Consider the following 288,358-nt stretch of genomic DNA (forward strand, 5'->3'; position numbering starts at 1 on the left):
TTGGCAGATGAAATCAAACCTAAGGGCAAATGATGAAATCAAACCCAAGGGCAAATCCAGTCACGTTTCACAGTCCCACATCCTTCATGTGCAGATCGTTAAAGCACTCTGGATTAAACCTGTGTAGGGGACAGCCCTAAAAGCTGGGATAGCCCAGCTTCTAGCTGTCCTGCCAGTCAAAGGCTACACCTTTTTTTTTTAGGACAGCAGAAACTAACTTTAATGCAAATGGTCAGTTCAGAAACTTCCACTAGTATCAGTGGAAGCATTTTTGTTCTCCATCTGCTCAAGGGGCCTAAGAGATGCTGCTGAGGGACTTATCCCATAAGGACTGCCCCTGGCTCATAAATAGCATTCTTTTAAAACATTTCAATGTCAAAACTGAAAACAAAGGGAAGAGTTGTCATGGAACTGGAATTACAATACTCAGCGAAGTGCAAAACAGTAAGCCCTCTCTTCCTCTCATAGTCCAAAAACAAACCCAAAGTCCACCGACACTCAAAACTCAACCTTGTGTGACACTTTTTCATCGTCCTTTTAGTACACTCGCATGCCGGTTCTTCACGCAGACTCCTCATATACAAATGTCAATTCACTTGTATATGTTCTTTGTCAGTTTACTTGTTTGTTATTGTTGTTCAGATGATTGCATTTCCACTTGGTTCTTAGTGTAATTCAATAGGGAAGACGAAGGAACTCCTCTGCTCAAGCTTGTATTTCAGCAGCATGCTCAGTAGTTTTTGTGTTTGTGCAGACAGGTGTTTTTGGTATGTCAAAGTGCTTATACCACTCCTGATCCCCTGCATCTTGGAGTGATCCCGATTCTCTATTTAAAACAAAAACATCCATGAGAACTACTGATGCATAAAATTAACCCCCCAGTAGGAACAGAACAAGACATACTCATGTTAGAGGTAAGTCACTATCTTCTATTTTAACATCAGCTGAATAAAATAAACATGTACATAAAAGGGCAGCAGCATTCCCGTTTCTTCCATTTAGTTTTCATAAACATAAACAGAGCAATGTTAACTTGTAAATTATTCTGCTTCCTCCAGTTATATGTTAAAGGTTTCAACAGGTCCCAATATATATTCATCTTGCTTAAGTTCTTTAAATGAAACAGCTTCATCTCAAAGGTATTGGTTCTATTAATCTATCAGGGGGAGAACCATATGTCCTTCTGACTTAGTAGCACTAGTAAATAGGACAGATGTACAGAGAGACGAGATTAGAGGCTATATGGTCACAGCAGTCTCCCAAACAAAGCAATTTGCATGTCTTTACACAAACAAGCTTCGTTGAATTTTGAAGTTGGACAGAGCTGAAGTGATAATTTGGGCCCAAATGAATGCTAGTACAGCCCGTTGTTTGGGGATCTTCACTGGTTTTGTTTGTCTTGAATAAAAGTGAGAGAAAATTACAAAAATGCTTAATTATTTTCAAAGCAAGCTATCAGCAAGTATTTGTGACAGGTAATCAATTTTTTTCATCTTTTTATAGAGTGCAGGAGAGCAATCTGGTCAAGGAAAGGGCATGTTAGCATTGTTACAACTAAAATACTATTGCCTAGATGTACTAAAGAGGGCTTTTTGGACATAGAATATAGAAAAAAAAATAGGGCAGTTTACTTAAGCTGAGACTCGTTATTCTAAGTTTTTCAGTGTTGTTTGCATCCTTTATGCCATGAAAATCAAGTCTGTTTTGGTCAAACATTCAAGGTCTGAAATTCTGCTTAATAGTATGCTCAAAAGTAAATACCATAATGTTTGTACATACCTTGCAACAGAGATAGACCCCTATCGCTGCCAGTCCTATCACCACCAGTACTATCACCACCAGTACAACTCTTGTCACAGTTATCCAAGAGGTATCTGAATGTTCTATGGAAATACAAATTCCAAACTGTTAGACAGGAACTCAAAAACTTATTGAATAATAGTGAATATTAATCTGAGATATTTTATATTCAATTATTCATTGTTATTCATTGCTATTTGATACTTACATCAAAATTATGATTTTTCTCTTACTTATAATCTCATAGCTATGATGAAGGGAGAACATTTCCATTTATTGTTAATGGTACTGATACAATGGTCAAGTTACATGACCCATCCTATAAGTGAAGATTTCAAAAGGATACTTTAATGAATTAAGGGTGAATGGGTAAAAGCCAATTGCTTTACTTAACTGTGCTGATAGAAAACTGTTTTCTCATTAAATATGATTTGAGAACTTCTTATACAAGTCCTGTTGATAATCAACTAAGTTCTCAGGTGGGTAAATGCTGCTTCCAGGTACAGTGCTTAATGCCATTAACCGTATTCCCGATTTGCAGAAGTGGGTGGTACCAACAGATTCCACAGGGCATAAAAGCCCATCTAGCTGAGGTTGGCTCTGGTTCTAGGCAGCATTGTTTCAGCTCCTTTCATCAATATGAGAACACTCACATTTGAAGGACTCATTTGTTCATCTACAGTTCTTCTATTTCAGGTTTCCTTTCCACTGCCGCATCTTGTTCAAAAAAGTTTTTTTGGAAAATTCTACACTCCGCCATAAACTTAGGTTTACGGGATAAGGACGAACATGCTGGAATTTGAGCTTCAAGGAGGTATGTTTGTCTGACTCAACAGTTTTCTTTACACTAACTCCCCTCCTTCATATATATACCATGTGTATAGTCGCTGCCATTTAGAACACCCTATAGTTTCAGACAGAAACCAAGCTGTGGTGGGGAAGGAAGGGAAGACAAATATCCAGGTGTTATAACTTACTCTAGTCCCATTTTTGCTATGTTGCCTCTGTGTTTCACATTCTGCAGACTGTCCCAAGCTTTCTTCTTTTTTAAAACAATAATAGAGGTGCCGTATATTAGTTCTCTGTCTTTTAGTTGATTGCATTTAATGGATGCCTACTTGCTACTGCTTGAATGTGGTTTTGTTTTTTTCCATTCCCTTTGAACGGAGACTTCAAGAGGCACCACCCCAAACAGCACGCTATTTTTGAAAAACTCTGTAATTTGTTTACACTATGTTTTTAAAAAGCTGGAGTCAATTTTTTTTTAACCTCAAGTAAGAGTTTTCAATAGATAGAGAAGTTAATCCTAAGTCTGCTTGAAACCAGAGATAATGAAATAACTGTAACTAAGACTTCACAGCTGGATGTTTACTACAGTTCGTAAAAAGGAAGGCATACATACAAACATACATATTTCCAAGTGTAAAAAAGGCCTGCTGTGTAGAATTAAAGCTTTGAAAATAACAACTACATGCTTTTCTCAACAAGGTTTCTTCTGCAGAATAAAAATTGTACCACTTCTATGGGCATGCCTTCATCTCCCTCCCACCTTTAAAGAGAGTATTTGCTACCAACACAGCATTTAGGATATGAGTCCATAAGTTTCTTTGTGCTCTCAGCTGCACAGCCCTCTGTGCTTTGAAGAAAGAAAGAAGTCTTTAAATACATATGTCTTAATGTTTTTCAGTATTTCACAGATTTCTGGTCGACTCTGGCCCTGTACTCCCCTCATTTGTCCCCACCCTCTGATAGGGAAGGAGCAGCAACTTACCAACTTCCAAAGTTCTCACAGTGAGTTTTGTGTAGTGAGGTGTTGACATGTTACAGAGATATTCTCCACTGTCACTTGTGGTAAGATCACTCAAGAGCAGTGAACAGTCACTTTGGTTAATCCGGACTCGAGGCTGGTAAGAGTGAGAGGTACCATTGAAGGCAGCCAGGACCGAGGTCACTGAATTTCTGTTTAGTATCCAGACAACACTGATGCCCTCTCTGTGTAAAGTGTCACTGCTGAATTCACAAGGAATGGCAATGCTACTTCCTTCTGCTTTTGCCAGTTGGTCTGAAACAGACAATTACAAAACACTATAATTGGTTTAGAAAGTATTATCAAGGATGGTTAGTTTTTTCACCAATTAGTACAACACAAACATTTCAAATTATACTCCATTGTTTTGATATCCTTTTCAAACATCACAGTATTCTTCTAGAAGAATTTAAAGATTTTTAAATACAAACTGATCATATATACATTTAAAAAAAAATCTAATTAGTAACAACATATAATTGTTAAACTTGAATTTATTTTCATTTTGCTATTTCTCACCTAATCTGGGGGACTATGAGGGACTGACTAACAGAACTGATTTGACCTAGTGATGGGCAGGTAAGTGGAACTAACAGTTAATGATCCAATAAAATACTAGTATGGGACAAATTAACATCATAGCACGACTATTTAACTGCAGAGATCTGCTACAAGCAAGGGAAAAAACAGGAGGCTATGGTGGCTGGCAGTCTGCTGGAAGGGAAGTATAATACATTATTTTGACATAGTATAACCACACTTGGTTTCTGTGCATGGATCCAAATAAGCAGAGGTGTGGTGCTGAAAACCATTAGGAAAAATGAAACAGTACCCAGAGCTGCTATTATATAAGGAACGGGAAAGCAATATATTCTCAAAAATGTTTCAGCGAGACAGCAGACAGATGCAGGGGAATTTAAACAACGCTGTAATGAAATGTACCTTTTCCACTTGTGACTTGGAAAGGCAGATTAACAAAACAGACATTTCTGGTGCACTTGTTACCTGCTCTGATACCGTAGTTGAAACCTTCCAGAGTCAGAAGGTACGTAAATTAAAAACACCACCCTTGTTCTGAAGCATATGCAGTGGGTTAGGAGCTGAGTGTGTACTGGGTACACTTCAGGAAGAAATCTGAGCAATGGAGGCAGCCGTGCATATCCAATAAGGGAACTGCTCTTGCATTCCTCTTGATCCAATTAAAAATACTTCCTAAGATACGTGAGGGAATGAAAAGTACCAGTATCTGAATTTCCAGAGAATGCTTGGGATTGCTTGAGACAAAATGGAGACTGTAATTTTCGTATCTCGGTTTTCCATTAAATAACAAGATCAGCTGCAGTTTGCCCAAACATAAGCAGTGCTGCTGTTCTTCACTCCCATGCACCCCACATGCTGCACCTGGGTACTTAAGACTGCACTTCAAGAGAAGTAAGAAGAAAGGATTGAATGGTACTGAACACTCTGGCACAAGGTGGAGAATAGACAAAAAAACATACACATCAAGAACAAAAAACATCACTACCTCATATAACGCTTTCCACACATTTTGTCTGAGTTCATTATGTTTTTGACAGTGTGAAGTTTGATCATTATGCGTCCCTTGAAATGTGAAACTGATACAGAAAAAACATTGAGAGTAAAGCAAACTTACAGAAATGTGAGCTACCCCCTCCTTTCCCTACTTCTTGGACTTGTGCTGGCTTGTAATTGTAACTGAGGAGTTTCTAAGAGGATGATGATGCAACCTCTTGCATTATGCCATACCCATGCTGCCCCACTGCAGTGTAGTGGATTTAACTGGGCTCAGAACCCAGCCATCACACTCCATAATGTTGCAGGAAGAGGCCTCCCTTTATTCCTACCTTTCATCCTCCATTCAGCAGTCCACCTCCCTTGAGGGAGATGAATATGACAGGAGTAAGGATCAGATGTGGTTATAATGCTCTGGTGACTTCGAAGAGAATAGAGAATGCCATCCCTGGTTTCCTCACGACGTGTTTCTTGGATGGGTTTATTGCCTATTACCCAAGTTATATTTGGTTCTGGATACGTAAGAAAGGCAGAGCATGTCAGCATCCTTTCTGTGTCGTTCTTGTGGTACTCCAGTGCATAATAAGAGGCAACTAGATTAAAACAAACAAAAACACACAGCAGTCCTATTATTTTCAAATCCTTTCCAAGCTGAAGTGATTGGTCTTTTGAAATGACACTGGGGAGAATAAGCACAACAGAAAACAAAATTTAATGTGGTTTCAGGAGAAAGAATGGCATTACTTATTGTTAATGCTGTGGTCTATACTGTTCTAAAAAGCCGTATGATGTTTTATGACTTAGGTACACCAACTGCCCTTTGGAAGTCACTGTGCAGTAGGTTATCAGAAGCAATGCTGCACTGTGATTTTTTAACTTGTTACATTTCTCCAGAGACAAAGAGAACACCAACAGGCCCAGGAGGTGCTCTGTTCCACTGGAGGATTTCAATACCATGTAAGAAATCATGTCAGACAATCTGTGGGTGTTATCCGGTTTCTACTAGCATCATCCAAGCACTTCTGTTATCTTACTGACCTTGCACATGCAGCTCAACTTCCACTTCTGTTTTAGTTTGTCGTGTTCCCACATAGCAGAGGTAAAGGCCTTTGTCAGTCAAGGTCAGGTTACTAAGTTTCAAAGAGGCATTTCCATGAGGAATATGCTCATTAAAAACCTGAGTTCTGTTTCTGTAATTCAGGTGTTGGCTTTCCAGATGATCCCTCCTGTAGTAGTAGCTATGTACATCATTTTCTTCTTTCTTCCAGTAAATTACTTCATCATCACCAGGTGGAAAAGGACAAGGAAGGATGACATCCTTTGCAAACAGCCCTGTTACTGTTTCCTTTTCTGTAGAAACGTGTAAGTACAAATGAGTGGATTACATTAAATCTAGCTTATAAGCATTTTTCTGCCCCTCCTTATCCCTGACCCAAAAAATTCTTTGGCTCCAACAGGTAGAACACTCCCACCATGTGTTTCAATAACACAGACTCAAATATTTTCTGTAGCACAGATCTCTGGGACAGCAAGGGTGGCAGCTGCACTTTTCTCCGTTAAGTTTGATCAGTATTATAATGCAGAGCTCTGAGCTTTGAACTCAGGTTAAGTGGGCAACCTGACTAACCATCTGTATATTTACATCAGCATGCATCTGCCTTAGCCACCTGAGTTTCCTGTGCTTTTCCAAAAGCACCACCTCTGATACCAAATCCGGGTGAGAGTCCCCAGCCTCAAGCTGCAGCTTGTCCTCACTCATATGTTCATAGAGCTGGCTGGCAATGATCTGGGTGATCAGTGACCCTTACGCAGTGCCAAGCAGTTGTACAGACAAAAGTACGCAATCGTGCAACTGACAGGAAGGACAGAACTTCTCAAAATGGCTTCACCACCGCCGAGTTGATCCTTAACCATTAATAAATAATGTCAGAATTAATTCCCCCATCAAAAAAAAAAAAGAGTTGTCATCTTTATTATTTTTTCATAAACAAAATAATTAAAACCTACCCCAAGTTGTAGCACATATGGAAAGCAAACAGAGAAGAGATGGTATCTTCTGTCGCTTCATGTCTTCGTTGGTTTATTAATCTCAAACTGACAACGAAAAAGGAGGGGAGACAGCATTTTTAAATGCAGCTAAAAGATTTGCCCCTCACTTTGGGGTCCATGGCTCAGTCACCAAACCACGTCTTGGATGCTACCACATGTCAAGAGGATGCTACCTCTTGCCCTATCCCATAGCCATCCTGCCCCGCTGCAGGTGTAGTGGATTTAATTGGGCTCAGAACCCAGCTGTAGCACCCCCACAATGATGCAGGAAGAGGCCAAGCTGTTGTACGGACAAAAGTACACAACTGTGTGACTGAGAGGAAGGACAGAACTTCTCAAAATGGCTTCACCACCACTGATGGCATCCGAGAATGTTGTCCCAGCCCCAGCGCAAGTCAATAATACACAAAGAATATCCACTTGCTATTGATGTTCAATTTCAGAAGTTTAAATGAATATTTTTCACAACCGATTGTATTCACTTGGTGATGCTGCATGGACATTCTTGGTCAAGGTCACACAACCTTGTTGGGCTGGTGGCAAGTGCCTGGCTGTAGCTGTTTGCCGCTGCCTTCTTGGAAAGCTTGATGCCCTCTCCAGCGCAGGGAGATCTGGCAACCCTGGCAGAGCAATCTGCGTGACTTTCCCTCAGCTATCTCAGCACAAACCCAGCCAATGTACTTCAAGCCACTTTCAGTGCTAACAACTACTGACCACTGAGTGGTATCACAATGTACTCCACCAGCCAAGCTGTGTGGCAGAAACATGGGCAGCTGAAGTCCAGGTGCTTAACACACTCAATGGCTATGGACATTTCTGACACAATCTTTGTCTTCTTCTGCTTCAGGAGTGTTTTACCCCAAACCGATTCTTAACTGTTAATAAATAATGTCGGAATTAATTCCCCCGTAAAAAAAAAAAAAAAAAAGAGTTGTCATCTTCATGATTTTTCATAAGCAAGAGAACTAAACCCTACTCCAAATTATAGCACATATGGAAAGTAAACAGAGGAGAAGAGATGGTGTCTTATGTCCCTTCATGTCTTTGTTGATTTATTAATTTCAAACTGACAGCGTAAAAGGAGGGGAGATGACCTTTTTAAATGCAGGTAAAAGATTTGCCTTAACTGTGTTGTTATCTTTGTACAGTTTATCAGGGCCTGTATCACGCTTTTAGTTCGCAATAAGTTGGGACCAAATTTTTGGCCCTTACTATACATTTTATCATGGTTGGGGGCCGCTCATTACAATGTAATTCACCTTCTTATTTTTTCGTGTGTTAACCCTCAGTGTTATTACAAGGCTAGGAAAAAATAATCTTCAAAATGCATTAATAGGACACTGAGGGAAAATGGTCAAGTGCCTTTTCCAAAAGGATGTAAAATGTCCCTTGTCAAGCCAGATTTTTTCATTTCCTAAAACAGAGTCCTTGTTACTGCAACAAAGTTTTCTTATTAATGCAACATTTGTCTTTTTGAATTTACAAATGCTGCAGGCATAAAGAGTCTTTACTTGATCAAAAGTGCATTGGCTGAACTTGGAAAAATGTGTCTAGAGTCTAGAAAGTGTAGGGTAGGAACACAGAGGAGGCTCTCCCATCAGCTTTGCTAATTTGCCAGTTAAATGGCAATGAACTGAAGAAGCTCATATACAGAGCAGCACAAGAATAATCATACTGTAACTGACAGACCACGTCCTTGCTCCATCCACATGAACTACTTCAAAATACAGGACAACATGGTGATCATGACTCATATAGTTGGAAAAGAATCTAAAAGTCTTCCTCTATTCCTTCTCTCCTGAGAGGAGAGCTATGGGTACCATTCCTAACTTAGACGGGACACAGCCTGAGCTGGGTTTGGTAATTGGTTTATATGCTCCTACATCAGTACTTTTTCTGCAGAAGCATGCAGAGTGTTGGCTCTGGACAGCCTGCTTTTTGGCAGCAGCTCTGGGGTCTTACAGGAGAGAAGAATACATACGGTGATGGTTAGTCTCTGCAGAGTACTGAAGAAATACGTTTTGCTTATTGTTACGAATCTAAATGGCACAATCAAGAAATTACGTGCAAAGTGTTTGCTTTGAAAGATCAGTATGGAGTAATTTATACAGACAACGCGAAAGTAGAAACAAGATCATTGCAGTAACGTGAGTTACTCCTAGCCCCATTTTCAGGGGATGTATTTCCTACAGAAACGATAATTTCCGATAATAACATGATATTAACAGCAGGATAATTACAGCGCGTTTCAAGAATGCATGCATTTAGGAGAACTAGACATACCTGGGCACGTCACGTTTTACCAGCGAGCAAGCAAACAACCTCGTGTGTGTGTGTGTGTGTGTGTGTGTGTGTGTGTCTGTGTGTGTGTCTGTGTGTGTGTCTGTATTCTTACCTCTTTTTTTCCACGAGACATTTCTCGCCGCGCACAGAAAATTGAATTAGTTAGGTAATTTAAATGTTCGCGCTTTCCTCCATGATTGGCTGCCGGTACCGGCTCTCGTCCAATGGGCGGCTCTAGCTGCTCCTGGCACCATCTTCTTCTGCCCGCCCCGGATGGTGGACGCGGTTGCCATGGTTACGGGCGGCGGCGGCGGCGGGGGGGGGCTCCGAAATGGCGGCGGAGCGGGAGCGGGAGGAGGAGGTGGCGGAGCGCGGCCCGGGCGCGGCCTACCAGGCCTTCGTGCTGATGGAGGAGCTGCGGGACAAGCTGAAGCTGCTGGGCTGCGAGGAGGAGGAGGCGCTGCGGCGGCACAACATGCGCCCGCTCTCCAGGTCGCGGCCCGGCCCGGCCCGGCGGCGTTGGGGCGGGCGGCGAGGAGCTGGGCCTGAGGTGGCAGCGTCTTTCTGTAGGCAGCGGTGGGGTACGGGGAGAAGCGTAGTCCCACGAATGCCCATGTTGAAGGAGAGGCCAGAGGATGAGCTCGGTAGTTTCAAGCTGCTTTTAGCCAGCTGTCTGACCACCTGTGTACGTGGAGCAAGGAAAACAGACCTTTTATGGGCTAAATGCTTATCAGGGCTCATTATTAGGTATGCCAGTAGACCACGTTTTTCCATTCAGTTTGATCCAAAACAGATCCAGTTAGTGTACCTCGCTCCCCGAAGTGACCCAAAAGACAGTGGGTGAGGGTGTGTGGAAGAATCGCTTCAGAAGAATGCTCCTGATCCGAGCTGTACACCAGCCTCTTGCCCAGCCACTAGCTGAGGAAGGTAGATAGGGGAAGAGATTTGGGGAGTTAGGAAGCCAGAGGAACTGGATGTATTCCCAGTGCCAGGAAGAGACGTTAAGGAAGGCCCAGGCGGCGGGGTTATTCTGGTACAGCGTTGCAGATGAGGACACAACTCAGCAGGACATCAAGCAATGGTGCTCCAGTAAAGTTGCTTTCCCATCCTCACAGAAGTGCCATTCAAGTTTTCATGTGGTCAGTTGGTGGAAAACAAAACAAAACAAAACTCTTTTTAATGAGGCATATTCATGTCTCAGGTATGGTCACTTTTCTTTAAGTATAGGTCTAGACTCCATTTAACGGACAGAAAGAAGTATGCGCTTTTAAATCATTTTTCAGTGTGGTCTAAAGTAGATAAAAAATTAGACAAATTCACCCTGGCTTCCCTTGTCATTGGCACAGGTCTAAAACTTGAGTAATAGATCATTTAAATTTAATTGTTGAAGTGTGCTGTTTTGCTGACATGTGCCCTTCTGCTGATACGTTCAGGGGTTGTTTTTGAAATTCATATTTTGTCTTTCACTCTAAATCACTTGCCTTGTGAGAAATGCCTGAGACTGAACAAACTTTATCTTATTCACAGCCTACAAGTTATTGGCAATGTCAGATCTTTGACTTTAGATTCTTTTGAGCTTTTCAGTAATTTATATTATGTAAATCACATTTAAATGGATATGTTTATTGACTCTTAATTGTCAGTGTTATTATATTATATTATGGGGCAGTGGGATGGATTCTGCTTCCCTAAAATTCCATGGGAACAGAATTGAGCTCAACATAATTTTGGACTGTTCAGGTAAATCAGAGAAGTAGCTTGGCTTTATGTGGAAATGCTCGTTTGCTGGCGTCTAACTGAAGCTGCATAAGCATCCTAGCAGGGGAGAGGAGTACCCAGGTTTAGTTTGGTTCCCTAGAAGTCTAATATTGGTTAAGACTTGCTCGAAGTGGGAAACAGATAAGCTGCGTGTGGAAGATGTAGTCTACTGCAGTTATATGTGAAACTAGAGATCCTGAATGTAGTTCAAATCGTTCACTCTCTGAGGATGTCAGTTAAAGAACCTGTTTTCCTAGCCTGTGCTGACCTAGAATGCTATAGTTGCTGCAGGAGTTTGCAGTATATTTATTTACTGTTTTCCTCCCTTTTAAACAGGCACTACTTTGCACTGCCCACTAATCCTGGTGAGCAGTTCTTTATGTTTTGCACACTTGCCGCTTGGCTGATCACTAAAGCAGGACATCCCTTCGAGCAGCCACAAGAATACGATGACCCCAACGCAGTAATATCAAACATACTCTCAGAGCTACGTTCGTTTGTAAGTGTTGAACAAGCTGTTTTTCTAAGTGCATTTCAAGCATAGGCATCACTTTCAGAAATATCAGTAATAACACATTTCCTCTCCTGTCTGATTATGTTCCCAAGGACTGGACAGATTTTCCCTTTCTGCGTGTTTGTTCAATATTAATTAGAAGCTTACACTGTCTGTATATGCTTGCTAATACTTTGGCACTATGAGAAGTGGCCTTACATTATTATATATGTTGTTCTAATTAGTTTTGTTCTGCAATCTGTGCAGGGGATTAAGTCAGGATTATTTCTTGTTAAGCCTCATATGCTGCTTGTTTATAGTAGTATAATTTACAAAGATTTTATCTTGAAAATTTACACAGTGCTTATGATCCTGCTGCTGCCTAAGTCAAAGGTATAATTCATGCTAAAGGAAATGGTTTAAATTGCACTCATGTTTATGTTTTTTTTTTTGGTTGGAAAGTGAATGATCTCACGGAAGATTCTACTGTGGTGCAGCTGTGAATGATGTTAAAAACACCATTCTCTTAAGGAGTTAAACAGCAGTAAATAATAATAAAGTATTTTTAAATAATTCTGGAGTAAACAAGGCAGAGTTGAAAAGCCATTGGTTAAGTCTCGGTACCTGAGTTCCTCCGTACCTGTTGTTACCTTGCCAGGGTGTCACTTTTGTGCTTGATTGTCTAACTCCCATGCAGCTTCTGACTCTTCTGCTCAATTGAGGATCTTCTTACCAGGTGCTTTAAGACTTCTGCACTGCATCTGTCCCTTGAATTGTTCTGTTTTCCCTTCTGTTGCCTGACTGGGGCTCCATGGGGAAAGGATATGAATTAACGTTGGTAAAATTCTGATCACAATGGACACTTGGTTTTAGTGTAAAAATCTAGTAACCTCTGTGGGAGGAAACTCTGCCGGTTTGGTAGCCATTAGTAAATGTCATGTTTCTTTGTTTTAGGGAAGGCCTGTGGATTTTCCTCCCTCAAAATTAAAAGCAGGTTATGGAGAGCAAGTATGTTATGTTCTTGATTGTTTAGCTGACGAAGCCTTGAAATACAGTGGCTTTAGCTGGAAAAGGTACAGTAATTTTAAGAATCCTCCCTTATGCATTATTTTTCAGGGAACAAATGTAAATAGTTGTAAAGGGTGGCACAGAAAATGGAATATTGACCAGAAATCTTCTACTTGATATTTTATGAGACGCAGAATTCAGAAGTTGGACAAAGTAGTTCCTAATGCAGTTTCATACAATTTAGTCTCTTACCAGCAAGGGTGAGTTTGGGCCAATAGTAGACTTAGCTAATTAATAAAGATTTGACTAATTTCCTCTTTTTTGTCTCTGTCCTGTATGTAATGGCTTGTTAATCTGACAGCTGGGTTGAATACTATCCATCTGTTTAGGTCCTATCAATCAATAGATAGATTATTGATCTCTTCAGCTGGAGGTACACACAGAATGCAATCAGTTTACAAAATAGACTACAGTAATTTTGAGTAGTTAATCCAAAGGAAATCTTCAGAGAATTTAAATGACAAATCATTTCAAGTGTATGAAAACTTGTTTAAAAATGCTCTTGATTTCATCCCCTCTCTCTGGTGGGTTTTGAAATGGTATAGCAAAGTAATTTCTACCTCCAAAAACTTTACTGTTATTTAGTACACAAGTTCCACTTTAAGCCAGAATTGAGTTTGTGGGGACTTGCACTAGAATTTTAAGGAGTTAGACCAAAGGAGGAAATGAATGACAGCTTAATCCCCCAGATGTCTTGGCATTGTGAATATACTGTACTGCTTGGCATAACAACTAACCCTCGCTGTTAAGACAGCCCAAGGTAAATTACTTTTAAGGGCGAGCATTAATTTCATTTGTTTATATGTGTGAGACAATCGCTGTCTAGTCATATTCCACATAATCCTTACTTCTCATGAAATTTTTTGTTTGCTTGGGAGCAATTTACAGAAGTATTTCCAATTTATTGTGTTTAAAAGGTCATCTCTTCTTTGAACTTATTTCAGACCAGTATATCCAACAGAAGAGCTAGAAGAAGAAGAAATAACAGAAGATGATGCAGAATTAACGCTTAATAAACTGGAAGAGGATGTCGTGGTAGGTTTACCTGTCTGGTTTTCGTTATATAAGCATTGGCCAACCACGAGGAAATCTTTACTTGCTGTTCATTTTGTTTGGCCTTAAGAAGTCTTTTCTACATCACCTTTCTTTCCTGTGTCTTCTTTCCTTCGTCTTCTGTTCTGCATCATCACCTTCTCTGTAGGGTTGTTTCTTTTCAGGTAAGGTGGTTTACTCTTCAGGACAGAGCATTTGTTATTGTGTACGTTGAAATCATTATAAATTGAAGTTGAATCTAACAATCCATTGAATTACATAGATTGAGAATTGTTTGGTTTCTACTGAAACAAGCTGCTGCTGATGTTAAATGAAACTTGAATCAATCCATATCTACAGAATTGGCTAATATTTGGTTTAAATTTGCCCAGTACTTAATAAAGTGCTCACTATTGTTACTCAGATTTCAGTGCAAATGGGAAACAGTATCTTTGCACTTAGTTAATCTTAAGATTTGGGAACAAGGTAGATGGAAGAGAACTTCTGGAAACTGAGTATTTGTTTAAAAACAGTGTTGAAGACGCAGATAAAGGTTGCAGAATTGTTTCTGAAAAGAAAGGTCATGGCATCGCTATATATTCCATATATGAAATATTAATATCCCCTCATCACTTTTGACAGCAGAATAAGCCTCTGTACCTTTTTTCAGCAAGATGGCTATGCTTGAGAATCAACGTTTTTATTTATTCCTGCTTTTTAACTATAATAATTGCAGCTATGTCATCACGTTTATGAAACAATCCACAAAATAAGCCTGTAAATTCAAATATGTTTCTTGTGCTTACTGCTGGATGGATGTTGAACAGAAGTTGTTTCCTGTTGATAGACTTTCTCAGAGGATTATTCTTGTGAGAGCTGGAGCCTCACTGTCTGTAAACTGGTATAATGTGATCACAAGATTTCATCGTTTTCACAGGCCTCTGTCAGTCTTCTCAAAGTGAGTCTTTTTACTGCTGACTTAAGACTTTTCAGGAGAGGGAAGTTATATAAAGATGCTCAAAGTGAAAATTACAAAAAAGGAGTTCATTTCACATCTGATTTCTCCAATATCTGATGTTTCTGTACAAAGTTAATTTAGATCAGAACCAAAATATTGAAAGCTGTGATCCCAGAAATGCTCACTTGCTTGGTTAGTGAGTTACCTGCAGGGAAGACAATTTTATGGAGTTATAAGGTCCAGAAATACTGGATAAAAATGCCACAGCTGTCCCATTTTTGTTTCCACATTTTTTAAGTGCTTGGGAAAAACTAAAGGTCATTAAAGTTAGTGTCAGTAATGTTACCATATGGCTCTGACTGCAGTCCCAGTTTATATACCGCAATAGACCACAAGATTGTAACGGTTGAAGAGTTTGCTTTTCTTCTCTTCTTACAGTTTTCTTAAGTACTATGCTATTTTTATCATTTTTATTAGTTGACAAAAATTCCATCCTTCTTGAATTTCATACAATATGCAAGTATTAGGGTGTGGGTATCGCTGTCTGGTTGCATTTTTGTCAGCTTTGGAGCCGACCAAAAAAAATTCTTGAATAATTCTAAGAACAATCAGAGACATTATATGTTGCATATTTGACAAGCCTCAGAAATGTCAGCTGGTGGCTAAGAGCTTTCAGTATGAAAACAGTCAGCTGCCTACTCGTTCCTGTGTCTTGTTAAGGTCTAAGCTGTTTATATGGGGAAGTGGGGAGGAAACAGTTAACCAAAGCACAGCTTAAACCCTTCAAAGAACCTCTGGATTTACTTGCAGGTAGTATTCTAGTCCATAATTTTGACATATAACATGGTCTATTAGCCCTTCATCATTTTTGTTTTAGTGAAACCACTGAGCTAGTTTTATACCAAGCAAGTAGCTCCTTTTTGGAGCCCCTCATGGTTCTACAGGGATTAGTTATATAAAGATGTAAACATTTTCCCAGTCCATTTTTGCTGCCGATATGTTGATATGTCCTGGTTGCATTACTTGTATCCAAAATTTAATTTAGCAGCATTTCCAGTAGTTAAATGCTAATGATGAGTTTGCTTGGTTGTTCTTCTGGATTAGATTCTCCTGAATAAAATTGGTAAGGCTGACAGAGGCAAGCCTAGTTCTGAAAATCTTGGGGAATTAGATAAAGAAGTAGTAGCTAGCCCAAGGCAATCTTTACAATTTAGTTCCTCAGTTCTGATGATTAGTGGTTTTTTATTGTTGTTGTTTTGGTAGTGTTGTAATACATTATTCTAAACATTGCACAGATGCATATTGTTCATTTAGCAAATGATACTCCTAATCTAGTCACCATTAATTCTTTGCAAGTGTTCAGGGGGCTAGGGGCCAAATGTGCCAAAATAAACTAATATAGGGGAAGTGGTCACTGGTAGACAAAGACTATATAAGGTACAGGAATAAGCTCCCAGGTTTTCACTATTTGAGTCATGAAAGGTTCTACACTAAGACCAGTGTTATTGCAGTGCTCAAGATTTGTCTAGAAGGAAGTTGAATGATTACATATAACTTTGGTGGAAAAGACAACAGCAGACTGAGAAGAACTGTAGGAGGATGAACTGTACGAGGGTGAAATGCATGGATGATAAAATGGCAGGTGAAGTTCAGTATATATGAGTGGAGGATAACAAACAGGAAAAACATCCTTGTGCAATGATGGGCTTTAAGCTGATTATTGTCACTGATGAATGCAATTTGAGCCTTTAATACTTAATTCTCTAAAACTATCAGCTCAGTGTGTGGTGTAATGTGCAATGAAACAAATTGATTGTCTCAGTATGAAATGCAGTATTCTGCATACTTAAAATATGGCTTCATTATGCAACTAATCTGTACTAAAGGTCTAGTTCTGCTTTGTTTTTTTGGGGGGGAGGGGGTTGGTTTATTTTTTTACTGCAAAATTTTATACAGAGTGTAATAGTTTTAAGGTGACTGTAAGTTCTTGATAATGGCCCGCTTCTTGTAACAGAGCTGTGCGTTTTTTTGGCTAGTTGGTTTATTTTTTAAATACTGTAGCACCTCCAGAGAAATGTGGGATAGCTTTTGTCTTCTAGCTTGTTGTGTACTTGTAAGATTTTAAGTAAATGCAAACTCTGTTATCAAAAACTTTCCATGTCTTGTTTTGTTCAGAAATTTTGAATTTAGTACTCCTTGGCCTGTGCTCCTGCGAAAAAAAGTTTTGAAGAAAGATTGTACACTATTTACTGATGTCTCTTTGCAACTTCTCTTAAGGAAGAAGAGTCAGACAATGAAGAAAATTTCATTGATCTGAATGTTCTGAAGGCACAAACATACAGATCAGTAAGTTGTTACTTGTCACTCCTCTTTTGGGACATTTGCACAGCTTTAGCAGCAACTTATGTATTTTTGGACTTCAACCAAAATACCTAGTCCAAACTTGAAAAAACATTCCAACTGAAATAAATTGTCTTATTTTAAAAGAAAACTGCATCCAATTTCTAAACAGTTATCACTACAAGGTTGATAGAAACATTTGCAAGATTTTTTTCAGAGACTTTTAAAAAGGATGGCATTAGTTTTTAAAATATATTGTAGTTATTTTTCTCCTTTTTTCTAGAATTCATTATAATGTTTATTCTTTTGAATTCTAAAAATGATGAGAGTGTATATTTATTTTAATTCCTAATATTTAAGAATTCAAAGAAGGGCATTAAAAATTCAATTGTATCTTTAGTTCTAGTGGATATGTGTGTTTTTCTGTAACTGTAAGCCATAGTAACATGATTTCTTAACAGTTGGCACTGTGTATAAGGATTATGTTTTGTATATAAACTTTGTGATTTTTATGCAGGACATTAATGACTCTACAAAACAAGAAGAAATCTTACAGTCCACGACAGATGCAGCAGAATGGAATCTGGAAGTGGAACGTGTACTTCCACAGCTGAAAGTTACGGTCAGGACTGACAATAAGGTATGTGAGAGGGGAGTTTTGTGTGTACACATGGGGATTAAAGTGTGCTTTGAATCAGCAGTATTGTTGACTTACCATTTATGTTGTGTTTTTTTTTTTCTTCTGTTGTCATGCCAAGAATTGGGAGTAATGGACTCTCCAATGTTATTTCTGTATATTTATTTAGTGGAAACTTCTGAAATGGTTAAATACTTCTGAAAAATTATACCTTCAGTCTAGCAGCTCTTAAAACATCTCCCTGGAAGACAGCTGAGAAGCTTCTTATTTTACAACTGTTCAATTTTTCAACCACTTAAAAAATTGATTTCATGGAATTCCTCTTGCTGAACTTTAAATTATGATCAAGTAGGTCTGTACCTCTGATCGAGAGCTTTCCTTATGTTTAACAAAACAAATTGAGTACTTTTTCAGTTGATTTTACTTACCTATCCAGATAGCTACCTCGAGATGAAATTCATCATTTCTTCTCTCTATGGAGAAAAATGTATATTTCTCTCCATAATCTATTCCAAGGAGTCTAGGATGAGCATCTCAGAAGCAGACATCTGTCTTTGGCACATCAACATCCAAGCCTCGGACTTATTCCTGGCATTGCCTCAAATATTCTTTCTAAGAGCTCATATAGCATGCATAGATCAGTGCGGTATTGAAATTGCTCATTTGTAGTGGCCCAACTAGTTGGATTGTTGGGAGCAGTCTGCGGTGATTCAGAATTCAATGAAGGATAACTGTCTTGCCAAAAATAGAGTAAGCTCTCAACGCTCTGTTAAATTGCCTTACTGTGTTATGCTACCCTGCATTCTTCAATTAGAAGAATTTCCTGGTTTGAGCCACCTTCCCCTAGTCCTTGGCAAGCCCATCTGTTACAGAGAGCAACGCTCTTGAGTCTCACAGTAAGAAATTAAGGCTTAATAAAGTTATACATTAAAAAGTAAAACCATTTACTTAGGGAAAAAAAAAAAGCCATTTACATAGGAAAAGAGGTTTGCTAGCTTCCAGTTTAACGTGCTATTCCTTGGCTTTAAGGAATACACCAAAATGAGTATGAAAACAGGATTTATCTTTTTCTAACTTCTGTACTTTCATGCTTTCAGAAATACAAGAAGTATCTGGCCTTTTTTTCATTCTGTAAGAAAAGCATCATGTTATGTTTTGTAAGCTGTGCATATATCCATAGTACCAGGAGAGGTTAATGGTTTAACTGGACAGCAACAGAAACTACAACTTAATTTTGAAGTACTTGTCAGGTGTGGAAGGTAGGGAGTTGTATATTTGTTGTTGTTTTTATTTTAATACTGCAAAGTTTGGCAAATAGCTAACAGTTGTCACCAGAGCAGAAAAAAAATCTTGAGTCTGCTGCAAACTTAAACATCAACACCCAGTGTAAGCACATTTTCTCTAGTAACCTTTGTTTTGTTCCTGAAGAGAATAGTGGGCAGCAACACAACTGTAGCCAGCAAGTGAACCTCATGGGCTGAGCAGCTGTTGCAGATGCTCAGCTGTGCTCATCCGAGATGGTGAGACAGAAGCGCCAGTCCTGTGGTCATTACGTGCAAGGGGAACAGCCCCATTTCAAGTCGGCAGAACTGCCTGTGATTGAAGGATGGCACATGTTTAAGTGTGCAGCTGTTTTAATCCATGATTTCTTTTGTTCCTGTTATGAGACATAAGTGGTCACACCCTCCAGGAGCTCCAGGCCTGGGAATTCCTCTTGCTCATGTCCTGCAGCCCAGCCCCGTGTGCCTGGGGGACCTTGGCATTCCCATCCAGACTGGCTGCTGCTGTTTTCCTGCTTGCAGGTTCAGCCAGCAGTGAAGTTAAGCACACACACACACACAGAAGATGTTGACGTGGCCACCTACACACTACCATAAAGAAGGCACTATCTTTAGCAGCACCTCTAGGACTCCCATAAAACATTAAGTATAGGCAGCCAAGCCCACTTCCTTTTCTTCAGCTAATAAAGGTTGAAGTTTACTAGCGGAAGTACACACCCCCTGCTCTCTGGACATCCATGAATCCCTCACCTATCAGCACGGTCCTTCTCACTAATACCCTTGCCTGGATCCTGGGCCACCTTGTCTGTTTCACTGCCCTTCTCCTTGCTCACTAGTGCCTCCTGATGCTTGCTGGCCAACAGCCCCAGTGGCTGAGACCCTCACCTGCTCCAGTTGCTGGCACCAAGACCCAACTTGCGCCAGCTGCAGGCCCAGGGGACACCTACAGCCCTGGCCTGACTCCAGTTGCTGGCCCTCTAGGTACTCCTGCTGGTCACCCCAGTAACTGGCAGCCTGAACACAGGCCACAGGGCCCAGACAGATGTTCCCCCGAGAGCTGTGGCACCCCAGCTCCTGGCACTGAGAGTCCCACTCACACCAGTTGCCAGCACCAGGGGCCCATGGGGTGCCCACGCCCCCCCAGTCTGACTCCAGTTGCTGTCATTGTATCCACACTCACTAGCAGCTGGCACTTAGTCCTTGCAGCCCTCAAACCCACGTGGAACAGAGAGTGACTTTACACAGAAAGGCCATGAAAAAAGAGTTTAATAAGAATGTAGGACTTGCTGCAGTGATCGAGCACAGGGCTCAGTCAGACAAGTGTACTGACAGGCAGTGGTTTACACATGGCCAGCATCTCTGTCTCTTCTCTGCTGCGTTCCTCCTCAATCCCCTTCCCCTACAAACTGCATTCACCAGTTTGCATAGTTGCACTGACCCTTGCCCCTAATACCCAGGATCCCTAGGTTTGCATTCTTTTCAGTTACAAAGTGCAGTTGTGCCTTCTTTGAAGTGATGCCTGCAGTTTCTTGGTAGCTCATTGGTTACGGTGACAGATGAGGTCTGTTTCTTGTCAGTCTCCCTTACTGTTTCTCTGAAAGGTCTGTGTCTCTGTATGCTTTTTATTCCCTCCCCTTTTTCCTTATCATCCCCTTTTGACAAGGTCTTTGATTGGATGATCTTACTGAAATCAGCATTCTCACATTCCTTATGCCCTTACCTATTAGTGTAACTGGCAAGATGTGTGTTTCTTGTTATTGTCTCTGTTATTGTTTGTCAGTCAGGCTTGTGTCTCTTTGGTTTGCTTCCCATTTTTCCTTATCATCCTATTTGACAAGGTCCTTCATCAGGTAATCTTACTGAAGCGGTCATTTTTTTGCATACCCTTAACAGTACCTACTTTCCAAGAAAGTCTCCTTGGGTTTGATTTCAAGTGATAAAGATTTGTTAACATAATTTGTTAACATCAGTTTTCTTAACACCTAGACCAGTACAGTGCCAAAAAGCTTTAAAAGCTTGAAAATCTTTTTTTTTTTTTTTTAAACCGACTTCGGAAATACAATACCGCAGTAGCAATAATTCAGCAGTGCTACTACTCTGCTTTATTTTCAATCCATAGTCTGCAGCTGTGCTCTGGGTCTGGGAGGCATAAAAATTCTGCATTGATAAGCATAGATGTGTGATAAATGGTGGGGAATGGAATTGATTTCTAAGTAAAAGATTCCCATCTGTCAAGTTAACATAGCACCGTCTCTCATTCTCCGTACCTAAGTCCATGTACATTTCCTTTGAGCTACCAGCTGTAAATAATTTTCCCCATTCCAATTTTGTCCCACTATCAAAACCAAGTTCAGGTATTTCTGCCTCCTTCATTTCTTTCTGTTCTTATGAAAGCGGTAAGGGTTAAGTAGGAGTAGAAGATAGTCTGGAACTGGTAATTGTTGGACATTTGAAGCATTCATGTTCTCTAAGCTGAGCTAGTACATCTGTAATCAATATTTTCAACACTTGTGCCCATAGTGGTTTCTAGGAGAAACAGCTCACTGAAGATCAAACAGACTCTAAAAATATAGCTGCTGTGGTATCGTTGAGGGTGTCAGTATTTATGGATCTGAGTGTCATGTTGGGATATTTAGGAGATTGATACGTTGCATCACATTAAGCTAATGCATCTGGATATGAATGTGGCAGTGGTAGAAGGATACACGGTTGTAGTATATGTGAGAACTCACCCTTCCTTGCATACCAGCATTTGTTCAGTAAGCAGAAGTACGTAAAAGCTGTATTTATCTATGGTTTACTTTATGGCATCTTTTTTTTAGGATTGGAGGATCCATGTAGATCAAATGCATCAGCATAAGGATGGAATTGAATCTTCTTTGAAAGAAACTAGGGTATGTCTTTTATATGCAGAACATTTCACCAATCTGTCTGCGCTGCTGTTTTCTTTATCATTTTATATACATGTTTTTTATTTCTTCATTTTAATTGCGATAAAGTTGTGAAACAGAAAAGGGAAACGTGAGAATGGTGATTAGAAATAGAGGCACGGGAAAAAGATCTTGTGGGAAATAGATTTGTATATATAAGGATTAACAGGGATATGAGATTTCATTAATGTATGCATTAGCATAAGTATGTCCTCAGTACAGAGGGAAGAATGGAATAATACCATCTGAAAATAACAGCTAATGAAAAACAAAACACTTTTAAATACTGTTGCTAGAGTAACTTACCAACATTGATATTTGTAATTAATGTAGGAAAAGATTAAAGGAAGCAGTAAAGCTTGAAATATGTGTTGTAGAGCTGGGGAAAAAAAATAAAAAGAAAAACACATTAGGAATATTTCTTCATTGGCCAGACACAGTATTTCTGTACTATTTTTATCTCTCACTCATAGACTTCCATATCCTTTCTTAATTACAGCACCGTTTTAATACTTCTTGGGTATTTTCTGTATACCGTCAACCCACAGAATATGATTTTCTAGGGCTACCTGGACAAACTCCATAATGAAATCAGCAGAACGTTGGAAAAGATCAATAGCAGGGAAAAGTACATCAACAATCAGTTGGAGCATTTGGTCCAAGAATACCGTTCAGCGCAAGCCTTGCTGAGTGAGGTAACGCACTGATCTATTGTTGTTGCCTTCTCTAGTATTAACTTGCTATTAAGTGAGGGAGAAGGCAAAGAATTGGAGGAGTTATCTGTGAATTCTGCTTTTGGATATAAAGCACGGGAGATGCTGATTGGCTCTCAAATTATATATTTTTTTAAACTAAATTAGCAATTTTTATTCAAGTATTCTGCAAGGGAAAGTAAATGTTTTCTTGCCTGAACATTATGTAAATTTGTTGCCAATTTTGAGCAGCTAGTAAATTGCTAGTTCTGCTTTCCCTGTGAAGTTCAGACATCTGTGATGAGTGGAAAAACTGCAGTTTCGGTCCAGCATTCATCTCTTACATTGATTACTCATGCTAACTTACATAAAGCACTCTGATTACTTGTTTACTTCATTTAGTTCTTATGCCAATAGTTCTACTGTTCTTGAAGATATTTGATTCTTTGGTTAGGAAGCCTGTGTAAGCTGCCATTTGGCTAGCCCTCCTGTTTGTGGTTACAACATTAAAATAAGACTAACAAGATATGACCTCTGTGCTTTCTGTTTATCTCATTGTTGAACTTTAAGAAACTTCAAGACTCATTTATTGCTAAGAAATAACTGTTCTGGATTTCAGGACTCAGTTTGGCCTGCGTTCTGGCAAATTTCCTTTGTTTGTTTCCTCATGTAAATGATCAGAAAACCTACTTCTTACTGTGTGTATCATGGCTGTTACTTAAAACATGAAAAGCAGCTTTGTATTTTTGAATGTTGGTCATTACATAGGCTGATGTTTCAAACCTTTCCTTGCATGCATAGTGCTGTAAACGTCATTGGAACTCTGTGGGATAAGATCAGGAATTGGGACACACACAAGCAAGTTTTGACACTCTCTCTATAAAGTTCAGATTTTTTTTTTAACGATTCTGTTGTTTAGGTTTGAAAAACCCAGTTTATTTATTGGAAGCTAAAGTATCTAGAATGCATGTGTTTCTTCAGCTTTGTCATCGCAGCAAAAAACATGTTTCTTTCCAGGCTAGAGAGAAGTACCAGGAGGGAAGTGGAGGAGTAACTGAAAGGAGTAGAGTACTTTCTGAGGTAAAACATATCTTCACATTGTTTCTTTTGCTTGTTTTAAAAAATATTCAGAGAGTTGGCGTTCAGTGTTTGCAGCTTTATGAAGTGAGTTCTTTCTGATACGTTCTTGTGTTAATCTGTTTTTAGTGAAAGCAGTCTAGCTCAGTCACTCAATTTTAAACGATTGCTGCCATTGATTTTTAACTTGTGAATTTGGGCAAACTGTTCTGAGCTTTCTTTATTTTGCCAGATAGTAAAAGAGAGGAAATATTGTGTATTTTATAACCTGTCTCCTCGAAATAGTGAGGATTAATCAAGTCATGTCCATAAAGTCTTTGGAAGAAGGAAAATTTAACTCTAATTTTTAGTAAAAATAGACAAAAGCAATTTGAAATTTTCATCTAGCAAGCATCTAAATGCAATATTTGACTAAAAAGTAGCTTTTCAATACCAATCAAATTATATTAATACCTGAAACTGTATTTTCTCTTTTTCTTTTAATCAGTAGTCTTACAAATTTAAAGAAAAAGTCCCCAGACTCCTAATTGCCTCAACACATTGAGTGTTTCGTAGTTTCCATTTAGATTTACTGTCTGACTTCAAAATATTTCCACTCTGTCCAATTTAGATTTTTAAACGATTCTATTGTTTGAAAATAACTAAAGTGTCTGTAATAGTCACACAAAGTAGATCACATCATAGGAATATGATGGAAATTGTAAAATAGAGTTGAGATTTTTTTAAGTAACCACAGCATTTAACGAGGGTTTTCTAACAAAAAATCCTTAGTGCACAGCATCTGCAGAATTAGAACTTTTTTCTATTTGATTCTCAAGGAAGTTGACTTCAGATTTGTAATGATTTTGTGCTTTGAAAAATATTAGCTGATTATTAAAGAAAAGTATGCTATTGGTAGCCTTTAAACTATGTAGATGCAGTGATGTATATCTGAGCTAAGCTAGACACATTAGATAGCACAACTGATCTGCTTTCAATCATGCAACCAAATCTCATCCCACTTGGCAATACCAGTACCATTGGAGCTATGCAATGAAATTGCAGCAATGTTTCTTTTTCTGAATGTAAAGGCTTACTGCAACATTAACGAAAGGCTGTTTTTATATTAAAGGCAAAAATAGTAGGTTGTTACCTAGACTCTACTTCTGAATCATGTAGTTGCTTTTTTTTTTTTGTCATCTACAAAGGCAAACTGGTTGACAGTCTGTGCTGAAATGTAATTTTATTCCTCATACATGGATTTTACCTACCTATTGCCAGTGCCAGCAGGTTTGATTGCTGCACCATCTTTTGCTGCAGAGATGTTTCTCAGATTTCTGCTGTCACTTGCCAAGTCCTGCCACTTTTAGAAGAGCATTTCTTGTGGTCATTTGGTGAATCATGCTCTGTGGGGATAACAGTTCTTATTGTCCGTCCATCATGCTGCGACACTTCTCAATAACACCATGTTATTGAGAGCTTGGTCAACCTGTTGCTTTCTGCCATAATATTTACAACTTTTTTTTAAAGGCTACTTGAAATTTTAATAATGAAAAAAAAAAGTTCCTCTGTATACAACAATTAAGAGATTAGTTTTGTTTTTTTAACTGACACATTCAGGAGAGAGTTTTTTTTGTTTTCTCTTTTAACTTTTAAATCAATTTGTTTAATTAAGAAAAAATCTCTAATTTAAGATTACAGAAGTATTAGAGAAAGTAAAGCAGGAAACAGAAGAGAAAGGAAGCAGTATGACTGATGGTGGTAAGTATGCTTCCATCTCAAACCATCCACCTATTTTCTCAGTGACAGATACATGGTTGGTCTTCTATTAAAAAAAAAAAAAAAAAACACCACTGTAACCAAAATGACTGACTAGTCTGAAATATTGATATTAAAATTTTGAAAGGTGTTGAAGAAAACCTAGGCATCTAGCCCTCCTTGAAAAGGTTGCGTAAGTCTATAGAAGGTAAAAGCCCTTTTACTCTCAAATCATTACTGGCAGTAGCTGTTGGATTCTCTGGCTCAGGCTGGCTGGAATCAGTGAGAAAGTTCATTTTGGTGCTTTGATGTTTGGATTTTTTTTTAATATTTAAAGCTATGTACCTATATGAATTAGTATGCCTCAATCTGGGAATTTGGTGGTTTGTGATTTTTCCTGATAAATACATTCTGTTGCAAATATATAACAGGTACGAATGCAAAAATAAATTGATGCACACTCTGGTAGTGCTAAATATGCAAGCTGAATCCGTATTTGACTGTAAACCCTACAGCTAATTTACTTAAGTAGATGCAAGTGTTACTGTATAAGGAAATTTTGTGCTCCCTTGCTTCACTAAAAGAGCTACTCAGCTGCCTCTCAACACCTTAACAGCATTATGGCATAGCCAAGGATCAGGATAAATTCCGGAGCCCAGAATTATAAGGAGCTGTAAGATGCAGCAGCAGCACCTATAGGGTGATGTTAGTGGGAAGTGAGGGGTTAGAAGTAATGTATGGGGCACAAAACATTTTAATAGCTTTTCCAAGGTAAAACAACCTCCTACTAAAAGTGTCTTCAGTTCTCTACCAAACCCCAAGTCAGCTGTGGGGATGAGGCTTTCAGCTGAGCAAAACACATCATTGACAAGCCTATCTTAATGTTTATGCACATCTTTTTACAGATCTTAGTTGTCAAGAAGACAGCAAAATCGTTACAGTCATTTCTACCTTTTTTAAGTGTCTTGCATGTTAAAAATGATGTATCAGTACAATCAAGTCTTTAGAGTAGAACACCCTTTTGTTCATTCAACTCTTCAATTTTAAGTAGTGAATTATAGAAAATAATGCTTTTGTGCTAAGTCATCTGACATAAAGTTGCACTATTTATCTTTTCTTGGACAGCTCCTCTAGTGAAGATTAAACAGGCCTTAACAAAACTGAAGCAAGAAACCATTCAGATGGACATTCAAATTGGTGTAATGGAGCACACATTACTCCAGTCAAAGCTGAAAGAGAAATCCAATATGACTAGAGATATGCATGCGACAGTGATTCCAGAACCCACAGTAGGTGCCTATTAAAGTTGTTTGGAGTTCAGTTGGTTTGTCCAAAATACAGTTTTCTGCCATTTACTTTTTGGTGATTTTGGTGGCTTTCCTTTAGTTTGGGGGAAAGAGGGGCATTCTTTTTCTTTTCTCTTTTTTTTTTCTTTTTTTTTTAACAAGCTGTTTGTCACACACTTTTTAAAAGTAACGTTATAAACACTTTGAACTCAACATGGAGTCGTGTTTCGTTTTGTGCTGTAAAGATTTACTGCAGATCCCTTCCAAATACACTAATTAGTTCTTATTAACGCACGTGTCTCTCTGCTTCACTGGAGAATGTTATGTAGTGTGAATATCTATAGAATGTTACTGACAGCCTGTAATCTTGATATTCTGCAGTGCTGAAAGAAAACTGCTTGTAAGGGATTTGAAAAGAATTAAAATGTCTGTTCTTGCCATTTACTTACACTTAGTAGAAAGTATTTAATTGGCACTGGAGTGAAAATTAGTGTGAAGCAGCGTCTCCTGCATCTGACATTCACATGAAGCGTGGATTCTGTTCCCAGCCCTGCACGAGTTTGGTCTGCTCATGGAGTTGCTTTGTTCCTTAGCTCTGTGGTGGGTGGATACGTAGTATTTCATTCAAGAGTTGCTCTGGTGAGATTTCTCTGAAATTCTGAGTATTTGTAATTATTTGCAATTAGAACAAATCAGGATGGTTTCTGCATAGGTGACTAGTTGGATACATGTTCCCAGGTTGTTTTGAGTTGAATGAGCCAACATTCATTTTTACTAGATTCACTGTAAAGATTTGAATTTATTCTGTGACCCTGATGTTAGGATAATGTAAGCGACTTTATGTTCTGTTTCTGTAAATTCACTGATACAGCCGTGATTAACAGAACTGCAAAGCAGGATTTAGTCAATAGTAAAGGTGGGAGGGAGGGCAGCAGCACCAGGCTAACGTTGCAATGATTTTGGCATGCTCCTAGGACAGCCCTACACAACTTTGTGAATGGACAACCACCCTATTCTTAACTTTTTTGGGGGGTGAGGATGGATGGATCCTCTAAGCAGACTGATAAGGATGGTTTTTGTAGACTAAGAAATTGTTGTTGACTTCCTAATTTTCTTTTATATGTCATCGCTGTTTTTCATAGTCACTTCTTCTTTTTACATTTATTAACATTGACTGAAACGCTAGTTTCATTTACAGTATGTAGCAGAACTCCATGGGCATCATTTGGATTGTTTTTTATTACTGTTCTTGTGTCAGAGCATCCAATTTTGATCTCTGTTAAGGAAAAATGTTGCCAAATCTGGTTGCGTAATATGTAATGAGAAGACAAATGTACAAGGAAGGGATTTGAAAGGTACTGGCAACAGTGAGTTTCCTTTGTCTTAGCAAATGTGTAGGTAGGGAGTGATTCTAGAGGTTATAAGTAATGAAGGCATGTGGAGTAGAGAGAGAACCTTATTATAGTACTTGTGCATCCTTCCAATTACCATTGTTCATAAGACAGGGACAAAGTCAGCACAATTCCAATTTTGTTAAATTCCTCTCCTAACTTCTATAGGTAATTCCATTCATTTGACATGCAGTTCTCTCACTTAAAGGAAATTTATCAGGTGAGCTTTACTTTGCAGAAACAGTGGATCTGTATTGTGCCTGAAAGTCAAGACACTTCACTCAGGCAACATCCTAAGCCATTTTCTTAACTTTTTTGTACTTCAGTAGTTCATTTGGCAAAAACAAAAAGCTCTAAAGCCATCAGATTTTAATAAGTAAAAAGTAAATGCCAAATATTATAATTTACCTGTGCAGGCAACTGTTGAAAATCTCTATGAATCACACTGGAAATCGGTTTTCAACTTCTCTTGCTGCCTACCTATATCCTCCCACATTCAGCTTAAATTAGAAAAGTTATTATTCATGTTCCCTTTGTTAGGTGGTGTTGCTACTGAATATTTACTTTAACAGTGTTTTTACTTCAGCTTAAGATAAAGCCATCCCCTTCTGCATCGCCTGCAAAGCATACTGATGTTTTTGGATTGCAAACGTTGTTCTGATTAAATGCTGTTTATGTAAATACTTTTCCCGGAAACTCCTCCTTCATGGTAATACAACAAACAAAATTAATAGAAGAAGCCCTTCCCTTATGTGAATTGAGCCTCTTCCAATATTAGAAGTGAATCTATTGAGGGATGAATCAGACAAGCAGGGCCAGAAAAAACATAATGTGGTAGAAAAATCTCCAGAAGAAAAGCTAGCTTCCTTTATGCCAAAGTAATTCTAAAATAATATGCTAATTGCGTGCAATTAATCTACATTATTTTTCATGGTACTGTCTGAAACTGCATTAATCTAAGCAGGCCACTTCTGTTGTTGTCTCAGGAGTCATAGGAGGCCCTTGATTGTTGTCTGGCAGAGAATGGCATTTGCCCATTTAGAGAGAAAAACCACTTGACCTTGCTTTGAAAGCACTTGACTGATCCAGCAAGTAGCCGCACCACCTTCCTTAAAAGCATGAGAGCTATGGGCTCTATCGTAGGCAGCCTGAAAGGCTGTTCCCAAAAAGCAGCTATGTGTAATCATTCCACTGCTGGATCAATGCAGGAAGCAGAAATCACATTAAAACTGAATCACTTGGATTCACATTATTTCATACGTTGCTCGTATCTAATGCAATGTCAGAACTGGAGACCAACTAAATGAAGGTGTCCTTAAGATAGAAGGATACATGTGAAGCTATAAAAGTGTCCTTCATCTGAAGAATCTGGGGGGCAGAAGCACTACTCGTAAGAGTTAATTCTTACGTAGAGCTCTCTTCTTCCGTGGTCCTTTACTGCCTGCATTCCTCCAAATACACCAGCATGAAAGCACCACGTCACTGTGAGATGTCATCTAGAAGGCAGACAGAAGCTAACTGCAGATCGATCTGTACGTAGTGCAGATGGAGGAGGAATAGGAGCTTCATTTCCTGTATCTGGTCTGAGAAACCAGGTTTTTTATCCTTGCCACTAGAACTGCAGGGGTTCAGTCTTGCATGTGGCCCTAGCAAGAGCTGAGATTTGGCTCTCAGAAACGTGTGGCTGAGGAAGGCTCATCTGGAGCCAGCTCACATGCTCCTGCATGTACTCCCTAAAGCTCCAGAAGGAACATCAGCCATGTTTTGCTTCTTAGGCTTTCTGTGGCTCTGAAATCCCTCTGAACCTCATAGTATGGTTTGGTGTCTTACTCCTCTGCGTGCACCATCTCCTGGGCTCTCTTATCTCTAGGCTAGAATGCAATTTATGCAAGTACCCCTTTAGGAACTGGGATTAGTGCTTGTGGCCATATTAAAGGTGCTGTTTGCAGGCTGTTAGGGATGTTTGAAAGTAATGTCATATGTATTAAAGTAGGAAGGTCATGCGTTTCATATTCCAATCCCCTTATCTTCCAATGTCAGCGAACAGCATGATGTGTTGAATAATATGTGCTGTGCTGGTAAAGAATGCAAAGTAAGGGCTGGATTTTTACCTCTTAATCTGATTCTCACATAGAGAATGAAGCTTCCGTGGCGTTAATGACTTAATATTGATGTTGCAAGAGTGTAATAGAGGCTCTTCAACTACATGCTAAACATTCAGTAGTTCAGTAATGACACAATTAGTCACTTGAACTTGCATCAGTGAGTGCTGTGCAGGAAGGTGAATCAGAAGTTCACATGAATTTGAGAAACCACTGCCTGGTACAAACAACACCCAGATCTGGTATCTCCGAAGACTTCCCCTCTTTTCCTGTATGAAGTAGACGAACTTCAGGGAAAATTCTTTCTTGAAAATGAATGTCCACCTACTATTAAACATTAACACTTTTGTTTTGGCGTGTAGGTCTGCTGTATTCTATGACATATGGAAAAAAAAGCACGAAGCATATTACTAATTGTGAGTTACAGTAAGAGCAAATAAGTGATCTCTGCGTGACCTATAAAGAGGACTAGGCAAAATCGAGAGCCTGTATGCGAACATTTCCAGTTTCAGAGCTCTTTGAATTTTGCATCCAAATCTTGCAGCCTGGGCTTCTCTCCAGACTTGACAAATGTTAATTAAAAAGAAGAAATTAGCGTGATGCTGTTTCTTTTCATGCTGGCTCTCATCCCACTCCCTGAATGTCAGTGCTGCAGTGTGCCTCCACAGTGCAGCTGCACGTGCATGCGCACATGCGGTGCACGTTCTCCTGCCTGTCATTTTGGGAAAGTAGCAGTAGATTTTGGCAGCATAAAAACATGACTGTGAATACCCCATCCCTGTTCCTGCAGCATCACTGCTTTCCACTTAAACGTTGATGTATTTAGGTCTTTTCAGGCGGATGGATGCTTTCTGAGAATGGCTTGAAATAAAACAATATAAAAAAGCCTGCCCTATGACATCAGTGCCTGTGAACTTAAGTAAACAGAGGATACCAGTGCCAGCTTTTCTAGGTGAATACCACTCATAGGTGGGGAATTTCCACAGCAGGCTTTGAGGTTGCACAAGATATTTTCGAGTGCTACTTCCTCCTTTCAGCAAACACCATTACCATGGTTATTTTCTAGATACGGGCCGATATTTAACTCAAGAGCTTGGTGTTGCTGGAAATGTCTGACTTTTGGATGCTTAGTAACAGCCCTGCCCCTCTGGAAACAATTGTTCCCAGGCAAGGCTGACAGGAGCAGGGTTTGATAGCTTTTCATTGAGAGCAAATAACAGTGTGAGTAATGCAAATCTTTCACTTAGAAAACTGGCTACAGTTTTGCTCTGTTCTTTTTCATTCCTGGTCTTAAGTAGTTAAGAGTGGTTGTACTTCAGTACTCCATCCCGGAAGCAGCTGAGACATACTAGTCACTGGTGTCTTAGCTGCCTGTTGTAAAAATTGTCAAAGGTGAATGTTTTGAGGTCAAAAGTACAGAATAATTATTTTTAGCAGTATTTCTCTTATGACTCAGTAATTGTGGTTGCTCATTCAAAATATTTTCTTGCTTCTGTAGCTTTCAAAAGATGATAATACTTCAAACAATATCTTAGCATTACTCAGCAGTAACGCGAAGAATTAAGTTGCAGATTGTAGGCATCCCCTGCATCAAAAATTTCTTATTCTTGCTTTAGCTGTTGGCCTGAAGTTTCTCACTCTATCATGGGAAGGGCGGGTCTGTTTTTTTGAGAGTTTTCTCTATCCTTCTGTCAGCATTGCTGGCCCTTGAGCATTTTATCTCCTTTTAAAAAAATCCATTTGGGCAAGATAACAAGCCGTTAGTCAGAAAGGACAGGACGATTGTGGAATTTTGCAGGAAACTAGTGCCAAAGAATGGTTGAGAAGGTTCCAAGAGGTTTTACAGCATCTGTTGGTCATTATTTCCTTTGTGATAGGAAGTGCACAAGTTCTCAGCATGATGGCAAGAGGGATTTCTGCCGAGTCTGACAAATGCTATCAGACAATGGTAAAAACAATGAAAACTCTGTGGTTTTAAGAGTGTCACTTACTAATTTTGCATTAGTTTGTGTAGCAGCCGTTTCATTTCAGCTTTCTGTAGAATGCCCTTATTATGTGCTCTAGTAAAACATATTTAGGGTTTTTCATCATCTTCAGCTGTTTAATATTGGCAATAAAGAATAAAACCTATTGTTCTGAGAACACTGCGTGGCAGAAAGGTGTAGTAGGTTTGGAGAGTTTTATTGCAAGAAGTACTTCGGTACCGTGACATTTCTGTTTTAATAAGAATGTACTTAACACTACGTGTGAGTTTGTGAGAACTTGATTGAAGACAGGATTGCAAGTAACTGTGTTAGAACAGATAGACAATTGAATATACAATTGTAGGTATACAATTAGATTTTCTCTGGTTGTGTGTAGGATTGACGTGCAGGTAACAAATTTAAACTAGTAGAATGAAAAAAACTTCACTTGAAAAGCTCTTCTGTATTACCTTAGCTTAAGTATAAAAGATATGCCTCCTCTTAGCCACATTCCCTTTATTGCTTCTACTTAGTCCTTGGCCTCTTACCTCTCTTAGGTGCACTGCTTTTTCTTCTAATGATCATGATTCCTTTCGAGCACCTAACGATGAAAATTCTGTATTTTGTAGCTAGAATGTCTCCTGCAGTCCTTTAGTGACTGCTCATATAGGCAAGGGCCAAAAACACAACAGAGGTAAAACAAATTCTCATTAACCTCAAACAGCATAAAAGAGCAAGGCAGGACCAGATTCTGTCCTGTGCCCATCAACAAAGGATTGTGTACTTCCATCACACTTTTCTAGTTTCACTGAAAATGTATGCTTTTAGTGTTTGTTCTACATTTAAAAGTTGTGCTGACATAGCAGTGTTACAGAGAGGAGTGGGTTTGAACGCTGTTTTTGCACAGTTGTGCTTGCAAGTCTTTCCTGAGAACTGCTTCCAGTTTAACTCTCAAATTCTTCTGCGATGTTGGCAGTTTGTCTCAAATTCTGACAGCCACAGCTTACACAGTTGCAAAGGAAAGTTTGACAGCATGACCTGAATGTAACTGCAGTTAATCTGTCTGAGCTTCTGCTAACCTGGGTGGAAAGTACCTGGTGCATCTCTGTAAGTGTCACATGCAAGTGGCCACTGCTGGGAGGGGAGGCCTGCTGGCATCATTTCCTGTGGGTGACACGAGGAGATGAGAAGCAGGAAGCTGGACCCACCTATCCCGCCGTATACCTTAGCTTCTCTACAGAGCATGAAGAAAACCCTACTGCTCTCACAGACTGTAGGACAAACCCGGTGTGATACTACAGCTACAGACAGCAGGGAGGTGAACACCATGGTGCTTGGCACCATTCTGCTGAAAGCAGCTCATCAGAATTCAGTGTCTCGTTGACCATTGTAACAAGGGGAAAGGAGGAAGTGGTGCTAAAGCCAGGCAGTAGCTTCTGTGCCCAGAATGAATCAAACAAAATGATGAAAATGAAAACCACACAAGCTGCTTACAAATTCAAGGCATCTGGTAGGCTTCATCTCTTGAATTGTTCCTGGGGGCAGGCTACCCAATCTGAGTAAGGATTACTTTTCCTATGTCACTATTTTTCTTTTTAACATCTTTACTGTGTCTCTTTTAATAATCTTTATACCCGAAGCCCTCAGAACTCTGGATGGACCTACTTATTTCTTTCTCTGCAGGCGACATTGCTGTGTTGCCACTTTCAAAACCCCTCGTGTTTGAACCACCTGTTTCTGTGGAGAAACTTCATTCTTACCTGCATCATGAAGAGCTGTAATGATTCACAGAGCTTCAAAGCAGGTTAACTTGACCTTTATAAGCATGAGGTTTGGCTAGGAGGAGGGAACATTCTGTTTGTGAAAAAACAATGTGTTGTCCCAGCGTGCAAGAATAAGAGAAATGGGAGAAGATAAGGCCGTATTACGAAGCCTTTAGAACAATGTAGTATTTCCCTTAAACCCTAGACCTTTATCCTATGGCCTTGCAGTAGTGGAGTCTCTCTGAACATCCAATTTTGCCATTCCTGATTTTGTCAGAGTGACCCCAACCTAGAGCTTCAAGACCGCAGCAATGAAGAGGACCCACAGCATACAGAATAGCATACTTGCTCTGCACCAGCAGAATAGGTCTGCATCTGAAAAGAAGTGTGGCATTTGTGTTTTAGTTCCTTGAAATTCAAAATGTTAGTGTGTAAGAGTGTGGGGACCTTCTGACAAGCAGAAGATGGAACTTTGCTATGACAGCAAAAATGCAACAATCGTAAAGGTGTATCAAGTAATTTTACAACACTCCATTTCATATCTCATCCCAGAGAATGATGATACTTCCTTTTCACTGTCGTTAAGTGTGCTAGCTCCAAAAGTGTCCTTTCTTGTACTTCTGTGATTGAGTATGCTTTACTCCATGCAATAGTTGTTTACAACACACCAGTCTTCTACTGGTTGCAAACACATTTATTCCAGACAATGGTGCCAGTGCTTATCAGTTCGTATTGGCCATTGGAAAACAAAAGGCAGACAAGAAGGCTTCTGTTTTCAGTGGCTGGTCAGGATAGTACTGGAAGTCACTTCTTGGTGCTTTTCACCCTGTGCTAGAGGACAGCTGCCAGCGCTCAGGGTCCTCTTTCATTCAGCACTGCCTTCCTGGAAGTGGCGTCCTGGTAGGGTCCAGTTGGGGCTAATTCTGGCACTGACCTCCCTTCCTTTCACAAACTGTGCAGTGATGATGTTCCAGGGAGCTTTTCACAGTGAGTCATTAGAGCCCTACAAATCCAGTTAAAACAGACAAACTTGTCAAAATGAGTCATATCTTTCAAGTGGTGATTGCTATTTTGAGTGACGAGCTTACATTACGCTTACCAGGACACTCAGGAACCCGTGGTGTGTAAACTTCCCCACTGATCTCCATTCCCACCGCGCGACCAGGCAGGGCAGCTGTATTACTCGTGTCACTGAATGGGTGCGGCACCTTCCTCTTCCCCAGATGGTGTTTCTGGGCGTACACAGCACCAGGTTGGGAGGAAGTGGCTTTGGGTGTCTGTGAAACGTTGCCTCAGGCAAAGGATGTCATTGCTCTCCTTGGCCAGCCCTTCGAAGCAGCCTGGACATCCAGTGCCTCTGCCTCGGAAGGAGCTGGAAATGGGACAGGGAAAGCAAAGGCACCTGAAACTGTGCCAAGTGTGTGCAGGGAAGAAAGGCAGGGTTAAGGACGTGCTGGTCGTAGTCACTCCCATGGAGGATGGGCTTGGAGGACAGGAGGTGGTCAGGAGGAACAATTGGACTCGCACACAGGGAGAAAGCAATCTCAGAAAAGAAACGAGAAAGCTGCAGCATGGGAGAAGTCGGCAGTAGCTGGATGAGGCTGCTTTTGTGATTCAAAGGGGCAAAAAGGAGCTGGAATTGTGGAGGAGGAAGTCAGCAGGGAAGCAAAAGCACTGGAGCAAGTATATTTGCCATGAGAGTAAAGAGCAAGAAGGAAGCACGGTTTGTAAGAAAAAGGAATTGTGTGCTTAAAGGAAGGGATGGGGAGAACAGATTGCAGTGAAATTACAGTTTGTTACAGTGTTAACATAAGTTAGCTAAAGTTGTACGTTCCCCCCAGCATTCGTGTGTGCTCCTGTCACCACACACCCACCCCAAACACTGCTCAGTTTACTACAGCTACTTTCAGTGCCCCAAGGCCAGAAGAAGGACATCAAAGGAAATGATAAGAGAAAAAGCTGGAGGACAAGAAACAGATACACTAGTAAAGGAAATTATGAACGGAAGAGGAGGGTGGAGGAGGAAGGCAAAGTCTGGTGAGCCGAATATGCTGGAATAATGCTGTTTTTCTAATAGACCTCATTTGAGAGGAGCTCTTTCAGGTTGTGGTCTCTGAATGGCTGGAGCTGTTCCAGTTGTGTTGCAGGGAGATATTACAGTATCTGCTGCAGCCACAAAGAAACAGTTAAGAGCAGTGTAAACTGTTGCAAGAGTACAAGCAAGAGTTTGCTTGTGACAGTTACAAACAGGTAAAATTGTCCTTGTTTGGCTACTGATTGAGGGGAAAGGGAAAAAAATCATACTGTAACCCTTTTCAGGGCACTATTTTTCTCTGTTGTCTTGTGGGTTTTTTTTGTTTGTTTGTTTGTTTTTCTCTCGTCGTTGGACATTAACTGCATTGATCTGCAGTTACTCAATAGATAAAGAGGAGTTCATTTTTCAGTGCTGTATGTTCAGCATTTTTTCAGGAAATAGTGAAATTAAAAAAAGCTGTGTTATAGGTTTCGCAGTTCACTGATGATAACTCTAGTGGAATTTCTGTTGGATACTTCAATTTTTTCAGTCTGCAAGTTCATATTTGGTGTCAAAGGGAAAAACTCACAATTACCTCTTCAGGTATGCCAGGTTTAAAGGCAGTTATATTTAAATCAAATTTAGCTGGAGAATCCTCCACCTGCTCCTTGAGGAGAGGCATAACCTGTGTTTAAAGTTGCTGCACAAAATTCGGGAAGTAACTTTGTCCTCGTTTCCGTACTGTCCCTCCTCCAAACTGAAGCCCTGTAATGAGGAGCTGGTTGGAAATACTCCCGTGGAACCGAGAGCAATTTGAACAACACCCACGTGCTGTGACTGAAATGCTTCTTTTGAAGCTATCAATCGTAGACCTTGAGCTGGGTTTCAGCTGGAGCCCTGCCTGCCTCCCTGGCACCGTGCCCCAGAACCACAGACCAACCATACGCCTGCATGCCTTGGGCCTGGGCCAGGCTGCCCAGACTGCCTCTGGCTCCACGGCTCTGAGGCGGACCCACCAAGCTGGGGGTGGCAGCGTCTCATCGTCAGCTGCCAGCACTGACTCTGCCTGCGGTCCTGGGAGTTCAGCTTTGCTGCTGGCTGAAGCTGCTGGAACTGGAAGCTGTGGATAGATTGGGTTGCCAGGTTTGTTTCCTCAGCGGCACCTTTCTGCCGCTGCCTCCACGCACAGCTGGGGATGTGCAGTTTGCAGGGCAGGCTGAAAAGTAACCCTGTTGGACCCCCTCTGCCCTGCCCCCAAATGCACAAGCATGTAGTTGGCTCAGCAGTTCCCTTCAAAGAAAGAGAAAGCAAAAGGTAGGATGTTTTGGCTGGCAGACCACAGTTAGACCTGCTTCAGCTCGTGGTCCAGCTGCAGGCTGCATGGCCAGCCTGTGGCTGTCCATTAGTTTAGTGGCTCCTACCAATAATAAAGAGTTTCACCAAGCAGGCAGGTCCACAGCACATAGTATCTATACTAAAAACAAAATATGCTGCTATTTATTTCAGTACTTGGTGCTTCTTGCATTTGCATTTGCTTTTGAGAAGCCCTGTCAGAGAAACAATTAAATGAATTTAAATAAATCTCACAAAAGCTTTTAATTTCAATGAGGGATAGATTCCCCCTGCTCCCATGCATGAACCCTTCATGGCTAAATGAAATATTGGACAAGAGAATAGCAGAATGCCAGCCCTCTTTATTTTGTGATATTGTAATAATAATGATCTCATCTGATATTATTACCCTGTTTTATACTCATTTTGGCCTTTTCCCTTTTTCCACAGAACATCTCCTTTGTAGAACATCTCCTTTGTCATTCATTGATTTTATTCGTGTAATAGCATTACCCTGAAACACAGGCTAGACTGAGGCTGATGCACATAACCACCCAAGAAGACAGAGCAATCACACTCACCCACGGTGCTGTTCAGTGTAATATCTGTCGTGTTCACCGAAAGCTGCACCTCCTCTCTCTCTCTGTTGTGGGCTCTAAAATAAGCAGAAACCATGAGCTCGGGGAGTCTGAGCTAAACGGGGCAGGAGGCAGAGGAAGTGAGAAACTGAGAACTACCACACATGTTTACCTTCTTCCCTGCCATCCATATCTGAGCAGGCACTAGGACACCAGGCTAAATCGCTCTTAGAATAGACCCAGTACAGCTGGTTTCATGCAGCACCTGAGTCTGGCTCTGGGAAGTGGTGAGAATTAAAACCTGAATCTCACGTAATTTTCGTCATCAACCGAAGCCTTGACAAAAACCAGACCGTCACTAATCATATTGAGCATTCACTGGGGAAACGTTCCTCAACCGGTTCCATTTCCCTCTTCAAGCAACTTTGCTCGTGGTACATAACGCTGTATAGAAATAGCATACATGACATTATACGCACATAAAAATTGCTCTAAAAATGAAGCACTTGCTAATCTTGTGTGGACATTGTGCTAAAAGTGGTATATCCATCAAAAGGAAACCAAAATCCATTTCATGCAAGCTCATCAAGAAAACATACACAATATGCAACCATTTCACAGCTGCCAAAAGAGATCAGTCTAATTTCTTTTTTTAGCTTGAAGGGGAAATCTAACCAGGCAAAGCTGGTGAGAGCCAAGAAGGCTATTAAAAAAAAAAAAAAAAGAAAAAGAAAAAAAAAGGTAGAAACAATTCAGAATTTCATCCAAAGGCAGAAGAGTTTGTCAGAGCAGTGCATGCACTGGGCTAAACAAAATAGTGTGGTTGCATGTGAGGCATGTCAACTATGGGTTTGTTGGAGTGTTATTTGTAACCCTGGGAATTAGAGCTATAGAAATCATTTCAAGCACTTCTGTTTCTGGTATTCCTCTGTCCTTTTCTATCTTTCCCCCAGCTCTGTCCCTTTCTCAGCCCTCCCCCACACAACAACTGCCTGCCAGCTGGCGATACTTTCCTTTGTCTCTCTGCAGAGACCATTAGATCCAAGCACGTCTTGATGAATTTGAGGATATCATCTGCTTGTGCGTACTGAGTAATCAACAACTTCCACAGGACAACAGCTCTCACTTAGCTTCCATTCTCTTAAGGATATCTCAGAAATGGCATGAGTTGTTTAAATGTTTTAAATTGGCACTGAGCGAAGCCCTCCTGCCCTTCTCCCCACCGGTCTCCATGAGAAGCCCCTTCAGCCATAAGAGAGGCCAGATAGTGAAACCATTTGGAAAAAAAATGGATTTGGATGGTGGGCAGGGTGGCTGGGTGACTCTGACCGAGTCACCAGTTCTCCCTCGGCAGCAGGGTCACAAAGCAGAGTGGGCCAGGCGCAGGCTCCTTGAGGGGCGCCACGTCAGCTGTCAGACAAAAGATGTGACTCAGATGCAGCTAGGATTCGGCATTTTTCCTCTCCAGGAGAGTGCAGTTAATGGCTCTCTTCAGGAAGAAGTGACTCCATCTGGCTTTGGCTCCCAGTGCACGCCGCCCCAGCAGACGCTGTGGAGATGTGCTTACATTCTCATGTTGTCCGCTGTGCAGTCACTTGAGGCCCGCAAGGCATCCAGCCACTCAACCTCTCAAGACCCCCGTCACTGCCTCTGGAGAGAGTGAAGTGTCCCTAGCTAGGTATTCCTCAGATAAGAGGAGTGGTGTTATTAGAATTACTACAGTGCCGTTCTGCTGCCGGTGGATTCCTTGTGCTCGGTTACCTACCGCAAATTTAATCTGTGAGCATAACAGGCTTCTCGCCGTGTTTTCACAGCCCGGCTCTTCAAAGTAAAGCCCTTTGTTCCCAGCTAGGAGGATAAATGGGTTTTAGCTTCATTTTCTCAGAGGGAAGCTTATGTGATTGTGCTGTCTGTCATCTGTCTACGCCGATAAGTTTTTAACTGCCACAGCCAATTATAATTATTTCCAAAGAAAAACATCTCCAGAGGCAGACATCTCCATGATAATTATATTTCTATGGGTTTTGTGAAAGAAGGCAGCAGACTGGGTTGGGGATGGGGAGGAGGAGGGAGAGGACAGAGCACAAGACCACAGTGTCCTGCAAAGGGAATCTGGGAGATCTCAGCTGTCCCCTCAGCCTGGAGAGCCTGCGGGCACTGCAGTGCTGGGCGACACAAGCGTCCCTCTGAACGTCCCACAGAGGAGCAGGCAGCGGCACTATTTGTGCCCTCGAGTTGTACTTGCAGGTGGCAGAACTTGTATGGCAGATGGGGTGGGCTGGCCACTGCCCCCCGGGGGGGACTGGTGTGCTCGGTATGGGTGGAATATGCTCTGTGCTGCAACTAGCTGAACATGCTTAGCGATGGCATTGCTAATAAAATGTGGTGGGCAACACGTGTTCTGTGCTCAGAGACCTGCTCATGACAGCTGCTAAGGCCAGGTTTGAATATTTAGGTGATGGAGCCGTGGTATTTAAAGATCCTCAGAGCCTAATCCTCTCTGAAATCAGAAGGGACTACGACTTACACTGCATCAGAAGTTAGGTCTTTAAACACCTTTAAAGCTGTCAGCCTTCCTTCTCTAATACCTTAGAACAACTGACCCTCTCTCTGAGCAAATCCTGACTGAAATGAAAGGTTTCTGGAACTGCCTTTGAGGACAGAGTAGAAAATTACAGTTTTGGCACAACGTAACCATTCCCTGGAATCCAACACGTTGTTTCGCCGTTACATAATTTTCCTGGATGTGTCACAACGCCTAGGGTGGAAGACCGTGTTCACCACCGAGATACCATAACATATAATTTCTATCAGCTCGCTCATAATCTGACCCACATCTCCGGGAGCCTTGTTTCAGCAGAGGGCAGCTGCAGATAGCACCGCAGACAGTTGCTCTGTTGTCATCAGTCTGCCACAGGTGAAGCCGCTGCTCTGCAAAGGGAACCGCACGCGCCTTGGGCACGCAGTAAGAAGTATGGGTAAAAGCCAGGGAAGAGGGGTGTGAAAGAAGCACCGTTTCCCTAAAATTGTTTTGAAATGGATGAAAAATGACTGCATATCAAACAACTGTGAAAGGTTTGTGCTTATTCACAGCATTCCTTTATTTTTGACTAGGTGTGCAGCAACTGTTCCTGAAAGTTAATTCAGGCTTTGGTCTCTTGTAATGCTTAGAAGCCCATTAATATTTATAAACGTTGCTCTAATTCCTTTTTTGCCCTCTTGCCCAGGCAGGATCTCATAAGAAAATTTTGCTGCTTTTTTTTTGCTTTTTTTTTTTTGTCGACAAACTATGATAAGTTCAGGGCTAAGCTTGTTCTAAAAATGTCATGTTCTGTAGAGCTGTGATGTATAGCCTTTGGTAGCCTGCCTCTGCCCCCAAGATGGTTCTGAGTTAGATCTTAGGCCTGGAGGAAATGATACGGAGCCTATTCTCAGCCCTGCCACTGGCTGATTATGCGACTTTAGTCAGTTCATTTAACCTCAGCATGCTTTGGTTTCCAGATCAAAAAAAAAAAGGGGGTAACATCCTCCTTTGTGACTGCTTTGCGGTGCTGGGAGAACAAAGTATTACCTATAGTGTTACTATAGTGCTGTGATTTCCAGATGCAGATGGTTTCTGTGAGCATTGTGACACAGGGCAGCACGTATGTCGAGCGAGCCCATGAACACAGAGGTCAGGCCACTGCTGAGGGAGACAGCTCTCACAGCCAGTTTGACAAATCTATCCACAGATACTCTTTGCCTTAGGCACACAGGCTTTTATGTCACTCTTCAGAATTTCCCTGCCAGCTAGGCCCGTCGCTGCCTCCTGTGCTCTGGTTTGTGTGTGTGCTGCATGCCTGTAGCAGCTTCACTTGCTGCACACAGATAACAGATGATCAATGGCACTCCGAAGAGCTGTAAACCAGTATAAAATGGCAGATCGGTGCCTAGTAATGGCACTGAAATAGCTGCCTAATTTAAAGAGAAAAACTGTGCCTCGCAAGTCGTAAATGAGGGACTCATGCACAGTTTTGAAAATGCATGAACCATTGCTGTAGGAGCACTTGGGCCCACTCTGCAAGTCAGATGTGGGGCTGGCTTTTCATAGCTTTCGAGATGTTCCTGTGGCAAGCTGTTAGAGTGTGCGGGGTTTGCTTTGCACACCTAGCTTGGAAAGGAGAGCAGAACTGCCTAACATTTCTCTCAGTGGGAATCCAGAGCCTCCGAACCGCCTCATGCTGCCTAATCCAGTTTCGTGAAATTCACATCACAGGGAGGCATCACTGACCTTTCTCAGCAGCAGCAGGCAGAGCACAGCTCCCTCCAGAAAACCAGGGAAACTGCATGCACAGAGAGTTATTTTGGGGGGATTTGTGAAACCCTGCTCAGGAGTACAGGAGGCAGCACCTGCCTCAAAGCAGCACCCTCTCGCGCAAGACTCCTGGCTGCATGAGCTTTCCAGTGAGCGCTGTTCAGCTCGGAGGCGAGCGTGGGTGCCTTACGCGCTACCTTAGCAACAGAGGCGTGCTGCAGCTGTGGCCTCCTGCTCTCCGCAGCAGGAGCAGAGCCTCCCCACAGCTTTCTGACAGGCGACATGCTGTGTGGCTCACCACAGAGCCCTCGCTGGCCCCAGCACCTGCCCGCGGCCCGCAGCATGCTGGCACTTGGTCCGGGCACAGATGCAGGAGCTCTAACAGCCGTGCCTGGCTCCCACTCGAGCCAGCTTCTTCTGGCTCCAGAGAACATCACCCGAGTCCCTCCGGCAGGAGCAGGATCAGCTGCTTCTCGCCATCCTGCAGTCTGATGGCTCCGGGGGCTCTGGGCTTTTTACTCAAGCCGAGTGCCGGAGGCTGTCTGAGCGCTTCATGGGATCTGGGGAGAAAACACACAGCGGGCAGGGCACGGGTCATCACTTCACGGGGATGGGGGGACACGTCGAGGATCAGCAAGGGGAAGGGGGCATCTTCTCTCAGCAGGGGCAAGGAGGAACCTCCCAGCTCAGCGCTGCTGTTGGGGATAAGGAGACGTTGTAAGGGCGCGTGAGGCGTTAACGGACCGCCCGCTCCTCAGAGGATTTCGCTTCTGCCCTGGCTCCCACCGCCCCAGCCCCTGCTGTGCTGTGGGACTGACACCATACAGCGGTGTACGCGTGTACATCTGTGCGTGTGGAGCCGCCCCCCCGCTTCGTGCACTGCACGGGGGGCTGGCAGAGGAGCCCCGGCCGCTGAGGGAGAGCAGCGCGGGGGCGGCCGCCCGCACCCCCGCCCACGGGGCTCTGCCTGTCACCACAGGGGGGCGGGGAACCGGCCGTTGGCGACCGTTAGGGGCGCGCGGCGGCGGTGCAACGCCCGCCCCCGCGCTCCGGAGGCCAATCAGCGGCGGCGGAGGCTGCCCCCGCCGCGCGGCTCGGCCCCGCCCCCCCCCGGGCGGCTGCGGCGGCCAGCGGCGGAGGAAGGCGCAGCCCCGCTCGGCTCCGCTCCGCTCCGCTCCCCGCCGCCATGAGCCTGCCGGCCGCCTGCCCGCCGCTCCTCCTCCTGCTGCTGCTGCTGCTCGGCGCCCTGCGCCACGGTGAGTCCCGAGGGGCTGGGGAAGCGCCGCAGGTTTGAGTTGTGCGCCTGTGAGAGCCCTGCGGGGCTCCCGTGCTCTGGGGTGAGGGTGCTGCCGGGGCTGGGCGGGGGCGGGCAAATAAACTGAAAATAAACCTTCCCCCTGCCGCAGAGTGCCCTCCTGCGGGGCGCCTGGTCAATGAGTGAATTATACGCCTCGGTGTTCGAAAATAAAACAGCCCCGCTTCACAGGAGGAGGCTACTGAAACTCGGTCCAAGGCCGCTGCTCCCGCACGCCAGGGCTGTCCCGGTGACGCAGCTCTCCTCTCGGCTTGCTTTCCCTTCCCCGTCCTGCCTTAATCGCCAGAGCCGTGCCCCGCTGCCGGCCCGCTGCAGGCGCGGCTGCCAGCAGTTGCTCGGAAGTCCCCGGGGCTGCCCGGCGGCTGTGGCGTGGGCTCGGCACGCAGCGCCGGCCTTTGCTCGCCTGCCGGCTGTATCTCACACAAATAAGTCCCCGCTGAGGCTGTGGGGAGCCACCGCTGCTAGGATTGCTGGCCAGCGTTTTGTACAAACGATGAAAAACAGAGGAAATAAAAGCCTTCTTGTACTTTGCAGTCGAGCTAGTTGAATTGACTTCTTTCTTCCGGTTCTGGGTGTTATTTTAGTACCGATGTTACTGAGCGTCGGTGTGCTCAGGAACTGGAGAATGGGTTTTTGTTTCGGATAAAATCTTTATGTCTTCCTTAAGCAATGGTCAGTAGTACACTGTAGGAACGGTGCTGCGGTGTTGGAAAAGAGCTTAAAAGCAGCAGCAGTAACATAACATACGATGATTTTTCGTTACTCGCATTGAACACCATCCATGCGTTAAGCACCGTGCTTTACAGTACAGGAAGTGAGTTCACTGTTACAAATTCTCCGTTTTCAATCCCATTGTTTTACATATTCAAACGCTTTGTAGAAAAGATTGTTTGAATATGTTGATTTTGTGTGCACTTCCTTCACTGGGGAGGAAGACGAAAATGAAAGTGTTCTAAATCTACAGGCATTTGGCTCCACCTTCAGAGATGAGAAGGAATAAGTAATAAGCTTGTTTTTTATTTTATTTATTTATTTATTTATTTTACTAAGTTGCTCTGCCTCTGTTCTCTCAGTAGAGGTAGAAATTTTTCCCTCTGACCTTAACGAGCTGTGATGGATGCTGGTGTGGAGCTGGTGGCACTGTGCTTCTACTCCTAGACAACTGGGTGATCTGCAGGAAAAACTTGATCAGTGGCACTGCTTCTGGTCAATGTTATGCACGTGCTTTGCAGAAGCCAAGCCTTAAGGCAGTTTTTCTGTGTGTGGCCTGTCAGGGGAAGTGTCCAAATGGCAACCCAAAGCCTTATTACTATTTTTTTTTATTTATGACTGTTTGTGGTATGTGTTATGTTACATGCATGTGGGAGTGGCTAAGCCTGATTACTAGGGCTATGATGGAATTACAATAAGGACGTTTTTCTTCTTTTGCTCCTCCCTTGGGAGCAGGATGCTTTCTTATGATTTTGAGGGAGAGTTTTTGTTTTCTTAAGTTGTGTGTTATAATTATTTTTTTCTTCTGTTTTTTTTTTTTTTTTTTTTTTTTTTGTATTAAGAAATAATTCTGAATTTATCAATTTTAATTTTTTTCTTTCTAGGTTCTGCCCAGCTGGTGTTTAGTCCAGTAGATTTTGTTGAAAGAGATGCCTGTAATACTACTGTCGTTTTACCTTGCCACGTGGTTAATCTAAAGGAGCACAATGACAGTAACATGTTTGTTGCATGGAAAAAACAAGGAAGAGTACTTTTTTCTTTTGATGGAGCACAACAGCGTATTTACAGGCATGAGACGGTTCCATCAGCTAACTTGCTGTCTCAGCAGGATTTATCTAAGGGCACTGCCTCTCTAAAACTCAAAAGTTCGGAAGCAGAAGATGGAAATTACAGCTGTGAAGTAACAGAATTAAACAGAGAAGGAGAAACAAAAGTTGATCTTAGAACCGTCACAGGTGAGTTGTCTGCTTGTCTTAGAACCTGTTGGGAGAGGGAAGCGAGATCTTACAGGAAAGAATAAAATGATGAATATGACAGTATTGCTACAGGAAATGTAACGTGCCAAGCATCGTGTAGCATCCAGGCCTTCTAACTTGAATGTTGCTCTGTGTTACTTTGTGTTGAAGGGCGTGTTTTTGTGGGAAGGATCTGAACACATTTTTTTATTCTGTACCAATTGCTGAAGGGGCTTTGTCTGATAAGATAAAGTCTGTTTTTTCTTACATCTTTTAGGTTATGTAGTTGGTGTTATTTTCAGCACCTTTATGTTATTGTGTTACATACTGATGCATATTCTTAATATGTTTGTACTACTGAGACATATATAGGCATCACAGGGCAGCAGAGATGTTTTGTTTGACAAATTGTGTCTTCCAATCTTTAGCTGCACTGAAAAAATTACAGATGGAACTAATAGAAATGTTGTATAAGAGCTCTAAAACTTGATCTAAAATGCTGTTTTTCTGTGAGGTTAAGAATGCTACTACTAGGTGATAACTTCTTCCGGTTGTGCAGCATTAAATGGCATCTTTGGACAGACGATGTTAGACTGAAGTAATGGGGACTAAGTGATGAATTTCATGTCTAGCAAAACATTTTACCTTATCTTGTCAGACACAGCTCACGTGCTGTAGTGCCTTAGCTGTTGAATAATGGTATGTGCTATGCATGGGCAGTCTGCCTAGTGTGCTGCAGAAGCTGCAGTTTCACTGAATGTGTATGTATTTGTTGTTTTTCTGTTTGGCACAGGAAACTTGATTCTTGCTTCTGGAAGGTTTCTCAGAGCTGAACACGTTGCATATACATTGCGCGTGGAGTCTCACGGGTCTGCTGGAGAATTGTCCTAAGACATATTTTGCTATCGGTTTTTGCATTTGTCATTAAGCTGTTTCTGGATACCAAGCAGATGTTACTTTGTGTCCTGATGCAAACATCTTGGTAATTCGCAGTCTAATTATAGAGTTAATTGTATCCACTGCAAAACAAATGCACTCCTGAAATAGGCTGAGAGAGGGGGGGTATAGCCACTGAAAGAGTGAGGATGCTACAAAATCATTCAGTTCTTAAAACACTGCAAAAACAGAGGATGAAGAATAGGCAACTTTTTTTTTTTTTTTTTCATTCTCTGTTATTGCCTTCCCCTCACTTAGCCTTTTTGGGCTGCTTTTGTTATTCAGTGTTGAGCAGTAGAAGAGAAAGTAAAGCTTTAGGACCTGAGAACACCAAGTCCCATTTGTACATAAGCTGGGCCAGCATTAAGGTTTATTGAAGACTGGGTCTTCTGTTTAGAAGACTTTAAAAACGAAGGTTCTTGTGCTTTTAGGAAAGGTCAGTAATCTTGTATTAAAACACTGCCTGTGATGCAACTTTATTTGTTTATTTTTATTTTCTTTTTGCCTTTTTTAATCATTTCTATTTGCTTAGAACTCTGAAAGAGTTGTAAAGACCTACAAAGCAGGAAACTAATGTAAATTTTCTAATTCTGTTTTCTAGTTGTCAATTGTGGTGAGGAAAAAGCTCCAACACCAGACAATAAAAGTGGTTGGTAAAGAAATTGCTGTTACAAGCTTGCTCTTCCGTTTCAGAGCATATGCTGAAAAATGCAAAATCTAGTCTTGTGCTTGAGGTTTTATCTGAAGGTAAAACAGTTGCTTGCTCTCGTTTTAAGAGCTTTGGCTTAATCCTCTGGTGTTTGTTCTTCAACATTTTAGATACTCTTGAGAAGGAAGTGTAGCAAAGGAGTTTTGAAAAAGGTTGTTTGATAACGGAAATCTTGTTGAAGTCTTCACTCTCCTTTCTGAGTGGTGAACTTATGCTGCCACTCCTAGTATGTTGCAATTGTTTCTAGTGGCTGTATTATAAAAGCCAAATGTTCTCCATTTTCCCTTGGCCAATGCATGCTTTCTCTTTAGAAAGCAGGTAGTATAGTGAAGAAGATTTTCATGCCTGTGCTCTTGTCTTTGGCCACACCTTTTCCCGGTATCTTCACAGGCAAGCAACCATAACAGTGTGTTTTTTTTTGATGTGTAGATTTTATTTTTTCCCCTATGTAAAGTATCTGGAAGTGTCTGTTATTAATTTGGAGCTGGCTTCCCTATATTTGCTTTCAAACTGATGTTTCTAGCCAGGAGTTTACTTTATTTCTATGAAGCACTGCATTAAGGGAAATGTATTAGCAAGAAAATGTGTTCAGCTACTTCTTGTACTTGTGCATACCAACAATATTGCAAGCCTCTCCACGCACAAAGTGCTTTTAGACTCTGAGACTCAACCATAGTTGCTTGCTGAAATCCTAGCAGATGCGAAGCTTTGTGGCTGCTTTTTTGTGTGCAGAATATGTGGTAATACCACCTGGAAGTGCTGTGGAGAAAGTTATGCTACTTGTCAGTCTCTGTTTGCAGCTGCTTTCGAGTCATTGCTAATTTCTTTACATCAAGCACTGGCACTGGGATTTGCCTGCAGGAGCTGGTTTATCCAAAGAGTGGCAACTGTGCACTGTGAGAAGAGCTGAAAGCAAGGATTTGATGTGGAGAAGTGTTTTCTTACCATAAAATAATGCTTTTCTTCCTCTTAGGTATTCGTTTCGCTTTAAAAACATGAATCTTCATTGACAGTCTTTAATAATAGAACAATTGAGCCAAAACAATCAACTACAGTGGAAGTCTTTAATTTCCACTTTTCTTAAACGTGCTCTCTGTGGAATTCACGAATTTCAGACTGTCCTCAAGGTATTACTTGGCACTGGAAATTGTGAGGCATTGCTACTTAATTCCATGTTTCTGGAGCCACAGGTAGAGTTTTGAAATATGGCAAGTGCAAGGAGTATGCATCTAAATGAAGATCAGAAATTTATTTGGAAGCAAGTATAACGAAAGAAAATGTGACTGTGGATTCCGCTGTGTGAGCCTAAATGATGTTATGAGCAGACATGCTAGAAACAACTCCATTTTCCAGTTCAGTGGAGAGGTTTTCAGAATTGTACATTGGAAGGTGGCTTGTATGATCTTACAGCACAAGTGACTGAACAGCCTAAGGCATCCAAACTGCAAGGGAAAAAAGATAAATGGATGATGGTGGGAAGACAAAGGAAAACGTGTGATTTCTAAAATTAACAAAGTGGTGCTTCTGTCAAACTTGGGCTAGATCCTCAATTTCTTATCATGTATCTGTATTTCTTTGGGAATTAAAGCGGTTGGGAATAGAGTAGGACAGCTGGGGAAGCATCAGATCTTGCCTTACTTTCTTGATTAGCCTAAATTCACCATTTTTCTGATCTAATGTGCTGTTTGGAATTCCACAACTTGTGCTGCTAGACAGCAGCATAAACACAACATCTGCTGTACTGGAGATCAAGACCTGCGGTTTGAAAATGTTACAGTAAGTAGAAATACCTGAAAAAAAAACAGGTTGTCACACAAGATTGGAGTGAAAATTACATAGGTAGAAGTCATGGCTTTCCTAGAATTCAGATGTATAACAGGCTAGCTATTAAATGCTAAATGACCAATCTAGGGGATAGCCTAAAAGGAGCAATAAATGCCAGTAATCTCACGTTTTTCTTCCTATGATTTTTCTTTGTTTATTCTGTAGGGCGACAGTTTGACTTTGTGGAAAGTGTTGTCGTCTCAGTGTTGCTGTTCTTAATTGTTGTTTTTTATTGGGCTCAGTTAGGTGTTATTGGTAAGTATTGACTCTAATTCTTTGCAACTATTGACTTGTGCTAAAATTGCTTATGTAAAAGTATCTGTGCAGGATGAAAGGCAGTATTTATGTATGAAAGGATGTGTGGTAGAACTGATTCAGATAACATACAGCAGGGCAGCATGTCTGCTTTATCTAGCAACTTAGCATTTGGGTTTCTCTAGAACTCTGTCCTGATCATCCACGATGTATTATTTATGTTCATTTCTGGGATTGCTTTTGAAATGAACTAACACCATTAGAGATTTAACTTGGTTGCAGTTCTCAGAAAAGTTCCTAAGCTCTCTTACTTGCAGGCATTGTCAGTAAAAGCACACCAAGTTAAACTTTTGCCCTGCGTAATTTTCAATTTTGCTTTTCAGCGGGTCTTATGTTCTTTCAAGGGCATGTAACGCACATTTTTGGCATTGAGCACAAGACCTGATCAGTAAGATCTGTGTTTTGGGGCTTCAGCATGCCACTTGTTGGCAAAACATGTAATGTGGATAGAGGCACTTCGTTGTGGGGTTCTAGCCCTAAGCACTGGGATCTGGGCCAGTCTGCTCTACTTTGCGTGGAGGCCAGGGGTTGCTTTCTGAGGTTAACATACTTAGCTGTAAGATCACAGAAGGTATGATGTGTTGCCTAAAAGGCCTGTGTTCAGAGCTAGTCTGCTGTATGGTAATGGTTCTGCTCCCAGTTTTGTTGCAAATGATGAGCTTTTTTGCATGTGTGGAAGTTTTGCAGGGTATAATTGATAACGTCTACTATCCTTGATTAAAATCAAGAAGCGTTTGTTCACTGTTGGTTCACCATGGCATTAGTGGGTGATGAAAAGTAAAACGTTTTTCATTTTGGCCACAAAATCAACATTAGAGAAAGATCATGCTATCTTTTTCATGTAAAATTCTACATTAGTTTCTTGAGTCTGGCTGAATTGTAATTCAACACTGGCATCAATGATTTTGTTAAATGTTTTCAGAGACAATACATTCACCAGTGTCAGACATCCTCTTCAGGCATTCTTCATACAGTGGTGTCCAACATGTATCCAGCATAGAGAGTGCTTTGTGTCCTAGTCTTTCCGATAGTTCTATGTGGTGCAATTTGTTATATCAATCTTTGAGATTTTTCAGCATTTTTTAATTTTTGGACTTTGATATAAATTCTGCTTAGAGTCAAGTCCATAAAAAATGGAAGGAAATCACACTCAGGGTGATTTATAGTAATCACATATGTATTCAGTTATCTATGGTTATAACTTGCTTTCTTAACCTTTTTATGAATCAGGAAAGGCTCACGTGTGGTCAGAGGTTGAAAACTAATACATATATTGTTTTATGGTTTTATTTCCATAGTGTTAGATTCCTGATTTTTTCATTATTATTTGTAGTGGTTGAAGGCTCTCTAATTTGTTCTGAAATGTTCTGGAACTGCCATTGCCTTGCATTTGTACCAGAACTTGCATATTTTTAGTATTTTGATAGCGAAGTAATAATTGCCTTGGGATATCCATGAATACATCCATGGAGAAGCACTATCATTTTACAGAAGTAAGTTGAGCCTACTTGGATTTTATTGCATCTCTGTACATTATTATGAGCTCTATAACTTCTCTGGGGAAAAGTAATCCTGCTACTTCTAAGTCATTGAATGTGGGTGTACTTACTTTTTTGTCCTTTAGTTTACACTATTTTAATAAACCTGTGAATCCAGTGATGATAGGGTATACCTGTAGAGTCATTTGTAACACACATGTATTTTTTAAATGGCTTGATTTTTCTGTGTGACACTTGGGAATATATGGGGGGGTTGGTTGGTTTGGTTTTTCACCAGGATTAACTTTTAGGAATTGAATATAGTGTAGATCTTGTGCTGTTAAGCCACGTGAACGTAATTAAAGGTAGAGTTTTAATTACAAGAGAGAGCATTCTGTAACCTTTCCATAGATAAAATACTACGAAAGATTTAGTCATGTGTGCCCTCTAAAGTATTTATTGTATCCTAGTAACGTTGGGGCATTTTGTGCTAATGCAATGCCTGTAAGCAGGATGTTATTTCTGTACGTGCTCCTTGTTATTCCTTTTGAAGTTATTTACTGTATTTGTTCTCTGCTAGTGATTACCAACTTTGACATATACCAAGGTTGTTGGTATATGGATTTTCAAGCTTGGAGCTAGCATTGCCTTTTTTGTGTCTTCATTTTAGCAGTGCATAAAGCAGAAACAAAACAAACATGGATGTTTATTGTGATGATATATTTGCACTGTTCCATCTTTTACAAGATCCTTCAAGTGCTGCTCGTTTGAAACCCTCCAGTGGAATTAACTGTTGCTGAGACAGCAGCTATTTTAACAGTGCAGTTTTCTGAAAATTAGTCTTGTCTTATGGCATCTAAGCATATGCAGATCATTCCTATCTACTTAACCTCAAAGCATTCCAGTGAGACAGGAGAATCACCCTGTTGTACATCTATGTCCTGGTTTCAGTTAGCACAGAATTAATTTTCTTCCTAGTAGCTGGTGGAATGCTGTGTTTTGGCTTAGAATGAGAAGAGTGCTGATAACACCCCGATGCTTTAATTGTTGCAGAGCAGTGCTTATACTAAGCCAAGGACATCTCAGCCTTTGCTCTGTCCTGCCAACGGGCAGGCTGGGGGGTGCAGTAAGAGCTGGGAGGGGACAGACCCAGGACAGGTGACCCAAACTAGCCAAAGGGGTATTCCATACCATCTGACGTCATGCTAAACAATATATAGGGGTGGCTAGCCGGGGGGAGGGGGCCGGACTGCTCGGGGTTAGGCTGGGCATCGGTCAGCGGGTGGTGAGCAATTGCATTGTGCATCACTTGTTTGTACATACTATTATTACTTTCGTATTATCACCATTGTATCATCATTATTATTATTGTTATTATTATTTTTGTTATTTTTTTTTCCTGTCTTATTAAACTGTCTTTATCTCAACTCACGGGCTTCACTTTCCATTTCTCTCCCCCGTCCCAGAGAGGGAGGGGGGAGGGTGAGCGAACGGCTGCGTGGTGTTTAGCTGCCGGTCGGGTTAAACCACGACAATCTAACAGCGTCATTAGGAAGAGGGTTTTTAAATCCATGTCTGACATTCAAATTAGTAACAAAATTGCTGTGGTATAATTTAAATATCAGTAATGAATCTCCTTGAATTAACCTGTACCATGTCCCCAAGTTATTTTGACAGCATTGAACCTGAATAGTATAGAAGGTGGAATTAAGAGTTTAACTAGAAGACCAATGGCAGGTTTCACTTAAATGAGTAAGCCATATTGACCATATCAAATAATGAAAGCAAATGAACTCTTGGTACTTAGAAACAAACTCCTAAGATTTACAATTTTTTGTTTAGGACAGTAGTCCTAGTTATAGTATCTGTTGATTTTTTTGTGAGAGAATCTGTGTGTCTGATCGGTTTCCTCTCTGTTTCTCTTGGTTTCATTTTTAAGCATTAAAATGTGAAACTGTACATAAGAATAAGACGTACGTTGCTGTAGGATGTGCCATCTTCACAGTGCTTGCTGTTATAGCTGTTGTTCTTTTTGTCCAAGGTAAGTGAAATAAAATTGCCTTCCTAGTTTAAGGGAATGAGAGCACAGGTTAATCTCTTTGATATTGTCATATGAAGTTAGTGCCACCTATTAATTGCCACCTACTAATTTCAAAATGAATAAAACTATAGAGTAAAACAGATGTGGCACTGTGAATGTCACAGAATCACGGAGTGGTTGAGGTTGGAAGGGACCCCTGGAGATCATCTAGTCTGACCCCCTGCTCAAGCAAGGTCACCTATAGCACACTGCAAAGCGTCATGTCAAGGTGGGTTTTGAATTCCTCTGTAGAAGGAGACTCCAAAGCCTCTCTGGTCAACCTGTTCCAGTGCTCTGTCAACCTCACAGTAAAGAAGTTTTTCTTCATATTCAGATGGAACTTCTGCTTGTTCTGTCAGTGGGCACCACTAAAAAGAGTCTGGCCCCATCATCTTGATGCCATCTCTTAGGATATTGATATACCTTGATAAGATCTTATGTTGGTTTTACCCTGCTAGGCAGCTGAACTCTACCACAGCTGCTCTCTCGCTCCCCTTCCTCAAAGGGAAATGGGGAGAAAATATGATGGAAAGGGCTCAAGGATTGAGATAAGGACAGGGAGATGACTCAACAGTTACTGTCATGGGCAAAACAGACTCAGCATAGGGAGATTAATGAAATTTATTACCTATTACTAACAAGCTAAAGCAGGGAGAAACAAAAAATATGTTCCCCCTTCTACCCTCTTATACCTCCTCTCCTTGAGAAACACAGGGGAATGGGGGTATGGCCGATGTGGTCAGTCCCTGTTGTTTTGTCTCTGCTGCTCCTTCACGGTCCCTCCCTGCCCCTGCTCTACATGGGGTCCCTCCCATGTGCTGCTGTCTTTCCCGAACCGAGCCTACGGCGGCTGTCTGCAGGCATCAGCTCTTCAAGCACTGCTCCCACACAGCTCTGTACCACAGGGTTCATCCATTCCCCAGGAGCAAACTGCTCCAGGACGGGTCTCCCACGGGCGGCAGCTCGCCCAAGACCCCTGCTCCTGCGTGGACTCCTCTCCACGGGCTGCAGCTCTGTGCAGCTGGCTCTGATCTGATGTGGAGAAGCTTTTGAATTCTTCTCATAGAGGCCACCTCTGCGGCCCCCCTGCTACCAAAACCTTGCCACGTAAACCCAGTATAGATCCCATCTCAGCCTTCTTTTCTCCAGGCTAAACAGGCCCAGCTCTCTCAGCCATAAGAGAGGTGTTTCAGTGCCCTAGTGATCTTCGTAGCTCTCAGATGGTCATAGAGAGATACAGACTGCTGCCTTGCATGATTGCTAAAGGCTAGGGAAGGAATTCTGGTGCTTAACTTCAGTGGGTTTTGGGGGACCCTGAAAATTTGATTATGCCTATGTTTTACTTTTATTGCTTTGTGCTTTCTTCGAACCAAAGATTTCTGTTTTACTAATTTTCATACAACTGTTTGCAGGTGGCAATATTACTATCAATAAAGTTGGTCTTGGTTTTGTTGTACTGCCTGCTGTGATATTGATGGTGCTTCAATACTATATATTTAAAATCGGTGAGTATTTCTTTATTCACCAGCTCAAGAATATAGTGTTAGAAAAACTTAGGACCTCCTCTCCCATCTCATGTAATCTACATATTATTTTACTTTTTTTTTATATATATAAATACATTTTACAATAGCATGCTGGCTTCCTGACCTTCCTAGTTTCTCAAAGCAAATTAACCTTTGTTTGTCTGAGTTGCTTCAGGGAAGATGTATAAATTGAGAAGAGATTTAGGTTAAGACATCTGAACGATTCCTGCTCTTCCTTCCTTGGCCTTGAGACTGGGATGAATGTCTAACTCTCAGAATGTATGTTTTATTTCTTCTGCTTAAGGTTTATTTATAATTTTTCACTATGCATGCACAAAATAGTTCCATGAGTGACTTTCATAATTTTTATTATGCTGGCTGAGTTTGGAATTTAGGAGAACCTGAACGTTCCTTGTGTGAATGATCTACCTTTCATATCTCTGTAGTTGATACTTTAAAATGACAATTTTCTTTTTTTCTCTTTTCCAGTTCTCGTTGATGTAACACCTAAAGGATATGTTCTGATAGGTCTACAATCTTTTGGTTTTGTAATTGCTCTTGTTGGTTTTGCACTGTGCATCTCAGGTAAGCAATATACCTTCTGTAAAAGTGTCTTCTTACCTTTTAACACAAAGATGCTGTGAAAATAGCTGTACATTAAGTGTTAATGATTAACTCGTGTAAATAGGAGTACTGTGTTAATGCTCTTTTATCTGGCGAAAGAAGAATAGCCCAAAGGCAGTTTAATAAGTATGACTGTATCCATCATGGCTGCATTCTATGAGCTGTTGCTTTAAAAATTAACTTCTAAAATTGTTTTCATTTTTGCCACAGTTGGTTGTACCCTGTAGAGTCACCTCAAACGCTGACCTTTGTTACTGGTATTCTTAGTAAGGCCAAAAGTACATAGAAACAAAATAAATCCCAAATAGAGACGTAATTGTTTTCTAGTATTCAATGAATAAATCAGAAATTCCTTGTTAATCTCTGTCTGTATGAAAACGATAACTGAATTGCTGGGAGTTGGATGTCACTGAAACAGCTTAAGAAGGCATATCTGGAAGTAGTAACAGAGAAAAGGGTGAACTTAGGAGTAGCCATCCTTGGCAGCGTATTTAGTTGTAGCATACATACTGCGGTTCATCTAAGCATTTGGACGTCCAATTTATTGCTTCTTAAAGATATTTTCATTTTATTAATTTATTTGATTTGGGATTTAAGGAAGTGTTTCTCCTTGCAATGGTTTCTGAAGGTTTCTCTGCTTTGAGTGAAATTATGGACCTTTCAGTAGAGCCCTGATTTAAGTATTTGTAAGGGGCACATAAGTGTTGTCAAGTAGTATGTAATAGTGAAATACACAAGATTTCTGGTAAAGTGTTACCTTCTAACATGATCCAAAATGGAGAATGTGTTTATTGTGTTCTCAAATAGAAAATCACCCTCTCTTTTCATTGAGACTTTTTTTTACAGCTCATAGAAGGTAGATGTTAGCTCTATCTCTGGAATTTTAGCTCTGGGACCCTTAAGTGTCAGTAGGTCATCCTAGGGTCAGCTCACAGGGAGCTGCAATGACTTCAAGACCCTGGAAAAATGGGTGGTTTACAAGGATCAGAGAACAAGGGAGTTTCTGGAATGGACTCCAGGTAGCTTTTAATAGCCAATTTCTGCTCTGTAAACTTGAGAGCATTCCTGTTATTTGTAGTGGACTTGAATCAGAGCTATCTTTATGTTCTTCTTCCTTGTAAAGGGGAAAAAATGGAGGGGGGCATGTGTGGAAATGTAGACCCCTTTTTTTTCTACCATGTTCTATTAATAACACTATTGTATTTTGTAATCTGATGCTATTGTTGGAAAAAAAATGGGATCAAAGATAAAAGTTAAATATAAAATGTAAATAATGTCATTAATCACAGTGAATGTCAGTAGAATACTACAGCTGAACTGTTACCAGGATAAATTAATAAATGCCTTAGTATCATTAATGACCATAGACCAATAAAAAGTTGCAAAAGTAGCTTTGGGAGGGGCTCAAAAGAAATTAGTCACTTCTGGTTTTATCAGGCTTACTTATTTTAGTATTTATATCTGAAAAGTTTGTGTTTTTACTTGTGTCATATGATACACTATCTTGTTTCTTAACAGCCTGTCCTTCAGAACTTCTCTCTATTGTAATTGCCGGCTTAGCTGTTATGGCTGTTGAGGATCTGCTTGCTCTGCTTTATATGTATACTAGTTGTAAGTAGCATCTAATATTCTGCATTGATTTTATTTATTTTAGATTTCACAATTACATAGTTAAAAGTAATTACTGAGAAATTGTATATAATGGCATTTGTTTCATAGACTGTGGAGAATCTGTAGTGTAAAAAAAAAAAAAAAAGTTTTAGCTTATAATAAACAGACCTGGGTTTCCCAAGTAAGAGTGTTTCGTCTGTAAGATAAATATTGTTGTTTTAAGATCTGAGTTTACGCAGTTGCCAAGCTGAAGGTTAGGACTAAAAGAGCAAACAGATTTCGAAGACTCTGTGGAGTAAGTTACAGGATGGTGCATACAGTAAATATGCTCAGAATACGAATTCGAAGAAGCAAAATCTGCCTAATGATTTCCATGGGTTAGATGAAGGCTAAAATAAGGGCAATTTGAATGAGGACCTCTTGTTTTAATCAGTCCTGTTTTTTCTTATACTTAATTTTAAAAGCCAGGAGCAAAGGATAGCAATGCTTTGTTTCAGAAACTGGTCTGTTCACCAGATCTCAAAATGACTTGAAGGTGTAAAGTCTGGTCAGGCCCGCTAGGTCGGCAAAAAGCACATCAACGCTGTGGGATGGAATGTGGTACAGACATCTCTAAGCTGCCACACCACGGCGTAACACTATGTGGACTTTATAACTTGTGTGTAAGAGAGCAGGGTAGCTTTATTTGCTTCAAGCTGTGCATGAAGGCTCTTCAAACAGCTTGTTAATTTGGATGTGGAACCATACAATTGAAGATATATTGCTTCCAGACTTGAGCTGACTTGAGTCAGCTCAGTCCATAGTCTGCACTGAACTATGCAGTTTCAGTATGTGCACACCATGTGTGGGGATGGTCAGAAATAATAGACCCCGAGACAGGGAGGAATTCCATTAAAGAAGAAAATAAGGTAGAAGGTCCAGTATCTGAGATTACAGTAAGTCAAAATGTGACAGAGGTGAAGTAAGCCTTTTAACAATAACAACATATTTTTTGTTGATGTCAGGCTACTTATGAAGCTTGTACAAGCACAAAGAATAGTGCGTAATGTAACTTACTAGAGCTGAATGCCTTGAGTGGGATATTTTGGATCACACATTTAGTTCCTAAACAGGAGTGCTTAGAGGCGTTTAGAATTTGGAGATCATGTTAAGTAAGTTTGGATAGAGGAAGCTGCAATTTTGTGTGTTGCTACTGTTTTCCAAGTTTTGTCAGTAGGTGTTTTTATTTGGCTGATCATTTGTTCATTCTTGCTTTTTTTGGTAATTGTTTTTAGGTTCCAGAATGAAAGATCATCAAACTCCAAGGGTAAGCTTAAAATTAATAAATTTGGGGTGACTAGATGGCTCAGGGGATTGTAGTGAGATACTGAGCCTTTCTTCACTAGTTCGAATTCAGACCAGGTTGGTAGCAAGCAAAAGTTATGGCTGTGTAACAGATGTCTAATGTTGAGTGACTTGGTGGTCTTCATTGTCCCTATTGAGTGCGTCTATAGTACTGTAATTGCCACCCTTACCAAGTGTTGTGCTCAAATAGAGCTTTTAAAGGGCTGTCACAAAAAGGTGGTGGATGTGAACGGAAGTTTTGGTGTCTTTAAATGCACTCTTAGCCTTTAATTTTTAAAGACAATTGGTTAATGTTTTTTTCATTAAGGTGAGTGCAGAATACTGTTTTTTTGTTTTGTTTTGTTTTGTTTTGTTTTTTAATATAGGTGGCTTGTAACAAAGACTTAGCATTGGGTTGATTTTTTGTGGCCTTCTGAACCAGAACCCTTTAACGTTTTCTGGAATTCCTAACTATGCAAATTCTGTAGCCTTGACATTTTCCTCTTACCTTCCTGTAATGTCCTTTAATTTGTCGAGACCATCTGAAAGCAGAGTGTCTGTCTCTGAGGCACGCAGAAGAAATGGAAAAGCACTTTATTTCTTTAAGAAGCTTTTTCATGCATTTTTTCTTAGACTTAAGCAGTTCTTTCTGGTGTCCCATGAATGTGATCTGCCTGATTTCTGGAATTTTGCAGAAGCAAGTAAAAAGGCACAAATGTAAAATATCAGTAGAAGTTTGTTGTAGCAGGGGAGCACAGCAAATACAAAGTCATCCCATTTTCATGAATGCCAGTCATCATTTGAGACACATTCCTAGGTCTCCTTTTCAGCCGATAGCCTGAGACCTAGCTGTTGAAAAAGGCCAGTTTCTAACAGAGGGGCAGGAGAGCTTGACAACACATTTTTTTTTCTTGTTTGCTTTTCCTCCGTTCCCATTGTAAGGAATAGTATTTCAGAGGATTGATTCCTTACTTAGGGAGGGAACATAAGTACATGGAGCTTGAAAAAAATAAAGAGAAAAAGGGGCAGTTCACAAAGCTCACTATTAATAATGAGTTGAGAAGTGTTTTACAGATACACGTTGTTCAAAATGCAATCCTGCCTGTATGCTCATGTTTTCTTGTAGAAAGGAAGCAAAAAGGGCAGCAGGAGGTGGTTCTTTTTTATTTTTATTTTTTTCTGTAAATGAGCTTAGATATACAAACCAACATGTTAAGTAACATCCTTTGTGGAACTCCTTTCACTTTATAAGCAATTCTCTTCATGAGGTGGCTTTCACATTGCAACAAAGATTTGACAGATAAAGAAATGGCCGTAAATTATTATGTAGTAGAGAACTTCATGTTACTCTGAATTGGAGACAGAAATAAAATCTAAATAATGGTATAGAATTTAGGTTGTTAGAAAGCTCAGCCACTAAAAACATGTTTCTTGCAGTTAGTGGAGTATCCGAGGGACTTGGATGACAAAACATCTGTGCACATGAATTTACGGAAGTCACAGATAGGCCTTGGTGGAAAATTGAGTGTGTTCATATGTTGCTTGTTTCCATCAAGGGCTGTTCAGCATATATTGCTGTACTTCGAGGCATTAAACAGACGTGAAGTCATTTTGAAAACACAGTTTTATTCTGTGTAAACTTAAGACTAAGGAATACTTCCTGTCGATGGAGGGGCTTCATTTTGACAGTGGGGCATACTTACAAAATGATGCTTGATGCTTTCTTGTGGCTGAGGGGGAAAAGGTGCGTATTTTGAAATCTACCGCTCTTAATCAATTACTAATTTGTGTGTGTTGCTTCTGCTGGCTGTCTACCAGACTAATGTACAGCTGTAGTGTATTTCCTTCTGAGAAGATTACACCTGACTGCGCTTGACTAATTTTTTTTATTTAGTCATGCTGTTTTATTCCTAAGCATTGATCAATTTAGAGAAATTATCCCCCAGGTTCTAGAAGTTAAAAGTAGTATCTGCATACCTTTTGCTGCCACCTAGAGGTATTTCATCTGAGGAAAAAAATTACAGAGGGGAAGAATAGCTTGGAGAGTGCAGTTATTGGTTTTAATTTGGGGGGGGAAGTTCTAGTCATTAATTTTATTAATGCTCAGCTTTCCTGGTTTTTGTAGAATCACTACTTACTGTATATGTCAATTAGAGTAATTTAACTGTGGCGAGCCAGAAGTAAACACGAAGGCATTTTATACATATATATATATTTTTAAATGTTTTGCAGAAAGCTGTAGAAGAACCACTAAATGGTAGGTGATATTCAAGACTTATCTTCTAATTAAGAGATTAATTATGGAAATAATTAAGAAATAATCGTAGCTTTCAGTGCACAGCACTGAGGTGGCAGAGATGTATGTCAATTCATGTGGCTCTATGAGTCTGTAAGAGTTTGATCACACTGAAATGTCTGCAGCTCCAGACCCCCCTGTTCTCAACTACTGTGCGTGCTAGCCAGTGGCATCGTTTGCCTGTTTGGGGACAAATAAAATACCTCAGGATATTATATCCATCATTTTTGCTTTGCTTCCTCTTAAAAGGTGGTGTTGATTCTACTTCATAAGCATTTATTTTAGTGGAAAACTTGTGATTATTAGCAAAATCTATCCCTGTCACTCTATTCTTTTACAATTTCCTTGGGTTGGGAAACTGATAGCATTTATGACTGGGCAAACTTACAGTGAGAAATGGTAACTGAAATACTCTTCTTTCTATTCTGCTCACTGACTGGCATGCTGAGTGAACTTCTAAAGTGATTTTTAGAATTAATTTGAATGTTAATTAAGAAGCATTCCTTATTTGACTTGTTACTAATCCATTTGCTTGGCTTTTAAAGATGCAAAAGGAGTGATGTTAGAATGATGGTGAGTCAAAATACGTCTCCGGCTATTTAATTTAACATTTAATTGGGGATTTTGATGTTTAGAGTTAGCCAGTGTTACTATGATGAAGCCTGGAGGACTGGTTTCAGTGAAGTTGCTGGTTTTAGTCAAATTATATTTTATTGATAAAAAATGATACAGAAAATATTTATTCTACCTAAGAGAAAAAATGTATATTTGTAAACCGTGAAAAGGACAGGTTAATGAGAAACAACTATTAAATTGTATGCTTTTGATCAAATGTGGAAAGTCAAATAGTTTATATGCCTCCTTTGTGCTTATGTAGTATGTAATATGCATGGACTGTTTTGTGGGTGGTAGGTTTTATGGTTTTTTTAGTTAGTTTGTTTGTTTTATTAGCTCTTCATCTTGAATTGATCTCCTATGGAAGTTCACAGGAGGCTGGCTTAAAAGAAGTAGTCTTGCATGTTGTACCTCCCCCCTCCCTTTCCACAGCTTTAGATGTTCTTTAAATTCTCTAGGTTTTGTTAGGTTGGTTATATTTCAGTCATATTTCACTTAATTTATATTTGTGTCAGATAGTAATGGTTTAAAAACAAACATAACTGGAACACATTTTCAGTAAAATTTAAAACCTGCTAAAATAACCTCAACATATTTTGGACAAAACAGAATTCAAAACTCCCAAGATCAAAAGGTGCAGTATGGTTTCTACTCATTGGTTATGCTTGATATTTAATGATCTAATAGGTATCAAAGATAAGTTAGGCCTGGACACAACAACATAAGATTTCTTCCAACTTGAGATGTCCTCAATGCTGGGACTAGTCCTTCTTGATTTTATAACAGCTTGTAAGATTGCAACACAACTCCAAATTGATGGTAAGACATGTAACAAACAGGGCTGTATTAGCTTGGCCCGAAATTCTCAAGCTGGTACCTAAAGTAGTTTCACCTAGTTTGTGAAAATGCTCTCTTCCTGCATCTTGTATCCATCAGAAAAACAAGAAGAGTTTGTCTGGCATTGTTAAACATCAGATTGGTCTTATTTAGGAACTTACATTATAGATTATATGCTTGGGTTTGAAAATGAAAACAGTTGTTTATTCATGCTTTTCTGTGCCTCATTTTCACGGGAGTTGGATAGATAAAGAGCACTTGCTGAAGCTGTTGGAAACTCAGTTTCTTGCTGGAAACTGAGCGAGCTTGTCATGAGGTATCATTAAGCCTTTAACTGAGTACTCCTGCATTGAAATACAACAATTTGCTAGTCAGGATAAAGAGCAGGGCCACGTTAAGCCTTGTAATTTATTTGAAATATAAATATATCGTGTCTAGAAGGCATGAAGTGACAATATGACAGTAAAGGAGGCACTAAATAGAGTCCTACAGTCCTACCTGCAAAAAAAAAAGTATGGATTTTTATAAACAGGCTTCTCTACAAATACCACGTACTGCTAGGTGTTACTTTTGGCTGCTTATGACAAGTATATGATTCATCCAAATATGCCGTAGGATTAGTTTCTAAATCAACAGAAAAATACAAGTATTTTTGCAGTACAGAGGATGACTGTGTTGGTGTCTCCTAAATATGTTGACGAAAATGTGTACCAGTTAGTATAAACTGGAGTAGGCAGGAGGAGTGGAAGGTAGGTCATGCTGCCGAAGTGACAATTACGTGTTCTCCTCAGCAGTGGTTTGATGTCAGGAAGCAGATGTTTGCCAGTCCATTGCATTCTTTTTTCAAACCTTTCAAGAAGTGAGGTGAGGATGGAGTCAATAGAGTTACCATTCACTGCTGAAGACAAAAGTAGAATTTTTCTTGGAAAACCAATCTTTAGTAAGTCAACTGTTTTTTCTTGGGTCTCCTTAAGGCTTACAAAAGCCTGGCTTCACATTTATTGTTGAGGTAGAGCTTCCAAAGACACCAAAATCGGTAACTATCAATTTCATTTTGATTTATTTTTTTTTTTAGGATAGGGTTAGATGCCTGACCACTTTGTCTGCTTTGAAAGGTGGATGGCTCCTAAAAATAACAGGTTTCACAAATCGAAGTCAGGGGCTCTTAACTTGCAAGCTGAAGGCAAGAACCTTTTAAGCTTTACTTGCTTTCTACCTTATCTGTCCCTTGCAAGTTCACTCATACATGCAGGGGTAAGTCAAGCACGCTAGCATACAACACGTCATGTGAAAGTAAACCAGCATTAGGAGTAAATCAGGACAGGTCAGACAGATTCAGTTGGGAGCCACTACAGCTTGTTGCTATGCATAAGCTGGAGCTCCAAGACACAGTGTCCACTTATGTGTTGCAGAGGCTGAGCCAGCAGTTGCCTATTAGTTATCACTCTGAAAACAAGCTTAGTACTCAAATAATGGAAAAGTTTGAAAGAAGAAAAAAGCATTTTTAAGCTGTTACTTAGGTAGGCAGCGCAAAATGTTGCTGTATAAATAATCGTGTTTCTGAATAATCACATATACATATATATCTTTTGTTTCTTTTAATTTCCAGAATTAAAGACAGAGACTGAATCTACTGCAGAGATGAATGATGGGTGAAAAGTACATTGTTTATACGCCGTGGCCTTGAAGATGCACTACTCAAAGAGAAGAAATTCAGGAAACTAGTTGTTTTGCATGTGTGGCAAAAGTGCTTTTGATATAAATGATGTAATTTTATAGTCACAGCAGCTGTAGCGAGGAACATGTGTGTTTGCCCATGTGTGATCTTCATTTCTTTTATTATGGTATATATGGTGTGGTTGAGGGTGAGACTATAAAAAGCACTGTTTGCCCACTAAAGCATCTCCCTGCAGTATACTTAGTGGTATTACTTTTAAAAATTATCACCAGTCACTGCTTTGATAATGGGCCTGCTCAGCCCGAAGATTGCAATACCATTTAGACTATTGTTTTCTTTACTCGTGTGCATGGTCAAGGTATGGTCATAATGTCCGTGATACGAACAGGAAGCAGGGATCATACAAATACTTCATGTCCAACATTCAGGAAAACTTTTATTTAAAAAAAAAAAAGCTTATACATAAAGTTACATAAATATAACCTTTACTCCCAGTTCCCCTGAAGTGATTAACTGAGTTACCCTAATTCCACAGAACGATAATATTCCTATATATGCACAGCAGTCACATGCTGTGGCAACCACTATTTTAGTCCAGTGAAAGCTCTCTGTGCCTCAAAGGTATTCTTTGACAAGATACTGCTCAGCTCTTGGAGCCAAATTCAGCACTGGAATTATGGAACATAGCACCTAGTTGTTTTCATGCTGAAAGTGTTTTTTGTGTTTGTTCATGTTGTGCAGCATGTGGTACTGGAACCAGTATCAGGTTCTCTTAACTGACTGCATTTGTAAAGCTCTGATGCTTCAGAAAAATAGGACTTGTCCTATTAGCATATTGTTAACAGTTTTAAAATCAGTTTTCTTGAATGGAAATTGCAGTTATTTCATTTCTGACCCAAGTGTGTGACGCTGCCATTACATCACAAATGCACAGAACAGAATATATGTAGGAGGAGCTGATGCGAAGTGAGGAGGCTTCATTGCTTTGTATATGGAAGTGGTACAGGTAAAAAAAATAAATAAATAAAAACAACAACAAACATCAATGTACAGTTAATTTGACAGGACTTGCACATTCCATGAGACTTTACAGTGTTTTACAGCTGCATTTGTTCCAATATAGCTGGATTCCTTTGAATTTCATTTACGCTTTGTGGAAATCTTTACACTGGCTCCAATTTGTAATAATCAAATTATAATAAAATCCACTTTTTTTTAAAGATTCTGAGTAATGCTATAAGTCCCAGATTTGGAAGTTATAAACGAGGGTTCATATCTGTGTTGTGGGTGCGTGTTGCAGAGATCCGTATGAGATCCTCCAAGTCTCAGTACGGACACCTAGTATCAAGAATTCAACAAAATAAAGTTGAAGTATCTGATTTTACAATATTCTTTACTGCAAGGGCTGCAGGACTCAGCCACTAGAGCAACCCTTGGTCCAGCCCTTGCTAAAATCAGTGAAATTGGCCACAGCGGAGGGGGTTATTCACGTGATCCAGTGTTTAAGAAGCAAATACAGTCTATATTTACTTATGTAACTTAAAGTTTGTCAGTGGGAGTATTCATGTAAGATTTGAGTTTGCAAATATGAATCTTTTTGATGCAGGCTTTTCCATAATCATGGCAATCCACCTAGAGGTGGGAGACATTTCTCTGTTACCAATTCTGTGTAAGAGTTTACCTGATCAGGTACCACACAGACCTCGTTTGTACGTAGTGATTCCCTGTGGCAAGTGGAAAGTTGAGCAGTTGCAGAAGAAAAAAACAAGCACTGGAATTTTTTTTGAGGTATCCTGCCTTATTAAAACCATAATGTATAATAGCTTTATGTTAACTACTGCAAAGCAGATTGCAGTGGAACCTGTTGTGTGTCTCTGTGGTGATGAGGCCAGCCTGTTACTAGGGCACTGCTGAAAAATGTGGAACTTGGTGACTGTGCAGCCTGCAGAATCAGTCGCTCCAGAAATGGGAGAAACCTAGCGTGCTGTTGCTAAGGGCTCTGCTCCGGGTTTCTTGTAGGTACAAATTTAAACATGAGAGTTTAAAAAGTCATTGATACGCCCAGCCCTTTCCCACCAGTAATTTAAAACCAAAGTTTGTAACTGTTTGATGCCATTCATGTGTGTATGTATGCGTGTATATATATATACATATATATATATATATAAATGCATAGACATTTTAAATATAGTCTTTACTTAAGAAAATGTTTTTATTTATGAAACATGAAAGAATTTTGTAAATACTGTGTTAATGTACTTTAATTAAAGTCATTTTAAGTTGTTTTTGTGAGAGACTTTCTTGTCGTTGTCACAATGAACTTCTGTAACTGCTTCTGAAAATTCAGTCATAGCTTTTCTTCTCCATCCCTTTACACCCTGTCTCCCAGATGACTTTTTGGATATACAGGAATGTTCTCGATGTTATTTAAATTACTGCAGGTGGTTTTGGCTGAGAGATCTTTTGTTTCTCCTTCAAAACCTCATCTGTTTGGGGAAGGAAGTTTGTAGCCTGCCCTCTTGACTTCCATTTGAGCTGACCAACATCAATCATCAGCTGTCAGCAGAATATGGTGCAGGAGCAAATACAGTCTGATGAATTTCAAAAGCTCCCTGTACAACTTAAAGAACACAGCAGAGCTGTGCATGCTTCTAGTCTTCATAACACTGAACTAACTTTTCTGGGATAAAACTTTCTTGTGTTACTACTAAATTAGTGCCCCATAAATCCTACATCTTTTGAAGTTATTTGTGATGCTCTTCTGAGAGGAGCAACAGGAGAAGAGGCTAAGTCCTCTCGAGAAGCATTTACGCTTATGTCCTCTTCAGTGAAGCTCAGCTGATGCGAACAGTTCCAATTATTAGCCATTCTCTGCTTGTTCAAGGTAGATTCAAACCGTGGCTGTTCAAGACCTCTTCTGAAATGTTTTGTGATTCCCTGCCACCCTCACCTTCCTCTCAAAACAAGCCTGGAGCTGTAGTTCTGAGATAGGAGACTTAAAAATTGTAGAACTTTGCTGTATATGGACCTGCTGAGAGTGACCCTGGTCCTAAATCTCAGAAAATCTGCATGCTAGAGCCTGCAGGGAGGGGGGAAGAAAAATACTTGTATGTTTGTCCTTGCAGCAGGGCTATGGTATAATGGGAAAGAGCTGTCATAAAGTATGAGAGAGGTGGAGAACCAAACTATTTCAGTGGACTGATGAATTAGCAAGGAACTTACTAATAATACACAAATGTAAATAATTAGCACAAAGACCAAGATCATCTGTTTTGGGGGAGGAGAACTGCAGCATGGAAACAATTTTTAGTGTCCTTCTGTTCTGCTTGCTTGCTTGTTTTTAAAGGCTGTAGAAAGGAGGATTTTGAAATGATTGGGCTGGAGAGTGGGTGCAACTGAAGAGAGACTTGGTCATGAATACGCATTTGATGAGAGAAGTATTTTAAAGAGCTTAGGAACTGCAGATTTCCTGGCAGAGTGAGCAACTTCTCCAACCCAGCTCTAATAGCAGTGCTTTTGCACCTGTTGGGAACTGCAAGGCTCCATAGTGCTAGCTTCTGTGTCTAACAGCCCGATCAGGTAGATGTATTTAGGAACAACTTGCTGTCATGTGAAGTCGGCACGCTGCCTCAGACACCTCAGTGATATCGCTTGGGCACAGCAACACGCAGAGTAAGGTCTGCAAAGCCTTTGGCTTGAACTAGAAACGTCCTCTTTAAGGAAGTCCCAAAGCTTATCTGGCATTCACGCTTCGTGTGCTTGCAGATAATGCAAGGTTTTGAAACTGGTTGCTCAACTTAGTTAGTAAATGTTTTTTCCTTTAATATTGCACAAAAGGTAGGTGCAGGTTAAACTTGGAGTGACAACCAGAGATGAAAAATGAAGGAGACAATATTTGCCAGAACCTCCATCAGGTTTATGGTAGTTTTATTTGGTCAGAATTTTGAGGTTAAATTGCTATATGGTATGTTAATTTAATTTCCCTTTATTTCTTCCATAAATGCAGCAGGAACTGCTTTCAGAGCCAGAGCATTTGGTTGTATTTTGGGCGTTTTTGTTGTTTTTTATTTTCTTATTTTTTTTTCTGTTTAAGGAAGCCACGCTTTCTAATAAATTAAGCATACATGGTAGGGGAGCGCGCAGAAATTCACTCTGCGATTCCCCAGAATGTTCACCCAAGCATTGTGTTATTAGCAAACAGTGAAGAGTTCAAAGATGACAGTAACAAGAACAAGGATCTGTAAGATCCATCCATTACATTTAATTTTATTTAACCTTGAGTATAACCAGTCAGGATGGTTTCACTTGAAGCAAAAGATGATTTACGTTTCTCTGACAAGTGCTACAGCTTGAGCTCCATGGAAAAGAGAAAGCAATGCAGTAAACATGAAGTGAAAATAAATGTCCTGTAAGGTGTACAGGCCTTTATGGTGGGAACGTATCTAGGAACTGGGTGATGCAGAACTTGATAAAGGAGTGAGAAAGCCAAACAGTGCCAGAATATTGCTATTTATCATAACAATGGTAAGTAATTTGGACTAAAAAAAAAAAAAAAAAAAAAAAAAAAGTTTAAAGGAGAAGGAAGGCAGAAAATCTCTGTAGGCCATGGAGGAATTTGCTATAGTACGCCTGACCTGCCCATTCCTCTGATACTGCCTCAAAGAGATGGGGAAGGGAGCCCCAGCCTGGCTTTGAGGAAGAACATGAGGATGAGCGTGGAGGGATGTGTGGTACAGCCGGTTATTTGGAGCAGGATGGAAGGTGCACACTGTACATGTAGCACCCCACTGCAGTTACAACTGTGTCTAAGTATGCTGGTGTCTTCATTCTACTATAGCCCCATTACATCACCCTTTATGCTGCCTTTTTTTCTGTGTATCAAACAGCAGTTGATGATCGGGAAATTAAAAAAAAATAAATCACCAAGTAATTCTGGACTACGAGGCTGCCGTTGGCATTTGCAATGAGAGTACACTAGAGCATAAACAGCCTTAAATGTCATGCTGAGCATGACACGAAGCTGGTTACAACATCAGTGAGGAAGTACAACTAAAGCAATAGTGCATGTCATGACTGCACCAGTCACAATAAAGGCTACGGGGGAGAAGGTGGTTCCCATCCCCCAGGGCTGGCTAAATTAACAGCAAGTACTTGTGTGACTACTTCATCGGAGATCCTGTGAGCTCCTGACAGGCTCAGCAAGTCAATTAATAGCATGATGCATGCAGGAGCGCCAGGAGGAAAAAGATGCACAAACAAAACAAGCTGCATAAGAAAAAAGCCCCGCACCAAAAGATACAAGACACTACTCTTTAATCTACCAACTTCCTCTTTTATTTGCCAACACACACGCTTACCCACAGTCACTTGAATCAGTGTGTGTGAATGCGGGGGAGGGCTTCTACTGTAGGGTACGTCTTCCCCATGTAGAGCTGGGGGGTTCTGGGGAGGGGGTTCACATGAGCATGGAGCAGCTGCAACTGGTGGTAGCTTACCAAAGCATGGGCCAGGCCTCTCCTCGCCTTCAGTGTGGTTCTGTGCAGCTGTGACAGCTGCAACTGCAGCAGACATGCCTCAGCAGCACAGTCGGACCCTTTGGCAGGTGGGAGAAACCCCCATCTGACTTGATGTTTACCCCGCTTGTTTGCGATCACCTGTTGAGCCCAGGTCGGTTTCAGCCCTCATGGACACTAGGAATGAGACCATTTGCTTTGTTAGAAAGCTCTGAGGTCACATCGTGGTATAAATTCCAGGGAGTGAAACTGCAAGTGAAATGCAGGCCATTGCAAGACTCGTGCTTCACCTGAATTCCCAGAAATGTTGTCTCCATGAAGAAAAGGAGAACGTCCACACTGCAAGATCTGAAGGCTTCGTGTCAGATGTCAGAAGTCTTCACACTGATGTGAAGACTTGGGAATCTTTTGCTGAAGTATTTCCTGATGGCAAGAGGTCTGGTTCCTACATGGAGCTGGTATGCACTGGGCTTTGATGGGAGCTTAGTGATGCACAAAACAAACAGAAAGGATATTTTCTGGATTTTTTAGGTAACTTCACTGGACCAGTCACTCTGTGACCGTTTCATTTTTTAATAAAGCAAATTTATGTGTGTGTAGTTGTAGGCATGGCATTAACTTTCCATTCCTGAACATGGCCATCTCACACACCTGTAAAGGAACCCAGTAAAAGAGTAGCTTTGCCCAAGGAAAGAGGAGTGGACAATCACTTTACTTGGTGATACATACACAGACTTTATTTTAAAAGCTGTACATATGTAATGGGTTGACCTCACTTAGCTGGGCACACAGTGCCCACCACGTCGCTCTCTCACTCCCCCTCCTCAGCAAGACGGTGAGAAAATGTGATGAAACAGCTCGTGGGTTGAGATAACGCCGGGGAGATTGCTCATCAATTACCATAACAGGGAAAACAGACTCAGCTAGGGGAAGATTAATTCAATTTATTGCCAATTAATAACAGAGTAGGATAGTGAGAACTAAAAACAAAGATAAAAACAACTTGCCCCCTTCCCAAGCCCTCACATCCCCCTCACTCTTTCCAGGCTCAACTTTACTCCTGGTCCTTTGACCTCCTCCCCCTGAGCAGCACAGGGCATGGACAATGTGGACAATCCATAAAACTTTATCTCTGGCGCTCCTTCATCCTCATGTTTTCCTGCCATGAAGGAGTGCTTCCTGCAGGGGATGCCGTCCTTCCTGAACTGAGCCTGTGGGCACTGCCCACAGGCAGCAGCTCTTCAAGCACTGCTCCCACACGGCTCCGTCCCACGGGGTCCATCCATCCATCCCCCAGGAGCAAACTGCTCCAGCACGGGTCCCCCACGGGTGGGCGGCAGCTCCCCCCAGACCCCCTGCTCCTGCGGGGGCTCCTCTCCACGGGCTGCAGCTCCGGCCCGGGGCCTGCTCCTGCGGGGGCTCCTCTCCATGGGCTGCAGCGTGGAGATCTGCTCCATGGGGGACCCATGGGCTGCAGGGGGACAGCCTGCTCCACCAGGGGCCTCTCCCTGCACAGGCTGCACGGGAACTGCTGCTGCCTGCCTGCAGCACCTCCTGCCCTCCTGCTGCACTCACCTGGGGGCTGCAGGGCTGGTTCCCTCACACATTCTCACCCCTCTCTCACAGCATTTTTTCCTTTCCTTAACTCTGCTCTCCCAGAGGCCCGCCCAGTGTTGCTCCCTGGCTGGGCTCTGGCCAGCAGCAGGTCCCTTTGGAGCTGGCTGGAGCTGGCTCTGCCCTGACATGGGGCAGCTGCTGGGCTCTGCTCAGAGAAGCCACCTCTGCTGCCCGCCTGGTAACCAAAATCTCACCACATAAATCCAACACCTAGGCACAATCTGTATCTTATTGGAATCTGAACTTTGGTGCTTAAGTTGCCTCAGTGTCAAGTAGCAGATGACATTTGAAAGCTCTGGAGGTTACGTACCTTTCAGTAGCTGGAAGTGAGGAGACATCATCTCTGAGACGACCTATTAACCGGTCAGAGTCCTGAAGGTGTTCTGGTGACTCCAAAGGAAGCAAGAAACCATTTTGCCAGTGAATGACGGTGAGAGCTGGCCGAGTGCTTTCACCACCGTGGCACAAGGTGGGTGGAGCATGGCAGTCAGCAGAGCTTCGCTTCCACCATCACCACTTTCATGGAGATTGCTCAATCCCCTCATTCCCCACACAGCAGTGATCTTAGAGAAGTACAATGGTGGCCTACATAAAGTGGTTTGTCTGTTTGTTTACTACAGCATTAATAGTCCACCTATTTTATGGGCCTATGCTTCCCACAGTCTGATTATGCCCAAGCAACCTTCTTGCATCTGTAGCATATACTCAGGGCACCCAAAATACACAAACAAAAACAGTGGGGGAAAAGGAGATGCTGCCATACCATGCGGACAGTAAGAGACCAGTGCTTGTTCTCGGGTAAACTCAGTCCAGAAACCCAGGCTGACTGAGTGCTTTAAGAGCTGTGCCATGTAAAAGGAACGTGTAAAAATTACTCAAGCTGGTATGGTTTTATTATTTCCTTTGGAAGCTCATGCATAAGGCCACAAGCCTTTGAATGGTGGCTGGCAGATCTGGTTCCTTTTTTAGATTTCATCCCATTATTTTTAACCCCCTCCCAGCACAGCTCCTGCTGGAGCCCTCAGGTCCACGCAGGCTGTTCACGTGGCACAAGCTGCCAGCACAGATCCTCTTCTCATTACTCAGCCAAGCTGACCAGATTCTGTGAAGTATATTCTTCCAAAATACTGATTAAAGCAACTCAGGGCCTTACAACACTGCACAAGTACCAGATTTCATTTGCTTTTGATTTAATAGCATGTCTTTCTCCTTTAGTAACACTTCAGGCAATGCATGAATTAACTGAAGCAGTCTATTAAAAATTGCCTATGCAAACAAAAGTGAAAGATTACTTTCATTTTCATGTAAAGGCAAATAAATCAAAAAACATAAATGCTTTTAGGATTGAGCATGGCAGATGTTTGATGGCTACAGTAAGAAATAGTCAATGTAAGCTTTCAGCCCGGGGACCCATAGTCCTTTCCAGTGCTCTAGGCACAAAACTATTCCCATTTGCAAAACATAGAGGATTCAAAGCGATGGCAAAAGTGAGGCGATGATACATCTTTACTTCTTATTTCCTCTGCAGCCCTTTGCGAGGTTAATGAAGCAGCACCTCCAGGAAGTAAAATTTTAAGGATTTGTTCAACTTTAAAATATTAACCTGTCTGATTTGGGACGTGGGTGTTTTCTGAAGAGTCAATGAGGAGACAGGCAGATATCCGTGCTGTTTATTGTCCCGTCAGATACACCAAGGACGTGCTGACTCCGTGGTTGCATGGAAATTGTGGTTGTGCTCCTTCCAGAGCAGCACTAACAGCCACAGTCTGCAGCCACAGCTACCAGGACTGGGAAAATTGAACGCTGCAAAATCTGCAAAATAAAATAACCTGCACATTTTTTTTTTTTTGGCCTGCTTTTTTATTTTTAATTATTTTTTAATTCCAATCTGAGATGTTTTTGAAAACTCGAGGTTTGTGGTACTGAGGATTACACGTGCTTTGTATTTCCTCTAGCTTACTTCTGTTTCTTCTTTGGAAAACAAATACTGATTTCCAAGACTGAGTGTAGTGCAAGTGTTTAACCTCTTCCTAAGTTGCAGCCATGCTTAGTGTCTAACTATTCCTGATGTCACATGGCCTGTGTGATGCCTGGAGTGATCCGCACTCTCTTTTCACAGAGGACAGTTCTTGCCCTTTCTCCAGATTTCATCAGATGGAGGTGGAGAGGACTTCCTTACTTGTCCCACATTACTCACCTGGCAGGTGAATAGCTGAGGGTCAGCCCCTCACCTGGACGCACTCAATGGCCAAAAAAAAAAAAAAAAAAAGAGAGAGGAAGATAAAAAGCATGCCCATGAGGAAAGATGTTTTAAGATGGAAATGAGTTGCCCTCCAGCAAGTTTGTCTCTGATGTTCATAGCTGAGACTTAAATGAGTATTTTTGCTTAGGACAGGGCCAGGCCAGGTAATCACCACCCTCAGGAGAGCCACCAGCTGAGTGTCCCTAGAGAGGAATGGCCACACTTAACTGAGGCATGAGTCTTTTTGTTGGTGGTGCTTTTCTTAAAGGCTCATCCGTTCTGAAGGGAGCAGGCAAGACCGTTCCCGTGAGGAATTGCACCCAACTATTGCTTTGGTTTGCAGCAGCTCCTTTTTGGGAGCACGCTGTGGGACTTGCAAAAGCAGAATCGAAGCACTGCCGTTCCCTGGCAATACCTCTGAAAACATGTGTATATCCTGCGTCAAAAAGCACACAGCCATCCAACTGCAAGGAGACGTGTGGACAACATTACATTTTAATGACCAGCCCATGTGTTTCTGTTTCTGAGAGCGAGGTCTGTTTTGCCTCCAGATGCTGTTTGTCTTTGAGGATAATTCTCTTCAAACTGGAATTACATCTGCTAAAACAGAGCTAAAAGAGAGCAATTGGGGAAATAAGTCATGATTATTCACAAAGGCCAATTAAATAAAATGTTTTTAGTGGCTTAATTCTCCCCAAGTGCGTGTGGTTCTTGGATCCATGCTTTGTTTTGGTTCATACAGTATCTGCAGCTGCGTGAATCACTTGAACTGAAGCCCTGAGCTTTTGAAATACCAACTTTTCTTTAAGGAAGCAGAAAAATAGAGCAGGAATTTAAATGCAGATGATTTAAATAAGCTGTTAAAAAAACTGCTTAAAAGCCTCATGTATTTTAACCTCTGAACTTGCAATTAAAAGAACTGGCTTTTGGACAGGCAGTTTCACTAAATGCACAGGTCTTTAAAGTGAAACCTTATAACATTGCCAAACGTGCACTTCGAGGCTGGGATGGGAAGGTTAGCGCAAGGAAACTTCTATTTTTCTTGAAGTACCTCTTTTGTTTTTTACACATCAGAAGAATGACATTGAAGCCTTATAGGTGCTGTGCAAGCCCAGATACGCACACACCAGGCAGGAACAAGCAGCCTACAGAGGACTGTGGTGTAGGCAAACCTCAATCTTCATTCCCTGGTGTAGGGATGCTGGTGGCACTTTCTCTGCTGTTGTGGTACTGACAAATTAAAAGTAATTAATATTGTAATATTATTTCCCCTCCTATGCAGCGCTGTAACAAACACACTGAAATAAGCCTTGTTTACTCCCCGGGGAGCCGAGGTGCATGAAATGCAGTGCCATCTGTTTTCATCCCTTAGGAAACGCCACTACTAGGATAAAACAGAAGGAAAAATACACCTTGGGGCCCCTGTTAATGTTGCCTCCTAGCCCTCTCCCCATGCCAAGGTTTTTGTGATGCTCGGAGCAGCAATAAACAGCTTACAGGAGGGGAAGCCACGCTGGGAAGGACAGACGGGATGCTAGCACTGCTGTGGGGCTGCTGTGGCACCACCACCAGCACTGGTGGGACCAGAGGCTGCCTTTCTGCTTTGTTTTCCTTTAAGTGCACGTTGGTGTTGCTGTGGCCCCTACAGCAGCTGTGGTGGCATGGATATAAGGGGCCCAGGACTCGTTCCTGCTTATCCATGTGGTGATCGGCAGGTACCCCAGCGCAAGGATATACAGAGGGGCGTCTGCCACTGTAGCATGGTGTTATTACACACATGTGCATACAGACAGCCATAAATACATACACAGACGTGTGTTACAGCAGATAGGCATGGTGAGCACACTATACAGAGTGAATACAGGCAAGGGCAGCCTTATTTTGTAACCAGCAGTGGTACTTCAGCTTGGAAAATGAACAAAGAGGTAATTAATGAGGCCTTTACTTTTTTTTACTGAATGTTTGCTTTACTCCAATAGTTGGCAGGGTTTATTAATAGGCTTTATTAAAAGCCTGGTCCTTCCATGCCTTCAATTAAAGACTGAGAAGCCCCTTAGGCAGCAAAGGGAAACCTTCAGCAAAAAGTGAGAAAACAAACTGCACACCCCAAGCAGCTATTTCAAGGGCCAAAACCACATTTTCTAAGAGGTGTGAAAGCATGAAGGCTCATCAGGAAGGAGCAGGGTGGCAGGTATGTGTAAGCGTGGACAGAAGAGAGGAGCAAACACAAGCCCTGGCTGGCCAGTAGCCAGAAACAACAAAGGGAAAGAACTTGCAAAGGTAGAAACAGAGAACTGGGGCACTCCAGGCTTGGTATTTGGCCGAGGAAGACTTTCTTCTGCCTGCTGCTCACCCTGCAGCAGCTGTGGTGACAGTGGTTTGCCAAAAGTTGAAGTATATGTAGAATCAAACCTGTACGCTTTGTTTCCCTATTTTTAAACATCGTATTTGTATGACTGGCTAAATTCTTTCAAAATTAAGCTGTTACAGTGTCACAAGCCTGCTGCATTCAAAAATAATTAATTCCCCACAGTGTAATTTCCCCCAGAAAGAAAAAAAATGGTATTGCCAAATAAGTGTCTGAAAGCAAAGTGCCGAAGGTATATTTATGCAAACCCCTGGGCTTTTTTTTTTTTTTTTTTTTTTTCCTGTACTCTGGGAGCTTGTAAATAGTGTAACTCCATCCTGACACACAGCGGGTAACAAATCAGTTCCTGAAGCATCCCCCCATCCACGCACACACACCCCTGCTGAACAGGGGAAGAGCAGTGGGACAGGTAAGCCTTTGTAAAGGAAACCTCGGAGCCCTCTTTTTTCCTCCATTTTTCCTAGACAGGCTCATCACTGCGGTGTGTCATCCTTCTCTAAATGGCAAACCGCGGCTGATTTTCAGCTAGATTGTAGCAGGGGGAGTATTTTATCTGAGTCACCCGAGCCATCTGTTTCAGACAAATATTTTAGTGAATGATTCCTCTTCTTATCGTTAGACAATTTCTTTATGCTAATGTTTAAGGATGAATTATGTGACAAAAAGGAAGGGTGACCCCAGCTCACATACCCTCCTTCCACGAGCATTAACCCCTGTACCTCATCTGCAATATCTTGAGTTCTTCAAAAACTCCAAATATTAATGTGGTCCATGGTCAGCTTTTCAAGCTAGATTAGAAGTACAGTTTAAAGTTCAAAAAGAAACATTTTTGTTTTCCTGAGCAGCCGCAAATATTTTCTCCTCAGTTCCCTGCAGATCATTCTGGATACAAGAAAACCATTTGGGAGTGAGGTTTCCTCAAAGCATTGCCCCCTGCCTGCTCCTTGTGGCACTTAGCCATTGTTCAACCTCCACTGTCACAGCAAGTTCCTCCCTTCCTTTCCAGGGGTGCTTCTGGTGTCTCCCACCTACCCCTGTGCACCTCAGGGTTATGAAATTCAGGCGGCTCCACACTGAGGAGACCATCTTGCTTGCTCATGCCGTGTACACCCTTGCTGGAGGGTTTCCATCCCCAGGGAATGGCCTGTTGGCCCTCACTCATGCCAGTGATGTGGTTTTAATAAAGGGACATTGGAGCCTTTACATTTCCATGTAGAGACAGAGGTTCCTGTGTCTGCAGCCCAGACGTGTGGTAGGAGGCCAACAGGCCGGTTGCTGGCCTTGCTGGGCCAGTTGTACTGGCAGCAGTGTTTCTAGTGCTCCCACAAGGGCCTGACAGTGTTTGAGGCATGCCAGGTTATTATACTCCAGAAGAAAATGAGCATACGTGCACCAGTGTTGCTCCCCACAGCAAACCTACAGTATTAGAGGGGGGTCACCACCACTGTTCATCCCAAATTTGCTAAGTGACTAGAATTAATAGAAAGCTAGAAGTGGGGTTGCATATTTTTAACTGAAACCATGACTGCACTGATTTTAGCCTGGTGAGGGAAATCCCCAGGAGCAAACGCCTGTCCCATTCATTTTGAGGCATTTCCAGCAGCATCAGAGACGATGTTTAGTGCTGCGTCCAGAGTTAGGACCCTGAAATCTTGACCACAGTTTATAAACACCAATGGGTACACTAGGTGAGCTGAAGAGCTAGGCGTCTTTATGCCAGGCTGATGCCTCAAGAACAGGACTTAGCAAAGGCTCCACACAAGCCAAAGTGTCTTTTAGGAGTGCAGCTCCCTCCATAGGTCAGTTGGTAGCTGCATTACCATCAGATGCTGCAGCTAAATTATGCCTTTACCAGCCAAACAAAAATGGCTTTCCATGTTAAGGCAGTGATTCAGGTTATAAATAGTAAAAAGAAAAGGGAAGGATGTCTCAAAATCAGATAGAAAACATTTTGCTGGGCAGAGAGGAGCCATCAAAGTTGAGCATTTTGGGGAACAGGAGTTGACTGCAGAAAAGGAGCCAGGAGCCAAGGACAAATCTCTACAACAAGGTACACCCACAAGCAGGTGTTTCTTGTTTTCATCTCCCTCTCTCTCTCCTTTTCTCTTCCCCTTTCCCTTTCCCCCATGGCATTACAGTGCAAATATTGCCACCTGTGTTGTAGGGGAGGCCAAGCTTGCCCAGCACCTGGGATTTTTTTTTTTGAGCTTTCATCACCATAGGGATTCCTCTCTTTATCTCTTTCTCCCCATCTCCCTCCAAGTTTAACTTTTAAACATCAGGAGGGAGCTGTGGCAGTGGTGTTGGGGCAGCTGCTGACTGCCAGTGTTCACATGTCTGCACATTGCCTGCTTATTTAGGAAAAATACTGAAGTTGAGAGGTATTTTTAAACGTCAGAAGGATAAGCATGCCAAATTGCCATTAAAATCAACAGGAACCAGACATCCAGCCAACTGGGAAAAATAAAAGAAAAGGGGCATTAAATACCTGGCTAAAGCTGTAATAATGACTTGACTGTACTGCAGCCTCCAAATGATGAATCAAGTATACTGTTAAACCTTTCTAGCAACTACAAATGACCGTAAGGGTCAGTGTGTTAGGAATACATCACTTTTTCTTTTTTTCTTCAGCAACATGCAAAACAAAGGAATAATTTTTTAATACATAAATACATATGATGGTTTTGCATTATCCTTTAATAGGCTTGGTTTTAAAGAGTTCTTTGTTGACTATCACACAATTATCCAAATAATCCAAGGATTTAGAAAGATATACATAAACCAAATTCAGGGCCAATTTCTCATGTAGAGACAAAGCTCTACCTGAAACTGGATTTAGGGCAAAGCAGGAAAAGCATCCCTCCCACAAACAAGAACTACATCCCCTCTCAGTGCTTCCTTCCTGCTGTGTGGTAAGAGCTGTTAGAGGTCTAGAAGGTTCACTTGTCTAGAGCCATTCTAGATTCCGGAGCTGTTTCTAGATTTTATTCTAGAATTTCTTCTAGAAGGATTGGATTATATGATGCTTGCAGTTGGTGATGACACGGTTGAGAACCTCTGGATGAGGATTAAGAGAAAAGCAAATAAAGGAGATGTTGTTGTGGGTCTCTTCTATAGACTACCAAGCCAGGATGATCACACGGATGAATTATTCTATAAAGAATTAAGGGATATCTCTAGATCAGCTACTCTTGTCCTAACGGATGACTTCAGCTTCCCATATGTTAACTGAGAATATCATACAGCTGATAAAAACAGGTCCAGAACATTCCTGAGGCACACTGAAGATAAATTCTTGGTACAGATACTACGGGAGACAACTGGGAAAAGTGCCCTCTGAGATTTTTTGTTTGTAAATACACAGAGTGCCATTCTTGATAGTTTAGAGGTTTGTGCAGTCACCAACTGCATGAAGTTTAAAAAGAGCAAGTGCCAGATTCTGCACATGGGACAGGGCAACCCTGGCTATACGTACAGACTGGGGGACGAGAGGCTGGAGAGAAGCCCCACAGAGAGGTTCTGCCTGACAGCAAGTTGATTGAACATGAGCCAGCAGCGTGCCCTGGCAGCCAGGAGGGCCAGCCCTACCCTGGGGTAGGGCTGGCATCAGGCACTGCACTGCCGGTCGAGGGAAGGGACTGTCCCGCTCTGCTCTGCGCTGGCCTGGCCTCACCTCAAGCACTCTGTGTAATTTTGGGAGCCACAATAAAAGAAGGACATAGAACTATGAGGGTGTCCAAAGGAGGGCTACAACGATGGTCAAAGGCCTAGAGGGGAATACGAGGACACACGAGGAGCAGCTGAGGCCCCTTGGTTGGTTCAGCCCCGAGCAGAGCAGGCTGAGGGGAGGCCTCATGGCGGCCTGCAGCTTCCTCACGAGGGGAGGGGAGCGGAGGGGCAGGCGCTGAGCTCTGCTCTCTGGGGACAGCGACAGGACCCGAGGGGATGGCATGGAGCTGGGACAGGGGAGGGTCAGGCTGGGGGTTAGGGAGAGTTTCTGCACCCAGAGGGTGGTCAGGCACTGGGACAGGCTCCCCAGGGCAGTGGTCATGGCATCGAGCCTGAGGGAGTCCAAGAGGGGTTTGGACAGTGCTCTCAGACACACGGGGTGTTTTTTGGGTGGTTTTGTGTGGAGCCAGGAGTTGCACTTGATGATACTTGTGGGTTCCTTCCAAGTTGAGATATTCTATGATTCTTATTAAATGAAATCAAGCTATTATTGCCATTATCAGTGTCTGTTATGAAGACCTAATGGCTAATGAAGCAATGAGCAATGCACCGATGGACAACAACATGTACAGGCAATAGATAAGGGGGCTTGTTGGCACAGGCCTGCATTTCTGTAGTTCTGATTTCACACACAGCCCCTGAAAGTAATGCCATTTTAATGGAATCACTCTGTATTTATGGCAGCTTAAATTCTACCCTCATGCCTTAATTTTAACACTAGTAATTATTAACACCAAGAAGGTGAGCTGTAGGAAGAAATAGGGCTTGCGCCCTGTGAAGGAAAGGCATGTGCTGGACATTTTCTATTCGACCTGCTCTCCTCCCAGGAAGGACACTGAGTACTCCAAGCCCCCATTTGGAGCAGCAGCAGTCCCAATGAAAACCCAGCCTGCCCTGTGCCACAGCACATCCCCATGGGCACATTGCTTGCCAGTGGGATTTTGGGGAGAGGCAGAGGCAGGAAGCCCAGCTGTGACACTCCTGACATGGCCCCATCCATCTCCACCCAGGAGAGGCAACAAACCATTTGGGGGCTCCAGACGATGAGCAGGCGTGGAAAGGACAAAGCTCTAGGACACGCGTCAGAGCTCAAGACATTTATTGAATGCTCATATTTTAAAATGTCTTGACTCTCTTAAAGCCCAGCAAGTGGAAGAGGCTTTCTTTAAAGGCACACAGTAGAAGCAAAACATACGAGCTGGGTCTGAAGTGTGCAGAAAAGTGCTGATGTGCATCTGCGCATTACGTGGCCCTTCATAAAAAGTCCGCACAGCTAAATCTCCCTTCATAACTAAAGACAGCACAAACACAGCACATGTGCAGAGCCCTCCACACCTTCTGCTGCTCCAAGAAAGACTCTCAGGTCTGTGGAAGGGAAGAAAGGGCAAAATATCATACCGAAACTAGCTAGGAGTTTTGCATTTCCTCCTCAAGATCACCCAACCAAAAAGCTTGGAGTTAAAGCTTCAGAATCAAGCAGTAGCTCCTGATCTGGAGGGGATTTGGCAGCAGAGCATCCTCTCTAGGCTAGAGTGGGCAGGGGATCAAGCAAGACCTGGTCTTAGGGTCTTTTAGTTAGAGCTGTAAAAATTGGAAATTTTCCATCCAAAGGGATTGCTGGTACTTAGAGTATTTGCAATTGTTTTTCCCTTCCCTGATTGCATCAGAATAAACAGGAATTTCTGCAAGTTTCATAAGTGTCCCTGATATCCTGTTGGACTGCAAACCCCCTCCTACTGCTGTGGCACATCAAACCACCAGAGTGGGCCAAATTGGAGTGGCTGAAATTCTCATCACCTGCTCTCATCTTGCCTGCTCTCGTGAGAAAAACCTCCACCTGTGGGCAGTTTGAACTGACGTCCCTTGGTGTATTAACATAGGGATTTGGGGATATTTCAGCGATTAAATCACATAGTGTGCCACCAGGAGAAAAGCACGCTCAATATCAAGCGCTTGTAGCAAAGAAAACTCAAAAAAGTTTTAGGAGTGAAACATTTCAGTGCCAAAAATCCCCTTTTATCTAGCTAAAGGGAAGTAAAAGCAGGAGAGGTGGAACACTATGTGGTTAAGGTTTTACATCCTGCTGCCACTTAGGATTCTTCACTGTACCTTGCAGTATCAGGCTTCTAATTAAAAGCACAGGTCCTTTAGACAAGCAATTAAGTGCTAGACCAAGCATGCCCTCAGACCTGTCTAGATGAATAATAGGAAGCTGATGAGCTGCAGTAAGGAGGAGGAGGAGGATTTCTGCTCCAAATGGCAAATGCCTTGCACTGCCTAGCTTTGTTTTTTTATTCTTTTTTAATGTAATTTTAAAATCTGAGGCTATCAAAGCCACTAGGTGAGCACAACCAGAGCTTCCCTTCAGCTCTCAAAATACCAGCAAGCTGATTGCTTTGCCCAGGACAAATCCAACACAACACAGCATCTGCACACCAGGTGTAAATGTGAGCGAGCTCGTCCAAAATTGCTGGTGGTGCTGGGGGAGCTGTCGGCGGCTCCGCTGCAGGGCATGCAGCTCCTTGTAACACCTGCCTGCAGTTACGGGCTTACATCCCAGCAGCATCTGCTTCCACAGCCATCATAGTGGCAGCAAACAAGCTCCTGCTGTCAACACCGATCTTTCGCCAGCAAGGGAATGTGCACCATCAATCATAAATATGTCATAATAAGTGATTTTATAAAGGAAAAAATATATAAAGTAAAGGCATATACATATAACATACACTTCATAACTGAAGCCTTATTCCAGCACTCACTACCTGCTGAATATGGTTACTGCAGGCTGTTGTAGCCCCACTCACAGCTGCACAGCTTCTAGCCTTGTTGCTGCCTACATTACCAGCATTTTTTTTTCCTAGGTGGGATGCACAAGCGTCCAAGACACCTGAGGATGTGGGACCAGTGTTTAGGGGCTTATGTGCCTATGGAGAAGTGTTATTGCTCAGGAATGGAATACAGTTTTTATTCCTGTTTTCCTCACCACAACGTAGCAAGCGCAGCAAGATGAAGCCAGGCACCTTCAGAGTGTGATTCTCTTGTTCATCTTCTCTCTTGGCAGCAAAACAAATTTAATAATTTTCTACATACTGTTGTTAATAGGAATTTATTTATTTTTTATTTTTTTATATATATATATTTTCCCAGCAGGAGGTGAGAAGCTGGTGGAGGACCAGGTTTGTGTAGCTGAACAAGTCACATTGCATTCCCTCTTCTAAACTAGGAAAGTGCAGCTTGAAAATGAGCAGAAAATTATTTTTTTCTGTCTGAGCAGGGCTGCCCAGCAGAGACACAGCAGCATCCACATACAATGCTTTTATTCTCAGCAGAGGGGCTCTTGCCCTCTTGCTCTCTCTTTGGAGGCCCATGGGGCGCACATGGGAGGCTGCTGATGCCAGGCTGGGCCTCAAGAGCACCTCGGGGCACAGGGAACTGGAGCCATGAGCAAACCAATTCAGTGCCACCATTTCAACTTCTGCTTTGTGGCAGAATGGGGAAAAATAAACACTTTTTTTTTTTTTTTTTCAGAGACTGAGTTTTTTTTTTTTTGTTTTTTTTTTTGGCAGCTTAGTCTCCCCAGACTCCAAAGCCATTTGTCTATTATGAGATTTGGTAGGGAGCAGCTCTGCCCTCTGACACCACTTCTTTGAGCAGCCTCAGTCACCACAGCCATGTCCTCGGTCCTGAAAAAGGCCCAGGTATTTCAGGGAATGAAATTCCTGACATGCAGCAGTAATGCCGCAGGTGGCAGCGGGGGAGCGGCGTTGCAGAACCGTGTGCAGGAACCAGGCAGTGCCCAGCCAGGGCTCCCACCCCATCCGGCCCAGCCAGGTCGAGGCCGTGAGGCTGGTGTGTGTGCAGATCTCTGCGCCTTGGGGTCAAATACCCACCACTGCCAGCACGGGGCTTTGAGGAGCCAGCAGCTGCCACCAGCAGCACCAGTATTGCCACCACTGCCCACCCCAAAGGAGTGAAAAGGGCTGCTGCATGAAATTAGGACTCAGGCCTATGTGGTCTCCCCATGCCCTTAGAGATGGTTAGGAAGCAAGGCTAGGGGGCTGCTGGAGGCCACAGCCGTCCCCTCATAGTGCTCCTCCCTTCCTTGTTCAGCAGGAAGTGCCGGGCTCGTGGCCTGTGTCCTTCCTAGGCCCCATCTTGCCCCAAAACTCCTGTCAGCGGGGCGGCAATGGCGGAGAGCTCTGCTCTGCATGGGGCGGCCCCAGCTCCACCTTCGGGCCCTCTGCTGACATTGATTCCCCTCAGGGATAATCAAGAAGCACACCACTTGGCTTCAAAACATACAATATACTTTATTGCCTGCTAGATAATCAAAGTGAGGAGTAAACACCATAGCTGGAAAAAGCAGAAAAGGACCAGGAGGAGGGAAAGAATATCCAGTCACCAAACAAGTTATCAGGCAATAAACCATACACAATATAAATAATCTGTTTCCCAAACAACTAAATCTTTATTTTGCTAATGGCCATTATATGGTTAATTATCAGTAGTAAAATCTCTGGATTTCATTTTCTACACAGCATTAGTAGTAAGAAATATATAAGGGACTCTGCAGAAAGCAATACAAAGGAGTTATATACACAGGCACCTTCTGTGGAGCGAGAACAGAACCTCATCTAGGAAGGAAGGGCTATCTACAAAACAGAAGACCATGGTAATACAATATTAGCTCAGACTTAGTTCAGCTGCAGCCTTTCCATAAGGTAGGCTAGCCAACTTATGTATACATATATATTTTAATATAGATATATATAGAGATTTATTATTTTAAAAATAACGTGAACTACCTGTAGTTCCTAGACTAATTTTTAAAGAGGCAGTGTACCTTTCTGAAGCTTCATTTCAGGAAGTATATTAAAAATGGTATATAAAAGACTAGCAGACCCAAGCTCGCATATCGGCTTCTGGTATCTTCCCTTGAAATTTTCTTCTAATGCTGTAGTTGCCATCCGTACTGACGGCAATGCCTTTAGTCGTCTGGATTGCTATTTATGTTGCTGTAATTGCTACCACTAAGTTTGCTTGATTATAGTGTTAGTAGTCGTCGATTATAAATAGCAATAATGCTGCAACGCGCTGTCAAAGCCGGACTGCATTATGAAGACCTAGTCTGTATGCACATGCAGTTTTGTTGTTTAACCTAAAAGAACATTTTTCATAGAAAGTGCTTCCCCTGCTACCTCCCCCCCCCCCCCATTCCTCAAACTGCACCAAAAGGGCCACATCCATCCATCCATCCACCTGAAGAAGATGCAATGCCTCACCCACACAGACCTCGCAGCACCCGCCCTGTTTTGTTGTAGGACATAACCCTTCCCTCTGCCGCAGCCACTGCTCTGAGGGCTGCTAACAATACGGGGCTCTGAATAATTACAGCCTGCCTTCTCTTTGGGAAGATGCTTTCAGCATGTTTTGGGCCGTGCCTTCGGTTGGGCTGTTGCAGCTCCTGACATTAGTTGGGCAGCAGCACCGTTAGGGCCTGGCAAGGCCAAGGGCACCGCTCGTGCCACCTGGCTCTGCTCACCTTTTGGGTGCTGGGGTCCACACCCAAAGGCAGGGACGTATGCCACTCACTCGACACACTCCTTGCCCTAAGTGATTATACAGGCCTCTCCCCAAATCAGGGGTAGCAGCCAGTTACGCAGTTGCCCTGCCTCACACACCGCTCTGGTGGTGAGGAGCTGGCCTTGCACAAAGGATGTCAATAAAAGTGTGGCAATAGGTAAACTGTCTCTCACAGTAAGCCTGGCATCTGGATAGGGGAGCTTCACCGTGCCTGTTTTTAAAGAAGGATGTCCGGATGGAACAGGACATATTTGTGGTATTACAAAACGAAGGATGGACTGTATTTAAAAACATACCTTTCATTAAAATTAGCATTGTGCCAAGCAGCAATGTCCTTGCTGAACTCAGCATTAGCCTTGGCATCAGCTTACAAAACAGCAGAGCTAGAAAATCCCTGACTGCCATTTCCTCGTGCCTTCAGAAGCAACCTTGTCTGTGGAAGCAGTGGCAGGCATCCTCCCCTGCCCGCCCCAGACCCCATGTACCCACACTGAACACACAGCTAGCTACGTGCCATGAGGAAAGAGGCTCACAATAGAAGTGAGGTGCCAACCTGTAAAATGCATGATTTAAATTCTTCTGCCTATGCAGGCAAAGCCACTGTGAGGGGACCCTGCTGAAAACTCAGTTACCCCAGTTCCTGCATCACCAGAGAGCATTGCTGCTGCTTATTCACAGCTCCGGACCTTCCTCTACGCTTGGCGTAAGGCAGATAGACGTGCCAGCACAAGGGAAGGGAGATGACCTGCATTTGGTACCTCAGAAAGGATCTGTGCCCACAGTGGCTGCAGGACTGGTGCTGGCTGTGGGTGCTGTAACTCCTATTCGGCTCTACGGGACTGATAGGCAGCAGCAGGGAAAATGTGAGATGCACCCCACTGTGCTGGAAAGGGAAAAATAGGCAGATTTTGAGAGAAAAGCTCTTACACTGGATGTAAAATCACCTGAAGCTTCACCTTCACTAGCTGCTGCTGTTTTTTGACCACTGGGGAGACGGGTGTTCCCAAGAGCCATGCCCAAGTTGATCCACAGCAATCTGCAGCCTCGTCTGTCACTTCTGGCTCTGCTGCACCCCGTTTTTGTTTACCCTGATGGGGTTGCAAGGCAGGGTGAGGAAACCAGTGGGAGGATGAGGCATTAGGAGGCTGTTGGGGTGAAACTGGGAGGAAAACACTTTTCCTTCTCCAGGCATCACAAAGGATTGTATTGATGGTGAAAGCCAGACAATGCTGAACAGGGTGCTTAATTTGCAACTAAAACAAAGCTTGACAGACACACACTCTATTTAATAGGTTGTATGCGAAATTGGGAGCCAAAGATTCCCAGCATACCGCCATCCCTGCCGGGGCTGAGGAAATCAGCTAATTCCTTCCACACACCTCGATTCCCCCTTTATAATGCCATTCCTCTGGCTCACAAGGATGTTGAGGAAATCACATTTTATGAAGGGCTCCGGTGCACCCGCTTTCCTTTTACCTGGTAAATTCTGTCCCACTTAACACCCTGATGCTGTCAGCCGCTGTGGAGGGGTGTCTGAGGAAGCACTGCCCTTCCAATGTCAGCCCTCGGCTGCTGGGCAGTCTCACTTATTTCTAAAAGGCTCTTCCTGGAGCTGACCAGCCTTGGGTCCCTCACCCTCCTGTCCTCCTTGCAACACCCATGCCTGTAGTGGGGCCAGATAGCGACTGGAACAAGTGAGCAAGGAGCCCGCTGTTTCTGGGGCCTGTGTCCTGCCCACGGCTTTGCTTAACTTATCCCTTTGAGGCAGCCTCCAGTCCCTGATTTTCTCCCTTCCTCCTCCCTGGATGTCAGTGCTCGGGTCTGTGCTGGGGCTGCACCCGCTGGCACTTCATGCCTCCAGCAGGATCTGCCCCTCGCTGCCGTTTATGGGGGTGGCCGTGCTGAGGACAGCGATGGATGGCACATGGGGCCCTGAAGAGGCTTTGCTGACCCATTTCCCTTAAGCCTACAACTTCTGCTGACAGCGGCGAAAAGCCGGCCCTGTCCCCCCGTGACTCCTCAGCACACCACAGCAACTCCAGCTCAACTCACAGCTCTGACCACCAGGCAAGCGCGTGGCTCTTGTGACCAGGCCGGGCTTGCCCCGTCACCCCCTCAGCATTTCAGCGCCATTTCACCAGCCCTGGCTCTGGGACGGGGGTGAACACGGCTGGCACCACCCCGGGTCCCTGGGCCACAGTGAAAAGCAGCTGTTGTAGAGATCCACAGACACCCCTGTGGTGGATTTTCCACGTGTCCCAGGGAGAGGCCAGGACACCCGGCCAGGGCCTTGCTGGATGTCCCTGCAGTGGCCCATGTCATGCTGCAGCTTTTGGGGCACAGCCAGCAAAGTGCCCATTGCCCAGCCTGGTGGTGGCCAAGAGGACAGCAGGAAGGCACAGGCAGTGTCTCAGCACAACTGGCTGCAAGCACTGCCTCGTGAGATGGATGCTTTCCTCATTTGGGTTCGTAATATGGCTTTAATGATTGAGTCGTAGCGTCTGCAGAAGGGTACAGAGGAAAAAGCTGGCAGGGTTTTTGTTGTTGTTTTTTTACTATCAGACTTCTGTAAAAAAAAAATATTGAAGGCAACTGCTAGATAGAAAACACAGCGCTAGGAAAGAGGTTGCTTTGAACCTCTCTGGTATGGCTATTGACCGTCAACCTGACAAAACATTCAGAGGAAGAGAGTTTTGAAGGCATGGGGGCGTCCCGTGGCTAGAGGTATGGTTGGGCTGGTACTCGGTGAAAAATCTCACCTCAGATTTTACCTAATCAGTATTTTTAAAGTTGTGTTTACAAAACCATCATACTTGTCTAACATCTTTTGAGGATAAGGTCTTTTTTTCCTATATGCTAAAATTGAGTACTTGGACGCTGGGGGAATAAGGAGAGGTTCACCAGGTATGTGGTTAGCACAGCTTACCCCACCCTGGGGCAGAGAAGCGCTCCAGCTGATGCCTCCAAGTCCTCTTAACCCTATGACTCCATGCCATGTAAATACTGCCAAAATCTTATCCTGCTCCAACCTGGGATGTGTTAAACATCTCGCCTGGCTGCTTGGTTTTCTGCCCTGGCTTGCTGTTCATCCAGTAATGCACACAAGTTCTTTGCACGTCTTATTTAAAGTCAGCTTGTCTTCCTCACAAACCATCACAAACCTCTCTTCTTTCATAGGCCCGAAAAACCCCTTGGGGAGCACAGCAAGAAGAGGGCAGAGAAATGACCACTATGCAATTCCAAAAGCTGCCATAAAGAGCTTTCGTTCAACATTTCGTGGTCTTGAAAAATGTTCACCAAACTGCAGGCAAGTTGATAATAAGAAAACCCAACACTGACAAGAATCACTGAATCCTTAAAATAGTTTCAGCTGGTTCTTGCTTGGGAGGGTTTGGCATTCCAAAATTTTAAACATCTGCTAGAAGCAGCCCTAAGAGTTACCTGATCTACAGAAGACAAGACTGATACCAAAAAAAAAGAAGAGGGGAGGGGAGGGGAGGGGAGGGGAGGGGAGGGGAGGGGAGGCGAGGCGAGGCGAGGCGAGGCGAGGCGAGGCGAGGCGAGGCGAGGAGAGTTAAACTAGGACCCTGGGATATTGTAAACAGGCACTCAGAAACATCAAGGTGAGACACCATTAGGAAATATCAGCATTACTGTGAAGACAATTAGTGAAATTTCATTTTACATAATACAGTTCCCCAGAGCTGACCTCACATAGGTGAGTTCCTCTCAGCTGCTGATGGAGAGGAATTAATACAATGACACCAACAGCAATCAACTGCCAAAGAGTGAAAGAAAACGGAGAAACAGCAACAGCAGTGGCACCAGGCTGCTGCTCACCTACAACTGGCCGTGGGAATCCATCTGTTTACCACTTCTGAAGTGAACAGCTATTTTAACAGCTTGCTAACCTGCCTTCACCATAGAAACGCTAGTGGCATACACAGAATCTGATTTATTGAAATGCTGGCCTTTCCTATAGGCTTGTCCGCATGCTAATTTCTTTTTATTATTTTTTTATGTTTTTATTTATAAATTTCACATGGGTGAAAAAAATCATCTAGTGACACATTTAGCTATGAAAGTCTGTGACATCCTTCCTGATCTAACGTTTCTTGGTTAAATCAATGACAGTAACAATAATATGAGAATAAAAATGTCTTGCATCAGCAGTAACTCCACATGCCCAAGGCCTCAAGACCATAACGATACCATCAGTACTTCACGGATGGACCTGGAGTCTTACACCTGCAAGTGTCTGGCACTGCTACAGCCAGTCCGTGCCTGAAGGAGGATCACTTTTGCATTCACTGGCATTTGGTATTCACATTCAGGCTGCTGTTGTTCAGCCGCATCATTTCTATGCTCGCAGCTGCAGTTTAAAACGTTTTCCTCCATAGGCCTTAACCACTCAAAACCACAGAGAATCTGCTCATCTGACACAAGCAAAGCTACAGCTCTTTCACACAAAGTCACCAGGTTAGATTTCACACAGAAGTAGATGAAAGACACAGAAATTAAAAGAAGCATTTTACCACCTGACAATTGCAGAATAAGAGATTTGGTTTGTAAGAAAGGGCTTAGCTGTTACTCAAAATACAATTTTTTGGTGCGACTTTTACTGCAACGGGTGTTGATGGGGTCTGTTCATATTCCTTATCTGGAAGCCCAACCCAATATGTTCAGATGGAGTTTGCCAGTATAACTGCCATGGTGGCCTCAGTCTCCTGACACCTCATTTCCCACCATTTAGACCTTTTACACTTCTTTAAACCTGTGCACAGCAAGCAGGGGGAGAAGACTCCTGGATCCAGAGCTCAGCACTCAGCTGGTGTCCTGTCAAACCAGCGTAAATGAACCCAGCTCCATGGGTGACCAAGGAAGTGGCTTGGGATGCTCTGGCCTCTGGAGTGAGAGCAATGATGCTTTGCTTAAATGTGGTCCTGATCCTGCAGCCTTCCCCATCACACACCTGCTGACCTAGGTGAAATGATACGGGCAAGGTAACTGCACAAGCCAGTGCTGTGTTCATTGGAGCTGACGATGTCTTCAGTAATTATGGAAAAAGAAAATGTAAATATTTGGTAACTTTTCATTTTTTTCCCTCTAAGAAAGAAATTCAACAATGTGGTAAGAGCCTTTTAAGTTAAGGCAAGTTAAGGCTTAGTACAGGTTAACACCAACAGTGTAGGTCTGTCAGGCAGTGCTGACGTTCTGCTTGTTTTTTTTAAAAAAAAGTCAGCACACAATTTCAAAGTACGTTAGTTGCTGTAACGAGCCAGGCTACAAAATAAATCCGGCCAAATCCCCATAAACATTGAAGCTGTTCTCAGTAACAAACTGTTAGGAGAAGGAAATAATTGACCGTATTTCAAACAACTGCTGGGTTCCTGGCACTGGTGCTGCTCTGGCTTTTCTACAGAAAGCCAAGGGGGAAGAAGGGCATGGGGAGCTGAGCTTTGCTGCTTTACCCATGTTGCTGCAGGATCTCACCTCATTTTGCCTCTCTCTTTGCAGAAGCTGCAGCTGATGTTCAGCCATGGCCAGAGAAAATTGTTGTTAAAAATGCTACGAATCAAAGAATGCTCTTTGCAGATTTTTCAGAGCTGTGAAACAGCTCAGGAAGGTCTGAGACAGCTCCCATCCTACCGAAAATAAGTGGGAGGTTTGAAATTCATGTCAATCAAGTTTTAAGCCACACGAGTGAAAAAAAAAAAAAAAAAGAGGGGAAAGGCAAGATGACTGAAAGGGAAGGTGAGAAATTCCTAAAGTGAAGCTTGACATGCCCAACTTCCAGTAAGATAAATAGAACCCCATCTTCTGAGAGATTTTCTGCCATTCTGTATTGGCTTGAGTATTGTTATTCTAACTGCATTTCTGTGGTTTTGTTTTTAAAGTCAAAAATAGTAAAAAAAATTACTGTTCCTGCAAAGCATTTGGAGGTACTTTCTGAATTCTCAGAATTTTTATTTAAGAATATAGTTTTGTCTCATTATTAAAGATGCTTTTAAATCCCTGATGGCCACCCTTAAGTGTCAATTACAGAATTGTTTTGCTGAGGTGGAACTGCACATGCTTATTTTTTGCCTAGTGTTTTTTTAAAACTAGCTGCATATTAACAGAGTCTGTGAATATGCATCTGCTGCTTTTCCATTTACTGTATTATATTATGGTATTTTCATTATTCTTGTACATGAAACATGTACCATGCATACAACACACAGATTTGTTATTTTAAAAATGCATCTGCATATATGCTGCTCGAAAATGCCAAAATAAGGACACAGCCCTACAGATAACCTGGAGGTTTTTGTTCTTCTGGGCACCTGATGACCAAGGTAAGCCATTTTGCCATCAACTAGATTGAGAGATCTATAAAAAATAAATATTCTTTCCGCTCGCTCCTTTATGAATAACCAAGTGCACAGCACACACTGAGCGCGCCGTGCAGCTGTCAGAACTCCTGCCAGTAAACAAGAGGCGTTCCATGCAATTTTTATGGAAGTGCCATAAAAGACTGGATGGATCGCATCATTATGCTTCTAGGGTTGTGTCTGAGCAAAATTCTGCTTTACTTTTATCAGGACTTCTAATGAGCGCCCTGTGTTTCTGCTGCTCACACAGCCTGGACCCAGGAAAGCCGTAGTGCCCTGAGGACAGACCGTCCTCTTCAGGTGTGCTCCTCAGTGCTGAGCAGGACAAGGTCTGTCCAAGTGCTGTGCTCAGGCTTACCAGTGCTGCTGTGATAAAAAACACATTGTGTCCCCTGAAGCAGGTGGTATCTACACTGGACACACCAATGTGGCAGTCTTGGGGTGCTGTGGCACTGCTGGCTGTCACCATCCTGCCTCACATCTACTGTCGGGCTGCTGCATGTGTCACGGTGTGATCCTAGCAGACCACTAGGCTGTGAACCTGTGCTGATACCTGCCAACAGACAGCCTGGCCCAGCGATCTGCAGTCATACTTCTTGTATGCCATACACTGTCTGAGATCATTGCCAGTGTGGATTTCTGCATGAAAATTAAGCATATCTTCCGTTTAAAAGACTTGATTCCAGAGCTGAATTAACCATATCCTAAATATGGCACACTACAGAGAGTTACTAGTAAAGATGCTTTGGAAAAAATAATGTACCAAGATGAAACAGTCGCACACCGAAAGCTTCCACACATTCCTTTCCAGAGTAAAACTATGCCTCATGACAGCCAAGTGCAATATATTTTCTTGAAACACAGCAGGAAGAATATGCTTAAGTACTGATTAAAATAATGGCAAACACTTGGCATTATTATGAAGTGCATACAGAGAAACGCTTGTTATCAACACTTATGCCATGTGCCAAATGCATCTGCCATCTAGAAGCTACCAGGATGCTTTGAAACTGCATCACCTCCCAAGTAGCTCACGCATTCCTTCTGACCAAAAAATCATCACTACAGTCACTGAAGCAAAACATGGCATCCGTTCTAAGCCACGGGCTAGAGTTTCAATTTCTGGCAAATCTCACTCTTGAAAAGTGAACTTCTTGAAGACAGTAACCCATCTGCTGCGATGGTGATTTGCCTGACTCCTTACTTCCTACAGAAAACACTGCTCTCCAAGCCAAAACAGAGGCTCGCTTTGTTGCAGTACCGTGTCAGTCTCCGCAGACAGTTCACATCGCTGCTCTGACTGAGTACGCGTTGCGCCAGTGGCTCTCCAACTACTGCCTGCTGACACCTGGCTGCTCATGAAGGGCTGATGTTTCCATCTGGTTCCCACCTAGATTTGTTTCATTTTGTTTTGACAGAAAAATGTATCTGTCAGAGCAGCTGCAGGCAAGAAGACATCCCAGCTGCCTGCACGAAGCTGTGGTGGCACTGAAACGCTCAGCTGTCCTGAGAGGGCTGCGAGGTTTGTGGGGCTGAGCTGTCGGGGCAGCCTCTCAAGGCAAGAGCCTCCCTCTGCCGGAGCCCTGCTTCAAGACAGACTCTGCAATTCGGAGCCCCTGCAGGGCCTGCCCGAGGGGAAGAAAGGGTGCTGAGAGCGAGCTGGCGAGAGCCTAACCAGGCAGAAGGTTCCTTCAGATGGTATCAGCCTTACCCAGGCTGCTGCAAGCCTGATGACTCAAGGCAGGGTAGGCCCTGAGGCCCTGTAACTCATCCCAAGCTGCCACTGAGGTCAGTAGCTTTGCAAGACTGAAAATTACATTAACTCGAGGCCCTGGATTTAGCATAACGTGCATGGCTCAGAGCTAGCCCTGCAGGCAGACCGGGTGGCATCCAAGAGCAGTATCACTGGGCACCAGAAACTAGTGCCATACACCACTGACAGACTATGAGCATCTGACTTTCAATTTAACTCCCGTGAGATGTTTTCATTAAACCACAGTGATACGACAGCAGTATTTGGGAGGGTCCCATCTGGAACAGAAATACCCTCACAGGAAACTTTCAGAGGTTTCTAACTGAGATACTAGGCCTTGAAACTTCTGGCAACACGCTGCCGAGACCTCCAGCAGCAGTATGGTTTTAAGAATCCACTCAGGAAGACATCAAGGAATCGCTGTTCTTTGTACTTGGAAAGCCTGAGGTGAAAACACCAGTCATAACTCCAGCTGCTGACTAGGTAACTACAGACTAACTGGGTAACTCCTACAGGGCTCGGCAGGAAGGTAACCAAGTCTCAGAATGACCTGACCTGGGCCTGATGGCCTGCCGTGAGCAGGAAGCCTTGGGTGGGCCATACACGCAGTATCTTATATTAAGATAGGCTCCAAATGCTTCCTTTAAATCAGGACATCTCCTGGGAACACGTTTTTTCATATGCCTGGGGGAACTTAGGGTTATCCATGGCTGCACAGGACCTCTGAGGGCAGAGCCACCAAGTGCCTCCATAGCATGGCTGTTGGGACAGCCACGGCCTCAGAAAGCAATGAGAAAACCTGGAAGACATTTTCCTGTAAGCCATGCAGACAGACTGAATTAAAGTACCAGGTGTTTGCATTTAGCAAAACACATTTTTTGCCAATGTAAGTGGTTTGATTTTTGGGGTCTGTTTCAACTAGTTCCTCTTGTTTCACAGGCCAACAAATAGGCTGAATTATTTATTTGTATGGAACAAACTTTTGGTATTGATTTATATAGGCTGGATTTTCAACCAGAGTTTCAGCTGGGGTACAGACAGGTACATCCTGTGCTAATTTACTTCTGCTGAAGATCTAACACACCTTCCCTTGCCAGGCAGTAACTAATGAAGGGCAGCTGAAATCTAGAGCACATTTTAAGTGCAACTGTATTAGAGCTCAGTTTCTTACTGTTTCTGTGCCAAGAACAGTCCACAAAAAGAAGTTCACACTGAATAGATGGTAGGCGTTATATCTTACAGGTTTTATTTTTGAAAACAAAACAAAACATAACTTTGCAGCAGATATAGAAACGTTATCTCGTATTTTGTTACAAAGTGCTAGTGTCCTCCTGAAGAACCGGCAGTTCCACGCGCTATGTAATGGTTATGCTATGCTCAAGTATAATTTGTGCCTCACTTAATATTTTCACACTTAAAAAAAAAAAAAAAAAAAAAAGAGGTCTGCTTCAGAGCAGGATTAGCTGCACGTTAAAAAAATGTGATGAAAAATGGTAATAATCTAACAAATAGAATCTATGGAGAATGTTGTAATGCCTGGCAGAAGCACGCTGCCTTAGGAGGAGGAGGATGTCTTTCTGCCCTGCGCCTCCAAGTGGAAACTGGTCTCACCTGACAGGTAAAAGAGTGCCAGTGCAATGCCTTGCAGCTGCAAGAAGCCACACGAGAGCTGGGTAACAAACCAGATCTGGATGTGCTGGGAGTGAGCTGCATTATGCAGATGCTTTGTTGGAAGAACAAAATGAGAGCAGATTAAAAAAAGGTGGGAGTTTGAATATGGAAAATGACTAACTTTTAAGGTAATTTGGTAATTAAAAAAAAAAAAGTGACTTCAATGTCCCTGACTGGGCATACTATACTGAGAGAGTATCTTCACTTGTGAGATTTCTTGCAGCATCAGAGCTCTTCTCTCCCTTCCCCAGGTATGATCACTGCATGGCTAATGCTGAAGCTCCTCCATTCCTGGTATTTCTCTGCAGACCACTGATGCACACCCAGTAAAGGCAGTGCAAGATTGCATACGTTTCTTCTTCCCTGAGTAAATGGCACACAATTGGCAGGAAAAAAAAAAAAAAAAAGCAAACCGAACAAACCAAAGGGTAAAGGCTTCCCTTCTGCTACTTTTGACTCAGAGACGAGTTCTGCTCCCAGATGAACAACTGGTTTCTACTGGTTTCGTGCAGGCTGTACTTGGGTCTTCTTGTGATCCTTGCAATCAAGCAATCTTCAGGTGTCCAAGGACAGGGAAAGACAAGATCTCCCACAGTCTAATTTTCCAGCCTAAACAAAGAAAGGTAAAACATAGGGGTAGAACAGAGGCCTAGTTAAACAAGTTTCCAAAGCAGTGGGGACCTTTAAGTTTATATACTGATGATGTTTACTACTTATTTCTAAAACAGAAGACATTTCTGAGGAAGTTCTCTTCGTGTCCAAAGACCGAAAATGTAGCAAGGACTTCTTTATGTGAGATGACTTCATTTATACTTGTGTGGGCTATAAATGAGCTTTCCAATTGCGTGAAGAAAAAATCCAGAAACACAAAGTGGAAACCTGGAAAGCTTAGAAGAAAAGGCAAACGCTTTTCCCACAGCCTAACTACACTGAGTCCTGTCTCTCCCTATTCCACAATCTCCAGCTTTATGCCAGTATAAATCCAATGAATTCTGTGGCACTATTTGTCTGTGGATCTTTCCAACAATGTCAAAAGTGCTGAACCAAGCTCAGAATTTAAAACAAATAAAATGGAAGCTCCCATGTTTAAGCAAGAATAAAGGGGCATTAGTCCTTTGTAAAATACACAGCGTTTTTATTGTCATGTAGATTTGAACGGATGATCTGACGGGAAACTACAGCTTACAGTTCTGAGGATTCTCCTCTGGTTTTTGGCATCTTCCATTTCCAGATGGGAAATGAGCTTGTTTCTTTTTAAGTATAAAAAGAAAAAAAACAAAAACAAAAAAAAAAACCAACAAATTCATACTCTAGCTAAAAACAAATTCTGCAAATACTATTAACTCAGCCATATGGTAAAGTAAACAATCACTTGATAGTAAAGCAGGTGAATTATCAAAGAAGCTCTGTTTTAATAGTATTTATTTGCAATCATTAGTTTTAAGTGGGAAACTGTTTACAGGCACACACTAGATAACCAAAATAGAATGAACATAAAGAGATCTATTTGAAGGTCCTTTTCAAATATTTCAAATATTTTATTAAATATTTTATTCAGTTTCATGATCACAGTTTAATGTATTCTAGCATGTTATACACATGACTTAACATGTGCACTTTAAAATATCAAATTAGATAGAGGTTTTGAAGAAAGCATGACATTTTATAAATGTGCTTATTGACTTTTAACTACACACATCTTAGAAGGCAGTAGCTCCGTTATACCACTTATGGAGATGAACTATTATAAGGCATGTTTACACCAAGCTTTGGAAAGAATAAAGCCAAATACTGGGTCAAAATTTAGTGGAATTATGTATGAGAGTAAAAGTTGAAGGATTGGGCCCTAGGAAGAGAGATCAGAGCAAATCAGTTGTGTTAGAGCTGTGAACACAGACTGGTGATGGAAAGCAAGCACTGCTGAGGAAGAAGGTTTTCACAGCGTCTGAACTTTCTTCAGACATTTCTGAAATCACACCTTATGGTGTAATGTGAAAGGAAGAGAATGAAATCTACCAAGAAAGTTCGAAAACTGTTGTCTGAGAAACCTCGTGTTGTTTTATGAACTGAGGTGGGAATGCTTTTATAGAGGTAACGTCTTGCAAGTCCCTGCACACTAATGTGTGTGTGTGTGCACATGCATACACATACACGGAGGACACACATCTCTCTCTCTCTTTTGTCACCTCCAAACCACGGATCAAAGTGTTGCAGTGCATGGGAGAAAATAAAGTTTCAGTTGTACGGGTTAGAAGATCAGATTAGACCACTACATTCAGAAGCCCGGTTAGTTAGCCTGTACATTGTGTCAGCAGATGTATTTTTTCCAGTAGAGTACAGTGTGGGTCTGCTGGCATACCGTAACAGTCAGGACCCAGAAATGACAATATCATTCTTTGGAAGAACTCAACAAGTGTTCCGCTATTGCATGTGCTTTAAAACTCCGTGCCAATGAAGACCCTAGGTCAAAATATCACGCCTCAGCCAGAAACACCACGCAAGCCCAAGCTCAACTCTGAGAGCACAGTGGTCCATAATCGGGGCTCCTGCACTGCCGCAGTGCAAACAACAACGCTACCCCTCAAATAAGGATGGTTTTAAGCGTAAGCTTAGGTGTGTTGCTGAGTGGAGATCTCAAGTCAGCTCTTCCTAGGTGTCTGTCTTAGAAGAATCAGTGGGAGAACATAAAATATACATCCATTTGATAAGCTTCTTCAAAGTTGTCGGTTCAGTAGAAAATACTGAGTATATAAGTGATTATAATAGCAGTTAGGTGAGAGAATAAACGTCACTGCGCCTTTTAATTGGGAAATACAGGGGAGGAGGCAAAAGTCTTTCACAGCCTAAATGCACTCATTCGCGGTTCTCAGTGTCCTGAAAGTGACTCAGCGTTCTGGCAGCCTTGGATGGTAGCTCCACAATATGTACAAGGTAAGGAGAATGCCACAAATAGTACAAAACATGGCAAACAGACCTATGAACTCTACGATCTAGCAAACAAGCACGGCAAACAAACAGCATCTACGGGATGATGTACGGTATACAACACAAAAGTTGCACAGTTATGTTTCCTCGTGGAATTAGGATTGCAAACGTAAACTCCAGAATAATTTTCAAGAGCAGCATGTGGCTTACTGCGTGACCACCGGGAATATCTGAAGTCCACCACCTGACCAGCACTTCATTTCTGCTGTTACAAAACCCCATCCCGCTGAGCCAACTAGTAGGCCCGTGTCCTGCAACCCATATGACTATGGCAGAGGTTAAACAAAAGTGCTCCAGCAACACAGTTTGGCTACCACTGTATGTTCAGCCTTACGTTGTCAGCTCTGTATAGATGTTGCTTTGGGGAAGTAAAGCATACAGTGATATACAAATGGTATCAGTGGCTGAAAAGATTACATGATCAAGCCTGAAAGCAAGTGGAAGTTAGCGAAAGTAGTCTTTTAGGAGAGGTAGCCATATTACACTCAGCATTCAAAAACGGGAGTGCACTCAAAGAAACAGCATACATTATAGGCTCTTGTAGACCCGTGATGTTTCTGTCTTTTCTACTGTTTTTTTTTTTTTTTTTTTTTTTTTTAATGTTGCAGAATGTACACACACGCACGCACACACACCATATATATCTTTTCCTAACTCCCCTTTGTTGCCACAACTTCACCCTACTGAGAACAAAGGCCAGCTTTCCTTTTATCTCCTCCTTGCTGTCCCATGTCTACAACTGTAGCCTTCAGCCTGCTCCAGTATTTGTACAGTAGCTAAAAAGGCAGCAGAAAGTGAAACTGCTTCAATTTAATATCCTGTTCCAAAAGACGGCATCCAAACTGTAAGGCATTCCCTGTTACAACTCCCTCGGGTTTCTACTCGACACAGGCTGCAGAGTGCTCCTCAGCCTGGTGCTACGCAGGTCTCCTTCACCCCAACAGTGAAGACCAGCAGTGCAACCTGCACACCAGTTCACGTGCTTCTACCTGTCCCTTGCTCCTGTGCCCCTTTCCAACAACAACGCTCATCGCTTCGATGTCAAAAGTCATGCACCAATGCTATAAAATAGAAACCCAAACTAACGAGAAATCCTTTGCTCATGACTTTGGGATATTGTATTAGTATAAAAGAGCATTCAGTCATCTTAAATAAATATATTCTATTTCTGAAATCACAGCACATTCAAGGGGTAATTCCTGCCATATGCAGAGCATGAAGTAATCACTATGGATGTTTTTGATTGATTTGGTCTAATATCTGGAAAATAACCTACTGTGGGGATAAGAATCTGCATCTCAAATGTTCTGCAGAACATTTTTCCCATATGTATATACAGTACTAGAACAATTAAGAAGACATTACAGTAAATTTCTCCCAGCTGCTTAGATCTGTAGCTTCGGTTACGACAATATATTCTCTATACCTTGAAACTATATATGAAGTATCAAAGGTCACTAAATAAATAAAAACTAAGGAAAACTGGGACAGTACTGCATTTTACACTTGAGACAAGATTCCCCACTCCCATGGATAAGTGATAGAGGACGACTACGGTAATTGCTTTTCTTTTTTTTTTTTTTTTAAAGAAAGATTTATACACAGGTTCAGATCCAGAAAATAATGTGAAATGCATAAATATTGATAGCTTTAGCTAAGTTAAAACGGGTTCAGTAAAGTATGATACAACATATTCAGAATAAACAAAGCAGAAAAGCATCATATTTTGGTTTGCTTGAGATATACATAAGGTGCAACAATTTCTTCTCTAGAGGCATTTGTGGACAATGTGTTAACGGGTAACAGTGTTTGCTGGTATACTGAAGTACACACAATAGCAATATGATTTTCCAAAATGAAAGCAGCTGAAATTAATAAAAATTAAAACAAAACAAACAAGGAAAAAAACCCAACCCCAATACAGTAAGATATTGGTCTGAAATTTTTGTTGTGCTAACAGACTTTGTTACCTGAAAATACTGATACCCCTTCTAGTAGATTCAGGGAAAATTCTAGCTACTGAAATCAAGACGTCACTCAGAGAACCAACAAAGGCAAATGCCTAGTGAACTATAAAGCTTTGCAGGATTTCTGCTACTCTCAGTGCCTAATCGCTTAAAAATTAAGCATATCTACAAAAAGGTTTATAAGTATCTGAAAACAGTCATATCCAGTAAACTGACCCAACCCTACCCCCTCTCTAAGGGAAAGTCAAGGAAAAGCAGATCAAGTAAGATATTAATTCATATAGAAAAAAGTAATTTTCTGTTTCTTTTAAAAAAGGTACCATTAATATACAGAAATATCTTCAGGAACAATATTGAAATTTAAATTGAGGAAGAATGGGGTGCTTTGACAAAAATATATCTACTCTAAAGGTTTCTAGAGAAATAAGTTAGTACCATTGTCAACGTGAACGGCCTGCACTGTAACATATTTGGATTTCAGCTAATTATAAAGTGGTCCAAAACTCCAACAGCCACCTTGCTGTGACCCAATAGTTTTAAGTCTTAAGTTTTTTCCTGTCTTGTTAAAATAACTTATAAAACTTTAATAAAATCTTATTAAAAATACTGCCATAGGCTGCAATGGCATTTGAGGGGCTCTTAGTCATATGTTCACCTGAATTTTTAAAAAGCCTTTTCACTGACTCATTGGCTCTTAAATTTTGTTGTTCTTTTGCTGTTGTTCCCTTCTTCCAACACATGCATCTTTGATGGTGCTGTTTTAGTGAGACTTTCCAAGCTGTCCGCCCTATGTCAAACCTTTAATCCTTTGTTCCAACTTGTGTGGTATGTTGTGTGTTGTTTCCCAACAATGAACCAAAGACTTTCACTTAACTACAACAATGAAAGGCTAAACCTAGCAAGCATTAATAGAGTTACTGTCCATATGGCTATTACATCAAATTAGTTACAAAATAACCCCAAAACACATTATCAATTCAGTCAAGTATAAATAAGAATGCCTGATAGAATGATGTAAACTCGCATCTTTTAAAGACTTAATTCAAAGAACTTCAAACTCAATCTAATACTATCAAAAATTCAGCCAGTATGACGAAGACTAATAGAAAATTATTGCTGGAGTCCAATTTGGTAAATTGTTGTGCTACAATGCAAAAAGTAGGGAAACATCTTGTGCTATTGAAGAAGTACCCTGTTGAATTTGTAGCTTTAGATTAGTTACTAGTGATCGTTTTGCATCTGTTGGTAGGAATCAATGCTTGGTTATACAATAGTGTAAGTCAAAATAGTGAAGATAACAGGCCAAGTGATACACTCGGCCTGGCTTTTGGGATGTATTTATGAGAGCAAACCACAAAAATTCAACATAAGCAAAGACAGAAACTGGCAGATGGATCTGTTTGGTAGTCTGAATTCCGTCAAACATTATTCTTCAGTTGTAGTTTATCTGCATAACACTTGCCCCTTGACCAACACAAACTGTAATTGGCCCTTTAGAAAAACTCTGAAGCCGACTGAGACTGTGCATAGTAACTACAACAACGCCAGTGTTTGCAAAATGTAAAAGGTACGCGTATCAGTGTACATGTATATTGAAAAGTCATGCTTTTAGGTTCTTCAGAATGGTGAAATAATACTAAGGTCACTTTTGAAAAACATATTTGCAGAACTTTTTGTTTACAGGAAAGTTTCACCAAGTCACTCAGATATCTATGCAAAAATAAAGGAACCCTCCAAGGCATAAAAGACAAGTCAATTATCTGCAGTATTTTTCTTTTCCATACACCACTCCTTTTTCTAATGCACATCATCCTGGTTATTCAAAGCTAAATTAAAAAGAAACAAAACCCAAACATAGCCTGTCAGAATTTTTGCCAGTAAACTCTACCACTCTGGTGGCGAATATAAAAGTGCAGAACATCTGGACCACGTGGCTGCCCAAACACCGCTAACAATGGTACATCTGTCCAGGCTGCCTTGAGTTCTCTGGAACAGGTTTTAAATTCATTCTACAATATAAACGTAGGCATAACCTATTAATATAAACCATCTTAGAACTTAAATCTTCATGTACAAAAATGACTAAGAATATCTAATAATAACTAGTGCAGTGCGTCAGTGTTTTCGTTGTTGTTGTTTTTTTTTTCTTTTTTTTTTTTTTTCATTTTCATTGAACTAGGTATTATATGAAACTAGTTGCCATACTCTCTGGTTGGTAAAAGAGATGCTGTGTGAGCTAACAGTAAAGGCAGCCTTCTTCACATCAACCACCTATTTACTGTTTAAAAGCCTTCAATAGAAAGCAAGCTCTGGGATCATTCCATTTCTCTTCATTAATAGACAAATAATATCACCCTCCTACACACTGGGTTCCGATTTGAGGACCTGGCCCAAGTTGCTAATGTCTGGCTTCCAGTGAATTCTGGGCCACTCAGAGCAATAAGCACTTGCTTGCAGTCTATAGTTTCCATCACATGGACTGACTAGCTTCCCTTGGTAAAGACAAGGCTAGGATATTAGGTAAAGCACAATGTTTTACAATAAAGTGGAGCTTCACTGGTCAGCGCAGGAAATAAGCACTGGAGCCTGAGACATTTCATTTGGCTGTCCATCATGTGGGAGAGGTGTGGCCCTCTGACTTCTGCAAAAGAAGAAAAGAAAAGCCACCCATCATTATTGGGAGCACGGGAGTTGCTTTTAGCAGACTAGAGAGGACAGAAAGCAGCACATGATATGGTTTAACACCCAATATGGTTTATAACACCATAACTCCCTACTGCTACAGGTGTCCACACACTGCTGGATTTGTGCTCTTTGTATAGGTATTCCTGCAACGGTAAGAAAATATCCTGAGGACAACCTGCAATACAATGCAAAGTCAAGCAAAACCAAGTCTTGATGGTATTTGACTACCCGAAACAAAATGCATGGCCGAAGAGTACGTTACGAGCACACAAGTGCTGTTACTCGTTTTCTAAGTGAGTGGCTTCAGCCCTCAGAAGCAGAGAGTGCAGCTCATGTGTAGCAAAAGATGGCAAATGCGGAGAGGCGTGTGTCACGTTAATGAGAGTCAATAGCCAGCTTTCAAGCAATATGGAAACATACCCACCAGCAGAGTTACACGTTGGGATTAGTCCAAGCTGCATGACTTAACACTTCATCAGCCCAGCACATCTCTTTCATTACTAGAGCCGTGTTAATTTACAAATGATCCCCTGGCACAGGATATCATAAAAATAAGCTGCACCAGAATTACGTGCTGGAAATCAGCATCAGTCATTGAAGCAGATGGACTTGGGAGAACTCCTTTGCAGCTTGCTTTTTAAAATGCATACACAAAGCACATCGCAGCCTGTTATCTAATCTCTCAAGTCAGATTCTATTTTCGTTACCTCATGTGTCACTTACAGCAATGTGAATCTGGGGCCTACTTCTTATTTACACGAAGACCACTTTACCTCACTCTGGCAGAGCTAGGACCTCTGCAGACACGTGGGCACCATCGTGCTTTCCACACCAGGGGTGCAGTGCAGTAGCCTTAGCACAAAATGCAGCTCAGGCTCACAAGTGCTTAACCAGGGCACTCTACCCAGAGCTAAACAGAAACATTCATATGAAAACCATGTTGTCACTTCCAGAAAAGCTCTAATTGCACTTAGAAAGGAGTCTGGCTTCCAAGGCCTAAGGCTTTGCAAAATTATTTAATAATTGAATTCAGATGCTGAAAAAACACATCAAGCAAACCTCTAATGCTATTCTTCCCATTCCCAGTTATTTACAAATAAAGAAGTAAGCTGCAAAGATAACAAACAATCAACAGAGTAGAAGTTAGCGAGGCATCCAGCCCATCAGATTTAGGTTTCTATTTCGACTTCAATTTGCCAAGTCTGCCAGAGACGTACAGCTAAACTGCTACTGGGAAAGAGTCCCTGTTTTCATTTCCCTGGTGATTAGAAGCTGGAATTTGCAACAGCTGTTAGACATTTGCAAGTCTGGTGTTTTCAGGCCTCACAGAAGGTGCTGCATTGTGCTAACTGCACGATGGGATGACAAAACATGGGATTAGGTAGGAAGGACCCGAACAGAAAGGTATGCAAAGCATTAGTTCAAGACATTCACTTTAATGGGGAAAAATGGAACACAAAACTTTTTAGAAGAACAAACTAGACAAAAGCCTAACTAAGCAAATCCTGTCACTTTTGTGCAATTCTTGTCAGACCATCACTGGAAATCAACAAAACCACAGTGCTGCAAGGGATAGCAGAACTCACTTCCCCAAGGCTCCCTTTGTGCCTCCTAACCACAGAAGAAGACACGAATGAGTTCATACTTTTGCTGTCTTAAAGCAGAAAGATGTTTTGCAGAACTGGGAGAAACTGAGAGAAAACTTGTGGAGTTCCTTAGGTAGCCAGCCATCTGTCACATGCCATTTGCAGAGGCCGTGATGCTTTCACACCGGCCCAGGGTTTCCTCACTGACTTTGCACTCTAGGAAAGGATGGGGCATCATCTCCAACACACTGGAGCATCGAAGAACAATAGCAGGCAATTAAGAGCTAAGGAGGACTTGCTGTCATTCATCATTCGTTTCCTCCCATCACAGGTCTAGAAGGCCAGATCTGGCCATGCTGATTTGACCCAGCAGGCCTAAGGAACCTGTGCGGATGGCCTAACTCCTACACCAAGAGGACCAGCCCAAAGCAACACGCCGTTCCGTCACCCAGAACTGTTCTGCCCTGAGGACATGCTGCAGCTGCTTTGCCTCCTACACAGCAAAGCAAAAGAGTAAAAATAACGAGTTAGCTTCATTCAGTCATGTTCAGGATAAGATAAGATAAGATACGAACTTCTGCTGAAGTTACATGAAATTCTCTCCACAGTCAGGCCACAGAGACGTACAAATCAGCATGCAACAGCTATTTAAATCCACTGTTATCTGACAAATGGTGTCCAAAAATTAGAAACTCTTCATCATTAGGATCTCAAGGAGCATATTAAATGGTTTATATACAAAACTTGGGAGGCAAGCTTACTGTGGAGGATCATTTTACTGACTATTGAAGTAATTATATTGTCATGTAGGTGAAGAGTTAATACTATGAGGCTAGTGGTAGAAAACAGACATTCAGAGAAAGCACTGGAGGAAAAAACAGACCAAATTAAACACTGCATATTGCTTGCTTTCCAAACACGGTGGCAACAAGTAGAAAAGAAAACCATAAAACCGTACCTGTGTACATTTTCCATTGCTGCTACCTCTGCCAGAGCAGCTAAGCTAAAAAACGCAGACACTGCTGGCATATCTGATGTAATACTATGATTTTCTTCTGTCTCTGCATTTCTGGAGCATTCACTGTTGCAATCTGTTTCTGCACTTGAGGCTTTCTGAAGACTACTTTGTGGCAGATCTTTAGGCTTCTCCTCTGAAACAAAAGAAAGTTAAGCTTGCAAGTCTAGACAGCCCTTAAGTTCACAGCAGCACATCCACGTACTGACCAGTCTGGTGTTAACAGCATCTTTACCTTTAGGGCTTCGATTTTGCTAGTGTAATCCTATTTATGCTGCAACCTCTTCTGACCCAAGCTACCGGCAGAAGCATACTGAGGTTTATGAAGCAGTTTACTGACTTTGGATTCAGCCGAGTTTCATCCTTTAGGTCAGACAAGAGAGCTTGTGTCTCTGTGCGTGTTTAAGATGCAGAAGTCCTACAAGATTATTTTAACTGCTGAGGTCTCCTGCAAGGGCTTTTGCATTGACTGTTATATTATGGAACTTGGTTTTATGTCGTGCAACTAGCTGCAGTATAATTTCTTTGCTGGACTGGAAAGAAACCATGAAACTTAATTCTCTTTGTAATCAGCTCGTGGTTCTGAGAGAACTATCCAGGGAGAGAAGGCAGATGTGGGCAGCCAAATAAAAGAGGCTGGACTTTATGGACACACTAATCTCCCAGTTGATCGATGTCCGCATTTTATTGAATGACCTTTCTGAGCAGGTCTGAGTCTGTGCTGGCTGAACAACACTTCCCTGATAAGTTGGTTGTACTCTCATACCATCTCCAACTACTCAGTTTTAACAAAATTTAAGCTACCATTTCCTTACCCAGTGTCCCTCCTGCTGGTGACACTCGACCATCTGCTGTTCGGACCAGATGAGTGATCTTAGTTTTCCTTGCTTTCCTCTTCTGGCTCCCAACTAAAGGCTCGTGCATCATTGCTGGCTCTGGAGTGTTTAGGGCAGATATAGAAATTTTATTTTTCCAGGCAGGCTCACTGGAATTTTTGTCTTCTAAGAATATGGCTGAAAAAGAACAAAAATGCACGTTTAAATGTAGAATAACTCAACTACTGTCTATGCTCATTTACTGTTTTGCAAGCATCCACATAATGTACTAAGCCTTCCCTTTCATGTACTCTGAGCATAACCCACGGCAAGATATCACCTGGATGCTGCAGGGGGTTGAAGGGGAATAGTAGCAACAGCTCCTAAAGATGTCTGAGGAAGTTCAACTTTCTAACATTGACAAAGGAAACTGTGAGACAGGCAGCAGCATTTCAGTGGGAGCGTGGTATCAGTCAGTGTAAAATGCTCCACAACAGAAGATGCCAACAGGAAGCCAGAGGACACAACGCATTTAAGGAATAGAGAGCCCTCACGTAAGCTTATCTTAGCTCATAGCCAGAATCACAGGCAGAATTCAGAAATTCCTGAATAAGATTCTGTGATTCTGTAACCCTGACTTCTCTCTATAGTCACTACTCTGTGCTGTCTCCCTGAAGCAGAAGGAAATGCTGTCTTTTATAAAACAATAAAGCTTAAACAAAAAAACAAAACTCCAAACAAACAAAAGCCAACAAAGGCAGCAAATACGAAAGCTGAACTAGATCCCATTTGAAGATGAGAATAAAGGAAAGTAAACACAGGATAGAATCCTGTGATGGAAATGCTGCTTGCATAAAGCCAGAGTGTGAAAGGAACACTTTGAATCTTTTTCAACAGTACCGGTGTTGGCACTTCAAAGCAACTTTCCATCCTGAAGTGGAACATAATCACAAGTTTTCACCTGACTAGACACTGATTTTACTCTTATTCATGCAGAAATTGGCCAAGCAGCAATCACTGGCAGTATTTACATTTCTAAAGTCTGAGATCAGACAGATCATACAGGCATCAATTGCTTGCCAGTGGAGGAAGTTCTTCACTCAGAGGGTGGTGAGGCACTGGCACGGGCTGCCCAGAGGAGCTGTAGGTGCCCCATCCCTGGAAATGTTCAAGGCCAGGTTGGACAAAGCTCTGGGCAGCCTGGTCTGGTGGGAGGTATCGCGGCCCATGGTGGGGAGTTGGATATAAGGTCCCTTCCAACCCAAGCTGTTCTATGATCCTGTGATTTCCAGTGATTTAATAAACCATACTGCTGATACCACAGGGTAACACTAGTCCACAAATGCAATGTGGGATAGATTTTCTCTTGTAATAAAAGTATTATGAGGCCTACATCATCTGTGACTACAGAAAGACAGGGTTGGCAACAAAGGGAATACCCAGGCCATTTCTTAGAGGCTTCTCTAACCTGTTTTGAAACGGAGTACTTGTGGTATCTTCACCAAGCCCTCAGGTTGTTTTTTTCCCAGATGCACTGCCTCCTCAACGATTACATAATTTTTCCTAATGCCTGCATCTCATCTCCTCTGCAGCACTTCCAACTCATTATTTTCTTTACTACCCATCGGGTTACATACAGCCTCTCTCTTTTTAAGAGTCCTTTCACCGCTGTTACCGTGTCTGCATTTAGCTTTCTCTTCCCCCACCCTTTCTTTCATTCTTTGTTCCCATTTTCAAGAAGTGCCTAAGACCCATTTGTTCACTTTGTGGGTGGCAGGATAAGCAAAAAACAATGTGCAAAACTCAAGCTGGAGTGCCAGCCACTGCTGTTTCAGAAGGGTTAAGCACTGAACAAGGCCCATCTCCTATATTGAGTATGATCAGACCTAGTGCATGTGTAAAAGCACTTGGGAATGTACCAGAACTTAATTCATGTACGTTCTTAAATCCATCTTCATATCTTCTTGTGGAAAAAATTTGTTGAACGTGTGTGTGATCTTTATTTTGAAAAAAATACAGAGTTTCCATGAGCTTTTCTCAGTGTTTACTCAATTATGCTAAACTTTTGCAGAACACAGCTTTAAATTTTTTTAAAGAGTGAAAGAGCGATCGCAATAAGATCTGCCCCGTAACAGTCCAATTCAGGAGAAGCACCAGTGACTATAAATGTGACTTTCAAGTAATTCAGTGTGGTTAGCAGTGAGATATTCAGATGCGCTTACTGTACTGACTGAGACCAAAATTTTAATTGGAATGTATAATTAAATGGGCAGCTTTCTCTCTAGATTTCTTATTTGGGAATTCATAAGTGTTGATTATGTATTAATGTAATGGCTTGGTTGTAGTCCAACAGTATTTGCTAATTATGATGTGGGGATTTGCTCTAATTAGATACTACTTTGGCAGTGCTGTTTAATTCTAGTTTGACTGAGTTTATAATGGTTTTAATTTTAGGAATGCAAGCCTTTTTTTTTTTTTACATTTAATAAAAATATTAGAGACATGATTTTAAACAATAAGCAACATCTGATAGAAAGAAACCCATGTATGTTTTTAGCTACATGTGTAGCATATTATGAGCTATGTCAGGTCACCAGAAATTAAGTTGATTGGTCAATACAATGGACAGCTATCTTTTAAATTTGTTTTATTTTTCACATTGTAGACATCCAAAAAGGCTCAAGAAATTACTAACATAAAGCCTTGAAAGGCGGAATAAAAGGGACAGTATTTAAAAAATTAAAGACATAAAATGTTTTAAAAGATTGTAAAAGATGAAGGAATACACGACAGCTGGGCATTTCACTAAGAAATAGTAGAAGGTGACTGACAAATTCAAAATGCTGTTAAGTATATTTCCTTTCCATGTTTTCAGGTTTCTCAATCCTTGAAATCAGACATAGGAGAGTCCTCTATGATTATTTCCTCCCCTAACTCCGGAGTAAGCTCTTTATCACTTCATTGTAACACTGCTGCCATACAACTTTGAATAGGAAAGGATTAAGGATGAATAATGAATGAGTGGGGTGGTGTCTGTTTTTTTTTTTTTTTTCTTTCTTTCTTTTTTCTTTCCTGTGTGTAAGCAGGGGGGGTGTTGAAGGGAAGAACTGCTTTCCTCAGGAGAATTTTTCTTCTCTACCCGTCCTGGTGGAAATTGGGATGAGAAATTATTTCATTATATTCTTTGCAGTTTATTATTCAAGCAGAGATAAAACCAAACTCAGAGGAAATCATACAAGACTAAAGGCTTCTCCAACAAGACCCTTTGCATTAAACTCCAGAGATGAAGAGTCCATGCTTCAACAACTGAATAGCCAACCTATTCTTCATTCCTGCTTCCTTTGAGAGAAACAGCACCCCCTTGCTTCCACTGCCAAAGGTACACCCATATGAATGCTTTAAACCAGACCTTTATTTTTCAGTGAAGAAAGGACAGGGCTAAATAAGTTTAATTCCCTCTGTTTTTATTTAATCATATCTTTAATCCATTTAATATCCCTTCTGTTTTCACACTGTGCTACATTCAAGAATGTTGTAGATTTTCAGGAAAACGCTACTTAGAAATTAAATGAGATCCTGCAGATAGTGTTCAGTCTTGCAGAGATTTCTATGGTTACCTTCCCACATGACTTTAGTGTATGCACAACTACAGGGCTGTTTTTTTTTTTTTGTTTTTGTTTTTTTTTTTAGCAAGAAGAGTTGAGCATGATATGAAGAGCTGGACCTTTCAGCATACTTACACCATGGACACAAAAATGATTTGGAAAGAAAAGCATCTAGAGCTCTATGCTAGATGGTTTCCTGAGATAACTAGCTTAAAATTAGCACGGACAGTCTACCCTACTCTGCAGGTTTGCAAAGTACATGCAATCCTCGTATTGCCCCCTCAGCTATGCGTGGTTTCCTCTTGAGTTGTACAGTGCAGTCTGGAAAGCAAGGATTTAGAAAACCTGACTCTGTTCTGACATTGCTCATTTATATCAACTATCAGTATTTCTGTAAAGCTTGCAGCTGGAGATTGGAAGTTTCTTGCTAATCCTGATTTTAATGCTGCAGTATAATAATATGCAATTAATAATAATATGCAATCAAAGCAAAAACAGCTGAAGTAGCATCAAGAACACTGATGAACGTCTTTAACCCATCTCTCTCCTAACAGCATGCTAAACGAGGATGAGTAGGGTAAGACAAGTCCCTTTGGGAAATGCTATAGTGCCAAACCTGTACTCAAATCACAGAGGCAGGTCCACGTTAAAAATGCTGAATTGAAGAGCCCAGTGAATAGCTACTGGTCTCACTCTACACTGAAGAGCTATCAGCTGCCTTTCAGACCGTAAAAATGACGTCGGTTCAAGTCACTCAGCATACCACAGAAGAGGACAAGCTTTTTAGACTGAACATCAGGAAGATACTAGACAAATTTAAACCAATTTCTTCAACAATGCCCAACTGTAACAGGATTTGCAGTTTAACCATGTCTAGTGGAAAACAAATGTTCCTGTGGGTCCAAGCATGCTGGTATGAAGAAAGGAAGGCAGGCTGTAATGGTTTAATCATCTTCATTAAGCTAAAAAGGGGAAGCCTAGCAAGGTAGGGAGCAAAGCTTCAAGTAGCATTTGCTTCACCAGTGCTTAGGAAACAACAGCAAACTGACCTACACCCTGGTGGAAGACGCAGCTCTTCTGACAAAGGGTTGCTGCTGCAATATCACTCATGGGGACTCATGGGGTAGGAAGGCATACCGAACCTTAGCAAGGAGTGGGGCTAACAGGCAGAGACATCCCCTGACAAGGAGCAGGTGTTGTGGCACATCCAGTGATATTTTGTGGGTTACATTTCCTTAAACATCTGCCAGCTCATAATACAGTGATTTGCACTGGTGATGCTGCATACACTGCGGTTACGTGAAGTCCGGATTCACTCAGATACCCGAAGCAGAGAAGCCTGGAGAACATGCCCCAGCCAATTCAAAATGTGCCCTTAGTGCATTTATTGCCTGGAAGACAGAAGCGCTCACTCAAAACACACACACTCTCACAGGTCTGTACACACACACATTTCTCCAGCTGTAAAAGGATGAATCTAGCATGACCCCTGCTGACAGCAACCCTTCCAAGCTTCTTCCCTCCAGCTATCAGAATACCCAAGCCTCTCCTTCCTCCAGCAAAATCAACCCCATAAAAACCCTTACATACACACTCATGACTCACCACAAGTATAAACTAACCACAAAAAAAAAGAGCAGGAATTTTCATTTTAGTATTTGATTCACCAATCCTTGTACATTGTAATTTAAATGAACACGCTGGGATTCCCAGCTTGAGTGCTGCAGAACATGGGCTGGTGGATTCAGAGAGTTTAGGGCCACACTGCACTGCAACTGATGAAACTACAATGTTAGGTGAGGCTGTTTGCCAAATGCCAGGGCCATACCCACACCGCACATGGCTGATAACCACACCACACCGTACACTTCCAGCAGGCAAGACCCCAGATTTTCACTCTGAGAAAACACAGTTCCCCTCCAACGTATACATCCGCTGCCTTTCCTCTGATGATCTCTACGTGGGCTGTGTAAGACTGGTAGGTTCAAGCTTCTCATGCCTTTGTTTCAGTCTTGGGATGAACTCAGCACACTGGCCCTACTCCAGCAAATGCACAGACATCTTTCATTATTTAGTCGCTGTGACACTATTCACATGCTTAACTTCCAAGGACATGCCTCTGTTGTGTTGGAATAAGGCCATGGTATTCAACACTTGTCAGGCTTGAATCTTTGATCATAGTGAATGCTTCACTTTATATCAAAACAGGCTGTTTTTTAATTTTTTTTTTTAATCATTTTGCTTAGCTTCACATTGTATCTACAGATTTTAAAATATAAATATTTTTTACTCAATCTTGTCTTAAATGCCGTTTCTTTTCCTATAGGAGAATTTAAACACTGTTTTTAAATTTTTATTTATTCATTATTTATTCATATTAATTTCTCTCTGTGGTGGATTCAGGCACACAGGATTCTGAATGGCACCCAATAAGAACTATGCTAATGTGTGATGTCTTCTTCACTCTGGTGTGGAAGCACAACAGTTACTTCTCATGAGCAACTCTCGCAACACGTTTGTTTTACAAAACCAACAAAAAGAATATGTAATTTAAAAATATTTGCCTTGTTGAATGCAGCGCAGCTGACAGAGGCTATGAGGAAAAACAGTGCAAGTGTACCATGGAAGATACAAAACACAGCATCAGGAAAGGAGAAGAAATGACGTGGATCAAGCCTCAGAGAAAAGGATTGAGCATAAAGGTAGCTGGGGGAACTGGAGATACAGATTGTCATTTTATTATCTTAAAAAGAGACAGACATGGATGGGATTAAAAGGAAGAAATTCATGGAGCTACCTAAGTAAGAACAACCAGAGAGGCTCTGCTGTATCTCAGGGATGATGTAGGAGAGAACTCCATTGTGGATGCTTTGGATAGCATGGAGAAGATGACTAGGGGGTGGAAAGGAGGAAAAAAAAAAGACCCAGGAAAAAAGGCTAACTTATAATCCTGTACATACTGTACACTTGAAAACAACCCTGGGACTTGTGAGTGTATGGGTATGCAGGACCAGAGTGCTCTAACAAGAGAAAGACGTCAGAGCACTACCGGTAGTGCAGAGGGCGGAGCAGATCTGAGGCAGAACTTAAACAAGAAAATCCTGTAGATGTTATCTTCAATCAGAGGCAAACGGGCAGCTGGTTAAGGTTTCTACAGAGGGAGGGTTGGTTCAAGGATGGCAGGAGTACTCCTGAGAACTGGTGCAGAAACCAGCTCTCATGTTCTGACCAGCTGCAGTCTGCAGAGCTCCAGACAGATGGAAATCAGAGGGAGAGGAGCGAGCAACATAAATATGGCCAAGGGGTAAACAGTCAGTGGAAGATAAAGTTCAGGGCCAACTGCAGAACTGCCCTTGCTTTGTCAGCTCTGCTGCAGAGTCTGGAGCAGAGAAACTGTAATCAAGGGAGATACCAAGGAACAGAGAAACAGCTTTGTACTCGAGTAAGGCAGTATGACCAACTGGAGCCAGGAGCTAATGGAGTCAAAGCAGACAGGGAAATAAAGGACCAAAGCAGTCAAAGGCTAGAGAGTCAGGTAGCCTCTGCCTAGAAGCATCACCCGAGACTGAATTCAGAGAGCAGGCGGACCGAAACCTTAACTAAGTAATGCACCAGTACCTGTGTCCGGAACATTAAGCTTCTCCTTTTTGTGCTTATATTTGCTGACAATTTTGTGGAATAAGTTCTTTTTCTGAGACTGGAATGAACCTACAGACAACATTAATAATACATACTTTTAATCAGCAGTTTTAGAAAGAGCACAACAGTCACAGCATGTACTGTAAACCTCCCCTTCCACTAATGCAGGATGCCATTTCATGGTGAAGCACAAAAACTAACACCCACTGCGCTCTCTGGAGGCTCTCTATCTAAGCAGGCTGTACTCCAACCCACCACCTCTCTATGCAAAAGTGTCCCAGAGCATTTTGCAGAACAGTGACCTTCAGAAAGCTCAGCCATATAATAAAACAAGAGCTTTGTTTGTTTAAAGACACGCGCTCTTTTGGATGTGTAGTGGGATGGCTGCTTTCTTCGCAGCAGCCTGTATAGTGCTGTGTTCGAAACTGGTGACCCAAACAGTGTCGATAACGCACTGGTGATTAGTGGTTGCTGAGCAGTGCTTGCACAGTGCCAAGGCCTTCTGTTCCTCCCTCTGCACCCCAGGGCGAGGAGTGCCCTGCTGGGAGGGCACAAGAGGTGTCGGGGGACAGGGCCACGACAGCTGGCCCCAGCAGGCCGAGGAGATATCTCATACCATATGGTGTCACGCTCAGCAGTAAAACTGGGGATGGGTTTCCAAAGCAGACGCTGCTCAGGGCCTAGCTAGGCATGGGTTTGTTGGTGGTGAGTGAGTAGTTTTGCTCCACTTGTTTCTTGGTTTTTATCCTGTCACTTATTAAACCACTTTTGTCCCAACCTATACACGTCTTTGTCCTCACTTTCACCCTTTCCGGTTCTCTCCCTCATCCCGCTGTCAGGGGAGTGACTGGGTGAGGCCGTACCTACCAGGCATGGTCAACCCCCGCAGGACCAGGAGTTAGGTTTGCCTTTTTGGTGACCAGAAGTAAGTTTATAGTAAGTGCAGAAGTAAAAGCTCCCAGGAGAGTAAGGTGAGGGTGTACCCAGCTGATGGTCCCATTCCTACTTTGACAGTGGAGTCTTTGCTAGTAATAGTCAGAAGGCATTTTACAGGGCAGCAGACAAAGCATGCCACTAGCAGAAGCCATTAGGAAGCCATCCTTTGACTCACTAATGGAGATACAGCAGCAGAGAAATAACAGACGCATTATTTCTACACTGCAAAGCCACTTTTAGGCAGTTACTTTTCAGAAACAAGCTGCACATCAAAATCTTATTTCCGAAGATATAGCAGGTGAGCACTTCTTCAGGCTAGCTCCAAACAGACCTGCCCAAACAGAAAGGAGATGTGCTGCAGATGCCAGGACATCTCACAGCCTCACGAGAGGGCATCCTTCCCAGCTGCACTCTAGCAGGAACTGCACGCCATCCACCACACTGACCTCCTCTGCTCCTCCTTATCCTTACAAGAAGCCAGACACACACTGGCTACTGAGACAACTGTAAACGTGTAGTAATGTGATCTGCAGGTTTTGATCACTACCCAGCGCTATATGTGGGGAATGAAGGAGAAAAACATGTAGTGCAGGCAAGAAGGAGAACAGCATTCATAGAAACTAGCTTCTGTTTGAATAATACACAGAGAACAGTAAAACCTAGACAGGAACAGACAGAGAAATCCTAAGATTTTGTATATTTGGCTTTGTGGTTCACTGATGCCTTTTTTAAAACAAACAAACAAACAACAACAGCAAACTAAAGAAATCAAAATTTGGGAAAAAGTGAATAGTATCACAAAAAATCCAGATGTCAAACAACAAACCAAAGCAAAAACAAAACCAAAAAACAATCCAGGCTAGACACTATCAGCTTGAATTTTAATAGCTTTTTTAATAGAACTTGTAGAGAAAATACTGTAAAGTTCAATAGAATAGGCTGTATTCATTCAAACTAATTCAAGTGTCTTCCTGCAGATTTTAGAGTAGGTTCCTGAGTACCACAGAGTTGGATAAGCAGTATAGTGCCAGTACAAGAAAAATGCAAAGTATGTCACGAAAAAGCTCAAGCAGGTTGAGGGAAAGTGTACCTGGGCTTTCCCGAAGACTAAAGTCAAATGCTTAATTCATATCAGCAGAGACAAATCTTTCCAAAACAGTTCCACCAGACACAGAGGCAGAGATATGCAAGAGAGAATTCAGGACATCATTTCTACTGTTTTCTCTCTCTCTCTTTTTTTTTTTTTTTTTTTCTCCAGCTTAACAAATAAGTGATTTGTAGGTGCTTGGAATAAGCAACATTTTACATGGTATTACAGAAATCTCCACTGCTACAGCTTGGCTTGCACCCTACAAACTGCTTTATTCCACGGACTATCAGTGAGTGCCAGCAATTGAACAGAATAAATGAGATTAAAAACTCCCCAAAAGATGACAGTTGTTGCATGGATAAGGAAAGCTCTGTCTTAAATTTCTCTTTTACCATCAAAGAACACTTCAGATAAGCTTGTATCTGCACCACGTAGCAGATGCTAGATGGTTCATAGCACACGCTACTTGCATGTAAAATTCTGTTCTCAGATGGAAAGACATTGACTGCAGTGGAGTGAAAAGAGAAGCCACCTTTTTATAAGGAAATTTCCAATGCCTGACCCTTTTACCCTTTATTCTTGTGAGACAGTGCTCATGGTTACTTCCTATACCCTTTGGCCATTAATGCAGTGAAAGAGAAAATGAGTTAATAGTTATGTATGTCAATGTGGCATACTTAGACCTGAGAATCTGACTTCTAACTCCATGAAAAACTCACTTTGCACTCCCTGCCTGAACTACTTGGAATCAGCTAGACAATATGGATATGCTCAATGTCCTCTGTAAAAAGACAAATTATGATCACTCTCATATTTACACACACGAGTTATCTAGCAATTACTGAATAGACTATTTGGTTCTTTGGAAATGTCCCCATCCAACCCTTCCCTTAGATTAAGGCATGAACAGATGAACTGCCAAATGTGGGGCCTTTGCAGGGCATATTCAGGTATGAAAAACAGAGCCTTTCTTTTTCTTCCAATAAAAATCAACCAAATTAACAGAGGAGGCAAAATATAGACCAGACCTGAGAGGACATGGGCACACGTACTTAATTCCATCAGGAAAGGCCGAACAACGGGCCATTCCTAAGATCAAATACCCTTTTCCACTCTCCAAGAGCAGGTGTCCCAGGGGCATGGTTCAGGCATAACAGCTCACGCAAGAGCTTACACAACTGCTGGCTGTGCTATACCTGCTTCATGGGGACAGCAGTCAAATTTCAGAGATTTCAAACAAACACCACTTGTCAACATTCAGTCCAGAGAATATCCATGGCAGAAAGACCTAGCCAATCCTGCTGTTAGGCAGTGGATCCTAGGAGTGCCTTCCTATAGAAAGTTGAGAACTGCTTTTATTCCTGTAAGTTTACTTGCTATTGCTATACTGCCACCTTAAGTGTAGAGTAAGTCCTGTTCTGCTGATCTTCCTCGACTGAAAATATTCTATTTTAATATTCCCTCTTCTTTTCCTAGTGCTACAGCGGCTGCCACGTGAGTTAACCACCTGCTAATCCCTGGCTCCAGTGGCTCACTGTACTCCCTGACAGCACCAGGAACTTCCTTCTGGGGATAGCAGCATGGACAGCAGCAGCTGGTTAGGGAAGCAGCAGGCAAGAAAATGAACAGGCCATGCATAACAAACCATAATTGCATTTCCTCCACAGTTCTGGGCATGTGTTCCCCCTACTCCCCCGGAGTCCTTTATGTGCATGGCCAGACCAAACAGGGAACATTTCAGCACTGTCATAAGACAACCAGGATGAACACATGTGCCTCCCAGAAGGCTCTGGCACTGATTTGACATGAGGAAAGAAAGGCCCTACAGAGGAGGTAATGAAGCCCAATTCACTTCTACCACAGGCTCAGCTCATTCCCTCAGCTTGAGACTGGCCTCCTACTAAAATCCTTGCCTTGTCCTGTGAGGCCATCGTGTTGGCAGGACCCCATAAGCTCCACAGCTCCCAGAAGAGCTGGAGTTTGCCAAACTCTCCATTGTTTCTAAGTCTCTCAGGAGGACGGAGCTGTATTTTTAGGTTGTGATCTGTGAAACATTATGACTTGCCATCTCCAGACATCCTAATGCTTAGAACTAAGCCAAAAAACCCAAGCTAAGGCTGAGAGGAATGCCACAAAGGATTATTTTTAAGCTGATGCTTTACTTCTAGTCCTAGAGGTCAAAGAAAAAAAATAATTGCAGACAATCCCTTTCCTGAATAAAAGTACACCATGCAGTCGTCTCCTGGCCTTCCCAAAATGAGAACTTCAGCGAAGTGTTTGGTGTGTAAGTGAGCATTTCTTCACAGCACACCACAGAAATAATGACTGTGCCTGCTGCTCATTTTTGCATATAAGCGAATTAGTGACTCACTGCAGACTGATGACTCGTGTGGTGGGATGTTTTGGCACATATGCCATTGGAAAGAAGAAAAATAAAATCAGTCACAGCTCCAGCAAATGTCGGAGCAGGCCATCTGCACAGACTGAGTGGAGCTGTATTTTTCAGCCATTTTCTTACATTGCTATTGTACGTGCATGCTCCTGGCATGCTTGGGGTGGGATTTGCAGAAGGGTTCTGACTTTTTCAGGTCTACTCCCACTGAAGACAGATCCCTATTAAGTTTAGTGAGAGCAGAATTTGGAAAATCTGGAAAAACTGGAAAAAATTGCCTCTAATTTCAGAAAATTCAAAGTTTCCCTTGCACACGGACTTGAAACAGTTATGTCACAGGGTTCCTCAGGTATTTTTATGTTAAAAGAACTGCCTGAAGTGAGGACTGGGCACGGCAAGCACTGTGGAAGGATTCAGTTGACACTGATTCACTGATTTTCCACTTTGTAATAACAAAATGCCCTGACAACCCTGTCTGTTTGGGTCAGGCAGCAGATCAGGCCCATCATCTTATTTAGCCGCCCCACGTAGCTATAGTTTAATGACATATGACAGAAAATCAATCTGGCATCATTTACTCTGAAGTAAGATAGGGCCTTATCAGGCAGGGTATAACGTGTTTTTGTTTTAAGGCAGAGAGAATTAGTTAGAAAAGAAACAACCCACCCCCAAACAAAACAAAAACCCCAAGCATTTCTCTATTTTAATCACCTAGCATCCTCTGGGGGTTTTAGTGTGCAGTGCTCCAATCTACTTTTCAGCCTTTAGCTGCAATTTAGTAAGCACTGATTTGAAGACTGCAGAAAGTAATTATCAGAGGACTGAAAACGCATGGGAAGTTTATGACTCTGCACATGCTCATCCAGGAAAAGCAGGGCATGATTTTAGAGTGTTTACTAAGCCTACCCCTCATGATCATTACATATTGTTTGGAAACAAGGCACACTAGAGGCCCCAGCCACTAGCAGGCACCGTTCGTAATGGAGGCCTCATCTGCTGACCTTACAAGCCAGAGACAGCTCCAAGAAAGAGCAAAGCAGCCGAGACAGCTCCACACAAGCGGATAACACAGAGCACAGCAGAGCGAGATTAAGGTCTCCTGCATCCCAACAGAGTCACACCCACAGGACTGTACTGCCTCTTCACAGTACGTGCTCATCACGCTGCAAGAAAAAACGCCCCTTTTGCTTCTGCTGAATTCTAACGGTGTAAACTAATAAAAAACCTAGAGCCATTCCAAAGCAGTCCATCATTTTGCATAAAACTGCCCGTTTCCTGTGTTTCATTTTCTGCAACACTTGCAGAAGCCCAGCTTGTAGACCTGTGTTCATAACACCGTTGGAGGTTAGTGTTTTCTCGCTGTCCGTGGACTCAGGATTTGCAGGCAAGCCAACAGCATGACAAGGCTGAACGGCCTGTCAGGACACTACAAATTAATTTGGGGATTCAGCATAATGAGTATTTGGCTCTGCTTGAACAGTTTCCCCTATTCAGCTAGTAAGCTTGGTTGTGTGCAGTTTGGTTCAGGTTGTTTCAAATACACAGCTTGCATCCTAATTTTAAGAATCCTAAAAAAAAATCTGGCAGAAAACAAATTTAAATCAACATACTGCCATGGAATGTTTATATTTTTAGCAATTTTTCTTTTCCAAAAGGAAAAAAAAAAAAAAAAAAGGTATGTTGGAAAGTTTCTCAGTTAGCTCTTGAGAGCTGAGCCTCACTCTCCAGGGAGCTGGAATGACTGACGTGAGCTGCCAGCTCGCCCAGCTCGCTTTTGTGAATTCAACATTCATTGGAATTAGGAACAGATATCACTATCTCAGTCTACATTTAGTTCAGGGCTATGGTTAGATGTTCACTGCAAAAACAGCAGTGTCACCATCAGTTATTCCTGCCTCCAGGGCTGCTTGTTACAACCCCACAGCTCACTTGGCGGAAAAGTTCATGCGACTGTTGGCCATCTGCTTTGGTACAAAGTCAGCTGGCTTGGTTTAAAGAGCCCCATTTGCCAGCTGCAGGCAAACGCTCCATGGCCTTCTCCGCAGGGCTGTGCCAAAACTGCTTATATCAGGCTTGTGACCTGCCTGCAGTTATGTTTCTGACCTTCCCTTGAGACGTGGCCGAAAATATTCCAAACCTTTTTAATAGTGATGGAAGCAGGGAGAAATCCACACAGCTGATATTACAACTTCAATTGCCATGTTGTGCCCAAAAGATGTTGTGTAATAAGCCACTGCATTAATATACTGTTAAAAAAAAGTTCATTCATGCTCATTAAAGAGGTTCTGTACAATATATACCATAAAAATGTAAGAGAAAGAACTCGCTTTCTACCAGCACCATTCTAAATTTGCAGGAGTTTGACTGTTCCATATCTAATTATATAAATACAAAAATCAATACTAAAATTGGCATGTACTAGAAAAGAACAGCTGCTCAATCCTGCATATTCTAATGTAATTATTTGTGAAGCATTCAAAAGGCATAGATCTAATCCAGGGTTGTCTGGCTAAAATACACGTACTAGATTTGAAAATCAGCCAGCTCATGATACTACCACAGTAGCCGAACAGGAAACCAGCTTCACATTGTGAGCTGTGCATAACGAGCATTCTTCTGAGCATCCTTTTGTCTTGTAGAATTATCGGTATGTCATTGCTTCATTTTGTGTTGCCACAGCCTAAAAGCATTTTCTCTAACGTATACTTACTTCTCTACCTCTCCTGTGAAACAGGCTGTCTGTATATAAAACAGTCGAAAGTGTCATGAGTTATTCTCCCTCTATGACCCTCAGCCATAGAGCTGAGCACAGAACTAGTTTTCCTGTCCTCTAACCATTTTTATCACCTCAGAACATTTTCAAGTCTAACTTTCCATTGTAAGTTTGAAATCTTGAAGAAAAATATCCAAAATTCATTCAGACATTTCTGGTATCTTATTAATAAAGCCTAAAATTACATTTAAATGAAAACACCCATAAAACCGTGCTTTGAAAAACCTCAAGGTAACTTTTGACAATTGGCCATTTTTCCCCCCTGCCAGTTTCCCCCTGGGAAAACTTGTCAAATTCACTTACCTCACAAAGGTATTGAAGGTTTGCTTGCTCTGAGGAAATTATTTCACGTACAAGTTCTAAGAAATTCTACTCTACTCAGCATGAAAAGCAGAAGTCAAGAGTATGGCCTGGAAACTAATCCAGGTGAGAACCAACTAGATTCAGTGCTAGAAAAAAGTTTTACTTCACACTTTTCACATGTATAACAGTAAGGTAAGAGAGTGTAAATTCCAGAGCTTGTTTTGGCATTGTTATTGAAGAATGGACTGAACACAGTTACTTACCTTTGTTGGATTTTGGTTGTTCAGATGAGCCACTTCCAACCTTTCTCTTTTTCCTTGGAACAGATGAGCATCTCCTGTCAAAGGTAATAGGACTGTATTGAGGGAGGCTCTTGAATTTCTTTTCAAATTCTTCTTCCAACTTTGCTAAGCTAAAGGGGAAACAAAACCAATCAAATTAAACGTAACTCCATTTCTGGAGAATTGTGTTTTGTGTGCATACACACGCATCTATTCATATAAAGGGAAAGATATGCACACATGCACACTGTAAATGTCAAACTATTATACATAATCTAACTTTGGGAGGAGAATGTACAATCCATTTCCCGAATTTGGAACTCTGGAGAAATTAAGTTTTAATATATGCAAATAATGTAAAAAATTAGCTGCACAGATTCATAAAGCAGATTTGTCTGTTCTATGAGGGGAATGAGAAAAGGCAATAAAACCAGTAAGTAAACAAACCAATACATTAATTTCACATAAAAATCACATTACACCAGAATGGAGGTGATAATTTAAACTACAGCAAAAATGTCAAACTGTCCAACAAAGCTACCTAACAAAAATGGCAAGCCATCCGATCTGCTGTGGAAAGGAAAAAAAAAGTTAAACCTGGTGCTTCATGATGACAATTAATTTGTATTTCTTCTGGGGGATTATACTGCCTTCCTGTTTTGTTTGTTGTGAGATGAAAAACACAACTCATGGCTTCAGGAAACCCAACATTCCTCATAGGTCAGCCCAGCTTGAATGAGTGTACCTACCACTCAAGAAGTCCACAGATGTCGTATGATTCGCAATTGCCAGATGAAAACAAAGCACTTGAGCTGGATGGTATGGCACGGCCTGCCTGGCTGTAATGACTGTGCTATCTTGTGTAAGCATGACTTTTCAGTGAACTTCTGCAACCAGGCAGGATCACAGGAAGCAAGTGCATTTTAATAAAAGGCAATTTGCACTGCTAGGCAGATTATAAATAGAACTGCCCATGAGATGGGAACAATGACATTTGCTACTCATCTCAGATTCTAATTGCTGTGGAAAATGAGAATTGGACAGATGTTGGCATGATTGTTGGAAGGGATGGCCATGAGACACTCTACACTTGGACGTGTCACAAGAAAGATGATTTCCTGGTTTCTTGAAACAGCACTTCAATGCAATTGTGTTCTGAAAGCTTTGGTACACAGGCTGATACCTCATTTTATCTCTGCTCATCTGGAGTGGGGCTGTACACAAGCAAAGCACACCTGGCACGGACCACCAGGGAAAGCAAGGGCAGCTACCAATGGAGAAGGTAAAGGGACACAGAAGTAATAGGAGAAAGGAGCAACTCCAAAAGCAGCGAGGACTCCAGCAGACAGACACCCTAATGCTGAAAAAGGGGATGATGAAGGGAGCAAAAGAGTTCAGAGGAGTGGGTAGAACTAAAACCAGCTCTTCCAAGCAGACAGAAGATCAGGTAGTGCAATGAACATAACAGATACCTTCTCCAGCACTTCAGCTCCACAAATAACTGCTTCTGCTTTACAGAGTTCACTGAACAATATTCATTAATGGCATGGCTGAATCAGGAAGCAACATTCACTAATATGTATATTCCCCATCCAGCCAGACAGCAGTGGTAGAGCAATATTTGTCAAATGAATGAAATATTTACAGAATTTTCCTAGTGACTTTGAATAAATCATATAAAAATACATTTTTTTTTGTCTCAGAGATGCATTTGTTTTTCTTGCCATGAGGTGACCTGACATTTTCAATTTTTTCAATTTACATTTAAAAGATATTTCCAGATAATGTACTTTCTTATATAAAGCACAATAAAAATATAAGAATTGTGCCAGTGGTTTTAATCAACTATTCCTAATGAAAGAACTCTTGAAGATTTTAATTAATATAATATCTTTGCTGTAAAATGAGTTGCAGCTAAATTTCATATAGACCAGATAATAAATGCATGAAAAAGGCCTGCACAAAAGAAACATATTAAAATTTTAACCATGACATGTGGAAAAACTACTCTTTTGTTGTTGTTGTTCATTTTCACCTTAATTCAGATAATTGGAAGTCTTCATAACTTGCAAGTATGAATGGCAAAGCAGATTTAACAGCTATGCCTGCAGTTAAATAAATCTGTTAGTACTCTGACAAAAATTGTTACTCATACTAGAAGAGTAATTCTGTGCAGCCTTGCTAAATGTTAATGCATTTATATTCATTATTCTTCTGATATGTTTAATTCCTTTATTGTATATATGAACAGTTTAAATATCTTGCCTCAACAATAGAAAAATTGAGTATTTATCATAATTATTTGCAAATATAAGGATGGTGTTTACTTTTCCTGTCAGCACTCTCTTCAAATAGGCAAAGGAATCTATTTTTTCTAGTCTCTTTATGACGACTGAACACCTACACAGAACTTTAAATATTGTTTGCAAAGTGTGCTGAAAATATAAAAATATAATTAACCCCCTTCACCGGCTCTTGAGCAGCTAAATATTGTGATTAAAAAAATATATATATTTAAAGAAGTGTGCAAATAATGCCATTCAAATTTATTTACAGTATTGTAAACCAGGAAAGATCTCAGAGGAATTACTTCGGTATATAACCAATGTGAAACTAGAGCCTTACTCTGCCAAACAGGTTTTGCAGTTCACAGGAATTCAATGAATTGTGTTTATGTAGTTTAAAACATCTGAGGCTTGGATGTTGGGGTTTCAGTTCACTAGCTACAACAGGAAGGACTTGCTCTTAAGTTACTAGGCTGACCTAGCTAAAACTTTGAACAGCGTTAAGTAGCAACTTACCCCAAAACAAACTCTTCCTTTGGCTTAGTCTTCTTCAGTTTTTTGTTCCCACTTGTCCCGCTTTGGGAAAAAGCCCAGTTTTCTTCATTCCAGCATCCTTCATGATCTGAGGAGTTGCCTTTTCCTGAGCTTCTTTTTCCTGGGATAAAGGCAGAAAATTGTTCTCATCTTTACAAAAATGTGACAAAATGGGCTCAGAAGGAACTTGCATACCCACTCAGCAATGGAGCTTAAAGATTGTTTTGTAACTGCTTTAAGAAGATCAAACTTTTTTTTTTTTAATGGATAATAATCTTGTTGGCAACTGTTTTTTTCACCTTATACATAGATATGCATATACACTACCTCCAAAGTCAGGTTCTCTTCAGCTGTCAAGCAGGAGAAAGAGATGAGTAGCTTCACAGCAATAAACTTACCTGAATTATAAACACCTTTTTCTTTTCCATTTTGACTAATTACCCATTTAAATCTACTAATTGAAAAAATGTATTTCAATATGTCTCACTGAAAGCTTCCAGAAATTTTAATCTAAAATTTGTCCTACAAGGTAAAGGGTTCTCGCTCACCAATGACAGCAAAACTGATCACAGAATCAGCAAGGTTGGAAGGGCCCTCTGAAGATCATCTAGTCCAACCCCCCTGCCAAGCAATGAACGACCTAAGGAAAAGTGTCAGACATCTGCCTCTTGTAATCATAGTTCTCCATCCTACAAACCCAAAAGCTGTTTACATAGAAAAACTAATTGTTCAGGGTTACATGCAACAAGTCCTGGAAACATCTATTAGCAGGTCAACAATCAACCAACCTAGTCTTCAGTCAAAAAGCTAAATCTCAGGTAATGAAAGACAAAAAGTTAAAAAAAAAAAAAAAAAGTTAAAGTTAAAAAAAAAAAAAAAAAGTTAAAAAGTTAAGAGCTCTTCAGGTAAGTAGGAACGCAGTCTGCAAAACTCAGAGAGCTGCCCTGGACCCTGGAGCCCCTGTCCCCAGTATTCCAGGTGATTTGACAACCCCACCATGCACTGCTTGAACTTGAGCTTAAACATGAACTTCTGCTCTTCCTCCCACTCCAGGCAGCCTTTTGCAGTTCGTGCTGTAAATGGAACAGTCAAAGCCACCCACCTCTGTCCACGTTAGCACGCAGAGACGTGAGCATGCCCTCTGACACCAGAGTTTTATAAAGAGCACCTTTGCAAGATCTCTCTGATTTCCTGGAGCCACAAGTTTCTATCTTTTTAACACAGTCACTGTCCTCAGTTTTGACCTGTTCTGGTAAGCTTTGGGGTACCACCTCCTCTGTGGGGGTCAGTGGTTCCACTTTAATATTATCAGCAGCCTCACAGGGTACTTCCTTGTTGGCTGTAATATTAAGGAAATCAGGAGGCTTTGATTCTTTGGTGGGCTCCGTGGGTTTCTCCTTCGATGTTTTCTTCTCTTTCGATTTCACTTTTTTCTTTGGTGATTTTGTATCCAACATGCTTCCCTTCACATTTGAGGCAGGGCGGGCTTTTTTGCGGGGAGTTTCCGCAAGTCTCTCAGCACCCCAGTCCCCTTTTGCAACGGCTTCAATTGTGTACATGACACTTTCAATGTCCGACTCAGAGGACTGCCTCTTTTTACAAGGCTTCTTGGGGGTGGATTTTTCATTTGTGTGCCGGTCCAACTTATTTTTTTTCTTTTTCTTCTTTATCTTTTCTGGCTTGCTTAGCCCAAAGATGCTCATGTCAATCATCGAAAGCTCTGGAGAAGGGCACATGTGATCCTTTGTGTTATCATTTCTCTCAAAAAGACTGCTCTCCATTACGAGACTAGTAAAATCTCTGCACTGTGCAGTTTCTGATTCCTCAGTTTTTGTCTCATCCCAGTTTTGTATTTTCCCTGTCTCTGATTGTTCTGTTTTTCCTTTACAGGAGTCTTTTATTGTTGTTTTCTCCAGTTCTTCTGCTTCCATTTCATCTGGAACTTCCCTCGCCACATCTTCTGATGCTTCCACTTTTGTTTTCCCAGGTTCTTTCACTTTCACCCCTTCTGAAGCAAGGCACATCTAAAATGAGTTAAAAATAGTCACCATGAAACAAACATCAACCGTTAACATTGCTTATATTAACAGGAAGAGCACTACACATGCAGTCTCTCTGGGATCCTCATTTATGAAAGCAAACTATTTTAAAGAACAGTACTGAAAAAATGCTCAAGTCCTAATGAAACTGATGAAACATAATTATGGCTAAGTGCTAGAATAAGGCTGATGGATTCTACCACTCTGATAGAAAAATACTCCAACTGATCTAATTGGTGTTTCCGTGATCCTTGAAGTGCCTTCAATATATCCGGGAAACCCACTGCTAGTTTTATTTTCATAATACTAACTGCAACGGAAAAACACAGCATCTCTCACTATATTGTACCACAACCTACAGGAAATCTCAAATCCATACTCCCAGTTCCCAAATATCCCCATATACAATTCTTTCCTCTGTTTTCCAAAAGGCCCTGAAGGGGGAGAAAAAAAAAAAGAAGTTGATCAAATCGCAGCGATCAAGATTATTTTTCTTTACTACAATGTGCAAAATGATTTGGGAGGTAGTAAAAAACCTTCCAATTCTTTCTTCTTATGCCAGTCTTATTCTGCAAGGAACTGCAAAGCAGCAGTAGTTGCCATGGTTATCTCCTGGAGATAACATTAATGGAAACCAAAACGCTCATTCTGTCTGAGGAACAGAGAGGTTCAGAAGAAGAGCTACAACAAGGTCCTCAAACTGCCATGCTCCCTTAGCAATGACCTGGAAGATCCACTTGGTTTTGGATCACTTATAAGCCATGCTGCCACTGCTAGAGGTGGTAGTACTTCACAGCAGCAAGCAGTTGCCTTGGGAAGGCATGCTTTCTTCTTCTTGCTCTCCCTCTTAAAACCCTCTAAGCTGAACTCCAAGTGTTATTTTGTTTTTAAAACAACCAGCAACCGAACAGCCACCTGGACTGAAACCAGCTGGAGGAAGCTTGCTTTGAACCAGGCATCAGGAGCTTCCCTACCCTGCAGCTCAGCCCATGGGCCATATGGTCAGGATGGATGTAACTGCAGATCAACTGGGCTCTTTTTAGGTCAATTTTCCACTTCTCAAACTGGCAAGGTATTTTTTCTGGCAAACTAAAAAGATCTCTTACAGAAATGTACGAGTACTAAAGCAAGAACAGAACTCCGGCTTAAGTTTGTGATCTGAAATATGTTTCTGAAACTCCTTCTGCATGGATTGAAGAAGGTCAAGCTAGGCTGATCATTGGAAACACTGGAGCTTTGGCAGCACAGTGGCTGTTAGGAAGGAGTCTAAATTATGCAGGGGGGAATTGCATGACTATGCTGAGGTGGGCTCTGGCACAAAGGTATTTTTTTAGTGTGACTTTTTTAATGCACTGCAACGTAAACACAGCCCATGATTTCCAAAAGCTAAAGATCAATATTAAAAATGCAACTCATTGAACAAGAGTAATTTTTTGTCAATTAGATGCCGCCACCGTCACACCCTGCCCATGTTTTTTTCTCTTTATACCTTTGCTTCTTCTGCAGCAGCCAGTAATACAGAAGGCTGTGGGTGTGGCTACAAAAAAAGGTGTTTTTTTGTTTTGTGAGCCCTAAATAAACTTGCAAATCACAACCTTTAAGATTGGGAAGCTTGAAAAAAGGCTTACAAACAAAATAAATACATTTCCGTAAAAGGCCATCAGCTTCAACTGTTCCCAGAAGGAGTAGCTGCTGAGAGAATCATTGGAACAGAGTTTCTATAGAAGTTATTGACCTGTTTTTTTTTTTCCCCAGTTCAATAAACAGTACGCACAAAAGGAGAAAAAAAGTGGCTAATGCCCTTTAACGGGTATTTGTAATGGTGATGTCATCTGAACAGACTAATCCACCCCTTCATCCCAGCTCCTCCCTGTCCCCATGTACCCCCCTCCCCAACCAAACCAAACCAGTCAAACCCCAGTCCCTAAAAGAATTAATTGAAACAATGCAAATGGAGATTGGATAACCCCTTTGCCACAAGGGCCTGCGTACTTCTCATCAGCCGCAGCATGGATGCTTAGAGGCCTCCATACTGATGGCTAGTCTGGAGAAATCTTAATTTATAGCACCCAAGCCAAGATAATTTATGCTTCTATAAGCAACAGTGTAATTATAACTGTAGCAACGTACTGCCTTCCAGTCTCGGGCTATCAATATCATTAACTTCTCCACCCCACTGCACCTGTGATAATTAGTCACCAGTGTTTTAATACTACCTCTGCCAGCTGAAATAATGCTGATGTTCCACACTGCTTTGTTAAATCGGGACCTGAATGGGATGTACTCGAAGAAATCTGAAGAAAAAACAGGGGAGGAGAATAAAGAAAAACATTATTTTACCAGTACAATTATTTTATGCTTATTACACGACTTTGGAAAGGATTACTTCCTTCCTCTTCCCAAAATTCATTCATAAGATTACATTATCAAAAAGTATAGACCTGTGCATGTTGTTATAAATACAATCCCTGGGGACAGGGACTGGGGCACTGAAGCACCTGCAACACTTTAGTTAGCCTTCCCATCAACCCCACCCAGCTCAGTTTTACTGCTCCCTACCAATACAGGAAAGAAAAAAAATTAAAAATTCTCTCTCTATGTCCCCTGGAAGCTGCAGCGTTTCACAGCTTCTCCCAATCTGACAACTCCAGCCCAAGCCTCTGAAGGCTGCGTACAGCCATGCATTGTGTCAGTGCTGCTAGCTTTCCGAAGCAGAAGCGGCCTCCTTGCCTCCTGGAGGTGACGCACACTCCCTTCGCTGTCATCCCTCTGCACTGAAGGCTGAAGACAAAGCATGTATTCAGGCACTGCGAAGACTCAGCAGAGCTGAGCAGCAGCAGCCTGCCAGGCTTCAGCCCGCAGCACTGCTCCATCCGTTTTTAGAAGCTTAGAGATTCTTTGAATTCTTTAGGAAAGAATTAAACCCACTTCTACACTTTATTTTATCACCATCTGTGAAATACTGTGAAATATCAAAAGGGAAGGAACAGAAAGGGGGGGGATAAAGTTGGTTAATCCACATAACAGAGATGAAGGAGAAGCAGAGCAGTGTGCTGTGCTGAGGCTGACAGTCTCCCACGCTCCGGATCCCTGCCATGCCAGCAGCACAGAGACAGCAGTCCAGCCCCCTCTGGTGTGCAGCATCTGCGGTTTGGAGTTACAGTGGCACGGCACAAATGCCTGCCAAATGAACTTGCAAACCTCAGATGCCCTCGAGGTGATATGAACACATTAGCTTGGGATCATCCAGATCAGATCTGGAGCTGCTGTCTGAAAAGTTAAGCTGAATCTCTCATTTTATTTGTCCAGTTACAGACCAGCATTACAGAGATCTCCAAAACTGAAAAACACAAAACCAAAAATCCACCAACAAAGAACAGTATTAATATACTACAAGAGCCAGAGATAAGGAAGATGTGCTTACCGTGTCTGCCACGCCTGTGTCAGTTTCAATCAGAGCCTTTAACATTCATTATATATATATATATATATATATAATTAGGTTTGTGGGAATCCAGCCAAGCAACTGATTGTGGAAACCTGTCCAACATGGCAGCATCACACTGCCATGTTCAGATTTACTTCTGTGACCAACTGCAGGACAAACTCTGCACTGCTGTGGACAGACAGGTGCCTGGACTTCCCTTGCCCTTGGGGCTTCACAGTCGCATCACAACTTTTAATAGCAACTTCCAAAAGTCAGGCTGGATTCAACAACAGCCTTACTCCAGAACAGCACCACTCAGAGCATGCTGCTGTCCTGTGACAAAGGACACTAGAAAAACTTCTGGTGTCCCTGATTAGTGTTACAAACCTTCCTGATGCTCCAGTGCTGCAGTGGTCATATACCTGTACGGATCTCTAATCACAGGTAGGTGCAATTAGACTTACATTGGCACTGCTGACAATGTAGCACACACCAACAAACTCTAGCACTGCCAGAGACTGCCTCTAGGGTAAGGCAGATTTTCTTCTACTCATGACCTATAAAGTCAGTCTTCCTAGTAGCATTACTGTCCATTGAACAAAGCATGAAACAGTCATCAGTGCAGGCTCAAAGCATGCTGTTTTCTTTTAGCGCTTCCAATAGCTTTTTTTCCCCCGAGATGTATTAGCCACAGCAGCAAGAACGTACAGATGGATGGATGCCACCAGATGGGATCCAAAGAACCATTTTCCTCACTGAAATAGGAAGCGATTTTGAAAAAGCAAGCAAAAAAAAAAAAAAAAAAAAAAAGTAACGAGTAAGGTGGCAGCAACTTCTATTAGCCTGAAAGCAGCAAGTATTTTCAGCTTTCAGTCACCAAGAAGAATAATATTTGCAGGCCAAGCCTCAAAACTTTGGGTGATTTATCCATATCAAAGCGGTGACCTCTACAAGGTTACATTCAAGACTCTCAGGGTATTTCCAGGACTATTGAGAAACCTCAGTACTCTTGATGACTGCTGACAACTGCCAACTTCATAATTCAATAAATTACTTCTAACTTTTCATACGGATTCGTGGATGTTCTCAAAGTCTACTTTTATTACTTTTGGTCCCCAATTCAGCAATGCACTTTCCAGTCCTTATACCAAAGCTTTATTTTTTGAATCCTAGTATTCACTTCTTCATTAGAAAGAATGCCATTGTCTCGTCTTTGCTATTGTTCTGAGCTTTGTTTTTATTACAGTCTTAAGGTTACTATTCCTGTAAGGAAGCACTTTTTCCTGTGGTCTCCAAGAAGCTATACATGTTTAAAAAGTGCATAAAGACCTAGGTCCCCAGGGCCACTGCAACTGCCTAATTCTCTGTCTTACTATTTGATCATTTGCTAGTTTATGTTTCTGGAAATACGAAATTTGATGCTAGAGCAAACCTTGCAAAATTCACACTTTGTTGGAGGAAAAAAAATACACACATCTTCCCATTGTGATGCTAATGGATATAACTTTACCTCCGCCAACTGGAAGAGTGCCGACTTCCCACAGTGCTTTACTGGCTCAGGACTTGACAACTGGGAAGTATTTGATGAAATCTAGGTTTTAAATGAACAGAGGAGAAAATATTTCAGTGTTAACCAGGAACGGCAGACAAGAAAGGAGAAAATAAGTGAAGAAACTGAAGAAAATGAGTTAGTTAAATCAGTCACTTTTATATCTTCCTGGCAGAAGGCCCTACTTCAAATTAACAATCCCATCCAAGAAACACTTAGCAGCCATTTAGAAGTTAGCAGGATATAAACACAGATAATATTCTGATCATGCTGTGCATTTTATGTGATTCCAAGTGAACAAAACACACTTGTTGCTAAAAAAGCATCATCCGTGGTGCTAAAGGTTAAATAAAATTCTCCTGGGAAGCCTGGGCAGTATGCACATTTGGCGAGGTACAGAGGAGGACCATTTGTCCCTACAGGCACTGGGTGCTTGTTTCACTTCCTTTCCTCCATTAGGAGAAAGACAACCTTACATCTGGGCATCAAATTTGGCCTTCTAAATAGATGGTGGTGTGCCAGCACCAGCACTTGATAAATAACTACCACTGCACTTCAGAATTGCTTTTGCAGCCAAACTGTTCTGATCTGCTTCCAAGTGCAGCATTATTAGTTCAACAACACAACAATTTTTCATTATTTCTCATATTTGATTTTGTTTGTCATGGCACTACAAGCATTTGGCCTGGAAGCCTTCAAAAAACTCTAGGATCAGGAACAAGACCACCAGTTTTTTTTTTTTTTTTTTTTTTTTTTTTAACTTTATTATCCAAACAGCATTTTGTCTGTCAAGCAGTTTCATTACATGAAAAACAACTTATGAACACCCACCGTCCATTTTACCACCAGCTATTTAAGATATAGTGAATAATATTTGACTGTGCATTCATGATTTAGTTTTAAACTAAAATAATTCAAAATCCTAGTTTTCCTGTGACACAGTTCAGTGAACCCACTCAGGATCTCAAGACTCAGCTCAGGAGGAAGGGCTCGTGTATGCTGCACTTTGTAGGAAAAGAGCCTTAATTTTATCCTCCTACTGTAATACAGTCGCAGTTCTTAATTTCTTCAGTGCAGGATGAATGGCAGAAAAAGGACAGAAACACCCACACCTTAAAGTATAACCTGAGAACATGTAGACATGCCGTGCCTTCTGAGGCACAATGTGAGAAAAGTCTAAAAGATACAGGCTTGACAATAGCACGGGCACTTTAACAAAATGCAAGTCAGATCCCTTGTAGTACTAATTGGAAGAAAGGGAGGCAACATTTTCAGCAAAAAAAATTCTCTTCGTAGTCAGGAAAACAAACAGTGAGAGACAAAATTAGCACTTGTTCTGGTATATTTGTCTAATTTATATAAGGACTTTACTAGGGAAGACTACAGCTTTACCTAAGGGAAGGCTGGAAGACAAGATGCTGACTAGATCTCACACTCCCAATTTCACGGCATTTTGACCAGAAATTTTGGATCCAAACCTTCTGTTCAGCACAGAAATGCACAGAAAGGGCTGCCCTCAGGTCTGCTGAAAGCGACCGTGTGAGAACGCAGCACGGACAGACCCACCCTCCGGCGTGCATTTTGCTCTAGTGCTGATAACCTGCTGGACCAGCGAGGAGGAGCCGACTTTGCTGCATGCTGGGTATGATTGTATTTTCGTTACATCACCTAGAGAAAAACCTCAGAAGAGGCCCTGTAAGTGAAGAGGGTTAAACTAGCAACGTTACCGCTGTCACTCTCTGGAAGCGTTTCTTTGTTTGTTTAAGGACGAGAGTTTAGCTAAGTAAATCTAAGAGGTCTCCGTGTTCCTTCCCTGCGAAGCAGCCCTCACCATCTGTTCGCGTTTGCCAAACACACAGCCAGTATGGCCAGGAGAGCAAAGGGGCCCATCTGCTCTGCCTCCCTCACATGGCAGGGAGGATGGCAGCCAGCAGCCCATGCGGCCAGGCGGCCCGCAGACCAGCGCCATGCCAGGCGGCACTGCCCTGCATAATGGCCTTCCACAAAGGCACAAGTGAGAGGGGCTCAAGTGGGACCACCGAGCATTTGCTAGATCAGAGCAGAGTGAAGAAGCCAAGAACGTAACTTGGAGACACACCAAAATTAAAAACAAACAAACAAAAACCCAAACAAAACAACAAGCTTATGAGGACACCTCATCATGGTGGAAGGCCAGTGCACTGGCTGCCTGCACGCCCACAGGCCCCAGCACAGTCTCACTCCCAAGCCTCTAATCATCTCTTGTGGCGAGACAACACCGGGCAGGCCTCATTAGCCACATCCTCATCAGCTTTAATTGAAGACTGAGACGCTTGTGCCGGCCAGCCAGGCTGAGGCTCTATAGAAGAAAGAATCCCAGACGGCATGAATGCAACGAACCCGTTCTGAGTGACAGCGGCCTTGTACTGCGGGGTAGAGGTGTCCATTTAAAATGCCATACCTACTCAATGGGATCTCTGTCCTTACAAAGACTCGCTCTCGCTCAGCCTGCCGCAACAGCGGTAAAGAGACAGGAAACATATGAAGAACGCCCAGCCAGAACCAAAAATGAGGTGGGACGGCTGCCAAAAGACTGCAGGCACATCAGACTACAGCACAATTCGCATTTCTTCACAGGTCTGCTTGGCCACTGGCTAAATAACTACTTTTTCTCCCTCTCGTTTTTCTTTTGTAGCTTTGTACACTGGTGACAGAAGCCTACTGCAAATTGCTTACCATAATTTAGCTTCCTAAATGCAGAGATGCATTCATATAGACAGGACCCAGTAAGAAGTGGCGCATTAAGGAATGGGATTTTTGCCAAACTTGACAAAGACACCCTGTGCAAATGAAAGCCCTTATATTTGAAGGAGCACAGGCAGCTTTAATAGCAGGAATAATAATAATAAAAAGCTTAAAGAGGTTCTTTAGCATGCATAGTATTTTCCCCTGGAACAAAGTAAATGAAAATCAGGCTGCAATCTTAAAGCCATTTCTCTATTGCTTTAGATAAAACACAATGTTAGTCACTGCCATTAAGGCTTCATAACAAAAGCATAACACTGGAGAAATAGTCATGGGAAAAAAAAGAAGTTTTTTTTTTTTTTTTTTTTTTTTTTGGTGGGTTCTGTTATTTCCAGACACCGAAAAAAAAAAATCTAAAAAAAACCCCACCCCCTCCAGACTGTAGGCATATTTTAGTATTTTTAAGAGGAAAAAGATTAACCCTGGCATTAACTTTGGCCAGTTTCTAATTAACGTTCTAAGCACCTATTCTTCCTAACATTTGATGATTCATAGATGCACTCCACTTTGACAAGTGAGCTGGCACAGCGTAGCGGTATGAGATGAAATACTGTCACATCCTTAAGACAATTTTCAGGTTTGCTGTTGTTTGTTCATGTACAAGGGGAATTGATTTTAGGTTCTGTAAAATTTTGAAGGTATGTCTGAGTCAAGCTTCAGAGTATGATTTGAAAATGCTGTAATCAAGGTATTTCGTACCCTGTTCAACTCTGTACACAGCGAAAAATGATGTAGAATTAAAATGTAAGATTTTTGAGACTAAATTAGCAGATTCACTAGTGTGAAACTTAGCAAGAAAATTCACAGGAATGTTCCACACTGCAGATCTTTTGCTTTCTTTGAAAGCTTGATTTCATCAAATGGCTTCATCCTGCTAAATTCCACTAATATTCTCAAAAGAACTTTCCAATTTAACCTGTAATTTAAAAAATGATAGCATGTATAAAAATGTTTTAACAATCAGAGACATCAAGTGTACTGTATCTTTTATGGAGGTGTTTCTATTCAGGTATTTTATGGCACCTGAATCAGTAAATTATTATTTATTTTTTCTAATTGGACTCAGGGAACACATCAAAGCACATGCCAGCCAAGCTAAAAATGCACAGTATATAATTAGCTTAACATGTAATAGAAGTAAGCATGTTGTCTGTAGTCAAACCTCCGTAAGCACATGGAATAACCAACAGCATTATCTTTTCATCCCCTTACGTTCCTCCAGCACAGCGCCAGCTCTTTTCACACACACCCTAAATATACCTTCAGCATAAGAAATTCTGCAAGTAGTACCAGACTCCCCCAAATGGGCAAGAAGAGAATAGGTGTCAAAAATCAATTTGTAGAAGCACATTAAACATGTGGAGAAGAAATTCATAAAAACAATCTCTAAGGACTCTGAATTTTCCATACATGAAAGAGAGAGGACAACTTATAGACTTAGATGTCACCACCTAACAGTGCTGTCACATAGCCTTGTAGCTATGGTAAGCTTCCTTTAGCCTGCAAGTTTATTTTTCTAAAGGTTTCCTGCCTCTGGAGCAGCTGTATCTTTTTTACAGCTTTTTTTTCCCCACTATCTTTTGTGTACGCTATGGACATCTCTTCAAATCACTGCTTTTTTCCCCTCAGGATTTTCTTAATGCAATGCTGTCATGAAGATAAACATCTACTGATGGGAGCCTCTTAAGAGAAAGGGTGATTAACCATTCAGTGACAGCCCTTATTGGTTCATTGCTTATTCCCATCCTCCCCCATCATATTTTAGCTATTATACCTCAGCAAACTGAAACAATGCAGACTCCTCCGTTTGTTTTACAGCTCCTGGGACTCCTGGCTGTGATGTGCTTGAAGAGATCTGTCAAGAAAACAATTATGTTTGCATCACTTAACTCTTCAGTTTCAGTATCAAATTTCAACATGTGAAATTTCTGATCCATGATAGTGAAAGACCATTGGTACCAAAGAACATGCCGATGAGTCCCAGCATACCCCTACAAAGAACAGTACCTGCTTTCCCAGGAGACATGGAAATAGCGATCTTGAATAATTTTTCACAATGAAAACCTTCCTAGGATCAACAGAACAGGCTAGAACTTTTTTTGAAGGGTGTTTGTTTGCCCGTTGACATGTCAAAAGAGGGTTAACAACAAAAACTTAACACTAGGTTGTATTTCACTGTTCAGTGAAAAGACCCAGCCACAGCATGGTGGTGCTGATAGAGCACAAATTGCTGCTCAGCATGGAAGATAAGTGTGGGCAGGGACACAACATATGCATGCACTTTTAGAAAAGATACCCGATTGATCCCAGAGACTATGGGAACTTTTTTTTTTTTTTTTTTTTTTTTTAAACTACGTAGCTCATGTCAATTTTTTTTGGTTGCAAATTACACTTTGAATTCATCACAGACCTAGGTACAACTACCATTTATTTTGTCATTGATACACAAACCTGCCACGTACTAATTAGGCACAACCTCACTACAAACCGATTAATATTGTTGAAAAATATGAATAATAAAAATTAATATAAAAATGAATAATGAGCTAATATGCATTTCTAATTATTGATCAATCAGCTACTTCTAAACTACAAGTTTTAGAAGTGCAGACGAGCTCGCTTCCTGGAACCCACTGAAGTTCTTTGGTTGGGAAGAAAAAGCAGAGGTCATGAACCCTTTAAAGAGCATATCTTGCAGCACACAACACAGTTCTTGCTACTACCACATGATTCTGGCTCTTTCCTGCTTGGGCATTGTAAAATGAACTCAATAACTGCACTGATATTTTTCGTACTGGTTAAAAGATGGGTAACAGGGAAATTGAAGGAGCAGACTTATCGAAAGGAACTATACAATGTTTTATGTTGCTCAACTGACAGTTTAAGTACACAAAAGTATCTCAGAAATACTGGAAGATGGATGTTGAATTAGTACCATAATTAACACTGGAATTAACCAATTTTAAGAAGCTTTTAAGTACTGTTTTCATTAACAACAAGCCAGGCATTTCCTAACAAGACAAGCCAGCAGGCTGTTTAGGACACAGGTTATGTATTTCGTTCTGGCCATTACCTTTAATCAGAAATAAAGGATCAGTGCATTAATCATTGTCTAATACATTTTCAAAACCTCAGATCTTAAGTTAGAGCTCAAGGTCTTGTGGGTTAATGTTAAAACAAAATCATGTTTTCTGTATGCCAGGCCTGGTATATATCTACTCCTTAAGCGATGACATTTAGGGAGGAATATGAAGGTGCACACAGCAAGGAGTATTAAGACAGTAAGATTCATGGCTGGTCTGAAACCAGGTAATAAAAGAAGCCCTTGCTCTAATAAACTTTCTTTCCATACACAACTTCTCAAATGCCACCCAGCATCCTGTACAATCAATATTTATACAGCTAAATATTTAAGCCACTTAGATTATTGTAATTTAAGAAGTTGAAAAGGACGTAAACAAGCAAGTGATGCTTACAAAGGGCCAGGACTCTCTGCAACCTCATTTGCATCACGTTATTTTTGTCAACTAAATCCATTAGACCTTGAATTAGAAATTGCCGTATTTAAAAGCAAAAGCCAAAAAAAAAAAAAAAAAAAACAAAAAAACAAACCACAGTTCAGCAGCACTATCTAGCTATTAGTGGAAATATATTAACAAAAATGTTGTACATTGCAAAACCAAAGCATAGTTGCATTGAGCTGTTTTGTGGTTACAGAACAGAAGAAAATCTTGGAAGTTCCAGAACTACAGTTATTTTTGATGGAGTCAGGGCCTAAAGTAGTCAGAATGGCTAAATGACACCCAAATATACCTGTTGAGACTTCAGTCAGTTAGACTCCAGTTAATACCTAAGTGCAGGAATGACACATCCTAAATCACTGCTTAAACCACAACTCTATTATTGCTCTAGGGTTTCAATCATGTTCCTGAACACAATCTCCTGCACTTCAAGCCAGACACATCTACCAGATACATAATCCAGTAACATAAACCTCAAAACAAGGAAGAAATACTGCCATGAATTCCAGTCAGAGGTGTTTAATTTCTCTTTCAGCTAAACACCAGATACCTCTTGAAAAAGAAAACATAAACAAAAACCATTCCCTTCTAAAGAAACTCACCTCTGCAAACTGGAACAATGACGACTTCTGACACGCTTCCGTAGAATTAGTCGCATCAGATTGGCAAGTACTCGAGGAAACCTGAAACAAGGAGCGTGGAGAGTAAGACCTCAAGGGTTTTTCTTTCAGGCTAAGAACAGTAGTAGGCAAAATGAAATATCAGGCAGCTGATATTGCTGTGTTTAAGAACATGCTGTGTTTAAGAGAAAATGGACCATGTAATGTTTCAGATTCCTGGACTGGCTGAATCCTAGTTGAATCAAAATAAAAGGTGAAAACATAGCTTAGCACCCATTTTAATGTATTTCACAATTGCCTAATAAGAAAGAGCATGATAATACCAGGGATTGTTTTTTTTTATTCCAAACTGTAGAAGAGTTGTACGCAACAAATACTACACTGATGATTTTGGGCTGCATACACAGATACCTGGTATTCATGATGCTATCTACTACCTCTTTAATTTACACTTCCATTCTGAAGAAAATTAATTACTTAGAAGCTAAGAAGGAAGTTTTTGAAACCACTAAGGGTTGCCTAGTGACAAAAATAATTGCTAATCACTTCACAGCATGAAAATAAGTAGTTAAGGGTGCCACAAGCCTTAAAGTGCTCAAATAATAAACATAAACATCTGTTTAGGGGTGCTTATGAGAAGCAGTACAATCAAGCATCATAACTTCTGAAATCAAAACACAAAGAAATGACAGCTCAAAAACCAAAACCAACAGCCAGCCTCATCTGATTTCATAAGACCTTACCCATACTGCTCTTATTAGCCAGAAATTTGTTACTCAAGCATCCTTCTGTAAAGGGATTGTACTGAATAGGAAATGACACGTTTGAGTGTAAAATATTTACATGTCTGACTCCTCGGAGCTGAGGCATTATTAATATAAAATACAGTACATAACAGAACTCATAGAAAACAGCAGAAAGGAAGGAGGCCTTGTGGGATTTTCGAAAGGTAGGTAACAAGATGGAGTTTTTTTTCCCCTAATGATTTTCAATTTTTCATGGAATTCCAGGTTATTCGAAATATTTCAATGCAAATGTATTTTTCACCTCATTTCTTATTAGAATGGGTGTATCAATAGCATTTATTTGTGGACGGCCACATGGGATCTGGCTAGCAACTGTGTCTGTTGCCTGCAAGAACCAAGTGCCACAGATTCACCATGCCTGCAGTACATGCAGTTTGTTCTGCAGCTCCTGCTGCTGGCTGCCCCAAGATGCTCGTGCATGGCAAGTACACAAGCACAGGAATCTGCTGCAGAGGTTCTGCCTCTGCAACACAAGAGCTGTTGTGCCCACACTCCCAACTTGGGGGAAATTGACAGTCTCTGGGGTTTCTAATCTCTGCCAAGCTGAACTTGACCAAAGAGATACAGTAATTACTGAAGGGCACAGTTGTACTAACAGTGCCATTGCATGGCTCTCCTTTCCTGCTGTAATACAGAGTACTCAACATTGCATCATTTCTTCTCCTCTCTCCTCCTACTGGCTTATCCTCAGCTGCACTGAAACAATCTTTGTTTCTGATTTACACCCCAGGCAACACTGCTGCGTGCAGGCTCTGGGCAGCCTGGCACCGCGGGCCAGACAACCGCTCATTCTCAGCCAGGAGGAAGCCGTAGGGATGCTGCCTCCGCATCCTCACAGTCCCCTGTGGGTTACTTACCGTGGCCTGCTCTGAAATAAACGAGAGGCACAGGACAGCACCTGGCTCACACGTCCTCCTTCCTCACTGAGTGATCCAAGATTTGCATCTGGTCCTGATATGCAGGGCAGCAGCAAGGGGGGAACTGGCAGAAGAGCCACGTTTTGGACTGTGCTACAAATTCAGGGCTTCCTGGGAAGTTAAGCACAGAGACCGCTAGGTGCTGCTCTAAGGCAAGCAACTGTCCTCACGGCCTTGGGAAGGAGCCTGAACGCAAGGAGCATGCCTCGTGGAGTTTCAGGCTTATTGCAGTTTAATGAGCAGAACAGTGGCAGGATGAGGTTTTGTCTCGTGCAACCAGAGTTACAAGAACAGTCCCGGTAAACATTTTTGTTCAGGTGTTTGACAAAATGTGCTCGTATACACCTCACAGTTCTGCTTAACTGACGGAAGGACACAAGTATCAGGTGAAAAGTCATCGCTTACCCGTACCCTTTACCTACTGTTGCTAAGGTTTTTTACTTTTCTTGCCTGTTTAAGAGCTCAAGGCACTGCTTGGAAATCAATCACACATCAACACCGAATTCTGTTATCAGATGAAAAGCCTTCTGGTGTATCGAAAAAAATGACCAAAATAGGAACATAACCAGCACAGAAAGATGGTGACTAAAGCACTTTGGTAAGCATCACTACGGTGCCCCTTTCCCCTTTTCCTGCTGGTGCATGTTCGCTTTGTTACCTGCTATCTGGAGCGCTGACAACGCTAACTTTAACCACCCGGATTTGAAAAGCCCCTATATATCCATTTAGCACACACTTAGCAGAAAAGCAGTGGGCGTTGAATAAATTTACTTGGGATTAGCAGAGCTGTTACGTAAGGATCCTTTTCCTCATCATTTCTGAGGTTCTGAACAAACCGTGTCAGCGCGCCCCTCCTTTGTATCAACAACTTTTAAGATGCTAATAGTATTTTAAGATGTTTGCTTACAAGGCCACCCAAGTCTGCATAATCGTACATATACAAGCAGTCAAACTAAATGTAGATAGGCAATCCTAACTCTGGCAGTCCCCCAATTTAAGATCCACATATATGCATGTGATTCCTCTATGTACACACACACTTCAGTAACAATGAAGACTACAGGGTATCACTTGGAATCCTTTTAGAATGACATTCCAGCTCCCTCTCTCTTTTTTTTTTTTAAATAGCAGTGTCAGAGTTTTAGATATATGGCATATGATTTATAGCCTCATATCCATATAAAATCATTATCTATGTGTTCCAGAGTTAAGCAACTCCTGAACCTTTTCACAGAGTGAAAGTAGTAGTTTTTAAGTAGTTTTTAGGAACTTTACTGCATTTGGGGCAACACAAGCCTAAGAAATATTTGCTCCATATCCAATCATCACTAGAATACTGAATCAAAAGGAGAATGACTACCTATCTTACCCAACATACAAACCACCTTATGAACAATTTTCAAAACTGGCCCACAAAGTAGGTCACAAATAACAATCAGTCTGACAAAAGACTGGAGGTCCCTGCGCTCCTGGAGATCCTCAGAAACACTCTTATTTACTGCAGCCTTTTGTAAATACAAAATGTTTGATGGCAACTGAACGACAAACTTCTTTTCAGACAAAGACTTAGTCAATAGGAACAGACTGCAATACTTCCATTACCTGTTAGCACTTGCATGGTTTCAGAGCGCATATATAATTACACTGACTGTATGGAAATTATTCTGTATTGACTTTGCTATGAGCGCCAAGGCCGCAGTTGTGTGAGGCGTTACACAAGCATGTAAGTGTATGAATTCCTTGCCCAAAGAGCTTGCAAACTGCCTGTTTGTTAACAGTCAGTGTATGTCAATCCTTCCATTTGCAACAGCATCCTCTCACTGGGCAGACCTGCCTGGTTTGATCACATATTCATCAGTCTGGAGTTAATACAGAACTGGTATCAAACCCAGGCCTGATATCTATGGTCATGGTTGGACTACAAGACTCACATCACCAGGCTCACACTTCAGTTCCACCTTAGGTTACCTAAGATGTATCTTAAATTCCACTTCCCACTTGGCAGATGGTCCTTTTCAGAGCTCTTTTTAAACTGAGGGCTTGTGGTAAGGGAGAGAAGAGAGTTCCTTACCTCTTGTGCAGTCAGGGCATGCTCCCCGGCTAAAAGCAGCATACTTAGGCCTCCCATTTGTGTAGGATCTGTTAAAAGAGTAAAACCAAGTCTTAGGTTTATTCATTTGCTTGTTTAAGGAGCCTGCCATTTGCAGTGTTAAACCCCCAGAAGACTACTTGTCACAGACGCTCTGAGCGAGCGGCCATAAAAGGCAGTTCAAGAGAATCACAAATAACCATTTCTGTACCCTCTGGGAGAGGCTCTCAAAGCTGTTTGAAGGATTTAATTGGATTTGTGTGCTTAACACCTCATTGCGCGGATTTACAATTTTACCGCCAAAGGTTATACGCACTACGGAGCCGGCTACCTTTAAAACAGGCAAGCGTAATGATCTCATACATCTCAGACACAGACACACACAAAGACACACTAATATACTCGGTGGATGCTCCTACCAAGAGAGCAGTTTCCTTCCTTAGCCACTGAAGGAGTGAAGGGATGGAACAAAATGACACGCTCAAGCTCTGCAGGAAAATTCAGCTTTAACAGAGAGCTGCATTTAGTGGTGAAAAGTGCCAGCCTGACAGCACTGAAGCATGAAGTGCTCAATCCTCCACGCCAGAACAGCACAGGCACCAGCCAGCCAAGCTGGTGACTGCCTACTTGTTGCTCCACCGATACGACATCTAATTGAGGAAAGCAAAATGAAGATATGAGTTCTCTTCTTTTGAATATTTGGTTCTGACAGTTTCTAGCCTCCAGGCTCCAAGCACCTCACAAGTTCTGAAAAAAAATGACAGCAAAAAGTAAAAGCTATCAACCCTGTCACTGCATTACTCGCGGAGTGGCTTTGCCACTCAAAACAGTGGCTGCTCTTCATCACCATGAAGACAAGTCGTCTGGTTTGGGGGGAGTGCCTTGGAAGTAACGCAGGATCTCTATTTAGCAAAGAGATACGGAGAGAGAGGAAAACAGTCTGTGGTCCAAATGTCTCGCACAACAGCCACAATATGAGAGAAAGAAAGAAAAAAAAAGCATTATCCTTGCTGTATTCCTGAAAACACCAAGTTATCTCTTGGTAATTAACCTCCCCAGGTCTTACTAAGTGCGTACTCACATCTTCCAATTTCCTTTTGCTAAACTACACAAAAAACGATTTCTCCAACAATAAATTACACGCGCCTGGGACCATTCTCTGGAACGGCGGCTAACTGGCACAATTACCCTCGTCTGTTTGGTTAAATTGCCTCTAACACAATAGCTGCATCCAAAATACCCACTGGGAATTTCTGTGGCCCATTCCAACTCGAGAGCCAAGCCTAGCTGTTTTTTGGAGAGAACCAATGGATGTGTAACCATACCTGTAAACCTCCCAGTGGTTTTGCACTACAGACAATCAAGCTCCAGTTCACAGGAACACTCACTGGGACTGTTTAATTCAATGCTACAGATGCTGCCAAAGCTCCTCCCTTGGACAGCATCTCACACTGACATTCACAGGAAAAAAGTTTGTTAATACTCTTTAAATAGTGGTTGAAAAAAAAAACGATATTCAGATTCCATAGGAAAGCAATGTGAATAAACCCAAGCTCATCCATTATCCCAAGGACAGAAGAGCGGTCACTAGCTTAAGAACACAGCCTAGATAGCACTTGCTTCAAACCCCATGACATTCAACTGAAATTACTTTTTTTCCTTTAATGTAATGAACAGATAGAATTGGTTTCGTTTTGTTTTTAAGCACTTTACTTCAAAATAAAGAAAAAAAAAGGAATAGAAGATATTAAGTTTCTGCAAAGAGACAAGGCGCTATCAGAAGTGTAGAGTCTAGTAACAAGAAGTGGCTGAAGAAACAAAGACAGAAATGGGAAGGGTCAGCAAATGCTTAAGCACAATTCTTAAGTGAATAGACGCTGTCAATATAGCACCTTTTACCATTAATATACTTGATCGAGCAACAGCTCTGTCCCTCAAAGAAGAGGAAATCAGAGCAATTAAAAACTGAAAACTAAACACATCTCGAAAGACACTGACTGAACAGTCAGTAATTTTGAAGAAGAGACTGGAAGAGATCTCCAGGTGCACCACAAACTTACTGAGCTCCGTGTTAAACAGTTAGGGGCTGCCTGGCTGCTTTTTCTTTATTTATTTACATAGGAATACCACCGCAGAACCCAAATCCTCTAAATACTATGAGTTTTCTTTCAGTTTTCAGCCTACATTTACTGAGGGCTAGGTAAAGGTACACTTTTTTTTTTTTCTCTGGTGTCCATATTGTAAAGTTTAAATAATTTTTCTCTAAATTTCCATCTGCTGTATCTACAGGAGTCTCCCTGTGCTTCCTCCACTTGCTCTACTAGCCTAAACAGATCAGGATGTCCCGACATCATCACACGCGTTCATCTCCCATACCAATTGTGATCCCTGTAGCTCTCCTCTCCAGTTACACCAGGCAGAGTTCATCATTCCTGCACATGAATGGTCAGCAGGGTAACCACGTCAGATGAGCTCTCACCTGTACTCTCTTGAACACTGTAAATTCTTCTCTATAGCTCCTGAAAATGCTTTGCCTGACACACTGCAGCACAGCACTTCCTTCTGCCCACATCACGCCGATGGCTCACAGCTCCTCTCTTGAGACTCACTTTCGTTGCCTTAGGTCTTCCTCCTCCTCAGTTTTCACCAACTGGAGAACACCTAGCTTATGGCTCTACACTTCTTCCCTCACTTCTAAATATTTTCTTGGCTGAACAGGTGGTCTCAGTTTTCTGCCCTTCAAATAAACAGCTTATAACAAAATGACAAGAATAGGCTTTTGCTTTACCTTTTTTTTTTTCCTCCTCCAAGTAAGCAAATACTTACACTGTTTATTTAAAAATAAAAATTAAAAGGATGAAAAAAAATGACAGCTCAGTGGAAAGTTAATTCTGTGCTTGAGCAAACTGAATACTTATGCTGCAGCTGTAGCGGAGAACTAGCACTTAAAAATCTTTCCACTAAGGTTTCAAATTACAAAATAAGCTTATATAAGGGAAGACAAAATGTATATACACAAACTGCCGCATGCTTATCGAACCTTCTCAGCGCAATAATGTTTCTCTTATGGCACTAAGAACCTACTGGTATGAAAAAATGAGGATTAAGTGCTATTTTATAGCCCTCTACAGTTAAATCAACAGTAATGAGAAAACAGCACACACATCTCACTCATAGAATGGGAGGGGATTGGTGGCTTTCTCAACAGCTTTCAGCAGTGATTAACCTTGCACCATCTCGCTATTCGGGAACGACATACATGCACGTTGTTAGTACCAGCATGGTTAGAAACTCAGCAGGCCGGCTTGTTCAACATGGCAAGTTTCCCATCTGAGGAAAAGAAGAATGGAGGAAGAAAAAAAGCCAGCAAGCAACAGTTCCAGTAAACTTTCACCTGGGTTCAGGATCACGCTGCTTTCTACAGAACAAATTCTGCATCTCTATCAGGACATTGGCTGTACTAGGGAGTGTCTTCTTCTGACACAGAGCTACAGAAGTATCTGAAACACTGAGCTTTTCCACAGGAAAGCTGTTGCCCACTTGGCTCTGTAGTTGTGACAGTAGATGCTGCAATGAATACGTTCACCTGTGAACAACTGTTGTCTTTGCCTGCCACCCTAGAACAGATCACAAGGGAGGCACAATAAAAACGTGCTCAACTACAGCTTGCAGGCTGGATGAGCAGGGACACCACTACCGATGCCGCAGGTCAGGAGCCCAGTGATGGTGCCACACCTCAGGCTCTTCATACAGCAACAGGTCAACATAAGAAGCTTAAAAGAAGCGGGATGGTTGCTGTTGGAATGCCAAAAATAGGAGAAATGGCCTGGGATGGGGGGGACTTGAAAAGGAAAGGAAGATTTTATGCTTACTATGTAATGTTTTCCAAAATTAAATGTGATATAAAAAAATAAAAATAAATAAAAAATAAATAAAAAATAATAAAAAATAAAAATAAATAATAAAAAATAAAAATAAATCAAAAAGGACTTATAGGACCAACAAGTAAAACAGATTTCCTGGAACAACTGTGGATTGCCATATAATCCTTGTCCTAATAATGATATCTGCCTTGAAGATGCAAGACAGCAGCGTTTCAAAGATAAAGGTGTTTCTACGGTTGTTCACCTGCGTTATAGTTCATCAGCCAGTACACAGCCTGGGTTTTAAAAGAGGTTGTGCTGGGCAGAACAGTGAGGTTTGAATTAAGCTATCACATGAAGCAGAGGGGAGAAGAACTCAACAATATATGAACTGGTCATGAACTGGTATACGACTGACAACATCGTAATCCATTTGGTATGACAAACCTGTTGTGATTTACATGCTGCTAACATCTCTGTCAGGAGCTGCCATTATTTTATGGGTGCTGTTATACTTGTGAAATAGCCAGACTTCACTGGCATGAGGTCTGGAGCAAGACCCCTATGAATTACTATACTCACTGATTCAGTCTGCAGTTAAAAAAAATTAAATCACATTAGCACAAAACAGAGCCTTCTTCAGAAGTGAATGTCTCCACAGGTAAAATGATGGATTAGATTAATTTCTAATCAAGTCCTAAATCTTCTGCTCTGACAGTTGTTGATTAAAGATCTCTCTTATCAGGAGCTCTACAATTGGACAGCCCAGCAGGAGCAGTGGGGGACAGCAGCCAGGCAAGACCAAGACCTACTGCCTGTTCTTCCTGTAAAGTCAATAAGCAGCATAAAGCATAAGCATTACTCCCCTGATAGCCAAATCAGAACGGGATGAAGAGGCTTGTGGGTTTTAGAACTGGTCTCCCACATATCACTATTATGTTGCAGGAAAAAGTATTTTGAATTACATTTCACAGTTCCTTTGTAGCCAGGAGGAATTCCATTACAGGAATTTTCATACCATTATGAAACTGGCAAAAAAGTGCAAAAGCCTGTTTATCCCTTTTATCCTTTTTTTCACTTGTTCCATAAAACTATTTTCCACTCTCTAGATCAAGATGTCTCTAAGCAGAAAAATCCTGTCTGTCACACGATTGTCATAAACTAGGTAGAATGCAACAAAGTTTGAAATACATCAACTTTAATAAAATTAGAAACCTTAAAAAGACAAAAAAAAAAAAAAAACACACCAAAAAAAAGTGTGTGTGTGTGTGTAATTATTTTCCACCTTGACTCTAGATTTTTAAGCTGCCAGTATTTAAGAACATTAATAACTCTTATTTCAAGGTCATGATTGCAACAGTTCTGCTATTAGTGGATATCAGCAAGAGATTATCTGCCTTTCACCAGTTCAGGCTCTCCACCTGCACTGATTAAAGTTTTTTATTATTATTATTTTAAAAGATTATGTACTCCTGCCCCCATGATATGATAGGAAAAGGCAAATTTTAAGTAAAAGTGAATTATACTTTTCTTGCTTTAAATACAAAAAGCCTTAGTTCCACAGGTACATTCATCCACAAGAATTATTAACACCTCCAACTTCAGACACCAATAAATCATGCTGGTAAACACAAAGTTATTAAACACAGTACTAGCCTCCATGAAAGAAAGAAAGAAGGAAAAAACAGACTACCAGCACTATCCTTCTATAACTAGGAAATGAAAATCTCTAGTTCAACAGCAAATAAGCCTGAACTAAAAATAACTCAAATCTAAATGGCCACATCTTAGAAACTACCACATATCTGGACTTGACTCCAACACAGCAAATATGTAGTATAGAAAATGGTACAAAATTGTTACACAGAGGTTTAAAGATAGTCTTAGCAACTTAATTTGAGGACATGAAATGTATTTGCAGGTCTTGCAGCTCCATCTCCATGTCGCATCCTCAAACAAAGCAAGGATGCTATTTTTGAGAAACCTCACAAGACTGAAATCTCACCTGCCATCCCGAAGTTGAGCTGTGGCATTTCTTCACTTTTTGTCACTTTCCTCGGGCTTGGCAAATCTTTTGCAGAGTCTGAAGGGAAGGCCCACAGTTTCTTCCTGTTTGTAACAGTGGAAGTCTGTGTTTTCACAGGTTTGTTTGTTGTGGGGCACCACTTGTACCCTGGGTTTGCCTTCATAAATGCATCCTTGTACTAGAAAAGAAAAGGAAAATTACCAGTTGTAACGTTATACTATCTACAGGGCAACGGGGTGCACTTTTTATAAGAGGATTTAATACAGTAAATAATCCTTAAATGTCTTGATTTTTTTTAACAGTTTAGTCATGTGCTAAGAGTCTGACCACCAACACAATCTAACAAGAAGAAATATTCAGATATTTCAGATATGAGCTGTACTTAAAAAAACAGTTAGGCTTCTCTTTTCTCTCCCGAGGGTTTAATACACATATCAGGCTGAAGTTCTGATCCTGCAACTTGCTCCCCAGTGTTTATATGCTCACCGCTTGGGAAACAGAGAAGACAACCACCTGAACTCTTTCTCAGGTAGTCTTTTAGTTTGGATGAACTGAAAACATTCATTTGGCAATAAATGCAGCATAATGCCCCTTACTTTGCACTTGCTCTGTAACACCTCAAAATTTTAGAATATTTGAGTTATGCTCTTACCCAGACCAGGCACATCCCTCTGAAAATAAACCGCCACCTACTTTTCTCTTTTTCAGCAGCTTCTGATACATCACCCGAGCCTTCCTTCCAACAGCATGCTGCACGGCCGCAATAAAATGAACCGGGACCATTGAAAATTCTCTTTGGCCTTGAGCACGTATCGTCGTTGTTTGCTATATTCTTGGTATGAAGCACCAAAACAATCTAAGCTAGACTACACAGAGGGGGAAAAAGGATCTGCATCCTACACGGTTTGGTTGGAATAAAAGCACTCGGGGCATCTATTCTCAAAACGTGGCGGTGATGGTTTCCAAGCACCTTGCTGCCCGGCAAAAAAAAAATAATAAAAAAAATAATCTTTGACCATTAACAGCAATAAAAAGAATGCATTTCAGTATTTCAAACTTGTTGCTATGCAAGGTAGAGAAGGGACGAATCAGCGGGTCATGCCAAGCATTCCAGCTGCAAATGTTTGTCTTACAACTGATAGGCACTTGGAGCGCCCACTGCTGTGGGAGGCAGGCTGCCAAGTCAGCACCAGAGCTCGCCGCAGGGAGCAGGAGCTCAGCACCTCCTAACTCATTATCAGGTGGGTCTCGCTGGCAGCAAGCGAGGGAGAGAGCTGTTTTGTCCTGAACTACACGGCAGGGCAGCCACAGAGAGTTTCTTCTGCAATCACCTGTGCTCCCAGCTGTCCTTGGTCTCAATTTTGCATGGAAAATCACCTACATGTACGCTTCATGCACATGCATGCCACAGGAACACGCAGAGGGAGGAAAACAAAAAATCCCTTGGGTACCAAATAAAGAGGAGCACTCTGAAAACCCTGTCCTCTTAACAGCGTGAGTGCTGTGCTCTCCCAGACCAAGAAATGGCGTGCCTTGTGGCAGGCTCTTCGTTGCATGCACCTCTCTCTCCTACTTTCACTTCCATCTTAAGCTGTCAGCCGGCACTTTCTTCCCCCAGACCGTAGCAAGGATACACACGATTCACTTTACAAGCAGCACGGCGCCGTGTGAACCTGCCGTGGGAAGTCCTGTATTTATAGAAGTGGCCATAAATAATACAAATCTGCAGGGACTGCTGACCCACATACACCCCGTATTTTCCGGAGAGGGCAAGTGGATTAAATCTGCGAGCGAAGGACTGCGACACCTCTCCTCTCACCCCTTTGCCTTCTCCTCAGTTTGGTTTGGGAGTTCATTTTGCCAGCGAATGCAGACCACAAAAATAGCCTCACAGAGGGAAGGGGAGGGGAGGGGAGGGGATAAGGGAAGAGGCGGAAAGGAAACGCACAAAGCGAGCTTTGCCTTCCATTGTTAAAGCCCCAGCCCACTCATGAATCATGTTTCCAGCCTGCCGAGTTAAAAGCACCGAACCTCCAGTGATGAAGTACGTAAGCCCCTCGTATCGGTGTTGCTGTTCTGAGTAATTGAATTATGCTGCGGATTAATTTGACAATCCAACAGGCTGCCCATCAAACGAGAGCCATAATGCATGCCATTTGCCAGACGAGGCAGCGATAAGCTTTTAATCAGTTTCCAACAAGAGAAATTCAAGTGATGCGGTGTATTAATGGATTTTTTCCTCTGCAGAGCCAAAAAGTTAACATTAACTGTACTCTCCATAGAGGAGGGAGCCAATTCAGGCAGGACAACTCACCGGCTCCTTTCAGAAATTCAACAAGCAAGATAAAATGAAAAAAAAATATGTATATAATAAGTTAAACAATCACCAAGAAGCAGTTTTATAAAACGCATATAGGGGCCTGATCCAAATCTCTGACAGACTTTCAGTATTGATTTTCATGACAATTACACCGAGGCCTAAAACGAAGTGATGGATTCTGCTTTGCAGGTCATGAGAAGATAACTTAAATGAGCTACACGGTAACAAGGAACAGCCACAGGCAATAGAAGAGCTTACTCTTTTCCTCCTTTCGACCAACTATGCAGTAAACCAATTTAACACAGCAGCCTAAGGAAGCCTCTGAAGTCCCTTTAAAAAAAAAAAGTTATATTTTTGTCCTGGAAGGTAAAGGCACCGCCCTCATTCCCACGCAGAGCAGCATGCCAGTGCCTTCAGGACTGCCCTGCGGGGTCATGTCCTGAAATTCCAGGTAGCACAGACAAAGCACAGGCTGTGTGTGTGTGTGTGTGGGGGGGTCAGGCTGATGCATCGTTTCCGCTTTGGGAAAGCCTGGGGAAGGATGCAGTATGCGGTGGGACGGGTGCCGTTTCAGAGCTGAGGTCCGAAAAGGCGCTGTGTTTAGATGCAAGCTCCTTTCATCACCAAGTAAAACGATTTGCCTCCTCCAGCGCCATGGGAACTGGAGCACACCAAGCTGCACAAGAACAGCAATGGTTTCACTGCATATTCTCCATGCCTGCTGAAAGCTTCCAGCCCCCGAGCAGGGCAGAAGCTCTGTGAGAGTTAACAGAGCACAGCCCCCCTGTTAAATGCAGTAGCCAGAAATGATGCAGCTTATTTATGAGCGCTCAGAATTCATTTTCCTCGCCGTGCAGTGAAATGCTAACACACGGCAGGAGCACTTGTGGTTCTACTCGGAGTATTTATCAACTACTGGGCTTATATCCCACATAATAAAACTTTCAAAGTTAAGTTGATCTATGAAGCCTGCAGGATACAAATGGAAAGCCTGCTCCTTAAAGGAAACACCGGCAGAAACCGACACTGAGCTCTGCAGGCACAGCATGAAGTCTCGAGGGCAGGTGCTGCTCCAGGAGACCATTAACCACCAGACTGAAAATAGAAGGAGCGTGGGGCCAGCTCTTCTAAGAAATTAAGGCACCCCGAGGTGCAGACAGGTACATAAAGGGATTTTCCAAAATTGCCTGAATGAAGCATAGATCTCATCATCCTCTCAGCTGGAATCAGGGACAGGTACCTAATCCACTAGGAAGCTTCTCATAATTCCACTTGACAAAGTCCTGGGCTGCCTTGCTCGCTATCTTTAAAAATCCTAGGCCCTACCTACTGCTAGGCACATGTGACAAAATGTACCAACGCCTGCTGAGATGGTATCAGTTGCTGACACCACGCAGGTAAAAAACTGGAAGTTGCTCACTTGATGCCTGATCTGAGTTCACTGGTTTTGTAAACTCTGGCTCCGAGTAGTAAAACCATTCTCAGGACCGTAACCCAACGGAGCTTGTAGCCACTGCAATGGTGGGCCGCTTCTGTCAAGCCCATTTGTATCTCTGGAAGGGCAAGGGAAGCTCGGGGAACACAGGACGTGTTGGGGGGGAGGGAGAGGTGGCGGACATGACACAGGGGTCCTGCGGGAGATGCTGGAGGCTGTGCAACGAAAATTGGCAGTCCAAGGTCACTGAAAAGCTGCTTTAGGTAAGGGGAACTCATCCTCTGCATTTTATACCTCAGTGAACTTTTATATATACTTGCATAAACACACACACAGCCCTATATATATAGGTCCTTAAACAGAAGCGTACCAGCACAATGGTAATGGTATGCTATTGCAAAGGCATTCACCTCCTGGACTTTTAAATTAGCTCTCCTTAGGAAAAAACAAAATATCAACACACAGTTCTAACTAGAGCTGACTTTAGCATCCTTTTGACGGTCTCAACAGTGAACCTAACTGTACAAGCGAGTGCTAAAACAAGGAAGTGCTCCACACGTAGAACAGGCCTGTTTGTGAAGAAGGCCCAAAAACGTTCAGTGGCACATTATAGCTGCTAATTACTGTTGTAACATAAAACAATTTAAAGAATAAAAATTATACATTATCTCTCCGCTACACATTCTTGGAACTTGTGGTAATGATCTAACTACTTAGATTTATTGTTTCTCTTTGACACTGAATATGCAATTTGTTCTTCACGCCAACAGAAACAAATAAATCACCACAGGAACAATGATTTCTACAACAGCATGATTAATAGTTTCAGATCTGTCACTTCATATAGAAGTTCTGCAATTATTTTCCTTCTTAACGAGTGAGTTTCCTTCAGCAAGACAAAAGGCTAAGAAAAACAGTCACATCGGATTTATTTCTTCCAAAAATACTTTCTTCATTTTCGTCTTTATTTTTTTTGCATCTGTACCAAACCTCCTAATTGCCCCTTCCCCCAGCACGTCAGGAAGCATCACTGATCTGTACGTGGGAATGCAGAACACGTCAGGAGTGGCTGGGCAAAGCTAAGGCTCAAATATTTCAATGCTGTGTCACAAATGGGACTTCAGAGTAACTACAAACACTACTTTAAAATGACCTGCCATGCAGATCACTTGCATGCGAGCCTTTCTACGCTCACGCAAACTACTGACATGGCTGGATCTTATATATATGTTTTATCAGCAGCATACAACTTCACGTGACTATGGTTTTCCCACCTGTTTCACAGCTACCTGTGTTTCTTGTAGTACACTGGAATAACTTCACAAATGAGAGAGGTCCTTCCTTCTCACCAGCCCTCCATTATTTTTTCTAAGGCTGAATTCAATGGTTACCCACAATCTACATCATACAGCTAACTCCTGCATTGTCTTTTGGGGTAGCATTATCAGCCTATATGCCTGTGTCTTGCATGTTCTACAATCAATACCCACAACACTCTTCCTGGGGAGAGCTCATCAAACACAAGCCATTTCCCAAGAAGCTTTAGTTAAATTTTAAAGTGATATAAATACACTCTGTGAAATATGGGAATAAATCTCTTTTTCTTGCTCCCAGTTAAAGGGCTCTGACTGCCTATTCCTCTCTGATTAGGATATTGGGACTCTCCCTCAAAAAGACTGCTATATCAGAAATTGGTAACAATACAAAGAGAGAGTACTTCATGAAACACTATTAAAGTTCTTTAGCATCAAAAGTAAAAAGAGACTGCATTTGTCAACTGTACTTTTGGCTTGGTCAGCCTGTATTATTGACAGCAAATGCACAGCATGAAGTAGGTATCGCTACAGCCAGCTAATATGGAACTGTACAATTTATTGTTTTCGATTGCCACAACCTAATGCATTAATGCTTCTAGTGCAGGAATTACCGGGCGATATCTACCACAAAGTATATAGTGTTTTGTTTTGTTTTGTTTTTAATGATTATTAGAGCTACAGTAGTTTGTGCACACAGACCAAACTCTTTGGATTCTGGTCCAAAAGACCTAGCAAATCCAGGTAAGAACAACAGTACCTCTGGGCACCGTAATCCCACTGGGGAAGGCTGAGGAGTCCAGAGAAGAGAAAGACCCTATCAAAAGCACTTAATGTACTAAGAAACAGGAGACAAACATGTAATAAACTCCCTTTACATCTACCATTCATACAGTACGTACCTCCTTGGCCATGTCAGTGTATTTCTGCTTCTCTTTTGGATCTAGAACAGCCCACCAGTCTGCCAATATCTTGGTTGCGCCACGATTATCGAGGCGGGGGTGTTCTTTTCGCACGAGAGAGCGATGGCGTTTGCAGAACAAGAGAAATGCATTCATTGGTCGGCGAGCTCGTTGCTCCGAGGACTCGTCATCTTCAGTTTCATCAGCATCCTGCTCTAAACCATCAGCGCCGAGGAGCGGCACCTACCAGAACCAAAAGGGAAGGGCTGTAAACTCAGTTATAGTCTGAGAGCATCTATAGATGTGCTCGAATGAGGGAGATGCACATAGGTTTGCACAGCTGTCTGCAAAGGCCATCTGTAAAATCTAGAAGACCAGGAAGCCTACATCCAACCTCCTTGCCAGAAGGTCCAAAGTTCACCCATTCAAGCCTTAGATGCTGACTCACATTCAAGACTTCAAGATGTAGATGTTGACTTGCAAGTGGAGCAGATTTCTAAGCTGAGGAGCGTTCTCTAGTAACAGCCCTAGAGGGGCTGGAAGGAGGGTATCCTCACTTCCAGTTTCCTACACGCTAGATGTTATCCCGGTGAGATAAGGCGAGCAAAGCTGTCTTGGACCTCAATCACACCTGCTTGCAATGACAAAGTGCATAGGAACAAAAGTGCACAGGAAAGAGTTGCTCCCCCGTCTCCTGCCATTCATTTCTCAGCCTGAGCTGCCTTACAGCCTCTGCAGGGCAGCCCTGTCACTGCCAGAGGGCAAATCCCAACAGAAATCGCTGCCAAAACGCACTCGCTCAGCTCAGAGACCAGCACATCATTCACGCAACAGACGCACCACAGAAAGCAAGTTATAACTTAATGAAGTTAATGGGACAGAAAGCCACCTCCTACCTAACCACAACACTGCTATTTTGCACCAAGTTGTGGAAAGTGACCTGGGGTCGACAGACAGCACTGTCAGAGTATCAGGCTTCTCCTAGTTGCTTTTCACCCTCGACAAGGTCCACTCTTCCTTACCAGCACGTCTCAAGGCAGCCTCCTCAGCACTGACCTGTCACTGCCTGCCTTACCGAGGCATCGAGGAGATGCCGATGTGGACGTTAACTACATGATGGAAACGTCACGTCTCCAAAATCCTTAATCTCCCATTCCCACTTCTTGTTACAGAGGTTGAGCCTAAAAATACATTTGTGAGGTGACACAGCAGGGTCCTTACAAAAGAAGAGTAAGGCCAGCATCACTGAAGAGTACCAAAACACCAAGGGTCAAACAGGAGAGAGATTATTCCACTTGTGCTCACACCATTCTGGAGAATATGCTGAATTTCACATACAAAGGTAGTAAAAATTGTTGACAGACTTTCCTTCTTTTTTTCCTCTTTTTTTTTTTTTTTTTTTGGTAAATATTAAAAATAGCCAAACCCAGGGTAATATGTCTAAAGTAAACATTTAAAAATATGTCAGAAAAAACTACCTTAAGAGATCAAAACTAAGATGTGCAGCATGTAAAACTTAGTTAAAACTTCTACAATCTAACTCAAAAAAGCAGGGTTTTGCCCAAGATTTTGAAATAATGATGGAATATTCACATTTTAATGCTATTTGTTGCTTGCTTTTATAGCATTATGTGCACAGTATCACAATTTTATTTTATTTTTATTGGCTGGGTTAGCTCGCAAAAGAGAACAGCAAGAAACACAAAGTAAAAACACAGCTGGGGTAAATCTGACCCACCATTCACCTTCTACAGTCCAAGCATCCAATGAAGTCTACCTTATCAATATCTTCTTCTTCCTCTTCTTCCTCCTCCTCTTCAGAGAAATCAAGGAGTTTCTTGGCAAGCAGGGGATGCCACTGAAGACACTTTCTTTTTGGTCGCTTCCCAGTTCCTTCTCCTTCTGTCGAATGATCCTTATTCCTACTACTGCCTTTCATTACTGTGACCTGCCGTGCAAAAACAGTCAGATGTTCACAAGAAACCCTTACACACAAATGACCATCATGCAAATACTTAGACAAACCCGTAACAAACGCATGGAGCTCCTACACAAGACACTGAGAAGGTTTTTGCATGTTAATAGGTAGAGGTTTATTTCAGTTATCGCTAACAACAAGGATGTGTCCTTTCTCATCTCAACGTTTCCAGCAGGTCGGCTAGTGAGATGCAGCTGAAGAGGATGAGATGAAGGCAGTAGGCAGCCCAGCTCTCAGATGTGCTCCTGCCTAATCGATAGCATGAGTGCTCACACGCCATGACGCAAGGGGGTGAGAGTCTACAGAGCTCCCCCAAACCTGTGCACACTCCATTTTTTCATATTTTGCTACAGACAAAGCCAGGAAATCCCTCTTTTCAGCAGTAGGATGTATCAGCAGCTACTCATCTGTTGATTACCCACTTATATATAGCAGTGCTGGTGCAGAATCCCGTGACACTACGAGCTAGGATTTCCCAAGGACCATTAAAAAGTGCCATAGGGAAATCTGACTCCTTGCCTAGGGGAAGCAAATTCTCATAGATGAGTTTGAAACAAACAACCTGACACTTGCAAGGCTGCTGCTCTACGAGAGCCCATGCACAGCAAACGATATGCTCAAGCAAGGGCCTGCGGAAGGTAAACAAAATTCACACACCTGTCTTGCGCACGTCTCCTCATCCGAGTACCTTACTGCTCAGTAAAAATAGCTGCTTATCACATGCTAGCTACCAGTTTCAAGGATGGCTTAGAAGATGTGCTACCCAAGGTAAGACTTGCACTGCACTTACACAGGCTGCCCAAGCCTTGGTGCCACACTTAGGGCAAACGCCTCACTGGGACCACTTCATGCAGTGCTCAGCAGGAAGAGGCATCGCAGCTCCAGCCATCTTCCTGAGTATCCCACCAGTTTAGCAATCACTCATTTTGCTTTTTGCTGCTGTCTTCCCAGCGTTTTTTTGGTGGTTAACTACTGGCATGTTGGCAATATGCCCTTGTTTGCTCTAGGAATGTGTATAAGCAGCTGCTTCCCCCACAGACTTGAACAGCACAGAAAACAGAGGGAACTTCAGGCACCCGGCTTGCTGGAGAAACCTACTGAACCCTGAAAGAAGCAGGTTCAGACATTTGAACTTAAATACATAAAAGTGTCCTTCTCCTGTACGTGTATTACATTTTATTACTTCCCCCCTGCTTATCAATAGTATCTGCACCCCCCGTCAGGGCTGCCCTGTGACTTAGCAGCTGTCCATTAAGCCCCCCCTTTGCAGTTCCCAGCATCCTGCTTTTACACGGAGCACATTCATGGCACATTCACTCTGCTGTACACTTTCTGCAAGCCACACTTGTCCTTTCAGCACGTGTTATATGGCACATAATCATGCACCATACCCCATCTTTAATCTGTGACTTGCAAAGAGGATCCAACGAACACAACGGGAATGAAATACCCAGAAACAACTTTGGTTTCAAGACATTAAAAGGTGAGAAGGATCAAGCAGCAATCCAGTATTGTGAAATGAGAGGTTGAAACCATTGCTATCCAACAGTCAACTTCATCATGTACTGTTCTGTACAGCACTTCCCACCTTTGTCTCCTCCTAAAATGCTAAATATCTCTGTTTGCTTTTGCCATGCCAGGTATTTTTCGACACAGCCCAACAATGTGGCTGAGTTACTGTTCTAACTGTTCTGAGACTTTAGAGTTTGTTATATGACAACCATTTGCCTGCTACTTCAGCCAGCAATGCACGTGGCCTATTTCTGAGCACGGGAAGCGTGCTATGGATGGGACAGAGTCAGCTCTGCCAGCCCTTACCACTGACTAAGTTTACCTCTGTGTGGTTTTTGCCTAGTCATTCAGAAGTAAAATGAGTATTACTGCTAGCCTTCTACCTCATTAGTATGAAGCTAAATTAACATTCAAAGTGTCCTCCATGATCCTCCTTTAAAAATCACAGCTGAAGCCCTAACACGATTTCAACATAATCTCTAACCGGCAGCTTTCTGCCTCCTGCCCTCCTGAAGAGAAGTCGGAAAATCTCACAGGACATAAGTAATCCCACAGGGCATTTTGTACAATTCTCCATCTCTTTAAGACCCTACCTATGCTCCGTGCCAGACACGGCAGGCGAAAAGGGAACCTGAGCGCTGGCTACCTTTCAAACCCGTAAGGGACTCTCAACACATTATTTCTCTTTATTACCACCTAGCTCACAAATAATTGCTTTTGTTTTCCACACATGTAGGCTAGGTATTGGACATCCAATTAACCTAGAATAAATTAACCAGCATTCGCTGCACACCAGTGGTGAAAGAGAAGCGTATGCTCAGCTGGAGGAATTCAGCCATGTTAATTAGGTTGTTTTCTCAAATTGTGATCTATTTTACCTTAGTGGTCACTCCAAAGCAACAGTTCTGCTCTGCAGAAGTTGTTTTTAGCACGGCAGCTCACACTATCAGCTGAACGAGCATCCTGTAGATCTCAGACACAAAGCCATAGCTTGGTTATTTAACGGGCAGCACTCATTACAGACAGACACAGGGTCTCTCTCTCTTCAACTTTGGAGCAAATGCCTGCAACAGCCTCAGTCTGCATCACCTAACAACAGAAGTCGGACTGATTTGGCCCCAGGGATGGGAGGACTGCAAACTGCTTCCACAGCACAGTCAGGAAGCCTTCCCACCCCAGGCAACCTACCTACTCTATTCCCTATAACCCCACTTCTTTCCTAGAAAATAGGGGTGTAATTCATAACACGGGGAGATAAACTACCCCACTGCTATTTTTTAACACTTGTGTTTTCAAATATTCTCCCCTCCCCATTTTTGGTTATTTAAGTTCTCGTAAGTTTTGACCTACGTTTCAAAGCCCTTTTTTGGTCCTGACTTTTTGCTGATGTCTCTCACAGTCCACACAGGACTGACATTATGAAAAATGTTTTTATTCTCTATTACTTTGCACAGAGCTTTTCCTCTTAAGTAAAAAGAAAGCTGACATGGTGTGATGAACTTGTTTTCTTTTGGACTGCTTCACCTTCCATACTATTACCCCACGCTGCATGGGTATTTCTGCCACAGCTGCTGCTGGACTCACACACAGTCATCTAATTCTGAGAGGAGCTGTCCCATCCAAAAAAAAATCTAATGAAATGGCAAACACATCTAACATGAGCAATTTCATTTATTTTTTTGCATGGACGATTTTGGCAAGACATGTTCTAACTACGTAAACAAGACATTCAATGCTCAAGTGAACGCGTGTACCATTAAGCGACAGTGCAAGTCTTACTGGAATTAATTACTTGTTGAATGGCAAAACATCAATGGAACCCACTTACTGGAACCTTCAGATTCAGCTGGTTTACCCATTTTTTTCCCCTGACATATAATCAACAGCATGTTAGTTTCTTGTTTTGTATGGGAGAAAAGGAGCTGGCAGAGAGAAGCAGGCAGAAACATCAACCCCTGCTTTCCCTCGCAGGGATCCCCGCATGCTGGCAAGTATCCCTTTGGAAATTATTTGGAACCTACAAAAACTGAAGCATGTGCTTAGGCCTGGCAATTTAGCAGTTCTGGGGAAAGTCACAGAACAAGTCACAGGCAGTCTCCGCAGGATTTGTGGCTTAAAAAGTAGAAAATATACACAGCACTCCAAGCGCAGTTTGCAACAACAGGAACTTATGAACCATATCACAAAAAATGTAACTACTTCTGCAACATCACTAAAAATATCATACGTCTTTTAAGGCAGAGTTAGTAACTTCTAGAAGTTAGCAAGAAGAATATTAAAGCCAGCTAACAAGATTTTACAAGATACTTTTTGGCTTCAGCATGATAGAGTGGCAGACAGAGGGAAAAAGAAGGAATATACCAAAAAGGACAAGACAAGAGTATGTACAGCTTTGCTTGAAGTAAGCTACATAGGCTTCATAACACCACCAGAGGATTCCTGTCAAGGCCGATATTCGTGATCCATCGACAGCAAGATACACCTTCTGAGAGATGCTCTATGCATCTGTACCTTCGGTGCAGATACAGGTCAAATGTTACCGAGGTATTGCACCAATAAAAAGATTTTAACCATTTTTTTCCCAATATTTTGTGCTGGCTATTAGATTTCCTTTCTGGTCCTGGAAATGTTCATCAAAGAGTCACAATTTTCTTGAATGTCTTATAAATATATATACTTAATAGGGGCTCAGAGGGGAAAAAAAATAATACAGCATACCTTAAGAAAAGAGCTGGATGGGGGAAAGAGGTGGGGAGAGAAGAACAATTGCTTAGCTTTTTATGACAGACATTTCTAATTCCATTATGCACCTGTAAGTCTTCCTTTTTACAATATTCATCAGCAACAAATGCTTTATTACCTTCATTAAGTTTCGCTTTTCTCTTACATTCCTCTGTTGTTTACAAAACCCAGCAGACAGGTGACTGACTTCTTCACTCCTAATTTCAGGACTACCTGACCCCACAGCCACCCAGAATTGCCTAGCACTGAACAAGCCGCACTCATCAGGTGTTCCCCAAACTATCTCCTCGTATTTCACCAACACCAAACTCTTTAAAACGGCCCTAAAAGTAACAAAGCGCTGCAAGACACATGCCATAACACAGGCTACAGGCAAGAAATCCAAGAGCTACATGAGCAGAGTCACAAAGACCTGAAGTGCAACTACAACACAGTCTGTGTTGGAAGGCTCTCAGCACAACACCTCATCTCCTGCAACACTCATTTCCATTCAGACAGTGGAAATGAATTTGTTTTCCTGTTACCTTACAACCACTTCTCCAGGAATCCAGCTGGGCCTCTGCTAAGTCCATACAGGTTACTGGCACAAAGCAGCAAAGGGAAAAATTGAAGTGGATTTTCCACACTTTTTTTTTTTTTTTTTAAACACTATCGAAATTCTCTGTTACTTTATAAAAACGAGTGACTTTATAAAGCCAAGAGTGACAAGAGGAATGAACTATATGATACTAATGCCTCGGTGTTTTGGGGGCTATGGAGCCAATGAAAGGAGCTGCGTCAATACAGAAGCCGAAGACGAGGCAATGAGGCCACTGTCTCACGGGTCTACTGGGAGGAACAGGTATTTGAATTACCAAATAAAAGGAAAAGGAGACTGCTGGCGGCAAAATGACACCAAAGTGAATACAAAAGGGTTTTATAGAAGTAATTTTTTTAAGCTCTGGAAAAACTGAACCAGAGTATTTCTGTAATGAAGGACAAAACCTCATCAGTACTAATTACTGACCAGTCAGTGAATGTATTCTTTATTGTTTCCCAGCAGAAAGCCATTAATGAGCTTTCTAACTTTCGGGGATGCGATGCCTTAATGGGGTCATGCTGAGACTCAGCAGAGTTCTGCTTGCTGTCAGAGGTTTGGGAATGGCTGTCACCACGTGCAATGCTCTGCAACAGAGCAACAAGTCAGCAACAAGTCTTACTTAATTTTTAATGACACACTCTTCCTTCTCGATACATGATTTTAAACTGTTCCTTATTCGCTTGGAAAGCAACTCCGAGTTGTTATTCTCAAATACATAACATTTAAATCCAAGCCCACCAAGGACGTCAACACACCTGATATCAGAATGACTTAATTAAAAAATAGGGGGAATAATTGCGTAACTAAGGTTCACTTGCCTTTTTACGTGGATTTCCTATAGTTTTGGTTAATATTGGCATCGTTAATCCTTCCAAGCTATCAGTCAGAACAGTTGTAAGGGCATTTGAAATGCTGCCTCTCTACAAATCTGCTTTCCAAATGGAAGCCACAGCAGACAGACAGGATGGCACAACAAACCCTCACACTACTTTCATTTACGACATGGGAACATTTGCCTGTGCTGTGCCAGGAGGACTCTGTATTGATGTGCTTGTGTCACCACTTCAAGCAACTGTGTTATAAAAGATATTAAAATGAACATGAATCTTTCCATGAGATTTCAACAAACAAATAAAAAACATAGCTTGAAAAGTCGGGAGATGTGTGATCTACTGCAGTCATGTAATAACAGCTGACTTCAAATAATGATTTCAGTGTGTTTTTTTTTTCTTTTTTCTAGTTCTTTTTTTTTTTTCCCTCTATAAAAGACAATCAGAAAAAATGCAATAAAGTAATATTTTGCTTTGTAAGGAGTTTGTTAGGAACATCCTCATTAAAATAAATGAAAGAGGGGTAAACTCTCTCTGCTACAAATATTCCCTTCAAAAGGCAAACCACTTGGGAACTGGATGCTATTGCTACCGTCCATGAGTAAACTGAGCAGGAAACTAAAATTGTGGCTTTGGTTTTGTTCACCCCCACCTCTATTTACATGTGTTTTATTTCACCTCCAGTCTGAAGACCAAGTAAAAACCACTTATTAAGCAAAACCCAATCAGTACAAGTATTTTAGATCTGTTAGTGCTGGAAGGTACCAACTACCAGGCTTGAAGGAATCAACTCCTCAATCTACACTAGAAACCTTCAGGAAGTAAGATATGGTTTGGGAAACTGTTAACCTTTTATTTTCTACCATGCTTTACCCTAAATACAACCTACGGAAGCAGTCGGGAGTTCAAGTACTATTTACACTTTTAAAGCACAATAGCAAAAGGATCCCATGGCAGAAAAAAAGACTTCTGAAACATGCTTGCCGAGGCGGGGCACACCAGGTCCTGCCATATTTTGGGATGGCTTTTAACGAAGCCCTCAGGGGCAGCCCGCCCCTTTGCTACCACTTCCACACCCAGCCCAACACCGCTCGTGAAATTGCACGTAGGAGGCCAAGCCCTGCTCCGCAGGTGAGCATCGGTACGGTATGGCCACGGAGATACAGAGGGGGTCAAAAGGAGCATCGGGGACATAGGTTTGGGCAGCTTTTCCACAGCCACATGGCAAAAGAGGAAAGGGGAAGCAAGGGTTGCAGGCCAGCCTGCAACCCACACCCATTTTGGGGCTGCTGTGGCTGGGTGCCTACTCCCTGCTCACGCAGAGCCACCAGCAAGTGCTTCAGAAAGCTGGAAGCTGTGGTGAATACCTGCTGCAGGGAGGCGGGGGCACCATGACAGCTCCTGCAGCGATGCCCTTGCCACAGGCCCAGGGAGAGCTGGCGAGGTGGATGAGGTGCTCCTGGGACTCTGGGAGAGGGATGAAGCTGAGCACGGGTGGAAATGAAGCCCAGGGAGAAAGAGAATGGTGTTAGTGTGGGCAAGGAGGGAGCTGGAGGGGCTTACTTCCAAATCTGCCCCGGCCTGGGGTGGGGATAAGGGGGGTGCTTCTGGCAGTTCTCCACATGCGCAGTGGGGAGATGGAAAGCTCGTCCTTAAGGTCTGTGCTTTTAAACGTAACCTCCCCACTGCCAACAGCCACACACAATTAAAAAAATAATAAAAATAAAAAGCAGGTAAAGCGGCTGAGCCACCCAACAATTTCCATGCCATCTCCTTCAGGACACGGCTCGCTGGGGCAGCCAAGGGGAGCGCTGCTCCTCTCCCTGGTGCCTCAAAGCTCTCGCGCACCAAATGGGAGAAGCTGCCTTGCCTCACTAAGTTTGGGGGTGCAAATCACTAACATCTTCGTTTGAATTGCAGTAACGCCTCCAAACAGACCCCTGCAGAAGTACGTAATTTAAACAGTTTAAAACAACCAGCCACAACTGCACCCTCCCTTTGTGTTAACATCTTTTCCCAGACTATGGCTTTGTTCCAGTCATGTGTCAAAAAGCTCTTGTCTGAAGACCTATGTCTTAACCAAAACAGGCCTTTTTTTTTTTTCCTTGCATTTAAGATACAGTGAGACATTTACTGTTACAGGACTCATTTCAGCCTTCAGCAGCTGCAGAGGCAGAAATAACAAAAAAAAACAAAAAGCAAATGGCTAGTCACAGGCCACAGCTAAACCTACTGCAGTGCCGTGTTACAGAGACCTCCACGGCCCCGCTGGTCAACACCTCTGGGTCACGAAGCGCAGGGGATAGAGTCTGGAAGCTCCTTCAGTTCCTATTTTTTGCTGACGCACCAGGACAGAGAGCGAACAGACCCTAGAAGGTGAGCAGAGTAACACCTGAAATTCGAAACAAAGGCACTGACTACCTGAGCCCAATTAAAGAGCAGCTTTTCTAGAAAGACAGCTGTCATTCCTGTGCTTTGCTGCTATTTTAATGTCACGTTGCAACGAAAGTCACTGCATTTTGTTAACTGAATCACTAGAGCTTCCCTCTAGCGTTTGCGAAACACTAAACAGTTAATCTCAGCCTAAAGAGCTTTACAGCCAGTGAGATCACAGGTAAAACGGCCACAGGAAATACTTAATGAATTTCGGTGCATGTGTACTCGCATCATCAAATTCCCAGGGGGGCATCTGCAGTTCAGCAAAAGCTTCCTCGCTGACAGGCCCCCTCGGATAAGAACCCAAAATCAAACTGAAATTTTATGTTAACAAGAGGGATGGCTTGGCATATTGCTCCGAGCCTTCGAAGAATGAGATCCTCTGATTGGTGAACGGGATTACAAAAAGCCGATCTTTTTGACTTGCCAATCTGAAAGCTTTATTTTCATCTTTGATTAGAAGGCATACAAATTGCTCCAGGGCCCAATCACGGCAGGAACACAACCGAATTCTTTAGCACAGTGCAAAGCAGCACAAATGAGGAGATGTTACTGCTGCAGACATCGCAGGGTGAGAAGAGCTGAATGGGAAAATTGTTCGACTCTCCTTTTCACCTCTTGTTGATTGTGTCCTAGCGTCTTCCACAAAAAGCAGACAATGCGGCTGTGTCCATCGCTACTGTAAGCCATTCTAAGGTTTACCATGTGCGCAGCGAAGCTTTCATAATAAAATTCAGTCATAATTGCTACCAGTCTCAGGGGAACCATATACAGCTGTGTAAGCAAATGGAAGAATTAGTCCCTTAATACATATTTAATAGGCCATAAAACATTCTTGCACAACTGAGTATTACAGTTTATCTACTTTTGCTTTCTTCAACTCACGTACAATAGATTAAGATGCTTGTCCAAACAACTACTCGGAACAGCGACCACCCGCTGCTCCTATGGAAGCGGGATCAAGATGAATGAATGGCTACAGACAGGATTTACTCAGCGTTGCTCATCTTCCAATATTATTAGCTCATAAATCATAATAATGCAACTCATGCATATCAGAAACAACAATAAAGAGGCTACATGGAGTTTCAAATAAAACAGTCTTCTGCAATGATCGCTGACAGAAATACCACAAGATTCACTTGATAAATAAATTCCTAGCTACCATCTCATTTTCTGCGGTACAAAATTCTCAGTCTCCTTCCACCCTCTCCCCCTACCAAGAAATAAAACAGGAAAAGTAGAAAAATGATGTGCCTTTGGAGTTGGCTCCCTTCCCAAACCCACACCCCCGAAGACTTCTGGGTTGATTTCCTAGCTATTGGCCTGCGCTAACATTAAAAGAAATATTCAAGCAATGACACTTTGTCAAAGTAAGTTGTACGTGCCTCATTTCAGGCAGAATACAAGAAAAGTCAGGACAGAACCAAATTGTTAAGAAGTTAGATATAAATAAAAACAAGTGGAAGCCAAACCAAATTTGCACATCTTTTTCAGTTTTACAAGTATTCCTCTTTTTTTTCTAGGCAGCGTTTTAAGCATCAGGAACAAGCTTTTAAAGCAGACTAGATTCCTTAGTGCAGTGGTGTAACTGAATCACAGAAGAAGGAGATCCAGCTAAAGGAATTTCAGTGTTGTTTTGGGAAATACCACCATCTCTCAGAGCTGTGCAGATCCACATAAAATCTATCAAAATTTGTGATGATTTTAAGAGTTGATATACCATCTCAATACCCAATTTTCAAGTGCCATCTAGTGGCTACGTTCATTTTTATTTCCGTTTGATATTTACAAATAGTTACATACTAAATTAAATTCTTTAAAGAGTTTGTTATTCTTATCACTTATTACATTATGTGACTCTTGGTTCTGCAATGGTTAAGTAGATGCATAAATGCAGCCTAAGTTTATGCGTTCTGGTGGACTGATTTTGGGCCAGAAGACAGCTGTTTTCAGGATGAAGGAATTAAAAAGAAGGGGAAAAGTTATCCATAGAAACTACCAGTTCGTTATTTTGAGTTTTTCAGTGCAGCTCAATGACTTCTCATCATGACAAAGGAAATTCTGACATGTTAAAATCGGTAAATAGTTGGGGCCTCAACCACCCACTTCAGAAAATGGAGAATAAAAAGCTACAACATGATCATATTCCAAGCAGTCCTCACAGCAAGGACGGCCAAAAATCCACAATGCTTTATCAAGAGATTTCTGTTGTACACCAAATCCAACCTGTGATCTTACACGGGCCCAGAACTTTAATACTCGATTAAGTTTGGTGACTTAGCAAGTTAGTTTGATAATAGGAACAGTTACTTCAGGTTGTTAGCTTCCCACTCCAAACATCCTCTTATTCTCTCAGTATAGTTAATCGGGCCAAGCAGATGTGACTGAATAGCCACATACATGCAACACAATGTGTTCAACGAAGCATTAAGGCTGTAGGACCTGGCACACAGACAACCTGTGCAACACCACCAGTCTACATCAAGTCCTGGACACAATGTGCATGCACAGATACGTTATGTGCTTGCATCTCTGCCTGGAAATCCCAGGCATAAACACAGAAGTCAACCATCTAACAAAGGTATTTGGGGTGCTTCACAATTGACTTCTGAGATCCTACGAGGACAATGATCATCTGCTTCTGCAATACACTTTACACTAAACATCCCCTCCAGCACGGGGCTCCTTACACCCACCTGCAGGCGCTGTGGACATGGTGAGGCCAGACGGCGAGATGCGGGTACGCACATGGCTTTGCGGGTGCAACTCCTTATTCGGGTGCTCAATGGCCAGAGCCACACGAGCCCCATGTTGGTGGTCCCTGTGGCACCTGGAGATGGGTGCACCAGCCCTCCACCACGCTGACACCGCGATGTTTGCCAGCAACCTTAATGCTAGTGCCAGCAAAACCCTACATAGACGAACCTGGAAATGGCTCGCTTTATGAGTTGGAGGCAGTGATCGGGTGTAATAGGTACAAGCCCTTTAACATACAGTGGAATATGTCTATTTGCTTTGGAGCCTGTCCAACAGCATCGAAATAATAATCCATGTGCAGGTCCAGTATACTTACAGGCTAGTGCAAACACCTCTGAGCAGTTAGATAAAAAGCAATACAAAGACCTGGAGATGCAGAAAATCACAAAGCTGTCCCTGAGTATAAAAACAGGGCATACACAATGCCATCCAGAGTAGTAAAATTTCATAATGCACAGATTAAAAAATGAATAAACAATGTTACTTAAAAACCCTCAGAAGGAATTGTATCTTATTGCAGGTCTAGCCCTCAAAAGAAGCTCTCAGCTACTCAGCACTTTGAAATCCCCCTTTTAACACCTACAGCACAGAAAAGAAATAATTATGTCCCATAGTTTCATATCTCACTGCAGAAATTGCTGCACTTCAGCACTCAATAAACTAATTGAATGAAAACATCCATTTAATTTGGAAGGCATGGAAGTTTTGGCCTGCAGGTTGCAAGCCCTTTTGAGGGTAAGAGAATTTAATGTAACCTCTCACATGGACGCCCACTCGGAGGCCACCAACAAAAGGATCTGAGCCAAGCTGGCAGAGAACTCCCCCCAAAATGCCACACAACACCAAGCATGTCCACTGCTCCTGGCAGGTAGAATGTAGATACAGGTGAAAAGAAGCTACAAATCTGAATGCAGTCTTAAGTAACTTAATTTGATAAAAAAGGTCTAACACCGAAGTCATATACCTTAAATTATTTTTAGTGCCTTACATACAATCATGTAAAAACAAAAATCGATTTTTACTTCAGAGACACGTGAATTGTGGTATCAGTCACAACATCCTGAGTAATGGAAAGTAATAGTCACGGAGATAAGGCATGTGTACCGTAATGCCTTCATGTTTAACAGTTAGCATTTTCACTGCAGTCTTACAGCCCCTTTCTCCTGAATCTCAATGGGTGTTGGACATGAATGACTTCAGACTTGTGGAAGAAAGCAAGCTATCAAGTCTGTTCTTTTCCAAAGAGGTAGTTTTATGCCCTAAGCTACAGTTGTCAGGTACTGAGTTTTCCACAAAAATCTCTCTTAAATGAGCTTCGGACTAAACCATCGGAAACAAGCAAGGAACAAGCCAAAAGCACACTCAATGTTACAAAAATGCATCACTACTTTGAGTTATGCTGAACATAAAAGTCTCTTCTAAGAAGAAAGAGACTTGACTTATTTTTAATTCAGTGAAAGACAATCACATGATGCAGCCAAGTCCACTTCAAAAGACCTAAAGCTAGGGATTTGACATGGGCAGCATGTGAAGGACTTAAGGCAAATATTTTTGCATCTTTCCCCTTACAAAATGTGTATATATTTTATTTCCATGCACATTATTTCAAGAAAAGGGAAATAGTGAAGACTACATCCATAGGCTGCCCAGGAATGGAGCTTCCACCACCTCTCTGGCTCCTGCTCTATCACCCTCATGATGAATGTTATATTTTCTTATGCCCAACAAGAATTGCCCTTGCTGCAATTTGTGACTGCTGCCTCTTGCCTGACCTCTCATTGTACATCTCTAAGAAGAGCCTGGCTCCATCTTCTTTGCAATTGGTGTTTAGATAGCTGGGGTCAAGTGGGGCCTCCCTCAGCATTTTTGTCTCCTCTCAGACATCACCAGTGCTCACAGCCTGGTACATCACACGCTTCAGAGCCAGCCACCTTGGTGGGCCTTGCCTACACTCCCTCCAGCTCACTGCTGACTCTTGGATGTGGGCCCAGAGCCTCAGAAACGCAGAGCAGGAAAGTCTGTCCATCCAGTCTGCAACAGTTTGGGCCCAGGGATGCTAAGGAAAGCCTCAAAAAACTTGCTACCACTGAAGTAAACAACCCCCACTGCTTTTCCCTTATCTGCAGTCTCTTGCCCCCATCACTTCATGACACAAGGCCGTCATGTTGACCAGGCACAGTTTGCCCCCAGTAAGCCCATGCTAGCTGTTCCCAGTCACCTTCTTTGTCCTTCCCGTGCCTGGAAATGATTTCCACAAAGACAAGTGCCACAGTCCTCCCAGGGACTGAGGTGAGGCTGGCCAGCCTGCTGTCTCCCAGATGTTTCTTTGTGCCTTAGAGACACAATCAGACACCCCAGGGTCTGGTTTCTACCTCATTCATGATCCATGAAAATGACGACGCTGTTTTATTTGACCTGTAATAACCTGAGATTACAACCATGTTAGTGCATTTGTCAGTAATTCTACGTGCAGAAGAGCTGGAAATACCAGCAGCTGGAAAACAGGTAGCACAGCTTGTTTGGTCCAACCCTTCCTCTATTTTTTTTCAGAAAGCTGTCCAGTACTATAAATCCAAGTTGGCAAACACCTTCCACACACACACACACACACCCCGACACACACATTGATGAGATGTAAAACACAGCAAGGCATTTCCATCATATTTGGAAATCTGAGTTCGATTCAGTGCAAGGTTTTCTTTGTATTTTGACAAGAAGTTTGTTTTTCAGTTGAGGGAAGAGCATGCAGTCACTGTGATTCCAAGGAAACCCCGAAAAACTCTGAGTGAGCAAGACAGCAAGCGCAAGTGAGTGAGCCTGCCATTCAAGCTGTATGTGCAATTTAAGAGTAAGATAAGAGCCTGGCACCTGATGAACAAATTATTTCTAAAATCCATGTGTTGAACATCCTGACAGATCTGCTGTGGACAGACCAGTTTTGACGTCTGTTGCTCTATGCTCAAGTGCCTTAACACAAACGAGTCTTTCCTGATAATCTAGGTCCTTGATGAGGTGGTAAGCAATTGCAGATGACCCAGCATGATTTACTTATCAAACACTTACTGGAAACAGTGAAGATGTCCGTCTTCATTCAACTAGTTTGGGCAAGACTTTCCAATTCAAATTTCCACTATAACTTAGTTTAACTTGCTGTTTTATCATAGTTCGGAGTTTGGAAGAAAATAGGTGGCAGGTCTTTTAAATACTCTGGAACTGCTGAGATGTATTAATTTGGCAGCGATCTCTGTGACACATGTGACTTTCACAAGCCTTATGTGGAGACACAAAGGATCTCTTTGCAAGAGACTAACGCCAGCCGACCTCTAAAAATCAAACACCTAAAATCAACAGGGATAGTTCTTTCTATGAGCGGTCAAAGTTTGCACTGAAACTTCCTCAGGAAGCAGAAAAGGGGATTTCTTTTCTTTTTAAAACTCTGTAAGTGCTGGGGCACTACACTAAGCAATACAAAATCCTCTCAAACCTGGCTGTAGATTCTTGCATATTAAATGATGGGCTCTTAATGAAGCCCTCTCAGAATGGGTGGATTTCATAGATCCGGGAATGCCAAACACGTTCCACTCATTAAGCAGTATCTCAGAAATCTCCATCGCTGAAAATCTGAGCAGTCCTTTATCTTTTGATGCCTGTGCAGAATGCAATACAATTAGCAAAGCTGGATACTTTTAACCATTTTATAAAAAAGAGATCTAAAAAAATCTCAACAAGAAGAAAAAAAGCTCTTAATATAGCAACCAACAAGCCACAATTCATTTAGGCTTTCACCACTCATAAAAAATTGCTCTCATGAGTACTCAACATTTTCAAAAGCCCGGGGAAACTGATGGGTTCCTCTGAACACTCTTGTCTATCGGTAATAGCAGGCTACTGTGGACGAGAAAATACTCGTTCCTCAGCTTATGGTTCCTTGTGTTCTAGGAGAAAGCACATCCTCCCACCCACACCACATGCATTATCTACAACCTGAGCTCCTCCACTGATTTACACCGGGACAGTATGGTAAGGGAAAGAAGCAGACGTAAATGTAGATGTGCCAAGCTATCTGCTCAATCCTACCCTCTTCATGTTACTACATTAATGCAGCAGGGGGATTTGTTTAGTTCAGTGGACTCTTAACGATATTGTTTTCTCCATTAACAGTAACAGTCCTGATCTCTTGCTCTTTAGGCAACACCACAGTACCTCAGCAAAGTTACAATGCAAATAGCTTAAAAACTTGCTCCCAGTATTTTTTTTTTTTCCTATGGATGGTGAAAAGTGGAAGATGAGCTATCAGACACTTCTTTGCTTCAGCATCTTTTCTACTTCTGTTTTCATTGTGTCAGATTAAATGACTCACTGCAGTCTGAAAGAATAAAACCTGATTTGTGAAAGCTGGCTTTTGGTAACTCTTTCTGACATTGGCATTAAATACCTCAGTTTGCCTTATATCACAGCTCAATTATGACAAGTCAAACATTTGGCTAAAGCTTAAGAAGGGCAAATGAGTTCTCATCATTGTAAATACTCTCAGAACAGGAGCAAAATCAGCTTAGAGGAAAAAACACACTACTTCCAAAGTAGCATTTCAAATTACCTTGAATTCACACTTTCAGTGCACAGGCCTACCACTAAAGAAAAACAACAACAACAAAACGAGCCACAAACCAGACTGAGAGCACAACCAGAATCCCTAAACACGAAGGCAAGGTACTCTGTAGAACATTTACACTGAAATATTTCCTCGAAAAGCGGATGCCTCAAGACAAGCCACAGTAGCAATGGCAAACTTCCAGTAACAATACAACTAGCTAGAAGGAAAAAAAGGAAAAAAAAAAAAAAAAAAAACACCTATAGGGAAACATGTAGTGTAAGCACCGCTAGCACTGAGGTCTGGAGAGAGAACACTACCATATAAAACACACAGGTTCCCTCTGCTGCCAGGTCCCATGGCCTGGGACTCTGCTCTTTTTGTTCATTACAAACATCAGGAACGTGGGTGTGGAAAACAGCATACTTCTGAATTTCTGTTGTCAGCTGTTTCTTTTTTTTTTTTTTTTTTTTTTTTTTTAAATAAAGCCTTACACACCTCAAGAATATTGAGTATAATTCTGAACTGGAATAGCTGCACTCAGAAAGTGCTGTCAAGAAAAGAGGATCTCAGCCTGCATTGTTTCTCTGTATCTCCTTTTGGCAAGGGTTTCTGAAGAACCAACAAGAAAGCACCAGAGGTTAATAAAAACTGAAAGAAGAAGTCATCTTGGAGCTTAAACTTTGGGTTCTCATTTTGTTTACATTATTACCTATTTAAAACTCACAGTTCTCAACCAACAGTCAAAGAAGAAGTGGTGCAATGGAAAACACACCAACAGCCTGGCTCCAGCTGGGTGCTGAAAACTGCTTCTGGAGTTCTGCAGTGGAAAAAAAACAAAACAGCAAACCTCCAGCCAACATAAAAAAGCCACTTCACAAGTAAACCACACCTCAAACAAGATTGGATGGTTAAGATTACAGGTAGGCATTATGGTTTTTATCTTCATATCTTTATGACCACAGAGAAACAAAGGTGGGAATACTGCTGTTCCCAGTTCTTTTGATCACTACTGGGGAGCTCTGTTGATCACTTAATGCGTAAAATTGAGCTTTTGTAAATGCCTCCGAAGTTTTTATGAGCTTTATGAAATACATTCTTATGAAGAGATTCCTAGATGGAAATACAGATATGTGCTCAGACATGATATATCTACCTCTAACTATGTGCGTATGCTAGATCATGAACTCAAAGTTTGCAGCTCTGCTACCAGCCAAGTAGAAGCTCCATTTGTGCCTGCATTTAAGGTAATATAGAGCTTACTGAAATGAAACTATCAGTACAGAACTATTTCTGTGAAGAGAACAAATGCTGATGAAGCCCGTTCCTCTCCACTTAAGGACTGGATCTCGTCAAGTGGAGGAGAATTTCCTGGTTTCCCTTCCAAGAGACACAGTAATGACATGAAGGTTTTCCCTCTTAATAACAATTTAGTGAGCAGACAATTATCAATTAAAGAATCAATCACATCAAAGTAATTGTAAATGATGCAGTGGTCACATATCGGGGAATATTTCCCATTTTGGTTTCATCACCTGTGGCCAACCTGCCTTTAGTTTTCCTCCAAAACCAATCTCTCTTTCCTGTTTGCATTGGGAACCGCTGAGGCAAGGTGCTTTAAGCTGCAGACAAGAACAACCACCACCCCGCACCTTCTTACCTTCCTGCAGAGAACTTGCCCATTGCAGCAGGAAAACAACTTGCCCACCAAACCTCCTTCAGGATGTCTCCTGAAGCCCTAAGGTGGTATGTCTGTTTTACAGAGAACTCTAGACTTGAATTTACTCCAAGTTCAGCTTCAAAAAAAAGTTAGTGAGCAGTCCAATGCCTGAGAAAACATCCCTTTTTTAATTAGAAGGACCATCCACTGAAGTATTTTTTTTCCCCTAGCATTTATTATATTAGAATGATATATTTACACATAAAGTTATAGACAATCTTTTATCTGCAATAAACACCACACCAAAAAAAATACAACCCTGCAACATCACCTCTCTGGAGAAGAGATAAGGGATCAAAACAAACAGCTTTTTTTTTTTTTTTTTCCTGCCTCGTTTTCCTAAGGAAGTCCCATAAACATTTATACGGTTACACTAAGCTTAGGCTCAAAAATAATTTTAAATCAGCATGCACAAGAGATGGCACTAGAGATAGACCATTCCTGACTGCCCTTGTATTCAAAGAGTTTTCCCAATCACCCTCAGACAATTTGAGATTGTGCCTTCCTTGTTGCACGGAAAAGCTAGGTTTACAATTCCAGTAACAGATAAATATTTAGATTTTTAAATTCATGTTTTGCAGAATCTACAACATGGACAAACATCTTGCGCACTCCTTGAACAGGTATTTACTGAAGAAAAACTTTTTTTTTTAAAACAACTCCTCCTTGATAAGAGTTCTAACGTAGTTTTTTTTTTGCTTTGTGCTACAAAGGCATAAGGGAATTCAGATTGTTTTTAAATGGTCTCACTAGAGAGAGTAAACAGTATGCAATTTGCCAGAAATCAGAATTTTACTGCTGTCTTGTACATATAGTGAAATAATGTCTAAACTGAAATAGCTCAGATAGAGTTTGACATGCACAATTTTCAGGTTTTGAGGTTCTACGGAACTTGTTACTTTACTGTACACACATTTACAAGAGTGTGCAAAAGGTGGTTTTTTTTTTTTTTTTTTTTTTTAAACATACCCTCAGAGAGAAAGAGAGACTTCTCAATTATGGATCACTTCAGATAATTCATGACATTAGTATCTGGCAAGATGCATCTCAGACCATTTATGCTGCAGCCTGCTAGAGCTCAGTGACGAGATGTACTGTATGAAAGCTCCACAACAAAGTAAAAGCCAGTTACATCACCCAGCAAATGTTTAGTATTTGACATTTTGCTTACTCAAGATTACCTGAGTCATGTAACTTTTCATAGGCAAGTATGGAAATTCGTATCAGCAGACTTCTAGAATTTCCTACTTGTTTAGGCTATGGAAATTACACTGCTTGTAAAAGAATAAGCCCTTATTTACCCAGGAACTCACAGTAGTAGGTTGAAATAAGAATTAGAAGCATCCAAGTTGGTTTTAGTTTAATGGTTGCATATTTTCAGTTAGCTTAGGCTGGTTCTTCAACATCACAAAGCTCAAAGGATGCCAAGGGCAAGCTGTACCAAATGTTGGAATTTACATCCCAGACATACGTGCCTGTCACAAAAACTGGACTGATTTCTGATGGAAGAAGCCACAAAGCTGAAGGCTCACAAGACAAATCATTCAGAGAGTTCATTATTCTGATTTAGGTTAACGGATTGATGAGCTTAGAAACAGCACTAAGTTGCTGCAGTTTGAATAGCGGAGCTGCACAGCTGACCATACTTTAGCCTAAAGCAAAAGCCAGGTCAAGCACTTTTTTTTTGGCTTATAAAAGCCAAATGAAAGAAGAAATATCAATGGGAAGAGTGAAGTCTATCTATTGTGAAGCCTATCTATTTTACCTCACCCTGGAAACAAGAGTACTCCCAGCAGAAGCAGCAGACACTAGATCTGAACACTCAGTCACCAAAATTTTGTCAAAGCTGTGTTTTGCAGTAGTCATCTCCTGCAAGGTCCATCCCACCAGAGCCCCAGGCTGGTTTCCATGCCTGGACACCCACTAGGTGTCTGCGTCCCAGAGAACCACTGTGACTACACACAGGTCTCTGCCTGGAAGAACAGCGTGCATGGCCTCAGGCGCGTGGTGTGCTCTGCCACAGGCCTGCCACACACCCAACACGTAAGAGGCAGCTCTCAGCATGTCCCTGATGATACAAAAGGGGGTTTGAGCAGCAGCTGGCCAGCGAGTGCAGGAGGCTCGCCACCACTACAGTCCTGTAAAGCTATCCTGCCTTTAGGCAGGGCTGGAGATGCAGGTTTGCAGATCAGTGACATTACCCAACCCATTTGCTGAAGACTGAATACGTTGCCAAAAGGCTGAGATACACAGAATCAGGTGCCAGCCAGACCCTGGTTATCCAGCTCATCTACACCCAGCAAAGCTGCTGCACAGGGCCAAGAGCAAACAAGGTCTGTCCTGAGCTCCAGGAGCACACCACACTCCTCAATTCCTACGTGAACGAGTAGCACAGCTCTGGATTCACTGAGGTTTAATCTAACACTGTATTTAAGATACAATTATCACTTGAACTGGAGGAAAATAGGGAAGTATTCATCTTCCTGAACAGCCAGACAGTATTAGATGCCACAACTAATAACCACATTCTTCAATCTTGTTACGTATTTTGAAGTCACAGGCCACAAACTCAAGGCCGCTTTCTTCAGGGGGCTACAGCGATTCACAGTAACTGAAGGGTCTGCCCCATGTTACTAATGAACCCCTTGTGCCCACTGAGCTCACAGTCCCAGACCAGCCAAGTTCAGCCACCATCTTTCCCTTCAGGACTGACGGACGAATGGCAACTGCTGCTAGAACCAACATCCGCCTGACAAAACGAACGAGCACCCACCGTGTGTCCAGGAAAGAGATTGGTGCTGGTGAAGGCACGACAGTCTTAACAGCACAAACACCCTTGAAGAGCTGCAGACCAGAGATGTCTGTCCGAGCCCGGAGACACGGGCTTAGGAGCCCCCGGGGATCCCGAAGGCCACCGTCTCCACGCAGAACAGACGCACCATGGCAACAGGCAACGCAGAAACCCAACGGCTGCCTGCAACAGCCATCGGGACACCGCTCACCTGCTTGGTTTGCATGGAGGTGAGGGACGTGAGGATCCCTTGGTCTAAGGACCTTAAAGGATATCTGAAACTCGTGTCTTTGATGCAGAAAGCCACACAAAGCAGTAACCAACCTCTGAATTACAAAAGGCTCAAAGAAGCTACAGGTCTGAGAGCTACCCCAGCTAATCACGTTGTATGTTACGATCCTACATATAATATAGATCAATCACACGAAGCAGAAAACGCAATCCTACCCCAGCCTGTCAGGGGCTCATCCGCTTAGGCTGGATCTGAAAAATCAAACGTGAACGTCAATGGAGGTGACATGAGCCAGGAGCTGTGGGAAGCACTCATCACCATCACCTCCCAACAAATCCCAAGTCTTGCCAGATATCTCTTAACAGATTTTAATTCTCAGAGGCTGAAAAGAAACAGAAAGTAAGGCTGAGCACCTACTGACATGCCCATGCATCCATCAGAATTAGGACAGGTTGCTACTATTTATTCTACACTAGATGAAGAGGGGGGATATAAACCCATTATCTTTGCAGTGTTGAGTTTCAAAGAAACTCCTCTTTTTTCTCCATAGCTTTCCACGTAGAGGGAACAGGGTGAGCAACGAAAGGGCTGATTCAGTAATAATAAATCTGGTAACAATGACCATTATCAAAAGGGAAAAGACACTCTTTATAGGTTAATTGAGATTATGCCCCAAAATAAATGAATCATGCAACAAAATCTCCAGTAAAGAAGAAGCTTGGTATAAGGCACATTCCCAACATTATCTATAGAAGCAGATGTTATTTCCACATGAATGCCTATATGGCTTGCACAAGTTTCCACACGTTTGTGAAAGGATGGCTGACAACAGTGGTATCTGTATGCTTCTGGGCTTTCAGACCACTCTGAACTAAAGGGACCAACCTCTTTGCCTCGCCATTCTTTCCTAATCCAGCATATGGGAGCCGCTCCCAGAGACACAGGATTGTTTGGTAGAGGAAAGAGGTGTCAGGCAGTGCAGGTGTCTGCCCATAAAGGGGGCACAGCAGAGCCACATAACCACGGCACGCACTGCTATTGCTACGCAGCCACCTCTGGGACACACCAGCACCAGCTGCCAGCTGCCCACGTGGGAACACATTAACCACGGGCCAAGGCCCTGCGCAGCAGCGATGACAGCACTGAGACCCTGCAGAGAGATGTCTGTACGGGAACCAAACCACCACCCGCTGGGGGAAAACAGCACGGCGATGCTGCAGAAAGCCTTGACAGCCACCACCCAGCTCCAGGGGTGGCGACCAGCCCTTGCAGCAGCAGCTCCCAGCTCTCCCTGGATCTGGGAGACCCCTGTGGACGATGTAGGGACAGGGACACATTTAGGCATGCAAAATGGATTAGGGAATTTTATTTCCTTGCAAGTACCAGAAGAGGGTGCAGGGCTAGTATTGAAATTCGTCTTGCTGCCTGCAACTGTTCTTGTTACTGCTTGGGAATCTTTGTCAAGAGTTTCCTTCCAGGACCCACTGGCTGTAGAAGGCAAACATAAGCAGGCTCACACCAGTTTCCATTGAATGCCCCCGAGGTACCCTGCTGGGCAAGGGCCATTACCAGCAACTTTACACGTCAGACCTGAAGGTGTCAGTCCAATTCCAATGCATCTAACCTTCATTTTACTATCCCACTCCTCAGTCTAAAGCATCTCTATCACCTTGGTACCATATGCAGTACCTGATCGGTGTTTTCTATCCTATACACAGTGTCTTACAGCTTAGTAAAAAGCTTCTTGGTAAAAAGTAATGACACTGCTTGCTTCTCTGGGCACAATTTCTTACAGTGTGTTCAATGGGTGAGTAAAGAAATTGTTCTTCTATTTTCAGCCACAACTCACCCAAGTTTCAGCATTCCTTAGGAGGTGGGAAAATCTTCCATTTGAGTATATTCTGCTTAGTTGTTACCTATCTCACATTTTAGGCCTTCCGTTCTGAACAAGCCACACAAATTCAGTACCCATTCGTCCAAGCTGCAGGAATTATTCAACAAAGAAACAAAGGCAGAAAACAGAGGTCATTGAATGAGTTCTTTATAATAGAAGGAAGAAGTCCTGCTGCATTGCAACCTTATGTGTGAACACCACGCATGTCCTTCGCTTTGGCTCTCTCGAACGTTGCAACTCACTAGGTCTTTGCCAAACCAAGAAGTATGTTTGTGCATAACTGAGGTCACCGCTTTTGTTTCAGGGGGATGTTTACCACTCTCTGCAATAGAGCAGCTGAAAATGAAGAGGCACAATAAACAGCGTGCTCAGGGGGAAAAAAGATGAGGAAAGGTCCTTTCGGTGTTGTTACTCTAATCTATAAAAATGCTTGATGTTGGACTACACTATTAAGGCGGCATGCAGAAGGTACAATATTACAGAGAGAATGTCATGGGACCAGAGGAGGTCCTGGGTAAACGTGACCAAGTCAACATACTTGATGATGCCAAATCTATCATTACAAATTCTTTAGTGTGGTGCCTCATTCTGAAGCCTTGGGGACTTGTAAGCTTTTAAAAATAAAAAATATAGGGTTTTACTTAAGTCAGGAATTTAAATGAACATAATTTGAGAGCTGAATCTATAAAAGAGTCATTAGATACCATGAAAACCATGAAGAAAGGAGGTGTTAATAGCAACATCTCAAAAACATTTCTTACACATTCTTGTGTATGGAAAGGAATTTTATCACAAATTGCTGGCAATTCCTCCCCACTAGCATTCTTATGCCAGGTATCAGCAGACTGAACGCCTCCATCATCGGATCACACTGCTGCTGTTCCAGCACTGTTGCAACATGACCCTTTTACTACTAACAGGCACATCCCAGATGTTATCCCAGATTTTGAAAATGGCAGGAGAACAAGCCATAAATCAGAGTTATGTTTATTGTCCACAAGACAACACTGAGCAAATCAACTCCATTACTGTATTTTATTAGCATACCTGCTAGCAGGGGAATAAAAAAGGGAAAGCATAGCTAAGACAAGTAAGTGGGCATGAAATTCTAGGACTGGGAGAGACTGGGAGAGCTGCTCTTCATTAACTTCAATGTCACTTGAAAAAATAATAATGGTGTTAATCATTTTCAAGATGTTTCTTTATGTTGTACCTTAAAAAGCCAAAGTTTGGCTTTATTTTCTGCTGGTGCATGCCTTCTGTTAGACCACTGCAAAATGCTTCTCACCTGCACGGCAGAACTGCACTCAAACTTCACGCTTGGGAAAGAACTACAGAGATGCAATGCAATAATGAGGATCTTGGACCTCAGTAGCAGGCAATCGATTTTTAACTGCAATATTCTTTTGTTAGTTCACTGAAAGGAAAATTTAGTATATGCAGTAACGTGTGAGCACAGAACGTACACATATACACAGTTTCTATGAGGCAGTGTACGTATAAAAGGGAATGAAGCTTGCCCACCATTCCTATCAATGTTGTTCCACATAAAATCAGTCAGCAAGTTTCAGAGCACCAAAGCAATTTAGAACACACAGCAACAATGAAATCCTTAATGAAACATCTTTAGCTAAAGCAAAAACAGTTATTTTCTATTTGCTTTATTATAAAATGTGCATCAAAATGTTTATTTTCATTGGGCATCTATTTCTACATCTTTACCTCTAATTATTTCTGTTTACAGTTATTAATTTATTCACAAAAGTACAAGTGTGCCCTCTAGTGCCTGAAATATGCAAATTGAGTGATATTAAAGCACTATTTTTCTTTTCCTTTGAGTGTTGAAGGATTTGAATCTGGATGTTTCCTGAGTCTAGGATAAGGTGGGACAGACAAAAAAGCATGCAGGAAGGTTTTATTCACATCATATTGCTAAGCTGACCAGGGGAGTCCAAAACTTTTGTTCTCACCTGACTAAACCGATCTGCCTTGGTTTTCTTGGGCACCACGAAAGCCCAATGGTTTGTTAGAGGAAGGCAACAAAGAAAAAACATGAAAAAGGAAAGTCTACTGACTGCTGAATGAAGACATACATTACTATAGTCTCCAAGCGAGGTAAAAATAAAGGAACAAAATACAAAAAAACACAGGTGGCGTTTGCTCTTCTCTGATTTGAATGGAAACATGCAAATTCAAACACCAAAAAAAGGAAGACCAGAGGAACTGTGTCAAAGGGACAATGTTTGATTTCAAGTTGAATCAAGAGGGGAAAAGGAAATCATCTCTTCACAGATTAGAACCACGCATTGCAGAAGCAAGCATTTGTCATCTCTGTATTACAGGTTAAGGCCAAGAACTTGAAAGCACTACTGGATGCATCCTTTCTTCGTGTGTCCAGCAGGAGATTACTGAAGATATCTCCTGAGCCCTGATCCTCTTATAGACCCTCGCTCTGCGACGGAGGACACTTGGAGGGCTGCAGAGCTGCCCCAGCAACAAAATCAGGAACATCCCTACCCCTGTTGTCAGATCAGACAGCTTCGTAGCTAGCTCTGTGGCATTTGTGGAGGCAGTCTCTCATACCTCCAAATCATACTCTCTGTTCAATTCAGGCACACGGGTATGAAAATGTAGATTACCCCTTCAGCATGTTGCAAGCTCTTGAGATCTGGCGGCTTCTGATTTCCTTCCCTATGTAATTCGAATGTATAGGAGCTGAAATCCACAGAATTGAAAAAGCATCCTCCTTAAACTGCATTAAAGAGGAAGACGTCAATAAGCAACCTTTATTCTTGGATGTCCATTTTTTGGGGTTTTGTTTATAAATGGTTGGGATTGGTCCTGTGCTCCAACAGAAATGTTCAGCTGCCCACTCCTGCACGATGACATTCAGAGCGTAGGATGAAGCCGTAATAGCACTTACAAGCCCTGTTCTTTATTGCATCCTGAGCCATTTGTAATAAAATTACCGCAGCAGCTGGAACTGCCCTCCTCATCTGCTAAGGAGGAGGGTAGACCAGAGAATGACACAGAAGCTCTTGGACTCCTGCTTAGCAAAGTCCTGGGCATAAAGCAAGCTTCCTGGCCTTAGTCTGGTGGACATATGAAGACATTTAGAGAGCAACACTAGGAAGGGCATGGATTTCACTTCCATAACCTCAGCACTGAGAGGGGAAATTTTCAGGCTGCCTATTCAGTATTCATTGTTTAAATACATATAGAAACTTATTTATTATATGTTATTTGTATTACACACACGCAACCTGAAAAAAGAAGAGGCTGCAAAAGAAGGAAATTTAGAAGTGCAACAAATTTAGCGGGAAGTTTACCTTGTACTCTACAAAATATCTTCTTCTTTTTTGCTAAGTTGTCCAGCCCTTCTACATACAACAGCAACCTACATGTTACAAAAAAAATCAATACACTGATGTCTCATTAATTGTGCCAACAGCAGCGAGCGGGGACATTTCACCTCCAGCGCAGACACCCGCTCGCATCCATTTACTATGCTGAACAATACCCATTTCGAAATCTCATCTGGATTTCTTTAACTGCATACATTTGCGCCGGGTTGTCCCAAGTTAATACTGCGTGCTGCCAAACTGCTCTTCACTGTACAAAATGGAGGAGGTAGGAATGCATGAAATTGCATTAGGAGTAAATACCCTTTCCCTAGATAGGCAGTCGTGAAAGTGGCGGTGGAGAACTGGCATTTTCTGACTCAGCAGACAAAGGCAGCGCTGGTGGGGAGAGCTTTATTAGCTCTGAGCCCTATTACCACAGCAGAGGCGAGCCGACAGGCGTACAAGCGGACAGACAGACGGACGGCAGCCCCGGCTCTGCGTCACCAAACCTCCCGGCCAGGTTCTGTCGGCAGGACCAGTTTCCGAGCGTGACCCAGCTCCCTGTCCCCCACCCGCAGCCTCAGAGGCTGCCAGAGGCAGGATCAGGCCCGAGCCTCACTTTTATCGAGCACGGTGAGGCCCCAAGAAGAACCCAATTAACTTCAAGTCCCAAGCTGAGTTTACCAGAGGACAAACAAAGAAAATTCCTATCATTCCTCAAGCTATTGCGCTCAGCCTATTCATCACGGAGACCCTACAGCTAACCTACAGCCCCAAAAGTCTCTTTAGGATGATAAAGCCGAATTCGATGCAATTCCTTAGCTGCCTGTTTTGGCTCTTCCTGGCTTTCTTCCCAAGCCAGAGACCCTCAGGACAAGTTTCTGGTTTTGCAGAGGTGCTTTGGTAGAACGGGCAGCCTGACAGGTGTGCAGGGCTGCTGCAGAAACCCGACATCATGAATAATTACCAGGCCATTTAATAAGGCAAAATAACTGCAACAGTCCATGACTAGCGTTTGGGAGGAAAATTTATCTTTAGAGGCTCATTTGTGCTGTGTTCAACTCACCACAATCCTTATCCCTATTCAGCTCTCTTTTAACGCCTAAAATAAATTGGAAAAGCGTGAATATGTCAGAAAGAAAGGAATAATGATAAAAATCTTCTCCATTGTTTTGTTCTGAAGTCACTTGAGAGACTTCAGTATTAAAAAATTAGAACTCTTTTTACAAGAGACTGAAGAGCAGTGAACATAAAAAAAGAGCGTTATCTCTTCCTCATCCTACAAACACTGCTAAATACCGAATGGTGATGCATGAGGGAAAGAGGAAGTACCAAAAAATTAGTAAAATTCCCCTCGTTCAACAAAATCTTGAAGGAAAAAAAACAGAGCAGCAAAATACTCCTTGATACTGAAATACCTCTCCTATATTGAAGCTATCGGTTTCAAAAATCAGCTAGAGGGGCTGCTTCTAATTTTACCCCTTGTGATCAAGCAGATTATAAAAAACAGTCTGAATAATGGGTCCAGAGAGTAAATACATACACACACACACCTGCATTATGAAATTAGTTGCCCTGCCATGCTATTCCAGCCTCAATCAGCCTTCTAGTCTCTTATTTCCTACTTCTATCTGTATAAAAATAAATACCTTAGTAACTTTGCCCTAACAGTTACCTTCCAGTTTTATTGGATAGCCTTCTCACAGCAGCCATTAAGTGAGGAAGAAAAAAACAAAAATCCTGAAAAACTTCAGTGCTAGGCACTTTGGAAAAGATCGGAAACATGAGACAGAAATTGTAAGAATAATATTCTTCCAAGTTAGTTTGGACAAGGCTTGTTTTCCTCGAGTTACACATTTACCCACATTGTTGTGTATGTTTAAAAGGCAGCGTGCACACCTTACATAAGGCGCTCTTTTAAAATCAGTAGCTACACACATCAAGAGCTGCAGGATAAATCCACATACAGAAAAGTTACCATCAAGTTAAATGGCAGGAAGAGAAAGTGATCCGCTTCCAAGTATTTGCTAGTATATCAACTCTGACAGCGCCAATGGTCTCTACTAAAGAATACCACCTGAACTGATTTCTGGTCCAAACTAATTTCAGCAAAAGTAGGGAATCTCACAGGAAGACTGCCTTCTTTGCAACACCCCTGTCAGATTTAGTCTCCAAATGGAAGGCACTGTCTTTTAATTAATGAAATAAAGACATCCCAAATAGGACCACTAGTCCACAAAGGTATATAGACTTACAACATTATTTAATGAAGTAGTTTACAAAAATCCTACTTGTTTTTCCTTTTCCATCTCAACAACACGGACTTGAAACCACATCATGGTGCCAAGTTTTATAAAAAGATTACACAAGCTTGCTATAAACGTACTGATTTGCTACACTCTTGTGTTCTCCAATAATTTGCATCCAAGTGCACCTTCAGTGACATTTTCAACCCCCTTCTTCCTTTTCAAGGAAATTGAAACTATGTAGAAGAGGTAACAACAGCTCAATTTTCCAGGCAGCCTCCACATAAATAAGGGTACAACAAAAGGCAGGTGTGCTGGGACTGGAGCATCATCTCCCTGTGGATAATGAGAAACTTCGCTTGCAAGAAGCCACGTCCTTAGGGTCTTACGGATTTCCTGAAGGAATTTCTACCTGTATCCATGAAAATGGATCTTTCTGGGTGACGGTCAGTGGCGGTGCCCATCCCTGTGTGAAATAATCTATAAGGAGAAAAACTTCTTCAAGATGGTTTACACTTTCAGTAGGTACCACTGTACAGTATTCCTCAAATTCTGGATTGCAATTAGGAAGTTTGTTAATTTTAGTGCTGCTGGTTGCAATTGCCTTTTCCTGGAAAAATCAGGAGGCCATCTAAGACTGGACACAGCACTGGGGGTATTGAGAGATGTCTTCTATTCTAGTATCTAGCTGCCATCCCCGAACCTCCACCCCATTCCTGCTTTTTAGAAAACAAGGGTAACTAAACCAGTGATATTCTTTCTGAAAAATCACAGTAATGCAGCAATTATGAGCATTAGGTGTCAGCTAGGGATTGTTATTGTCCACTGCCAAATCATATTTTTGTGTATTGTACAAGAGAAAGTGGCTTTAAATCCACTGCAGGAGTGGCCTTTTATGATGTAATTAAATTAAGTAAAAGGATTAGTTGTCCAAAATTAGTTCCACCACAACAGTCAGTTACAAATCACTTGGAAAACAACTCACACTTGCAAAGGATGATTTTTTTTTTTTTCTTAAGAAACGATGATGTCTTGGATTCTTAATTGCTTTGTGCATTTGGAGATGTATTTCTGTGATTGCAGAAACACATAAAACATCTATACAAGTACTTCCCCCCCCTCCTCATAAAGGGCATTTTTACAGACATCAGAGCTGCTTCTTAACACTATCAACCAAATAAAAGGCTGACAGAGAACTGAAGCAATCTGAGTGGACTCAAGACAATGTTTTTATTCTCCCTGCATTACCAGACACAGACCAGCTCAGCCCCTACCACCATCGGTTCTGCACCTCTGCCTTAACACACCCTCCAGCACCGCGAGCATCCCCGGTGCATTACAGAAAGCTACCCAGGGTAATCACGCCTGCCTTGGGAGACTGATGCAGTGTCATGACAACACAAAGTAATTATTGCTTTCTTAATAAACAGCAGAAATGCTACTTCTTAAAACCCTAATGGAGCGGCATCTTTATCCCAACGTAGCCTGTTCAGTAAAGATTTCAATACTCCAGCACAGAGTTAAACTATTCAGGATGGGGTTCTGTTGCCTAAGCCAGGCCTCCTGTGCCAAGAGAAGTGATGGAGACCCCCCCCAGGGACTGACAGATGTGCCAGCAGGCCCCCAGAAGACATCCACCCTTCTGGAGCAGTAGGTGGAGGCCAGGCAGCCGATCTGGATGGCCAACCCATAGGGTGGATTAAATTTGGCTGGCCCCAGGCTTTGCAGTGGTGTTCTTATACCCCACCTCTTAGTCCTGTGGTCACCGACTCGTGGGCATTTACATTTGGGCTCCCTTTCAAGCACACAAGTAAACCCTGAGGCCAACAGAAGGGAGGTTTGGTGGAAGAGTTACGCCTAAACATAAATATCTTCAAGATCAAGATTTAAGAGCCACGGCCTTTGAGCCCTCACTCATCACAGCTCTCCTGTTGACCTTGTGCGACATCGGCGAGATCAGCTACATGCAGAAGTACTAGCAGTCACAGGAGCTGAAATTTGTTTGCAGAATGTGACTTTCAGCCGAAGGTACAAACCCGTAATTATTATAATAAAAAGGGTAAAGACCATGGGATGAGGAACAGATTCATTTATAGTCTTGAAAAAATATCAGGAAGGACAGCTTTTTGTTCTGCCACTGCCTCTTATTTGAAGGCAGAAAGACAGGAAAATTGGTAATAAAAACTCTTGCTTTCACAGAGGCTACCCCAGAAGAGGAGGAGAGTCATAGGGGAGCACAGCGCGCTCGATATTTTTGCATTTTGGTGCACAGCCAAGACATCCGCAGAAGCCAAAACAGAGCGTGCTAGGGACGGGCTCCTGAACAGCTCCAAACTGCACCACCAGGGACTACCTCCGCTCTATGCAGCGCTCCTGGCCACAGCAGAGGTGATAATTTATTGTACAGCTGGATGGATTGCTACACCTTAAAGAGCTAATCGAATAATTTTTCTTTAGAGGTATGCACATGAAACTTTCACTGAAGCAGACGGGCCTGCATGCTTATACCTGGCTTTGCCACGAAGGTTACTTGGTGATTTTATACTGAAGAACTGCACTTCTGTCCTACAAAGATGCAGTAGGATCCAAATCCTTTTCCCAACGGCACTTTATAAAGTTACAGTGTGCTCTGAGGACATCACATGTCAATGCACTTGTATCACCTCGTAATTAGCTGTAATTACTATATGATGGTTTCCAGACTTAAGCACAGTTAACCATTAACCTGTGTTTGCAGACCGTATTTGCCGAACAGCATGCCATGTTCCTTCATTCCCCAAAGCTATGTCATCGCCCAGTTACAGCCCTTATCAGAGGGGCCAACCAAAACAGCGTTTGCGGGGGTGAGGGGAAAAGGCCACAGATATCTAGTTATTACTTATATTTATGTATATATATTTATTAATCAAATGTGGCGGTTTTCTATAAAAGCTTGTCAAGAAACAAAACAAATGAACAGGGGTACTGCTAGCTTTCACGCTTTCTGAATCAAACACTCACATATCCGATTCCATTCTTGGTGCATACAGAAGGCTAAGAAAAAGGGGAATGAAAACAACTCAAACTCCCAGCTAGATTTCCTTACTGTGCCTAATCTGTGCATGTACACGTCTGTAAGGGGGGGATGAAAGATGTACTTTGAGTCTCCACCATAGCATAACCCTAATTTAGTTGTTTCTTCCATAACAATGAATACATTGTTAACTCTTCCACTGGCAGGTTTGTGAAGCATTTGCAGTAAGATTCAGCTGCTGCGAAAAAATACAATATAAGGAATACTGCATTCAGTACCTATTAACCATTCTAGCAATAAGGATAATCAACAGAATGCCAAGGGTGACAGAAGTTTTGTACACAGAAGAATGCTGTGCTTCTTGAACCTTTTTTTTTTTTTTTAAATGAGTAACACTGAATGGGTTTGTGCAATCACATCTGTGGGACCTGCCCTTCATTATGTTAGAAATTGAGGTGTTACAGATCTCTGCTAACTTTAAAGGAAGTGCTTGACACACAAATACACCATGAGATAAACTGAAATAACCTGTCAATCACTCACGTAATGGCCATTATATTCAGAGAAGCATCAAGTACTGTATTTGCATCAAGTACTGTATTTGAAGATTGCTTTGCCGCTCCTTTTCATTTGCTGGGGAAAAAACAGGAAGGATTTAGGAATTCCAGACACTTGTCACCCAGCTGCCATCAGTATTCCACTTCCACACAGGACCTGTGGCAGCCTGCCCCCTGCTGCAAACCGTTCACCCCTCTGGAAACTAAACCTATGGCTTTAAACCTATGACTTCCAGCTGCTGCCACAGCAACTGAGCCTGAGAAAGGCCACTGGCTGCCAGCTTGGCCAGCGTGAGGAGTTCCTCTGAGGTCTCCAGCGCTACCTTCTGCTGCTGTCCCAGCTGAGGAACCAAGCTTTGTCACAGACAGACTCATCCTCCTCTCACTGCTCATGCAATGCGTCATCTTGTCCAGCAAGACGCACTGGCACGACCCATAAACCAGATTGCTCAGTGGCACGTTACCTGGAAATGCTACGTTGGGATGGAGCCAGGCTGAGATTATGAATGACTTCAAGGGATTTCTCAATAAACCCATGAAATTAGCTCCGCTACCCTGCTAAAATGAGGTATTATTAGTGCTAACAGCAGCTATTTAAATATTCAAGCACTTTTCCAGCAGGTTTCCTGTTCCGAAGGACAGGAAGCGTACGGAAAATGGAAGGAGTTTGGTCACCCTGGTTGGAGGACTTCTGATGCAGCCTCGGGTGGTCCAGGCAGTAGCTACACAATGTACTGGAACTGGCTTTTATGCCAAATTCAATTCTCAGCAGTACAAAAAGTATTCATCCTAAAGCAGCTTTGGGAGGATGAGGAAATCTAATCCTAGAGGGAACCCCCATGCCCGTGTACAATAGAAATCCCACCCACACCAAAACAATTTTCTGGACGCACATCAAAGAACATAGCACTTCAGGACAAATGCTATAATTACTCAGCTCTGACCTGTGTCAATATGGGCATTTGGAAGTGAAACTGGGCTTCCAAAACTGATGCTAGGGAAGACTCCAGTTGTCAGAAACTTCATGAAAGCACTGATGTAACGTTACTTGCACATTGCTGATGGTATTATAGGTACAGACCTTTATAAAATACAGTTATGACATTAAAATATTCATTTTTTTTTGCAGGGCTAATTAAAAGCTTTAAGAGCTTTTCTTTCAAGATGCGCTCAGCTGACAGTTATGTCCTCCAACACCTAAGTGTAAGAGGCAAACTTCTACCAGGACATTTGCAAAAAACATCTCCAACTGGATTTACAGTCTACAATCAATCTTACTTCATAATGTTTGTATTTGAGGGGAAACTATTGGAAGTGTGTAGGAAACATGAACTTTTACTTCTTAATCCTAAATCCAGTAACTTATAAGTAAAACTACCATACAACAGCATCTTAAAATTCCCAACTTCATTCAAAACGAGGAGTTTTGCAGACTGGAGAGGAGGTTATTTCCCTTGGTTTTGTTCCTAATAAACACTGCAGTTGTCATGATCTGTCTCAGCTTGGTCACTCGGTGCCTGCTGCCCCGGGTCCTTGCATACCAAGACCGTACGCCACGTTACTCCCAGTACCCGCTTACGAAGACCAACAACTGAACGCAGTGAAGATCTACCATAGGCAGGGTTTAACCGAAGAAATACCCAGATTTCTTGCTGTTCCGTCACCACGTACTGGTGGTTGATGACGAGGAAGGAGGAGAGGGAGGCACGGGGCGCCAGCTGAAGGCCTGCAGGGGGGCGGCAGCCCCCGCGCCAGCTCTGTCCCCGGGCCGTCAGCGCCGCGAGTGGCTCAGCTCTGCCGCTGGGCCCAACACGAAATGAAACGCAGCGCCGCCACTCCTGCTGCCTGGCTCACTCCCGAAATGCCAGATGCCCTGGCAGCTGATAACCTGTGCACATCCCAGCACGTCATTCGGGGCCGAGGGGAATTAGAAGAGGGATCTGGCAGAGGCCGGGGGAGATAGGAACAGCACACGTGTACACGCATGAATGCCTCTCCCCTCACACAGCTCTAAATAAAATTAAGCCACTCATGTCATTTCCACTGCCAGATTAGCTCAAGCATGTTAAATTCCCAATTCATCTCATTCACCTCACTTTCATCCATACTACATGCTGCCTTCTATTCATATCCACAACGATCACTGACAGCAGCAGAAAAAGTAGCATAAATCCAGCAACAAAACCCTCAGGAGTGAGAAGTTAATGGGAACTACAAAACTACCTTTTCCCCTTTTATTTCTTTCTTTTTAAATTTTACTAGTATGGTATTAACATGCTACAGCATGATTACTTAACCATTTTATTTCTTTTGCTGCTCATAAGAGATTAAAGCAATGGATTCACCCAAACCAAGTCAGTTTAGTTAAGCAGGTGAAGGAATGGTTGGTTTGGCGGTCAGCTTCTTCCCTAGCAAGGAACCAGACCCCTTCTCCTTCACCTTTGAATTAAGCCAACCAAGGAATCCCCTTAGAACTATGGCTTTTAAGCAAAATGGTCAAAAATAATGAAATCTCAAAGCAAATCAAACAGATCATTCAGTGTAACAAATAAAATAGCAGAGCAACAGCAAAAAGGGTGGTAGGGGTATAAGCAAACGCCCAAAACTGGTTTCCTTATTCCAGTATTTCCCTTCAGTTTTAATTACAAATCTTTCACTCAATTTTCAATTATGGGTCATGCGGTTTCCCTTTAGACAAGTATAAAATTGTTATGGCATGAAAGCAAGGCTTTTAAATGTACAGATCTCAAAGTACAGGGTCTTGGGACAGAAAGCAAGGCAGGCAGGAAAGGAAGGATGTCTATGTCTATATACCTACGGATGCACACTTTGAGTAAGAAGTAGAGGGGACGTTTGCCTGTATATAAAGAAGTACACGTATGCATGTACGTACATGTCCTACATGCATATCTAGAAAGTAACTTCAAATGCCATACCTGCTGCTTTTGTATCACGTCACTGTGACACATGCAAAGAATAACCCCACCCGCTCCCCCCAAAAAAACACAAAACACAGCAGATAAACATAACCCTCAACCATATTGGTTTGTGCAAAGAAAAATCTATTCTATTGAGTTGGCAAAAACTCAATTTAATCCAGCATTGCATTTGTGGAAGCTAATTCAGGAGGGGTTTGGTACTAATTACCAGGTCTTAAGCTTCTAAGAGAAGAAAGGGAAGACTTAGCCGAAGAAAACTTCTGAACATGATGGAAGTGAAAGGTACTCCTGGCCCTTTCTGGAGGGTTGCTAAGCCAATTACATGTTAAGAATGTATAAAACCAGGACTATCTTTATAACAAACACTGAAGCTCTCACACATTACGACTTTAAAGAACAATATAAAGTCTTCACAGATCAAGAGATAAGTCAGTTTTGTCTCTATGGGATTCTTGGCTGGAAAGAAATATGGAGGACATGGAAAAATGACCAGTGGTACACATTATATTTTATCCTGCACTTACTTTGCAACATGAACTGGTGGTATTTAATGGTAACTAATAATTCATTATTACACCTCAGAAACAAAAGTGGATATTGGAGAAACACATGGAACAAGAGCAGTATTTCTTCATCATCTAATTATCTTGATAAAGTGACTATATGCTTCATACAGACATCAGCAAAACATGTTTATGGAACTGAAGAATCCCTCAGGCTGTCTCTAGATGACAGGGAGATTATTCAATCCTGGACATTGTAGGGTGCGTGGACCTTCTGAGTATGCAGAGAAATCTGAAAGGAGTTCATGGAAACTGCCTGGGCCTGAATTTCAATATAGTTCCTTTCACAGTGTTTGTTTTCTTCCCTCTCAAGTCTAGCTAGTTTCATACGTCCATTCGGAAGGTGCAAAGAAGAGACAAAGATGGTTATGTGGTGTTGTTGCTGTTTTAGTTTTTGACTTTTTTTTTCTTCTTGAAAGCTTGCAAAATAAAGAGTTGTAACAGGCACAGCTTGACTTAGAATCAGGTATCAATTGCAGTCTAGTTAAGAACTAATATACCTTGTAACATCAGCTTCTTCATGTTTTCCTTGTCTTAAAAAGCCTACCCTGACCTCAGCAAGGTCTGGACCTTTGTTTTCCAAATCCTGTCAAAGTACCTAACAACAAACTCCACAAATTAGTGCATTTTAGAGGTAACCACTTCAACTCAAACTTACAAAAAGAACCACAACAACACACCATGTTACCTCTTCCCTCAGTTGAGGGATGCACAATCCCTTTATTTTGGTGCCTCTCACTCAGCCTAGACCCAGCAGAGCCCCCCCCCAGAGCCCCAGCTCTCCACCCCCGCAGCATTGTGCAGCTCACCTACCAGCGGGCCGAAGGAGTCATCTAGTGGCCGTGAGGACTTCCTGCAGCCTCGCCACTCGGGATCAGGGCACAAAAAATGTTTCTGCACCCTGAACACCAGCGCAGAACTGGCTGCAGTCCGCTGGTGGGGCTTCATCTGGAGGTCCTGTGGGTCAGCAGCCACACGCGTTCCCAGCAGCCAGTTTCACGACGTGCTGCGCTAATCCTCCCTATCGTGCCTTAACCATCAATTACCCACTTTTGACCAACATCAAGGCCAGATTTAGGCTCTCTGCTTCATAAACACATTTGGGAGTAGATGCGGCTGCATTGCTTCTAACAGGTGTGTAGCCTGTTGTCCTTCTTTGAGCAAGTAAGTGGTGGAAAGCAAAGGTATTTTCGAAATAACATAGCTACACACGCTAAGCATCAATTTGCTTAGCGGTCTTTACCACTGATTAACGGGCAAAAGAGCAGAGCAAGCTAACTCACCTGCCCCAGCTCTGATCCCTGCTCTACCACAAATCCATTGCACTGGTTTGGACGAAGCACTTATGTGTTTAAGCAAGGTTTCTCATCACGGAAGAGCTATCTGCAAATAACGTGCAAAGCTGGGTAAGAACCGCAACACATGAAACAAGTATTTACAGCATGATTTAAAGTAGCACTTCAATAAACAGTATAAATAGGTATACAAATCTTATTGTTAAACTCCATAAAAACTTGTAATGCTTTTATCAATTCTCTATCCAACAGCTCCAGAAATTTAGGGTAGTGTAATTTCATTAGAAATCTTCCAATATTAATCCCTCGAATGGTGATTGTAACCACATAAAAAATGAAAAAAGGGAAAAGATCAGCACCTCCATCCTGGTTTTTCACATAAATATTTTAGTTTGAAACAAACCAGGATTCCAACCAACTTTGGTTACTCCGTATTTATCTTTGTCACCCGTCCTGTGACAGCATCGCAGGCACTTGATCAAAGTGCAAGCTCGTCTGAAATTTCTCCTTCTTTCTGGAAGTTACTTTGCTGCAAAATTAATGCTAGGCTCTGGAAGAAAGTGTTGCTGCTCTTTCAGAGAGAGCAGAGGAAGACTGAAGTTTGCCATTTCCATCTTTTCAATTTAAATTCTCGCACTCTTGCTCAGAGATAGACCCAATGCAGTGAACATCACACACTGAACACCCTCCGCACCATTTTCTAGCATGCACCTGACTCACGCACTTGCTGTCCTACAGCTTACTCTCTGCAGCCACAGCCCCACCCCGGGAATCAGGAAACAGGGCTTCTTCGGGCCTCTCCTGGACGAGCCAAAAGGCTCCCTGAACTTCATGCTCAACTTCCCTGTGACTCACAGCCTCCTTCACCTCCGTCCAAAAGGTGTCACCCAGCTTTTTCCATCAACCCCACACATCCTTTGGGAAGTTCAAGTGAAAAGCGCTGTGAAAAGTGCAAGTTACCTTTCCAGTACTGTAAAGGAGCCCTGACCTATTTCAAACTGCAGCTGACGGCAGAAAGCAGCGGTGCACAACGATACCAACAGCTGAATAACAAGAACAAGCCTTGCAAGCCTTATTGTCAAGAGCTGAAGAGAAGCTTCCTTCAAAACGAGCAGCAGCTACGTGATGTTTAAAGCCTGTATTTAGCTCAGCCTCTTTCTGCTCTCCCCAGGCAACACCTCCATCTCGTTTGTTCATGGGTCTAGCAAATCCAGTGCTGGTCAGATCTGCTGTACGGAGGGGACCTGGAGGAGAAAGGCGGGATCTAAAGCACTTTGCTGTCTGCAAGGTGGGGACACCTCGCCCTAGTAGGTCAGAAATCACCGTGAGCTGGTTCTTGGCACTCACTGCGCTGGGGATGAGTCACGGCAGCATCTGGACGTTAGAGGACAATTCTGCAACCTAGATCTACTATTCTACTTTTTCAGACCTGACTTGTATTGCCAATAAAGATAACACTGTCATTCTGCAGCCTTAATCGGCCATCACCATACGAAGGATAAGGCTGCTCTTATCTGTAAGACTACTACACAAATTTAACCCATTCCATTTTTATTTCTTAATTTTGCTCACGTATTTTACATGCAAGATCCTCTTTTGCATGAGCAATGAATGAATGGGTTCACTGCTGGTGTAGAACACACCAAAAAATGTCACTGGAGGTCTTCAGGGAGACCTGTGATGCATAGCATCTTAGGCCAAATCACATTCCTGCCTCACACCATGCACTGAACTGTGCAAAGTGAGCAAGGAGCAGCACCAGTCATTCAATACTAGTTTGTCCTACCTTTACAAAAACGAGATGCACACATTATTATACGTAAATACATACATGCACACTTCTGTGTATACACACGTTTGTATATATGCATATCCACCTTTTTTTTTTTTCAGGTACACGTAAAAATAAACAATAACTGGGAAAAAAAAAAAACAACCACACAGCAGTCTGGTTTGCAAAGTAGCCATGCAGAAGAAAACTAACACTGGCAGACTGTAATAGAAAGACAAAATGCAGAAAAAATGCCACAGCCACTCTTCAAGTACCTACCTACCTTTGCGCGTGGAAATTAACATGTGAAGCTCTTTCTGGAGCTTCTGTTACTTCTTAATCAGTGAAAGCATGGCTGCATTTGGATAGCACTGCAAGTACCTGGGTTGGCAGTTTCCTTTTGCTGAAAGGTTTGTTATACTGATCACCCCAAAAGATGACCACAATCTTTCTCCCACAGACTACCTGAGAGCTTTGGTTACCTGTAGCTGTCCCCCCATTCAGAGATGTTTCACACAGCAAGCATGTTATACTCTTATGTTCATGCAGAGACAATACAAGCTTCCCAAATTATTTCCAGGTATGATTCCAGGAGGTTGACAACCTTAAAACAAACACATCACTGACCAAAGCCTAAGCATCTCAAGACAGGCCCTCATTATGTCTTCGTTACTCAGTAGCAGAAATCAGCTGAACAATATCAGTCAAAAGATGTCTTTCTCTAAGGGCACTGCCCTGACATCACTCCCCGGCTTGCTGACCTCCAGGACAGGCTGAAATACCTCTCTCAAAACTGCTAGCCACAAGGGATTTATCTGCTTTATATTTGTCAACTCATAGTGCAGGAAATCTAATCAGAAGCAACACAGCAAATTACTGATAATATTTAAAACATATTTGCTTATTCTGAAAACTCAGCTGCGAAGCGGCTCTTCTCCTCTGCCTCACCAGCACTTCACCCATGTATTGATTCACATCCTTTGTCTCAGCAGGCATCTGCCAGACAGGGGATGTCCATACCTGCAGCAAACGTTTCCAGGTGGAGACTCAGGACTCACAAGCCTTAGTGGAAACTGTTGAACATGCAAAAGGAGTGCTGGACATTCACTGAAAGCCCAGCATCTAATTCAGGAAGTCTCCACCACAGTCTTATACACTTTAAATACACAATGGACAACAGAAGAGTGGGGAAGGCCTCAGCTGTGTTGCTAGAAACTTTTAGAGCCTTTTTCAAATGGACCCTGGCTAGCTGGCTGCCTTCTTGCAACCTTAACAGGGGAAGAAATAGCTTAAACCTACAAACTCTATTGGCCTTGATGAAATAAGAACCTACTTTCTGATCAAGTTCCACCAGTGCTGGAGGTGTTACTGGTAACTGCAATTTTTGTCAGTGCACACAGGCCCAGATGGCATTGGCTCACCCTTTTACCTGAGCGACTGCCAGGCATCTACACAGCTGATTCCTACTGCTGGAGTTACTCCCCGTATCACTGAGCTTCAAGGAGCACCATCAGTTACAAAAAGCAAGTAATTTAGCAGAGTGTGGAACACTTAGCTACATTACTATCACTTTAAGCTCTAAAAACACGCATTCTTGTAGCCAGCTGGGAACAGGAAAACTCAATTAAATTATATTCACTTCTCTTACAGACAGTTTCACTTTTGAATTGCTAGTCTGGGAAACAAATGTTTTGCTTGAACATCTGCATAAAGGCACCACTTCAATTTTATGGTATCAGGAGGTTAAAATATTTTCAAAAACACTTCACATTAGAATAACTATGTAACAGATGAAAAGGGAGGGATCCATTTTGAGCACCTCTGTTCTGCAGTTGATCCTGCTCATCTTTGGTTCAAAACGCACACAATTGTTCTGGCAGAATATTTTCGGGCTGCGTTTGGAGAAGAAAAAAAAAAAAAAAACAAACCATTTCCCATTTCCCTCCTAATCAAGTTTCACATCCAAAAAACCCTCAGCTCGGATGCTGCCAGGATCTCACCTCAGGTTAGCTGGCTGTCTACATCCCGAAGCCGCACAGCGCACTGGCTGCCCACGCCATCCCACACCAAACGTAGGCACACATTTTGTTGTACTCTTCCCAATAAAAAAGCATTATAAAGCATTATTCTTGCTACTTACTCTCATTGAGTAGCTTCTCCATTTAGAGAAGAAGGTGAGACTTAGTTTCCCTTCAAAAGAAAGATACAACCAAACCAAACTGACAACTGTTTAAGTAGTCCTTGAAATCCTTCTGCTTTTACAAAAGCCCACTGAATTTCCTGCTGTGCAAACTTGATACAAATATTTAAATAAGTTTCCTTTCTCATCCTGAGACTATCATTCCTTTTGTTCCTCTCCTGCAAACACAGTTTTTGTTTTGTGTAAAGTTTTCATTGGACGGCATCTTTTTGTTGCTTGACATACTCGGAAATATTCAAAAACCCGTGAGGAGCCAACGCGCCGCATTTTGCTGTGGGCTTTCAGTTTACTTTGGTAGGGCAACTGAAGGAGTGGAGATGGTATTTCCAACTCCTAATTCTACTATCTGAGCAACTTCCAACCAAAACAAACACCAATCCTTTAATCCCTTGTCAAAATCCACGAGCACGGATTCCTGTACTTGCATGGAGTCTCGCGGAGGGTAACAAGGCCTCGAACAAACGCACGGGTCTACACGAGCGAATCTCAAAATAGGATTTTTATCTGGGGATGTAACATCCAGCTACCCCAGCCAAAACACAGCCCCAGGGAGTTCACATAGAAATATTTGTTGCTGCTTTTTGCCAGCACCTAACACGCATAACAAAAGCCTGAAAACCACTAACTAAAACTTCCTGAACTCCACAAGTCCCATGCAAGCAACAATCACCCCGCTAGTTAAAAACAAACAAACAAAAAATTGAAGTACCAGCCACCGACATACTCTTCTTACAGGCCTGCAGAAGAGAAACTACTCTCTCCTTTAGAGATGCCCTGCCACCAAAGTTTCAGGGTAACCGATTATGTAAGTGATTCACAGCAACCCTGTGCACCAGCTCTGGACTTAAAAAAACAAAACATAACCAGCACCTTGAATCCGTAGTAAACTGTCGTATTCTGCATCCAGACCGAGCCACCTTGCTAAACTCACCTGTTAAGACACACTCACTGACAGTCTCGTGCGACTTTCGAGCACAGCTCGCTAGGCTGGGTCACACGGAGGAAAGCTCTGCAAGGCAGCACCTACTTCAGAAAGGGTCATGGGAGAAAGATAAAAGCAACATCACAACTGCAACGTTATCATCGGCATCAGTAACTAGCTGATGCTATCTAGACTGGAAGCTATCCAGACTGCAAAAACTCTGTTTAGAAGATGCATACATATCCCCATCAAAACCAAATATTGACAGCAGTGGCCCATTTCTGGGGATACGTCCTTCTTCCCTTCCATTTTAACTTAGCCTGCACTTAATGCTCCAGCACAACAAGCAGTTAAGCTAGCATAAGCCAACTCTGTAGGCAAAAGCAATCCTGTCCCTTGCCTTGCTTCTATTCCCCGCATTCCTGGACCACTTTATCTGGGGACAAGGAAGCTGTTCATACAACATGTCGTGAATCAGACTGGAGAAGGGATCCATCTGATACTGGTCAGTTCCACCTTCAGTGGAACGAAAAGGCTAAGCTAGTAAACCCCACGGATATTAACTATGACCATTCCTCCAGCCCAGTTCATTACACAACTGCAGAAACACCAGCACGGCCCCACAGGGTAGTGTGCAAGCAGCTGAGGCTGGGGCTGCTTCTTTCAGCAACAGCGCTGCCATGAGACATGGTGTTCCACTGTTATCTCCATCAAATTCAGGCGTGGGCGTTTCACTATTACCTCTGTCAAATTAGCCTCATCCACTTTGCCAGGGAGCTGTAGTTGAAATAACTTATTGCATCTTCTGTCTGTGTTGAAGATGGGGTCAGCGTTACACAGGTAGTGAACTAGAGGTGAAAAAAGACTCTGGCAGCTATATCCCTCACTCTTCTCTTCGTGCCTATGAACAGAGAGCACTCGTTAATTAACACCTTTTCAATCTCTCTTTTGAGGAAGGGTCGAACTTGCAGGCAGAACATCCTGTGTCCCTTCAGCTCACTCCAAAATAAAGCAACAAATGTTCACAAGCTAACAGAAGGCCAGCTTGCCAAAACGTGATAGAAGCAGCAAACGTTTTGACCCTACCCATGGACCAGGCTGACAAACCAGTTACAGGCGCTGGGGCTTTGGCTCTGCTGATACAGACTGGAATTTTTACAGCAGCGTCCTATGAGTTAGAACAATTCTGAAAATAACTGAAAATAAGTCCAAAAATGAGCAAAATGGCACACTGCAGTCCAGCAGCTGCTGGGCTTGATGCTTGACATCACGCCTGTGTTCTCAGAGCTGCAGCCTGTCTGTGCAGGCAAAAAGCAAGTAAAAAAAAGGTAACTTCAGCAAGGAAGAGCTGGGTACCTGGGCCCATATGGGAAATGGGCTTGCACCTGTAGGACAAGCACATTTCCCACACATTTCTTGTGGAAACATTAGTATGTTAGTATGGATATTCTGAACTATCATCTCCAGAGCTGACACACTGAGACAAATGGGGGCACATCATCTTTGTAACACCCTGACAGTGCGTCAGGCGCCTTTAACCATGGCTTTATCCCTCCAAGCGACAAGATAGCACAAGGTTAATTTCTTGAGCACAAGTCTCTAGCAAGAAGCGGGTGTAGGAGCTGTGAATTTACAGAACGCGCCGAGGCAAAAACATTTAGGGTAGCATCCCCAGCGCCTGGAACCGAGCAAGATACGGGGCCACACATGACTGGAAATTTTTATCATACTTCCTATAATGCTCCTCCCCCAGCGGTGGCCACCGACTGGACAGCGAATGCAGCCTGTTTTTCCTCTGACCGTACTGTTACCTACAGAGCTGTTATGGTACAAGAAATGAGCGTGGCCCAGTAGCACTCCAGCAAAATACGCTCCTACGTATCCTGATAAAAGACCACATTTGTTTCACTTCATGGCAAAACCAGTGCAGTAAACTCTGTGTCACAGAGAACTGCGATGCCTGGGGTATGCTCCGGCCTGGATCTAGAGTGCAAGCAACCCTGAGCAGGCCTCGGAGCCTGGGACACATCCCCCATGGTCCTGAGCAAGGCCCTGCATTTCTTCCTATTCTCCCTGGTCACCTGTTCACCTGACTGGCAACGTGCGCTGACAAACAGCAGGCAAATGAAGGATGCCACAATGCAAAATAAACAGCAAAGTGCCACCAGCTACGGACTACTGATTTTAGAGCTACGTTAGAAGGGATGTTGAGAACCTGTTTAAAAAGCTAGAAGTTGGTTAAAGAACTTGTGATGTTTTACATCATCGACTTTATAGAGAAAAATGTAATACAAAAATGATGAAAAGTAAAAGCAACACTAGAAAAAGCTTTTCTTTAGGAAAAAAAAAGTTACCCATTTTCTAGCTGATATATTCTTCCAAGCGCTCTCCTTTCTCTCAACCAAGCTGGCTTCCCCCTGTGGGATGCTTGGCAACTGTAAAAAAATATATTTTTAACAATGTTTGGTTTGGTTTGTTTTTCCTACCTGGAACTTTATTTACAAACATTACACGATTTGTGTCATTCCTGCAGCATACCACATGATCCTAGACCCGCAGTCACAGCTAAAAGGCTGTACAGTCTCTTTCTGGCATTATTCAGCCCATCTGAAAGTTGTCAAAGTACCTGAGCGCGTCTGCCCTAAGCCGTTTGGAGTGAACTTTACCTGCATCGCCCGTCCTTTACGGCTCCGTTTGTCACGTTTATCCGCGCTTTTCAGTGAAAGAAAAACAAGTTTACACACCGTAAACTTTTATTGACCACAGTCCTTTGCTGCAGCGAGACCCAGCGCTTCCTGAAGGCGCTCTGTCACCACACCAGCAGGAGCTGAAGCATCTCGGCGGGGAGCCCCGGGCGGCGGCCACTCGGGTGGTGCCCGGCTCCTGGAGCTATAGCTCCAGCGACCCCAGCGCCCACGCCACGCGAGGCTGGCACTCACCTCCTGCGCCCGCCAGGTCGCGGGGCTGTCCGGGCGGCCCGGCAGCCTGCCCACCATGCCGCCTGCCCTCCCGCTACGCCGCAGGAGCCCCGCGATGCTGCCCGCCTGGCCTGGCGGCCGCCCGTGAGGGCCAGCTCTCCGGACTCGGGGAAATCTCGCTCTCCTTCATGGGAGGAGTAGCCGTGCTCGGAGGAAAGCGAGCAGCAGGAAGCTGACCTCAGCAGCGCCGACGGGGCGGAGCGCAGCCCGGGCTGGCTGCTCCGAGCTCCCTCCTGGCAGCGTGGCCGAGCCCCGCTGGATGCCAGCCCCGGCTCCGCCAGCCTCTCGCATGGCAGCAGCGGGATCCCAGGGAGCCGAGCGGGGTGCGAGGCCTCCACACAGCACCCCGCAGACCCTGCTGGGGATGGTGGAGAAAGCGGAACGTCAACGCTGAGCCAACAGGATGCACGGCGAGGCAGGCGGGCTTCGGTGGGAGCCGTCAGCCGCTGTTTCCACAGAAGAATTAAAGCCCCAAATGGCAAATGGGGTGCCAGCGGGTGTTCCCAACACACAGGCAGAGCCTGGGCGATGCCCAGAAGGGGAAAGCAGACATCCCCGATTGTTTACACTTTTTCCTGAGTGAGACGGGATCGGCAGGGGGAGCATTCCCACCCAACGCTTGCTGTGCTCGGCTCTGAACGCTCTCCCCTCACCAGCTCGGCACCACAAGACATACAGGTACTTTGTGCTGCGGGGAGAAAACGAAAATGAACACAGACCCAAGCCAGCAAATCGCTGAGAGTCCTCACAGCATTTAAAGCCCTGTCTGACACCCTCTACGCTAGTACTGACAGGAAAAGTGCAAAGAGAAGCAGGACAGCCAAGCAATTTGCGCTTTACCATTTCTTTCAGTGACTTCCTCTTGCCTGCTCAGTACAGGAGCCAGTGACATGTCCCTAACGCACATCTGGGAGATCCCACTCCTGAGCATTATGAAACCCAGCAACTTTAAACAAAGTATTTAACGACTGTTTTAAAATCCACTGTGTTTTGTTCACTTTTTTGACCCCTACTTCGAAGTATTTCCTATGCTCGGTCTGCAGACCAAGCCAGCTGTTTCCCTGCAAGCAGGCCGAGCTGGCTTACCCCTTGCCAATACACAAAAGCAGATCTCGCTGATCATCAGCTAGCACTTGACATTGCTTTTCAGCCATCATCCTGCCACCTCATTCTTTCCTTGTCTTTGTGCAGCCTGAGTAAGGACAGTGCAGAGGCCACACGGAGGGACAGACAGGATTTCCTCAAGGAGCTTCTCAGCGCTTTTCAGATAAAAGCACAGGGAACAGCGCAGAGATGCCCACAGTACGGAGGCATAACCACAGCTCTCCTCACCTCGCTGCAGAGCCTGACCCTCTTCACTTCAAGAGTGGCCAGACAGGACTTGTGCCTTCGTTTGCAGCCTCCGCGACTCACGGCCTGCTTTTGGCAACTGCAGTTAATGTAATTCACCAGGCTGTAAATTGCAGGTTACCTATGCAGATGTACATTCCCAGCTACGGCTCCTCTGATGGAGCACTCAGCTCTGACAGCAGTGGATGCAAAGCCTCATTGCAGCAGCATCTTCAGGTGCAGCAGCAGCAGCGTCAGCAGAGCCGCAAGGAGACTGAAGGCAACCTACATCTCAGCACGCGGACTAGGCCGGCCAGGCTGTGAGCAGCAACACACCAGGTCCCAGCCACCTGAACCTCGACACATGCAGTTCAGCAGCTTTATCCTTCTTGCTGCACGTGCTGAAACACTCTGGTTTCACCTCCAGAACTTACTCGTTAGTTTTGGGAAACTATTAGCACTGGAGTGGTACACAGCTTCTTCCTCGCTAAGATGCATTTTGAAAGCAAAGGTGTATTGGAAGTAGGAGTGTAATTGATACACTCATCTGAACAGATTTAGCAAGAAACAAAACCAAGAGTCCACAAAAACCACATGGGGTGCTATTCTGGTGGTGGTGTGTGGACAAACCAGCTGGCAAAGCTAAAATACAGGTAGGTACATAACTTGAGAGAGGAGCAGAAAAGATGATCCCAAACCTTTTCTGATATAATTGTTGTTACATGAAAGCCTGTGCTTCTCTTCAAATCAGAAACCACCACCTGTGCAGCACCATTCATCACAGCTCTGGGAGTCCACCAGAAACAAAAGAGCTCCCAAGCCCACATCCCGTCCCAGACTTCTCCTGTGTATTTCAGAGAAGCAGTTTTCTACCTCTGCTTTGCACAAGGGAGAGTCTACAGCACAGAGCAATGTTTCTTCCCTACTATTCAAACTCAGATAAACTTTGGAAAGCACACTGGTCAGTTGCCACAAATGCTGGCCAGGTATGCTGTTGCTAGTGTGCTAGCCTCCTTTCCTCACTTCAGGCATACATGTACACCAGACAGAGTACTTCAAGAGATACGTAAGACCAGTCTCTGGCAGTCTTGACACAACAGTCAAAGACAATTTATTCCAGCTACCCAGAAAACCAGAAGCACTTAAAAAAAAAAAATGTATCCTTAGTAACTAAAAATCATTAGACAATTTATGAGCTAACAAATCACTTAAGACATTATTGAGGTTAAAAATACGCTCTGATTTTATCCTGACACTGTAACAAACTAAAACGCTCTCATACACATCTGTAAGTAACTTTTGCTATTTACTTTGCAAACCATTTATTGCTAGTGTTCTGGAAGACCTCCCTCTATCAGTCTCTTACTCATCAGCCTCTTACTACTGAATGGACGTGATCCCTAAGATGACAGGTCATACAACGACAAAGCTGGGGAAACACTGCCTGAAGCATTACGTTGTTTTCAGTACAAAAAGCTCCATCTCTTTAACTCTGTCATTTTACGTAAAAAGCTTCCTTGAGAAGCTAGAGTAACATCTGCTTGTACTTCCAAATAATTATTCTCTGCATCTTTGCCCCTCCCAAGCTGCCTTGGCTGAGGTCATCAAAACAACAAATACATTTTGAATCAAAGTTCACCATTTCAGGAGCCCGACTCTACAAGTCTTCTCCAAGTGAAGCAGTTTGTGCTTAATACTACCAACCAGTTAGGCTCCTGTCACTATCTGTGCTGGCAAGCATTATTACCCTGTCCAGAGGTCTCTGGCTTCAGTGTAGATACCGCATTAGATCAGCAGTTTCTACACTGTGGTTGCTATTTCCTGGGGGGGCTGCAGAAGTGACTATGAAGTTTAGTCAGTTGTTGGTAGGCTTAAATTAGTTTATTTCAGGTATCCATACACTTACTGGATACCTTTTTTCCCTACCAATGTTTTCAAAGTAACAAAAGAAGTTGAAAACTTATTACCTTAAGTTGCATTGACTTTCTTCTTTCAGGGAGAAGATAAATTTTTGAAAACAAGCATCAGAAAGGATCATCTAACATAACATACATGTATAAGCATCCTGTTGCTACTAAATAGGGTAAAAACCTACCTCAGAAGGAAGGCAAGTAGGAAATAGCAAGCACCTGCAAGTGTATGCACGCCTGTGCATTAAAAACTCACACACTATTAGAAATTAATGCACTTCCAATTAACTAGTTCTGTACAGTTTCACTATTAACTTGATTTTTTTTTTTTTTTGATAAAACCACAGTTGTCAAAATCTGTTTATATTTGGTAATTTCTCATCCCTCATCCCTCACATTAGAGACAAATAGAGAGATTAGACACCAAACTGTCTCTGTGAAAAACAAAACCAATGACAAAAAACACAGCACAAAAAAAGCAAAACAGGAGGTATCTTGGTCCCACATTTGCTCGTGCCAGCACTACTCTTGTATTCTGAGCTGAAAGGCTGACTTCTCCTGGCCTGTTACTCTGCTGCTTTACAAACATTAGGATTACTTAGACACCAAGATGAGGAAGACCTGATGAAAGAAGGTACAAAAGGAAAAAATAATACTGATGAATCTTGCATGGTTCAAAGTTTTCTCCCGCTAACCAGCAAGGAAATATAACAGCAAAGGGGAGCAACCAATCATTTTGAGTATGTCTGAAAGACTCAAAAACATAACCTGGAAGTGACTGTCCATTACGACACGCAAACAATTCTCCCATCAATCAAGTTTGCAACACCAGTTAATCTTGGCTCCTATAAAATTCATACGAGAATGGTGCTCACATGCATACAGAGTTTGCAGCAATATCAATAAATTTTGATCTCCACTAAGCTTCATATTTTATTCCAATCCCACGAACAAATATAGTATTTATCTCTAATTCGAAACAAAGTCACTACTCAACTCAAAACGGATACAATCTCCCAATCCACCCCTTGCATCATTCTGCATGATGCACACAGTCCCTACAGGACGGAACAGGTAAGTGAACTCATCCGCATTAAAAAAACATTCCAAAAAACACCATCGACAACTCGTGCGTTCAGAAATAGCAGAATCTCCAGTTTGCTTGGAAGTTTTATCAAATATTTTCATCTATGCACACGTACACACAACAGCATCCTAGGCTCTGCAGCATGCTAACAGCATACATGCAATCGCAGGTCTGCATCACCTGGATGCCACTTCCCCGTTACGTGCTACACACACAGTGTCAGAACAACTTCAGGTGCAAGCATCGTTCACACATAATGCAGAAAATTTCAAAGCCAAAAATCTGACTGCCAGCAGCATGCTCGCCCTTCTCCTCCTTCCCCCGCATCGTTCTCTCAAGAAGTTAATTCCCTGCTCCCCTCTGCTTTACAGAAGGTACCCTGATGCACGACACAATACAATCCTATCACAGTTGCCCCCTTTTTAGCTTTATTATTATTCCAAAAAGAAGTTTAGAGATGCACAAGTTCACTTCTCACACTGTAAGAGCACATATTACCTGCAGCACAAACAAAAAAAAAAAAACACCAAACCTGTTCTCCCTGAGATTAAAATGCAAAACAGACTTTTCGAAAAGAAAACTGCATTGGTATAAACCTCTATTTGTGAGTTCTCTGACTAGAAACAATTAAGAAGACATACTTCTATTTTACTTAAAAAATAATTTTAGAAAATCCCCTTTTCTTCCTAGATGTACTGCTGCAATTCTGTAAGCATATTCTTAAAAGACATACAAAGGTTCAAAGAGCAGTTAGAAAGAAAGCCATTTTGCTCCGCTAATTTGCATTAAGTTTTATGGTTCCTATCTTCCCTCCTAAATGGAAAACTAACTGTAATAAAACATCAAGCCCAATTAGAAACAGCCACTACACACAACTATTTACTTGAATGATTTCCTTTAGAGTTTTCACAGAATCCTTCAGTGGTTGGGCCAAATCTTGTCATCTTCAGAAAAACTTCCTCCAGCTTCACACCTCATCCACTGAGTGCTTCACTGAATTCCAATCTTGAAACATTTAAAAGTAAATCTTTCAAATTTAAGTTACTTTAATGAAGTGCTGGAAAACCACTGTCACAGCCTGAGTTCTGTATACAGGACACACACACACTGCGGTTGTTTTTTCATGTTACAGTATTAGCTTGCACATCAGAAAGCCTGAGTTTGGCACGTAGCTGAATGTTAATAATTAAGACTGTGATCAAGTGCAATGTGAGACGTCCCTTCCAGAGCCAGAGTGCTGCAAAATCAGATTTTCTGGAGCTTGGTCCCACTGGTATCCCATCCACTGAAATCCTGAAACCTAGCTTCATTTTGGGCTGTCATCCGCGACAACAGATCCTCACCAGTCTGAATAAAACCTGACTGACTGGCAGCCCCACTATGGCTAAACTCCTGTAGTGACAGTCGTGACCATGGCCAAGGACCAGCCACCACGGTGGATCAACGAGATGAGCATCACCCAGCCTTTAGCTGCTCCTTTTTCTCCAACCACAACTTCCTCCCCGTGCTCACGAACTAACTGAACTCCAGGTGCTCCTGCTAAGCCATTAATTAGCCTTGGCTAATAGCAAGCTGGCTTTAAAAACAACCCATCGTTTCATCTTCAGTAATAAACATTGCTTACGGTTTCATGCACCGGAGCACGCGCTGGCTTTAATATCTCTCACCATAATGTCCACTCCCATCCAAAGACCTGCCTCTGAATCCTGAGTTGTGAACTGGTGGCTATCACCCGTTCCTCTCCAGCTACAAGCTTCTCTGTGTTTTGCCAGCACACTATCTAAAACTCAATGAGTCATTTTTCTCATTCAATCAAAAAAGCATGCATTTTCTTTTTTGGTCTGTGGTTTTTCTCCCCAGTGTTTGTGTGGGAATCTAAAGTTAAAAAAAAAAAAAAAAAAAAAGTTTCTATTATGCAACATTTAACTTTACTACAAAAACACAAAACAGATTACCAACACTGTAAACTGACATTTCAAACAAGCAAAAAAGCCCCCACAAAACATGCAAAAAATATCCACAGCAATGTTTCCAGGTTCAGCCATAAAAAGTGAAAAAGTCCTATGAAAAGTACTAATTGGTGCACGCCCAAATGCAGCAAACCTCTTCATCAAGGAAAATCGTACAGGCCTCCTGCATTCAAGCCTAAAACACATCTGTGGGACACCACAGAGGAGGGGTGGGGCTCCTCCTGCCACTCCAGCCCGAACACAAGGAACACAGATACCACTCTGCACGTTAGCTACCTGCCTGGATAAATTTAGCAGAGTAATAGCATCCATGTATTGTGAATTAGGGAAAGGCCAAAGGTTATTTTGGTTTTGATTTGCAGGAAGAAAAAATCATTGGTTTAAGCCAGGCCTCCCGTTACCAAAGGATGTAATGCTTTACAGATCCCAACGACGTCCTTGATCTATGCAGGAAAGCAACGCAGGCTCCAGTTGTTAGGGTAAAACACTGGCTCACCAGTGACGGGTTCTCCTGTTCCTGCACCCGTCCTGCACGCCTGAAGTGGAAGGCAGGTTAACAAGAACGGCTGTTTCCATGAAGACCTCACACGGTGAAACACAGCAGCCAGAGGGTACACACTGCCACTTCCGCTATCCATGCATTTAACCTGTCCCAGAGAGGTACGATAGCCCACGGGAGATGGAAAAGCCTCCGGCTGCTGTGGTTAAGCCCCTGCCTCAATCCCTGGATGCTCCATGGACCTGCCAGTACAGAAAAGGAGAAGGCCAGGGGTGCGGGCAGCTGCTGGCTGCAGTGCTGAATTTAAGTGAGAAATGGAAAAGACTGCTTTAACAAGCAGCTTGGAGGAGTTTAATGCCTTCCCCAGTGCTCAGTTTGTTGTCAAAATGATCCCACGATTATAACGTGATCTCTTGACTTGTGTGTGCATGCAGATTGCAAACTCAACGGTGTCACTTGTAGACCACTGTGGTGTACAAACCACACGGACACACACAATTTCCCAACTACGGACACTTAAATACTCAACACTGTAATTGCTGTAGTGATTTATTTATTTGTTTTAATCTTACATTCTCTGCATAAGACTGGCAAGAGAAGAAAGCTATACACTGCCTTGAAGGCTCACGCTGCTGCAGGAACACAAGGCCTGGCCCAACAACTGGAGCACTTACTAGTTTAGTCACCACATTTACAGCTTCTTGTCACGTGGACGTACCTGACTTCCTTCAAGTCACTAGAAGACCAGCTTGATCTGTTTGAGCAGGTGGCAACACCACCTCCTAGACACTCCACCGACTGGCACTCTGCTGCTGATAGTTGAGATAAATGCAGGTAGCTCGGCTGCAGTGCTGACTGACTCCTGTATTTCACATGCTTTCTTAAGGATTTTCGTTGCCAGTTGTGGCTTCTTTAAGGGAAGGTGGAAGAACAGAGTAAAAACTCTAGCTTGAGCACCAAAGGAAATGCACTGGTCCTCCCTTGCCACCCCCACTCCTATAAAACCCAGGAACAGGCCCTCTGATCAACCGAGTTCATCCCCAATGAGTTTGCTCTTTCAATAACCGCAACAAATCTTAGTATCAAAATAAATACCAAGTTAATTGAATAATAATTTCCCAAGAGAAAGCACTGTTTTCAACACCCAGTGTTATAAAAGAAATCCATAAACAGGATTTGCAACTTGCTAGGGTAGGAAGAGCTGTTCATGCAGCCCAACCAGATCTTGCATCCCAAAGGGGCGTCCACAACGTGCCCTCCTTGCATATGGCACCGAGCACCAGGGACTGGCACCGACGACTGCGGGTGGTTTCAGCAGCCCCATGCTCCTAGACACCGAAACCAGATTTAAATAAACTAAGCCAGCACAAGGAGCAGCCGCTGCAGCATCCCAGCACTCTGCGTGAGCTAATTTACCCTTACTCACTGCAAGTTAAATTAGCGGGCGCAGAGCTCCGTGCTATCACTGCCAAACCACTTCTGATGCTTGTTCTACCTTATTTAAGGCACGCTCAGGTAAACTACACAGCACAGCAGTCTGCAATGTAGACGTACCCTTAGGGTCTGACGTTATGCCAGGTTGGACTTGAAAATGCTCCATTTAAAGGAGGTGCTTCTAAAAAGCTGGTAGTAAACAGTCCTTTGACTTTTTGGAAAGACCCTGGGTCCTGCGCAGCCAACTGCCTAGATCTCAAGCTTCCTCAAATCCAACTGCAAAACACACTTGGGAGGGACAGACACAACTCTTGGCCTTGCCAATAAACAGGCAGTATATCTGCCTGTTTGTCTTTCTGGACTCCGTAGTTGTGTTGGGCATTTAACACAGGCCAGCGATGCCCTGCATTCCCAAGGAGTTCATGGAGAAGAGAAAGCACTCAGCACCTCGGTAGGGGATCTAGTGGATGGGATGACTTCAATTGTCCCCGAATTAACTAAAATCAACAGAATAGCTGAGACTTTAAAGACAGAGCTTGGCAGATATGGAAGGAAGACCCCGGGTTTCCTGGAAGAACATATTTACCCTGGCAAGGCACACGTCCTGTGTAGTCCTCCCCACCTCTCATTTCTGCTAATAACACCGTGATTAACTGGAGTTACACAGCAAGAGCAATCAATTGCCAAACCATCCTGTAATCTTTATCAGGCCACCCAGTTTATTCTAACAGTTAAGTACACCACCAAGAAAAAATTCTCTTGTGATTTTTTTTTATTTTTTTATTTTTTTAACATCACAGCTGAGAAACACCACCCAGTGTCTATTGTTCTCTGGGAAGCTACCATTCTGGCCACTAAGACGTGCTGCTATACACTCTGCAGTCTCTTTCTGTATTCACTCTGATGAAGTTGAAGTTGCTCTGTCTCATGCCCCAACCACTGACTTTCTATGAACAAAGACCAGCAGGGCTCAAACTTCACCGTGCCATAAAACTCTGAACATGCACCAATACCATATGCCCTGCAAGCCCATCAAGGTCCACAGGGTTGGGGTATAGACAAATAACATTTTAAAACCTTATTAAACACCAAACACCTTGATCAATTCAAGTTTAAAACTAGCTTCTTCCATCATGTGTACATAAAGGTACGTGGTGTTTCTTTTCCTGAGTATTGCAAGTCAGCATAAGCACTCTGTTGCTTCTCACTGAGTTGTAACAGGAGCAAAGCATCTCACTTGCATGACTGAAAATTTCAGAAAGCACTAGTGACAAATATAGCAAAGTTTCTTTCAATAACTGCTTAATAATTCACAGCTGATAGTCATTCCACCTGAGTTCTAATAGAAAAATCAGTCCAATCCTACTGGCATGCAACTGTTTAAATGATACACCTTTTCAAGTGCATATCACAGATTTCAGTAGTATGTTCATCAAATGCTGAATATTCATGTAATTATTTACATAAACATCCTAAAATAATGGTTAGGAAAGTAAGACCTAAAATTCTTTTCAAACTGCAGGGCAGGTGAGAAGAGCAACCACTGGAAATCACAACATTTTCACTTCAAAATAATAAATACCTGAATGCATGCACTAAAGTTATTTCCTGTTAGGACCAACCTGAATCATTTCCTACATTCATGCATTCCTGCAAATTGGAGCATAAAAAGAAATATTTCTGAAGCTACACTATTTGGCAAGATAATGGTATATGCCACTCCTTTACAATAGTCGCTGAGAACATTCACCTCTACATCTCCTCCTGTGTCCCCCAGTCAGTAAAGCAGGTAGGTATTCTACTGGCCAATTTTACTACATTTGAGTGCAAAAAGTCCGTAAGTCACTCCAAAGGCTCTTCATTTTTTTTTCTAATATTGCTAAAAAACAAAACAAAACAAACAGCACCACCACCATTTCATAGACAGGCATGGGAATATTGTCACTCAATTCACCCCAGGTGGCTACTCCAGGTGTATCTATAGACTTAGACTTTTTTTTTCCTACAACATAGCAATGCAAAATTGACTGGGAAAGAAGAAACTGGAATTTCATATAGGAGTTGAACTATTTCTACTCCTAATGTCTGTCTAATAGATACCTTTCCTAACCGTACTCATTTTTGCTGTAGCCCTACTGAATTGCATTGCCTGTCCACAGACATGGGGTTGTTCAGGTTCCCAGAGGTACCTGGCCAATACATAAAAATTGTCCTCTCGTTCAAAAATAAAAATAAAAATAGGACATTCACAGATTTAAAGAATATAAAATCCCCTAATATCAATCAAGAGATTCACAGGTCTCAAAACTAGTCTTATCCAGGGAATCAGGGCCAACTCCTTCACCTTAACTGTTTGTTAACTGTTACTTCTGCCTACTAAAAGCATGGAAGTCCACAGGTTATCTTCTAAGGCAGGCCTGAGAGATCCTACAACAGGAGACCTAGAACCGAAAGTGCAAGGTGAAGCTAGTGTAAGTACAGAACCACAGGGCTCTCAAACGACATCTTTGACAAGACATACTTGACACCCTTTCTTTGGTGGTGCTTCTCACAACCTGATCACAGAAGTGTTTCAAGAGAGAGCAGACCACCAGCAGGTAAATGGAAACAAAAGCAAGAAAAGGTGAAACAAGAACTCCAGGGGACTGGGGCAGTGAAAAGACGGTGAATAAATCCCCTGCATTTCAGCCTGATGCACTATATACTAGCCTACAGTCTCACTAATTAGGATGAGCTATTTTCAAGACTTCCAGTAATCCCCACACTTGGATATTTCCAATGCTGGTTTGATCCTTCAGTTTCCAAGAGAAACATCTCTATGGCCTCATTAAAGCAGCAAAGGATTCCTTCACTCGCGCAGTCCTGCAGCCCCAGCTGCTGTGTCTGTCCTCGTGATCAACATCCCCATCATGGCAAGGTGAGCCTGCGTGCTGGAGATGCTCACTGCCAATTTGTTAAACTGCGAGCCTTGTATGCCAGCTAGCTGCTGCAGGGCTTCAAGCCCACTCTCTGCAGCAACGATGCACACATTACAAGCAAAGCAGCAGCACCGAGTAAAAACGAAGGTCCTTCTTGTTGACTTAGTAAGAATGCTCAAACTTCTTTTTTTTTGAAGGAACATTCTTGAGGACAGAATTTTATCAATTTGCCTAAATTATTCAGAAGTGCAAGCTGGGTTTCTGATGTTTGGTCTAAATTGCTTATGATCCAAATGCATGCAATTGGTGAAATTGATTCGTTACCTCGACTTTCCTTCAGACCACAGCTCTGGTGCAGAACAGTTAGCTCCTGCCACCTTGTGGGACTCCATGGATTTCCCTGAAAGCCTATTTCAGCGGCAAGCCAGTGAAAACAAATAAACATTTAGGAATTACTTTCCCTGAGTTTCACCATAGTGAATGTTAAAATGAGAGAGAAATATTTATGGAGAGGGTATGCTATTTTGAATGTTTTCTGGTTCATTATTCCTAGCATTGTTTATATAGTTGAACTGCTGGATCTAGTAATCACATGGAGAGTGTTTTAAATATTTAAATAGCTGTCAAGAATCCTAAGTTTTGGACAGGCTCTTTGCTGATACATCCAAGTTTAAAATAACACTGTGATCAAATACTTGTCACCAACAGTAAATTTCACATATTTGAAATAGACTCCACATAGAAATATGAATTTAGGCTGAAAATCCATGTTGTCAGGTGCAATTCTGAAACCCAATAATAATCTTAGTCTTATAAGGAATTACATATTTGCTTAACTTTTAACATGGCAATAACACCTGTCCAGTTCTCCCAAAAGAACTGATTCTACGTGATCACTAAACTGCAAGTTGACAGTTCATTTCTAGCTAATGTTTTTTCCCCCTTGTCATTCCCCTCCATGCCCTACCATATGTGGAGGACTTCATGAACTACTAAAATTCTCCAAAGAAGAACAAGAACTGGAACAGGAGAACTTTTTCAATGCGGGAACAAGCAGGTGAAGGTCCCTGGATCTCCATCCTCACATCTTACACCTTGTCTACAGCCGCTCAAGACAAGTGAGCAGTCACACCTACTTCCTGGAGGTGCAAAAGACAACAGCAGCTGCAAAGGACAGAGCAAAAGTGAGGTTCTCTATTTAAACAAAACATCTGCCACTGCAGATCACAAAAAATGAAAATGCAGAGAGAAGCACGGATGATGTGAATCCATGAACCTGATCACCAGCCCCAATGAACCCGCTCCTTTTTGTTCTCAGAGCTCAGCGAGTTGTCACAGATGCATAGAAATGCAAGAACAGTTGAGGAGCACTTTCACCACCCACATGCCTCCCAAATATCTTCGCTGAACCTGGTGGAGATTTACCACACTGTATTCATGCCAACTGTAGAAAACTGAACTCCTCGGGACTTCCTTCTAGTAAGGGGAAAAACTGTCAGGCTCAAAACAGGAACAACTTTCTAACGTCATAAGCAAATTGTCTTCAGTAAAGGCCTCAATAGCTCATAAATAAACCGAAGAACAATAATTACAGCCCCATAGCCAAAGGAAATGCAGCAGGAATGTCCCCTTTCATCCATAAGCAGAATGCATTTTTCTTAAAGAGTGAAACAATGACAAATTGTCAGGCAACGAATCAAGTTGGCACAGCATACCTAAGGGACACAAATTGTGTGCTCTCAGATAAAAAGTTTTACACCCTCACAAGCTTCCCTGGCAACTTCAACAGCAGGGTTGTCTCTGATAGCTTTGATATTCCTCCCCCTTTATCTCCTCCCACATACTTTTAAAGTCCCAATAGCCTGACAATTAACTTACAAGTCCATGTTTGGAAGTGTCTGCAACAATCTCTGACAACACCTGGGCTGAGGATCCTTCTCAAACCAACTTGTGCCTGTGCTCTGACTGCACCTGGATGACACCGCGATGTTCCTCACAGCCGTCCTTGTGCATCCCGCTCTCCACCCCAGGAAACCCAGATGGAGAGGAGCTCTGTGAAAGATGCGGGGACTACAGGACACACCCTGTGCACCCCAGAGGTGAGATAGAGCCAACGCCTTGCCAGGACAGCCCAGGTACCACTATTTGCTCCCCTCACTCTGAGCATTAGGAACACCGACACCTCCTCGTCAGGAGCTATTCGGTTCAGCCCTTTCCCTGCTCTGGAGTACCACTTGAACCACTCTCGCTGTGGCTGCAGACATGTATCTAAGGCACCTTCTGCCCTTGGCTGCAGAGAAAAAGCAATGGCATTCTCTAGCACCAGAGGGGCTCAGATCCAACACCCACTGCTAGTCTCTCAGCACCACCACAAAGCACTAGAGAGAAACAACGGGACTCTACAAGAAGCTCCACCTCGATGCAAGTGAGCGTTGGTAACTGCCTTATCCTCTCATCTTCGTTTTATTTCTCTACTAGTCCTATGTTCTGCGAGATTAGCAATGCAGTAGGAAGATCCCTACGTGCCTAGACACTCAAAGCAGCGCCAGGGAATTGAGCTACTACCTCATTCTACAAGATGGCTTGAAAATGGTGACAGCATAGACACTTCTCGTGCCCTGACCAGAAGTCCTTGTCTTGGCAATGACAACAGCAGCACGTGCAAGCAGCAGCAGACTGAGAAGTCTCTGACTCTTCAGCTCTCACTGTCGTCCACAGGATTCTGAACACCAGCCATGACAACCAGCCAGCACTAACTCTGCATAAACCTGTGAGATCTCAGCACCATCTGGGCCAGGTCAAGGAAGCATCACGGCGTGGCTTCAGCCTGGTTCCTATCTGAAACACTTCTCCATATCTGCCAGGCTAAGATTTGTTTTACTTTTTCTTGAAATATTTATTTTTCTGCAAAAACACAATACTTTTGCAAACTTTTGTTGAGGAAACTTTCCAAGCAGTTAAATAAGTTACTTTATTTATGTAATAACTAGGAAAAAAAAAAAAAGTTTAAAAAACAAAAATCTTGCCATTGGGCCACTTACCACTATCATTTTTATCAATATCTTTATTTACCTCCTTTTATTGTCAACTGTTTAGCCTTATATTTTATGGAGAAAAGAAGAAAGTTCTGAATGTAATCATCTATATTTCTTAAGAAGTATCACAAAAAAAAAATAAATCACTCAGGTTACAGAATTTATAAGCCCCTGTACATAATAAGTCTCATTAGATTTCCAAGAGGAACCTTGCTGCTTCATCAACTGGAATCCACAATCAGATCCATCCTTACCAACTTCTTCACTGATGCCAAGCCACAACAGCCTACCCAGAAGTGTACACAAGCCCAAGGATTTGTGCCAAAATGTCTTGGTGCAGGATCGGGTCCTGATACGATTAGCTGCCGCTAAGGCTTCAACCCAGCAACTGCAGTAGCTTAGGGGACTGCTACCACAGAGGCACTGCAGGACCGGGCCCTAAAATAACAAAGCATACTCAGATGTCTTCTCCACAAATGAAGAATTCTTACACACGCATACCACAAACAAAAAAAAAAAATAACAATGAAAACGCATTTTGTACTTGTGAAATAAAAATCATTTCTTCGGAAAGCCATCAGCACCAACAGTCTTCAGCACAATCTCCATAAGATCGATAGGCTGTTTCCTCATATTTATTTTAAAAGGTGTTTTTCCTTATTTCTTCTTGAAGATAAATATTTTTACAATAGTAATTCTCTCTCATCTCCCTCAGAAGAAAACCCTTCATGACCCTTGTCTTAAGGATAAACCCAACAAAGGAAAAACTTAGTCTACAAGATTCACACTTGGGAGCAGCTAAAAAAAAACAAAAAAACAACTGACAATGTTGACTGTAACATTAAAGCAAGGATGGGGAAAACCTTTCTTAGGATCCACCAATTTTTACTGATTTTCTATTATTTTATTTCACGGTAGAGAATGCAGACAGCTGGATTTGAAATCAGGTGAACAAGGTATAAAGAGTTTTCTGTGAAATCGAGTTCCGGTATGCTCAAGACCGAGTGCCAACTAAAAAAGCAGAACACACTTAAAACCCTAGGTCGGCACAAAAGTCCACAGCTCCGAACAATACTAGCCTAAGAAAAGCAAGCATGAGATACAATGATTCTCAGTCCAATCTGCTTTAAAAGACAGTCATTATGCTTGCTTGTTAGTGAACTGCTGCTAAAAACTAGGAATGCAAACCTGGGACTTGAGCAAGAAAGTCTCCTACAGAGCCCCACAGCACTGCAGTGCTTGCTTCCTTCCACACCAGCTATGCCCACCTTCAGAGCAGGAAGCTCAGGAGGAACTGCTGGACTGAACACGCTGAAATATTTAAGTGCAGACCAAGCCTGGCCTAATAAAGTCCTCTGAGCAGTAGGATGTTTTCTGCTGGTACCAGGCATGAGCTAAATACATTTCTATCACCTCCACACATCTCAGACCGCAGAGCATGCTCATACATCCTTGCAAGGTCACTTTCAAAGAAGTGGGAAGAATGGAGGGCAGTACTCATACAGCACTGAGTTCAGAAGAAACCCTGGGTTGGAAGAACAAAACAGCAGGTCCAGAGGCTCTCGCCTACAAGGTTAAGTTTCTATCATGCAGCATAAATTATTGGATGTACCAGAACAGTTCTGAATACTGAAGCTGGATGGTAGCAGATTTGCTAGAAGTTTGCAAATTCTTAGCCAGTAAGCCTGAAATTTGACAGATAGCAATTCACTCCCCTCCCCCCCCCAATCAGTATGGAAAAATAATACTGTGTTCAGACATAGGGCAGAGGTTTTAGTAACAAAGAGGTAGCTGGTGTTATAAATTTTACAGTGATGTCAAAAATGCCAGGAAGTTCAGAAGTTTTGCCATCCCCTGGTCTTACCTGAACATCCCCGGGTCTACTCTGCGATCTGCAAAATGGGGGTGGTAACTCTGGTTCTGAAGTGTCTCTAAAATGTAGTTAGCTGATGCCTGTAAAAGTACACAAGTATGACAGCAAAGCATTATTATCCCCTAATAACGTATTATTGTTTAGCAAAATAAGTAACATACATAAATGACAACACCATCTGCATTCTACAGTATGCTCTTCAACACTTTTCCATTTATATATCTTGTTAGAAAGTGAAGTGTTTTGACTCTTTGGTAGGACGAAATGCTGAAAGTCAACCTGCAGTCCACCTCCCTAGAGGAAGAAGCAAGCAAGCATCTTTTCTAGACTTTAAAAATCGTCACAGATTTTAAACCCAACTAAACCTCGGTGTAAAGTTTTCCTCTAAGTATTTGAAAACAACTCTATCAATACAGCTGCTATTGCACCTTGTTATGGAGCAAACATATGGTGAAAAACAAAAAAAAAAAATAGAGTCTGGACAATTCTTTACTTTCTGATCTGCTACTCAGTATCCAGTTTTTCTACCCATAGATAGCATCGTACTTTACAAAGGACAAAACCATCGCCACCCCAATTTGTAAACACAGAAACAGAAAGAAAGAAGTGATCTGCCTGAGATCATGAAGCAAGTTAATGGTAAAACTGCGTAACTAGTCAGGTTTTTCCCCCCTGTTCTATCAGCACAATTTTCTCTTTGCCGGAATCCTTAAAGGAAGCTCTAACCTTTCATTTGCTTGCTAAAGTATAAATGCAGAAGCAGAAGACGTTTCCACCCATCCCTCTGAAAATATTTAAACAGTGAGCTGTATTAGATACAGTATTGTATATGCCCCAGGTCATACTTCCAAAAAGTTCATTCAGTGCATGGTACATACACATTTTACTAGAGACTCACTCCAAGATCACTCTTCTTCGCCCCTAACACTGTTGGGAGTGTAGTTCACGCATTACACTGTCACCTTAGAAGAAGGTCTTGTTTCAGCTGTAGCAGGACCTGATCAGAACAACGACCAGGATGCTAGTGGGCACCTAGCAAGGGATTTATCTGCACGCACGCTTCACTTTTATGCCAGTTGTTACACCAGCATACCTTCACAGGCCAAAAAGCAAACTTACAGAAACGCAAGCACGCCCCTATAGAGGGGATTTGACAGCTTGTTCTGGTCTCTGAAGCTGAAAATGTTACCAGGGCATTCGGTACCTTCATTCCAAGTTCACCGTATCCCTGCTCGTACTTCAACCCACAGTTGTGCTACAGTGATATTCACACCAATAACTGGTATCATTGCACATGTAAAGCACAGATAACCCCCAAAGAATAAGTTCTTCAGTGAGGTCCGTGAAGGCATTTGCCACAAGTCCACATTTATTCCACTTAAGTCAACATCAGACCTCTCACTGAACGCAGAGCAAGCAATGGGCCCTCCTGCAGCACAGCTCCTGCAGGCAGCGAGCTTGGCCTGCAGTTCTGGGACCAACCCCTCTCCCCCTCCGAAACAGAGCCGCAGAGCAGTGAGGGTGCCTCGTTCTCCCAGCCAAGCGTTACCCAAGCAGTTAAGCAGCATTTTTAGCACGCAGTGCTCCTAGCTGGCTTTGCCAGAATCTCCACGACAAACACAGCCCAGCTCTGCTCCTACAGCCTCGGCACAACTGCATGAGCTCGCATCGAGTCGGAATTCAGACCCAGGTGAATGTTATACATCCCCTATATGTTATACAAACCAGATATATATGTATGTTTTTTTAGCCTGCCCAGTAGCCCATTTCAGTGCATGCCACTAGGAAAGCACCGCTGGGCACGTGTGAGGAACGGGCTTCCCTGAGACATCTCTGGCAGAACTCCCTCAAAGATACCAGCTCTCCCGAGGAAATCTTGGCTCAAATACTTCTTTTCTGAAAGGGAAGAAAGCCTCAGCATTTCACATATTTAAGGGGGGAGGAAAAATGCAAGTTAGAACAAGACTAGTTCAATCCTAAGGAAATGCAGTAACTATAAAATCAGCCACATTACTGAAGCGATCTGTTTAAAACACTTATGCTAAACAAGAGCTAATTGTTTCAAGGCACTTTCATAACACACGAATGCTTCAGCAATAAACGGCTTCCACAAGAAAAGTTGCCTAAAATGCGTGACTGCTTATTTCCTTGCTGATCTTGAACCAAACGCGTGTGAGAATGAAAACGACGACCCTTTCAGGATGAGTGATTCATCTTACTCTGGCATGCTGTCTAATGAAAAAGTTTAGAGAATATTCAGTAATTTTCCCATTTCTTTTTTTTTTCGTTGACTGTTCTAAACATTTTTGACTTACAAGAGCATTTTGACCTCTGCTTTAATTTTCTTCTGATTGCTGTTCAGGTTTCCAACCTTACATGTTAGCATTTAGTCACGCAAGAGCCCCAACACAACTGTTGCTACTCGGCATACCCCACGCACTGGTACAGAAGAGTGTGGAGAAACAGGACACAGAGACAAGATCACAAAACCTGTTTGCGCTGAGGAAGGAAGGCCATAAAATACAGTTCTTGAAGTGTGCAACTCCTCCTCCTGGTGGGGGGGAGCTAAATCACAATATACAAATAGCTTGTGTAACTGTGCCACCAGGCCTCAGGTACACTCCACGTTTCTGAGCACAACCCTTCCGCTACCTGAGGCCTGGATCTGCATTCCTTAATAGCCACACGTACTGCTACGCACTGCCCCTGCCGCAGAAAAAAACGGCGTGGAGCTGCAGAGTCAATACATGTTATCAAGCTCTTTGACTCTGTCAAGATGCTATTAATATTTTGGTAGGGTGGCGGTTGGAATTCTTTACCCCTGCTATCCCACAGAGTTTGTGACATTTGCTTTTCTTTTTTTAAACCCCTTTCTTCATCTAATACACTAGAGAAGCTGAGCAAAATGGACTCAGCAACCAACTTGGTTTCACTTTTTGATTTCTGGACAGCAGTGCTGCTAGAATCATTCCTGGAAGTTATAAACTCCTCCTTTGACACTAAAATCACAGTCACATGCCTCACAGTCTAGAAGACTGCCACAGCAACTTTAAAATAATCATTTCAGTTGTGGGTTAGTTGTGTTGCTAGTTTTTTTGTTTTTTAATTTAATCATATATCTGTGTAAACAGACGAATATCTGTTGATCTGTACCCGCTAGAAGCCAGTAGTGTCCAGCTCCCACAAACAAACAAAAAACAAACAAACAGTTAATACAGCCACAGTGTCATCTAGTGAGTTACTCTACATTCCTTAATGTGGGAAGATACATCTGTTATTACAAGCAGAAACTTCGGCTATTGGTTACTGAAGTTGTCTTAGAAAACATATTCAACTTAACAGAAACAGATAAAATAAAATCCTTTCTAAACAAAGAAATCAGACTCAAATTTAAATCAGATGTTACTGATGCTGAATGTATATGAATGAGGCATGCTTAATTGCAATTTACCTTTACATTATAACAAAACAATATTAATTTCTACTGTAATGTTCTATAACTCTATTTATAATAAATTAAAATTATAGATGTTTGACTTCGAAGATGTAGATAAAGTTCAAATACTGAACAGGTAAGCAGTCTTCAAAGTACCAGGAACAAGAATTAGGTTTAGACTGAGGTTACCTGAAAGCAGTGACTACCCCTGCAGTTGCATAGAAAATGTCTCTGCGCCAAGTTAGTCATTTAAGGGAGTTTGGGGTGAAGTTGAAAAACTAACAGGGAACTGAAAAAGCCAGAAAGCATGTTTTCCTTCTCAGCTGAGAACGCAAAACAGACAGGGATTAGATTTCCCGGGTCTAAAAGCTTGGTTTGGTTACATCAGGGTCTGTTACCTTCTCAGGGACAATACTTTGTTTAAAACATTACGTGCAAACACTATTTGCATTAACTTGTGCGAGTGTGCACGTGTGTTACCTCAGCACACAGGACTCAAAGGCCACAATCTAAGAGCAGTATGGTTTGTCACATCCTAAAGGAAAACTTCGCAAACTAAATAAATGCATGTAAGCCATGCAATCGTTTAGAAAACGTGCGGGCACACACTGCAGCCCCTGAACTAACAAAAAAGAAGTGCCAAATTTAGTGTAAAGGCTATATTTAGCAACGCATTTTAACGGTCGTCTACCAATAGAGATTGCCTCTGAGAAAACAAATATAAAAATACCAAAGCAAAATGAGATTAAAAGCACCGATTTAAACCAAGTTTAAATCAGCTCACTAGAGAGAACTGGAACGCCAAGGCTACGTGTGCACCCAGGGGCTCACAAAGGCCAGGAAAATGGGGTGCAAAAACCTCCCTGCTTTCACTCCGCCTGCCCTGAGCAGGGCTGAAGCAGGGCATCAATGTCTGCAAAGTCTGACAGCGCTCCAAAAGCCACCCAGACTTCCTGCAGGATCCTTGGCCGAGAGCGGGTACTGTCCTCGCTGGGAGACCGGAGCTGCACGGGGATGTCCGCGACACCCACCTCGCCTCCTGTGCCTGTCCTGGCCGCCCACCTCCCTTCGCGAAGAGCGACGATGAACCCCGCAGGCAGCCCCGTGGGGCCAGCCAAGGCTGCACGCAGGAACCGCATCGCCGTGGCACAGGGAGCAGCAGCACAGCCCTCGGACAAGACGAGGCTGTCTGCTCCTCACAGCAGCTCCAGCATCCTCGTGCCCCCACGGGCTGGTGACACCGCCAGGAGTCCGCTGCCACGTGTGGATACACAACCAGTGTCCTCCGTTCGTGTCTCTCCGAGGGGCAGGATCTTCCAACGCTGCTTACAAACCAGGAACGCTTGGCGGGTGTTGGGAGCTCCCACCTGAACAGCCAGGCAGCCTGCAGGAGCAGCAAAGTATGTGGAGATGGCAAAGTCCGTGGCCGCACATCCAGGCTCCTCTGACAGCTTCCTCTGGATGAATCCAACCGTCCAGGCCCTGCGAGGGCTCTTGCAGCACCAGGTTTTGCCCAGAAAAACTTTCAGCCATCAAAATTATTCCATGCAAGCAGCTGGTGCTCTGCAACAACGTGGAGGCAGGCACGTAGAGGTGCAAGGAAAATACCGAGTTAATAGCGAGGGGAACAGCCGAGGACAGTTTTCCTCTGACACATGTGCAGGCAGCTCTTCTGGGTTACTGGGAAAGGGACACGTACATCCAACAGCTCCACGTAGCCGTCCATGCTTTACTTCCCTTATTTAAGGTTTTCTATACTGATAAGTAAAATTGAAAACTTCCTCCCCTTGCTCTGGTTCTGACGCTTGTGCTCTTTATTTAGTCCAACAGCCTTCAGTGAGGGACACGGGAACTTCTACTCACTCTGCAGGCACTGAACACCTTTTCAATCCATGGAACGGAGGGTGCAGAGTGTGAACAGGTACCTGCTTTAATGTATTCACTACCAGCTTTGTCACTCTTCATTTTGCAGACACCAAATTTCCCCCTACAAACACCTCTGTTTCTCCAAAAGCAGCTGGAAATTAATGATGCTATTTTTATTTTCTTATTAATTCCTATGCCATAGCTCTATAATCAGCACCGGATCATGCTGCAATTTTGCATACTTATTTCAAAATGCATTACGAGCCCTTGATGACTGATGTTTAGCACAATGTGCGAGAGAGTATCCCAAACAAATTAGAGGGAAGAAATACAAATACAGACATTTTACTTAAAGAAAAAAAGAATTATCAGAGGTCCAAACATGACACAAGTGCTGCAACTCCCAAGTTTGTGGCAGAGCCTTCACCGATTTCAAGAACCGAGCCAGGTGGGCAGTTTGCACTATGTAACGTGAGATCTGGGTACAAAGAAACCTTTTGCAAAGAGGAAGAACAACACTGCTTCTTCCCCAATCTATACTCCTCAGCCATTGATTTGCAATACATCAGAACGCTTTCCTTGCTGAGCCACATAGCAGACTCGGGAAGCAAACACACCCGCGCAGTAACTGCACGCTTCCCAGAAGAGGTACACCTCCCAAACGGCACTCTCCCACTCCAGGCTCTTCCACCCCTTCCCCACGTAGGGAACTCTGCTTGTTTCAGCGCTGCCTCTCTTCCCAGCCCTCCCTCTGCTGCTCACCGCCAGGCAGGGGCTGCCCGTCAGCTCGTGCACTGATTACTGAGCGCACCGGGCGCATGACCCCGGCAGGACTACCTGCACATCAATAATTAAGAATAATGCAAAATCTGCAGCTTTCCCAAGGAATTGCAGGCTGCCAGCAACCTCGGGCAGATCTGTGAAGGGGTGCACGCTGCTGACATGGCTCTGCTGCTGGCTTTTTGTTCAGGAATCCAGTTGCACAGGTGTAGCTGGGGGACTACGGACAAGACGCACGGACATCCCCATGCTTTGCCCCATAAAGAAAAAATAATAAAGAAATCCCAGCACGATGCGGCTCACTATAGATCTGCCATAGCTCAAAGGAAACTCGTGGAAAGCAAACCAAACATGTCCAACCAAAAAAGTGCCCTTTTCATCAGCCTGGCAAAACAAACAACAACACAACAACAAAAGCAACTTCCTCCTAACTTTCATGGGTGGGTTTTAATGCAGAATATCCCAATGTTTCGGCTCTGCTGACTTTTGTGGAGTTATTTCACACTGAAAAGGATGGAAAGAGATAAGAAATCAATTTTTCCCTCACTCCCTCCTTTCTCTACCAAGGTTTTCTTTACCAAGCTTCACTTCCAGATCTCTCACGATGCCGTACTCCTAAATATTGCTTTGACGACCACGAAATAACACATTTTGTCACACACTGAAACAAAAACCTAGGATAATTTGTTTCACAGAAGACCAAAGATTTACTATACTACTGCAAAAGCCAATCCCAACTATTACCATGTGACGTGCCAGGCCTTATCCACTCCCAAGAGCTCTCGCTAGCGCTGTCAGGTAATTCCTGTCTGTGTAGAATGTGGGTACAAATGGGGAAAAAAAAGAAAGAAGAGGGAAAAAAGAAGAAAGATGACTTCTGACAACGCACGTGCTTAAAAATCCTTACATAACCAGCAGGAAAAGACATACTGGGGAAATAACTGAAAGGTATGGGTTCGAAGCCACCAGCCAAGCAGCAGTGAAGGACACTGAGCAGTCCCCCTCCTGCTAACGGCGCTGCTCAGCCGCACAGCACAGTCACCAAGACGTGGCCCAGCCCAACAGGGGCCCCGGAGCAGGTTTAAGCTTTCCTCACTTGAATCCTGCCATGGGCCAACTCATCCGTCATCAGCACTGACAAGGAGCCGGCCTTCATGTGTGTGCCTGGACCTGGAGAAGTCCCTCCTGAGAATGTGGATGGCAGAAACCTTCCTGGTGCTGCCCTGACACGGGGAGAAAGGAGAGCAACTCCACGGCAGGGCACGGGGTCAGTGTGCTTTCAGTGCCTCAGAGCAGGCTCCCCAGCAGTTTGCTACGTATGTATTGCCTTCAGAAAAAAAAAGACAAAAAGCAGACACAGGGATGAAGCACCTTGCCACCTCCCCTCACCCAGCAGGGGAAGGTGAAGACAGGATTTGTTAAGCTTCTTGTCAAGAGAGCTTCCACCTGAATTAAGTGCTGTGGATCCCGTGTTGTAGAAGTCCTCTGAATCTCGTTCAGTTTTGCTGAAGGAGACTCTCAGTACCACAGCGGGTCAGTAAAATGCCATTTCTTACTTGCAGCGATTTCCACGTTTTCTAAAATATCTTGCATTGAAACACCCGGGTGGAAGACTGCCGATAGAAATTCCTCGCTTCCTAAGCAAGTGATTTCCTTCGTGTAATTTCACCAAATCCAGTTAACTTTCTTTCCCCTCGCTAAAAATTGAAATTTTGTTGTACTCGCCTTCTTTGTACACAGAGATGCCTGAAGCTAGTTTATTTTCACATGCTGAATTGTCCATGCTTATAAGGACTTGCTATTACATTATGCATTTGCGTCCTACAAAGGAAAAGGCAGGAACACTGGCAAGTGTCAAAACCGTGCTTTTCCTCTTTGTTGATCCATCTTTTACGCAATCACATCTATAAATACTAAAAATAATAAAATGCTGCCACCACTGTGAGAATACTACAATTAGGTCTATACTTGTGCACCCAGTGAAGTTTGCTTTCCTCTTCAAGTAAGAGCTCTATTTTAAAATCAAAGCCAACTCACATTCACAGTAGTGAAACACTTGTTTCCAGCAAATCTTAAAATCTTACAGCATGCAATGTGTTTGCTGGGTTTAGAAATGAGAGTTTAAATTGATAACTTACCCTATCTATCAAAATATGGCCAGAGTGCCAGAGCAGCCTCTTCTGTCAATTGCACGTTCCATAAAAAAGTTAATTGTGACTCAGCATTAGATTATGAATATTGATCTAATTACACAGAACCATTCAGACCAACGCATATTTAAAGAAATTTCCCCCTGAAAAACAATACCTTATATTATAAAGTTAACACAGAGAAGTTAGCATTAATTAGTTAGTATTAAATAGCGTAATATACACAATGGCTAAAATACCACATTAAGTGGCAAAACCTCTAAGCAAGCTTTCCTCCTACTTTACTCTCTTTCTACTTCAGGCCTTCCTGTCCATAAATATCACTGAATTGGCAGTTAGCAACTTCACACTACTCTAATTTATTTTTTAAAAGTAGTGTTGTGAAGGAAATTAGGCTATTAGAAGAGATGCCCACCTGGCAGAGAAGCCAGCAAGACTACTCACTTGTCAAGACAAGCATTTACTAGGCAAGGTTCAGAGGCAGCCTGCACCAAGGGAAAGGACACGACCAAGCAGTCAGATGTGGATTTTATTGCATTCCCTGCTCACGCTAGCCTGCTAAGTGACTGTAGGCAAGCCTCTGCTGCCTCGCTGTTTGGTATCTCAGATGCCTAGAACAGGGATAAAGGTGATTGCTCCTTGTTTTGGGGTGCACGATTACAGCATGGCTTACGCGCTTTGCCAGATAGGACACCAGCACATGAACCAGGCAATGCCTACACCTGCCAGTTATTAACAACGTCGTTCAGAGATGAGGGCGTGATTTATTTACTTATTTTAAAGCAGTGCAGTTTAACAGCAGGCCATCAATCCATTCCTAAAACCTGAGTAACCCTTGCGCTGGTTCGGGTCTTGCCCCTTCTGAAATCTGTCAAGCAGAGCGACAGCCGTGGGAGTCTTTTGTGAAATTCACATGCAGCCACTAGTACCAGGCTCAGCACGCTGCTCTCAGATAGAAACAGGGCGTTATCACCAATCTTTAAAAAAATAAAATAAAATAAAAAATAGCAGTAGTAGTGAAAAAACAGAAGTCAGTTCTAACGATCTTTTGAAGTTAATCAGAACAAAAAAAACTTCTGACAATGACACCGCTAGAATGAGGGTGAAAAAGTAGGAGGAAAAGGAATAAAGATAATACTACAGAAGAAAGTTGACTTTTTAACTGTTCTTTCCTCAAGAAGCATTTTGAAGTACACATGACTATTATGTCAAGCCAGCTGTACAGACTCCTAAGTAATAAAGCAAACATAAATTGTTACAGCAAGGCAAAGCACTATCCATACTGCTTTAAAACAAACCTAATTCACTCAGGTAAACTGTTCCCATATATGGGCAGCGTATGATTTAATGATACGGGGAAGTATCATCAGTCTCCATTTGCAGGTGGAGAAGGGACATATGGCTGAGTTTCCAAGAGTAAACTATGACCCTGCAAGCCTCCAGCTGCCCTCTGTGGCAGTCCGAAATTAAGACAAGAGTTTCATTTCAGTTCCAGCTTTTATTCGTAGCATCTTCCTCCATCTGGGAGCCACCAGACTCACATAAACTTGAAGTCCTGAACAGCGTACGTGCACCGTGCTGTCCGAAGAGAGGCAGCGTGTCACCCCACAGCTGCCTGGATGTCACCGCAGGTGTGTTTACAGCCTTCACACTACAGCAGAGCCTCCGTGCGAGTGTGCAAACACCTTGCCTGCCTCACCTGCTTGCTCCCCACCGCCACCTGTGATGGAAGAGCACCTCTCCCCAGTCCACTTGGTCAAAGTTTCCCTCCTGCATAACACTCTGCTACGAGCCCCGTGCCAGGATGCCGCATATCCTCAGCCCACAGACCACGAGCAGCAGCAGCCTGGAGTAACTTTCAGTTCTGAACGGGAGCAATCGTATTGGTGAGTTTAATAAGGTGTGCCATGTGTTACAGCATGTTCACATGCTTATAGATTGCAAGCTGTGGACCCGCTAATTTACGAACAAAGTGCATTACGATCATACTGGATGGAACAGCAATGTAAATGCACAGTTACCTCCGATACTTTATGTGGAGAATGTGACACTGAATATCTCTAATTGCACACACAACAGCTATGAAAGAGAAAGGCTTTTCTCCCTTGAATGGGAAAATAAACACGGGTGAATTCCTCTCACCATCACTCCTACACTCCTTTCCTAAAAGAAACACCTGCTGAAGCCATCTGAAGTCCTGCAGGTGCTGGATTTACAGCGAGCAGCCCCCAAGAACTCAAAAGCATCCAGGGCAAGTTTCTTAAGTGTTTGAAGTTACCCCAACACTAAAACCTACATAAGAGTCCCCTAAATGGTGTGTCTGCTTTGAAGCAGTTATCAGCTCGCTATGCTGGGAGGAAGGGTAGCGTGCAACAAACTTTTGAGGCCGTGGCCAGTTTCTGAACTGTTTACATAGCCCCTTCCTAGGGGAATGTCCCCCTTTAGGCTGCAACACAGCAGCACCCCACCTGGTGCCTGTTACCCAAGAGCAGAACCCAGCCCTCTCGTGCACATCAAGGCTGACTTCCTGAACTCCCTTCACAAATAGCTACTTTACTGAGAACTGTGCAATAAAACAAGTCTTCACTTTTCCCAAAATAAGAGCTCCCTACAGTAAATGGAAGTTTCTCGTTGCGGACAAATCTAATGAAAACTCTGCTCGCCCCTTAAATAGCCATGTTATTTTTATTACGTTTAAGCTATGAGGAAATGTACTTCTCAGCTTCCTCTAAAGCTTCTATTGTGACTTTTTCTTCAAAAAGATACTCTACCCTTCTGGTCTTTGCCATTTGTTCATGACGGCGCTGTATTAGGCAAGATATACACTTAGCACTGCGCACAAAACTGAGGTCCACTGCTCTTACAAGCTGTAGGGAGATTATGATCACCGCTTCACTTCTAGGATTAAAGTCCCACGCATCCAAAAGGCTCCATCACACAGGCTGAAGCCACTACATGGCCGAATGACTGAAGAGACTACCTGAAGCAAGGTCCACAAGGTGTTCTTGCTCAGTACCTTTCGCTACTACTCCAAACAAAGAAAGAAACTCTCAATACTTACAGCTCTCTAATCTAACTCTTACCTGAAAATGCAGAAAGCTACATCCAAAAATCAGTGTGTTCGCATTCAGCTCTGAACAACAGTTTGAAGCCTACCAGCCAGTTTTTGAATTTCCCAGTGTGTTCCTGCTTCGTAAAAATTGTTGCATCAATTACTCTACCCTGAACACGATCCTTGTCAGCAATGCTATAAACCAGAAAGCAATATTCTCCTATGCAACCAGTCTGTCATAAAGAATTTTGGTAATTTAATTTGCTGTTTATAGCCTCAGACCTACACATACCAACCTCGCTGCCCATAAAATGCGGAAAATTGAAATTTGGGTGCAATTCTCCAGGAGCTGGAGAACAGACAGAACCCTCCCTTTGCGCCACCTCTGCACAGTGGTTATCCCAGCCCCAGGAATAGGCTTGAGGCCACAGTATCGCAGAACAGCTGCTCCCAACGGCCCCCTTCGAGCCAGAGTGTTTGGGACCATCACTTATCCCGTGTCTCCTACACACAGACTGGAAAAGGTCAGGAGAAGGTTATTAATCATTCACATTTATGAGGGCTAAGCTTACCCCAAATATATGTCTTGTCTTGTTTTCAGCTATGTATACTAAACTACCAGCAAAAAAAAAAAAAATAATTTAGATATATTTATTGCCTCCCACTTCCCCATTTTGGGCCTAAAGCAGTTCAGTGCCACCACGGGTGCCTGTAGGAAAAGCGCTTCACGTGGCACTCGCTTTCTGCCATCCATGAACATGACCCTTCAAAATTACAACCTCCTGTTTCAATTACCACGTCCACTTTGGTTTAAGAAGTGCCAAACTCTTAAGAAGCGTCAAAACTTTTCCGCAGCATACAGACAGAAGAAGAAGCTGTGTGCTGGAAAGCTTAGGAGTACTGGTAAGTCAGTCACTAGGATTCGTCTTTCAGACTGATAGGTACCTGCATTAATCAATGCCAAAAGAAGAAGTGGTAACGCAGAAGGAGTACGGCTGGAATTCTAATTAACTCTGTTTACGTGTGAAAACCGAACCAGCTCCGGTTGGAGTCATACTGCGGTGACGTTGAACTTCTCACCGATCCTCGACCTCTACAGATTTCCCATAATCTGTCCTAACTGTTGATTTCTCCCCTGCTTTCTCCCCACTGCTGAATTTTCAGAGGACTTTGCATTCTCAGCGAGTTTCTGGCCTCCGCATCACACTTTGCATATTTTAACGTTACTTTGGCTCGGAACTTCAGCCCCACGTCCATTACCTGCTCATCTTTACAAAGCGAGGCTTAAAGAAAACACTGAGGAGGAGAGAAAGGAGAGAGGGAAGCGAGGGGAGAGCCGAGTAGCTGCAGCCCGTTCATCCTGGGGTCACTCAGACCAACTCTGCAGCGGCTCCGAGCGCCGGGAGCGGAGGAGCATCCCATCCCATCCCATCCCATCCCATCCCATCCCATCCCATCCCGCAGGTAGCGGCGAGAGGAGCCCCGTCTTACCGAGCAGAGCCGAGCACTCACCCTGGAAGGCGACTGGAAATTACAGCCAGACGACGACGATGAAGCTGCCTCAACGCCTCCGTCATGTGATAGTGACCTACAAAGTACCAAACACAGGCACACCGTCAGCATCGCTGCCAGCCCGGCGGGCACGGGGCGAGACCCCGGGGGAGGCAGACAAAAGGGGGGGGGTGCGTGAGGGGGGACACGGCCAGAAGGGGTGTCCGTGGGGACACACAGACACACGCAGACAGACACACAGACACCGGGGCACGGACAAAAGCGGCGGCGCTGCCGCGGGTGGGCCCGGCGCCGCCTGGGCCGCGGGTTCGAGTCCCGGCGAGGCCCCCGCGGGCCGGGGGGAGCCGGGGCCGGGGCAGGGCGCTGGGCCCCAGGCCGCCGCCGCCGCCGCCCGTGCGAAGTGCAGGGCCACCGGCATCCGGGCTGCGGGGTGGGGAGGGAAGGCAAGGCAAGGTATTAAACATGGAGCGAGCCCGCCGCTGCCGGCAGGGTCTCCGTGCCTCTCCGGGCTCGCACACACAGACAGACACACAGAGACACACAGACAGACACACGCCCGCCCCCCGCCCGCCGCCGGCCAGCATCAAGTTTGCGCCCGAGTTGCAAAATGTCGATCCCGGCGGCTGACACCAGCCGGGGGGGAGAGGGAGAGGGGGAGAAGCGGCGGAGTGCGGGAGGCAGCGGAGAGGCGAGCGAGAGTCCATCTTGCTTGGAGCGGGGAGGCGAGGAGCGGCGGCACCGCACCGACCTCACCCCCAGGGGTCCGGGGGCACCCGGCCGGGGACGGGGATGGGGCCGGGGCCGGGGCCGGGCCGCGGGGGGCTCCCCCCGCACCTCCACCCGCCCGGGGGGCTCCGGCCGGCGGCCGCCTCCCTGCCCGCTGCTCCCCTCCTCCGCCCCGCGGGCCCGGGCCATCATCCCGCTGCCACCGGCGAGCAGCAGCAGCAGCAGCAGGAGGAGGAGGAGGAGGAGGAGGAGGAGGCGCCGGGGGAGCCGCACGGGTGCCGGCCCCCCCCCGCTGTCCCCTCGGCGCGGCGGGCCCGGGACGTGTCACCGGCAGGACGGGCAATGGTTTCGGCGCCCCAGGCCCCAGTGACCACCGCCGGCCTGGCGGCCTCCCCTCCCGGCACGCACTCGACTCGCTCACCTCCGAAAAAAAAAAAAAAATAAATAAAAAAACACAAAACCCCAACAGCAACAACAACAACCAGAACACACACACACGCACACGCCAAAAACAACAACTTTTACAGCGCCGGGGCCTCCCCCGGCGCAACAATAAACCGGGGAAATAAATCAGAAAGTGGCGAAGCCGCCCCCCGGCGCGGTGGCAGCCCCGCGGCCCTGCCTCTGCCTTCCCCCGGCTGCCCCTCGCATCGCGGCTCCCTCCCTGCCTGCCTCCCTCCCCTCCCTGCCTGCCTCCCTCCCCCGGCGCCGGGCTGCGCCGATATTTCCAACGCAAACCTGCTGCCGCACGGCGCCGGGATTAGCGCGGCTGCCTCCCTGCCTGCCTCTGCCTCCCTGCCTCCTCCTCCTCCTCGCAAGCCTACCCCGGATCGGCTCTCCCCACGGCCATGCAAGTTTCATACATTGCAAATAAACCCGAGAGGAGGAAGAGCGAAGCGGCTGGCGGGGGTGGGGGGGGGAGGAGGAGGAGGAGGAGAAGCAGCAGCAGCAGCAGCAGCAGGAGGAGGAGGAGGAGGAGGAGGAGGAGGAGGAGGGCTGCTGCTTTCTGTAATTCACCAGCGACCCGATCTCGCAGCACCCATCCGGCTGCCGGCGGCGCCCGGAGCCCCCCCCCGAGGCGGCCGCCCCCTGCCCGGGGGGGCCCCCGCCAAGTTTTCTGTCATCGCGACCACCCAATGGCACAACTTACCTCCGCGGCGACGGCTGGACGCGGCCGAGGCCTGCCTCCCACCCTCCTCCTCCTCCTCCTCCTCCTCCCGGAGGCAGGCAGGCAGCCGGGCTGCTCCCCGCCCCAAACTTACCGACACCCCCCCAGCCCCTCGGGGCCGCCCCCCGGGGCCGCCCCCCCGGGGGCTCCGCCGCTGCCTACCGGAAAACGCGGAGCCCAACTCCCGGCCGAGCCCGGCCGCTGCCCTGCCCTGCCCTGCCCTGCCCGCCCGCCGGCATCGCCCCTCCGCCCGCTGCCCGCTCCCGGCGGCCGGATCGCGACCCCCTCCCGGGGCTCCCCCCGGCTCCGTTTCGGGGCGTCCCCCCCCGGCCCCGCAGCCCCCGGCCCCGCCGCCCGTACCGCCGGGCGCTCCCCCCGGGGATGAAGTTTCGGTTCTGCCCGCGATGCCCCCGCCAGGTCCCCCCGCGGCCGGGCAGCGAGCGGCGGCCGATGGCTGGCCGGCCTTCCTCCCCCCCCCCCCCCCTCCTCCTCCTCCTCCTCCTCCTCCTCCTTCCCCTTCCTCCCCGCCGGCGCCGAGAGGTGCCTGCTTCCCAGCGCAGCCTGGCACCGGCTGGCCTACCCCTGCCTCCTCCCCGCGCTGCCAGCAGCGCTGCCCCCGCACAGCCCCGCACAGCCCCGCGCCCCCCAGCCCCGCGCCCCTCGCCCCCCGCCCCTGCCCTCCCCGCCGGGCAGCCGCGCACCCACCCGTCCTCCCCTGCCCAAACTTTCCCAACGCGGGCAGGGCTGGGGAGGGACGGGGGCCGGCGGCGGCCCCGCGGCCCCGCGGGAGCGGCCACCCCCAGGCCGGGGCTCACCTGCTGGGGCTGGGGGCTGCGGGCGCCCCCCGGCCCGGCTGGCAGCGCGGCCCCCCCGGCTCGCAGCGCGGCTCCGCGCGGAGCCATGCAAGCCGGGCAGCGCCACAACAGCCCCCCGCCATGTAAGGCGGCCCGCCATTGGCCGCCGCGCTGACGGACGGGCCCGCCAGCCATTCAGCGGCGCCGTTACACCCGCGGCGCCCCGCCGGGGAGCCGCTGGCACACTCACTCACTCACTCGCACACTCACACTCAGTCCTCACACTCGCTCGCTCACACAGGCGCTGTTACCGTGCTCACGCTCCTCGCCTCGCACAAAGCTCGCCGCGGGGCTCTGCCCGCCCGTCCCGCAGCCGGATCGTGAGGGGCAGAGCTCCCCTCCGGCTGCGGGAGCCGCCCCGCACCCCGGCGTGCCCCCGCAGCACACACCGGGCACACACCGGGCACACACTCACCGCCAGCCCCTCGCGGAGCCCAGGCTGCAGCTGGCATGACAGCGAGGGGCAGCGACCGCCGAAACGCGGCTGGCCGCTCCCACAGGACACACAACCCTCTCCCCTCGCACACCCAGCAGCGGGGGTACCGCGCAGCTCACCCCACGCGTCCCCGTCCTCAGCACGCCCCGCTGGGCACGGCTGGCTTCAGCATCCTCCCATTGTTTACTTCTTCCCTTTACAGCACAGCTATGTCAAATAACGTGGAGTAATATTTCCAATGTCTGAATAAAGCGGTGAAGTAAAGCACAAGCTGGTTTTACAGCACAAAATCGTACCCGTGTTTCCAACTCGGCCCGCGTGGTTTTTACGAAGATGTGAGAAATTACCCCGAGCTGCCTTCCACCCTGCGTGGTGTATGGGGGAGTGGGACAGCCGCTGCCCGAATAACATACAACTATCACAATAAACACACTCTGCAATTAATACATTTTACCTCATATTTTTAATTTCCAGCGCTAACTGAGCATCCGTCCTGTGGAAGTCAGGTGCGTGTCAGGTGCCACAGGCCAGGACACCGGCAAGCCAAGGCCCACAAAACTCACTGGTCACATATGAAGAGGTGGCCTCGTTTTCAGGCAGATTTTCCTCCTATCATCTGTAGGTGATGAGATATTTTGCAACTGTAGGTGAGCAGCACCTTGTCCGTATGCACAAGCAGGTGCCAGTCAGAGGCCCAAGCCGGACAGTTAAAGCACACCTGGTGTACATAGTTCCTTCCTTTTTGGCATGTGCGCCTCATTTCTTGGCTTCTTTTACTCACTTTAATAAAAGTACACCACAGAGCCTCTCGCACCTCTGCACTGCTACAGTCCTGCCGGTGTAGGTAACTACTGGGCAATATACATGATTTAGGTGCTTGTTAGCACACATGAAGTTCATTTTAAAGGATGCTTCCATTTCTTCTTTATCAGGACTCTCTGTTACGTTTGATGCCCTTCCAGCCCAGGAGAGGTCAAGCTAGGGACACCTTGCATGCAATGTAGTTGTTTATAGCCACACAAAATGGATCAACAGTGCTACGAATTAGAAGAATCTTGTTCTGTGTCCACTTTGCAGAGTTACCAATGGCTCCATGAGTCGCAAGGCAGCCAGCCACGTATTCGGCCTGTAGAAGCACAAGTATTTTGTCACCGTTTAAGAGAGATGAGTAAGCTAAGGTACACCGGTATAGTCAGAAAATAAAATGCTCGACTTTCCGCTGCCTTTGATTCATTGCGTCAGTAGTGAAAGAGAGGGCTGTGTTTTCTTGGGCTATCAATCCAGGGCATTCTGCAAACACCGAGAGGGAGAGGATGGGAGAGTAGTAAATATTTCTGTTCCTCCATTTCTCTACATGCGATTTAAGCAAATTAATCTCTTTGCATGCCCACTCAGAGATATTTCTGGCATTAGTCAGTCACCGCTATCAAGAATTACAAGGTGGTAGCCAGAGTCTCGGAGAATTTTTCGGGGGACAGCCAGTGCGTGCTGAACTTTTTGAAGATGCTTGCTGGTTCTTGGTTGGCTTCAGACTTTGCGCAAGCTGCATTTCCAGATTTTCCTGCAGAAACTCATGTTGTTAAATGAGAAGTGTCGCCTTGCTGACACTTCTGTGTAATTGGTATCGGTGTTTAAAAGCATGAGGCCTGGACCCTACGCTGTGCTCTGTTCACACATGCTCCTGCGTGCAGCCAGAGCTCTGCTGAAGTTGGTGTGGTTCAGTGCAGATAGAGCAGATGCCCATGCAGCCGGATCTGGGGCTTCGAAGTTGCACATTTGTGGCATTTGCTTGAGTTCCTTTGGACTCGCCCATTTTGCATGCAGGTGACAGAAGAGCATCCTCCCCCCGCCCGCAAATGCGTGCCCCCTCTTAATTAACCCGTGGCACAACATAAAAGATGAAAGTGTCCACGTGTCTGTGCCCTGTCAAAAGGAGAAAACATATTTCCCTTCGCTTCGCTGTTATTTAATAACGCCAGGGAAAAGGATAGCATCGATATAAATGAGAGTAATCAGGATTTGTTCTGTTCCCTTCCCCTGGGGCCTGCCGAGGAGCTCACTGGCAGCGGGGGGCCTGCATCTGACCCACGGTTAACACTTTCTCTCCTCCTCCTGCCCCCGGCAGAAGCTACCTGCTGGCTGCGGAGCGGGGCCAGCCACCGGTGGCTGCGGTGGATGTGTGCTTCCACGGCCAGCTCGCACGCACTCAGACACTAGCGAGGGAGCTCGGAGTAGCCAGCTGCAGCCCGAGCCTGCAGGCCCTGGATCCCTCTGAGCTGCTACCATGGCTGACTACAAGTGACGGTTGTCATGTGAGCCGGGGAGGAAGGCCATAAGGCAACTCTGGGAGCATATGCTTCATCTGCGCTAAGCCTTGCACGCCGCCTGGGGAGAAGCACGGGGAAGAAAGGGTGAGGCAGATGCAGCCTTACGGAGCCTGTCCCACCTCTGTTGTTTTTTTTTCCCCTTGTGGTTTGTGCCCACCCACAGCCCACAGAGGAGCGTGGCATCCTTCAGGTTAAAAAACACCGGACAATGCATTAGAGGGACCCTGTTTTCCTCCCCAATGCACTTGTATAACACGGTAACATTAATAGCGATTTATGTGCAAGCACCGAAGGGAGGAGGCTTTTTGTCTGAACTAAAGCTGGAGAAAGACTTCAGACCTACCCGCTTCAGACTAGGCGCGGAGCCACGGGAGCAGTGCAGAATAGCCATCCTCCAAGGACCACGCTTTCAGGAAGTTGTTGTTCCCACCTCAGCCCCTTTTAGGAGCACTTTCAGTTTCTCGAGAACTCAACAGAAGCCAGAGAAAGGGCCAACTTCTTCTGCTGGTTTCTCCGTAGGGGAGTGCATTTCTTCGCTGCTGTTCCTCGCCCCTGTTATTTCACACCATTAAGATCGTCGGAATATTTTCTTCCGTGTAATTTCTAGGTGCTGTTTCTAAACATTCCCTAGCTGTGCGCCCGTTTCCCACTGTCTCCTATTAACTCTTTTCCTTCTCTTTATGCCTCTTTTTACTAGTCAAGCAGTAACAACTGCAACCCTCTGACAAAACCAGCTACTGCGAAGTTAGCTCCTACAAGCAATGTCTGACCTGAGCTGCCAGCAGTTCATTTAACAGACTGGACAGGAGGGCAGGAAGGGAACAGACAGGTGAATTGACTTGCCAGGAATCTCGCAGTATGGCAGCAGCAAAGTCAGGAATCAAATCTGGGCTTCTGACTCCCAGGGCATCTCTTTGTATATTTCTTTCTCTGATGCTCTGTCTCTTTCATAGTGCCTCCCTTTTTCAGAGAAATAGTACTACACCTGCACGAGCTATTACCATTTTTCCTGGTTCAGAAGAAGTAATAGGTTAGCCAGAGCATCCAGGCCTGTTTGAGCCTACCACTTCAGTAAAGATTGCTTCTGATTCCGCAAGACATTGAGGTGTGCGTTAAGTGAGTACATGTTAACTACTTAACACACTGGCGCGTGTGAAATATGCGATGTCTGCGATGATAAAGCAACTGCCAGCTCAGCTCTAAACTCGGGAGATTTTCCTTGTCATTATACAAGAGCACTGCATTACAAAATACATGTAAATCAGGGCAGACCTGCTCACCTGAGTTTATGTAGCCCACTGAGTTAGTCTCATGCGAGTAAATTGGTTTCCAAAGCTGGCGACACGCAAGAGAGCTGCAGCTCTATCACTCACACACCCCGTAAAGCGGGATTCCTTCAGACTTACTGACAAAGTCCCTGCAAAAAGCTGAGCTGAAGGACTGCAGCCTTCCTCAGCCCCATGCTCTCAAATCTTACAGTTCTTACTCTAACTCTCATGCAAGCTGCAATATTATTTAACTGCTTTAAGCATAAAATGTAATTGGAAGTCTTTTTTCAGTTTTAGGTTGCTAGCCCCTTAATACCTTCCAGTGCTACTGAGTAGCTTTCTCCTTCTGCCACCCAAGGGCCTCTTTTTCCCATCTCCATATCTGGAATTATTCAAACATTAATTTATTTGCTTGTTTTCCCTTTTCTATAAATGTTCAGGGTCCTTTAAATAAATGACAGCTCTGTTGTAGCATCCTCCTTGGACCTCCAGTACACTGCCAGTGACTCCAGAACTACCTCACGAATATGCATGTCCTTCTCTCTAGGAGAACAAGGACAACCAAGCAGCAAAACATTTATATTCTTATAAGTCCACTGCTTAACTGAAGAGGATGTCATTGAGCCCGTGCTTGACAAGTGCCAACTCCCTGCAGCTACTCAAATGGAAGAGCAGCACCTATGAGGTGTGAGCCCGAATGCTCATGGATTTTGGGCTTTGCAGATGCACATCCCGTCGCCCCGCTGCCATGCCTGCAGTTCCTTCGGCTTTGAGACCACAGCACGCTTCTTTGGCAGCACAGTGCTGCTACCATTTGTAAAGTAAACAGTGCAAGTGACCATTTGACCCTAAGTAACAAGAGCATGCATTAGTCACTGAGTCACTCAAAGGCATGGTTTTGACTCTTAATTCGTTATATCTAGGCAAGTACGGAGCACTGCTGGTGATCTCGTCCATCTCTACAAGAGAAGGCCTCAGGAACAGGGATCAGTGGTTTATTCCTTCAGGTGGTAGTCATGGGGGAATACAACAAAGGATCCCAAGCTCAGCTGCTGGCAAAGAGGGAAGAAGCATCCCGTCCAGTGGAGCCTCGAGATAGGGGACCTTATCTAGCCTTCACTTTTTGAGGAACTGCTTTTAGAAGGAAGATTACCAGCTTTGAAGAATGACGTAGGGAGGGAAACAAAACTGGATGGATATTGAGGCCTTCCAGGAAATAAATAAAAAAGAAAAAAAGAGGAAGAAGGAAACAGTTCATGTCTTGGGCTTTGTGACATTGGTGGTTTGCCTGCATTCTTTTTCAAATGGAAGTTGCAGGAAGACATGCAGAAATCTTGGGCGAGATTTATTGTCTGTGAGGGGTGTTCATAAAGAAACCTTAAATACTTGACTGTGTTGAAGTTCTACCGAGATGAACTCACGTTGTGCATCCTCAGCAGAGCTTAGATTAAGTTAATAATCATTTCCCCTTCAGTCTTAAATCTCCAGGCTGACTTGTTGCTTCCATTCCAATTTTCCTGCCTATACATAAGCATTATTTCATAAATTACCCAAGTGCCTTACATCCAAACCGAGGTGCTGGTCAAAGGGAGGTTTATACACACATCTCTTGACTTTGAGGGAGCTGTTCCAGCACATACGCTTAAGCCTTGGCACAATCTTGGCTCTTCCAGACAATCTGCCTAGAAACAAGTGTCGGTGTAGCTTCAGAGCTCTGTCCTTCCTTGTCTTGCTTGTGAGGCTGGAGCCTTGTGCTCAGGCACGTTTCTCGCTCCAAAACTTAACAATCAGTGAGGGAAGTCTTGACAGTGTGAATAGCAATGACAGAGCTCTTGCTGACTAGAGGGGGATATTTTCCTGCTGTCACCAGTTTGTAAGTACTTGTCAGGATCTCTTATTTTGGAGTACAGATGGCAACAGCTAGACTGAAGACCAAGTCTCAGATTTCGCAGTTAACCAGGGCTGCACCCTGATTTTGTGTTACTGGACAGAACCTAGGGAACTGGTTGGTACATTTGCTTGTGCAGCTTTCAAGTTTCTGATTATTTTTATTTATTCATTTTTCCACTGTGCTTCTGAGTCGGTACACGAAGTACCAAAAGCCAAACAAAACCTGCCCCTCGCTGACCCATCTGCGTGAAAGCCCGTCGCCACATCCTTCAGTCAGAGGAACACACTTCTGGTATTCATGCTTCAGGGGTACAAAGCCATTTTTATCTGAGGATGAAACATTGTGTGTGATGTTTGCTGGTGGGGGTGGAGCGAGTATTCCCTGAGGGGCAAAGCCACCCCATCGCTGCTGACAGATAACTTCACAAGGCAGAGTATTGACACTGGCCACAAAGCGGAGCAGTGTGGGAAGGTCACTCAGCAGATCAGGTCCGGAGCAGGGGAAGCCACCAGCGGGTCGCTCACTCAATGCAAGTTCCCTGCCCACTGCTGCACAAGATGTCTCTGCTTTGGCATTAGCGGGGTGTGAGGAACCTAAAGGTCTCAACAAGCCCTTGCAGGCGTGAGTCACTGAGACAGAGAGAAGAGGAGGCTCTACCTAAGGCATTACCAAAGCCTCACTCTGTTCCAGCAGCAGTGAAGGTTCAGTCTCAGCATCCAGTCCCACACCCATTTTTCCCACCCATGGTGCCCACCTGTGGATTACTGCACTGTCTCCAAACTGTAGTCATCGTACGTTCACTGCTGTTCCAACCTGTGAGAAAGTAGGTATTATTATGTCTCTTTTACAGGTAGAAAACTGAGGCACAAGGAGGAGCGACGGCTCTTTCCAAGCTATGCTGAGAGATGGTGCTCAAGCATGAGATCAAACTGAGTTTACCCCAGTCTTGTTGTAGAGAAAAGCCCCAAACATCTCTGTCTTCTTATGGGCACCCTGTGAACTGGCTCAGAAATCCCCCAAAGCTGGTCCTCATGACAGAATGAGTTCAGTGTTTACAATGCTTTCAGTTTTCTGTTTTCAGTGTTACCAAACTGTGCTCAAACTGGCATTCAGCCTCGCTTGTTCATGCTCTTAGTTTGGTCCTGCACCGGTGCAATTCCTCAGTCAACTGCAAACAACTTAAAATGTGCATTTAAAACACTCTGTGCATGCATAGTCTCTTGAAAACTCACAAGATGCTGCTTTATAAAAAATAAAATAAAATAAAATAAAATAAAATAAAATAAAATAAAATAAAATAAAATAAAATAAAATAAAATAAAATAAAATAAAATAAAATAAAATAAAATAAAAGTGAGGTATTTTCTGTCTACCCTCACACACTGATGCACAAAGTTAGCAGTGCTGCATGACCTGGTCCTGTACCAAACCCTGCTGAAATTATTGCAAAGGACCACATCAGTGTCAGTGAGCATGGGGTTGTTCCCAAAGCTCTGCCGTTTGGATGGGATTTGTACAGTTTAGAGCTCAGCATCTTTGCTTCCACACATGCAGGTGTAACAGGCATGCAGGGATGAGTGGAGGAGAAACTGTGACCATGCACCCTCTTCTGTTTCCTTTGCTTACCATCTAGAGTGTTAACTGATGTGGGAGGTGTTATTTCCTTAAGGACAAATCCTCCTAGTCTTTCACATTATGGCTGACAGGAATCCCTTCACCTTCCAATTTCAAATGAATACATTTCATTAGAAATTTTTCATATTTCTTGGGCAACACATACCAAGCAGCATCTTTATCTTCACTGAAGTGTTAGCATTTACTACCAAAATAAATTAAAATAAAAGTTTAAATGGAAACGACATTCCCCCATGGACATTCTCATAAAAACAAACAAACAAAACCAAAACAAAACAAAATCCAACCAGCTTACTGGCAAGAGGAAAATTGTATGGGTAAAAATATCGGCTTCGCTTGATTCCACATGCAGCTCTCCTTTTCAGGGAAATGGCAGTGCTTCATTGCAGGGCCTCTGCACACACAGGCAGAACCCGATTGTGTAAGGGTAGAGTGTGGAGCTGTAATACGTGTTGGCAAGCGCTTTCTCTGCAGGTACAATGATCTAAGTTAATGCCCACCAGCACAAAACAGGTCTCCACAGTCCCACCTGCCTGTTAAGATACTTACAGAGTGAATACTGGACTGAGCTTCATTATACACATTATACTAGTTTATAAGCAGAAAGAGCTAAATACATGGAGATGGGGTAAGCATGGATGTCTGAACACAGGTTATTGCCAGGGGTAAGTTACAGAAAATGTACACTCACGTGCTATGTTTGTGAGGTTCTTCCCATGCACACAGGGATGAACATACCCTAAATACAGCAGTTTTTCCTAAATTATTGTTCAGCATAAGAAACAGCATGGGTATTACAACATCTATCCCTTATGGATTTGAACATTTAATTGGCGAGCCCCTTTCTGGAATGTTTTATCTTGTTTCCAAAATAGGGCAGGGAAAACAATCAAACACACCATTAAAATACGCAACATACGAACATGGAATGTGGACTGATCTACTGGATACCCATTGTGACTGGAAAAAAAAGATACCAGAAGCTATGACAAGAATCACTTTAGCTATCTGCTAGTTTCGGTAACTCCTGATGTTTTACAATTATCAATTCTCTGAGGGAAGTATTGCTGCCAATCCAAAGGAACTGGCAGCAATGGCCTCAAAACGGTGCGAGGTGGGCCAGCTTGTGGCTGGCTGAACGGCTTTGAACATCAGTGCCTCTAAATCACTCACCAGACACAGCGTGTGCCTGGGAGGCTGTGAACCTGCACAGCTCCTAATAGCAGAATGGCTAGGGAGCAAGCACCTTGGCTTTGAAGTTCAGGTGAGGACCAATCTGTCCCGAGTTCTATAGGAAAATAACTTATAGGAAAATGAGAGTGCAGGAATGACATCGTACGTTGAAACTCTGCTACTGAAGTAGGTGGTTGCAAGCTAGGGATTTTTGTTTGTACTTCTTTTGTCATCGTTGCCTTTATATTAACTTGTTTTGATTTCTGATTATAAACGTGGCCCACAGGAGAAAAAGTCTTGGTGACTGCTTCTGTGTTTAGTTTTCTGCTGAGTTGTTCTGCCTCCTGAAAGGCTGGAATACCCCTTATCCTCCAAGGCGCATTCAGATACGAATGTGGGGCACTTTGGATATTTTTTTCTTCACCACCTTTGCTTCTCTATTTATCTTTTCTCTGCATTGGTTTTTCACTCTGCTCACTCTCTGATGGTTGTTGCTCCCGTTGTTTTTCCCGTTGGATTATTTTATTACTTATCTTGTTTCAGAATTTCTCCTTATGCTGAACACAACCTCAGTAGCGCTTTTATACAAAGGAAAAAATAATTCATTCACATCCACACTCCTTTACGGTTTAAGTCCAGTAATAGGTATAGAATCCTTCCCCCAAAGTAGTTTTTATGTAATTGACTGCAGTGGTTTAATGAAACGACCCAGATACTTTGGGGCATTTTCCCATTACTGTGAAAAATAATGTACTTTCTCCAAGGGTATTGTTGCATTTTGGCTCATCTGTGACACCAAGAAAATTGTGTGGTTGCTACCTTCCCTGTTAAGACCATTCAGCATCTTCCCAAGACAAGACCCAGCTGGTGAAACCTCAGTGCTGCTTTTGTTAGCATACCAATGCTTATTTAAAATGGTTTCATCTCTTTTATTCTCCAGCTTTACTCAGAGCTTTTACAGTGACACAAAAGTAAGTACGGGGTGTGATTTTGTCAGGCTGTCATCCCCACGCTGGGGTCTGTAGGGATTGTCTGCTTTCGATCTCATAGCAGGAGCTGAGCACATATGTTGCCACTGGAACTCGTTGCTTTATTCTACAAAACTTCTGTGTTATTGGAGAAATTTAGTAAATGTATAGCTAGCCAATTTTCATTCTGAACAGGTGTGTGTATGTGTGAAACGAAGAGGAGAATAATAATCTACAACATCCACGTATTTCAATATCATGATGTCTCATTATCAATAGGTATGCCAATTGTTCTAGTCCACTTTATGTATGGTGAAGCCATATTTTCGCATAATAACAAGATAAAGGTCAAATTCCTCAGGTGAATTACCTTCTAGAAGCCCTCATTTTCTCAGTCTGTGCATGCTGCGATAATACGACAAGGATAGCACTGTCTTAGCACTTACCCTTTCTCAGCACATGGAGCTCGATATTCACATCCAGTTGATCTTCCTCTTCTGTATTAAACTCTGTGAAAGGCCGTTAGGAAACAATTGTGGTGCAGTGGGCTGATGAAGTCATGGGATCCTGTTGCATCTGTGTTTCAACCAAAGATTTTATGGAAATATTAAAGAGCTCTTTCTTATCTCTGGCTAAATCCAAGGTTTCATTTTCCAACACCATCAAACTAACACCTTTCTTTAGTATAATGCACACATGCCTTTAAAATACTTTGAAAACACGCATCCATCATGAGTTGTAATAGAAAACGAACCATTTAGAAGCAGACTTCCTTGCTTATTCTCCAAGGGTGGAATTCAATTATGCGGAGGAACAAAACAAGGTTTATGCAGCATCCAAGTCTCTCATAGTCCTATTCATGCTGAATCTTTACACGGGGATAAACTCTGCCACAAAGGAACAATTTTGGGGTGATGTCTGAGTGCCACAATCAATTAGATTTTGTCTGTAGGACCCCTGTCAGTATTGTGTGTGGAAGATGGAAGAGATGCCAAGTGGAGTTTTATGCCCGGTGGGCCTGGCTCGTACCCAGCTGAAGTCAGTGGAACTTTTGCCACTCCTTCCAAAATCAACAGGATGGCTCCTCCACTCACTCTCTATTTCTCTTGCTAAACCACAGTTTTCTGATATTTTCAGGCGCTCGTGCTCATCAGCTTGGAATCCACACAAGGTTGGGTTTCATAACAACAAGCAGCCCAGATTCTTTCAAATTTGAGTAGACAGAAGAGAACAAGGTGAGTCATTTTTTTTTTTTGCCTTGCTAATCTTGACTGAATGCTTCAGGTTTGCCAAAGATTACTGGAGTTTTCCCTAACTAAGGTGCGAGTGAAGACTGCAGCAGTTTGAATCAAATGGGGGGTGTTGGTTTCACTGGTTTTCTTCGTCGTTCACTTGAAAGGTCAAAATACATGTTAAACTATTCTAGCACCACCGCCTCTGCTGTTTGCATCGTAGCAGTGAGCGTTGCCTCCTTAAAAACACCTTGTATTACCCTAATTAAACTCTCTCTCCTAGTCCAAACCAATCTCTTGTTCCGGAAAGGTTCCCGCCTCCTCAAAGAGAGGTCACAGCACCTTGCAAGACTGGCGTAGAGCCGTTGAACTAAATGGAAAGTCTCTTAATGACCTGAAGGGTTTAGATAGTGAGCCCTGTGGACTGTAGAAGACAGGTAACACCATCAAAAGCACCTAATAACTACTGTCAATGGGCTTTAGTCACCAAATCGTTAAATGACTCTGAAAGTATTTATCCCAAGGCTGGCTATGGATTCTCAGCAGTACAGAGCACATGAATGGTATTCAATAAAGAATATAAAAACTCTTCCAAGTACAAAAATCTCTCTGTTCAGGAAAATGATAATTTTATGCTTTGCTATTTCTTTTGTGTCAATCTCTTTGTAAGCATCCCTTTGGCTATAGTATTTGCTTAAAGTACGAATGTGTACTATGTGTCAAAATAAAATATTTATTGAATACATTTACTTTGTGTCTGTTGAGTTATGAGCTGATTCTGAAATGCTTCTCCCCAGCACCTGTTGGGGCCGTTTCACATTCTCTCTTGGCTGGAGACAACGAAAGCTTGATGCCTCACAGCTTTGAAAAAACAAATGGTTGAAGAGAACTTGAATTAAAATTTAGCTCAAATATTGCTTTTTGCTGGCATGTGGGACCAAGCAGAGGACTGCTTAAAAGTTCAGGATGGGGATAGTTATTTCTACCAGACCCAGTCTGAGCCTCCTGAGCTGTAGGTGGGTTAAGACTACACGGTAGAGCAGACCTATCCAAGGGTGCTTGCAGTAGCTATGGCCAACCTGATGCCCCTGGAGGAAGGAAATCTCAAGACTTGTTTTTTTTTTTTTTTTTTTTTTTTTTTTCCCCCCCGCTCTTTCTTACAAGAATCCAAGGAGGAGAAGTGTGAGCCAGTGGAGGACAGAGTATCCCACACTGTGGCCTGTGTCACCCAGACACCAAAATGGGGTACCACCCACAGTGGTGGGGTACCACTGTGACATCTGAGAAGAAAAGGGAAATGTACCTTTCCTTGCCTCCTGAGAGTCTGCATGATAGCTAAGAAATTGAAGGGATTGCTGCACTAGCAGAAGTTGAATAAACAGCCTTGGATCTAGACTGTTGATCCTTGTCAGAGAATTTTGCTTCTAGCTGGAGGAGAAAGAAGGTATTCAGATACTGAGCAAGACAACTACTCAAATTAGGTTACCTGTTGGAAAGTGATACAGCTGATGACAGCTCCTCAGGAAACAGGAGGGCGTCTTCTCAGAACTGTATTGTTCAGGTAAACATCACCAAGGTGGAGATGCGCATTGGAAGCTCAGGCCCTAACTTTGTGTTAAACTCCCTCTTGAGCCACCAGGCACTGCAAACACTGCCCTCTTCTGTAGCTGCTTCACAAAGTTTTCTGTGGCCCTCACTCCACTTCCCCGAGTCTCTGTTAGAAGAGACAGCCTTGAGGCATCTTAAGCCTGTTGCAAGAGATGAAGGACAAACAAAACCAGTGTTATCCAGTTATTACCCAGTTACGTGCTTTAGTTCAGAGATAGACAAAAGCAAAACTTTCTGCGTGTTTCTCAGGGCCTCTCACTCTAATCAGGGCCTCTCACTCCAACTACCAAAGACAAACAGGCTCCTCTTGGGCCTAGAATCATTCTGGATTCCTTCTGGTGGTTGCTCAGCTCCCCTCATTGTCCATAAGCAGCCTATGAAGAGACTGTCTTATGGCAAAAGTCCCTAGGTGCCTGAAGTTATGTGGTGTCACAATTACCCTTAGCTTTTCTGTATGAAGTTTTACAACAGAGAACCTAAAAAATGCTGTTTTCCTGTCCACAGGATTTAAATTAAGCGTCATAGGATCTCTACTTCAGATAATCTCAAGTTTGTACACACTTGAACACATTCTTCAGCCCAAGCTAAGGAGCAGACTCAATAACTATTTTATTTTTATTTTAATTCAATAACTATTTTATTTCTTCTACAATCATTACAACTATCAGTCTGATGACATTATTTCTTCCCCAACACAGGAAACCAATTATTTTTTCTGATTAACTCTTGACCTTCACTGGGACATTGTCTGCTAGAGAATGGGAAGAAAAGGCCTGGCAAACAGAAAAGACTGAATGTCCCAAATGTGCTTAAAGAACCGCAGACAACATAAAGAGACTTTAAAAACAAATCTGCAACTGTGGCTAGATCCACTGGGATCAAATAAGGTGATGTCTTTAACTATACCTCCACCTAAAAGCTATGCACATGCAGAATGTTTCCAGGGTTTGTCCATACCTTGAGAGCTGTTTGTCAAGACAAGCCTTGCACATGTAGAAAACAGGATTTAGCCAAGTTACAGGAGCTTCATGGTTGCCTGTAGGATCAGAACCAAAGACAGTGATTTTGAAAAGACCAAGCATATGTGCTTCTTCTACAGGCAGAGCTCTGTCCTGTTGAAATAAATGCACCTCTGTGAAAAGCTAAGCATGTCCAGGCACTTTTGTGTGACGGATGTGAGTTTGTGAAAATGTACTGTGGAGTACCTCCTCAGTTTGCTTCAATAAGAAGCGATTGTATCTGTACTGCTATAGACTTACACTGCTAGCTGTATTAAAAATAACATTTTCTTACAAAAAAAAAAAAAATAAAAATCTGGTTGTTTTAGAAGATTTTGTTCCTTGACAGAAAATGTATTGATCTGATCCTGGGAAAGTGACTGTAGCGCTCAACAGAACAGTTCCTGCCATATAATTTTGATGTTCATAAGGTTGTGTAATATTTCATATGAAAAGCCTCTGTCAACTTCCACTGACTGTTGAATCTTAAAATGATTCATCCACACAAATATATTTTTCAGGAAAGCTTCTGAAGCAGCAGGCTGACCTCATTGCAAAATACAATTTAATTGAACATATGTTGATTTTAAAAGTATCTATCTATCTATATGTTTCTTTTCTCTTTTCAGATTTTTAATTGTGACTCACATGGAAATCCAAAAATCCATATACATACATGAAAAAGGAAATTCATTAAATGTAATAGATTTTGAAGAACAAAGTTGCAAAAGCATGTATTTCTATCTTGCACCTTTTGATGTTTACATTTGTGAAAAATTAATAAAAGTTAATGTGAAATCATTAAAAAAATTCAATATTTCTCAGTTCTGAATTAAGCAAACTTTAGATTGCTAATAATCTCAGTCCAAGTTTGTATCTTCAGATTTGCCTCTCATTACACCTGAATGTTGGTACTAGTCAGATTTCTGTTACCAAGAGAAAATCTGATTTCTCTTCATGCCTTCTATAACTACTTCTCTTAATTTCTAAAGTTAGGGGTTTCAATCTCAAGATAGAATGACGAGTAAGGATGTCAACCACTGAAGTCACTGGTTAAGCCATTGGCTTCCAAAGGGACACATTTCATCCTCAAATGTTTGATTTCAGTAATGTTTTAAAATATTTTTGTGACTAGATATATAAACACAGAGATTCCTCTCACTCATGTTAAATATGGGAAAAACCAGGATAGGCTCAAAGTGCTCAAAACTTTTTTTTTTTTTTTTTAATTTATTTATTGCTCTCACTCAAATGTAAAGAAATTCTTTTCCATAAAAGAGTTTTATCAACCTGTCCCCAAGTGTGTTGTCAGGACCACTGCCTCACTCGTGTGACTTTTTTTTTTCCATTAAACCTTTATTAGGAATTAACATGGAAACTAACTCATTTCTTGGTCCTACAACAGTTGGTATTTAACAAACCCAGGACCAAGCTTTACTGTGGTGCATAAAGCCACAATTTCTCGAGCATGAGTATATTACTATTTAAAAATCTCTCAACCTTTAAGCTAAGCTTACAGTTCCGTGACCCGTTGCATGTTCACAAGCTGCAGTATCCAGCTGAGCTGATTGGAGTCAAAGCAATGTAAATGTAGCAATCCAAGCACGACCACTTTGGAAAACTGCATCTAAAAAAAATCAAAACAAATAGTTTTTGATCTCTACTCCAAAAGAACAAAATAAGGCTCAATGCAAGTATTACTAATCACTAAAATCTTACTCTAAAAGTGATTAAATTGACTTAAACACAATGTAGAAGTCTTGGGGTGATATGACTGACCCCACCTTTGCTGACTCTGGGGATTGTGGTATGGATCTTCAAAGTGAAACACCATGAACCTCTGCAAACCATGAAGACCTGAGAATTCTAGCAGACATTTTCCATGAAATGGTTGTGGATGGAGACATGAAAAACACTCTGATACTGATCAAAACTTTATTGATATACAGTTCAAATAACACCTCTGCAGTAACTGCATGAAACCAATACTCCTACAACAACCTCTGGTCAAAATCTGATATAGATTCTAAGCAATAATCAGATGGAGAAAAGAAATATATCCCAATGCTTACTGACTCCTTCACTATACAATTTTCATTGCCATTTAGAGCCTGTAAGAAAGAATTTCACTTCACAGATGCAGAATCCTTTCAAGAGAACGATGCTAGAAATTAGAGACCTCAGAAGCACTGACCTAAATAAAAGCTACTCCTTCCCTAAATGTAACTTTTGAGGTTTCCTTCTGATTTAAGGCTGCTTCCCCCTCTCCCCATTCTAATTAGTGCCAAGGAAAAGTGCTGAGCTGCCCAAGAGGAAGGCTGTAGCTTTTCTGCTGAGCCCAGTTGTTCCACTCAATAGCAGTCTTTGGACATCTACTGGTCTGTTTAAGTAGTTGTACTTCGTCTCCATAGAGTTACTGGGACATCGATGCAGTTTTACTGTTTTCTTTTACTTTCAATTGCTAAATCACTTAAAAAAAAAAAAAAAAAAAAGAAATGATACAATGCCATCCTAAGATGACTGTTCCAAGTGAGCAATTGCTGTAGTTGCCATAGGGATCCTGAATGAATGCAGATGAGGTAGGAGACATCCTGAAGGCTCTATGAGCATTTCTCTTCAGCAGCCCGGTGTGACCAGGAGAAGGGACCCGGCTGCAGCTCCGTACGCCAGGCTGCAGCTGCTGCATAGACTGCACTGAAATGGCGCCTGGCCTGTGAGCTGCCTCAGCCAGAGCCTCAGCACCTCGCTCGTTGTGGAAAGTGGAACTTGGGCTCTTAGGTGATTTTGAAAATGTTACCACAAGTTCCCTAGGCGCAATACTTCGAAACAAGCACTTACCGTGAAGGCTAAAACACCACTGATACCTTATTTGTGATAAACACACCAAGGAAAACTGTGGAAGTTACAAATGAATGAGACCTAGTGGTGTACTGGGGGACCTACAGGGTCTAATTAAAATCAACTAATATTTGGAGAAGAATAGCTTCTCCACAGAGGAAGGAGCAGTCAATTTTATTATATAGAAGGTTTATTATAATGACAGAAGCAAACAGTCATTCCACTGACAAGGGCTGATAAGTGAGCTTTCTCTCAGACTACTTTGGTTCCAGTAGTATTTAACTAACCGATGACATGGGAATGAAATTGGTCATCCACACAGAAAATGGTGGTCATTTTTAGGTTGTCTTTATGCTTGCAGCTTTTCCAAACAGCACTAATTCTAGGCTCTATTAATTATAGATACAACCCTGTAAATGCAGGGGCATAATTGCCATAATTTCCTCAGAAAATATGAACGAACCTAAATGACAACCTGCACACCAGCAGACACAAGTTCTGCCTTTGGAGCACCGTTTACTCCTAAACCACTCATGGAAAGAAATGGATCTTGTAGCCTAAAGGTCTTCAGGTTTGTGCTTTCCACTGGGAGCTTCAGAGACAGACTGGTACATTTATGATAAGAAGAATCAAACCTACGCTCAAGTACTTACTCACAGATGTACACAAGGACTGAATTCAGCCCTAAATTCTTTGGTTTTAAATACACAAATAAGTACAGGTTCAGACTGCACTTTTCTTGACACCGACACAGCTTTTAATTATTATGGTAGGGCTAGAGCCTCAGCTATTACAGGCTGATGTATTTCAGTTATCTTCAGACAAATTACAGAGATTTACTCCATATCTCTTAGAACACCAGGCCAGGCTTTCAGAACTAACAGCACAACCTCTTGACACCTGTGCTGGAAGAATAGCCATGCTGGCTGGGAGCAGGTTGCAAATCTAATGGTCTCGTTAGGCAAGGCGGTATGATTCCAAGCATATTGAAAGTATTAACAGTATAAGGTATTTAAAGAACGGACTTTGGAGGATATACCCAGGCTCGAAACAGGCAAATTAATCTGAAATAGTGAGAGATGTGAATGGGTTTTCATAAGAGCAGATGTAAACATTCCCCATCTGACTGGAATGAAATAAAAGCCAAGGTGGAATTAGAAGACACACAGTTCAGCAAAAAATAAATACACAAACTTTAGCTTGGCTTGGTCAAGAGTGGACTAGATGGCTCAGTAGGTCCTCTGTTCTCACTTGTAAACATAGAGTCTGTCCTTTATATTCATACCATCTTTTAGTTAAAGCTCAGCATTTTCTTTTAAGAAGACCTCCCCCACTTTTTAGGGTTACTCAGGTATTATTAACATTATGCATTATTACCATTCTAAGTTGTCTGTCTGATGAAGGTTAATTAATCCCTTTTAAGCCACTCAAGACTTAATTGAAATAAACAAACATTATCATATCCATCTTCCAGCTGAAGAAGATGAATCACAGAAAAGTTAAGTTGTTTCTAAAGTCATAAAACAAGTCAGTAGGCAAATCAGGAATAGCAGCCTTGGACTTCCAGACTCCTACCATAATCATTACATTAGCCTGACTTCCTAGAACCAGTATGTCTGAATGAGATAATTTTATACAAAAGAGTTCTCAATTATGCTCACATTTTAGGCTTGTTTCCACTATTACAGTAGCCAGTAGGAAAAGAGTGTCATTTTCAGTGAAAGGAAAGACAACTGCAAGACAGTGTGGGTGAAATAATTTTCCTAATGGGGTATTTTTTATTATTTTTTTTAATGTTAGCAGGTGTCAGTATTATAAACTTGCAAGAAAGGCCAGGTGCTGCGTTCCGGTATGATCTCACCTTCCTTTGTAAATGAGCATTTAATAAGTCTCTAATTTCCTTGGTCAGGCACACCTCTCCCCGCCTACTCTTCTGGACTATTCAGCCTTACCATACCCACAGCCGGTGATGACGGCAGGATCGCAGGGGTGATACCTCAGGCGTAATTTTCCTGTCAGGAGGGTCATTTGATCAGCCGTTGCCTTCCTCTGCCACGGTGGACCTTACTCTGCTTTCCAGTACTTGATAGCAGAGCGTATGAAGATGGGAGGAAGAAGGACATGGGGGAGGACTGGTGTTTCAGCACGGGCAGTGATGCATCCCATGCCTGCTAGTTGTGTTGTGTGTAGGGACTACAGCACTACAGTTGCTCTAGGGGGGAAGACCTCTGAAATATAGTTGTTTTTGCAAGTGCATCCTACCTCCAGGAAGCAGGCGATGCTGCAGTTTCTTTGGGGACGGTGACTTCTGCAGATTTATGCAGAAACACCTAGCCTCAGGCCGACCCTGTCTCACCCAGGGTCTCCACAAAGTACAGAAACAGGAAGGGCAGCAGCTTTCTGAGCAGTTCTGGACATCCTCCCCAACAGCCTGAGGAACAAAATCATACTGGGGCAGGTCTACCAGGCCTTCCTCCTGCTCCCTCCCTGAGGCCACAGGATAACCATCTGTATACCGCTCCGATAAGTCAGCACCAAGCACCCGGCTTGCACATTGCACTCTGTATCTGTCACTCTGTACACAGCCTATGGACACGAGACAGCGGTAGCAGGACCTCACTGATTCTCCTGAGTTCCTAGGCAGCTTTTTGCAGAGCAACTGAACCACCAGTGGTAGGAGAAAGAACCCAATTCAATTTCCACTTGAAATATATCAGTGATGAAAAGGCCTCATGCTAAACTTCTGCAGTGGTACACTTTTCACCCTGCTGGGAGTAGTTTAAATCACACAATTGAATAATCCTTACTATTAGAGCAGATTTAAAATATCTTAATCAATGCAATCACACACACAAAAATGTACGTGTAGCTGTAAACCTCATTAGCACATGACACCATGCTCAATTTCGCATGCAATTACCTGGATAGACCATGTAATTATGCCACATAATTACCCATACATTTTACGAATGAAGTTGCATGTCTGCAGCTCAAGATGATGTAGCCCTTTCATGTCAACCAAAGCCCTCTGACACATTTTCCACCATACACACCTTCTCTTTTTCTAAAAGGAAGGGACAGAAGTTGAAACAAGCTTGCTGGGAGCACAAGAATTATTAAATATTGTGTTTTAGGCAGTGAGTTTTGTTCTAGGACATGAAGAACAATTGATGGAATTTATGGCTGTTAGCCTGTTATTGCTGATACCTAATAAGTCTGTAAATATGCTCTGGGCTGTCTCTGAGGGCAAAAAGTAACAAATAGGAAATTCATAAACAGGAAATAATTGTAGGCCACGTTCTCTGCTGTACCTAAATCAACTTACTGCAGCGAATAGGAGAAATTACACGGATGTCAGTTATAATTCCCAAGTACTCCGTGATAATCTGTTTCAACCTCAGCATAGATTTAGCCATATAGACTTTATCCCAATTTACGATACGGAAAAGCAAGACTGCCTCTAGGGGACAGCTGTGTCACCACTGGCTGCTGGACTCCTGACAAAATTGTATATACAGTGCACAGGTATGACACTTAAACACAAAAGGCTTGATACGCCACTGCCTCGTATCTCACTTTGCCCTTTAATTGTACTTGTTGAAACAGAAGCAGATATAAAATGCCACAGGTTGATATCTGCAGTACCATGCAGGGAGTGTGAGAGGTCTTAAAACTGACCACTGCTGGGTTTGCTTGGCATTCAAAACATAATAATAACAATAATGATAACGATAATGATAATAATAGTAATAATAGCAAATCAGAGAGAATTATATTGAAACTATATTTTATATGAGATCACTCAAAACATTTTATTCTGGTATTGAGTTTGTCATGTTACTGTTTCAATAATAAAAAGCAGCTTAAAAAAATAATTTGGTTAAAGAATTTCTTTTCTAGCAAAAAGTAAAGCAGTCATTCAGTAATTCATTGAAACAATGTCAAATGCACTCTAGGTTTGCTTGTTCCAAAGCTGTAGGTATGTGCCAAAATAAATTTTGGTGATTACTATGCCAACCATTAGTGCCAGGCCAGCGTTATTCTTAGTAACATAGCCACTGCATTCCTGCAAAATAAGGCCCTTCACAGTGAGAGCAATCTAAGCCTGAAACACATGGGAAAACAGGCAAGGTAAATGGTTCAGTAAGCCAGACAAATAGCAATAATCCGGAGCCCTAACATAGCCTTTGCAAAATTAGACAGTTTTAATGGGTTTATTTTCCCTGGGAAGTGTGATCAGCCCAGTTGTTCCTCGTGTGAGCATATCCTAATGCTGGCGGTCTGCTACATGTTGCTCTCTGACAAGGGAGAGGGTACTGGGACATGAATCTGAGAGAAAATTTACAAAGGAAATGGCCAGAGATAGAAAATGCAGTATACAGCATGGCACTTGATGTCAGGCTAGAACTCTTGACATGTGGCTTCGTGTTCAGCTCTGTGCTCTAGGCAGCCCATTATATATAAAAATGAAGTGCTGTGAAATGCCATCATGAATTTTCTTGTGGGTGAGCTTCCTTTACACAGAGGATGCTGGGGGTTTTAACACTAGTGCTGGTGAGGACATCCTCAAAACTATTTGCTGCAACTTTGTAGTGACCTAAAAATCAAAGACAGGCTATTCTGCCACTTTTGGTGAATATCTATTTGCACTTAAATTTGAGAATTCCTGAGCAATTCCACTCTAATTTAGATTACCATTTCACTTTTTTTTTTTTTTTTTTTTTTTTTTTTTTTTTTTTGAGATTGCTGAGGCTGGTATTTAAAAAAGTTCCTTTAAGTGTTTAATGCTTAAATACTTTTAAAAAGCATACCCAAGGTCCTGCTGTCCATGTAAAAATAAGCATACACAGTATCATAGTGGATAAAGTTTACAATGAAGTCTCTTGTCATTATATTCGTGGCAAAGTAATAATACCTATTTTATGCAGTAATTTAAATGTGTAGATCTCAAAGCCCTTGAGGAAAGGGGTTGTAATCATCAACACTAATGATCACTGCTGATGGGGAACCTCGGGAACCAGAAGATAAAGGGATTCAGCGAAGGTTGCCCAGCATACCAAGACCTACCAAGAACTGAACCCTGCTCTACTTGGAGGTAGGCCAGTACCAGCATTCAATCAGTGTGTGCATGTTGCCCCCCCCCCCCCCCATCTTTTCCTCCCCTCCCATGTTTAATGTCTTAACTATTTTTTTTTTATTTTTTTTTTTACAAGTATTTGTTGGAAGCACCGCTAGATAATGATAAAGAACTCTGACGGTTATAGCAAACAAAATTGATCATTTTGGTTTAACTGCTGTATTCATCACTTAGATTTGTGTAAAAATCTGTGTCCAACCCTCTTCTATCAGAGGCAAACAGGTCATACAATCCATTTTATTAATGCATCACTTCACCAGATAGATTTCCTTCCCTCACCTTCCTCCTGGAAATTGCTCCAAATCCTCTCTGAAGCACCAGAAACAAACTGTCTGTTGACAATTTATTCATAGGTACTTTTTTGACTATCTGTCTTTTGGTTAAACACCCTTATAATTTTTACGTATTTTTGAGTGCATAAACCCCCAAAGCCTACTTTTGCCATACTAAGTAAGCAAAACTATATAATTCATTAACCTAAGGAACACAGAGAAAAGTGAACTTCCTTTTATTTCTCTTATCTGTATCAAAATAATACTTACTAGGCCTAAGTAACATTGAAACTACGTAGTGACTCTTGGCAAATTTTAATTTCATTCAAATTTGTTTCACATTTATAAAAAATGCTCCTGACTAGGCCTGTTCAAATTTTTTTTAAAAAAATATTTGCATTAGAGATATGGAATTTTTTGAAGAAACAGATGTTCAGTTAGAAAACATCCCGTCTTTTCACATTTTGTTGTAAAAAGTGTACTTTGGAACCACCTTCTGTTATAATAAAATGGAGCAAATAATATTGAAATTTGACTGACACCTTCCCTTTCACCCCGTAACATTCTCTCCGTAGGAAATTTTGTTTTTGCAGAAAAAATTGATGTTCCTTTGATTTCATGTTGGTTTGTAATGAATACTCCTTAAGATCTTGAATATTTTCGTGGAAAAAAAAGTATCTGTTTCTTTCCAGTTCTACTCCTGATTCTTTCTTCCTTCATTCAAGTGTAAATCTATGGTAGTGAATGAAACTACAACTATGTTTAAACATATGTTTTAGACTGTTAATTATTTTAGTTTTACTAGAAGTCTTTAACCTCTGTTCATTACTGGCAGTCTTATAGTTTATTGTTGGCAGTACACTTACAAGTAGAGAGGTGAAGGGGGAGAAGCCCATGCAGAAGTGACTTCACAACAGACCTTCACACAAGACTTAGGACAATGGATAGCACATTAGGTAAGAAGAAAAGAAGGTAGAAGAATGAGAAATGCAAGACCTTGCACTCTTAGACTACCGTAACATTTTTTTGCTAGGTGCCCTGGAAACAGGACCAAGAGCTCTGTCATGCTGGGCATGGACTGCTAGACATCCACGGGGAGATGGCAAAAGGGTGACGTGGTAGGAGTTCAGACTTACAATGACTGTCTTCCTCCTCTCTGATTATAATCTTCTCAGGCTGAATTGGTATCCTTCCTCAACCTACCATAACACAAACATGGATCCATCATTTCTATCTGCCCTGGGTTTCCCTCTCTATGTCCTCATAATGTTTAAATGCCATGCTTCCCTCTGTGTGCTTGACAGCGGGCTTCTGTGGCTAACCCAGTAATCCTGCTGCCACAAGAGACACTGCCTGAATATTTTCATCACCTTTTTCTCTGAATAGCCTAAGAAAGTGTTGATCTCTCTCATATGACTTTTGTTATATATCCAGTCTACTTAATATGTGGTATTTTCTCCAATAAACTTGCTTTTGAAGGTATTCAATCTTTGTCTACATCTTTGGTGGATTTCTGGCTTTCACTGTCATGTCTTGAGATAGAGATAACTTCTGCATCAGCTATCTGTAGCCTTACTCTATGGATTTTTTCTGACCAAACCTTATTCAAGTAGATAAATTTATCTTCCTTATTTCTTCTTCCTCTGGACATTTCCTTGGCATTACAATGTCAATGCCTTGGTTTACTTCTTTTATTCCTTCTACTCGCTAGTAGCATGACTGAGCTGCAAAAGATTCTCCAGGCTTTTGGTACAACTGTCTATTAACCTCATCACTATCAACCAATCACTAGTGGGGTTCTACAGGGCTCTTTTTTAGGGCCAGTTCTCTTAAAAGTTTTCATATACTATTTGGATGCAGGATTTGAAGGAAAACTAAGTATGTTTGTGGACAATGCTAAACTGGGAGAAGCTGTTGACTCTCTTGAGCGTAGAGAGGCCTTGCAGAGAGATCTTGACAAATTAGAGGGCCAGGCAACCACCAACCACATGAAGTTCAACAAAAGCAAGTGTCAGGTTCTGCACCTGGGATGGGGCAACCCTGGCTATATGTACGGACTGGGGGACGAGAGGCTGTAGAGCAGCCCCACAGAAAGGGATCTGGGGGTTCTGCCTGACAGCAAGTTGATTGAACATGAGCCAGCAGCGTGCCCTGGCAGCCAGGAGGGCCAGCCCTACCCTGGGGTGCATCAGGCACTGCACTGCCAGTCGAGGGAAGGGACTGTCCCGCTCTGCTCTGCACTGGCGTGGCCTCACCTCAAGCACTGTGTGTAATTTTGGGAGCCACAATAAAAGAAGGACATAGAACTATTAGCATCCAAAGGAAGGCTACACAGACAGCGAAGGGCCTGGAGGGCAAGATGTACGAGGAGCAGCTGAGGTCCCTTGGCTTGTTCAGCCCAGAGCAGAGCAGGCTGAGGGGAGGCCTCATGGCGGCCTGCAGCTCCCTCACGAGGGGAGGGGAGCGGAGGGGCAGGCTGTCGTGGTTCCGCTCGAGTGGGCAGACGAGCTCCACCACAGCCGCTCTCTCACTCCCCCTCCTCAAAGAGGAATGGGGAGAAAATATGTGAAAAGGGCTCAAGGATTGAGATAAGGACGAGAAAATCACGCAATAATTATTGTAACGGGCAAAACAGACTCGGCATAAGGAGATAGTAAGATTTATTGCCTACAACTAACAAGCGAGAGAAGTGAGAAAACAAAGGAAAAAAAAAACAAAAGCACCTTCCCCCCCATCCACCCCTTTTCCACCTCCTCCCCCCGAGCGGCGCAGGGGAACAGGGAATGGGGGTTATGGTCAGTCTACAGCACTTCTTCTCTGCCGCTCCTTCTCGGTCACTCTTGTCCCCTGTGCTGTGGGGTCCCACCCACGGGATGCAGTCCTTGATGAACTGATCCGGCGTGGGCTTCCCACAGGCAGCAGCTCTTTCAGAACTGCTCCAGATATGGGTCCGTACCACGGGGTCCATCCCTCAGGAGAAAACTGCTCCAACCTGGCTCCCCCACGGGCAGCAGCTCCTGCCGGGTCACCTGCTCCTGAATGGTCTCCTCTCCACGGGCTACAGGTCCGGCCCGGAATCTGCTCCGGCAGGGGTCTTCCACAGGCGGCAGCCTCCGTCGGTGCAGGGCCACCTGCTCCACCGTGGTCTCCTCCACGGGCTGCAGCGTGGAACCCTGCTCCACCGTGGTACTCCATGGGCTGCAGGGGGACATCCTGCTTCACCATGGTCCTCACCACAGGCCGCAGGGGACTTCTGCTGCCGCGCCTGGAGCACCTCTCCCCCTCCTTCTACACTGACCTTGGTGCAAGGCTGTTCTCCCACTCCCTTGACTCTCCCGGCTGCTGTGTGGCGCAGCGTTTTTTCCCTGTCTTAAATATGCTCTCACAGAGGCGCAAAACAACATCGCTTATTGGCTCGGATCTGGAAAACAATGGGGCCCTTCCCAAACATGGGGCAGCTTCTAGATCTTTCTCACAGAAACCACCCCTATAGCCCCCTGCTACCAAAACCTTGCCACGTAAACCCACTACACAGGCGCTGAGCTCTGCTCCCTGGGGACAGCGACAGGACCCGAGGGGATGGCATGGAGCTGGGACAGGGGAGGGTCAGGCTGGGGGTTAGGGAAAGGGTCTGCACCCAGAGGGTGGTCGGGCACTGGGACAGGCTCCCCAGGGCAGTGGTCACAGCACTGAGCCTGAGGGAGTTCAAGCAGTGTTTGGACAAAGCTCTCAGACACATGGGCTGATTTTGGGGTGGTCTTGTGTGAAACCAGGAGTTAGACTCAATCATCCTTGTGAGTCCTTTCCAATTTGGCATATTATATGATTCATCATATTGCTGAGCTGTCTTCTCATATTCTTTGAATGCTCTTTGGGCTCCATCATCACCACAGTTTAGATATTGTGAAATATAATATTGAACTTTGATGTCTTTATGTCCACAAGTATAAAAGCTTTGCTCCCCCAAACCGTTATGAAGTTACAGATATAGAAAAAAAAAAAAAAGCTGCATTAAGATGCGTCTCTAAGCAAGAAGTTCAGGATTCAGAAGATGGAAAACCATAAGAAAACATGGGTAGCCTTGCCCTCTTGTTCTCGCAAGGCTAGGAATTATTAAAGAACTATTGTAGTTTAGAACAGAAAATCAGCACTCCAGCACAAGTTTCTTACATCTAACACAGACACCCAAGCCAGCATCTCTCTGACTATATCTGAGGGTTTTTTCATCAGATTCTTAGTAAAAGATGAAAAGAGAGAGCAAAAGAAAATCTTCAATTCAGTGTTTATTATCAGCAGCACTCCTAAGACAAAGAATGAAGAAGGTAAAAAGGAAAGGCATGTCTAAGAAGCAATTGCACCAATAAATAAGTAAAAATCAAAATCATTTCCCTCTTAACAATGAAGAATATTTGGGCGTGAAGAATAGTCTGAATACCAATGAAAGGTAAATTCAAAGGAATTAGTGCCTTCACCATACAGTAAGTGTTAGGTTTCTGGAAAGCTAAGCTGCTGTTTGAGTGAGGCTTTCAATCAAAGGTAGGATTCATCTGATACTATGTAGATATCTGTGGTGTAGGTAGTCTAGAGACTACAGATACCTGCAGATGAACAAGTCACTCCAGGCTCCCTTTGAGTCCATGGAAGGAAAAATAGGCCTGTCTAGGCTGTGATTCATTCCATCTAAAGTAGGTCTAAAATAGGTCATATGAATCACATCCTATAAGTGCTTGTTTCCCTTCACCGACTGTAAAGAGAAACTCGCCTAGATGTAGATATCTATACCTTGTAGGCCTCTGAAGTTACAGGAGATGAATCTCACTTCAGACTGACACTGTTCTGGTACAAGGAAATACAGACAAATTCTGGGAGGAAGAAAAGCAAAAAAAAAATGTAGGAAAGAGTGGTGGTAGGCCAGGTAACCAAAGACATTATCAAGCTGGTCAGAAATTAGTCAGAAAAAAATATATAAATTCCAAATTATTAGAACTTGTACCGTCTGACTGCACAAAGTGAATGCCATGGATATAGTGAAGAGATGGAAGAGCAGAGTTAGTAACAGATGACAAAGCAGGCATCTCCCTGATTTAATCAACGTCTATGTAATCATGTGCACCTGAACCATACCATGGTTTTGGCAATAATTAATCTTCTGGATCTTTTTTTTTTTTTTTTTTTTTTTAACAGTTCCAATTCCAGAATTCCAGTTGATGTGCACATTAAATGACCCAAAAGTTCACCACTGAATTTGGCCCAGAGCCCACAGAAAGAACCAGGTAATTTATTAGGGAACTATCCTTCAACTTCCTGTCTCATAGAAAGTCTTAGCAGGATTTTGAAAATATTAAAGCAAATTACCGAATTGCTTTTTAAATGACTTCAGATAACCTGCACAAATGTTATGCAACATACATTTGCAGGGGAGCTTGACTTTGTCTCAAGAGATTTGCTTGTTTTTGCCCAAGAATTAAATGTACTCATAATAGATTTTCTATCAGAAAATAATTAACTCAGTCTTAACTTGCATTACTGTTTCGATTTATGGTTGTGTTTACTATGTGTTCTCTTTTACAAAGCCACTTGCGGAATTTCATATTTCCAGAACAGCATTTTATTGAGACCCATTTGCTCGGAGTACTCTTTTCTTCATGATTTAGCTAATGTTTTAGATCATTTATTTTTATTGACAGTGAGACTAGTCCATTTGGTTGACTTTCTCAAACATTAATCCCTACAACTTTCATTTAGACTGCCAAGGTTTCCTCATTTACACTTGAAATCATCCCATTCACCTCTCTAGGAAAAGGGAAGTTAGACCTCACATTTCTTGCTCTCAAAAAGAAAGAAGAGAAATGGTAGCACCATCCCATTGCCCTTGCTTTTCTGATTTACAGCTGTCACTGTGGAGGACTCTGGGAAGATAGGTGAGGGCAGCCACCCTCCATGTTACTTTCCAAAAGTTTCTTTCAAAACATGATGCTGTACCCTTCAATCAAAAAATATCCTCTCTTATTCACCGGTGAACTATAGCAGAATTCTACCAGACTTAGTGCTTATCCTAGAGCATTTGTGAATCAAAGATTTCCAGTGGTAAGTTGAAAAAGACAGCCTTACGCAGGAGCTGGAATAGGCAGGCAGTGACACCAACCAGATCAGGCTGCCTGCGATTGCACTCGACGGGGTTTGGTGTCCAAAGTGGTCCTCTATTCTCTGCTCCCCAGCCTCAAATCTTTGACAAAAAAAAACAGAAAATTGTCTCCTTGGGAAGAAGGAAGTGATTTTATCTTCATTTGATAAACCTAGCTAGTTTTGTAAGCTAACATAACATAACTGCAAGTTCTTATTGGGCACATACCAATGGGCACATGACAGTTAATTGAGAGTATCAGAAAGTTCACTTCATCTCATTTTATGACCACTCTGATCACTTCACATAGCCTTCTCCAGGGGAAAGGCTGTAAATCACGACAACTGAATGAAACAGTTGAATTATGAGGTTTTGTCACTAGGAATTATACTGTCTTCTTTCTAGGATGCATTTGTCTCAAGTTAAAAGTTCCTAAAATAATAATTGGTTTTGTATTGTTCTGAGATTTCTATCAAGAGAATAATTTCTTGCAGATAAGGTATCAATTACTTGATGACTTCAGCCCCTTTCGAATCATCAGCTGATAAGCACAATTAGGTGCTGAATCAGAAGGACCCTTAAATACACGATCTAAATCCTACGTACCCGGGCCTGATCCAAACTGGGAAAATAAAAAAAATAATCCCAAGGAATCTGTAGACACCATTAGAAATAAGATCTCTCTAATCTTGACTAATATTTAGTATGAGGGACTAGATAGCTCCAGTGTTATCTCTTGTGCTTTCCACACTTATTTTCTACTCTGTCTGAGAAGAAAGCACTGGAGATGCAAGGCTAGATGTACATTTGATATAAATTAACATAGTTCCACTGAAGCCAACAGAGGTAAAACGTTCTAAAACTGCTACAGATCTTTTCCCACATCTTTTTTAGAATGGATGTAGTATATTTATTTATATTAAAGTGCAGAGGTCATCTGAGCAGTAATCTCTAAGACACAGGCTTGCTTATCTTTTATGATGAAGGAATTACATTTCTTCTAGCTGAGGTGATAAAAATCTACTATTTCTTGGAAGATGACTTGCTGGAAAGTAGATAAATTGAGCGCACCCTACTCTGTGCTAGGAGTTGAAGAGAGATGATTGCTGACCTTGCTAGTGAAGAAGGGCTCTGGTGTTAATGCAGTTAAGCTAAAAAGATTGTGTTGGTGTCATTCAGGGGTGGATAGTGTTTTTTTTTTTTTTTTTTTTACTGATTAAAAAAATAAATACAAGTTCATTACTCTTATTGGGGCCAGGCAAAACACCTTAGTCAAGTAGAAGTGCATTGTCACAATATAAGTATATTCTTAAAAATGTATTATTTTCTAGTAGGCCAAGTTCAGCCTTGTCACAAAGCTCTAATCCTGTCCACTGCTTGTTTCTTGTTTCTCTTGAAGCCTGCTAGATGTGGAAAGAAGCAAATAATGTTCCCACCACTTACCAAATACACATGACCAAAACAGAGATGTCCCCCTATTCTTGTGGTGACTGTGGATGGGTACCAAGTTGCGTGATGCAGCTGTACGGCATACTCCATGGCATACCTCTTTCTGTGTCAGGAAAGCATGGGATCAGAAACATAAGACAAATTTCTGTTCCTTTGATGGATGAAGAAGTTATGGCCTGTTACAATCAAAAGGCTGGACAAAGTTGGTGCAAAGAAGCGCTTTGCAGCCAGTGGCGTACAGACAGCATCGTGATCTACAACTGGGGCTAGAGCAAAGTATAAATTACCTGCAGCACATCACCTACTCAGCAGCTTTGCTTGTGGCTCAGCCAAGTCACGGTTGTTGGTTTAACCAGTAAATATTCAGCCTCTCTTGAAGAGACTGTTATTCAATTATCAGTTTACAAATAAATATTTATTTTTTTTAGGCTCCCTGAGTGCATTTTCTCTTTTTATTGATGTTACTTCACATGACTGAACGCTAGGAATATCTCCCGTTGTAATTATGCAATGGAACATTTATTTGTAGTTTCTGTTTGGGTTTTATGGTCTGGATAACATTTAGTCATAGCGAATGTCTGCCATTTCTATTCATTATTTATTGTTTGTATTTCAACAGGACGGTGTGAGAACTGGACAGTTAATGCCTCATACAATTTTGCCAAAAGTGCAGCTGCAGAATGTTGCTGAGGACTTCTCCAAGTCACCACTAGCAGGAGTAAAGCTAAAAATGCCTGGGCGCACGGTGGATGCACTGCTGTGGGCAGAGCAACAAGGCTCAAAAGAGGTGACAGCACCAAAATCTGGGTGGCCATTTGGCTGCTGCCATGTGGCATGATCCAGCAGACAAAACATCACCTGTGTGCTCACAAGAGGGAGGAAGAATGGGTCTAAAACAGTTCAGGACTTCCTATCTAAACCATACTTTGAGAAGCTGAGAGTCAGAAACACCGCTTTGCCCTGTGGGACAATTCTACGAGAGAGCCATAGAGAATGGGCTCAGAGAACGCAGTTCAGGCAAAATGGTTTTCCTGGTATGAACCTCTATTATTTGGCACTACATCTAGGAATAAAACATAGCCCTCTAGGTTCGCAGCTCAGCATGGTGACTAGTCAATGACAGGGTGTCCTGTTTGTTCAGCTTTACAAAATGGCTGCTCTCGCATCACCAGCTCCCAACCCCCTGTGAAGTCGCAAGCCACCTACGATTTTTTTCTGCCCTAGTTTCTTAAAAAAAAAAAAAAAAAAAAAAAAAAAAATCGCAACACCGCCAACCACTTTTTGCATGGCAGTCTTGGTCGTCTTTCACTACACCGGTCCATCCAGCCTGTTATTTAAGTTCCTACTGGGAAAAAAAAAAAAAAAAAGGAAAATGAAAAAAAAGAAAAAAGAAAAACAACAAAAAAAACTTTCTTCCACAGTGCCCACACAAAGTGAGTCAATGTTCTTTTCCATTCATCTCAGAGAGACCAGGATTGCATCCAACATGTTTTCTTAAAAAAAATGAAACAGAAAAATAGAGGAAGAAGCACGGGTAAAAACACCAGGACATTCATACAAATCAGCTGAATAGTTGCACGACTGTGTTTCTACAACCCTTAATCTTCCTCACTCACGCCCTCCCTACTATCAAACATACCATGTGGGCCTTGCTGGTTAACTATTAACTTACTTTGTGCATAACAGAATATTTAAAAATCCTATATAGTAGCAACCTTTTTGCATGTGATCATACTTTTTTCTTTCTTTCTTTCTTTTTTTTTTTTTTCTAGCTCCTTTCTCTGAGATGGATTATCCAGTTAGATGTTTTATATAAGAAGGCCCTCCTTCCACCACTATAAAATTCTAAGTCCTGGGCAATGGCTTCAACTTGACAAAGTTTTGGCTCTTCAGTTGTCTCACTACAGGCCTTGGGGACTCTGAGAACAACACAATTGCTCCATTTCTTTGACACTGATCTTCCTTGCTTCTGGATTGCTCTTTGCTATCTGTAAGGCTTGTGTACCCATCAGTGCTCAGTGTAACAGTGTGGAACATCAGCCCTGCCTCATCTACCAAGGTTTGGTGCCATTACTGGTTTGAGGCAAAGCCTAATGGATGAGGAGTGACAAACTGCCAGCAGGTTCAAAAGGTAGTATCAGATACCCTTGAGATTTTTTTTTTTTTCTTCTGGATTTTTCCCTGGATTTCATTTGGTATTCATATGGAGAGCTTTATTTCCTAGTGCTGAGGTCAGTGAGGGCAAGTTACCCTGCCAGGGGCAGAAAGACCCTGCTGGGGTGCTCAGAAAACAGCCAGTCACCCAGCTACAGGCTGCCCGATCATCTTCGCCCACCTTGCAACAGCGGCTTGGGAGCGTGTCTGTGGCCTTGGGTGCGGCGAGCAGCTCTGGTGCTGGTGGCAGCCTGCAGCAGTAGAGCAGCAAGAGCAGAGCTGTGATACACAGGCTTCTGCTGTACAAGAAAAAAGCCCCAGTGCTTGCTGAGCTTTTCAGCTGGGCTTTACTTATCTGTTAATTTAATGGGTAGGTTTGATTAGCGCTGATTAGTACTGATGAAATAATGCAGTGTCTTCAGATGTGCAGAAGGATTCTCCACACACAGCTTCACCATGCTTTTAAAGTGATGAATGTGCTGGGGCCACGAACTATCTTAGGATGTCGATTTTAATGTTGTGCTGGTAACTAACAAGGTGTGCCAGCGCAGGTGGGTGCACAAGGTAAGGGGCAGAAGCAGCGTGCTATTCCCAGTTTACAGATCAGACATCAGGACGAGAACAGGCCACATCCTCTGCACTTACTCACCCAGGAATCCTGAAGGAAATCTGCAACCAAACCCTGATCTCTGAAACCAGGCTGAGAGGAGGCTTCTGGCACCTCAGCTGAGCTTGGCCCTTGCTTTGGAGGCCCTGATGGGCAGGGCCTCCCTGCACCACCTGGGGCTGAGACCGGTGAGGCCTCAGGGTGTGGTAGCGGGTCCACCTGCTCATCACCCAGCTCAGCAGCTCTGAAACATGAGCAGCAAAGCCAAGCAAAACCGGAAATTTATTTTAAGTGTGCAAACAGAATGGTAGGAACCTGTCTCGTTGTGCACGGCACGTTCGAATAAAGTGAATGGTGGTTTACGTGTAGAGACCTAACAGTAGCACATTTCCCAACAAGGTTTTTCAGAAACCTTGCCTTCAGTTAAATTGTGTAAAACCCAGATCTGAAGCTTTCTGTGGAAAGCCTCTGCAAAGGTAGCACCTCTAGTTTCTGAGTAATTGTGATTCATAATAAATGCTTGGCTTCCCTGATATCAAATAAGATTGTACATTTGATTTCAATGATCAAGACTTCATTCATTGTCTCTAAGGCATCATTCTTGGTTTTGACAGACTTAACTTTCCTGATATTCCAAGAACCATGCAATTGTTGAAGGTTTTCATAATTCAGAATAATATAATGTCAATTGCATTCCAAAACCAAAAATGAAGTTATAAGTGGAAAAAAAAAATGATATTGTTAAACACACTCACCAGTTTGTCCCTGTACTAAATAAATCACAACTCTTCCATACATTATTAAATTATTAAAAAATAAAATACATTAAATAAGAATTAAAAATGAAAAAGTATTAACTAAATGTGAACCATTCTAGGTCTTCAGCTGCCAGCAATTAAAGCAACTATATCTGAGTATGGTTAAAGTTATACCAGGGTACCAGACACACATGCAAAAACAGAAGCAGAGCTCCTGAATGCAAAAATGTTTTGTTAACAATTTCTGAAGTAAGAACAGATTTCAGAGATGAGGTGTGTGTGCACTAAAGGAATTAGTGTGACACCATTCTGTAGAATTCACCTTTGCATAGAGGGCCCTATGTGACACTTTTAAAGAGCATTTTGAGGATAAAGTTTTACAGATGCCTTCCATTAAGCTGGAGGGAGGACTTCACCCCCTCCAAGCAGAGACTTTAGGAGTGATCACCAACAGAAGAGTGAGAATGCTCCCTAGCCTTCCAGCAAGCCAAGAAAGACAAGTTTTGAAAGAAAAGTAAACCAGTCAGAATTCTGGTTCCTCTGAACTGCCCGCTGGTTTCACTGGGTAATCCACCAGAGCCTTGCATCTGAGTGGGCATGGTTTTGCACGGATTCTGCACTGAAGTGTCACTGAATCACCGGGAAGTGATAGGTCACAACTTAAAAAATGGAAGGAACGACTCCTGCCAGACAGGAATAATCGGCTTCTGACATGAGCTTTCCCCAGCCTCCACACCATTCATTTCTGCAGAATGGCTTAACAAAAGCATCAACATAAATTTGACACTCTTATGGAAAGCCACCTCTAGGTGGAAGTATTGACCCTGCAGATAGAGATGAGATCATAAATACCTATGTGGCAGAAGTGATGGCAACATTTTTTAAAGATACTTCCTCTTATATTTTGCTCTTGAAACTGTAATTACATGAGGTGCCTTGAGATTTATATATCCAAAAGCAGGTTGCAAAGCTCACTTGAGACAGGAATTTGTTTCTCTCTTGGCCCAGAGGTTTATGGTTCAAAAAAGCACTTCAAACATGCCGGACATTTACCTTCGGTGAACACAGCGGTGAAGGGAGCATTCTGGTTTTAAACATGTACTTAAGTGCTGCCCCCAGACTCTGGTTGCCACCTTGACCAGATTTTGATCAACGAGGCCTGCACATGTGGCTTATTCAATGTAATGGAAAGTTTTCATTTCAAATGGATGAAACAAGGACATTGCTGCTACTGCCATTTCCCTCTTCTGAGAACAAATCGTGAACTCCTGACTCCATATTTGAGTAGGTCATTCAAAGGATGACTCCTGTACTTTGTAAAGTACTTTGAGTGCTACAGATTGTAAGTGATATGTAAGAGTAGGCACTGTCATTATTCCTGCTTTGTAGAGTAAAGGTGTTATTCACAAGGGATCCCAAACCAGCCTTCTCAGACTAATTTCTGCGGAGGTGCTGAGGTAAGACGGACCATTTAGTTCACTTATCCAGATGATCGTGACACTTCTTTTCTCACAGTCTAGGCTCTTAGTTACAAATTATGAGGGAAAATTTCAAAAGGCGCTGAAATGCTGACTTTCACTGAAAATCACCACAAATTAGATGCCCCACCTCCATTTTGCACTCTAAAACTAAATAATAATTCATTATGCTCTTGGAGGGGGTTCTTTTTCTTTATTTGCAGTTTTGTTTTGTTTCTGTTATATACTGGAACCTGATGAGTACTGTTTGGTTAGGCATACAGTTTCATAAATGGCTAAGTGATACAGAAGTAAAGCTGAGCATTATTATTTTTTCCTTTAGGTAGGTTTTATTTACCATCAAAAACATTGTTGACATTGACTGAACATCTTTCACCAACTGTTTGTGGTGCAGGGAAGAGGCTGAGAGGGAGGTGGGACAGCTGCTGGCACATCTCAGACTCTGGTCATAGCTCATACCTGCCTACAGGGATCATGGCTCAACTCCTCTTCATACCTGAGCACATTTGCTCACGTCTCCCACCCATCTGATGAATGCCATAAATGTGATGCTGCAGGGTACCCTCAGGTGCAGCCTTGTCGATAATTACTGGTAGCCCTGTTCCTCAATTACCGGTAGCCCTGTTCCTCACTGCCTGCAACACTCTTCCGAATTAGAGAGCAAGGTCAAGCTGAAAGCAGAATACTGATAGGATAACTTTGGATCTGAATTCATGGCCAGGTAGCAAAGCTTGTGCCTAATGTCTCTAGGAAGGGCTCTGCCATTTGTGCAGCACCTAGAGAGTGTTTCCACCAGTGTGGTTATTCCTCATTAGCTTCGTGACCAGAGAGCTGACATCACTCTCGGGTCACGTCTTAATCCAAGCTTCCTCTGTGCCATCAAACATTGAATTTCATCCTGGAAAGGTGTGTGCATGTGAGTGTGTGTGTGTGAGCAGCCGAGTCAATGAGAGAATTGGTTTCCACCCACAACTGGCACTAATTAAGTCAGGCAGGCACAGCGGTGTAAGCTGTTTGAGAGAGGTGGCCAGGAGAGGAGAAGAGCGAGGGCCAGCCCTGCAAGCAGAGACCAGCAGAGATTGGTCAGATCTCCAAAGGGAGACAGGAATCATTGGACACAGAGTATTATCTTTCACTATATATCTCTGTAGATAGATTTCCACATATATAAACTAGTTTTCCTAGTCCAGACAAGCTCAGATGCATTACACAGACAGCCGTATCATGAACACCTTTTGACTTACCATCACGGTGCCCCCCGCAGGGCTCTTGTGTGGACTGAGAGGGGCAGGGAGATGGTATCACTCAGCTGCGTCTAACTCTCTCTGCCAGGAGATAGCAGGGATGCAGGCTGTTCAGTGGGCTCAAACGTTGGCTTTTCCTAGAGTGCTTCTCACTGAGGCTGACCACTGGCCCTGTAAGAGACAAGTGTAGGCACCCTGAGTGAGGCAGGAGCTGGGAAATAACTGCTATGACTCATGCCAGATACACAACAAACACTGTGTTTTCTTGGTGCTCTTATTCTTAAGTGAAGAACTAGATGCCAGAAGAAAAATTAAGCTCTTATTAATAAAGTGCTGTGAATGTAACCTTTCCTTCAAGATACAGTTGCACAAGCCCGTGCACTATGTTTTATACAAAACAAAGTATTTTCTCATAATCTCTTAAAATATCAAGTACAAGGATATGGCTTTTTGTTCACAGGGTAGCTCACTGATTGACTACATGTTCATACAGGGGTCAAAGTCTGATCTTATTTATACCACTGTAAATTAGATGATTTGCTACATTCTTTATAGAGGGATATTACTTTGATGTTAATATATGTTATAATTAAAATATTTGGACTAGTGACCACTGACTGCTTGGAGTTAGTCTAGAAACCAGAACCTTGCCTTCTGCCCTTTCTGTCTGGTTATCTGAAAGACCAAGCAAGAAGCTCAGAGATGCTGTTGCACACTTGAGTTTGTGCTTTGGATTCTGGCATCTTTCTTGCACCCGTTCTTTAATAGGGAGAAAAAATCTAAATGGCAGAGCATATATCCTCCAAGCATTTCACTCCACCCACACAGTTCTTTTTCTTTAAAACAGTGGCTTATTCCCAACTGGAAAGGCAGCAGTCTAGCTAGAAGACAGGTTATATTCAAGAGAGAAAGGAAGGAGGTGGCTGAATCATAGCAATTTAACTCTGGCTGGGTGGATGTAAATCCAGCCACTGGTTGCTGCTATCACAAGCTTGGTATGATTTCGGATACAGGGAGCAGCATATTGTTCTGGGTAATGAAGGCTAGAGGTCAGAGCAGGCTATGCATTTGCCTTTATTGCTTGCACTCCAGCAGGTGCAATATTCATTGCCTCTGCTAGGAGCACAGCCATCTCTAGCATTACTAATGAAATGTCAAATCATATTTTTATTTACTTCCTTTCTTCCACACCTGCAAATAACCACATTGATAAACCCCAAACTGATCATTTGGGGGTTTCTAAGAATGCCCTGAGTAAAAGCCAGCCCTCAGTAAAGAACACCGCTTTTTGGAAGCAAACTAAAAAGGTTCATTTGGGGCTTTTCATAAAACAAATCTTGCAACAAAATTAATTTGTCCGGCATTAGTCATCATCCTTTCTGCATGTTAAGGCTGTTTCATCTGAATAAAATAGATTCTCCCCCGTTCCCCCCAGATATCATAGTTATACTCAGTATTCACAAAGGGCAGAAAAGACACACAGCTGAGTGTGTCACATTAGCACGCTTCACTGCCCACTGTGGCCAAGTCATGCAGGATAGTTCTGGTCACAGATCAGTTGTCAGCTTTTTCCCATGAGTAGCTTCCTGTACCTGCTGTCTTGTCAAAATCTTTGCTACAACAGGTGGGAGGATGGCACTTTTTTTTTCTTTTTCCCCTTTTCCTCATCCTTTTCCTCTCCCTCTCCCTCTCCCTCTCCCTCTCCCTCTCCCTCTCCCTCTCCCTCTCCCTCTCCCTCTCCCTTTCCCTTTTTTTCCTTTTCCTTTTCCTCCCCTCCCCCCTTTTTTATTGGCTTGCCTCAGAAGTAGGCAGCTTTCTGAGGAACATCGACATTCAGCCCGATTGTACCTTTGTACCAAAAACCTTCCAAGAGGGGTAATACTCGTCAAGTTTCATTTCCAGAGTAAGTTTCTCCTGTGATGCACTCTGTGCTAACATAGGTGCCAAAATAAGCTTGTAAAGGAGTCTCCTCTAAACCCATCTGCTCAGCCTCTTTCCTTTTGTTCCTTCCTACTAGGTTTTGTTTTTCTGCTATTAGCGTTAAGAGGTTTTTAGGGAGGGAAACTGTTTTTGAGTCAAGTGCTCTTGGTTGTTCCTGGGGAGCACCAGGCTGGTGCTGCCCACAGATGGCAGGGAACTCACCAGGTTTCATCTTTAATAGCTCAGAGAGGTATCTTCTCTCTGCACTTGGATTAGACGATGCAGGTGGCTGTCCAGATGTGAGGCTCAGTCTAGTCACAGCTGGAAACAGAGAAGGGGGTGGGAGTTAGGGCTCTTGGGTGGGACACATCGCTGCCTTTCCCGTCATTTAGTCCCTGAATGTAAATTTTCTAACAGAATGATGACAAAGGCAGGGTAGCGTGTTGGGGTTTGTTTCATTTGCAGACAGTGGATGTGAGAAAGGAAATGTTTTCTCTAAGGAGGCGAGCAATCTGCCTGTACCTACAGGTCTCTCTTTGATTACAATTAATTAATCAGTAGTACATGCTAGAAATGTGCCAAGCACTCTCTGATCAGAGAAGCTCCCAGTCAAAAGCCAAACATGTAGAGATAATTTAGAGGAAAGCCAGACAACGTGATGTCCTTTGTGGAGTAGCTGCTGCAAGAGCAAATGCATAGCATTTTGATATTTGGGGGAGGAATATTTTAGGAAGCCAGCAGCGAACGTCTGCTGGGATTAGAGAAGGACACTTCATGGGTTCTGATGAAGAGGATGTTTGGCCTCCCAGCTTTTTCTTCAATAAGTTTTGCTTTTCCAGCCTGTGACAATCCAACTTCTAATCAGAATTAATTCAGTAGGTGAAAGAGAAGCGACAACTTTCTGTCAAGGTGTGCTGAGGATAATTCACCTGAGTTACATTTCAGAACATCTCAGGCTTTTGACTCAAGTACTAGTTTCTTAGGGGGTTTAAACCTGTCTCTGACATTTTTGTTCTGCCTGAGAATCTGCAGAAGATAAAAGATGCTGAACACTTACATTCATCTGCTCTTTCCATTTCTCTGTCCCAGAAATAGCCTTTTATTAGGTGGACACTTGAGGAAGGGGAACAGAAGCTTTGATGGTGACCCACTCCGTTGTGACTGGCTGGAAAGAGATGACTTGAGGCTCGCCTACAGCTTCTGCTCAGAACCAGTGTATTCTCTTCCTCAAGAGGAAAGCGTTAGCCTGATATTAGATCACTTCAAACTTGATCCTGTGAGGGCTTTAAAGATTTACATAGATTATTTGTGTGTACTTTTGGGTGCAGAAATTCATAATCATTCACCCAAACCACCTTCACAATCACTGTGCTGTTCCTCAGCATTATAGAGACATTTTATCTGCTCTGTCGTGTCCTCTGATTGTTATCACAGTTTTACTTTGCATGAAACTTAACAGCAGTGGAGACTTCAGTACTTAGGTCTAACTACTAACCACTAGCCATAGCCTCTGAGCACCTGCCCTGTAAGGTTGTTTACAGGAACAAAATCCCTCACAAACTTCACGGGATTCTTGTTTCTGAATTCTTGAGTTCTGGAAACTCTTCTTAGAAGGACTGCAGTCAGAAAAGATCTTGGTGTGCTTTTGAGAAGAAAGGGATGTTAATATTGGATACTCAGCACATGAAAATTTCAATGAAAATGTGACATCTACAGCACCTTCCATAGTGCCTCAAGACACTTTTCTTCCAATGATTTTTAGTCTTCATTAGACAAGTCAGTGATTTTCAGGTTCTGGGTCCTAGCACATTGTTGAATTAGTGTTATTAAGGAGGAACCTAACATAAAATGGTAATGTAAATGTCAAGTCGTTATTTACTGTGGAAGCTTCTGTGGATATGTGTGCTCAGACACATCCAAGATGAGGTTCCTCTTTGCACGGACCTCAGGTCCTGCTTATATTTTATTAATTGACTGCAGCTGACCTGTTAACTTACAATGACAATCAGCATCAGTGACTCCAACGTGCTTGCTCCCCTTTGAGAGATGTCTTGCCTAAAGCTCAATAAATTGAACTAGTGACCTAAAATGACCCTAATTTCTCCAAATTAGAAGTTTTGTGTCCTACATGTCCCACAGATGGAAAATGAAGTAGAATGATAAATTGTTAGACTAATGACCTTTTTGTGATAGAAATTTTAAAGTTGTTTTTCTTCCTTTTTTTTTTTTTTTTTTTTCCCTATAATCTGAGGACCAGGATGAATTCCAAATTCTCAGCTTAAAAGTGTTTGAAACCAAATTTAACAAAAAAGCTGACCTTTTGATGATCTCAGAAAGAAAGGTCAAAGATTAAATTTGCTTTTCCTCTGACTGCTTGCATGCAGCTCTGTTTCTGTATGGATGAGTATGCCAAACTTCAACAGCATAGCCTCATGAGAATGTGGGAAACAATTGTGTCAGTCATCCAGCCTGATCCATGTATCTGTATTATCTCAGACTGCATTTCTCCAGTGACCACCTTTTGGTGCCTTGGAGGATTTCTCGTTGTGTGGGAGAGATCATGAAAAGCAATATTTCATTTATGGTTCAATACTTTACTTGATACTAAGAACTCCCCCATCACAGAGTGTGTCTCTCTCAGGAAGGAAAAAAAAAAAAAGACAAAAAAGCAAAAAGCAAGCCTTTAGTTTTTGCCTTCCCTCAGGAGAGTCAGTTTGGTGGGAACAGATGCTAAAATTGTTAAATTGTTAATCCACCAACTGACCGGTCCTACGACTTCACAGAGAACTGCTACTCTTCATATGCAATGTGCTGTTGCTTTCTTTCTTTGTGCTCTGGGTTATGCCCGCCTGACATCAGGACCGCAACTGTATTATCCTGATTGCTTTCTATTCTGAGGCCTCACTTCTAATTACTGAAGAAGAAAGGAGATCTCTGCCACACATGCTAGAGAGGGTGAAAGGCTGCAGTCCTACACCAGCTCCACAGAGGTTATACAACAACTCACCTTGCATTCAGGCTCCTTGTGTGCTGGTTAGCAGCAGACTGCTCACATTAGACAGTCTCTTTTGTTGCCTTAATATCCAACCTTTTATTCCTATTCTTGAGCCTTTCCACAGTGTAGCCATGATAGGATACATCAACCTTCCAGCTGCCTGTCTTGGATGGACCTGCGATGTTCATCTCTTCAGCAGCTTAAAAGAAAAAGATCCTATAGCAATGGCCAGTGCTGTGGATGGGTGATGGTTGTAGGTGGTGGTATTTCTTCCTTGACCATCATGAAGTGCACTTAACTATGGCTCTATCAGGATGTGTGAGTCAGACAAGGCATTGGCATGCTAACCACTGAAGAAGAGGGACAAAGCTCTCCAGAGCACTGAAGGGAAATGGGAGCACATTGCATTGACAGTGCAGCCTAGCATGAGGATTTTGGTACTTCTGGATAGCACTTCTAGGAAGTTGCAGAAGTGGCTTTGGTCTGTGCTAAGGTGCAGATCCATATAGTACAGGAAGGAGGAATACTGATATTTGCTGGAACCACTTCTATTCTGGTCCTTCCAGGCATCATTAACCTTCTGCCGTGGCATGTGTGACAGAGCAGGTTGGGATGCAGAGCTTGTCCCCACAGTATAATATTGACCATCTGATGGGTAGAATTGTGAGGGGATGTCCACCGTTTCCTCCAAAGCACGCTGCAGGGGCCACTGCCCACGATGCGCGCTGGGCAGGATGCACCACTGGTCTGTTCTGCACAGGTGCTTGCGGTGTGCCTCTGAAAGGCAGCGTGCTCTGTGCCCCTTCCTCCTGTCCGCTGGGAGCAGCTCCACAGCCAGTCGCACAGATGACCAAAGGAAAACTAGATGAATCACTAAAAAGCCCTCTGACTTCGTGAAAAAGACACAGGTTTTAAAAACGCAGAGCCGCTGAGCATCCAACCTCATGCATTCAAAGCAGGGTTCAGCCATTAACAATTCAAGATACCCCTGCGAGGCAAACACAGCGCTATTTCCTCCTTGCTTCACAAGGAAGGAAACTGCAGTGTAAGTGTCGGAGCTGAAGTTTCAAGCTAGGTGAGTATCAGAGAGGGAATTAGCATTCATGCTCCTTAACTACCAAAACTGGTGTTTGCTCTTCCACGCAACAATGCCTCCAAGGTCTTGTGTTGAAGATTGAACAAAACTAATGCAACTTTAATAACGCATATGCATATTTTATGTCTCCACCATAAGGACATGGATTCCTTAGGCTATATGATTTTGACATAGTTGAGAGCAGTGCAGACATAATGCAAAGAGATGGTCATGCTGTAAAATCTGTAATGGGAGAGTTTTTCCTTCACTCTGTGTTGGATTCCTCTCCTAGGCATGAAGTCTCTGGTTTTAAGGCAGGAATGTGAGTTTTTCTAGGTTACCTGGACTCAAGTTCTTTGAGCTAAAACAAACATTGATTTTGCTGCTGTGCTGTTTTGCTCCCATTTTTTTCATCAGAGGTCCTGACTCCCGATCAGATGACATTTTTTGTCTGAAATGTGCCAGTTCTTCCTGCTCTCTCACTGCATGTTTACACTGGGCTGTTTTCTCCTATTCTGATTGGGGCACGAAGAGGAGCTCACATCTCTTGCTCTTATTTTCACAGATTAATGTAGCAGGAGATACTTTTTTGTATGTGCATGTATATTTTTGTCCTCTTTCATGCAAGAAGGGCATTAGAATCATAAAGGTCGGAAAAGACCGTCCCCTGTGTTAGGTAGCTGCGAGTCCGTGCACATCCACACAGAGCGAAGGCAGCCTGCTTTCTGTTGCGCAGCGTGTCGATCTGCTCAAAGCTGCATAAAAGTCCTGCGCAGTGACGAAAGGAACAGCAACGTGTGGGTGAAATATCTGCGTGCTACAAAACCTTGCCTTTAAGTGCAGAATGCGAGCTTCCCAGCACAATTTCCTGGAAAAACAAAACAACAAAACAAAACAAAACACGCTCAGGATCGGCACCGCTTTGTCGGCAGCCAGCCGTAGGTGGAAGGACACGTACCGTAGGGTTGGGAGGCAGAGGATGGGTTCCCAGCCCACCGCTCTCGGTGGTGCCCCCAGGGCTGGCAGCGAGCGCCTTTCCCCAGGGTGGGCTGAATCCTGCAGTGCCAGGGCTGGCTGGGTGCAGCTGAGCGATGTGCGGAGAGGAAAGCTTCCCTACCCACGGGTGGGGATCCAGGCCATCTAGTGGGGAGAAGAGTTAACAGCCAAGGGAAGCTCCCATTCCTGAGACACGGCCTCCGCGTCTGCTGACAGCAGAATTGCAGGTAAATAATTTGTCTCACACTCGGCACGAACAGGAGAAGGCCAATGGGTGTACGACACCCGGCTGTACTCATGGCGCCGGCATTCAGACCGCGCTGCTATTGGGAGGCCTTCGCAGAAATAACCTGGTTTCATTCCTTCGCTTCAAACAAATTGCCCTGCCGGTGTGAAAAGGAAGCCAGACTGTCACGGGTACCCTTTCCTCACCGTCTGTGTCATGTTAGTTCCACAAACTCTTCTATTGCACTTAGTCCGTGCCCCACAGAGGAGCTCAGCTTGTAAGGGCTGCTCCATAAGTCCACACGGCTGGCTGTACACTGCCTTGTCTTCACTGGCCACGGGGAGCTGCCGAACATCATGCTGAGGTTAGCATTTGTCCTTACCGAAGCCCGATTCCTAACTTTTATCCCTCATTTTTAAATTTCGAGGTGCCTATAGGAGCACTCTATGCTAAATATCATGAGTTCAGTTATGGTTCCTAAAATAGCTCCTCCCCACCCCCCCGCAATTTGATGAGTGCTCTTATAATAAACTCATTGAAACGTTGTTCCGAAAGGCAGAGCTTTCACGGGAACTGCACTCGGTCCAACGTAACAAAGATCTATATTAAGATCCATAGATTGAACCTAGATGAAACGCAGTCGCTGCCGGCAGCAGAAGATACCCCCTGTGCCGCTGTGCCGAGACGCCCGCTGCAGGTGGATCCGCCACCCAGCTGCATCGCCCCCACAGCAGCCCCTGGGGAAAATGCTGCTGCTGGGAGGGAGGGGAGACTCTGCTGTTTTTGGGGTTGTAAGGAAAAGAAAATCAGCTGTTCTAACTCTCTTCTCTCCAGTTGCTGTTGTTACTGAGGAGCTGGACTTGGTGGTGGGTTCCTGCTGTTGGAGGACAGGGCTGGCTTTGGCCACCAGCTGCTCCAAGCACAGCAGGCAGCTCTAAGCTGGTAATGCTTGGACCCAGGGAAGACCCATCATCCAGAGCAGTTAAAACCTTGGAAGTCTGAGTTTGGGGCCTGCTTGGACCCAGGAGTATCCTTGCTTGCACTGCCAGGAGGGTAGTGCCACTAACACAGGGTGGGGGAAGACATCAGAGGAGGTGTCATCACCCCCATGAAGGGCAAAATCAGTTTTGTTGGTGCTGCTGATGCTCTTCTAGGATGTATGGGCTTCCCATGTGATACGGCAGCCTCCTGGGGCAGGCCTGGCCCTGCAGCCAGCTATGGATGTGCCCTGTAGCAGGGCAGGCACCACTCACATAGGTGAAACAGAGAGAGGAGGATGGAAGAGGATGCTTACTGACAGCTGATTGCATGAATGCATTTAAGCTGTGATCCCATTTCTAATAAAAGGTATCTCCCGACTCTGTTTTTCAACAAAAACTGAATCAAACAGGATGTGAATCTCACCCTTGAGCACTAACCTGCTGACATTACCCCACCATTAGTCCTACCACTGTCCAGGTGGACAGTTTGGGGAAGAGGCTTGATTAAGCATACCTAGCCAGCCCCATTATGACTAACTGCAAATATTGCTTAACGATCACAACATTTTCCTCCCACAATGTTTGATTCCCAGGTTAATGAATGCTGGTGGTTACCTTACAATTGCACAATTTAAATATATGTTCCCTTGTCCACTCCACTGTTTGTGAGAGGGGTGGGACATAGTGAAAACCAGGGGAGCTGCATTTGCTGCTCTGTTGTTATTGCAGCCTTTCACAGTTTTGAAGACAGTCTTAGACCATTTAGATCAGTGAGCTCAGCTGTGTGGGAATTTCCCCATGAACTGGTTCCCTCATAGGCTGTTTCACATTTGTGGATTACCACAATCCTAGAGAATATAAGGCCTGGCTAACAAGGTCATATATTCAGGAAATTTCCAAGAGGATTTCTGGAAACTATGTGATAGATGTGCGATTCTCGCCTGTGCAGTAGAATTGACCCTATTGCTCATTTCTGACTTCACAATATATAAAGAAAATCAAATTATGCAAAGCGCTGGAAATAAAAGCAAACTACATTCCCTGCTTACACAAATTCCTTAAGCACCTGCATTATTCAAAGCGTGTGTGTCATCCTGCTGGCTGCAATGCATTTGCCTAGATTTCAGCTCATTTTGCTTCACTGTGTGTTTCTGGAAGCCAGGCATCCCACTAAGTATCTGACAGAGTGATTTTCTGCTGCGGTGAGACTCCTGTCGTACTGACCACGTGGGCTTTAAATGCATCACTTGCTTTGCTGCTGCCACCAAGAGAATCGCACCTCTGAAGGACTAACATCACTTTGGGAAGCTGAACCACATGTCTGAGTTATTCACGCCGGAGTTCCTGTGAAAAATGAACACCTTTTCCCCCTGAGCACACTGAGGATTTCTATGATTTGGCAAGCTGCGCATCGTTTGCTACGGCCCCACACATCCCTCCCCTGCCAGCACCTGTCAGGACTGCCCTGGGTCTCCCTGCAGCGATCAGGGGCTGGGTGTGGGGCTGTGTGGCAGGGATGCCCCCCTGGCTCTCACCCTGTGGGACAGCTGTCTGGGAGCACAGCCAGTCATGAGCAGCGTGCAGGCACATCTCCTCCTTTGGGAGCTCCAGCTCCTGCACGCGCTGCTGGGCCCTCAGGAAGCTTCTGACAAAATTTCCTCCAAAACAGCAGAAAGGAGGCAGGATACACTCCTTCACCTTCGCTGGCTGTTCCCCAAACATCCTCATGTAATAAAGCTACTGATAGCGCAGCCTTGCCTCCCAGGACAGAGACACAAAGCCAGTCGCACAGCCGTGGTGCCAACAATAGCTAATAAAACCTGGAGGCAGCGTAGGTGTCTCGTTGCAGGATGGAGGCGGGGGAAGCACTTGCTCTGCGCCTGCTGGTGGTGGAGGTGCCCTCTGAGAAATCCTCGCTGAGTGGAGCCGAGACATCTGCACATCTGTGATGCTGAACGGGGGTGGTAGCGGATGGCTTGGAGGTCTGATGAGGTTTGGCAGAGGGTTTGCAATGCTGGGCATGCCCTGCTTCCCACCAAGGGTCATGACTTCTGGCTGAGAGTGCTGCTGGCCTCATTTCTGGCACAGCTCAAGCATCGTCATGCTGCTGCTGGTCCAGCCAGGAGAGCCCAGACTACTTTACATCTCTGAGGAACGTATAACAAAATAAAGGAGTTTATGGCCCCTGTTGCTTAGAGGTGCACATATATATTGTCCTTACGGGGCAAGGCTTTGGTAGCAGGGTGGCTGCAGTGAAGGCCTCTGTGAGCAGAGCCCAGCAGCTGCCCTGTATTAGACCAGAGCCAGCTGCAGGTGGCTCCAAAAAGAATATGTCACTGGCCAGAGCTGAACCAGTGAGTGATGCTGGTTGGGCCTCAGTGAGAGCAAGAAAAAGTGAAAAACACTGCCCAACAGCAGCTGGGAGAGTGAGAAATGAGGCTGCAGCCCTGCAGCCCCCAGGTGAGTGCAGCAGGAGGGCAGGAGGTGCTCCAGGCAGGCAGCAGCAGTTCCCCTGCGGCCTGTGGAGAGGCCCCTGGTGGAGCAGGCTGTCCCCCTGCAGCCCATGGGTCCCACACGGAGCAGATCTCCACACTGCAGCCCGTGGAAGAGCCCCCGGTGGAGTAGGTGGATGTGGCCTGGAGGAGGCTGAGGCCCATGGAGAGCCCCCGCAGGAGCAGGCCCCAGGCCGGAGCTGCAGCCCATGGAGAGGAGCCCATGCAGGAGCAGGGGGTCTGGGGAGAGTTGCCGCCCAGCCATGGGGGACCCATGCTCCTCGGGGATGGATGGACCCCGTGGGATGGAGCCGTGTGGGAGCAGTGCTTGAAATACTGCAATGCCTCTTGCTTACTCTATTATTAACTGGCAATAAATTGAATTAATCTTCCGCAATCCAAGTCTGTTTTGTCCGTGATGGTAACTGCTGAAGTATCTCCCTGCCCTTATCACAGCTCACAAGCTGTTTCATCACATTTTCTACCCCAGTCTTGCTGAGAAGACAGTGGGAGAGCAGCAAGGTGGGCACCTGAGGTCCCACCAAGGTCAACCCCCCCCAGCGTAGCACCCCCAGCCCCTGCTGAGCTGGATGACCGGGCAGCTGGGGTAGCTCCCAGCTTTTGGCTGAGGCTGGCCTGGCATCATTCCCTTCTGATACAACACGCTGCTTTAGTGGGTCGTGCTTAAATGTCCTTTGGGAAGGAGTCCATGGGAAGTAGCTGGGGCTCTTCAGGGCAGGAACCAGGCCCAGGCAGGTCTGGCCACCCTGCAAGATTTGTCTTTCCATCTGCCTTCCCAAAATGCCCTGTCACCTGGGGGGACCCCTGCAGCCCCTGCCTCAGAGGTGCACCCATATGCTATCCACCGGAGTGCCCAGCCATGGCTCTTTTGCTTTGTTACCTCGTTGCTGTCAAAAAGCTTGAATATAGTGATGGTTTCCACGGTGCGAAGGCATTCATTTAATAAGGAAGGCCTGGTGTAAGTTTAGATTTTTTAACTCCAGTTGCTTTTTTTTTTTTTTTTTATGAGTATGCATTATAATGCTCAGAGGGGTAGGAAAACCATCTTTGGGATTTACACAAAAACCAGCACACCCTACTCTGGATTTGTTAAAGAAATTTCTTTTTTTTCCTTTTCAGTCAGTTGGCCTGCATGCTCTAGCCAGTGCAAAAGTGAAATTGTCATTGTTTTCATCAAGCTTCTGAAATGCCACGCTAAAATACCAGCCCAGTAAACTTGTGGGGTGATCCTAATTGTGCTGGCACAAGCATAATTTAATTCAGATTGCTATAACAACAAACAGTGTCCATGCTCGCTGTAATCACGTTAAGGCCGATACACGAAATAATTAGCATCTTTCTGTTTGGTAAATAGAGGTCTGCCGCAGGTCAGCCTCAACGAGGACACTGCATTGTTAGAAGATGAGGCCTTTAAAGCTTCTGCAGAATGGGTATTTGGAAATAGAGCTGGTCTAAAAAGCACAAAAGGAAGACTTCATTACAAAGGAAGCACCGCCACTTGCCTCTTACTTAGTTTTTCTTCCGTTTTCTGAAGAAAAATAGTAATTCATTTATTCAAGCTCAGGGAATCAAAGGAAATACCACACAATACAAGCAGCATTTGCTGAGTTTCATTGTATGTCCAAGTGTCACCTGACAGACTTCCTGAAAGCCAAGGATGTCTTCTTGCAGGCCCAAAGCTGACAAAATGCAAGCAGTTTGTTTATTTATTAGAAATTTCTGTGGTCACCGGGCCTGAGGCAGACTTGCCAGGTATTTAAGCTCCATGAGAAGATTGAGAAATTCAGAGAAGTAGAAGCACGCTTCCAAAAGCCAGTCAATAACTTACAGGTCTGGTCTTGGTAGTCTCTAAATCATTTCTGCAAAGGTTTTTGTTACTTACATCCAAAAAAGTAGCATCCACCTATTTTAAAGCTTGCAGATTTTTATTTTTTATTTATTTTTTAACATACCTCTTAATAATGTGTGCTACCCAGTGCTATGGAGGTGAAGGAATGTCTTCTATTTATTCAGAGGCAATTGGTGCTTTCCAGCGAAAAATGACCCCGCTTCATAATTGTAGACTTTTCGCACACACGCAAGTCATTGCATTTGACATTTTCAGCATTTTGTAGCGGTGCCAGACAAATCATTATCCCTGCAGATTTGTTCTAAAATTGAGAGAGCATCTGAAGCATTTTTACCTTGCATTTATGATAAGCAGAAAATGTTGGTTAGTGATTTTAACAAAGTGTCATCAATTAAATGGCTTGAAATTTTCTGGAAACTCTTACAGAAACCTGCGTTTAGGCCCGCTAGGCACAAACAATGACATTTCAGCTGTTTCTCGTCAGCCTACTATGCATATCTGCTTCAGAGCAACAAGGTGGGTCTGATCCAGCAGATTAAAGAGGCAGCTCATGCAGTTATAGGGAATTGTATACATTAACTGCAGCAACCTGTAGGCTAGCCTGGCAGAGCACAGAGCTCAGGACAGTTCAAATAGCATTTATGATGTGTCTTTCTGGATCATGGAGGAAGCTCTTTTCTCTTAGGAAGGACAAGTTCATGGGCAAGGGGAGACCCTGGGGGTCACAGCACCCTCAGGAAGGAGCTGGTGCAGGCAAATGCCCCCAAAGCTGTCCCAAAGCAGGGGTGGCTGGGCAAGGGCTGTGAAGGGCTGCGTGGGCAGCAGGAGCCCCAGCAAGAGCTGGTGCCAGCTGACTTTCACAGGGGAGAAAATGGCCAAACGTTCGTTATTGTGATCCAGGTTAGAATTTGCTGAAATATTTAATAAAGACAGTCATTTTAAGCTGCTGGGGACAAACCCAGATGAGGGACTCTGGGTTTGCTTACACGTCTCCTGCCAGAGTCATGTCCCTCATCAGCACAGTGCTGCTGAAGCATCCAAGTTTCTTTGAAAATTTCAGGCATGTTTCCCTTATCCTTCACTCTTCATACCCTTCTTCTTCTTCAAAATTCACAGAAAATAATATTTTATTGATCTTTTTTTTCTTTTCTATTAAAAAAAAGAAAAGCTGTCGATTTACCCAACTGCTTTACTGCTTTAAAATGTTATTTTTGCCGACACTCACACCGATGCTGGCCGATGTGTTTCTTTTTCTGGCCGTTTTAACGCCGATTAGCACAATTCCAGTAATTCCCGCCTGCTGCCAGCAGAGGTCAGAACATCCGCAGTGTGCGGGAGTTAGAGGGGGAAAAACTGTCCGTACTGTTTCGGCAGAATTGGGCCTTCAAAGGCATCGGGAAGAAAATTCCCTTCGTGAATTATCTCAAGGTCCAAGACCATGATGGGTCCCCGTGATGGGGACTTTCTCAGATCTTTCTCAGAAGTGGACACGTTGGAACAGCAGCCAGAATGTTACGGGGTTGCTGAATAAACCCCACATATAAAAAGCACGGGGCTGGCTGGAGTGGGTTACCTGATGGGGTGCCCCCACAGCCAGAGCAGCCAGGCTTCAAATTTTGGGCAGTATGAGAAGATCTTCGAGTTGTCTGCCTCTCTGAAGGAAAAGGTCTTAAGGCATACAGGGAGTTCAGACAAATTTATCAACAACAAGTCATGCAATTAGCACTTTTTTCCTCTACGGTGTTTGTGGTCAGAGTAATTCTGCATCCTTTACCCTGCGAAACTAAAGAGAAGAGGGTCTTTTTTCCTCTATTTGAGTCTTTCTGCTGCTTGTATGACATCCTCTTGCTCCTCAGAGCTGTCCCTGAGCCCCTGGGGGTGCTGGCAGCCGGCAGGGTGAGTGACAGGAGAGCTGTGCCAAGACCTTGAGGTCCTCCAGGCCTGCTTGCATGCCGGGAGGGATGCGCAGATCCAACGGGCTTGGGAGAGCTGAGAGGGAGGTCAGGCCTTGCAGAACGACACGCACCCCCCGCCCAAACCCTTTTCTTCAAAAATCCTGTTCTGTGTATTTGGTGATTTACGTGCTTTGTCCAGAGGTCTGAAGTGAGCCAGACCTGAAAAGCAGATGTGAAGAGACGAGCTCCCAGGGCAGTTGCTGCAAGGCTTTCTATAGACACTGCGCTGCAGTTTTTCAGGAATACAGTCACATCTCCTCATCAGGCGCTCTCCGGTGTGGTCAGGACTTCTGTTATTAACTTGTACATTGTAGTTGTGCTTTCCCCTGCCTGTCGTACAGCAGTCAGACATCCTAATCATTTGTACCATACAGTGCCTGAATGTCACAGCAAGCTAGGACACTTGGAGAAATGAAAACACCTCATGTTTTGCACATTTATTGAAGCCAAAGCCTTCTGTCAGTACAACACGTGGTGTCACCCAAGCTTCGTCGGGAAGGGGCGAGGGCTCCCTGGACAGGACCACCCAGGAGAAGAGGAGGGAGCATGTGAGATGGCACCCAGCATTTCAGCTGGGAAGCAGAGGTGTTTGTTCTGAAAACAGCCGTGCTGGAAAAAGCCCACTGCACAAATAAACACTCGGGAGGCTTGGTTGGGCTCCAGGTGAGAAGGCAAGTAGGTCTGGAGAGATGTCTGGCCCCAGTGCCCTCCAGGACCTGCTGCACATGACGCAGTGCAACATGAGGAGACAGGGCAGGAGGGTGGGGGAACACCATCAGTATTCCCGCTGAGTACCGGCTGGCTCCCTCCCCAGCAAAATGACAGGATTTCTGCAACTGAGCAGCGTGTTGCTACGAAAAACTGCTTGCAGCTCTACTCAAAGAAAAAATTGGGATGAAGTCCATGGGAAGCTCCCCTTCCTCTTTCAGCAGGAGAAAAAAAAAGTGTAATTCTCCCTTCGTGTAACTTCAAAACCGCGTGCAGCAGTGACTGAAGTAGTTCATCACAGCTCTCCTGCAAGAGGCAGGAATGCAGATTACACACACACATCTTACCAGAAAGCAGGCCAACAGCCTGGCTTACACTTCAGTGAAAGTGTTTTGTATCATTCATCAGTGATACGCTTTCAGAAATGTCTGAAATAGTGCTATTGTCATACTGGCCCTTACTGCCCTTCTTTTGGGACTGTTTTTTTTTTTTTTTTTTTCCAAGAGTAACTAAAAGAAGCATTTCTTTAAAAAGGTAGCAAAAATCTATTGTGGAGAATTTTTACTTGTTAAGTTGCCTTTTGAAGAAGTTTCTTTTCAATTCCTGAAAGTTACTGGCACATATATGACCTAGATGGGGATTTGCCCCCTTTTATGTAGATATATTTTTTCTTTTGTTACATAGCAAGGGGTTTCTAAAGCATTACTGACAGAGGATTTCATCCTCTCTCCTGCCCTCCTTATGTTCCAAGGGCTACTCAAGAAAAATCAGGAAAGCAAACTTGATTAGGTTCCTTTAGTGGATGTCCTCTTATTTTTTTTTTCTGCAACAAGAATTAAAGAAAAAAGTTTCCTTTCTTCATAATCATTCACAGTTTTCCACAGCTGTCATCTTTCCTTCAGCCCAGTCCTGCTGCTGCCCTGATCCCTGTGCAGGAAATCCATTCCCCATCATTTTTTCAGGGCCTTTTTAACTCCACCCATAGGAATTGGCCTCCAAGGCTGCTTGAGGGTGCCCCAGGCAGTGGTGGAGGCTGCCGGGAAAGCAGAGCTGTGTTTCAGAGCCATTGTTCCTCCACTTGTCTCTCCTGTGCTCCCACAGGCAGACCTTGCCCTTCCCACGGTGAGAGAGAGTTGTTTAATCCTGGAGAAGTAACGCATGAGGACACACGGGGGATGCATGTGTTGTCCACCCTCCCTTGCTTCATCACCTGCTCCAGTCTGGGGCTGTCTTCTCCTCTGTAATTAGGTTCAGTGGCTCCTGGAAAACGAGCTGAGATACAGAGCTGGAGCATGGGGACACCTGAGGTCAGCTAAGGTGATTAGGCTCCAGCAGCACTGCTGCAGGAGGAATGCTCCCCGCGCATTTTCACCCTTTTAGCAAATCCTTGTGGGGAAAGGCTTGGCTTTAAAGACAGAAAATTTGTGTTAGAAGAGAAGGCGCGAGGAAGCTGCTTTCAGCAGACAGCAGATGCTTTCTCACTCAAATGAGAGACCCGTGTTTCCCTGCAGGTCTCTGTGCTGACTCTCCTGCTTAATATAGCTCCTTGCTTTTAATTTATGTGCTGGCAAACATGCCTTACTGCAGTTTCAAACCAAAATCTCTTTATGATGCACATACGCGTGTATGTGCACACTCACACGCACTTTAGTAACTCACTGCTTGCTCCTAGTTCACACATATGGAAGAAACAGCTCTGAAAGACGGGTATTCCTCTCTCTGGAAAAGAGCTTTGGAAGCTTATTTTGGTGGGTATTGCTCTCAGTTTTTACCTGAGGAGACAACAGGGAGCTCTGAGCAGACACTGCTGGCAGCGTGGCAGCCAGCGATGGGCCTCCAAGTAGCTTTCCTTGGCTTCAGGATGCTTTTTGGCAGCCGGAGAGGGAAGCTCTAGGGTGACGGCTGTGGGAGACCAGGCTCCAGCAGCAAGTTCCCTGGCGATTCCACGTGCTGGGGACAAAACATTTCACCCTTCTGACAGCAGTCCTGCTCAGGCTCTGGCACACACACCTGAGCGAGGTGATTCCCCCGTGCATTGTTCCCAGCAGCAGCCAGGGCAGCATGAGAGGAGGCGGTGCAGGGTTGTGCAACCAGAATGCGATGACACCCAACGGTCTCAATCCCGTCTTCATCCCACAGCCTGCTTCCAAGCAGGGCATTCACACAGAGGCTCACAGCTGTCTGAAGAGGGGGGTTGTTTGCTTTGGGTGGAAATGTATTTCCAAGAAGTCAGCATGGTGAAGGAGTTTCCCACCAGCCGTTAATCTGACATTTTACTCAGATTTTAGTAACAGTAGCCACAGGGCCTGACAGTAAAGCCAGGGTATAGCTCCCATCCCAGCTTCTACACTGGGGGCAGTCTGCTAGACCAGAACATCAGGAGCTCAGCAAGGGCACAATCCTGGAGTAGAGAAGGCTGGCAAGCCTTAGGGACACCTCATAAAATACACTGATGCTTCCTACAGCTAAGCAATAACATCATACGACGACCTGAGTATTTCCACGCTGGCACCTCTGCCCTCCCATTTTGACCACTAAATGAGATTAAATGTTCACTCATGAATTTCAATGGTGAAGCTAACCACCTTGCTTTGAGGAGGTTGCAGAGAATTTGATTAGCAGAGGACCAAGGTGATATGAAAAGGGAGGCTCACAGTCAATTGAGTGCATCCATAAGCTCTCTGCATGCCAACATACAATGAGAAACCTCTACATGACTGAAATTAAAGCTCATAAGGGTGAAAACACCTAGGCAAGCAGGGGGATAAACAAAAAGAAGTGGGCAATGGAAGAGAAAAAGTAAAGGGATAGACAAAAGGATAAGAGACACATCAAGTGCTGGAGCTGGTTCCATAAAAAACAAACAAACAAAAAAACACAACAAACTTCTGGAATTTCTGGAAAAACACAACAAATTTCTGGAATAACAAACTTATCCAGAGATCTTTGCACCTTGGGAGCTTCTGTTTTTCTTTGGTTGGAAACATTTATATAGCTGTGGCATAGTCATGAAAATGTTTATAAATCCAAAGCTTCATGAATCTGCAGGAGATGTAAATCATTTGTCATCTGCTATTTGCTACTCTCCTATAAAAATGCCAATCATCCAAGCAGGGTTTGGCTAGGGTAGCCAAATTCAAAAGAAAATACTGAATAAGGGCTAAATCAGGAACTGACAGCCAAGACAATCTGCTTTCCCTGAACACATGCTTTTCCTTAAGAGAGGCCAAGGTGACCTAATGTCTGGGCATTATAGATCTCAATGGTATGGGCAAGAAGCCTCCCTTCACTTAAGTCAGCTTTACCATACCTTGCAGTCTGCCTGGCGCTGACGCCTTGGCTCTTTGCTTCTCCCCCTTTCCTTAAAGTGCACCTGGGCACTGGTGAAACGTTCTTCAGGGAGAAAAAGGACAAAACAGCAGTTCCTTAATCTCACGAGTGAAAATAAGAAAATGCAACAAGTATCCACTCCCTACCCTCATCTCTCATATGATTTTTGATGCAGTTTTTGGAAAAGAATATTGAAAAACCTTGCTGGTGTGTTTGAGGCAGCGATAAAGCCAGGGCACCCCTCTGCTCGGGGCACGTGAAGCTCTGCAATCCCATCCCAGCACGTGGCTGGGGCACCTGGCACCAGCCTGCCCAGCCATGGGGCTCAGCCGTCCCTTGGATTTGTGCTTGTCACCCAGGGCCTGAGTGCATCACAGTCACACACTGCGCTGCGGTGTGACAGGTCTGGCTGGAGTGTCCTGGTTCACAACCCACATCCCTCGGGCCCTCGCTGTCCCCAGAGGCTGTCAGGGTGGGAGGGAGAAAACACTGAATTTTGAGCTGAAATAGCATCAGAGATATATTTGCTTCAGAGCTGTGCTGGGCTTTGTTAGCCTGCAAATATCCGAAACTGCTAGGAAAACGTTGGTTGTGTGGCAGATGGCAGCCCTAGGATTGGCGCTTGAGGAGGGAGATGAAGGCATCTGGATACGATGTGCTGCTAAAAGAAACAGCACAGCCACAGTAGAAGCAGAAAGAGCAGCTTTTTGGGAGGTCCAGCTGCTAACATAGGTGGCAAGGGTCAGTGTGAGGACAGGTGGAAAGAAGCCCCATTTACTTTCTTAAAAAAGAGGCAGAAAGATGGCGTGGAATGGGAGGTAAGCTTGGCAGTTGCTGCACTCCAGGACTTTCTGCTTTACCAATGAGACCTTTCTGACAAAAATGCTGGTGGTGCCTGCAATGCTCCCGCCACCATTTGGCAGCAAGAATTCAGCTTTTGACAGATTCAGTTATATCTTGTGGTTTATCTGGCTTTTACAACACTGAGCATAGCTGGAGGATAAGGTGGCAGGTCTCAGGAGCCCCTTTGATTCACAATAGACAAAGTGTAGGATCTTACTTCCACAGTTTAATGTGGATTCCCACAGCAATACTTCCAATTCAGATCCCTGCATCATTATGCAGTCAAGCTAAATATACATTAAAATGTTATGCCATGGAAGTATATTAGCAGTAATTGCTGTTAAATGAGGCACGAACATTTAAAGAAAACTATTTTTGAGAGAAAAAAAAAAACAAACACAAAAACTCAAGAATAAAACTCCCGAGTGGTTAAAGAATTTATATAGCACAGAACAATGCTCTCAATTAGACGACAGGTTCATCTGTGACAGAGCTATCCTCAGCTCCCCATCACAACTCCCCGGGTATGCAGGACTCTGAGGAGCAGCATCAGTTACCAATGGCTGCCTGATGCTCTCTGTGCAAGGATACACCGCTGATACACTCACGTGAAGTATTGCAATAAAAATAAGGCAGACCAAAAAAAACCAACAGCATCAAAAAAAAAAAAAACATCAAAAAACAACAACAACAAAAAACCAACTTACTGAAGACTTCCTATCCCCCCAGATCCTAAAGAGGATATTTATGAGAATTTTTGCAGAAAGGAAAACTGCAAGTAGTTGATGTTGTTGTCACCTTCTTTTTTGATTTTGCATTTCTTTTTTCTTTGCTTATTTGAAAAATAGATGCAATAAGTTCTTTTTCTTTAAGGATCATGATTAGTTGTTTTAGCAAAAGAATTACACTCATATGCCAGGACCCCAGCGTGCTAGGTCTGGAGTGACCTCACTCCAACTATACGGTCCAAGCGATGAACAGAAAGTGCCAGAAGGGAACGGATGGTAAGAGGTTTTTAGGAGCTAATTCTTTTCAACCCTACTGACTTGGTGGAAAAGTCCAGAATATTCTGGCTGGGCAACATGAGAGGAATGCAAACTGACATTCTTCTTTTGGACAGCCAATTTACACTTCTAGTCAGTAAGAAAGACCAAAAAAACTACTCACAAACAAACTAAACCAAACCAAAAACCAACCAACAAACCAATTAAAAAAAAATCTGGGAAGTTTCAGTGTTTTGTTGTTGTTTGTTTTGTTTTTCCTCTCAGAATCATTTCTGGACTTCTGTCTGAATTATCCTAATTTTGCCAAGTCCTGCTTGCACTGCAGAAAGCACTCAGCCCCGTGGTGTCTGTGTTTCTGCTGACTGAGCAATGAGCTAAGACGGACAACAATTTTCCTGAGAGATTATTGTAGAGCTGTTTAAAAAGCACCCCTGAATTTGTCTTGTATAAGGTACGATGAAATAAGAATGGTATTATTTGAAAACTGATTTTTGAAAGCGTTTCTTCATAATAAAAGTGAATGATTCACTTTTGGGTGTTCATAACCGTGAGGGTGGCCATTTCTGAGTGATCAGATCAGTGGTAACCGGCACATTGCATACACAGCAGTCTCTGCCATGCAGTCATAGGAATTAGGATGACTGCCTATTCCTCTACCTCACCCAGGTAACAACATAATTCCTGACTGACAGTTCGGCTCACTGACCCTTAAAATCCCTGAAGGTGAGACTCCACGGCAGCTTGAGGCAGCCATTTCAAACGCTGTTACCCCGCTAGCTACTTCATCAGTCAGAGAGGAGAGGAGAGGAATGGCTTTTCTCATGCCACAGACATGGAGGTGTGGTGGGCTGGCCCCAGCCAGCAGCACACACACCCAGCCACTTGCTTGCCCTCCCCAGTGGGAAGGGAGAGAATAGGAAAAAACCAGAACCAGGAAGCTGTTGGGTGGAAATAAAGAGTGGCAGAACACTTTCTGTTGCCTGCAAAGACTGTTGCAGGCAAAATAGACTAAACTTAGGGGATTATTTTAATTTACTGCCAATTAACATAAAGACTTAATTACTCATTTGGGGAAACAAAGAAGAAAAACATTTAAACACTTGGGAAAATACCTTTCTCAGGCTTGACTTCACTCCAGATACCTCTCCTCTTGTTATTGCTGCAGGTTACACTTGTTCACTTCAGTGAGGTGACGGGGGCCACCTCATGGTTTGTGGTGCAGTGGTTCCTCTCTGACACTACTTGTTTCTCATTCTTTTCTTCTGCTGCTCCTTCCCCCCTCACTCTTCCCCTAAGCCCCAGCATTGTCTCTCCACAGGCTGCAGTCTCTCTGGGGGCTACCTGCTCTGGTTTGAGATTTCCATGGGCCACAGGCCCTTCAGGGGCATTACCAATTCAATACATCACCTCCTACTCTTTTGGCCTTGTTCCTTCTCTCTCTCTCTCAGCTTTTGCCAACCTTTTTAAAATCTGTTTTCACAGAAGCATCACAGACTCCTCTGGTTGGTTCAGAGCACCACCACCTGGGGTGGGGACATTGGAGCCACCTGGGAGCAGCTGTGTCTGCCACAGGCCGCTCCAGCCTTGCCTCACAAGCCTGGCTACCAACACCTTGCCATGCATGCCCCAAACAGGAGATTTCAACCTCTTTCCACTCTTTGTCAGAATGAAATAGACTTTAGTGCTTTTTCACCCAAGAAATCAAAAATTGAGACCCATTCACCCTCACTCAAGTGGTGAAGATGAGTCTCATCAGTGTCATGAGCAGAGATGTTCTTAGTGCCTCAGATCTCAAAAAGTGTCTTAGCCTGTGCACTCCCTAAACTTGGGTTTTGGGGGTGGGGGGTAGGGGGTGGGGGGGGGGGAATTGGGAAGGGGGAGACAAGACTCAGTTTCTTCTTTTGATTGGGGTTCACTACTGTCAAAAAAACTCCTCCACCACTGAAGGACAGGGCAGGTGAGGTCCACCATGAAGCAAAGGGAGTGTCTGTTCAATCTTAGGATCTACCTACAAGCAACACAGGTGACAGCAATCATTTTGTTAAGGCTCCTCAGGGTTATTGAATGATTTTGATTTGCACTTCATTCCTGGAAGGGTGAAGAAAAATCCTTACCACATGAAAGCACATTCTTTGTAACATATTTCACTCAAGGTCTTTTTGCCAGTTTTAAAGATGCACATTCTGGTCTTTGCCTAGTGTAAACTGCTAT

The 288,358-nt window shown here is 43.1% G+C and overlaps 3 protein-coding genes across 26 annotated transcripts; 2 read left to right on the forward strand and 1 right to left on the reverse strand.

The window, feature by feature from the left end:
- Positions 1 to 9,803: 9,803 nt before the first annotated feature.
- On the forward strand, positions 9,804 to 27,157 carry IFT57 (intraflagellar transport 57; the record flags this gene model as incomplete). The annotated part of the gene is made up of 11 exons (XM_082784913.1): positions 9,804 to 9,964; positions 11,567 to 11,729; positions 12,678 to 12,796; positions 13,736 to 13,826; positions 17,059 to 17,127; positions 17,639 to 17,761; positions 21,861 to 21,932; positions 22,532 to 22,663; positions 23,678 to 23,740; positions 25,411 to 25,477; positions 26,600 to 27,157. 11 exons carry the CDS (start codon positions 9,804 to 9,806, stop codon positions 26,776 to 26,778), a joined length of 1,239 nt encoding a protein of 412 aa, XP_082641039.1. The 3' UTR covers positions 26,779 to 27,157.
- Positions 27,158 to 43,299: 16,142 nt separating this feature from the next.
- Positions 43,300 to 64,531, forward strand: CD47 (CD47 molecule). 5 transcript variants are annotated; one of them, XM_082765571.1, is made up of 12 exons: positions 43,300 to 43,454; positions 45,109 to 45,459; positions 46,997 to 47,044; positions 49,094 to 49,183; positions 52,661 to 52,762; positions 54,214 to 54,306; positions 54,817 to 54,912; positions 56,470 to 56,562; positions 57,837 to 57,868; positions 60,118 to 60,142; positions 60,727 to 60,754; positions 63,243 to 64,531. In XM_082765571.1, exons 1-11 carry the CDS (start codon positions 43,385 to 43,387, stop codon positions 60,750 to 60,752), a joined length of 1,026 nt encoding a protein of 341 aa, XP_082621697.1. In that variant the 5' UTR covers positions 43,300 to 43,384; the 3' UTR covers positions 60,753 to 60,754; positions 63,243 to 64,531. The 5 variants fall into 5 exon arrangements, 4 of the variants coding, with proteins under 4 accessions (XP_082621697.1, XP_082621696.1, XP_082621699.1 ...); XR_014317990.1 differs by lacking the exons at positions 60,118 to 60,142; positions 60,727 to 60,754 and adding an exon at positions 62,428 to 62,573; XM_082765570.1 differs by lacking the exon at positions 60,727 to 60,754.
- A 29,023-nt stretch (positions 64,532 to 93,554) lies between these two features.
- BBX (BBX high mobility group box domain containing) lies at positions 93,555 to 230,200 on the reverse strand. 20 transcript variants are annotated; one of them, XM_082754943.1, is made up of 18 exons: positions 230,118 to 230,200; positions 227,409 to 227,484; positions 214,604 to 214,692; positions 154,441 to 154,611; positions 152,664 to 152,906; positions 146,673 to 146,871; positions 140,787 to 140,854; positions 136,975 to 137,055; positions 134,626 to 134,706; positions 130,029 to 130,109; positions 127,308 to 127,385; positions 124,155 to 125,076; positions 123,035 to 123,173; positions 120,216 to 120,364; positions 112,438 to 112,527; positions 105,215 to 105,412; positions 104,343 to 104,535; positions 97,719 to 101,754 (listed from the first exon to the last, which is right to left on the reverse strand). In XM_082754943.1, the coding sequence occupies exons 4-18, from the start codon at positions 154,600 to 154,602 to the stop codon at positions 101,667 to 101,669; spliced, it is 2,772 nt and encodes a 923-aa protein (XP_082611069.1). In that variant the 5' UTR covers positions 154,603 to 154,611; positions 214,604 to 214,692; positions 227,409 to 227,484; positions 230,118 to 230,200; the 3' UTR covers positions 97,719 to 101,666. The 20 variants fall into 20 exon arrangements, with proteins under 20 accessions (XP_082611057.1, XP_082611067.1, XP_082611069.1 ...); XM_082754948.1 differs by having other exon boundaries at positions 227,388 to 227,484; XM_082754946.1 differs by lacking the exon at positions 230,118 to 230,200 and adding an exon at positions 229,663 to 229,706.
- Positions 230,201 to 288,358: the final 58,158 nt, after the last annotated feature.

This window comes from Aythya marila, assembly GCF_965140915.1.
Source record: "Aythya marila genome assembly, chromosome: 1".
Classification (NCBI taxonomy): domain Eukaryota; kingdom Metazoa; phylum Chordata; class Aves; order Anseriformes; family Anatidae; genus Aythya; species Aythya marila.

Excerpts from the sequence above, each read along its gene's own strand:
- CD47 (XM_082765570.1), top strand. The coding sequence starts at position 43,385 with ATGAGCCTGCCGGCCGCCTGCCCGCCGCTCCTCCTCCTGCTGCTGCTG. Across the intron at positions 57,869-60,117 it reads AAGATCATCAAACTCCAAGG|AAAGCTGTAGAAGAACCACT; the intron begins GTAAGCTTAAAA and ends AATGTTTTGCAG. Across the intron at positions 60,143-63,242 it reads TGTAGAAGAACCACTAAATG|AATTAAAGACAGAGACTGAA; the intron begins GTAGGTGATATT and ends TTTAATTTCCAG.
- BBX (XM_082754941.1), bottom strand. The coding sequence starts at position 198,575 with ATGGTGGGCAGGCTGCCGGGCCGCCCGGACAGCCCCGCGACCTGGCGG. Across the intron at positions 140,855-146,672 it reads GCTCAACTTCGGGATGGCAG|ATCCTACACAAATGGGAGGC; the intron begins GTGAGATTTCAG and ends CTCTTTTAACAG. Across the intron at positions 130,110-134,625 it reads CATTGTTTCAGTTTGCTGAG|ATTTCATCAAATACTTCCCA; the intron begins GTATAATAGCTA and ends TTTAAAACCTAG.